The sequence below is a fragment of the Boleophthalmus pectinirostris genome, unplaced genomic scaffold (assembly GCF_026225935.1).
Source record: "Boleophthalmus pectinirostris isolate CB_2022bp ecotype Guang Dong unplaced genomic scaffold, ASM2622593v1 HiC_scaffold_5, whole genome shotgun sequence".
NCBI lineage: Eukaryota > Metazoa > Chordata > Actinopteri > Gobiiformes > Gobiidae > Boleophthalmus > Boleophthalmus pectinirostris.
This window is the reverse complement of record NW_026571404.1, coordinates 16,822,065-17,066,345: the sequence shown is the minus strand read 5'-3', so window position 1 is coordinate 17,066,345 and position 244,281 is coordinate 16,822,065. Positions and strand designations below refer to the sequence as shown.

Sequence of the window (244,281 nt, the reverse complement as noted above, 5' to 3'; positions counted from 1 at the left end):
CTTGCATCCAAATTATTACAACCAATTGCATGTTAAGCAGGTTGTAATTGCAAGTGTAGACAATGTTTTTTTTGGATTATGGAGGCCGCTTTAAATCTGATTGACAACTTGCCAATGCGTGGCATACCTGTGGCCCTTGCTCCACGGTTGCTCATTGATGCAATATTATGAACTCCAGGCTGACTCAGAATTGGTGATCATTTGATACCAGCCCACACCTGTAGAGGGCAGAATAATAGTAAACATGTGAGGACCTCTCGGTGACTACATAAACAGTGTGGAGTGGTCCTTTAAGTGGCTTTTTATTAAAACAGAGGGAGATAGGTGGTTTTGTTCGACTGTAGATGTGTTTGCTCTTATGGCAATGAAATCCGAACTGCGTTCAGTGTATTTGAAAACTTATTTTACATACAAAGGACATATCTTAACGTGTATTGAAATAGGTAGTTCCAAATAGTGTAATGATAAAATTGTGACACAGGCTGTTTAGTTATTTTTTGCAGCCATCATTTTGAAATCTAAATATTTTATTTCGCTTTATCAAAGTGTTTTAAAGTAAACACTTATCTGTATGTGTATGGTTGTGTCCTTGAGCAAGATAATTCTCCCACATTGCTGAAAGTGCACCCAGTGATTAAAGGGCCCATTACCCATATTATGCTATTTTTGATCTGTTAAAATGTTGTGTCTTGTTTCATTCACTCATATTTTCTACACAAACCCTACATATTTATATTGAATTTTTCCCTCAAACAAAAAACACTCTGTTATTCCACCTTGTGATGTCATGTTGTGATACAGGAAGTGTTACACTTTGTTTTTTAATTCTAAATCTTGATTTAGCCCTAGAATTACCCATCTCTATTGAACTAAGGGTAAAGGGCAGTTGTTACATGAAGTACGACTACATGACATGACAAGGTGGAATAGCGTATTTTGACTTTTGGAGATGTAGACAGCTTAATAAACACAGGATTACTTAAACATACAGTATGTGAATTAAACAAAACACTACTCCAGGGACAGGTTTTTGATAAGGTAACAACATTATAACATGGCCTAAATCTCACAATTTTGTGTAATATAGGATCTTTAAAACTGTTAAGGGAACTCCTGAAAGGTAATTGACCCAGGTGGTATTGCAATCATGTTATATGAAAAGGTTGATGGTTTCTAAAGATTGTAGGGTGCTGTTATTGTGTCCTTGGGCAAGACTTCACATACTTCACCACTTTGATTGAGTTAAGGCAAAATCTAACTCCATAACAGGCCATTTGTTTTTTTAAAGCACTTTTGTTACCACAGTATGGACAAAAATACTGTTGCTTAATAAAGAAATGGTCCAAGTTTAATCTACACTGAGCTAAATACATTTTCTCTACATGCCCCAAGCCAGGACTGACCTGCCTTAATCATAGCCTCCATACACATATCATATATCATGTGTACATATCTATAGACCAACAGTCATTTTTCACTTACACATAGCAGCAGATAGTCTCACACCATAAATAAACACACTGCAAGGAAAATAAATTGACTCATAAAAGACAGATGTTGCTACTGGAAACCAGATTAGTCCTGGGGAGGAAGATCCCGAGAGAGAGAACCATAACACTCCCATCGTAAATGAAGTTATATATCGACTGCTGCTGTGGACCTCTGGAACAGTAGCAGTCAGTGCCCAAAGTGGACCCAAGTCTGTCCTGAAGGTGTCTACTGTGCAAGCACTAACAAGCATTTGTCAACTTAAGTAATACAAAATATTACGTTTGAGGAAATGCTCCTTAATCACTCACTTCACCGTTCATAAAAAATTGCAAAGTTAAGTTAAAGTAACTACTATGTTCTGTAATGTTAAAACTATATAGTCACAAAATGGATCACTATCACATGCCTCTATTGTCTGAGTTCTTTATAGAGACCCACTGTAAGAGTAATACTAGCAAATGTGGTTAAAAACAACAATTTGCTTTGCTACCATATCATTGCACTTTAAGGACTGTTTAAAACTTTCTGGGAACTACATGTTCAAAGTATATGGTATGTAGTATCAGATAAGAATGTAGGTTGCGTAGACCTTTAGGGATTTTGACTTAAATGAAAACATATTTTGATTCACTTTCACTTCAGTGGGCTTTGCAGAGTGGTCGTCCTTGTCATGCCCACACAGCACCCAGTGCCATTAATCTGAGGGTGACCTTTGTCAGATGATCAGGGGCCAGACCTCTAACTGCAGTGAAAGACAAGCTGCATTTGGTGTTTTTTGTTTTTTGTGGGGTTACTTTTGCTTCAAAGGACATACACTGCAAAAAATGAATACATCTGTCATATTATTTAGAGGCTTACTATGTAACCTTTCTGGTGGGAGGTCCATCACTTAATTACTTGCATGGAAATTTTATTGATTTGCCTGAAATGTTCCACAGTATGGTATTAATCTTATGCAGTATTTATTTAATGCCATGTTTTACTGCTAAAAAATGCACCTTGAAAAACATGCATTCTCACAGTTAGCAGACTTTTCTCTCCACAGCTCTTATTTGTAACTTAATGCACTGCATAACTAAGTTTAATGTCTTACTGTGGACCTCTGCAGGCAGTGCTTAACATCTCCATGGCAGATCCTCCACTAGAAATGTTGCATAGTGTACTTTTTAACTTGTAACTAGTAACTATATAATTTAACTTGAAATACGATAGAACAAATATGCTAATCCTTCAAGTTCAACAAGTCATAACTCAAACTGAAATTAATATTCTAAAGTAATTTTAATTCTTCTCGATCTTGTGTTTTTTTTTTTTTTTTTTTTTGTTTTTTTTTTTTTTTGTTTGTTTGTTTGTTTTTCTGTAATGGCACAAAGTATTGTCTGGAAATTGAAATGGTTCGCACATCATACAGTGGGGGAAAAAATTCATGAATTCAACCTAAACTTTTTTTCATGTTTACGGTCATACGATCAGGGGCCTCTGACTTCAGACAAACCGTGCAGATGGATTGGCCTCGACATCAGGCAGAGAGACTTGTCATCGCCACAAGAACCTATTTCCAGTCTCACATCTGGAGGATCTGCAGATAAAACATCAATGAGAGGAGCTGAATATAACTCAGTAGAATGGGACACTTGGACCATGTTGTAACATGGTCTTTAAAATGGCCCTGATAAGAACAGACATGTTGGGTCTACTAACTACAGGGTTCAGTACTGGTTCCTTGTGCCATGCATCTTCCCACTTAATCAAACACATGCTAATTCATATGTACCTTATTTGGGCATATTCAGAGTCAGCAACCTAAAGTGGATCACAGAAGAGTATTCTTTAAAATTTTACTTGATATAGTTTACCAAAATAATTTAAATATACCTTAAATGTTTGCTGATCCAGTTACATTGGCATTTGACTTCCCTCTATGAAGATTTTTTTTATTAATATCAGAATTGGACCATGGTGGACTTGTTGGGGCCTGGACGGGACAGGGGAGGGAGGGCTGAGGTGATGCGGTGTTTGGGAGCTGCTCTTTGCCCTGCGGTGCATTCCTTGGGCTCATGTGCAGCCAAAACACTTGATGAAAAGTGAAAGGACTCAGGACTCAGGACTTAGATAATGCTCCTGTCTGTCAGACCACAGCTACTGATGCTGGTCAGGCCCTGCCTTAATTTGACTATATTTGTTGTAGTATTCTTATTTTATTAAAGTTAAGGTACATTATTGTTTAATGTTCATTTGATCAATCTTTCAATGCCTTTGGGGCAACCTGTAAGGAGCAATGGCCGCCACAGTACTGTGCCCACTGACCCATGTGCAGATCTTGAGCTAGGCTTGGTCAGGGCTACCTCAGGTGGAAGATTTTATGGTGCATGTGGTTATTATACATTTTTGTCATATGCCAATTTTTTATGCCATCTTTTCATTTGTCTAATGTAAGATAATATTTTCCCTCAAATAGGAGTTTGTCTCAGGCACATACAGGTGCCATACATTTACACACACTGATTGACTTGATATGGCCACATATAAAATTTAAGGACAGATTATGCATCAAAACAGAAGATTGGCAGACAGAAATGTTGGTCCAGGATTGTATTTGTATTGACTGTGTTTGTCTTAAAATCCCAAAGTAAATATGCAAATGTATTCATTGTTGAAAGAATCATCTCTAGGTTATTCTTCTGATGACTTGAATATCAATCACTGTCTGTAAATTATTATTATCCTTAAAATGTAAAGTACATCCCGAAGTACTCACAGCTGCTCCTGTCCAAATAAGCTTTTATTGGCGCTATTAGGACTAAAGGTTTGAACTCTGATTTAAACAAATAAAGGTGTGTCGATTCAATATCATTTACTTTGGCTAGTAACTTGTACAAACACATAAGACTCAAATGATTTAAAACTTGTGCAAATACCACTAAGATCATATGAAAAATGTATTTATTTACTTATTAAGCTATTCTCGCAGCTTGCCACATGTCAAAATCAAGGCCTCACATTTGCAAGCTTCATGAAATATGAGCTTTTGTAAATCCCGGTGTGCATGATTGGAGCCCTTTATATTGCAGCTGTAGATTCCTGCCTTACATGACATGACTTAAATTACATGTTATTATATTGTTTTATCTTTGCCGGACATCAACTCTATCAGGGACAACCCGCCAGGAGAGGGTGAGAGTTCAAAGAGGACTGTCCTGGCCACACGCCCGGAGCACCCATGAGGGCTTTCATCTCACTGTCTCCTACAGGGATCCACCATCATCACAGCATACAACAACATGTGAAGGTTTGTGAAGAAGTCATGTATTTGTACCATTGAAGGTTACATTTGGTCCATATTATAACAGGTGTATTGTCTTATGAGCTTATGAGAGTCTTGTCTAATCTTGATTTGAAGTGAATGAATCTGATAATTTAATGTGAATTCTTCTAGTTAGTTTAAATGCAGGACAGCACAAAAATATTATTTCAGCAATGGTATGCAATGAAATCCAGATCTAGAGCAATTTTAATTAAGTCATAAAGAAATGGGTTTGTAAAATAATTATTTCAACTTGGAAGGGGGAGCTATATAAGAAAATGTATAATGTTTTGGATCTTTGGAAAAATACAATATTAATTATATTATCTACAATAAAAAACTGTATATAATAGGATATATTAGTATAAAGTATATATAATAAATAGTTCTGAATTCTGCTTGCACCTGAAACAGAGCATGAAACAACAGGCACATTTGAGCACATTTATGATGGGATCATGCAAAAAAATATCCCCACTCCCTACTTAATGTTTTGTGACTACTTTATTTATTTTCTAATTTTCTTTTGAACAAGAGGCTTAGCAGGACTGTCTTGATAAAGAAAAATGTAAGTAGTTTTGTTGCTTTGCTCATAGATGTTTAGTAAAATAAACTACATCAGAATCCTATATACCTCACGCAGTACCCTTGCTGGCCACCGGGTTTCCCCACACCACACTTTGGGACCCCCATTTTAGTTTAAGAATTTCATAAAGACTATCTGTAAGTGAACATCAATGATGGCACATGTCAGTTCAGTTCTAGCTCTTGCCCTGTAAACAGCGCCCCCCGGCTCTATATTCTGCTGCGGCACGGGGCCGGTCTGAAACGGGACCTCGTGTTTAGGTGCGCTCGGTCACAGGGCAGACCTTGACCCCTGTCACATGACCTGTCAAACAGAGTCCCCATTATCCGCTGCATTAGACCATAAGGTGCGGCTGACAGGGGTGGGACAGGGCCAGTCTGGAGCTGCTATCATAAGGTTTTTACACCAGGGATTTGAACTTTAGGTTTGAAGCTGTAGGAAATAACAGATTTTAGCCTAAAGAAAGGCAGGCAGTCACAGGAAAACGTTGAATGATCTTTATGTAATGCCTCAATGAAACTTAATGAAATGCCAGGTTGGTTCATGAGAGCTGTGATTATAACTTTAGTGCACAGTGTAATTAGGCTTTTCAGTATTGTAAGTTTAATTGACACTTTTAAGGCATCCTGTTGTTAGAGGACAACAGTAATAATGTGTGAAGTGAGGCATCAGATTGCACCGTAGGCTTAAGGATATTCGATACTTTCACTGCGTTCATCAGACCACTTTTTGTGGCTTAAAGGACCTCCAATACGCAAAAGCCAACCCTTTAAGTCAGGTTATAATACTGTTACCTCATCAAAGACATACCCAGAGCTGAGTTTTGTTTCATTCACAAAGTTTGAGTAAACCTGCATTATTAGGCTGTTTACATCTCCAAAGCTCAAAATACTCTGTTCCATCTTGTGATGTCATGAAGTGGTAGTTTTCATGTTAACAGCTACCATTTACCTTTTGTTTGACAGAGATTGGCAATTCCAGGACTGAAATGATCCAAATCTTTTAGGTCAAAGTGTAGGGAGTTAAACCAGGACACCCTAGGCTGGAGGTTGATGATCGATTTTGTTGTCATGTCATCTGACCTCCCCTTTGTCTTGGACACTTGGGCGAAGAGAGGGGTAGAGCTGTCAACCAATCACCACCTGGTTGTGAGTTGGGTCCACTGGCAGAGGAGGAAGCCAGAAAGACCTGGCAGACCCAAGCGTATCATGAGAGTCTGCTGGGAACATTTGGTAGAGCCCTCTGTCATGGCGACCTTCAACTCACACCTCTGGGAGCGCACATCTCAGGGGAGGTTGGGGACATGGGGACAGTCGGAGTGGGGACAGTTGGAGTGGGCTATATAGAATATAGTGGGCTATATTCTCAGCTGAAGCAGCCACTGGTCGTAAGGAGCAGTGAGGTTTTCATCCTGGCCGTGGAACACTGGACCAGCTCTGTACTCTCCATCAGCCCAACCAGTCCACATGTGCTTTGTGGATCTGGAGAAGGCATTCGGCGGGGAGTATGGGGTTCGAGGTCCTTTGCTGCTGTCCGTTCCCTGTATGACCGGAGCAAGAGTTGTGTTTGCATTGCTGGCAGTAAGTCAGACCTGTTCCCGGAGCGTGTTGTACTCCACTAGGGCTGCCCTTTGTTACCGATTCTGTTCATTGTATTTAAAGACAGAATTTCTAGGTGCAGTCAGGGGCTGAAGGGGTTTGGGGACCACAGGATCTCATCTCTGCTGTTTGTAGATGATGTTGTCCTGTTGGCTTCATCAGGCCAGGACTTGCAACATGCACTGGGGCATTTTGTAGGAAAAAGCTCAGAGTAGAGCCGCTGCTCCGCCACATCGAGAGGAGCCAGCTGAGGCGCAGGCATCTGTCTCGGATGCCTCAAGGGTGCCTCCCTCAGGGGGCATGTCCCACCGGAGGGAGGCCTCGGGAAAGACCCAGGACACGCTGGAGGGACTATGTCTCTTGGCTGGCCTGGAAATGCCCTGGGGTCCTCCTGGAGGAGCTGGAGGACGTGTCTGGGGTGAAGGAAGTCTGGAAGTTTCTGCTTAGACTGCTGCCCCCGTGACCCAGCCCGGAATAAGCGGAAGAAAATGAATAGGTGATGTAGGGAGTTTAAAAACATAGCGGAGCACTTCCTGTATTACCACATGACATCACAAGGCGGAGCAGTGTGTTTTCAGTTTGAGAGAACAACTCAGCCTAAATTTGCAAGGGTTATGTGTTATGTGTGGGTTAAACAAAACACACCTCCAAGCATGTTTTTGGTGAAGAAACATTAGAAAATAGATTAGAAAATTGTTTAATATAGGCCCTTTAAATAAAAATAAATAAATAAATAAACATTTGACATTTAAATTCAAAGCTAAAATCTCAACTGAAATAAATGCACCCATTTCAATGAAGATCACCAGTCCAGGCTTCTGCTTCTGTATCCATGTTTCAATCTGCAGCACATGATAAAGCGTGGAGTGGACACATACCTTTTACAGCAAAATCATTTGTTAGAATGCCAGTCATGTATATAGTGAAAGAATATACAAGATTGCACTGAAAATGTCTAATAATAAGAATGGTTTCCTCTGTGCCATAACTCATAACGCAGAACCTCTTCTACAGTAATTCATTATATGTCATTATTGTTGTTATATGTCATTATTATGTTGTGTGTCTTGTATATTTTCTGCAGACAGCAGATGGGAGTTGCAGTGATGAACTTGGTTGCACTTGCACCTTTTGTCCTGTCCACTGTTAAGGTGCAATATTGGTATTTTAAGTGCAAAAGCAGATTTAGCCAGGTGTTGTGTCTATAGTCCTTAGTCTGGTCTGTTGTCCAGGTGGCAGTCCAGTGCCTCATTTTAACTGCGACAGACTGCAGAGCTTAAGTCTTTACATATGTGTCTCAGAAAGTAGCTAAAAAGACCTTTTCTTGATCTGCCACAGGGTCAGCCATCAATCATTCATCTTAGTTGAGTTTACTGGCTTCCCTTCATGCACCCAACCAGTTCATATCTCAGAGTGGTCTTATAAAACATGATATATTGATGGAGAAATTGCAGATTATGTGTTATCATTTAGAATTGCCACTGCATGTGATATATCTTGTGTTTAGTGATTTTAATTTTGATCAGGTGTGGTTTTCTGTCATTACAATTACTTTTGCTCAAAGGTTTTAAGTAAAAAGCAAATTGCCCAATTACAGGTGTTCTTATACCTGGAAAAAAAAAAAAACATAAATAGTTACTGAGTGAGCTCACTTGTCTGCAGATCTGTCTTGTAACATGGCCTGGTGGAGCCATTTGTTTGTCTCCATGGAGATAAATCAGTTTAATGCCATACTGTGAAAGGTGGCAAACCCTCGACCAGAAAATTGATGTTAAATTTTGAAGCTTGCAATTAGTCTTGTCTTAAATCATGGTCACTTCATTGTTAAACCATCCACATATTGAGGGGAGGATTTTGGTATCTTGTTGATTGAAACCTGCCATAGAACAGACAATTACACACATTACCTCACTTAAATTAAATATAATACACCACTGCATTTTTCAATTCATTTCCACCAGTCACAATGTTTTGACCCATCTGCACCTCCTTCATTAAGCTCAAACAGACCTGTGTCATGGGTCACTGGGTTAACCAAGACTGTATCCTTTGTGAGTTCAGTTGAAGTTGAGATAATTTTAGAGTTCTGAAACCACTTGTCACTCTCGGGTCACATCCCCTAACCCTCTCTAACCCTTGCTAACCCTCGCTAACCCAGGCGGGAGTCAGGACAACTGGCAACATGTCCACTGTTATGGAGGTCATGCTTTTTAAGGAGATTTGAAAAGCTTGTTTGATGGTACTTTGATCCTGATGGATGGTTCTAAGCTTGTGTTTACGGGTTGTTTCTTTCGTCTGTGGTGTTCATTTGTCACGGCACATCATGGAGAATAGACGGGTGGGCCCTCCTCTAAAAGTCCAAGGGTATAAGTTTTGTGTAGACCTGTCAGGATGTCTTAGTATAAGCCTCCGGATCTGCTCATTCCAAGAAGAAAGACAATGTTAGTGTCCAGTTTCAAGTCAGTGAATGTTGCTTTGAGGCCATGTTGGATGTTGAGGCTATCATTACAACATTGCCAGGAAAAATATAGTGGCCAACTGAAACCATATTTCAAAAAATGTGCCACCAAAATATAGATTCAGTCAGAGTTATTTAAATTGTTGTATTTTTAATTCAGTAGTAATGCTATTGTTTTAATACATGGTGAAAAATACCAGGACTAATTCAAGTTATAATAAATCATAAATAATATTGCATTTCATTTATATAGAAGTTTTTTGGGCGCTTTAGACTGGTTTATTTTTTCACTATTCTCATTCTTTCGTTCTTTCAATCTGCATTGTTGGCCTCTGCCCATCACCACACACACACATCTTTCATACTAGGCTAAAGTGGGTTAAATGTTTTGCCTAAGGACACAACAACAGTTTTTGCCCCACTGTGCCACTTGATATTCCCAGCGGGGTCAGACTTTCCTTTTTGTTCAAACTATTTTAAAAAAATATTATTCAATTGCTGTTCTCCTTTCCGGCCATAAAAGACTACACATACTAGCCAAATGTAAAGCACTGTAAAGATTGGCACCTGCCTATAAGTAGGTTAAAGGGACACAGGAGATTTTTTAGAGTTATATTTCCGTGCGGTGACTTGACAGAATACCTCTTGGTGTCAGAAATGATGCAGAGTCTTTCTGGAGAAGCACACACTGAGAGTTGCTTACATAAGTGCCCAGCTTAAATAAATACAGTCCAGTGGAGAAATGCAAACCGGACTCACTGCCCAGATAAATGTTAGTTTGTGGTGCAGAGCTCAAGATTCAGAGCCACAAAACCCAATCCTCACCGCCTCATGGGCCCAACTAAGAACCCAAAACAGACTAACATAGAGCTATAGAGTGCATATTCAGCTATTCTTCCCATAGGAGTTTGTTATGGCAATTTATTTTCAAGCAACACTACTGCCTTTCTTTGCTACATATAACTTGCATTTCACTTGCTATTTCCTGCATTGGGTTTTAATGAAGCGCAGCATAATTTGTTGAGTCAAATGCATGTGTTTTAGTTATTGTTTATAGTCACTCTCTGTGCTTGAATCCTGGCAAGGAAAAGTTATGCAGATTGAAATGTCCATTGCAATCTGCACTAAATTGTCCAGATGTTTACTCACCCTTGTTCCAAATGGATAAAAGGTACATTATTAAAGACCTGCAGTACTCAAGCTATGGTCTGGGTAGGACTGTGGATGGCTCTCTAGTACTTTGAGTTTATAGGCCTATTTAGAGCTAGTCTTCGCTTAGACCTAGTTTAGTCCTGCATTAGATCTGGTTTAGTCTTAATATGGGACTGGCACCCTTGTTCTGTGTGTGTTCTATTGACAGACTTTGTGCTTTGCAAGTAACATGAAATATAGTTTGGTAACACAACTTGTTGACCCATATTTCTCATCTTTCAAGTCCTGGGCCTGGTATCTATTATTTATTATTTAAATTATTCTACTCCTGGTTTATGCTTGCATTGCACCTGATTAATGCTAATACATATTGTGTTATGTTTTTGTTGTTTGGTACACATTTTTTGAATGCCATCATTCTTCAGTGTCTCTGTGTTGTTAATTTTTAAAGCTTTAGGTCAATAAAGACAGTGATTTAATGTGGTACCAGTGCTTAATGGCTCATAAAACACTTTCAAGTTGACAATGAGGGCTGCGTCACTCAGGCCTGAGGCTGAGAGGTGTCTTCAGAGGGAGGTGTGAACATGCAGTGGGCCGGTAGGACAGTTTAAAGGGATTTATTACTGGACCTGAGCCATCTTCACCTGTGAGCCAGCTGGAAACAGTCCATATGTGTCATTTTGGCAAAATAGAGTAACAGAAACTCAATCAATGATTTGATCCTAATATGGGGAACAAATATTATTCTGGAGTCTGTTGTGGTAAAAAAAAAAAAATGTCTGTGGCTTGGCTTCTCTGTCAGTAATGTCTAGATTTTAATATTTTCAGAGATTCTTTTCATAGTGTGCTATGGATAGATTTTGTGTTCTGCAGCTGACATAAAAAAGTTTTTGGTAACACAAATTGTTGATCTTTACCAAAAAATCTTCAATAGCCTATGCCTTTTATTTATTATTACATACATTTAGTTTAACTGGCATACATCTAATACTGGTATACATTTCCATATGTATGCCAGATGAGTGACACATTTCCTCTGAAATATCTTGTGGTTTGACCCCAAATGTGGCAGAGACCCCTTTAGCCGCCCTGCCCCGCGCCCTCACACAGCCGTCACTGTGGCTGCAGTGACACAGGGCTGAGGGATCCTGTTTGGGCCAATGCACTGCTCTATGTCTGTGTGAAGAGAGCCTTTGTTACTTCAGACACCTCCATAATAGCATCTGTGTCTGGGACTTTCCATTTGGAAAATTGTGAGCATTTAACCTCGTGGGCTCTCCTCTCCTCTCAGAGACTGTGAGAGTGTAATCATCATAAGCCTAATGATACAGTGGCCTAGTGTGGCCCTCGCCGTGTGCCAAGCTTTACAAACACGTGCCAAAGCAAACCGGAGCTAAGCTAATCTTAATGTGCCTCTGACATGCTAACACCTGAGCACAGTGCCCGGGCCACTTCACACCACTGCTCTGGAAGTGACCACTGCCCTATACACAACATACTAAAGTGTTTGTCCAACAAATCACTGTAAATCACACTGTAAACATGTCCTCCATATCATTAAGTTTTACCCAGATCTATGATTGGAATAAAATTATGCAACAATGAGCCCATTGTTTAGAATGAATAGTGCGTTAAATTAAATAATCTTGGTCAAGCGATTTAGTTCATCTCCAGACAGACAGAAAACATGAATTGCGTTTTGATTGCAGTAAAAACAATGCACTGGAGTCAGCAGGGGAGCCAGAAAATTACTTATTTGTCTAGACAGCACTGAGTGTAAGTAAACAAATTCAGAATTGTTGTCTGCTGTGCTTTGAAATCTATTGTTCTTGTTTTCCTTTTGAAACAAAAATTCAGTCAGAATTACCTGTGATTGTATTGTATATTGTTCTCCCTTTTTGGGTCTGTGCCAAGTGTACTGGATACTGAACAGTCCGGCTCTGACTGTTTTGACCTTTCCCCTTTGAGCCCATTTAATCTGTTCAGCAGCTGTCCTTGACTCTGGCAGAACAGAGCTGCCAGACACTTTAAGCTCCTCACTTTCACTGTAAGAGGATGACACTGTTAACAAGACAAGGTAAACCATTTATGCAGCCGGTTTCAAAAGACCATCATATATTATTAATCAATATTTGCAATATAGCAAAAATAGCATTTATAAGTAAGTTCCGGTTAGGGTGGCCCCATAGTTTGGTGTGTTGGGACTGACTTGAGAGATTTAAACTCAAATAACTGTAATAGCAACATATGATTTTCAGTTTTTATTAGACATAGAGACTGGAATAACAAGAGGTGCATATTACAGCCCTGAGTGCCAGTACCCCCCAAAAGTCGTGAGAAAATAATTATCATGTATGTAAACCTAATATAATTCATGTGGCATCAGTGAAAAGATCTGACATTCTCTAACTACACAGGACAGGGACAGGGGTCTTAATGCAAAGGTGCGTAGTACATTTACTTGAGTAACTGTTTAAAGAAATTGACAGATGTGATTTAGTTTTCCCATTTTTAAGTCTATCTTTGAAAACACATTACCCTTACTTGAGTAGTTCTTTTCCCAAATACATTTTTACTCTTGTGTAATTTGTTGGATCACTCCATTGTAATTATAGTATTTTTATTGTGAAGTAATGTTACTCTTACTTGAGTACAATTTTCAGCTTCCCCATGAAATGGTTGTGCAGCACATCTTTCTCTAAACGTTTGTGCAGGACTAAAAGGAGTACTTTTTGACCAAGACCGCTTTATGATAATGCTCTGCTTTTAAGTTGAGAACAATTCACTATAATCCTTTCCACATTTTAGTGCAATGTGAGAAACTGGTCAGAACTAAACACTAACAGGAGATTATTGTGGTTACATCACTGCTGTTTTTCCAAGCACCACGATTTCCTTCCCCCAACCAAATGTAGGTGGAGATTGATCACTCTGTTGTCACTGTCTGTCCATGCAAGTTAAATTGTTGCTTTTGTTAACTAGTCATGGTCTGTATGCTGTGATATGGAATAAAATAAGTGAATGGTTAGTCCAACCATATAGTGACGCAGGAGGCCAGTCACTTCCCACATGCAGTTTTCTTTTGGTGACCTGCGTGTGGGTGGATTGGTCAGTCTACATAACAGGGGTGAACATGTGGGAGAAAATTGCTTTCCTTCATTGCAGTTAGCCGGTAAATGTCAGCGCCTCCTCTCTGTGTGAACCAGGTCTCTGTCAGATGTAAGGAGCACAAATACAGAATAGTGTTTTTGTAAACTTTATAATACTATGACTTTCAACCTTTACCAGTAGCTTTGTGTGAAAATGTGTTCATTCTTGGATAAAACTTGTGTCTGGGCAAACATACAACATAGAAATGAGAAATGGCAAAGTTTCACTGTAACTCTTATGTGGTTAGCTGTGAGTGTATGTTTGTGTATGGTGGGATAAGAGCACCTCAAGAAAACCTACCATTTTTGTTAAGCAGGAGTGACAGATTTGTATTTGTTTGTTTACCCATTCTTCAACCAATGCTTATAGGAGGTCAGTAATAAGCAGTGAGCGAATCCAGTGGGACCCAGATAGTATTTTGACCCAAGATCTTGGTCAGAAGTACCTTGCTAGCTAGACCATTATATTCTAACACATGCTTTGTGTTGATCTGAAACCCAGAAGACAGTCAGACACAGAGAGAACATGCAAACTCCACTAAAGAAAATCTCTTCCAGGAGCTTCTTACTGTGAGTTGAGTAAGTAAGCTATAGTCACTGCACCTTGCCTTTTGTTGAATAGAGACAGTAAACGGTACATGAAATTGACAGCTTTTTTCATTCTGTTCTCCTTGCATTACATTATATAGAAATAGTAAGGTAAAATCCATGTATGTGTTGCAGGATAGTGACAGTTCAAGAGAAGTTGGTCTTTTGGTTTTCTGGTTTGGAGGGGAGGGTTTTGGCAGCGGCCCGTTCCTCCACATCCTGAGGCTCAGAGCTGCTCAGAGCTGCTGTGTTGTGAAGGAACAAGGTCCAGTCTGTGACATAAACTCAAACTGGAGCCCAGGGAGTTCATGTTTCTGCTGCTGTAAGTGTCCAGCCACAGAAACACACTGTACAAACCGAGAGACAGGAACCAGGGAAATATGTCAAAAAGGAAAATAGAAATACACCAAAACAAGCCCCTGCTTTTCCACATGTTGTGAATGACCAGACAATTTTCTCTGGGGTTGGTTTATCCTCTGTTTTGTGGGATTGCACCTTTCTATTGCCACAGTGCGATATAATTTCAGAAAACTTTTCCTTTTATTATTGTAAACAGTGAGGTGTACTTTATTGACCCAGAAGGGAAATTACTTGGACAGTTAGTTGTTTGTCTTTTAGTTAAAAAGTCAGATCTTAGAGAAGACATATTGTGCACAGCTATATAGTTATAATCTAGGACTCCATGGATCACTGTGTTAAAATTTGCTCATTTAAAATCACGATATTCATTCAAAACTACTACACAACGCTGCAGAATCCTAACCAGGCTGGCGCCACCTAGTGCCTCCGCTTAATTTCATTTCTCACCAGCAACTAGGTCAGGAATTGGAATACACTAGACGGTTCGCAAAAACCATGGAAGTGTGAGTTCGGGCATCAGCCAATCAGTGAAAAGTAATACATTCTGTGTTGGCAACGATTCCCGAGATTGAGGATTTAAAATCGGAACAAAGAGAATGTTTGGTGAATTTTATCAAGGGGAAAGACGTTATTACCCTTCTTCCTATGGGATTTGGTAAAAGTTTAAAATACCAGTTAGCCCTGTTTGAGCATTACATACGTCATGACCAAGTAGCAGCGCTTACCATCGAGCAAACTAATCCTAACTTTGCACGGTTTCTACATAGTGAAACCAGCTGATGAATCAGGCAGGCATAATCCTACATGTATAAGAAAATGAAAATGGAGAATGAAATAAGTGCAGTGCAACTTTAAAAGGATAAATGAGAAGGTGAAATAATCTAGTTAAAAGCTTTGAAAAGTCAATTTTGGATAATAAGTCTGCTTTAAATATAAGGTATTACCACAGAGGTCTATAAAGTTGTGTTTCTCAGATGGTGGCTCATGAGCTGGCTCTGATTGTACACAGGGCTCACTGTAGTTTGAGTATTTGTTTTATTCAATAATAAATCTATTTTTGTCCTCCTTTGGGTTAAATATTATCTAAAGCAGTTTACATATGGTTTAATCTTTTCAGACCACATTTAGCTGTAATTTAGACCTAGTCCATATAGCATAGGGCTTAGATCTGGTGGTACTTGAAAATCCAAATTATTTTTATTTGTTATTATTATTATTTTATTATTTTTTTATTATTTAAGCCAATACTTGATAAGCTTGAGAACATGGCCTAATGAATTTAACTAATTACAATAACATTATATTCTGCACACTGAAAAATACAAGTTTCCTTTCTCACACAATTTCCAATGCAGCTTTTCAACTCCCAAACCAAAATGGAAGCTACTTTGGAGTCCACTTTAACCTGTTGCTTTCCTTGTTGCCTTCCTTTGCACTGACCAAAACATGTATTGCCCTGGGACTAATCAATGCACAAAAACATATGGATGAAAATGTATGCAAGCTCCTACCTCACTATTTTGGAGTTTCCTGTTTTCTGCCTCATTATAAACACTGTATTTTCTGTTGAACTCTAACAGCTCTTGAAATGCCGGATCCTCTCACGCTGACATCACAGCAGAGAATGCATTACCTCATTTAGATCATCATTTATTTGATACCCAGTCTGTTTTACATTTTGTCCATATTTGAACTAAGTGAGGCTTTAATACAGTCCTCCGTGCTGTGACCCTTTGGTGGATGTGATTAGTAAAAGTGGAACATGTCCCAAGAGTAGAGGCGCCCTCAGCCCCCTGCTTCATACTCACTGGTGCACAACGTATGGGACAACTACAAAGGCATTTCTCAATGACGACAGTGACATAAATTATTACCAGACCAAGTACTGTACTGTGTATTGTTTACAAACCTCAAAACTGTCTCCTATTAATATTACAGGTACAAGTTTACAGGGTGTAACTAGGAAAAAATGTTTAATGTAAAGATGTACAATATAACATTTCTGGTGGAGGGTCTGCCACGCGCTTGTCTTCATGGAGATTGTATTGCTTTTTCTGAAATCTCCTACAGTTTCAAAGTTAAACTTATCCATCTTCCATTTATATTATTAAGTTTTAGAATTTTATTGACAAAAACTACCTTGAAAAACATAAAGTCTTACGGTGATTTCTTACTGTGATACTGTGGAACATTATAGGCAAACATCTTCTCAAAGGAGACAAACAAGGAAAAGTTACATAATGCACTTTTAAATCCATTCATGCATCCATTTACTTCAGCTTATCTGGGGCCGTACCTCGGGGACAGCAGTCTAAGCAGGGACTCCCAGACTTCCTTCACCCCAGACACTTCCTCCAGCTCCTCTGGAGGGACCCTGAGGCATTTCTAGGCTAGCCGAGAGACGCAATCCCTTCAGCATGTCCTGGGTCTTCCCCAGGGCCTCCTCCCAGTGGGACATGCCGGGAACACCTCTCCAGGGAGGCATCTGGAACAGATGCCCAAGCCACCTCAACTGGCTCCACTTGACGTGCAGGAGCAGCTTCTCTACTCTGAGATCCTCTCGTGTGTCTGAGCTCCTCACCCTATCTCTAAGGGAGCGCCCAGCCACCCTGCGGAGGAAACTCATTTCAGCCGCTTGTATCCGCGATCTCGTCCTTTCTATCATTACCTAAAGCTCATAGGTGAGAGTAGGAACATGGATTGAGTGGTAAATCAAGAGCTTTGCCTTTTGGCTCAGCTCCCTCTTCACCACAACAGTTTGATACAGCGACCGCATCACTGCAGATGCTGCACCGCTGATCACAAGTGAGGGAAGGATAGAGCACTTTTAAATGATTTGAGTTTTGAAATTGCCCTCAGATTACCTTTTTATTTCACAAATCATATTTCATTTTACACATTTTACACATCCAAAGCGTCATTTGATCTGCAAAACCTATACAATAATACACAAGGCAGAACATGTTTATAGAAGTTTTGTATTTAGTAAGACCTCATGAAGACAGGATATTTGGTTGTTTGCAGAGGACAGCGTTTACAATAGCCTTTGATACTTGCTTATCTTCATAATGCTGCTGACTGATTTGTATGTTTGCCTCAACTGACATATTATTAGTAATAGTTGGCAGGTAGATGAATGAGTATTTGTTACAAAGGGCTAGGTCATAATAATGCTCTTTAAAACAGTAATGTGAGATGTTGCTGACAAGGTGTGGCTCCCATTGACTTCTATTCACACTAAAACCACACCAAAACACCAACAATGAAACCATATTTAGGTTACAAGATTGAGTTCCTTATTTCATTCCCCAAACTCTTATTCATCAGGTTTACTTAGTTCAGCTACAAAAGCGTGACCTGAACAACCCTGGAGACACCTCCTCTATCTGTCTCTCTGCTTGTAAAACTCTCACTTCAAAGGACATTACATCCTCACTATTATCCAGAAAAAAACAAAGCACAGTGCTGTTTTCTATTGCTGCATATGTCTTTCTAAGGTCAAACAACAATAATTTGCTATGCTATTTCATTTACCTTTCCTTGGTAGACATACCTGTTCCTCAGATCCTGGTCAAATTATGCTGTTGTTTTGGGCAAGACACTTTATTTTGACTGTGTGAATACAACTGCACTGCAACAAAATCTAGTCAAGTTAAAATGACTTGAATTAAGAAAGTTTTATCATGATTTATGTCAATTTCACTTAACAAGAAATTATCTGCCAGTGGAATAAGTCTTTTGGACTTAAAGTAAGAAAGAAAAAAAAAATCAAATATAGCTTGAATTAAGAAAAACACTTATTTCATTGGTAGATCATTTTACTTGTCAAGTTGAATCTACTCAAATAAAGTAAAATGTTCTTAATTTAAGTTATTTTAACTTACCTAGATATTGTTTTTTTTCCAGTGTGAGTGATTGGTGGTGGAGGCTGTTGGCAAAGATTGACAGCCCCAGCCACGGCAAAGTGATAAGTGAATGAAGGTTGACCTAATGTAGCTCTTTTCAAGTTCATAAAGGCGAAAAATTTCCAAAACATTTATCATTATATTTCATGGCAAGATATTTTAAGACAGATACTTTTCCTAAATAATGCATTAATTCAGATTGTGAACTCCAAATCTGGCAGGATTATCTTCTTGTGACCGCAGCTAGTCTCAATTAGTTTAATACTTATGATTTAATTGAAGTGCAATCCCTTTTCCGGTAACAAGAAGCTCCCCTCAAAAACTTTACCTCCTTACAAGTTAAGCTACAGATTGGATTAACAAAGCAATCAATTGGACAGTAAGTGGTGGGGCATTAGCGACCGTTGCTAAGCAGGATTTACAATGAACCGGCTCGTCTTCCTCACTACTTTTGCACAGGAGAATCTTTGGAAAGCAGAGGAGAGCGGGAAGGGGCAGAGAGAAGGATTCATGCCTTGGATTCAAAAACTCAAGGACGATGGAAATAACATTGAAAGGATTCCCCTTATTCCCCCATTCCCCCAAAGTGGCCAGTATCCCATGGAGGAACAACAACCTGAGCTCACTGCACTCCGAGCCCCCGCTGTCTGAGCAAGGAGAGACCATCATCGGAGTCTACCTGCTAATACTGGGTAAGTGAAGTAAATCTGAAGGTTTAGGCAAAGTGCTACCTAAGTCTTTGTACCAATATATTATATTTCCCTTTAATAATTGTACCATGCAGTATGTTGTCCCCTCTTTTGTTGTTGATGATTCTATGTTTTATACTCTAAATGCAAGACAAATTCTCTTCGGATATATGTTTTGTTCATTTGTTCAGGTCTAAATATTTGGCATGTGATTCTCAAAATTGTTTCTGTGAAATTAATTTAACTTAATTAGGTTTGATATAATCTTAATGACAACTACTAATACTTGGTTGATCCAGCTTCTACTACTATTTGTGCTACTACTACTACAACTACTACAACTATTACTATATTTTTTCTGTTCTGGGACTGTCACAAAGAATACACTCTATATACCCTTTGTGGTTGGATTATTAAGGTTAATTTATCTAAAAAATTTACACATTATAAATGATATCTGACTAATTAAATAAGTTGAATGAATAAACCCTGTACATTTTTAGACTATTCCAATCTATGGAGATAAACAGCTGATTATAGGAACATTTTATCTATTTGAAATCTTTATTAAACACAGATTAACACAGTTAGCTCTGCCCCCCGCTGAGACAGACGTTGGTTATTGGCAGGCTGATCTGATCTACTCCAGGGGTTTCGTGTGAGTGAGGCCAAGTTAAAAAAGGACCAGGGATTTTCTAGACTTTTCTGTGCCACAGTTATCTCATAGACTTTATTACAGTCTGTCTCAGCTTCTGGGGACTAGACTTCACATGGATCTAAAGCAGTAGTATGTGGAGCCGTTAAAAGGGTGCTCTGACTCCAAGGTCTTTATGGGGTCATAGGTCAGTGTTCACACAGTATCAAGCTTTTAAGGTGCTGCATTTTGCATGAGAATACTGCTACTACTACTATAATTAAGACTGCATGACATACTATAGATACACCATTATTTTAAATTGCTTTCATCGTAAACTGTAATGTTGCAGTTAAATAAAACAGTTAAATAAAAACAGATCTACTGACTTCCTGTGCAAAACTAAGCGATTCTGCACTTCTGGCCCAGCCCTCTCTTAATAGCATTCCACCATAGCACGCAACTCTACCAATTTCTGAGAGATCTCCAAAAGTACTAGACGTTGGATGGAGGAGAGAAGGCTGGTGAAATGCAGGACAATACTGGATTACTCAAACATGCATGAATCAGTAAATCTCTGGTTTAATTAACAGCCTTACCTGTCTTTTTTCCTGTCTTTTTTCTTAGTAATTGTGGTAGTTAAAAGGGTGCTCTAACTCTGGGGAACTTTATGAGGTCAGAGGTCATTACTCTATACCACATTCACAAAGGCAAGGTGGGTAAAGTGGGTTGCTTAAGGACACAACCACACACAACCTAACTCAAAACTCGATACCATTCCTACATCTCCACACTGTGCCCTCACCCAGCTCACAACCAGGACATCATTTTATAATTACAACCTTCACAAGACATTCACAGTTCACTACATTCAGGTTAAGGTACACTTTATTTGTCCTCTGCATTTGACCCATCATTCAACACCAGGGCAGCCTGTTAGGAGCAGTGATCGCCACATTGAGATTTCAATAATAAGGAAAAGGCTCAGTACAGATTTCAGTACTACAATGATCATAAAGATATATCTTTTTTTTTTAATAGACACAAATTTTCAAGACAAAATAATAGTATTTTTATGAAATGCACAAGTGGTCTGGTACTAGACTGGTACTTATAAAGCTCAAAATCATCCTAAACTCAAACTGGTCTTGTATTTTTTCAGTTTTTCAATATCTGTTCAAATACACGTTTTGTTACAGTCACTGATTTTCACTACTTTTAACAACTCTGTACAGTGACTAATACTTTATCCTGTTGTGTCTGTGCGCAGGATGGCTGTCGTGGTTTGGGAACAGTTTGGTGATATTCGTCCTGTACAGACAAAGAGCCTCCCTACAGCCCACAGATATGCTCACTCTGAACCTGGCCATATCTGACGCCAGCATCTCCGTGTTTGGATACTCCAGAGGAATCTTTGAAATATTCAACATTTTTAAAGACAACAAGTACCTGATCACGTGGATATGGACATGTCAGGTAAGGATGGTTGTAAGGCTATGCAATCAGTATACAAGTATATGCAACTTCAATAAATATCTTAGACAACTGTACTATAGAAAAAAACATGATCAGAAAATGGTAGGATTGTGAATTGTGAAATAAACTTAAAGGTGTGCTATGTAACATTTCGGGAGGAGAGTCGGGTACCTTTTTGATTCAATGGAGGTGTTACTTCTTTGCTATAAAAGTTCCACAGTTTGTGAAACTTTCCACAAATTTAAATTAATTTTCATTTTATTTTTAATGTTGATGTAGGTTATAATAATACCTGTCACAATAACAAATTTTGAAGCGCTATATACTGCCGAATAGAAATATTGAAACAAGTTTATAACACTGACACAATAACCCTAAAGCAGAATTATCCTCAATAAAAAATTCTAAATGTACCTTACTGGTGAAAAAAAAAACATCAGCTGCAACAAATAAATAGCTGAATGCAACACTTAAGTAATTAGTTTGTATCTATAAAAAGTCATTGAACATATTTATTCAACCTTCGACAGGTCAAATCTTATCATATTGCCAAAAAATAACAAAAGACTTCCTGCTTGTGCAAAAAAAAATGGTACACACGATAAATATTGAGCCCAAAATTGACTGTTCCATCTGTCCTGTCTTGAACAATAAGTCATATATAGTAATCATCATGACAGGCCTAGCTATAAAAAATGAAATCATATTGTGCCAAAACATAATATTAATTTCCATTGTTTTCGGCTGCTTTAGTTTTATTAGTCTAATATAACTAAGCAAAAATGACAAACAGTTCTATTATTCAATCTATTTCTCCTGTCATATTAGAGAATAAAGCACTCAGTGAGGTATGCTCTCAGAGTAGTGGTCTGTAACTGCATGTGAATGTGTGTGTGATTATATTGTGGTCATGTGGGCTTCAGGATCAGGTGTAATCAGATTATCCCATGGGGGAAACTCCTCAAACACTTTCAGGAAGTAAATATGTCATCAGGAAGTGAGAGGTAACATTCTGTATATATTGTAATAATTCCATTGTGCTTCATTTATATATCATATTTAATCAAAGGACAAAGTACTATAGTTCTTATTGTGTGCGGCGTCACCTTTCCACCTGTAGACCAGTAGATAAATATGTTTAATGCACATGTACTGTAGAAGAACCATGAAAACAAGCTGGTGGCTTAAAAAACAAGATTTTTACTGTTTAATACAATTCTATTCACTAGTTTATTACGTATATACATTGGCTTTTACCACTGTTTTAAGTCTTACATCACAGAACCGTGCTAAATACCATGAGAACATTTTTGGAGAATCTCCCAGTCTTAATTTCTTCCACTCACAATTTTCACTATAAATATTATGATACTTTATGTTGGCTCAAGTTTTGGATATTTTTCCAGCTTCTTGCCAGATAACTGTGGAAACTCCTATATCCCCAGTGTAGCCTCCCTATTGAGTTATACCCAAACACTTTATTAGTCTCTGGAGGAAAATACTGTGAAAATGACTGTAAATGGACTTCTGTTTTGGCTTGGATGCTTGTGGGACCCCATCTTTCAGCCATCTGACGTGAGGTGTTCAGGTGCCGGAGAAATATTAGGAGAGCGGTACGCCCTTCTCCTCTGGGAGACTGGGCTCTGGCTGGGAGGGCCATAGGTAAACACAGGGAGGGCTAAAAGTGGCAGATTTCTACAGTAGAGGAAGAAGGGGTGAGGTGCAGGTTATTACGTGGCACATGCTCTGGCAGGAACTTTTGTGTTTTGAATTTTGAATGACAATATTTTGTATGCCACCGGAGAAGGCAAAATGACAAGATAAAATCTAATCTTAGTGTTTATTTTCTCTCTGGATCGCATTGACAAAGATTGAGCATCAGAATTAGACCCAAACTCACAATGATCTAGTTGTGGAGTACATGGCTTATCTTTGTAACCACAACACCTTTTTTAAATGAGCAGGAACTACCTCACCTGCATTTTTTTAACGTTTATGTATTATTAAATCAAAAGCAAATTGTTGGATACAAGGGGCTGTACTGAAATGTTATTTTATTATTAACAAAGACATATCATGTATTTTTTAGATTGTGCTTTATAAGAGTGACTCTTTAATTTCACAATCTGACCATTCTTGATCTCATGTATATATATCATAGGAAAGTCATAAATTTAGCAAACATGAAATCAACAATCTAAATGTCAATAAAAAATGTATTAGTCTGACAATTTCATCAGAGAACATGCTTCATTGATAAAAATAAATAAATAAGACACCAAATAAAGTAACAAAAACCATTAACATCTAACTAATTCAACCAAAGCATAGGCGTTTGAGTGACTGTACTGAGCTCTTCAGACAGACAGAAGTATAGTAATCTGCAGGAAGTGTGCTTGCTTGTAAAAACGTGATGAGTGACAGTAATAGGATTAGTGGTTAGCTGGCTCAGGACTGTTAGCATTAAAGACCTGAACTGATCCCTGGAGTCACCTGGAAGCACCACAGCGGGGGCTCACCCAGTGGGAGAGCGCTTCAAACCATTGAGAAGAACAGAGGTTAAGACGTCATTATCTGTCAAATAAAATAATAATAAATAATATAATAAAATAATATAGTCAAATAAAAGACCTCATGAACTGTAAGTCTGTATAGTTTAACTGAGGTAAATGGGAGGATTATGGATGGGATCTGACATGCGTTATGGAAATTTCATGCAAGGTCAAATTTCCATTTGTGAATCTTAGTATTGTTTTTGCTGGCAGCAGAGATTAATGCCATTTCAGCATCTATCACGTTATTACACGTCCTAAAGTTCATACTGTTCAGCAAATACCAACACCACTGTTCGTCAACACTCACCAACCCTGGAATTACAGCAAGGTAATTTATAGGAAATTAGCTAATAAAAGAAAGTGTTGCAAAGATAAATTTGTTTTTTTTTTGGGCCCATATGACCAACTTCAAGTAGGATATGTTTCATTTTCAATCTAGAATGCATGCGTTTTGTTTGGTTTTAATAAAATGAAAGAATAAAGCAGCATTATTGCTAAAATACAGTTTTGGACAACGTGACCAACTTCTATTTCTATTAAATTCCACTAGGCATGTGAAATTGGCATGTTCTTTACAAGTTACAACAACATTTTGTAGTAAATTGAACTGATCAGAAAATGGGATGGTAAAATGCAATGTGAAAGAGACCTTATATTTCAGTGTATTTAAATTGTGAATTGAAGTTTGACATTTCTATGGGAAAGATCCATCGTTGATTTCCTGTACTAGAAGCACTGATATAAAAACAACTACACAAATAAAACCTGACCCAGTACTTAAATCTTCATATCATGTCATCTTCTTCATTCATGTTAATTCATGTTAATCCAAAACCAACAATTCTGATTTTAAGATGATCTATCAAAAAATATTTACATTTATTTTACCATAAAATATATCAAATGGAATAAGACTAACATCTTTGGAGGGTGCAGGGGGCTTAAAATGCAGAAGCTTGTTCTAAATCAAATAAATAGCTGTAATCACTCAATCTGGATTAATTCCTGTGGTGTGGTTGTGGTGGGGTAAAAATTGCAGGACCACTTCATGCAGCAAGAAGAATCCTGGCCACGGAGATAAAACTGTAGTGTGTATCCTTAATCAAGCTTACATGGCAATATCCCAGAGGCTAATCAAAGAAATCGTTTATAGTGTACAAGTTGTTTAAATGTTCTCATAAATAACACTAAATGAATAGTGACAACACTTCACATTGAGTGGGTTCCAGGGCGTATGTTTTGGCTTGAAATACCCATTCCTAACCTACAGTAGAAATGTAATAAGAGCTGTACAATCAGCCCAAATACATCTGAGGGTCACACAGCCTTGAGCTAAAGGAAACATTTACTGTCTGCTTCTCGTCTGCCACTCAGTCACTCACAGGAAAAGCTCTTGTCTGGTCCCACTTTGATCTGATGACGCCAAAAACCAAAACAAACTCAAATGTCTAAAAGCAGTTAGCCACTGTGGGTCTGTCCCTGAGGCTTTGAAAACATCTCACTTTTCCCTCTAACTTCTTCCAGGTCGATGGTTTCTTTACACTGCTGTTTGGCCTTGCAAGCATCAACACTTTGACAGTTATCAGCATCACGAGATATATAAAAGGATGCCACCCAAACAAAGGTAAGAAAAACAAAAGTATTTAGTAATCAAACTGCAATCAAGGATCTTACTGTATTTAACATTGTGCACTATGTATTTTGAGTTTGCCATGTGCTTGTCTCCCTGAAGATGCTATTGCTTTGCTCAGAGCGTTTCGCAGAATGGAATTAAAAGCATTTTAAACATGCTGGAAAAAAGCAGGTGACCACACAAGTTCAAGTTACAAGTCAGATCTGTGAAGAGGCAAGCCTGCTCATAGTGAGAATGCATTTTTTGTTTGTTTTGTTTTGTTTTGTTTTTTCTGTCAAAGCAATAACTTCTCCACTGAGACTCTCCACCAGAAAAGTTTAACAGTGAACCTTCAAGTTGTAAACATTGATCAAGCCATAAAATTATGAACATTAAAGCCTCATATACATTAAACTGCGGTGTACCAAGTATTCTGACACCTTTTCATTAGAACTAGCATGAACTTGTACATGTATATTCTTTCTTCTGCTAGGCTATTTGTTTTATAATTTTATAAAACACTAGGGTTTTCGTCTAGATCTGGACTAAACCAGGTCTACAATAGGACTAAAGTCAGACTAATATACATTACATATTTCAACTGGTCCCTCCCACTTAACTTCCTCTTGCTGACTAAAATATTCCCAAAATTCTATGTTGACAATCTGCGTTTTTTACTTTAGGGGTCATAATTCTATGGCTGATGTGTTTGTCTTGTTTTCCAATGTTAATAGGGTCGTATTACTACTCCCTGCTGTCAAAATAACTACTTTTTTTTGGTAGCAATTTTGTTTACATTCACACGGTATACACTGAGGTGACATAATCTATTCTGGGCTGTAATTAAGGTGAAAGAATGTCTTAATTACGTGGAAATCAAGAGAGACTTGTGTTGTCACTATGGCACTAGACATTTTACAGTGTTTGAGGTTATTCATAAAACTAAAGCGGTATAAACCATTTGAAAGAGAGAGGTTAATCTGTCTACATCAGTGGCACATGTGCTCTCACTGTGTCTGTAGAAGTCATTAGCTGTAATCCAAATTTGGGAATTCAGTCTAGATGTTTGATTTAATTTAACTGGTTTATTTAGAGGGATTATATTGTGACAGGTAAACGTTGGGAAAGTGGGATTATCAATAACATTCATGTTGAGAAATTCAATTAATAATAAGTAATAATAATAATGTAATACATATTTTAAAAACAGGTTTAAACAGCTTCCAAGTTTGTACATATAAGAACTGATTACTTTCTATTGATTCTAGATGTTTGTGGGAAGTGCTAAAATGATTTGATTCATTTCCATAGATCACTTCCTTTTATCAACAGCAATCTGTTCAATCTCAGATATTTGCTTTCATTGTTCAAAATATCACACTCTGGCATTCATTACTGTGCAGGAATTTGATTTGCCTCTCACTTTCCCTTCCATGTGTTTGCTGACCTTTATACAAATGGACACAATCAGACAAATGTTCTGCAACTAATAAATATTCTCTCTCTCCCTCTCTCTCTGCCTTTGTCTTTCTCTGTCTCTACCTCCCTCTCTCTTTCTATACCTCCCTCTCTCCTTCTTTCTCCCTCTCTTTCAGCTCAGTGCATCAGTATGAGCACCATAGCCGTGTCTCTTATCTGTATTTGGACCGGGGCAGCGTTTTGGTCAGCTGCTCCTCTGATGGGATGGGGCAGTTACACAGGTTTGTAAGACACTGTAACCAATCGGAGCAATACAACTGTTAAAGAGGAGATTGTGATTTATGACTTTTAAGGTACTTTGGCGTAAACAAAATGGCACAGATTTCAATGCATCTTTTCAAATGGAAATGGACCAACTTGCAAAGTACTGATTCTACCCAGTTACATGAACCTCACAATCTGCACAAAGTCCATCCATCCATTTTCTTCCGGGGCGGGGTCGCGGAAGCAGCAGTCTTAGTAGGGACTCACAGACTTCACTTTCCACACACAATTCCTCCAGCTCTTTCGGGGGAACCCTGAGGTGTTCCCAGGCCAGCCGAGAGACATAGTCTCTCTAGTGTGTCCTGTCTCTTCCCCAGGGTCTCGTCCTGGTGGGACATGCCCAGAACACCCCCCGAGAGAGGCGCCCAGGAGGCATCCAGAGCAGATGCCCGAGCCACCTCAGCTGACTTTTCTCGCAGAGGCTCTACTCCGACCTCCTCCCGTGTGACTGAGCGCCCGGCCACCCTGCGAAAGAAACTCATTTTGGCCACTTGTATCTGCGATCTTGTTCTTTCGGTCATTACCCAGAGCTCATGGCTATAGGTTATCTGCATAAAGTGACTATATAGTGAATAAGTTACTATATTAGGCAAAGTAATGAATGAGGCCTAAAACAACTGACTCATATCTTTGTCTAAAAATTGCCAAAATACAATGATTCTATCATTATTGCAGTATCAAAATCAGTTTAGAGTATCAAACCTTTCCCCTAGCTTCAAAACTGACTAGAAATGTTTTTAGCGCAACAACACTTGTAGGGACTAGTAGTTATCATGGTGATATCATAACATCTTCCAGACAATGTGCCAAGCTGTACAAAAGCTTGTTTTATCTTGTTCCTTCAGACAGGGGCTATGGCACATGTGAAGTGGACTGGTCCAAAGCGAACTACTCCACTATTCACAAATCCTACATCATCTCGACCCTGATCTTCTGCTTCTTCATCCCGGTGGTCATCATGCTCTCCTCCTACGTCTCCATCATCAACACCGTCAAAAGCACCAATGCCATGTCCGCAGACGGCCTCCTCACTGCGAGACAGAGGAAAGTGGAGAGAGACGTTACCCGGGTAAGTGTTGTAAGAAATAAAATCTCACACAGAGCCATCTGAGCATTGGAGTACAGTTTTCAACTTTTTGTATTTCAAAGTTTCTAAATGACACACTTTTACTTCTACATGAGTAATATTTTGAAGTGACAATAGTCTTTTACTCTAAAATGTGACTATTTTTGCTACATCTAGATAACAACAATAATTTCAAAATGGGTAAATATTTTTTATTGATATTTGAGTATTAGATAGTGATAAACTGAACAGCACGTGCACATAACTAAAATATAGCTATCTTTATATAGAATGCATATTATAAAAACACCTGTAATTAAATTATAAACAAGTTTACTGAAGTACTGTGGCACATTCCAGGGAAAGCAATCTCCCTAGCATATCTCCATACACACAACCTGGTCCTGGACTCTTAACAGAAAGGCTACATAGTGCACTCTTAAACTGAGTACTTTTTTGCCAAATCTGTATCCTCTACTTTAAACAATGTCATTTTATTTCCCAAAACACATACTTAACCTCTCCCACCTTCCTCTGATTGCAAATGTAAGCTGAGACACAGTTTACTACTCGACTTTAAAAGTGGCCTCACAGCTGTAAATTTCCACTACTCGTGACAATTACTCCCTCATGCTCTTTCCTTTTGCAGATTTCCATTGTAATCTGCACTGCTTTCATCATGGCCTGGTCCCCATATGCTGTGGTATCTATGTGGTCCGCCTGGGGTTTCCAAGTGCCAAACACCACCAGCATCATCACCCGAATGTTCGCCAAATCTGCCAGTTTCTACAACCCACTTATCTACTTTGGCATGAGCTCCAAATTTCGAAAAGATGTCTCTGTACTCATCCCGTGCGCCAAAGATAGAAAAGATGTAGTGCGCCTTAAGAAGTTCAAGAATATCAAAGGGAAAGGTGAAGCCCCACCTGCCGCGCAGCACGTGTCACTTCCTGCCCGGGCAAAAAAGCAGGAGGTGAGGTTTGTGACAGAGGAGAAGGATAAGTGCAGAAACGACAGTGATTCAGGAGTGAACAGCCCCCCCGAGACGCCCCCCTCCGGACCTCAGGACATCAATGTGAATGTCCCCTCCCATATCGAGACCTCAGAGTACGAGTGTGACCGGCTCTGAGTCCTTCTCTCCTCTCCTGAATATATACTTGAATTTCAGATAAGATTAACTGTATTTTTGTAAATTTTTTTGTCTTTTCTGCATTAATAAATTATGTAAAGTGTGTAATTATTTAATAAATTCTGTGTGTTGAGGATTTTTTCTTTATATATTATACTATTTTTATTTCTTTTCCTGCAGCATTTCTCCTTATAATCAAGCCCTTTATAGGCAGTTTATGGAGCTATAAGTGAAAGTGGGCGGATCACACTCAGTTAACCAGTGATTAGGCATCTGTAGCTCTGGCCACTGACCAGTAATAGGTCAGTTAAAAAGAGCTGGGTTCAAAGGATATGGCCACAGAGACAGCAAAATTTAAGAGTTTAAGACTGTCTGGTAACACATGCGGTGATGAACTGTGGTAATTCATTAAATAAGTGAATGGCCTCCAAATTACTTACTGAAAAAGATGGATCTCATGGTCAAAAAGGCAACCACTGCACTAATTGTGTTCTGTCTAAACAAGACCTGAGCAATGTACAGCTCCCTGGCCACATATGGCACTTTGGTTGCCTCCAACCGGCACATTTAAGCTCATTTGGAATTAGAAAATAAACATATTTTATAATTTTACCTCATGCATGGACTAAAGCTGCATTGCTTTTATTTTAGAGGTGTTTTTTAATTGCATTTTTTAAGGCAACCTCACTTTTTCATTGCTTAGTTGTAACATAAACTCTTACCAGTCTTACTTGTCAAAACATTTGCTTTTTATAAAGAAATGCAATTAATATTATGTAGAATTCAGTTAAGCATCAATCTAAACATATAAAGTGTCTCTGAAGCAGAATTAATACAATAATTGACATATTTGGCTGTTATTTTATTTTTTGTTTTTTTCAATCACCATTCAAAACTATACCCATGAGAGTGCATTCTTTGATTTCTCAGTTTCTCTGCTGTTGTCTGTGTATCATCCTGTCCTGCTCAAACACTACACTATAGCCTATAATTGCAGCTGCTACTGACACAATCCAGCAACTCCAACCTGACTGAAACAATGGAAGAAGATTAATGAGTATTCTTTGACAGATAGTCGCAGTCAATAGGGTGTTTAGGGATGTAATCTGGTGCATCTGGAAGAAATAAAGTCTGCTCTTTTCATCCTTAGGCCTGATCATACCAGTACCTCCCCTGTTACTACACTCCACATGGGGGACCATAACCTGACTTCTGAAATACCATGTTGCAAAGCGATGCAGGAAATGAGAAGACGATTTTAATCCACAAATGCTTGGCTATGTAATCTGAAATAATATCTTGACAAAGTGACAAAAACTGACAAAAAATGAAACAAAATGATATGGGGAAAGCATGCATATAGAGAATAGCACAGCAGGTAAATTGGGTGTGCTAATTGGAATAAATAAACAAGATTACAATGATGCCACACACAGAGTTTACAGAGTTGTGTATTTACAGATGCAAATGAACTGCAACACATCAACAATGACAAATAACCATCAAACATTTGATTTCCCAAACAGATTTGACAAAAGAAAATAAATGGAAATGTGAGTCTTCTTGAGTCTATTTAAGCTGTAATGGAAACCACGGCTTTTGCTTTGTGCATGCTGTAAACAAAGACTTAAAAAGGCATGTAACTTTTCTGGTGTGGTGTGCTCCCTGCTTGTTTCGATGGAGACTGAATTGCTTTGCCTAAAATGTTTGACAGTATAGCATTAAATGTGTTTACTTCCACGGAAACAAGCAGGTGCCACCAGGCCTGGCAAAGCTACAGTCAGGCCAGTGATGAGCAGCCCCACTCAAAGTAGGATGCATGTTTTTCAGTCAAGAAGTAGGTGTGAGTATGCAACATTAAAAGAAGAATCTAAACCAGGTATGCAGGTATCCAAAAGCAAATCACTCTTTTTAAGTTCTGTTCAAATCAAAGTGAATCCAACAGCGACATGTGAATAATAAGATGCTTACATAGCTGTGGATATGTGCTCCCGCATCCTCTCCACATCGCCCCGGGATACTGCTCGTCTCCTCTCGCTCCCAAAACCTCAAGTGGGACGGGCAAAAGACGAACAGGGGGGAGAAGCATTGGCCCCGTCTCACGCTCCTTCACTTTTAATGAGCGCTGCGGCCGAGGCAAGTCCAGGTGGAGCAGTGCACACACCAGACGCGCTGCACTCGTGTCATCAGGGGACGCAAATGTGGTGGATTTAACTTTGAACATCTAAAGGATTAAGCTGTTTTCAGGTGAGTAATTAGAACTTTTATTTTTGCAACCTATCATTAAATATTAAAGTGCCTTTGCGTGCCATCAGTTAATAATTTCTAACTAATCGCTCACTGTTGCTGTGCAGAAACACTTGAGATAAGCTACTACATGTTTGTGCCATTTTAATCATCGTAAGATTGAGTTTTTGCGGTCTGTCTTTAAACGGTTTAAAAGTTTCACATGTCAGCGCAAACTGAGTGGGGGCATTGTGCCAAAGTGCTGCCAATTCATGTTTTGGTTTTGCACTGTTTATTTTCCAAAACTAATACTGAAAAGCTCTTTATTCTCCAAGGTTCCCTCACTCATTCATGTGAGTAGCTGCGCAGGTTCTCTTCTGATTATAACGAAGTGTAGAGCGAACTATTTTGTTTTTGTTTAAGTGTCTTATTTTTTCAATTACGCACGGACTGTCTCGCTGAAAGCCGCACATTTTTAAACCAGTAGATAATCGTTTCTACTTAAAATGTGACCTTCCCCCGTAGAGGCTAGACTTTCTTGCGTGATTATGTTTTGAAGGCTTATTAAGCGCAGGTGGTCTCTCCATATACAACATGTCCAGCAGCAGCAGTACGCTACAAGCTCTGGCTTGCAACGCAACCTGTGCCAAGAATTAAAGTAATTCAGTCTGCGTTCAAAAAAACAAAAATTGGCCTAGAAGCACCCCAAAAAGCTACAGAGATGACCTTGTAGAGACTTGTTAGTTTTCCTGTGCGTCTGATCTCTGCTGGTTGCTTGCTGGCTTGTTGGTACAGCACTTGGCACATCTACCCTCGCTAGTGCGTTTCTGACACTTCTGAAAGCTAGAGTTTAACACGTCTTGGCACCGGGTGTGTGTGCGTAATATACCATTCACGCAGCAGCACTGTAAAAACTGCTCTCACTGCTTCTCATATGGCTTCCTCAATGGGCTAGTTGACGGAGTTGACTTCATTTTGGCCTATGTTGTTTTCTGTTAAATGGGCTACTCTTGGACCGAAGTTGAATTGCAAATAAAGTTTAATTTGCATTTTAACATTTTATGGCTTTTGAGGATTTTCTTTCACCTAGGGCCAGAATATGATAGGTCCAACACTTCGTTTAAGTTTATTGTGGAGTGGAGAGAAAAACTGCTTTTGGCATAACATGAAATTGGTGATTTTTACTCCCCTGTATGCCGTGCAGATTCCTTTGAGGCCATGCTTGGTGCAGGTGTGTGTAGTCTGGTTCTATTGTGATTCATCCTTTGAAAAGGCACTGAGCATCCTGTTTGTATTACAGCTGCTGGGACGAGGCAGGTGTGATGTAGTTACCTGTGTTATCAAATCTCTGCTGGTGCAGTTCAAACCACAGTGAGGAGACGGTGTTTGGGAATATCACCCGTTGCCATGTGATACAGGGAAGAACATAATCTTGGGTGGCCTGCCACTAGAGGTTGGAGTCATGTACAGCGTCAGTTGTGCTGTGAAATTGATTAACCAGGATACTTATTGCCTTTTCTCTGTTTGTTAATCACAGATATATCAGATATTTGCATTGGAAGTATATTGATGATTTTTTTTTTGTTCATGGAATGATTATGGCTGTAAGAAGCAGTTCTTCAGTGGCTGTTCTGGTCAAAGCCTGATCTTGTCAGATTTCAGAAGTGAAGCAGGGCTGGGCTTGGTTAGTACTGGGATGGGAGACCACTGGAAATATCAAGTACCACAGGGAGGTGCCAGTGGCAAAAACTGTCGTTGTCTCTTGAGGCAAGACACTTCACCCACGCTGCCTACTATGAAAGTGGTGTGTATGTGAGTGTTGGTTGTGGTCGGAAGGACCGCTGGTGCAGATTGGCAGCCTCACATCCATCAACAGAGCGTGGAGTAAATGAATAAGCATGAATAATACTGTAAAGCGCTTTGGGTGTCTTGAAAGGCGGTATATAAATCCAATGATTAAAGTTCTTGTGGCTGAAGACTGGTACAACAAAGGCACAAACGGTAAATTACCCTCCAAAGTGGCACTGTTAAGTGTGCCTTTTAGCAGTATTCTAACAATAACAATTAGTCATTTTAATCACTGGGGTGGGGATGAGGTATGTAAGGTTTTGTAAGGGCATAGTGCTTTTTTTCATTAAAAGTTCTCACAAACACTTAAGTGCATGTGATCTTAAGGCGTTGTTCACTTATAGAGAAGCAGCTATCCCTTTTTGTTTTTATAGGTCAAACATCACTGTAGTTGTGTTTTTTTTCTGATGATTTCTTTCTACGCCCTCTCCTGTTGCACTTAGCTTGTTAGGCTACTGGCCAGTTCAGCAATGTTGTATGGTTTAAAGATTCTTGTAAAGAGAAAAAGACAAGTAGTGTTGAAGGTCCTGAGGTTTTCTTTGCTTCATGACCAAAATGAATTGGATTATGAAAGAGTACATCAGAGGGCGAGGTCTTATTAGAAGTCACGCTTCACAGCAACACATGGGTTCCGGTTTCTCTCTATTTCTGGGTGGGTTTCCTCCATCAACCTAAAACATGCAAACTAGGCAATCCTCCAGTTACAGTTGTCTTGACCAACTGTAGCTCAAGATGTGGCAATGGATCACTGAGCACTGTACAGCAGTAGCTCACTTCTCCTGACATGTTGCCAGTAGCATTGGTTGAAGGATGGGTCAAATGCAGAGAATTAATTTCTCTCTCAAGAGCTTAATAAAGTATTCTTTAACCTTAAAATTATATACTGGCTGAATAGACATTGTTTATAGTTGCATACACTGGGGATAACATATGGTAGAGGGATGCTGAGTTCAGAACTGCCAGACAAAATTTATGGATGTGAGGTGTGTTGGTATGAAAGAAGAGAATGCAGCAGAGAAAGTTAGATGTTGCTGTGACAACCTTGGAGAAATCAAGAGCATAATAAGAACATGAACAAATTCTTTGGTTGATCATGTTTCAGTATTGTATCTCTACTCCCCCTGCGGTTTATATTTTGACAGCCTTTGTTTAGCGTTAATTTCTTCATATAAGAAGTATAGTAGCCTGCTTGTAGTTTGCGTAGCTTCTCAGTCTGGGTTGTTTTGGTGCGTGTTAATCCACATTGTAGAGAATGTGATCCTGTAATGAGCTACTGTTTAATACCTACAACTATGTGACCCGTCTGAGAGGACGGAGTTTGCACAAAGTGGCCACTTTGCCCTTTGCAAAGAACAGTGATTCTGAAACTTTTTACACACAAGGACTTACTTTAACTTTCAACATAATGCTTTATTGAGATTATAGTACTAAAACAGTGAAAAACATATGAATAGAGCAAAAACATTTATATACACAGGAGTAAAAACGGTAAAAGGTTCCTCTATCAGGAGTAACATAAGAACATTATGCAGTTCAGTCTGGACAGACTCAAGAGGAGAAATGAATGCACTGAGGAAAATGAATGAATGCTTAGACATAATGATGAGCGGTGCACTGGAGGTGCAGAGCCAGATATGACAGAAGACTCTTCCCCCAGGGTCTAGACACTGGAGTTGGTTAAAATAAGCCTTGAAGAAATTAATGAATCCTGTGCAAAAGTGATGCTGGGGAGGAGGAGTACTGCTTGATGATAATGTTAAAATAAACAAATAAAAAGACAACCCAGGACTAAACCAGAACCAAAGCAACCATGCCAAAATATAAACTTCTTCAGTGAACAAGGTAGTCACTATACTTTTGCCAACTTGGCCTGCATGTTTTGATGGGAAATTCGAGTATCTGGAGGACTCAGGCACAGGGAGAACATGCAAACCACACTCTATAAACCAGAAACAGGAATCAATTGCATCTTGAACGCAGAAGAATAAAGATTACTCAAACATTCATGAATCAATCAACAAATGCACATCTCCTTTAAAAAAAAAAAAAAAGTGACACCTTTTATGTCTTGCTGCAGCTGTGAATTCAACCTTGCTTGTTTGTTTTCCATTGGTAATTGTTAGCATTTTCATGGTCTATTTACTCCATGGGCCCCTTACAGTACAAACCCATTTTTCTTCATACCACCCTATGCTCTGAAGCCTTGTTTTTTCCTAATACGGAGCAGAGCAGCATACATATGTACAAACTGACTTGGCCTGTGATTTATGACAGCTAAGTGGACACTGCATGAATAGCCTGTCATGTCATTACATTCTTCAAAGTTATCAGAGCATAAGATAAGTTAGGCCACACTTTGTCCATTTGTTTGCGCACCGTTCACTATAGTTGAATGAATGACTGAAGTCTCCAAGGATCTATTATGCACTGTACAGGAAACTCCCAGGCGTGTTTGTCCAAGGATATCATTTGGTTTTCATTGCACGAGAAGGGGGCACTTAGAGGCTTGCAGCGAGAATAGAAATTAAGATGTCTCAGATTATTTGCATTTTTGTCTGTGTGCTGGTTACGATGGTCATGTAAAAAGGAATAGTTCTGCTTATTGCTGCAAAGAGTATTGTTTATTATAATTATAGTGATGGACAAGCACTGCTATGGAATAATGTATGAAGACGTTCAAGCTTTGTTTGACCTTTGCTTGAGGAATAACACCTCCATGGGGAAGACTGTTGGAATTACCATCTTATCCACTGGTAAAATGGGGTTAATGAAAGAGGCCCATGGCCTTGACACTGGTTATGAGAAGCTGAGGAGGCTGATGACTCTGCTGTTGCGGTAGTGGTAATTCAGCACACTAGAGGCATATAGCTGGAACTATGGGATCAAGGAGAGAGAGTGCATTTGGTATGTGATGTATTAAGAGGTGATAAAGTGAGAGGCAGCCAGGTGACATGACTTTTTGTCTATAAATGATTCTGTGGAAGTGTGCATTATTGTTGAGACAGTCCAGGCCACAACTAGCCAACTGGCGCCTCTGCTCAATTTAATTTCTTGCCAGCGACTAGGTCAGGAATCAGAATACACTAGATGGTTTGCAAGAACCCCAGAAAAGGGAGTTCGGGCACCAGCCAATCAGCGAAAAGCCATACATTCTGTGTTGGCAATGATTCCCGAGACTGAGGATTTAAAGCCGGAACAAAGAGAATGATCAGTGAATTTTATCTAGGGGAAAGACATTATTGCCCTTCTTCCTACGGGATTTGGGAAAAGCTTAATGTACCAGTTAGCCCTGTTAGCGGCACATTACATATGTCACGAATAGCAAATAGCAGCGAGTGGTTAAATGAAAAAAGTACCCACCTACCGTTGAGCAAATGAATTCTAATGGTCAGACAGTTTCCACAAAGTGAAACCAGCTGATGAATCAGGCTAGGCGACAACACCATGTTTTCATGAATACTAAATATGTCAATTGGCCATTCAGCCTGGCTCTTTATATGCAAACAGCTAACATAACTGATACATTTATATTGTTATTTGACCAAAATAGAAAATGTGTATGGTTAGATAAAAACACTGCACCATCTCTGGGTTGTGTTGATAAAGCTCCTCTGCGTATGTTTCTGTGACCCTTCTTCACTCTGTGCTTGTACGATCTGCCTCAGCTTGCCCACAGTCATTCATTTTTCCTTTAATGACAAATAGGTGTGATGTTTCTGTCAGCTTCAATGGAAACTTGATGTCAGTGATTATGAGTGTTCATGTGAGGGAAAGTCCTCAGTGCCATATGCCAAAAGTCATATATAAAATAACTTTATGATGTAGTGTGTGTGGCATTTGTTGATAGTCAAACTGTTACAACACGCTCCACATGCAAATCATTGAGCTACAACTGATCATTCAAAGATACAAACTATGATAATGATAATTATAAACATTATCTATTCTGTAGTACACTACTTTTATTGTAATTGTAGTTGGCTAATTGCATAGGTTACTTTGTTGGTTTGCATAAAAGTAACATTACTGAAAAATTGTTGAGCATGTGTATGAGTTAGGGAAATGGATATGTATTCATGGATTTCAGCTTCTTATGCTGAGCACTGTTCACCATCCAAAATTGGTAATTACTATGGCAACTTGGCAAATGTTTAATCACTCTTAGCACCCATGAATTTGGTTACTCAGTTGGTCAAGGGGTTGCACCATAATTTGACAGTTGGTGGTTGAATTGCAACTCTCCTGTTGAGTCCTTTTGCAAGACACCTCAGACCTGATCTATATGCCCTTAAAAGTATATTTGTGTGAGCGTTTTGAGCATTACACATACCACTCATTCACTGTAGCTTTAAATCACATTTCATTTTCATATGCATCATTAAGGTCAAGTCAATACATGTATTCTATTTGCTTACTGATGTATTTGTACTTTATAGAGCTATCCCTCAGTTGTGGGCGTGTTGTAGTGACAGACATGACTTAGGTCGTGTTGGAGGTAGACTTCTGCTCTGCTCCCTGTTGAAATTAGAGTTTCCAAAGCACACCAAATACCTAATATTGCATGCGCTATTTATCATTAAGTAGGTGGAGACAGTACCCTGACCTACTTCTGTTGGTCTTATCGCAATGATTTATGCTTTAACATGAATGAATAGTGAATGAAAAGCAGAGGCAGTCAGAGAATCTACTGTAAACATGTCAAACCTTGATGTGGTCTCTGGAGTTAAACAAAAGTCATTTGACAAAGTACAGAACTGTTTAGGCCAGTTACTGTTGCTATATTGAGGTTAAACCTGATATATTGGCAAAATTTAAAGATACATTATGAAACTTTCTGAAGGTGGCATCATGTCACCTGCATGCTTTCATGGTAATTGAAAGTTAAAACCATAGTTAAAACCAGACTTTGGAACATTCTTCATAGAGCTGGATAAGTTGTATGCCAGTGGAACAACATACATGGAAACAAGTAGGCAGAGGCCCTCCTCCAGGCCAAATAAGTAAGGCTGCATCTTTTTTAGTGCACCAAGTAAAACGATAAGCTTTTATTTTAGTACATTTTGAGCTGAAAAGTTACATATTGTGGATTTAAGCTTCAAAACATTGATATAGTTTAAATTATCTGTTTGCAAAAGGGGCATTCATGTGTTATATCAATATTACTGATCCATTTCTTGTGTTAATACCATACTAGATTCCAGGTTGGAGTTGTTTTTTTTCAGGTTATGTTTTGTTCACCGTTTGTCTGAAAGGATAACTCCAACTATTGTGATAAAATGTTCAGGAAGTTTTGAAGAGCCCCATGTGATATCCTTGGTCTCAGATTGTGTATATATTGCAGATACAGGTTTCTGTGTTACCGTCTCTTATGGCAGGTGCAGGATCTGGGTAGGTCCCACTTGCCTTATTTTCTATGAAGATATTTGGTGGTAAAGGAGCACTATGTAACTTTTCTAGTGGTAGTGGTACATACTTTTCTTCAGGAGATGCTATTCTTTGTCAGGAATTTCCCACAGTATAGCAGTAAATCTATTATTTAAAGCATGGGAATATTTCAGGTAAAGCAATAACATCCCCAGAAAAGTTATGTAGTGCACCTTTTATTACTATATTGTCTTCTCTAGTGTACAATAACAGATATTACTTGAACTTGTATTGACCCTGATTTTAGCTTTGGTACATATAACATGTCTTTAGCTACTGTGAGAATCCACCTGAGACTGTAGCTTCCTTTAGCTCTGGGAAGTGTACATCAGTGGTTTGGCCTTGTCGAGAATATTTGTAAGACTCAAATAGAGTTCAAGGTATTTCAAATGCCCAGGGAAAGTTATAATGTTGTACGGAGATAACAGTTCTTATCTGTGCTGCTTCTTTTAGGACTTCACTGCATCAACATGAGAGCTTCACTATCTACCATCTGTTTAGGTAAGTGTACTCTATCTCGCATACGCTGTCAAATCTAAATACTTCTTATTTAATATTTGGTGTGATCATAAAAGGCCATTAGCACTAAGGCTGGGTATCATTAAGAAGTTACTAATACGATATATACCTCGATGCATGGGCCACGGTACTATACTTATCTCAATACAGTGAACTTTCGATTCGATACAGTTTAATACAATATATATCAAATTGATTTGATAAGATTCAATAAATAATACAGGCCAAATCATGGCTGTGATACTAAAAGTCTTTGTTAACCACTTCTTGTCCAAAGTTAACATGAAACACACCCATTTTAATCATCAAAACAGTGAAAATGTCAAATGTGCTGCATAAACAAATCTCCTTCCACTAAACAAGCAACAAAACTGTAGCGCTGTAACAAAATAAATTTGTAAAATATACCAAAAAACACTCTTGGTGATGTATCGATACAGCAGCCCACGACATCGATACTGTATCAGCACATTAAGTGATACGATATATCGATATTTTGATATTTTTGCACACCCCTAATTAGCACCATTCATCAGAGTGTGAAAATAGATGCATTTTGTAATATGTTGGCAGGGCATCTGATGTAAAATCTTTGTCTCAAAGCTATACATTGTCCATAAGACAGGTATGGAATAGCCCGACTAAAGCAGTGTTGATCAACTCGACTGAATGATATCACCTATACATTTTAGAAGAAGTTTCTTCTTTACGAATGAAAAGCATCGGGAAGCAACTGTCAGTGAATGACAATGTCATCCAATCAGAGACAGTGAGAACCATATGAAAATTACTGCCTGCGACTATCACAGACAGATGTTCTTCAGTCATAGTTCAAAATTAGGCACAATGCCTTTAAAATTAGTCTTGTTTATCAGTTTTCAGTTTAGACTGGTGACAAAATTGCCCTTGAATTTACAACTTCTCTGTAATAAAGCCATTCTGACTCTACGCTGGTTCATATCTCTTCTGTTCTATTCTTTTCTATGGTTGCGCTAACAGCCTCTCCCATTGCACAGTGTAAACAGTTATTTGATTTTATGGCTTTCCCTTTCCCCACTCTCCCTGCACACAGCCCTGCTCCTGTCCTGCGCCTGCCGGGCCAAGCCAAACGGATCAAAGAGCAAGAAGCCAAAGCAAGGTACCCCCACCATTATCATAACCAGCACATGCCTCTAATCTCCAATCTGTTTAGGACTCCGCCTCTGTCCATTGTAGCCCTCTCATACTGACCTGATGTGTCCATATAATAAATATATGAAATACACTCTGTGATTTGGTGTTTTGTAGTGGTGCCAGCAATTGAGTGCGACGTCAGAGCAGGAAAAATCAACCTCCCAGAATTCATAGTGAAGTGTCCAGCTCACTGCAAAGAGACCAAGCAGCAGGTCTATGGGACAGGGGTGTTCGCATCCATCTCCAGTATCTGCAATGCCGCTATTCACAGGTACAACTGTAATGAGCTAAGGTGCATTATGTAACTTCTCTGGTTTAGGGCTTGTCTCCTGCTTGTCTCCATGGAGATGTTATTGCTTTGCCTGAAATATTTCACCATACCTTATGCATAGACGGGGACTTGCAAGTCGTGATTTGGACTCGAGTCAGACTTCAGTCACTATTTTTAGGACTTGAGACTTGACTTGATAAAATGGACTAAGACTTGAGACTTGACTCGGACTTGAGGCCTTGGACTTGTGAAGACTTTAGAAGCATTTTTAAATCTGAATTCTTTCTATTCTGACTGTAATGATTCACTCCAAGACATTTAAAAAGGAACATTTTGCATTTCTACAACTCTTATATACTCTATAAATGTGCATATATAAATATACTAGGACTTTGTAAGTACAATTTACCTTAAAAGTCAAATAAAGTGCTAAAATCTAAGCTATATTTGGTACTTTGCTTTAAAGTTTAACTTGACATGACTTGAAGCTCAAAGCAGATGACTTGGGCCTGACTTGGACTTATGGGCCAGTGACTCGAGCCTCGACTTGGACTTGCCTGTATTTGACTTGGGACTTGACTCGGACTTGAGGTCAAAGACTTGAGACTTACTTGAGACTTGCAAAACGATGACTTGGTCCCTCCTCTGATCTTATATTTTACAGATCTTTTTATAGCGTTACACATTCTTATAGTGATGAGGCTTGTATCTTCACAGATTGGTCTGGTGGCATTACCTGACTGACATCGAGATAGATAAGTGTCCTCTCATACTGTGGAATATTTCTGTCAAAACAATAAAATCTCTATGGAAACATCCAGGTGGCAGACCCTTCACTGAAAAACTTACATAGCTCACCTTTAAAAGTTTATAAGTTAAAAGCTAAAATAAAATAATTCCCAATCTTAACACTAGTTCTTGGTATCTTATTGCAGTGGAGTCATCACAAACACGGGAGGAAAGGTGATCGTGAAGAAAATGGCGGGACAGAGCATTTACAAAGGCTCCAACTCAAACGGAGTGAGGTCCCTTTCTCTGCCCAAGTGGAGAGAGTCCTTTGCAGTCTATGGTACAACTTTATGTTCATTTCATTTATTAATTTATTCGAATTAGGACAGTGCACATTAATCAATGTGTCCACAAATGGCTTCAACATAAATATACCAGAGTTAACACAACAGCTAATTCTCATCCATTGTCCAAAGGCACGTAAATGCATTAAACATTCCATTAGACGACAACAGACACATTCCTTGACATTAAACATTAAGCCAACTAGACCACAGACATGAAAACACATCTGAGACATTTACATTAAAAGAAAGAAAGCACAAGATTCTTTTGTCTCTCTGAAATGTGTTTCTTTTATTTTCAGTTGGAAAACCCAAGAAAGGGGTGATATATCCATCTACACTGGACTATGTGCCTTCAAGACCCACTTACGTGAAACCAAGTAGGACTTCTGAATGCTTATTGAAATTATTTAGGATAACTATACATCTTAGCACATATACATTTTATAAGCAGCTCTCGAGATCAAAGTAAGTATGCTTTGTGCTGCTTGCATCTAATTAGAAGACATTGTATTGTCTGAAAACAACAAAAAGGATGCGTATTAGCATGCTAATTACTGTTAGCTGTTTGTTAGCTGCCACAGACTACTACACACTGACATCTGAAAATTGTGAAAAGTGCTTATAAACTCATCATGGTGAGTAATTAGGATATTCGGAGTGCATAAGTTAAGGGAGGAATAACTTCAGACCATGTACTGCAAACCTTTAACATGAATTAGTTCTGACAATACAATTATTTCTGAGCAATAAAAAAATGAATAAATGGAGGATGTACATGTTTATTGTCATATTGTGAAATATTCCACTCCAACAAACAATAAGGTTCAACACTGAACCATGAAACACAGGTAACTAAAGACCTGGAACCACACTTATCCTCTTTAAAAGTTTTGTTGTCCAAGGACCAGGAGGTGCGCTTGGTGTGAGTTGTGGTTTGTATTATAGTGACAGTAAAACTCCACTTTGGCCTCTGAAAGTTGTGAAAATCGTTTATAAACTCATCACAATGAATAATTTGGATCATAAATTATAGACTAGGGTTGCATGAATTTGGAAAAAATGCACTTTTTCTCTGAAGTATTGTGATTAGACTTGTGATTTATGTTTCAGAAAGTAGGATTCTGTTCTAAGTGCACATTGTAAACAGCCCCAACATTTGAGAGAAGATTGACATGAAGTGATAAACTAATAGAAGAATCTCAAGCATTTCAGAACATGTTTTCAGAACAAAATTTTCTATAAATATTCGTGTAAATGAAGGAGTGGCTCCTTGAAAGTTTAGCCTTTGAGTGCTAATAATAGTATCCTTACATGACTATGGACAAACAGCAAATAAAATAGTTTACATCTATGCATCTTTTAACAAATTACAGCATTTAAAATTCACTTTCAAATGAACAGTCGCTGTAAGTAAATATTTCATAATTTTGACTTCCTCCTCTTCCAAACTCTTTCTAAACCTGGCTCTTACCTGGACACCTTGTAGTTTCACATACCTGCAGCAGATGAAACTTTTTGAAGTCGGATATTGGTCTGAGCATGTTGAAGTTCACGGGGGTTAAACCAGGAGTCAGCACCGCACAGTTTACTGGAGAATGACAGGAATGCATTACACCAGTGCTATCGACACCCTCCTCATAAGTCTATACCAAACTTTATTTTTCAGGTCAAAAAGAGGTCAAGACCCAAGTAGTTTCAACCCCACCTCCCCCCACCACACCGGAGCCCACAACAACCACCACCACACCGGAGCCCACGACCACCCAAACCACCACAGAGGCCCCGACAACCACCACTGCTCCCCCCACTACCACCACAACCAAGGCCAGGGCCGCTGTGCATAAAGTCAGGGACGCAGGTGAGCTAAAGAAAGGGGACAAAGCAAAATTTCAATAGGTCAGTATATATGTACAGTCATTTGTAGTCTGTAAGTAAAGACAGGCTTGCACAACACTTCAGTCCTCAGGTAATTAGAGTAAAAAAAACAAAAAAACATCTCAGCTCAGTTGAGGAAGAGATTGTTAGTCATCCATATTGGTAAATGAAAAAAATTGGTAAGATGATAACAGATGAGATGTTCAGCTCACAACCCAAAACATTCCTCCAGCCAGGTGCTTCAAACCAACTCCTCAAGATGTAGAGATGATGATATTTTGTCCAAAAGGCATTAGAAGAAGAATGGTTCAGTTCAATTCAATCATTATTAACACATGATATCTGGGTCATAGTATAAAAAAATAAGAATAAAATAATAATGTAAATATACAGCGCATGTTATAATGTTTACAGACAAGACCGCTAGTGTTTCCACAGCTCAGAGTTGAATCTGACAGAGCTCCTCACAGGACACACTGAATGATTTGATTGCCCATTCATGGCTCTACACATAAATGAATAAATACAACATGATTGTGACAACACAGGATCGCACACCACAATTTACAAACATTTCAACCTCAGCACTTTCAGTAATATTCTCAAAGAGACATTAGAGGGCACTGTGAAACTCTCCAAACTCTTTATCTTGTAGTTCCAAAGATGCACAGTATACAAGGGTGAGCAGAAACTTGAAACGTGCTTAAAAACTAAAAGTGCTTAAAACTTAAAATTTAAAAAGTGCGATTTTGACATCACTGGAGCACATGGAGAACTTACGGACAAGCATATTGCCGTGACCATAGAGCTTATACATGTCTCTGTCATCTGAGAGGTCACTGGTGACATAATGTCCAAGATATTTGACCTCATCTGTGAGTTGGAGGGCACTCCTGCACTCCCAATAAAACAGGAAAGGATAGCTTTTTGTCCACCTTTGTTTTTACAATCATAATGTGATTTTTCAGAGCATTGTAATGTTGTGTTCAAAGCCATACTGAGAACAGATATTTAGAAGCTGCTGTAGACCTGCACTTTAAAGACATAACACTTCTAGCTCAACTGCATACATAGGACGATTTTTACAAAATACACACATGTCTACAAAAAACAATGAATATTCAGTGGCAAAATTATGAGCATTTTACTGTTTGTAAGCCAGCCAGTCGATGCCCGATCTCATCAGATGTCAGGAAGTTAAACAAGGCCGCACCTAGTTGGTACTTGGACTGCTTTGAATACCAGATGCCACAGTGGAGCAGCAGTGTCTATGTTCAAAATATCATTGTGTCCTTGAGCAAAACACTTGACCCACATTGCCTATGGAGGGACTGATGGTGTAGATTGAGAGCCTTGCTTCCATCAGTCCTTAGGGGCAGCTGTGGCTACAATATTAGCTTCAGACCACCGCGTGTGAATGAATAATGCAAAGTGTAAAGTAATGTAAAGTGTTACGGGGTGCCTCTAAAGATGTTCTATAAATCCATGCAATATTATTTTTATTATTCAATCAGTTAAATATTTTCTATGTAGGTTGCCATATGGTTTTGTTTCACTCAGCAGTAAGTTTATTTATCTTACATAGGAATGTATAATCTGTGCAAAAGCTCTGCACATGTATTTAATTATTGAGTGGTATATCTCTGAAACAGCCAGTGCAGAAGAACAGTGTTGTTTAAATCTGTTCTGTATGATAAAACATGTGGAGAATATTTTCAACACATGCTTTCTGTTTTATGTCTTATATTCAGCCTGAATGATGACAGATGAATTCCCAAAGAAAACACCATCATTTTTTGCCTGAATAGTTCCCATTTGGGCGCATTACCAAAATGCCTTTACGCTGGTGGGCTTTTTCACATGATCAAATCTACTGTATGTGAAAAACTTTGGCCACTGCGCTCTATAAACGCTGTATCTGAACAAAGATTTTCATTTTGCTAAAAGTGAGCGATGAAAACCACTGATTGCGGTTGGTAATTGCCCAGTCACAATTACAACAAATTACAACTAGTTTAGATGAAGCTGGTGCCTGCTTGTGCATGTGATCAGTGGAGCTTTCATCGCTCTAATTAAAATGAAAATATTATCAGATCTAAACCATCTTCTCCATTCGGATAAAAGAGGGGCCCAGTGTGTAGACAATGGTGCAGTATCTAAAGGTATGTGTGTAAATGAGATGGGATGAGGGCCAGACGGTGCCTTGCCTTTCATTTTGTGTAACTTTATCTTTCGGCGTCTCCGTCTTGCCGTGTCTCCCCATCCAGGCAGCAGTCACCCGTACCTAGCCTCTGTGGCAGCAGCGAGTACAAGTAAGTAGGTCCTAAACAGCAAGGGTCAAGCATGGTTTATATTTGGGCTAATGGGGGCATGAAATGTGTGAATATGGTGATGGGTTTGCATGGCTGGTCTTGGGATTGAATGTGTCTTTAACATTGTACATTCATGGCATTATGAGCAATGCTTAGACTATGCTCCACCTTGTGATATCATGACGTTAACAGCTACCTTCTACCTTTAGTTTAGTAAAACTGATAGGGGTGAAATTATCCAAATGATTCTAGTCAAGTTGTGTGGAGTTTAACACAGTGGAGCACTTCCTGTATTACCACATTGACATCACAAGGTGGAACAGAGTGTTGTATTTGAGAGAAGAACATAGCCTAAAAATGCAGAGTTTGTGTGTTAAACAAGTGTAAATGAAACAAAACACAACTCTGGGTATGTTTTGTTGAGAAAACAACATTATAGCATAGATCACAAAATAGCAAATGGGTCCTTTAAGTGCACAGCCCGAGCTGGTGGCACAAATCGGGCAGCAAGTGATAGGGGAGGAGCTTAGTCACATGGGAGAAGCTTGGAGTAGAGCTGCTGCTCTTCCACATCCACAGGAGCCAGCAGAGGTGGCTCAGGCATCTGTTTTAGATGTATCCTGGATGCTTCTCTCTGAAGGTGTTCCTGGTGTTCCTGGCTGTTCCTGGCATGTCTCACAAGAAGAGGCCCCTGGGAACAGACTATATAAAGCTTTATAAAACAGTGTCAAACCAATGAGAGAAGGCTGTAAGGCTGTTTAACTCATGCATTACAGTTTGTTACATATGAGGCAGTTGTTCATAATGTTATAATTGATCAGTGAACTTGTGGGTTGCATGGTGGTGTTGCATGGTGGTGGTTCTTGTCTTTTAAAATGAAGTCTACAAAGTGAATCCTCTTTGACATCTTTGTACACAGAAATGCATGTATTCAGTGAACATGAGTGAATGCTTGACTGTCATCAACATCTCAGCTTTGTAATCTAACTAAACATTATCCATAAATGAATGAATAGATCTTACTGTCTCAGATGTCTTCACCAATAATGCCCTACAAAGACCATAAGATCACAAAATCCATTGTTCAGTTCGGCACTAAGCAAGCAAAGATTTCTTTCCCTCCAAGTCAAGTGGTGTTATGTAGTGAACAGATGTTATAGCAAGGAATGGATCATTAAAATTACGAGCTCTCCAGTTTTCTTTAACACAAGACAATTACAGTTGACCTTTTTCATAAAAGACTTGACAGTAAAAATTATGATTTCCACTTACATAACAAGGACTTTCTGGAGCTTTTCGACCTTATTTACATCTTCAAGGATGAAAACTAAATTAGGAAATCATTGCAATATTGACTACCATAAAAGTACTTTCTCTTCAGTAAAGTCCTCTTACAATATTTCCTTTAATGCCAAGATATGTGAAATAGTAGTTTGTGAACCTAAGCTGACACCTGCATGTCTCTGGGGATGTTATTTCTTTGCTAGATAAGGTTAAGGATATACTGTGGATATTTCAGGCAAATGACATCTCCATAGAGACAAGCAATTGACTGACAACATTTGTAACATTTGTAAATACAAAATGTGCATTTAGCCGTGGCTTTGTGGGGCAGTAGAGCATGATACAGCAGTGCTACTATGATAGGTCAGTCACATTATATACACTGTGTTTTAATATCACCACTGGTACAGGACAATCCCAGAGTGGAGCAGGGAAGAGTCCTGTTCACGGTAAGGTCTCTCCTGTCACTGTGAGTACATCCTTTACACCTCCTCATACTAAAATGATAACTAAACACAAACATCTTCAGTCTTCAGAGGAGGAGCCTATCCCGGCCGCTTCCCACAGAGAATCAGTGCAGGTAAAACAAGCTCCATGTTTGTAAATGCTTCGTGGAAACCTGCTTTGCTTAATATTGTCTGCATGGCATCTGTGCACGTTGTTCTGCCAATTTAATGTGATTGTTTTTGTCAAGAGTGAATCTAATAATTTCTAATATCGACTGTCTTTGGCCCATTCACACAAGACAAGGATTGTTTCTTGCTGTGTATATTATAACAGGGTTTTTTTGTTTAAAGCCATTTTGTCGGTATTCAAATCTCAATAGGGATATAATTTGATTGTATATGAATGCCAAATACAATATTTTATTAGGCTATTTCTTGCTATGTTTACCTCCCAAATTGTCAAAGCACATTCTTAACTTGTGATTTTTTGTCTGCTTACATGAGAAGCTCAGTCCAATTCTGATTAAAACCATAGAGCGATAGAAAAAGAAAGATTAAATGCAAGAAAGGGGCCACACTGAAACTCCACAGACACAGAAACGGTTTGATTGTGGTCCATTACGTCTTCTACATTTGCTGCACAGATGTGATCCCTGTCACTACACCCCCATTGGGACTGCATTAAGTAACATGTCACTCATTTTGGATCCTGCAGGCCTCCGTAGACAAGAGACCTCAGCAACCATAAGGAGACAGCCGTCCTCTCCAGTGGGGCCAGGTCAGAATCATCACTCCACATACACACATGTTGAGTTTCCCTGCTCTGTGCGGTCATTACATTGGCCTACATTCATTTCCTTTGGACTGATACTAACCTTAACCACAATTACTACTTGTCTAACCTTAACATAAACTTTAACCCTAACTTTAACCAAAATTAACCCATACCTTAAAGGTTTTCTCATGGTGGGTTTACCTTCTTAGCCTAGAATGTTCCACAGCATGGCATTAAACTCATCACTGTGGAAACTCTAGTCTAGTCTCCACCTTTAAGCCAAGCCATAGGTCAGATTTTTGGAGAGAAGACACCAGTCACAGAAAGCACACATTTTTCACAGTAGAAAAACACCAGCTTGATACGTTTAATGTTATACTTAGGAAAATTTCAGGAAAAGCAATAACATCCCTATGGTTGCTCGAAAGGTTACATAGTGCACCTTTTACAGGTTGTGATGAATATTCCAGGCTTTACTCATACCCAATGTTTTGTCTCTATTAATTATAAGGTCGAAGTGACTGTACTGTATACATATTTCAGTTCTCATGATGTGATAAATATGCGCTCACACACACAGGGGTAAAAACAGGTCAAGGGCATTCTTACATGGAGCTTGAATTTAGACTGACATGGTAAGTTGGGCCATGGAGTCCATACCCTTTTAAGCCCCTTAAAAAGTTTCACCCCGGGTCGCAGTTAATCCACTCCCATCAAGTATCTCTACACACACTTAACCACTGTCAGCCTCGTCTTTCTCTGTGTCCATTTTCATCAAAAGAAAAAGGCCACATGACGCAACTAAGTCTTGTAAAAGTCATTTCTATCTGATGTTATTATAAAACACTACTGATGCTTTGACTTAGCCTCATGCTAAACAGATGGGAGGCGTTTTTACAGAGCATGACATCATAGCTTCATGCATCTACTTTACACTACAAATGTTTAATGTGGTGAAATGACCTCAAATCTGAATATTTATTTTGATTTGAGATGTTTTGAGTTTAGATTGATTTACTTATTAAACCTTTTGTTTTGTTTAAAAAAAAATGACATGTTTTAATACAGATGTGTTATAGAAGCTAAATTATATATCGCCAGTAGGATTAGAAACTTGCACTTTTATTTTATTAAAAATGTCCTACCCTATTGGCGAATTTGTGGTCTATTTCGAGCTATATATCAGTCAGACTCATGGAATAACTAAAATAAGATTAAAACTGCCTAAAACAAGATTCATATTTTAAAGACAAATCATTTTCACACATGTTGGTAATATGTTTTTTAGTATGCATTCACCTTTTCTTGTCTGTTTCTCATTGTCACAAACAGCTTTCAACAGAGTCCAACCCCCTGTATCTGACCGGAGCCAAGCCACAGTCCAGTCCAACTCCAACCCTTGTGAGTACCTCCAACCTGAACTCACAGTATACACAAAAGAACAGACTGTTCAGGGGATTTACAATGGACACTGGCATTTACTCCAGCTAAAGATTGTTCAAGTGCCCTGGAAAGTTTGGGAAAAGGGGATCGCTTTGGTCCTTGAATGCTGGATTTCAGTGAGTTTGTAAACAATTCTCACAAGCTTGTTGTTCCTTAGTTCTCAGTGCAGCATAAGAGGAGACATGGTCAGGTAGGGTCAGCAGATCCTGTGTCAGGGTAGTGTGAGGAGAGGAAGAGTCCCCGGGACAAAAGTGTCCCTCCTCGTTGTCATCACAGCAGAGTCCAGGGAGAAACATGTGAACACAACATCTCTAATTTTAAGAATTATAACACCAGGATTCCCAAGGTTTCTGGCAGATACAAGTGTCTGGAGAGATCAAAGTGTATTTGTAATTTATGTCCAAATAAGTGACTAAATTGAGCTTGAAAATCACTGGAAAATTGCACCTTTTCTTTCAGCACTTGACACCTGTAGACAACATATTTATTTACAGTATTATTGGCCTTTACAAAAGGATTGTCAGTGACAGTAGGTCTCACACGCTTTATTAAGAGGATGTGTATCAAACTTCAAACACAAAATATTACGTCAGCTCTCTTTCTCAAGAATCCACAAAAGTCTTTTATCTTGGTTTTCGGATCAAACCTTTTCTGTCATTTAACATCCTCTGACGGGCAACATCTGGTCCGGTCCAGGCCCTCCTCGTAAACATTTTGGGAGATGGAAGTTAAACCAAGTGACCCAGAGACGTGAGATCCGCCTCAGAATATCCTAGACTGTTTAAAATCCAGTTTAGGTTTGGCTCTTAGTAAAACCGTAGTTCGATTTAGCCTTTGGTATGTTAACCAATAGATCCCTAGAATTAGACAGAACTGTTTCATATGTCGCCTAACTAAACATCACATTGCACAGAAGCGAAAATACTACCTCTCAAATGGAAATCTCAGTTTTCAAGAATGAAATCGAAGCAACATTGCAAAAACTAACTGGCAACTATTATATTGAGTATAGAGTTTGATTGTGGGTAAGCTTTTAATAATGCAGAAATCAAACTGACAAAGCCTACTTACCTGTAATAGTCCTGAAAGTCAAAAAGAATGTGAACTTATAGTCTTACTAGCTGCCAAAGTTTGTACCATGTTTGTACTAAATAATATAGTCATTTTGAAGTTTTGAAGGAAACTTCTCATATATTTATGGAAAAAAACTAAAAATGATTGATGTTTAAAGGCTACTCTTTTCTGATTCACAAATCTTAGCTTGCACTTTTTAACTTTCCTGATGGTGCTAAAAAAAAGTGTGTAACTTCTGGTTTGTGATGACTTTCTTTATTGAAGCCCTCCGAGAAATTCCTGGAGTGTGAGGTGAGAAGTTCAGGTCACAATCATTAACATAAAGGCTTCAGGGTCAGACAGAAAACTTTGTCTTGAGAGTTTCTGGGGAAATTTATTGTGCTTTTGTAATGTGAAAAATAAGATTTACAGCTATCCTCTGTGCCACCCCACTGCCCTGCACAGATGTTCAAAGCAAGGTGTTCAGGACTTTACAATGGGCCGTAGATCTAACTAATGAGAAAAGTGACAAGCATGACCCGTTAGCCAATATGGGACAATCTGGAAATTACAAATACTTTAGAGGCAAAAAATATTAGATTTAATACTATTTGAAAGTTGTTTATGCAGTTGTTTATATTAAAGTGTCAAGCTGGTCTGTGGTCACATATCAGAGGAATGGCAAGCAGTATAAGTGTACTAAAGACTTTTGGTCATGGTCTTAGTAATTGCAAATAAATATAAAAGCATGTTATTTCTTGAGAATAAAACACTACAATCTGATATTCTTAATTGTACAGTGTGTTTAAAGGTGCACTATGTACTTTTCTTTGGGGTGATATTATATTACATTATGACATTTACTTTTTTATTCAGTTCTGTTTTTATTGCTACAAACATGCATTCTCGCTGTGAAGGTGAGTTACTTGTCTCTAGAGAGCTAGTTATGTTTAACACCATATTGTGAAAAATTATACGCAAAACAATTACATCTCTCTGGAGACAAGAAGTTAGCGGACTGTCCACCTGAAATGTTACAAAGTGCACCTTCAAATGAAGCACTAATTCACTTCTGTGTTTTATCATAAATCAAAAGATTAATGTAGAAATCTTTTTGTACGTATGCAAGAAACTGTCACTAACCCAGTGACAGCTGCGAGCGCTGAACTGTTGGTGAATGAGAGTTAAAGTGGATCACATGAAAGCACCTGTTTCTATAGTAAAAAACAACTGCACTGTCCCATGGGGAGCTGGGAGCATTTAACCAGCCTAATCTGAGCATTGTCCCATCCACGCTGGCCCTAGTCTGACTCTGGCTTTATCCAAACACATCTCTGCTTCACTGGACCGCCAGTAGTTCAGGATTGGTGGGAATGTGGTTAGCAATGCAGAGTAAATTCCAAAATGACCATGGACTAGTAAATGACATATGTTTGGGTTTTCAATTTGTCAGGGGAAGTTTAAATACGTTCAGACCTAGAGGCATAAGACTTTGAGGTTGTATTGTTCTATAAAGTCTGGCTATGCTTCCATTGTAGGGAGTATTATAACCTTTGATGTTGTAGGACTGCGTTGGAGGGGTCCTTGGTACAGACCAGGTCATTTACCCAATCACATCTGAAATAATAATTGAAAATGCACTGAATGCTTTGCTCAATTTCTTTGGATATCATAATTTTTTGGATACTGCTCCTTGCCTATTTGTGACGTGGAGACAAAAAAGAATCTTCATACATTCACAATTAGAATGTTGCTTGATCTTTTTAGTGGTAGCAGTATCATAAGCTCTATTAGCATTTTTGTATATCAAAAGTTAATCAGGTCTTAATTTTACTTTGACCTTTGAGAGGAAGGAGTGCTTAATTCGGGATGGTGGAAATTGAGGATCAGGGGAGACTTTTCCAGAATGTACAGATTGCCAGTCCGCCCCTGAATCGGAGGTTACCGCACTAGCCCACCAGGCATTTTCCCGGTAGTATAGATTACCAGTCTGAGCATGTTTTCAAGTGACAATAGTATCGTCATAAAGTGCACCTTTTTGGTATTTAGTATTGCAGTGGTCTTGTTTTAATTCTTAGAAAGCCATACAACCAAATTGAATGGCAGGTTTGTGTGTTCGTGGGATACATACATTTTTCTTCTTCAAAAATGTATAGTATGTTCAAGACTATTTGCTATGGATGTAAGTAATATTATTTGGAAATTTTACATCCATACAAATATCGTCTTTTAACACATGAGTTGCTTTTCTGTGTTCAGTGCGTCTACTCTTGATCTAAAAGCAGAAAAGCTTGTTGAGGAAAAAGCTCCATGCCTTCAGTCTTGTTTGAGTGTGTTTATACGTGTAAGGGGGTACACTGTGCGCCCCTCTCCCGCTGCTGTCTCGACGTGGCAGTAGCAGGAGGAGGTCACATGCTCGCCCCTCCTTGTGTGGGACATCGGCTGTGCTCTGTCCTCTGTCCTGAAGGCAGCTTTTTAATCTCCCTCTGCACAGCTTTTCCCAGAAGGGACTGGGCGCCCCCCTCCTACCCACGGCCCGATTGGTTTCCTGGAGCCAGACGTCCCGCAGGTAACAAGGCAAACAACTTACCTCTGAATGGACACACTAACACCACTGCTTCATTCATGCATTTCACAAACTCGATTATATACAAAGTAGGGTTGTCAAAAGTATGGAAAATCACATACTAATCGATACTTAAAGTAGTATCGAAACTAGATACTTATTTGAGTTATCGATACTAAAAAAATGCATTCACAAGACAGAAATGAACCTTTCCTGAATAGCTTTAGAATGATCTTAAACAAACTTTATTGATCCACAAGGGAAATTACATGGACACAGTAGCTCACACATTACAATATAACAAATAACAAAGAGAAAAATAAGTGTTAATACAACTCAAAATAATACCATGCGTCTATGAATTACTAATCTACAGAAACTAACACTTAGTATATTGAAAAAGTATTTACTGACAGTTCAAATATTGATCTATACTTCAGTTTTAGAATGCAAAACTAAGTAATGAGTAAAGTAATGAGCTGTTGCTAGTAGTACAAGATACAAATAGTACTAGTGACTTAAATAAAACTAAATGTGAACTGATTGAACTTGACTCATCGCCAATGGTTCTTCAAGGTCAACTCAAACTTTAAGAAAACACTGGAGCTATAAATGTTTTTGAATGCCTGGTCTGCCATTGTCTTTGGCAGTTTAACTGTGCACAATGGAGAAACATACACAGTTAGATTTTTACTGCTCGATAAAACAGTTTAGAGTCCTTGATCTGTTCTCAAACAAAAGCCAAGAAACAGATCAGTAATGTTTGCAACAGATCTCTAGAACACTTGGGCAATCAAATGTATGACAAAATAATGTATCAAGAGCAAAAGTGAACAAAATAGATTGCAGATAAGACATTTAAAAGATCTGTAGTGTTAAATGTTTATCATAGATTCACTTTACTTTTGAAATTTAAACATATATATGTCCAAAGACCTAGATTTGGACTTAGACAAACTTTATTGATCCACAAGGGAAATTACTTGGGCACAGTAGCTCACACATCACAGTATAATATAATAACAAGGAGCGAAAATATAAATGGTGATAATAAAACAATAATAATACACCCATATTAATCAATTCATCATAAATAATTTTAAAGGTGTACTATCTAACTTTTCTCTAACATGCTTGTTAAGTTACAAGTCAGATTTGATATATAAACCCAAATTTAGATAAGCCATACTGTGGAAAATTCCACTTTAATAAAATGTAGAAAAGTTGCATGACCACATAGTATAGAAACTGACCACTGCACCTCTCGTTCAGATGTAAGTTATGCCGTCCCAGACTCAGGATACTCATGGACTGAGACCGCTGACACAGTGGACGTCCCAGGTAAGTCCACCCCCTCCCCCGTCCCCCCTCCCTCGTCCCCTGTCCCCCCCATGGACAGTTACCATAAACACATGTACAATTACACTGCATGGACAGGTGGGTAGAGAGTACAGTTACTTCACCTTAATGCAAAGTCATCTATTCTTTAGTTTTAGATTTTTTTTTGTATGAATATATATGTGATTAATGATCTTTTTTCTTTTTCCTATGTAATCAGTCAACATTTTAATTTTAATTTTAATTTTTTGTTTTTATTTTAGACACTACCCACCTACGTATGATGCATGTATGTGTCATTGCATGTCATGGTTCTTTCATAAAATATTTTGAAGAATGTAGTTTCTTTTGGATGTTGTTTACATGCCACCCTGCAATATGCCAAAATACAGTGATTTTCAAACTTTTCATAAAAAGTATAAGTATATCTAGGACTAAAATACAACAAAAGCACCTCTAAACCATGTATGATCCCTGATCAAACATAAAATCAAAATCAGGGAACCCCATATGGCAGATAATTTGTTTCATCAGATTTATTTTTTTTTTTATTTCAAATGCCGTTGAATTTCTTACTTTGAATTTTTTAACTCTGAAAAAACATGTTTGAATTGTAGTGGCTCAAATTTTAAGTGTGTTTAACATTCAATATTAAAAAAATAATGATAAAAATCACCTTTTAAATATTCGGCACAAATATTTTCAAGCTCTCAAGTTCAACAGACAAAATTCAGAGTGTAAAATTTGCAGTGAAAAAAATTCACAGCAAAGATCCAAAATGCTAAGGCAGAAGGAAGAGATCCAAAGTGAAGCAGGAAGTGGTGCAGTGAACTGATCTGATTGGTCAGAATTAGCCTCTTCAACCTCGTCTCTTTTATTTTTTAAGTGTAAACCCCACCAACCGATTAGAACGGCCAATACATGCATCCTGAATTTTGGACTTCCTGTCATCGTGCAATGCATACTGGGAATGATCCTCCGAAAAAGTGAGCATCAAACCACCATGTTTGATGTCCCAGTGGGATGTGTCTATTGTCAAAGTCTGCTCATTGTCAAGACTTTTGAACTATATTGCTTTTATTTCTGGTTCTGATATTGTCATATTTTAGTTATGGGATTCAGACATCGTAACTGTGTGATTGTTGGATGCCCTAACAGCAGAAAATGGGCTTCATAAACAAACTCCATAACTGCAAAAAGGGAATCAGAGCTGTGTGACTGCAAACCTCCATTCAAATTGTTTCCATTCAACGGCATAGAAAAATGTTCACTGTAAACTTGGGATGATTTCTTAGGTAGCCAAAGGTTACCGTTTTCGTCCACCCTGTGTATCAATACTGCCCATCCCCTTCGCTTTTCACTATTTTTCAGTTCCATTGGGAAGGGAAACAGTTTGAACAGAGGTTTGCAGTCACACAGATCGGAATCCATTTTGCATTTATGGAGTTCACAAACTTCCGAAGCCCATTTCTCGAGCCATTTTTCGCTGTTAGGACATCCAACAACCACACAATTATGATGTCCGAATCTCATAACTAAAATATGACGATATCAGAACCAGAAACAAAAGCGATATGGTTCAAAAGATTGATTTGACAATAGATGCATCCCACTGGGGAATCAAACATGCTTTCTTTTTCAGAGGATCCTTTCCAGTATGCATTGTATATGACCGGAAGTCCGAAATTCAGGATGCATGTATAGGACAGCCTCTGTCCTCACCACTCACACATGATCAATTGCTTCTGCTTTTGCTGCAAAATTTTCCCTGCAAATTTTACACTCTAAATTTTGACTTTTTTGACTTGAAAATATTTGTGCTGAATATTTAAAAGGTGATTTTTTTATTTTGAATTTGAAACATATTGAAAAAAGTACAAATTTCAGCAGCTAAAATTCAGAATAAAAATAATTCAAACATCTTTTTTCAGAGTTAAATAGTTCAAAGTGAGAAATTCACCTCTATTTAAAATTCTATATCTAATGGAACAAATTATCTTCCATACCTCCATAGACAAATAGAAGTCCTTGACCCTCAGTTTGAGAATCACCGTTGTAGTACATTTAGCACATGTTGCAGGTTTACAGTTAATGCATGTGAATAAGGTTGTAGCTGCTGCTTGGTTTCCACTGGTCTGGCATTGGTTGAAGACTGGGTTCAACCGATCCAAACCATGGAAACGTTGGGCGGCCATTTTGATATAGTGGGATCTAACAGCTCTCACAACATCCTCCTCCAGCTCGGGATCAAAGGCCTGATTTCTCTGACTTTGAGCGCTGGTATTATAACTTTGGACCGTACCGTAAGTGTCTTTTCTTCTTAGTTACTGGGCAGTTCCAATTTAAGTACTGTGCAAACGTTTTACACAGGTGTGGCCTTTGTAGTAGCAGCTAGGCAACTTTAGTCCACTAATAAAAAGGCTGGTTAATGATAACTGTTATGTCCTTGGGCAAGGCACTTCTCCCACTTTGTCTCGAGTGTCTGTGGGCAAATAAGGAACAGTGGACACAATACTGTACGACCCAGAGCTACATCATAGGACACATCCACAATGTGTCCTATGTATGTACTTTAGCATCCAAATAAACTACTACTACTAGTACTAGTAGTAGTAGTCGAAGTAGTATTAGTAGTATTAGTAGTAGTAGCAGCAGTAGATGGTAGTAGTAACAGTAACAGAAGTAGTAGTAGTAGTAGTAGTAGTACTAACAGTAGTAGTAGTAGTAACAGTAGTAGTAGTAGTAGTAACAACAACAGTAGTAGTAGTAGTAACAGCAACAGTAGTAGTAGTAGTAGTAACAGAAACAGTAGTAGTAGTAACAGCAACAGTAGTAGTAGTAACAGCAACAGTAGTAGTAGTAGTAACAGCAACAGTAGTAGTAGTAACAGCAACAGTAGTAGTAGTAGTAGTAGTAACAGTAACAGTAGTAGTAGTAGTAACAGCAACAGTAGTAGTAGTAGTAGTAGTAGTAACAGTAGTAGTAACAGTAGTAGTAGTAGTAACAGCAACAGTAGTAGTAGTAGTAGTAGTAACAGCAACAGTAGTAGTAGTAGTAGTAGTAGTAGTAGTAGTAACAGTAGTAGTAACAGTAGTAGTAGTAGTAACAGCAACAGTAGTAGTAGTAGTAGTAGTAGTAGTAGTACAGCAACAGTAGTAGTAGTAGTAGTAGTAACAGCAACAGTAGTAGTAGTAGTAGTAACAGCAACAGTAGTAGTAGTAACAGCAACAGTAGTAGTAGTAGTAACAGCAACAGTAGTAGTAGTAGTAGTAACAGCAACAGTAGTAGTAACACAGTAGTAGTAACAGTAGTAACAGTAACAGCAACAGTAGTAGTAACAGTAACAGCAACGGTAGGAGTAATAGTAGTAGTAACAGTAACACAGTAACTGTAAATGGTAAATGGTCACATTTTTCTATAGCGCTTTTCCACCTTCAAGGCACTCAAAGCGCTTTACAACAAGGAACCACTCACCCATTCACACACACATTCACACACCAGTGTACGCAGACACTGTGGGCAAGGTGGGTTAAGTGTCTTGCCCAAGGACACAACGACAGCATTCATCTGTGGGAACTGGAATCACACCAGCCAAACCTGTGGGTCAGTGGATCTGACCGCTCAACCTGTGATGTTTATGTTGAGAGCTGGATTCGAACCGCCAACCTTTAGATCAGTGCGCGAATGCTCTACCAACTGAGCTACTGCCGCCCCTGTAACTGTAGGAGTAGTAGTAGTAGTAACAGTAACACAGTAACTGTAGGAGTAGTAGTAACACTATAGTTGCAGTAGTAATAATAGTTGTAGTAACAGCAACACAGTAGGTGGAGTAGTAGTTGGAGTAATAGTAGTAACAGCAACAGTAGTAGTAAACAGTTGTAGTAGTAGTAGTAATAAGAGTAGCTGTAGTAGTAGTAGGAGAAACAGTAAAAGTAACAGTAGTAATATTAACAGTAGTAGTAGTTACAGTAGTTACAGTATTAGTAGTAACATTAGTAACAGTAGTAGTAGTTACAGTAGTAAAAGTAGTAGTAGTAACAGTAGTAATAGTACTCTTGAAAATATAAGTGCCAGTGCTTACCTTCCAGGTGAATATATTGTGGGTTAGTGGTGTTTGAAGGTCACTCGCTGGTGCGGATCAGGAGCCTCGTCTTCATCAGTTGCCCCCACTATCTGTCACTGTCTCTGTAGTGAACGGAGGAGTGAATGAAAATTATCCTTTATACTAATGAATCTAAGTCAATTTTACTATTATGTAGGAGTCGTAGCAGTAGTGGTTAAGGTAATGGTAGCTTTGGTATAGTTTTACTTATCCCACATGCTTCTCATTTAAACCATTATATTTTATTAGTTATTCAGTTCTTTAAATTCAGTTTGTTATACTGTGTAAATTGATTCAACTTTTCTCTTAACATATCTTGAAAGCCTGTCTCATACGTTTGCACAATACTTTATTTTGTAGTATTTTAAAGAGACCATGGCACATGTTTTGTCCATGCCACACACATTGTCTCTGCCTGTATTTATTTTTAGAAACACTTTCAAGTCCTTATCTGTCATTCATGGGTGTGCCTGCCCTGTGGTTTGAACTGTGGTGTGGGGTCGCCTGGTTAGTTATAGCAAGTTTATACCACCACCAAATGAAAGGATGCAGCGTATTTATTATTTTAACATATCTAACTTGTAATATTACTACTTTACCAAAAAAAAACAAAAGCCTATCCAAGAAGCCCTCAGTGCTACAGATTACAGACTGGATTTTTGCATCTGTTTTGGTGAGGTTGTTTGGCATGAGAACAGCCCAGTTTGGAAAATTCAGTGGCCAAAACCATCAGACCACATAAACGCCTTCTTGTTTTATTTAATCAAATGTGTAGACTTTGAGTTTTTACATTTGTGGAACATCTGCAGTCTGTGGCATTATTACTATGTTTGGGTCTATTTTTACAGTGTCCAGATCGTTTGACGCAGATGGAAATCGCAAAGTGTCACTGGATTCAACCCACACGAGAGGTGAGGGAGTGGTATAAATAACAGCAACATCTGAGTGTATGATGTAAAAGTAGAATATTTGTTCTGTGTTACTAAAAGTCATGCTTAAAAGTTTATTCTGCCAAAAACAAAATGCAAAAAAAAAATAATAATATTGTGAACTAACAATCATATATAGAATCTCAACTGAATCTTTAAATGACATTTTAAAGATTTTTTTCTGCCATCTGCTTGTCTCAGCGGAGATGTTGCTTTGTGTGGTTGTTTGCTGCAGGTGTTCCAATCAGTGGGAGTAGGTAGTGGGTGCTCTTGAAAAAAGGATCAAAACTTAAAATACAACGGGATCCAGGCACTCCAAAGAAGTACAAGGAAAAATATAGTTAAAAGGTTTTTATTTAGATGACCAAAGCCAACATGTTTTGACCAAACTGGTCTTCATCCTTAAACTAAGCCCTGATGAAGACCAGAAAGAAACATGTTGGCTTTGGCCACCTAAATAAAGGCCTTTTAATTATCTTTTTCCTTGTGCGATTTTTACTTCTTTGGAGATGTTGCTTCGCTTGGAATGTTCCACAGTATGACATTAAATTTAGAGTTGAGAGTTGAGAATCAAGGTCACTTATATTCAGATTTCATGTTTGTCTATCTGTTTTTTTTAGCGATAAAGACAGCTGCAGTTGAATAAATGCTTAAAGTAATACATAAGATAATGGCATATTTTGTAATAGGGATGTAAAAATAACCGAAATATTGTGATATTGTATCGTCAAAAGTCTCACAATAATACTGTGGGCCATCACAATATATCGAATTATAAGTCTCTCTACTAAAATGATTAGTTATATTATAGTGCAGCAATATAGCTAAAAAGACAGAGTGAACTACTTAGACCATGATTCTTTGCTCCGTTTCAGTGCCGACTACTAGTACATGTAGAAATAACTGTTATAAGCACTTTTAAATCTTAATTCTTTGGATTATGACAGAACCAAAGTCTTGTCATTTTAAAAGGAAAATGTAGCATATTCAAAATTCTGTTCCTCCACAAAATATTGCAATAAATACTGAACCGTGAGCTGCATATGGTGAAAGTAACATACCAAGAGATTAGGATATTGGCTGAACCCACATTTAAAAGTATAGTACATTTTTTTCACATAATATACTTTTAGAAATGACTTTTCTATAATATTGCTCTGCACACCTTATTATCGACAATATTGCTGATGTCATGCAACATTAATTTTCACCACTAAGTCCTCTTTGCAAGTACATTTTGACCTTTGTTTTCTGATCTGCCCCATGGACTTCCTGTTGAATAACCCTGAATTATAGTCCACTTTGGTCTCCCCGTGTGACCTTAAAAACAACATATAATTTTGTGTTTTAATGATGTTTCCTGTTGTCTATTGTTTTAGTGGAGCCAGTGGACGCTTGGAAGCCAGACATCAACCTTTATGAATCAGGTAAACCAGCACTTCCTCACACTGATTGTTATGTATCCTGACCCACATCTCACTTTTGGTCACTGCTACCCCAAGGACGGGATTTTGGTATTTTTGTTCTTAACCTGTAATTGGAAGAGTCAGTAGTCCCAGTTAAATGCTGAGATTACGTGTCCCCAGTCACTGAAATTATACCAAAACCAACGTGAATTTTGGGATTTCTGGAAAGTGAATGACTGAAGCAGCACCAAAGTGAGCTTTAATGTGTAACATGTCTCTTCAATTTTAGACCAGAGAACAAGCTAACCCAGGACATCTTCATTTAATTCAGTTTAAGCACATAGTAGAGCCACTGCCATTTGATGTAATTGTGTTTTCTTACTGGCAATTTGCATTTTTTTTAGGTTTCAATTTGAGAGAGCCGGAGCCTATTCCCAGAATCCCTGAACCAGTATCCCAAGGAGATCCAAGTAAGTTCACAGAGTTTCTGTTGCTGTTTTTATGTTTTCAAGTTGCACTGTGTACCTTTGGTGGAGGGTATGCCAAGTGTTTCTTGTCTCTATGAAGATGAAATTATTTTGCTTGAATGTTTCATAGTATGACATTAAACATATCTACTTTAAAAAAAAAACATGCATTATACTGTGAGCGGGGTCACCTCTCCACAGATCAGACCTGACATTTGACTTAATGGTGCCACTTGCTTGTCTCCACTGAGATAGATCATTTTAATGCCATACTGTGGAATTTTCTAGACCATTGTTTCCCAAAGACTGGGTCGTGACCCTCGGGTAGATCGCAAGAGATATTTTTTGGGTCGCCTTGTCACGATCTGCATGTAGCTCTGCAATATATAATTCTACAGATTATTTTGTTCCAATATTGCTGGTTCAACTGAATGTTGAAAAGACAAAGAAATGGGCTACATTTAATGTCCAAATTGGCGACTTATGGATCATTTTATTGCTGCTTCAATTACTGTTTGTCATTGTTTAAAACTTGAGTAATACTAATCATGGTCGGGGAGACATGATCACTCAGTCAACAATAAAATACCCTCATTAATGTTCAAGAATGGTCAAATCCACCTTTATTTTGTGATTTACCAAGAATGTCTGTTGACTTGGGTTATGAAGGTTTGTGACTTTTAAAATATGGGTTCCTAAAAAAAAAGTTGGGAAAACACTGTTCTATTTAACTCCAAGCACATCGTGTCATCGCCCACCAGAAAAACAATATGGATAGCACCTTAATTAGCCTTAATAAAGCATGAAAAATTCATAATAAGCAAATAGTTTATTAAGAATGAACTACTTAAACCTAACTCCTAACGTCTGAGGGATTTCTAAGTCACTATTTAAACTATGAATTATGTCTTTCTTTCTTTATGCTTTATTAAGGCAAGTTAAGGTATAGTTATATGTAGCTTTGCCAAATTACACAGCATGACTTATAAATGAATAAATGTACAATTCTTGCAGATTGTAAGGTGGACCTTGTCTTTTTGATGGACGGCAGCTGGAGCATTGGGAAGCGCAGGTTTAAAATCCAAAAGGACTTTTTGTCTGAAGTGGCACAGACTATAAATGTTGGCATAGCTGGACCCATGATGGGCATAATCCAGTACGGGTAAGAGACAACTTCATGTACAACCCCACAATTTATCCTGACACAGCCAAGAATTCTGTATTCCCTGTTAAAAACTGAATAGACCTGGAGACTATCATCCAGTGTCCACATGCTCTGTAATTTTTCCATGTCATGTATTTTTAGTTCAAGCTTAGTTTTAGCCAACAAACTTTATGAGTAAGTTTGGTGAAACAATTTTGGCATTGAAGGAAAAATGCCAAATACTTTTCTCTTTGGAAAAATGCAGATGCGTTTGCAAGATCAGATGTTATAAAAGCGCTTCCTATTTAAAAAATTTTCTTAGCTAAAATTTTAAGGGTAAGCTTCTAAAAATTATACTTTTCTTACATCTAACAATAAACAGTAACAATACTACCTCAAAAATATACTATGTAAATACATAAGTGAATATATAAGTGATGATATTATTGATGAGAGATGACAGAAACACTACAATACTATATTTATTTATATTGCACTGACATACACATACATTAATACAAATTCATACCTAAAATATGTGTCCTTTTTGTCCAGATATTTAAAGCTATTAAACTATATTCTGTTTCCTCATCACAAAATACCTGGAGCTGTGTTTTTGTTTTTATTCACCCCATGTTTAACACAGAAACCCTCCATATTTAGGCTGAGTTCTTCACTCAAACAGAAAACATTCTGTTCTGTTTGTTTTTAAACTCCATACAACTTCACTAGAATAATTTGGGTAATTTCAAACCTGGCATTGCCAATCTCTACTGAACAAAATGAAAACTACCACAGCATTTTGAGCTTTGGAGTTGATTAATAATAATAAAGGGTTATTCAAACATGTGTGAATGAAGCAAAACACAACTCCAGGCATGTTTTGAGGAGGTAAGAGCATTTTAACATTGCTTAAAGCTCCTAAGAAAAAATTTTGCACTGGAATGCGAACACATACACTACCGTTAAAAAGTTTGGGGTCACTTAGAAATTTCCTTATTTTTGAAATAAAAGCAATATTTTTTTCAATGAAGATGACTTTATACTAATCAGAAGTACACTCTATACATTGATAATGTGGTAAATGACTCTTCTAGCTGCAAATGTCTGTTTTTTGGTGCAATATCTACATTGGTGTATAGAGGCCCATTTCCAGCAACTATCACTCTAGTGTTCTAATGGTACAGTGTGTTTGCTCATTGTGTCAGAAGGCTAATGGATGGTTAGAAAACCCTTGTGCAATCATGTTAGGACAGCTGAAAACAGTTTAGCTGGTTAGAAAAGCTATAAAACTGACCTTCCTTTGAGTGGGTTGAGTATCTGGAGCATCACATTTGTGGGGTCAATTAAATGCTCAAAATGGCCAGAAAAAGAATACTTTCATTTGAAATTCGACAGTCTATTCTTGTTCTTGGAAATGAAGGCTATTCCATGCGAGAAATTACCAAGAAACTGAAGATTTCCTACAACAATGTGTACTATTCCCTTCTTAGAACAGCACAAACAGGCTAGAGTAGAAAGAGAAGTGGGAGGCCCTGATGCACAACTGAGCAAGAAGATAAGTACATTAGAGTCTGTAGTTTGAGAAAGAGACGCCTCATAGGTCCTCAACTGGCAGCTTCATTAAATAGTACCTGCAAAATGCCAGTGTCAACATCTACAGTAAAGAGGCGACTCAGGGATGCTGGCCTTCAGGGCAAAGTGGCAAAGAAAAAGCCATATCTGAGACTGGCCAATAAAAGAAAAAGATTAATATGGGGAAAAGAACACAGACATTGGACAGAGGAAGATTGGAAAAAAGTGTTACGGACAGACAAATCGAAGTTTGAGGTGTTTGGATCACACAGAAGAACATTTGTGAGAAGCAGAACAACTGAAAAGATGCTGGAAGAGTGCCTGACGCCATCTGTCAAACATGATGGGGGTAACGTGATGGTGCTCTGTTGCTTTGGTGCTGGCAAGGTGGGAGATTTATTCAGGGCAAAAGGGGATTTTGAATAAGGAAGGGTATCACTCCATTTTGCAACGCCATGCCATACCCTGTGGACAGTGCTTGATTGGAGTCAGTTTCATCCTACAACAGGACAATGACCCAAAGCACACCTCCAAATTGTGTAAGAACTATTTAGAAAAGAAGCAGGCAGCTGGTGTTCTATCTGTAATGGAGTGGCCAGCGCAGTCTCCAGATCTAAACCCCACTGAGCTGTTGTGGGGGCAGCTTGACCGTACTGTACGCAAGAAGTGCCCATCCAGCCAATCCAAATTGTGGGAGGGGCTTCTAGAAATGTGTGGTGAAATTTCTCCAGATTACCCCAACAAATTAACAGGTAGAATGCCAAAGGTCTGTAATGTTGAAAATGCTGCAAATGGAGGATTCTTTGACAAAAGCAAAGTTTGATGTAAAAAATTATTATTTCAAATGCAAATCATTATTTCTAACCTTGACTATATTTTCTATTCATTTTACAACTCCTGGTGGTAAATAAATGTGACTTTTCATGGAAAACACAAAATTGTCTGGGTGACCCCAAACTTTTGAACGGTAGCGTAAATACATTGATACATATTCATAAATGGAACATAAAACACTGGAATTAGATTTAAATTTTTTTTTCCTTTAGGGATGACCCAGTGACAGAGATCAGCCTGAAGTCCTATTCGAACTCCAGAGACATGAAGTCGGCTGTGGAAAAGATCGTCCAGAAGGGGGGGCAGTCCAACGTGGGTGAGTCCACAACACTACAGCGCATTCATAAACTACAAAACCAAACTATAAAACCTACATACGCTGGTGTGAAATTAAAACACTGCCACTTATCACAATCTTTACAGCACTGGCACATTTTCACATGCAAAGATACAATTAAATCTAATTTTGCTTCGAGATACTGTTGGTGAAAATTACAGTTCTTCATTGTAAAGTTGTGTTTTTCTTGAATGGTTTTTGACCAAAATACGGCAGGATTGAGATGCCTTGGCGATCTTCGGGGGGTCAGATTATGTTTGTCTTCGCTCCTGTCTATGCTCGGTGCCACATTCATCTTTATGACTGGCTAAATTTTACTTTTGTGATTTGAATAGTGTCTCGTGCGCTCTGTAATCAGCACATTGCGAGTGGTCATGAAACGTGGACCATAGTGCCACCAGAGACCACAGGACAGGCTAAATGATAGGATGCCACGTCTTCTGCTGGCTTTTACAGTGAGACAAATGCACTTTATATTGTTATATATATGTTTACAATTCACACTATAAACCCAAACTAGAGGTCAGTTGGGTTTTGTGTATGTTTCCTCACACAAAACATGTCCATGTTTCGATGCAGAAGTATTCATAGTATATAGTTAGATATTTTTAGTGACAGATGGTAGTAAAATTACATATTGCAATTTGTTACCTCAAAACATTACGATGTTGTTTTTACCTTTTTTGAGTAGCAGCACACTTTTATTTGGAAACAGTATCAAGACACTAAAATATTACCTAATCCCAGTTTTTAGATAAAAAAATGGGATTAGGTAAAAATATTGTCTGTGCCACAGTGCCTGCTTCTATATTTGATCATGGTGTTTGTTTTGATTTTTTGATCAGAAGTTCACTCAGGACACTCCAAAATGGTGAATAATCCAATAAATTAATTTCATAATCTATTAAGTAATTTTTTGAATACACACCTGGCAACAAGACCAGGAGTAAATACAGATTTAACCAGGGCTGAAATAATACATAATATCATCATTGAACCAGGCTGGTGCCACCGGGGAAGTTGTAGACCGAGCACCAGCCAATCAGTGAAGAGCTGTGAAGCCATGACGTCAAACTCAAGCGCCTGTCTGGGTCCCTTTTGTGATACAGCACAACAGTAAACAAAGCGGTCGAGATGGATGTAGACCAAGCCAGACATTGTGTGTTGGCAACGATTCCCAAGATCAAGGACTTAAAGCCAACACAAATGGAACGTTTGGTGAATTTTATCAAGGGAAAACATGTTATTGCCCTTCTTCCTACGGGATTTGGCGCATTACATATGTCATGACCAAATAGCAGCGATTGGTTAAATAAAACAAATCCTTATGCTGCGAGGTCAGACGGTTTCCACAAAGTGAAACCGGTTGATGAATCAGACTAGGTCTAATCCAGGTCAAAACCAAATCTAAAACAAAATTAAGACAATATTTTACAGTAGTTAATAGTATTATATCAGTTTCAATACTATTTGAAAACTATGATAGATAATAGTAGTTAGACTAGATGGGCATTTTGTTGTAGGCCTATATTTCAATAAATGTATGCCTAAAACGTCTCAGTCTGGTCCCCATTCTAATCTTCTTTTATTTATCAACTCATTCTGCCTTTTCTGAGATCATCTTCAAAACATCAGCTCTATAGATTAAGCTGCATATTTCTGGTACAAAGATTCTAAATTTCTGTGTTTGCTGCCCTCTATTGTCTGAACAGGGAAGGCCCTTTCCTACATTAATAAGCTGTACTTCAGTGACACCAATGGGAACAGAGGGGGCGCTCCAAACGTAGCAGTGGTCCTGGTGGATGGTTGGCCCACAGATAAAGTGGAGGAGGCATCCAGACTCGCACGAGAATCAGGGATAAATATCTTCTTTGTCACAATCGAGGGCCCAGACGACAACGAAAAACACAACTTGGTGGAGGCCAACTTTGTGGACAAGGTAAGAAGAAATGTGGCAGTGGATATTATTTATTCTGACAGGTGGGTTGACAGAGTGCTCAGAGAACTTAACTCTAGTTTTAATTTTAAGTATTCATTTAATTAGTAGTTGTATAAACAACAACATATTAAAAAAACAAACAAACAAAAACAACAACAAAAACGTGTATTTCTTTTTTTTTTTTTTTTTGAATGTGATATGATAAACTTATTCAGTCCCACCTCTTAAAATGAAGTAAAACACAATAAAGTATTAGGTGAAGTACACTACGGTTTGAAGCCCACTGCTTCTACTATTTAACCATCACTACATCCAGGCCCTCTGACAGATACAGACTTGTTAAGACCTGGAGCAAAATATAGGAGGCAGCCAAGGACTGTGGCATATGGCCACAGAATATCAATGTCTTGTTTACTTGAATAAAGGTTGATTTTGTTCAACCAGCCTGATCAGTTTGTAATTTGAGTTGTAATAGATCATGCGCTAAAAAGAACATTATGCATAATAATTAATTAAATCAACAGTTACTTAAAGTTGCAATATGCAATTTTTCTGGAAAAATGAAATGGAGATCTGCCACTTTTTTGTTTCCAAGGTGTTTGCTTTGTCTGGAATATTCAAACAGTATAGCATTGAACAAATCTCTTGCAAATATTCAATGTGCAATTTTATTACAAAGGCAATACTTTAAAAATAGGCTTACTGTGATTGGGCCTGCGTCTCCATAGATCTGATCTGTAACTTTGCTTGGTGAGGTTACTTGTCTCTATGGAGACTGAGTTTAATGTCCTATTATCTCACATTTGGGGCTAAGCGACAACATCTCCATGGAGACTAGCAGGTGGTCAACTCTAAGTTACATAGTGCACCTTTAACCCCATAAATACAATGTAATGTGTATCATTTCTTCTTTTTTGCTTTATTAGCTCATGACCATATCTGTGATCTGGAGCAAGAACATAAACAATATGCAGATATGTCATGATGGAGTGTCCCCTGTGCTCTGTTCCAGGCTGTGTGTCGCACCAATGGCTTCTTCTCTCTGCCCGTGTCCAGCTGGTTTGGCCTGAGGAAAGCTGTGCAGCCTTTGGTGAAGAGGGTCTGTGACACGGACCGCCTTGTCTGCAGTAAGACCTGCCTCAACGCCAATGACATCGCCTTCGTCATCGACGGCTCCAGCAGCGTCGGCACAGGGAACTTCCGCACCGTGCTGCAGTTTGTCGCCAACGTGACCCGAGAGTTTGAGATCTCAGACACGGACACGAGAGTGGGAGCGGTGCAGTACACGTATGAACAGAGGCTGGAGTTTGCTTTTGGACAATACAATAACAAGGCCGAGCTACTCAATGCCATCAAACGCATCAACTACTGGAGCGGGGGGACGAGCACAGGGGCAGCCATCACCTATGCCGCAGAACAGCTCTTCAGTAAATCCAAACCAAACAAACGTAAAATCATGATCGTAATCACAGACGGGAGGTCCTACGATGATGTCAGGGCTCCTTCTCTGGCCGTGCATCGCCAAGGTGAGCAGTGCATACTGTCTATAGGTCTATAATAAATATACTGTTGTTGTGTACTGAGAAACCAATGTGCTCAAATAAAATAAATGAAGCATAGGTCTGTAGTGGGTGAGCTGACCATGGTCTAGCTCACCAATTAATCAATCAATTAACTTAAGGGGAAACTTAAATTATATAACAATACATCACATTTATTGGTTTGGAAGAAAACCTTCAAGTAGGTTATACAGTTTATAGGCTCTACGTAGTAATCAAAGTTTACAGTGGGCTGAACAAAAAGGCTGTCTCATTAAGTCCATATGTATTTCTCACTTCCTGTCTTTCTGTGTCCAGGGGTGATTGCGTACTCCATCGGCATCGCATGGGCAGCCCAGGATGAACTAGAATACATCGCCACAGACCCTGATAAAGACCATTCCTTTTTCGTGGATGAGTTTGACAATCTGTACAAATATGTGCCCAAAATCATCCAGAACATCTGCCAGGAGTTCAACTCTCAGCCCAGAAACTGAAGAGGGGGAGAGCAGAGACTGTACTGAGACAGAGGGGCATGTGGGACGTTCTGGACACTGTAAATGGAGTCACTTTGATGCCCACTAGGAGGCGCTGCATTGGCTACAATGCAAGTATAAATAAATACCCTCTACATAAACATAGCCATACCAGTTCATGGGAATGGTTCTGGAAAACCTTTGCATTCGCAGTTATGCAACTCATCACAATAAAGAAGAGGGCCAAGTCATTTGGTTTTCACCTACAGAATTCACCTTAGTATCTTCTTATGTCCTGGAGACCCTTTTCCATCATGTGTTATGCAGGCTAAAAAAAGTTACACCAAGTAATTTATTTAAATAAAATACATAATAAGGTTATCAGTGACTAGTATTTAAATGTGGTTGCTTAATACTGACAAGGCAAGAGGGAAAAATTGTATTTGAATATAAAATGTGTCCCAAAAATAACTTAACTTCCTCTATTGCCTTCAATTTTCAAAAGGTGCTTACATTTGTATAAATCTGTGTCTCCTAATGGGAAAGAGATGGTACATACTGAGGGCATTAAGTTCCTTGGAGACTTTCTTGGTGCTGAATTTATGGATATGGACGGTTTGTCAATAATGTAGAGGTATACTTGTCTTAATTTTTTCACAGTGCATTTTGCTTCCAACTCTGCAGCTTTTTCTGTTGAAAATATATTTATAATTTCATTGTTTGTAAATGTATATATTAAAATCCTTCCGCTAATGTTCAAATATTAATATTTTGTGATATTTTTAATAAAATTCTGAAAATATTTAAGACTTTTGGTCATGTGTGATTTTGTTCTCTGCTGTTTAATACTTGTATATTCATTTTGATCTCCATATTCCAACTTTTTGGTTCTTGATTCTCCAACTGTAGGTCATAAGAGGGTGCCAAGATCATTGGAGAAGTCCGATAGCAGGGATAAAACTAGGATATAGGTTATAATTTTATTTTAAAAATTCTCTTATTTAAAACAAGAATGCTTTCAATATGAATTTCCTGAACACAAACAAGACTTTGAATCATTGCAATTTAAGAGAAATAATTCTTTAATAATAATAATTTATTCATAAGTCCCAAACCACATGCTTTTACTGCCACTGTGCCACAGGAATTCTCAATTAAAAAAAACAAAAAAAAAAACAAGCACCATTGTATTGATCACTGGTGATAAAATTGGATTAACTGGACATGTAGGCAAATCCATGACTTTTTAAAATGAAGTATCTGCTCATCTGTCAGTAAAAGCATGTGTTTGAGTGCTGATTTCAGACTTTGGGGAAGAAATGTGATCAAACGACAATTGTCTATCAAGTGTGAATAAGAAAAAAAAAAAGTAGAAACAACAAATATTCAGAATCACATTTTACAGCAGGTTTTATTTGAACATACTTTCATATACAAACCAGTGACTGAGAAAACGGCTGATTGAAGCTGTACACACATGTACATCTCTGATTGGTTCCACCCACCTCCTCATTCACTGTACAGTTAGCTGCAGCGGTCTGCCCTCAGCGATGGTGGAGTTTGAAGTCTTTACAAATAGTCCTACAGTACTAAGTTCCTGCTAAACACTGGACTACTGTAAATATCAGGACATGAAACATCACACTGAGCATGTCCACACAACTGGGGAAAACTACAGAGTACAAGCCATTCAATTCAAACAAGAGCAAACTGGCCAAAATCAGATAGTTTTTCCTAAAATGGACATCTATAAGAACCAAGTTTGAATTGTCTTTATAACCAAAAAAGGTTAACTTTGGACACATGTAGTCTTACTTCTCAAGTGTACAATTAATCTAACAAACAGGCAATATATATCCCATTGTCTGTATCACTCATTAGCATTGCCTTGAAATGCACAAATTTGATTCCCCAACCACACTTTGTCAAAAGGAGCACTCAAACTCAAACGCTGCACAGTTAAGATTTTAAGACTGAATATATATTTTGTTTATTATAAGCATTTGTAATTTTACATCCAATGTTAAAATCAACAACATTGTGACAAACAGCTCCATGTCTTCGCCGCTTCCTCACGTTTTCCCAAAGAACAAGTTTGTTAAAATAACTTTTCAGACCTTTTGAAACCAAAGGCACGTTTGTCAAGAAGTGTTTTAAAAAGGAAAATAAAGGCAGGCCAGCAAGCAGAGTCAGTCAGGGATAGCTCTGAGTGAACCTCATGATTCTGGATCAACATAACTCGAGCCTGACATGTGGGCGGGGCCTGGCGGGTGGGCGGGGCCTGAGGGAGGGGCAGAGCTGGAGACCTCCAGTCCAGGTTTGAGTCCTGAGCCTCCAGTGGCGGAGGTGAGTCTGCAGGGGGCGCTGTGGCCGTACACCCAGGCCTGCCTGGATGGTTGATGGGGGACTGAATAGTTCCTCTCCACAGAAAGCCTGTTTCACTCAGGGACAGAGTCCTTCCCTTCTGCGTCTCTATTGGTCCCTGATCGAAGGAGGCGGAGTCAGAGGGCCGGGCCGCAGGGTCATACGAACACTTTCGCCAAAGCGTCTGCGCCGGCACTGGCGATGTAGCATTTAGTCGGATGAAATGCAACGTCGTGAATAGACTCCTCAAACTTCTTCCTGTGAGCCGTGAACTCCTGGATACAGGTCTTACTCTCCAGGTTCCACAGGCGGATGGAGCAGTCATGACCTGGGAGAGACAGAAGAGGTTCAGCGTGCAGGCATGAACAGAAAATACACTAAATCAACATAAAGCCAAACATTAAATATGAAAATGTGATCATGTTGAGACTAAGAGCTATATGTGAGTGGTGTAGTCTGTATCAGGGATCAGCCCTACAGCCTGAGGTCAGTGCTATCTGACACATCTTTGATAAGATCAGTCTGAGCCACAGCGGCTGAATCACTCACTTCCCGACATGAGATAAAGTCCGTTGGGGTCCACAGCTAAACTGGTGACTGCGTCAAGATGAGCAACCATAGAGTGGATGAGTTTCCCACTGTTGTTGTCATAGAACTTGATGTGGCGATCCTCCTGTGCTGTGATGGTGATGGGGAGGGTCGGGTGGCTCAGAACCTTGTTGATGTGAGAAGGTGTGCCTAAGGAAAAATAAGCAAAAACATCCCATTTATTGTAAAGGTGCACTGGAATCATAATTGTTTGTTTGTTTATTTTTATTGGGCAAGCTGTCATCTCATTACAGTGTCAATTTATTTTAGTATTTTCTCAAAAACCTTGAAAGTGACTTAGAAAATGATGCTCTGAGGCTAACTATACATTAAATATTTGGAGCTTTACCTGCAGTCACCACTAGAGGTTAGCAAAGAGCTGACTAACTTCATTGCTTCACCATCTAAACATAAGCTTTATTTTTTGGTACCCGCTGCTACATCTAGAGGAAGTGACTAAACAGTAGAAGCTAGCTGTTTAGAGGCAAAAATCCTGATAGTTTTATCTTCTCTGCAGGAGTCCCATTTCAGCTCTGGTTGAAGTCTCTTTTGTACCTTGCTCTGTGTTGGTGTCCAGACTCAGGACAAGCTGCTGAGTCTCCATGTTAAAGAGGCCGATCTCTCCACTCGTGAAGGATGAGACCAGATGAGCCGGTTCACTGCAGACCAGGTCCACCGAGGACGGGATACCAAGCTCTGAGAGACACAACCATTTACACTCATATACAAGATTCACAAATAAACTATATACAGTATTATATTCAAATACACTGACATGGCTGTCAGAAAGTAAAAAGAAGTAATTTCATAGTAGTTTCCTGCCATATTACTGCCTGTAGCTATACACTTATACTGTTAGCTATAACACTTTTTTCACAGCATATAAACTAGGGATGGGCATTCGATGAAATTTTCTTAATCGATCGTCGGAAGAATTAACGATCGATTATCGATTAATCATTAACGTTTTTATATTAAAATTATCATCATTATTATTACTATCTGCACTACTAATCTGCATAAATAAATTCAACTTTACGACATATAAACCGTAACCACTATAGAGCCACATCAATCCGTTTGACATTATTAATTATTAATGTGTTTAATTCAGTTTTGCGCAACTCTCACAGAAACGAAACTTAAAACCGCATCGCTAATTTGCATAAACTAAGCGAAAATAAAACTACAGCTCTTGTGTCGCTGATGCGGTCAATTTCTGTCGGATTAAAAGACATGACTCAGTGGAATACAGGTTAGTGTGACCATATTTGCGTTTGTCAAAACCAGGACACCGTACGGGGGGAGGGAGGTGGGGACTCGTCATCGACATTGCGCGACTCTCACCTGGTAAAACTTTTTCCCACTGGACATCGAAACATATGTTCCTGCTTTGTACACTGTGCACATGGACTCACACTTGTCCCGAACGCAACGGAAAGCGTGGACTTTCTTGTAGAAGTCATCGTTAAATACGCATTTGTGCTTCAGTACACTGCAGACTGACCGAATGTTTGTGTTTGCTCGCTCCTTCTGAGTGCAGAGAGACACATGTACAGACACCTGTTTGGTCACGCTACGCACAGCAACCTACATTCGGTTTGTCGATTAAAATTAACGTAATCGACGAAATTCTTAATGATCAATTATCGCTTAATCGATTAATCATGCCCATCCCTAATATAAACCAACAATCAGTCAAGAATAAGTCAAAAGTGAACATGTCTAGTGGGAAGAAAGGTTAGTACATACATAAAGGCTGCTATTTCAAAAGGTAGTCATCAGTGGAATGTGTCTGAAATTGAGAAATTTCAGCTCCCATCCAGAAGTAATTTTCAATCTGAAGGAACTGGACTGAGAAGCAAGAATTTAGACTAGTACTTTCAGATGGAAAAAGACTTCTTTCTGACAGTAGAGACATTTCAATTTCAAAAACATTGTCCAGACATTTTAGAAAAACCTTTTCTTCCATGGACTACTCCTGGACGAAAGACAGATTACACTAGCTTTACTTGTACGATATTTTACATGCTAGAAGACTGGACATGTCCATCAGGAAGGCCATGCAAAGATAAAGTGGATGTTTTTGTTGTGAGAAAACTGGTAAATGGTGCTGCTTTGTAAACAGAACATGTCTATTTGAGTTTAAATTTTAATAACATTTCTTATGTGTTTACTTTTATTCTCGTTGAAGACAGCCAGAGCTGGAGAGGTGGTGTTGTTGGCATCCCACAGTCGCACTGTCCCGTCAGCGGAGCAGGACAGGAGGCGCTGGTGAGCACTGCTGTAGACCAGGCCCCAAACAGAGTCTGTGTGCCCCGTCAATGCTCCCCGCAGTACAGAGGGGTCTGGGACAAGAACACAAAATATAAAACAACTCAGTCAATTTCCAATTATTAGCCATGATATTTTAAAGTATTATAGGGTTAAATGGTTGTAAAAAATACAAATTATATGAACTATTTAGTGTGGTGAAGCATAGAGGGTGACAATAATTGTGTCAAAAAAATGTAAATATTGCTCTGATATAGGTCGCCATACAACATATAGTTATCAAATATTTTTATCTCATATCAGACAGCTCTACAGTAAACCATCGGACAGAACAATATAAATCACTTTGAGAAGCATAACATGCATTCTAGACAAGATGCTCCAATAAGGCCAATCCAATCCTGTTAAATTTAATCTTAAGAACAGTATAATTATGATTTGGTAATTTAAAAAAAAAGCTCAACAAACTATGACCTATTACTACAACATTTTAAGTTGTTTACCATAAGAGTCATAGGGGTCGATGTTTGGATTGGGGGTGTTCCAGCACTGGATGGTCCCGTCCAGGCCTCCGCTGAAGCACTGGTCCCCAGTCGCACTCATCACCACACTGAACACTGCCCCCCTGTGGACACAGACAGGTATGATTCTGATGCTATGGGCTGAGTTGTGCAAGACATTTTTATTTATATGTATAATTCACTCAGTTCAATGAAATCTATTCAGGTGTTAAGTCATGACTGTACCTGTGAGCTCTGAACGTGTAGATGGGCTCCACATCTAAAGATGCACTCCTGTGGATAAGAAAGGGGATTCATTATAGTCATATCATTTTCTTACATACAAAACACTCAGGTGGACACTCAAACAAAACAATGAATAAAAAAATGTATAAAATGGTTAAAAATACATGTAGTATTTTAAAGCCCTTAAAATGAAACCAGTTCTTTATGGACTCCGGAGTGAAGAGTGGCATTTCATTAATAAGAAACTAAATCTGAAAACAGTGACAAGCTGCACCACAGAATGTCATTATACTTTCAATTCAACACCCTGAGGAAAGCCATAGGCTGAAACGCGCCGGGACTTTGTAAGTTGTCCATTAAGACATGCCGTAAACTAATAAAGGCATTTTATTTTTAACCAGTGAGTGCCTTGTTTTTTTTTTTTGCATCTTTCAACACCACCACCGTCAAACCCTGACAGACACTAAAACAATGGCCCTAAATACAGTGGGGACAGAACATCTTTCCTTAGAAGTTGAAAACATCTAAGCCCTGTCTCAGACTGGACTGGAGTTAGGGCTGGGTGATATGGGAAAACGAAGAATCACAATTTACTCTCTACATCATTCTCGAATTTCAATTTGCTCTTCTTCCATCTTATTAAAAACATAGACGTGTGGACTTCAGGCATAAAGGGCAGTGTCAGGATCACCACAGTTTTTTTTATTTCATGCTGATAGGACCAATAATTCCAGAGAAATTAACATTTATAAGTTGGAATGAGTTTGTACAACCTAATGAATAAGCGTGTTACTGCTAGCGGCAGAAACACGTGCATCACAAGTTTCACTCATAAACGGTGAGAAAACAGTCATTACTTTCTTGGATCTTGGATTAAAGATGAGAAGCACCAGAAGAAAAAGAGGAGAAAAAGAGAAGAAAAGGTGAGGAGCTGCGGCTGGCTCACAAAGCGGGAGAGGGGAGCAGTCAGACAGTACCGCAGACAGATTTAACCTTGTGAACATGTGAGAAGACAAAGGGACATGTTGTGACTCAGGCTACTTTTTTCTAAATAAGAAAGTGTAAAGCCTTGTCAGCACAACACACTCTTACTGCCACACGACTGGCTGTAGACCTGTCGATTAAAATGTCTTAAATGCCTTCTCATCGAGATTGACCAAAGTAGAGATCGCAATCTATAGATCTTTCGATTTTTGGCACAGCCTTAACTGGAGTATACCATCAATACAGTTTTGTTTAGGTGGAACTGTCATGAGTAGTACCCATCTGACCCACTTCAGCATGAATTTTCATTTTTAAAAATCCCCAAAACGTCAATAGATCTGAAAATCTCCAAAGATAATATAGATAATATAGTAGAAACATAGTATTTTTGACAGTATCAAATGACTTTACTTTTTGGCAGGAGCGGTTTTCTGGAGGTTCCACATCTTAAGCGTGTGGTCCTCAGAGGCAGTGACCAAAACAGGTTCCACAGGGTGAAAGGTCAAAGCCCGGATCCCGTCAAAGTGACTCCTCAAAGTGAACTTGGGGTTCCACGTCTTCCTCATGGCGTCTTTGTTGTTCCCAATCTGGAAAAAGAATGCAGGTATCCTGTTAGCAAACATACTGTAGTTGAAGATTTGTTTAGTAGGAAATCGCTGTTTCATATAGCATGTAATTTCTGTGAAAATGTTTTACATTTCAATACTTCCAAATGTGTCTGCCAACTTTTGTAGACTCTTCTAAGTCAAAGTAAATCTGTTACTGTGTATATAAAACCTAATAAATAAACCATTCTATAACCCTGATAAATTCTGATGTTAGCACTATGATTTGGCATATGTTTCAAATCTAAATGTAAAGTATTATTTATGTCACAGCAACGTTTGATTTATATATATAAAAAATTGTTGCATAATCATATATTATTACAAGATTATTAGCTGTGAATGGAAATGAATGATTTCACTATTTACCATCAAGTTAAACATATAAAGTAGTCGCAATGTTTTCTCAGAAGAACTGCAAGACTACAGTTTGACATTGTAAAAACCATAAAAAACAATATATTTGAAAGAGTTTGATCCTCAGTATAACATAAAAGTAGATCTATGTTGTCTAAAACAGTCTTGAACAACCTTTGCTTCTCACAGTAAGGGGCTGTTGAAAGTACACGCACACAAACAATACTTGTAAAGGCTTTTCACCCCCTCGGCGTCCGCCTCTGACACAGAACTCCATTGTGTTTTAATGTGTGGGAGATTGTGGCCTTCTTGGGATCAATAAACCACTTTGAACAATCTGACATTTGCTTATTGGGTTTTCCAAAGAATAAATGGCAAGATGGTTGATACTGGTGAAAAACTTTATGTGACAAATTTCACCTGAGAATTAATAGGCAATGGCGTAGTCATTGTTGAATGAAAATAACTGAACTAGATCAGCAACCATTACTGTATTAGCAAATTATATTATTGATTTGTTTGTCATGATTACATTTAAAAATGTCCAAAACCTTTACATTACATGAGTGTTTTTATATATTGACAGTTAGTTTACCCTTAGTTTGTTTAAGGAGGATAGAAAAAGATAAAGACATCACTATAATGCACTTACTTACAAAAGCATTTCTCATAAAACAAACTAAATAATCCTCACATTAAAACTGCATCACCCGCCTGCTGTGGCTGTACTCACGTCGTATGTGAGGCTGTCGGCCTCGTTGGCCACAGTGAGTCCGGCAAGCTCCCCCAGCCCCAGCTCGCTCTCCATGGCCTCGTCTGGACCCATAATGAACGCCTTCCCCGAGGTCGGAGGGAACGTCAGCGCCTCCACTGAACACAAACGACACAGAGTTAGACTAAATCATACAAGTACTTTTATGAGTCAGAAGTGTAAAATTAGTTAATTATTCAGTTTCAGTTTTTGAGTTTATCATGATTCATGTACACTTTTTCTTAAAGTTCACACTTCACAGTGATTGGTTAAATCAAGCTGTCAATCATTCAGAACATTATAGAAGTTGACCAACAGTGTCTGCGCTTGAGCAGCCAGCTGCATTAATACAGAAAGTGAAAAATAATAACAATCTGACCAAAACAGCAGACTGTCACAAGAATAAGATCACAATTTGATATTTATCACCATATTGTCCAGCTCTAGATATGATGCAAACCTCCCTCACGAACCTGTTGTTGAAGTTTTTGTGATGGTTCATAGATTAATACAGAAAATGTAGGCCTAGGTGTTGTATCTTACTATTGTAATACTGAGCCAGTACCTTGGCAGAGGTCTTCAGAACTCAATGAGTGCTATAGGTTAATTTTTTTTGTGGTAGTTAAATAGATCTGCATCTTTGTCTGTAATTCTTCAAAGTGCATATGATATATTGTTCCAAAAGCAATTATATAGTATCTTTAATTTTAGCTGTGCCAGATTTGTCTCACCTTCGTCCGTCCTGTTGGCTTCATGCTCGTTAAAGCGGGCCACATTGGGTCGGGGCTGGGGGGCGGAGGGGGGCTGCAAGTGGGACAAGTCCTCTGCATCTCTTAAATTAGCCAGCATGTCCTGCAGCTTAGACCGGTTGGGCCCTGTACAACAAGTTACAACAGCAGGCTTTAGTCTCCCGAGTCTCATTCCCATGAATGTATTCAATCTGGGAAACAAAATATATGGCATGAGTAACAGAAGCTGAAAAGGAAGTGATTAAAGGAAAAAGCAGAAAATTTAAGAAAACTTGGAATGTAAAGCAGGAAAATTGAAACCTTATAAACAAAACAGGGAATGTCAAAAAAAAAATAAAAAATGGATCGATCTATATTGAAAGTAACTATGTAAGCAGAAAAGTTACATAATGCAGCTTTAAAATATTAGGAGAGAATTCATAAAAACAAAATAATATCACCTTGAGAAACTAAGCTCACTGGCAGACATAAATAAATACTGAAGTTTAGCATTTTAAATAAACATGTGATATATAAAATGTAAAATCAGTCTGTGAAAAGTGAAAGTGCATTTTTAAATTAGATTATGCAAAACTGATTAGCCTGAAATGTTAGGCCATACCATCCACAGAATCTAAAAACTTCAGTACTGTCCGTGTCAGTCCCAAGCCTGTATAATGGTAGGGCATCTGACTTAAAACCTGTACCATTTAAATATCTAAATAGGCACATAAGGCTCAGATTTATTGTGATGACCTTAGATGGGAAAGTAAACAATACATTCATTCATTTAATCACAAATGAACTAAATGAAGTATTTATATAAATATTAGTATATATAATCTAAAGAATTTCTCACCTTTTTACATTTAAATTTCCTGACAGGTGCCTGTAGACCATAAAAAGAAACCCATCCCTCATTTTCATCTCCTCTCCTCCACACTCCCTCAGATGTGATAAACCAAGTGAGAAAAACTAAAATAGACCGATTGGAGAGATCTAAGTGTTAAAAATGGCGTCTGAATCAAATGAGAGGGAAGCAGAGACGAGCTGAGCAGTGTGGGATACAATAAAGCCCCATTTACAGAGAGCTGGTGTTTTAAATGTACAACCTAATGACTCTCACAAGTGAATGAGACTGCATCTGAAGTGCCTCTTAACTGTGAGAGCGGCAGTATCCACACAACTCACTGTTTGTTTGTACAGCTTTCAATTAAAAACAACAACAAAGCTATTAACTGGAGTACCAAGATGGCCGACACATGATGGTCGTTTTAATGAGAAGAGGATGCGTTTGCTTCTAGAGGCTAAATCCAGACTGTAGACAGATGGAGGAGTCGACACAGCTAACTTACACATGAATCTGTGATGAATGTGGACAAGATGAAGTGAGTTATAAATTAAGAGTGAACAAACGAGAAGGAGAGAAACATGCCGGAGTGAAGGAGAAGGCTGATCAGACAAAAAGGAAAATGGTTTTGACAGGACAGTGCAGAGGACAGTAGGGCTGAACAACTGGCATCAAAATGACATATGGGAAACTGCACTGATGTAAGGACAATAGTGGCCAAGTTTTTTTGCACTAACTTTAAAAACATTAAATGTAGTTTTAAATCTTGTCAGGGTTAATATAGATTAATAATATAATCAAAAAGCTATTCCTGAAATTTTTATAAACCACAAAACTAAAATATTTTTTTGTATGGAGATGTTATTGCTTTGGCAGGAATGTTCCACAGTATGACATTAAGTGTGTACAATCCCTCAGTCATCCAGGTAGAATCCGAGCCTGATTCATCAGTGCATTTAACTTCGGTTAGGATTCAGAAGATTAGCATTTGTTCGCTGGAAGGTAAGCGAGAACTTTTTTTATTTTAACCAATAGCTGCTATTTGGTCATCTCTTTGTTCTGGCTTTAAATCCTCGATATCGGGAATTGTTGCCAACACAGAACGTATGACTTCGTCTACATCCATCTCGACTGCTTTGTTTACTGTCGTGCTGTACCACACTGTGCGTGGTCTACAACTTCTGGGGTCTACAACTTCCTGACCCTAATGGACAAATGTATATTTATTGTAAAATTAAACTTTTGTCCAGTTGACAAATTGAATTTCTTCAGTATGACATTAGGTTTGTATCTATCTTCTATCTTGCATTTTATTTTTATGAAACACATTCGTACAGTGAATAGCACCTGATTGTTTCCAGGGCAGTGTGGAACATTTCAGTGTAAGCAATCAAATCTCAACAGAGAAAAGTAGGTGACAGACCCTCCACCACAAAAAATTACATAATCCACTTTAAATTTCAAATGTCCTTTTTTTAAATAAATGAAAACAGTATAATTTCCAGATGCTTTAGTGCCATTTTTGTCCGACTGTTCAGCCCTGGGACAGAGCAATGCTAAAAAACAAACAGAAAAAGCATCTGAGGGAGATGAGGAACCAAAGAGTGAAGTGTTGTTTTGGACCGAGGCCTCAGAGCTCTACAGAGAGAGGAGCAGGAGGGACTTACGCTTCACCCCCTTTTTGCCTTTGCGCTCCTTTTTGTACTGCTCCTTGAGTCTGGTTATCAGGCCGGGGTCCACGTCCCAGGCCTCTGTGACGGGACCCTGCTCCTCCTTGTCTATGGGACACACAGAGCCAGAGCTGCTCACATCCTGCTTCACTGGATTCAAGAGCTCCTCGACTACACACTATTCTAATACATCTAATATTTCAAATTCATACCCATTCTTATAATATTCTAACTAGTTCACTACTTTTCGGATTAAATTATAGGGGATGTATTGTGCGATTATGAGAAAGTACCAATCTAATATTAAATACTGGTGCATTAAATTACTGAATACTGTGGAAAAGTAACATTCAAATACAGTTTTAAAAGCAATCGTTAAGGTCTTGGCCACAATATGATTAGTATCTGTTCAGAGAATTGAACATTAAATGAAACCAAAATAATAGTGCAATAATATTAACAACGCACTTCATAAATTCATGAAAATGTTCAAAATATTATGCATGAAAATCAGTACTTTTTGATAGCTTGTCAGTACCGATAAATAGCAATACCTTGGTATTGATCTGCTCATCACTAACACTTTTCCACAATATCCCCAATAATTTAACTGAACATCTCGTATATTTTGGCCTAAACCAGACATCTAGGGTTGTTAAAACTTTGTGGTAATTTAGTGCTGACTCAAAGATATTATGCTGATTGGAGACACAGGAGTGGAGACACATTGTGGTCAGACGTTGCTATGGGAACACAGTGAAGGAACAAACTATGGGTTAAACAGAGAAACATCAAACATCATGAAATATGACCACAGCATGAGATATGGGTGACAAATACAAGAATTATATTATTACCTTATTCATAAACAAAAAAATAACAAGGGAATATTTGAATTAGGCTATATAATGGAAATGTCTGGGCCAGCAGTTCTGAAAATGCGGTTGTTGGTATAGGCTTTTAGTTGAGTTTCACAGTCCTGGTTTAGCCCTGGCTTGGCCCTGGCTTGGCCCGGCCCTGGCCTGGCCCTGGCCTGGCCCTGGCCTGACCCTGGCCTGACCCTGGCCTGACCCTGGCCTGACCCTGGCTTGGTTCTAATTTAGTAGCCCTGGTTTAGTAGCCCTGGTTTAGTAGCCCTGGTTTAGTAGCCGTGGTTTAGTAGCCTGGTTTAGTAGCCGTGGTTTAGTAGCCGTGGTTTAGTAGCCGTGGTTTAGTAGCCCTGGTTTAGTAGCCCTGGTTTAGTAGCCCTGGTTTAGTAGCCCTGGTTTAGTAGCCCTGGTTTAGTAGCCCTGGTTTAGTAGCCCTGGTTTGGTCCTGATTTACTCCCAATTTAGTAGCCCTGGTTTAGTCCTGATTTGGTCCTAATTTAGTAGCCCTTGTTTAGCCCTTGTTTAGTCCTAGTTTATTCCGAACTATAACATTATAGATTTGACTGTTCCTAACATTATTCTCTTATTTCTGTCCTGTTAATCAGTAAAATTGTAGGTGACATTCTAAATTAGAAATGATTGCCACTCAATAGTCATATAATAGCCATATAATTGTAGTGTGTCATGTAGTGAGTTTGAAACCCACTGTCCCATCTCTATGGTCAGTATTATTGTCCCACGTTTTAGACAGAACAGAGACTCACCCCAGTCCGTGCCGTCCCCTGGGTCTCTAGACTCTGGGGATGTGTCCATTTCGTCAGGACTGGACAAGAAGTCAAACACCTTCAGAGCCTCTACAGCGTCTGGGTCCTCGCTGGTGTCCATACTTGCCGGAGTGGTCGTGGAGGACGGCTTCTTGCGCATTATCTAAAGGAAATACAGGATCAGTTCACCAAGGTTTAACAAAGGAGACCAGTCATATATTCAGTCATGCTGTACTTACTCATTCAACAATTCAATACACAAAACAATATAAGAATTATTACATAAATATAAGATTATGTTTTATCCAGAGCTATGTTAAAGGGCTTGTTTCTGCTCGTGAACCATGTTTGAGAATTAACTGTTGGGCCCACCCACTAAATGACTAAAGTCTTTCACAGATGGTTGTTTCTCATCCACTTCATTGCCAACCTATGTCACACATTTGTGATAAAATTACACTGAGGTTGCTCAGAGTCATATTGTTTCGAAGGAAAGGATGTTTAGTCTTTCTACCTTGCCTTTTTACACATGTAAAAACGGTCTGAAAATGCAAGATGTGTCACACAGGGCAGTCAGTGCAGGTACAGACGCTTTTGAATGGGCTTTTTATGACTTTACACAGACTTTTTACATGCAGAGAGTAAACTCTCAATCTCAACACTGGAAGCTGAAAATAACTTCTAAACTTTCTTAGAGCTCATTACATTTGACCTGAATGCTAATCACTCTATAGCATTAATGAATATCTTCCTGCAAAGATTCTAAATTTGCATTTTAAAATGCAGCGGTACTTTAGTACAATGTTATTTGTTATTGTGTATAGCAAACAAAATTAGTTCATTCAATTTTGCTGTTAAGATGTTGTCCAACGTTTCACATAGATCTAAACCTAAAACGCAGCACAATGGATGGACAATGGACACTATGGGCTTCTCTTACAGTTCTGGACTCCACAGACATCCTGTCTTTGCCTTCGCTGTCTTCATCCTCATCTTCGTCGCTGTATTCGGCCGCTGCATTTTCTATGAAGTTAATGACCTCCTCCACAGCCCTGGTGTCTGAAAGCTCACTTTTTCTGAAAAAATAAAATAAAATAAAAAACAAAACAATATGTGACACTGTGGACTGAGTAGCATTTTTCATAAAAACAAAACAAAAAAAACTATGTGTGTATTCTCACTGCCTTTTTATTGAACTGTACAATTTAACTTTTTGTATAATTCTCATTGTTGTGTTTTTAGGGTGACCATGTTTACCATCTGTGCAGGGACTGCAGATGAAAAACAGCCTCTATGGCTAATTCTGGTACATTTACAGACATGCTGATTAATGTACACTGTCCCTGCTAAATAACCTAATTAATAAATAAATGAATGTGAAATATTATTATGTAAACATATCAAGTATTGTTTTACTGTCAGTTGTTGTAGTTAATTTATTCACAATTACAAATAACATTTTAAATGATGTAAGAGTTGTTTGTTTACATATTGTGCTCAGTGATAACAGGGAGACTAACCCTCTGTTGCCTTTAGCAGTTGAGTCCGTCCCATTGACCAGGGGCTCAGAGGTTTGGCGCTCCCCTGTCCGACTGCCACTGTCTCCAGCCAAACCCAACAGCGCCCGCACCCTCTGGGACTTCACATCCAAAATGGTGTCTGTGTAGCCGACCTCCTGCAGGTACCTGGAGCAGATACAAAGCAGACGTTATGACAAATGACAACTAGCTACATCTCTGTCAGCATGGCCATAGTTTTACACATAGCTGGCTTCAATTATGTTAACATTAAAAACATTTTCAAACTAATTTATGCACATTATTAAAAATCTAATCTAAATAATAAAAATTCCTGGATCCTGGTTGCCTAAAGTGTGCATTGATCAATCAGTTATAAGAATGGTGCTGGCAAAAGCTCTCAAAATTATTAGAATACAACCGAACCAATACTTTAGAAAGATGTGAGTATGGTTGCATCTCCCCTGAGTCAGGAGGACATGAGTGCCTGGTGTATGAGCCATTCAGTCTGTATCAAAACAAATATAACTGCTTATGAGCAAAAAACTAAAGTCACAGGGGACTAAAAAGCAGATTTCTGCAGAATCAAAGAGAGATGAACTAAAGAGGAAAATTAGATTTTGCTCGAAATGATAGATGACAAACAAGCTCATTTGTTTCACATGAAAAATAAAAGTTTATGGACCTAACTTTATTCTCTGGGAAAGACTAAAAACTGAAAAAAAAAAAAAAAAAAAACTCTCATATGAACCTGCCAACGCAACCCACATAAAATCAATATTAAGTCAATGGAATCACAAGTAAGTCTGACGTCACGATCATCAGCTCTGCTCTAGTTCACACTCTGGGTGAAGCACCTCAAGTAGATTCACTGTCGAGAGAGCTGCTGCAATCACACTTGCGAAAACACCAAATATAAAAAGGGACCGGCTAACACACAAGTCAACATGGGAAAGACCAAGTGCTAAACCAGCACCAGAACAGGATCAAATAAGACAACATCAGGATTAAGTTGAGCTCAAACCAGAACCAAACCGAGAAGTGTGAACACACCCAGAGGAAAGTGAGAGAGAAGGACAGATAGATAGTGCGTAGATGGAGACAGAGAGATATGGTAAGAGAAATAGATAGATAAGGAAAAAGGAAAGATTGGTGGAATAAAAAAGGGACAAAAAGGGGGGTGACAGAGAAAGTGTAAGAGAAAGTGAGGGAGGGCAGGAGAGAAAGAGAAAGGAAAGGAAGGTGGGAGATAGAGTGAGAAAAAGGGAGGGAGGGTCGGGGGAGAAAGGGTGAGAGAAAGGGAGGATTGGAGAGAATAAGTGAGAGAAAGGGCGGGAGGGTGCGAGAGAAAGGGAGAGAGAAAGGGAGGGAGGGTGGAAGAGAAAGGGCGAGAGAAAGGGGTGGGAGGGTGAGAGAAAAAGGGGGAGAAAAAGGGCGAGAAAAAAGGGGCGGTAGGGTGAGAGAAAAAGGGGGAGAAAAAAAGGGCGAGAAAAGGGGCGGGGAGGGGTGGGAGAAAAAGGGCGCGAGAGAAAGGGGCGGGAGGGTGGGAGAAAAAGGGAGAGAGAAAGGGAGAAAAAGAGTGGGAGAAAGGGAGAAAAGAGTGGGACAAAGGGAGGGAGGGTGGGGGAGAAAAAGAGTGGGAGAAAGGGAGAAAAAGAGTGGGAGAAAGGGAGAAAAAGAGTGGGAGAAAGGGGGGAGGGTGGGGGAGACAAAGAGTGGGAGAAAGGGAGAAAAGGTTAGAGAAAGGGGGAGGAGGGGTGTCTCTGCACATTATTGATTTGTTCCGACACAGACTGGTGAAGAAACCGGAGCTTCAGGATCAGAGTGTGGGACAGACAAGGCGTGGGGAACAGTCATAGAGATTGCGACACGTGGGAAGTTTGGAATATAAGGAAGTTTACCGGCAATCATAAAAAGAAAACCACAGTGTTTCCTTGTCTATATGAACTGGAAAAATGACTACATGACTCAAACATACTCACGCGCATTCACTCTTTAATTCTTCTTAATTGTTATATGCCTTAACATTGACTTGATTGACATTTTTTATTTATTGGATCAAAATATAATGCCCAAAAAGGAGCACAATCCCATGTTAAAAAACGCTGCACTAGAAAAAAAACCCCACATCTGCCACAATAAGTAACATCTCACAGTGACCAACAGGGGGAGCTTTACACCACATTTTGTTATGTAAATGCTGCAAAACAATTAGTACAGATGATGCTTTGTGTTTTAAGATCTGAAATGCTACGTTTTTAATCAAATTTACTCATGATTTAAGGATTGGTTTAAACTTGATATCATATATTTATACTCACTGTCTAAGGAGTTGGCGTCCTTGCTTCCAGGACAGTTGATTGTTGAGGGATCCAGATGTGTCATTCTCATTGGCCTCATCTGGAAAAAAAGAGAGCAAAAAGAACAGACTTTTATAACAACTGTAAAATTAGTACAAGTCACTGAACAACAAAATTCCTGCACTGGAACATATCTGCAACTGCGAGATTAGACAACTGGAGAGCATATGACTGCGGGTTTGAACAAAGTGTAGGATTTATATTATCAGTTGTTTATATTAATCAAATTGAATACAGCAATGAAAGCAACTGAATATATGCATTATAGACTGGTTTAATGCCATACTGTGAAAGATTCCAGGCAAATCAAGATTTCCAAGGAGACAAGCAAAGGTCAGACCTCCCCACGGTAAAGTTACAGAGTGCACCTGTAAGTCTTTACACCATGCAGTACTAAAGTATAATGATAGAGCTGATCCTGCTTTCTGAACATTAGAAACATGTGAGTGATTATGAAAAGTGCCCTCCACTCGGCTACAACTTTGTAAATTATGAATCAGTTTGGAGATATTTTTAGATCTGGAGATGCTGGACTGTAGCCATCGACAGCAACAATTAATGTATGAAGCCAGACTTTCCGCTTGTGGGGAATGGAGGGATTTTTAACAGTTGTTCAGTGTCAACTTCAAAATGTCATGTTTTGTATACTGCCATAGCTCAGAGAGATAAGCTCTAAAGATAAGCTCTGTAAAACATGTTAGAACAATGGTCTATTTATTCTATCAAATCTTTATGATGGTGTGGTATTTTTTGTCTATTTTTGTGGAATCACTAATAATAATATGAACAATATCACTAATACTTAGAGGTGTGCAACAATTACTGATATATCGTATTGTTTAATGTGATGATACAGTATCGATATTGTGGGCTGTTGTATCAATATATGGCCAAGAGTATTTTTTGGTGTATTTTACTCAATTATTTAGTTACAGAACTACAGTTTTGTTGCTTGTTTAGAGGAAGGAAACTCATTTATGAGACACATTTGACATTTTCACAGTTTTTGATGATTAAAATGGGTGTGTTTCATATTAACTTTGCACAAGAAGTGGTTTAACAAAGACTTTTTGTATCCCAGCCATGATTTAGAATTTATCTTTATTGAACTGTATCGAATCGATCTGAAATATATTATATCACATCGAAAGTGCACTGTATCAAGATATGTATCGTATCATGGCCTATATATCGAGGTACGCATCATACCAACAACTCCTTACTGATAACCATCCCTACCTAACACCCTTAATTATACAGTTAAAACACAATCTCAAACAAGATTTAAAAATTTATCATAAAATTCTCATAAAATGTTTTGTTGTCTAAGTGGGTCACCCCTAATTCAGGAGGGCAGGTGAGCGTATAACATCCTCTCATCTCATTTCTCTGCCCCCAAAACCTCACACTCTTCCTCCTCCTCCTCTCTCCCCTGTCTCCTCCCTCCTCTTCATCACCACTTGGAGAGCTCTGCGCAGCCTTATGAATAAACAGGAGGAGAGGAGGAGCAGATGAGACACAAACTCCTGCCTCTGTGATTGGAGAGGGCTCGAACATGAGAGGCCAATTAATCCACTGTAATGATACTGGAAACAGCCGTCGAGCCAAGAGAGAGTGAGACAGGGTTACACCAGGTACTGTCTCAAGAGGACAGCAGGCTGTAGTCGTCTAAAGACATGAACTGCTGATCGATTAGTTGGCTAAAAAAGGCTCTCAAAACTCTTAGGTATTTCTATGCATTTGATCCATACTGCACTCAAAAGACTACACCTGCACAAGAGTTCATCCAAAAACTATCTGCACAGAAAAAAACTGCAAGAAACCATGAATTTAAATGAAGGCAAATTAAACCTGCGCCCGATGATTCCACTAAACGACTAAAGGCCAACAGCCCACGAGGAGGGAGAAGCAGAGAGGAATTGTACTCAAATGTATAGGTATTGGTTCAAAAATATTCATACTCAAGCAGAAGAGAAAGTAGTTATCTTGGTTATTTTTAAAGGATTTGTGGAAAAATAGACATCATCATCATATATATTTGGGGAACTCCATACTAGGTTCAAGGTCGACACTTTTGGACATGTCTTTAATTTGCGCTCATGTGGTGTTTAATGTTGTTTAAAATGACCAGAAACTATTCTATTAAAGGCCAACAAATGTGCGCTGTCCCTTTAAATGTCACCTCCCTAAACCAATAACAGGTAGCCGTGTCGCTCTGCAGTGCACACATAAAAAAAACAACAAAAAGAAACAAAAAAAAACAAAGGCTCTTTCAGGAGATGTGGCCGTGATGAAATCTATCAGAGCAAAAAGAACAAGATTGGACTTGAACACGGCCTTCACATGCCGAACTGCACTGTCACTCCAGGTATGTGCACACGGGTGAGAATGAAAGAGGGAGAGAAGGAGGGAGATAGGGAGCGAGGGAGTGAGAAAGAGAGAGAGGGAGGGAGTGAGGGAGAGCGAGGAAGTGAGAGAGAGAGAGAGGGAGCAAAAGGGAGAGAGGGGGAGAGAAAGAGGGAGAGAGAAAGGGAAAGAGGAAGAGAAAGAGGGAGAGAGAGAGGGACAGAGAGGGAGCAAAAGGGAGAGAGGGGGAGAGAGAAAGGGAGAGAGGGAGAGGAAGAGAAAGAGGGAGAGAGAGAGGGACAGAGAGGGACCAAGAGGTAGAGAGGGAGAGAGGTGGAGTGAGAGGGAGAGAGGGAAAGAGAGAGGGAAAGAGAGAGAAAGAGGGAGGGAGGGAGAGAGGGATGGAGAGACGAAGAGCGAGGGAGCAAGAGGTAGAGAGGGAGAGAGACGGAGCGAAAGGGAGAGACGGAGAGAGAGGGTGAGACAGAGGGAGGGAGAGAGAGTAAGAGGGGGAGCGAGAGGAAGAGAGCAAGAGAGGGAGCAAAAGGGGGAGCAAAAGAGAGGGAGGGAGAGAGCAAGTGAGAGGGGGAGCGAAAGGGAGTAAGAGGGAGAGAGAGGGGGAGAGAAAGAGAGATAGAGTGGGAGGGAGTGGGGGGGAGCAAAATAGAGGGAGCGAGAGAGAGGGAGAGAATGAACAAGAAATAGAGAGTGGGAGGGTGAGGGAGCTTGAGAAGATGGAGAGAAAAAGAGAGAGAGAAAGGAGAGTTTTTTTTTAAATTTTTAACAGACCTTTATTGTGTCCATCAAAAACATTTTGCATTGAAGAAGGATTGAGAAAGGGGAGAGAGAGAGAAAAGACAAACAGGAGAGGGAGAGAAAGCAAATGAGGCTCACAGTGATAATAAGCACAGGGCGATATTGAAGTCTGGATCACGTTCATCAAAATAACAAAATAAAATGACAATTATTGAGATGAACGCATTATTAAAGCTGCTGACAGTTACAAAATAATATGGATATCTATAATTATAATGTTTATATTCTTATTATGAACAGATTCCATATTTAAACAACTTCATTCTCATGGATAAGTAGCTTTTTCTGCACAAGGGAGGCTGAGAGAAAGAGAGTAAATGAGTGTGTCAGAGAATAAACAGTGATAGAGAGAAAAAGGAGACAGAGGAAGAGAGTGAAAAGAGGAGAAAAAGATGAAGTGAGAGTGAGAGAAAATGGAGAGAGTGAAAGATTGTAACAATCTTTCACTCTCTCCTTCATCTCTCTCCATCTGCATCATTCAGAAAGAGTGAAAGAGAGAGAGAAGTGAGAGAACAGGAGAGAGGGAGGGAGTAAGGAGCTAAAGAGAAAGGAGTGAAGAGAGGGAAAGAATGTAGTAAAGAGGGAGGAGAGAGGGACAGCGAAAAGAGGAGAGTAAGAAGATTAAGTGAAAGTGAGAGAATATGGAGAAAGTGAATGACTGCTGCAGAAAGTGAATGATTGAGCAAAAGAGTGAGAATAAGAGAGAGAGTAAGAAACAAAGAGCGAAAGGGAGAGAGCGAGTGGCTGCGGTGGCAACTTAAATCTTACCAGAGTCATAGCTGGGGGGCTTCATCTCGCCTTGGTTCAACTCTGTGCCATATTTTAGCTTGTGGTACTTCGCTCTGAAAGAAAAACAAATAAAAAACAAATAAATGAGTAAAAAAATAAAAAAATAATAAGCCAGCAAATAAACGAGTGACTGGGACTAGCTGAGAAAATATGGAGAGTCATTAAAAAGGCCATTACAAAAAGCATTAGCCCTGACAATCACCAAGCCGAAAGTTTCCAATAATATACAAATTTTCCCCGAAAATACATAGAATACAAGTGAGGACAGACTATTTGTTTAATGAGAAATGACAAAAGTTAATGGACTTTTGCAATGTAATGTAGTCTTTTTAAAAACAAATTTCAGTCAATTGGTTTCGTCTCGCCAAGAAATATTACGATAAACCCAACACTGAAAAAATTAAAGATCTGATGACATGGTAATAACACATTTTTGATGTCAGGTTTTGCTACCAGAGAATGTTTGGGCATTCCTTAACGCTACAGTACATGTGTGAGCAGTGACAAGACTTGTTTGTCTCACCAGAGGAGTTTCTAGGAATGTCTCCCAGTCATTTAGTGGGAAATGCATATGACTGACATATAAAATAAACTATAGTATTTCACATGAACACCCCAATTATTTCTTTTTGCATTTTTTTGTACAATGAGCCAGTGTAATCCCTCATTCCTCCAGGAGTGATTCAGTGCAGAGGTTTCATCAAAGGTCATCTGGACTCATACCTCATAGCACTGCCTGTTCATTCTTCTAAATTTAGTTCACTTCCTAACGATTTTAAGGTCTTATATATGCATGATGTTGTTAAATAACGGGCTGACTCATGACTGTAGAGGTACAGTCTCCTGAAAAACATTTAGTCATCCACTTTTACCTTTTTAGTGAAAACATTTATAAATATGAAGTTAACCTTGATGCGTTGGTGTTGAACCCAAGATCAGAGAGACGAAAACTCACACTACAGTAATATATGAAGAAAATGTAATGAATGCAACAAAGAACCAGCATTTCAACGTGTTCCCTCAAATGCAAAGTTAACATGCATGGGATTGCTCTAGTTGTACTAATCAGTGTTTTGTAATTATTTTTTTCTTCACTATTTACTTCTGAACTATGTACCGTCTCTAAATTCATTTAGGGATGATTGACACATGATTAACCACAGAGATACACAAAACAAACACGGCGGCTTAAAAAATGACATGAAAAACAGCGCAGGAGTCTGTCGAATCAACAAGCAAAAATGTAAACTCTGTAAATCTAAAGTTAAGTATTTAATACTAAATTTATTCATTCTGTAATAACGATATTCTGGACAAAACGTTCTCCTTCACTGCTGCTTCCTCTCTCCACTCCGCACAAAGACATGAGGACCAGACCTGTGTTTGCTCTGTAATCCAAGAGGAAACATCCCCGACCTAATTTAGACTAAATTATGGCTCATAAATCGACTTTCAAAATCCCCATTTCTGATATTGCCTCCAGAGACCCTTCAAGACATGACCTGTTGCTAGGAAACAGAGAGCATTTCTGGGTTAAATGTTTAATGACAGTTATCTCCAGAGAAACATGGATAAAAACACTACAGAGATACAGATTATTAACCTACAGAGGCAACTGCTTAAGTGCTGCTAAATGAGATTTTTCAAATACCATTTTAGAAAATTAACTTTTGCAATCACACAAATGCTGTTTAGTTTATTAATAAGCTTACACAGGATGAGTCCCAAATGATTTTTTAGCAGTAGCAATGATAATTTAGGCAGTACTTGTATAGGCAGCAATAGTGATAGCAAAGTTAGGGTACTACAGACTAGCAGTAATATCATGATATCGTGATTTTTTAGCAACGATTTTAGCAGGACTTCTAAATAATAAATGAAAATGATGCCTCAAATTAGAAGAAGAGAACTTTAGTACCATACTTTTCCTTTTCATTTCAATATCAGTTTCAGAGGAGGTCAAAATGTCCCTGAAGATCGGAGTACTGCCACGGTAACCAGTTTGGACACGACTGAAGTGAGATCGTTTCGCTTATTACACGGACAAGTTCACATCAGGTCTTTGTCATGCTTTTCAATTTCTCCCACAGCATTAAACCATCAGACAGAGGACTTTACTGATTTAACAGGGATTATATTAGCATTTAGAACAAATCTAATATCTCCAGAACAAAGTATTGGCCGGTTGCCGCGGGGAAGAGCAGTAAAAGTTCACGTCCTGGTGGATTTTGAGCGTCTGGTAGCACTGACTTCAGAGGCCACACCTAAGGCCTGACATAACACAGCTCAGGAGACTCAACATGTTTTTACAAGACGTCATCATGAAAACAACAACAGGACACCTCTGTGGTTTACCTGATGAGCACATACCACAGCACAGATACCAACGCCTGCTATTCACCCAGTGTCTTTTTACTAAAATTATCAAAAATACATTTAAGTATCATTTTTGCTGAGTAGTAATAACTTGATTAGTAAGCAGATGGATTTCTTGTGTAAAAAGGACAATTTAAAGATTTGTCATGGTGTGAGGGTAAAAAGTATAAATATTTTAGTGTGTATTTTGCATTGTTGACTAGTTAGACACAAATTTCAGCAAATGCGGTTTTAAAATTAAAGATTTGATTTTTTCCCCCCCAACAAGTTATAAACATTCAACATTTTTCACAGAGAAGCATGTTTTAGGAACTTGCTCTCCAAAAATGTACATTACTTAGGGTTCAGTTTACGTCTGTTAAATGGTACAAAGTGGTGCCAGCTTTGTCCCTGTCCCTGTCAGAGTTGTTTCTTGAGTTAGTAACAAACTGTCCAAAGGGAAGTGGCAGTAAACTCATTCATCCTGTGACTCATGGAGCAGGGTCCCAGTGCAGCGTCCACTCCTGTCCAGAGGAGCAGTCGTCCTCATTGAACACAGACTGAAGGGTCAAGCTAACACTCGTAAATCTGCTCATAGCTAGTATTGATTGCGATGAGATTTGCAGTACAAGGTTAAAAAAGTCTGACGCTGTTCAGGGTATACATTTTTAACAACTCCAGGAACATTTGAAGTAAGACTGAAAGGTTTAAACTACACATAAAACAAAAAAAAGGTTAAATAAAAAGGCATGACACATTCTATTATCAAAATTTTCTTTGTGATTTCATAATGTTGTCAACTCAAATTGTGGTTTAAACATATATATTGTAGAGTCCTACTCACTGCCCACACCACAAGGGAGGGCGGGGGGACTCTGGGACCTCTGCACCTCGGCCCATTAGCGCCTCTGCACCACCAGCTGAGACAGAGGCACATGGCACAGCAACAAAGGGACAGATAAAGCAGCAGGTCTTACAGCGACACAGACTGACAGCGCTGACTGTGTACTGTAGGCAGTCAACTTAGTGTTTTTCTTTGTATCAGAAAAGTGCTTTATAATATGAAACATTTGTTGATGATGGCAGGTGGACTTTAAAGTGCACTGTGGAGCTTTTGTGGTGGCGGGCCCGTTAAATGCTTTTCTCAGTAGAGAATTGCTTTGTCTGGAATGTTTCACACTATGGTATTGAAATTTCTATCATCATGGAGCACAAACCAGACCAAGTTACAAGTCAAATCTGTGGTGAGACACTAGTGGTGTGCAAAAATGTTAAAATATCGCTATATCATATTGTTTAATTCGATGATACAGTATTGATATTGTGGGCTTATGTATTTTTAGGTATATTTTACTAAATTATTTTGTGTAAGAGCTACAATTGTGTTGACATTTTAACTGTTTTGAGTAAAATGGGTGTTTTTTGTATTAACTTTGTGCTGACTTGGTAGACTTTCAGTAGCCATGATTTAGACTTTGATTTTTACTGAACAATATCGAATCGTTTTGAAATATATCGCATTGAATCGTATTAAACTGAAAGTGCACTGTATCGAAAAACGTATCTTATTGTGGCCTATGTATCAAGGTATGTATTGTATCACAACTTCTTACCCTACCGCTCACAGTCAGTATTCCTGTTTTTCTAGGCAAGTTGTGAGTTATAAAACCACCTCTAATTTAATGCTTGTAAGGTACAGCTATTTAATGCCATACTGTGGAAAATTCCATGCAGAGCAATGACATTTCCATAGAAACAAGAAGATGATGGACCCCCAACCAAAATGTTACACAGTGCACCTTGGCTGGAAAAATTTAAACTGGATTTAAATACATTTCTAAACCTATAATGGTGTTTTGTGGTGGCATTTGGGCAAAAAGGAAACACATGTCACTAAATGAAATAAACCTATGCTTTTTTTTGTCAGAAGAAAATAAAAGAAAAATTGTTAAGGGTCTGTTAAAGTGGCCTCTAGAAGTGTCTGTCTGTGTTGTAGAGATGATAAAGTTGGTCATAGAATCCTTGACATTCAAAATGATAAAGAAAATAACAAAAAGAACACGACACTGGAGCTGACCTCTACTATAATGGCCCTCTTTTATAATGGCATCGATATCGAACGCACACTTAAACTTGAATTGCAGTTGTTCAGTGGTAAATACTATACTTACGAATGGAAAGCGAGAATCTAGATATTGATGTCACGAATGTCATAAAACTATTTGATTATTGTTATTTATTTGTCTTGCTTTATGAAAGCAAAACTTTCTGAACGCCAAAGAGAGTGGTGATGTGACACAAGAGAGCCTGTCAAGCTATTCATATTTACTCTGACTTTTTTTAAGTTTAAATTGAAATAATTGCTCCTAAAATGCTCACAGTTTTACTTTTTAGGCATTATAATTATATTGTATAATCATATCGGTTAACCAAATAATCTTAACATCTGTAGACTCAAATTAACAGTACAAAGTCCAAGTGTTTGTCTTTACCCCGTTGGTCCCATAACATGAAAGTGCTCATTCTGCCCACTCCTCAGTCAGCAGAGACTTAAACACAGTACTTGTACACAGTTACATCAGTCATAGTCTCTTGTGTATGTGTGTGCATGTGTGTGTGCGTGACAGTGGGTGGGCTGTGAAGGGTCTCACCTCTCCTGCTTCAGCGCATACTCCAGCATTTTGATCCTCCGCACCAAGTCCTTCTTGAGGTTCTCCTGGCCTTTCCTCTCCCCTTGTAAGAAGGCGATCTGGGCCTGAAACAAAAACATAAGTGTCAAATGTTGTGATCAGGATTAGGAAATCGAAAGGTAGGGCTCCGACATTTTTTCCCGCTCTCACCCACAAATCCCGTAAGATGAGGACATTGGCTTTCTTAAGCTCTATCAAACATGGAGAAGCAGAAAGAAATTGTCCAAAATGTGTGACAGATTAGACAACATCCGCAAGTTTAGGCTGTTTAAAATATTTTTATTAATGCCAAATTAATTATGCAGCACAAAATATGTATGACAGGGATACATTAATCATTTGTATATTTAACTTTACACTCATATTTAGTTCGCAGGACTGCAGTTTATCATCCCACCCGCCCGCTCCAGCATTGTGCAGTTCCTCTCCCGCATACGCCCGCAATGAGCTTTCAAAACGTGTCCTGCGCCGCACTGTTTTGTATCCGGTCCTGCAGGGCTCTAGGCTGGATAATATGGCAATACAATTTGAATTGCGATCTCATACCTGTGACAGAATGCTATTTTGTTATAATTGCCATATTGTGATTCACTAATTTTCTCTTAAATGCAGCTCAAACAAACACTTTTAACCTTGTTACCTCTTCAAGGCAAAATAATCATACGAAGTTTACATGGAACGTGATCAAATAAAACCTAAGATATACATTTACAGACATAACGCCAAGCTGTATGGAAAGAATGCCAGACAATACTTTATAAGGAAAAGTAATGAGAGTGAGCTGACTTAAATTATAAAAGGCATTTTTCTTTTAGGCCTACTGTTCTTGCTTTACTTGCTACCACTAATACAACCAATTTGGCTTGTGCTAAAAATATAAGAAGTACTATACTGGTTACGCTACTACGGTTACTACTAGTACTAGCAAACTATATTTCCAAATCTACTACTTCCTCAATGACTACAGCAAATACTTCCTTTTAGTTATTCTTCCTTTTAGTTCATGCTACGATCACAATTCTTATATTACATCTAAGAGTAATAAAAACAGTGTCATTGGTTATAAATAGGATTTTATTTACAAACTCTCTTGAGACAACAAAGTCCGACAAATCTACTTTTAGAAACAAAGAGATGTCAAAGCGATGGGCAGCAAGGCATGATGAGAAAAGAGAAAGCATGTATCTGTACCGCTCTATTTTAATCTAACCTATTCACTCTCCCACACAGCAGCTATGTGCCCTCCCCCTCCCCAGGCGCTTCCTCCTCTCCCGTGCTCTCTCTATGTCTCTCCCCCTTTCACTCTCCCCCTCTCCCTCTCGCTCTCTTGAAGGCAGCAGCTGTTGACGCACGCAGTCTGAGTCAGCACTACGTTACATTACAATCCTGGGCACCACACACACACGCGCATACATACATAGACTGGTAATACAGGGTTCCTGAGGCTATTTAAAGCCACATCCAAGCACTCCAGGCTCAGTTTTCCAGCTTTTCCAGGACAGCAATACAGTATTTTGGTCAGTATGGGACATAATCATACTTTTCAGGAAAAGGCATTTGATTGAATGTTCCCCATTACAGTAAGTCCAAGAACAGTGAGCAGCACCAGTGGGAGGATTTGTAGTTTACCAACAATCAACTCCCATGTAACTGTAAAAACTGTAATGAAATCTCTATGCAACCATCATAAGATTCCTGTAATGATGGTTATTGCCTCTACTGCCTGCCAGTATAAATTAGTACTATTTGTATTACATAATATTATGCAGTATTTTTCATCTTTAGCAATTACGTAACCAAACTGTTTTGCTTTGACTAAAACAATAACATCCCCTCTGAACATGAATTATTCAATATTTGTAAACTGACTTCCCAGTTTGTTTTATGTGCAGAAGATGTCACTATCGAACCATGAAAAATTATTAGGGTCAATTAGTCGATTAATCAGTTTGGTTTGGTTTAGTTGACTTAAGGCCGCCACACACTACTAGGGGTGTGCAAAAATATCGAAATACTAATGCAGCCGTACACACTACAGGATATTTTTGTCTCAAATGATTTTTAAACATGCGACAAAAAGCACACATGACAGACATGAGGAGAAGCTTATGAGATTTTAAATCTCCGATCTCAAAGACGGCAGCGGCTGCGCACCACTGTTGTGCGCAAACGTTGCGTCTGCCGTTTCCTGTCTACAGTAAAACCACTCGCTTTGAGACTAAGTGTTCAAAGATCAGAGCACTGCACTGCACTTCTAGTTTAGATCAAAGATAGAACTGTTAAATAAAGTACACTGGAAATAAAGTCACTATTGCTAATCTGCAACTTTATCCCAATCCGTGTGCAGTGTGGATGTGAACACAGGCACAGTTAAGGAACTACTCTTGCCTTTTTACTTTTAAAGAATGTGCCAAACTGGATTATAGGACAAATTCTATGGATAATGTGGATGAGAAGATGCTGCAGTTTAAATTTACAACTTTACGAGCAGTGAGTAATAATTATTTTCACCATTTACCGAGCTTGTATCTTGCACCTCTGTGTCCGTCACTCCTCTGCTCGACGCTCAGTTTAAGTGGCTGTTACCTTAGTGTTGCTAATGTTTACTGGTTACAATCTGACAAAGCAGCTCACAGTCACACATCTTCAAAATCACACGCAAAGACACAAATTTGGGTCATGCCTCCCTGAACTTGTGGAGAAGCAAATCACAGCCTAAATCGGGCAAATTCTCTTGTAGTGTGTGGCAGCATAAAGAATTTATTTAGTCTATTCCAGCCCTAAAAAACACACAATTTGGAATTAACAGTAATCAAAGTTGAGTTACAGATTATGTCCCTCTGTAGTCAGTGGTTAGAGGTCTTACAGGCACATATGTATTTCCTCGTGCTTCCATTGTAAAAGTGTTGTACAGTTAAATCTGAGGATGAGCCCGGAGCTGCTCAGAGCTTCAATGTTTACACTGGGGGGATTACCTCTGAGGCTTCTCCATTATTGCACTACATCACAGTCACTTAGCCTCAAACACGAAGGCTCAGGGAAACAGATGCTATGGTAAAGAAACATGATTATGCTTGAGGAAGATACAGAGAAGCTGAAGAGGGCTATCCAATTAGTACTCCATCACTGAGCTATACACAAATATAATATAGACTCTTCTTTTCAATGACTGTTCATAGCTATGGGCACATTTTACCAAAACATTAATAAATCAATTATAAATCTCCAAAGCAACCAAATTATACATTTTTAATACATCTCACATCTCTACATGTTAAGCGTTAAAATATCTTTGTATTCATATATCATTTTCACCTTATGTTGTATTAATTGAATGTTACGACTAATAAAAGCGAAATTACGTAAGCAAAAGTAATCATTGCATCAGACTGTACCTCATCGATTTAATTAAATGCCACCCCTGCAGTAATATGTGAAGAATAACCTCACTAATTTGTACCATCCAAACATGAGAGTAAACCCGGTCTAAATGAGCCTAAGAATGAGAGAGTTGGAGCAGAGGATGGTGTGAGTGTGAGTGGGCTGAAGAGAGTGAAGCCGCTGCAACAATGAGTCACGATGTTCCTCAGTCTGCTCCGAATTACCACAGCGCATCTCCCTCTCCGCACAGACACCAGGAAAACCAGAGCAGCTAACTCAACGAACCCACACAAGATATTAAAGGAAAGACAATAGTGGTAAACCCCAGCAGCGTGGATATAGGCTTGATTTAGAGATGGAGATGCAGACAATACGCCTCGGGTTGTATTTTCCACAGATTCACATTTAGGTTATGTAACTGAAAAAAGTTGTTTTCATCTGAAGAGTTGTATCATATTTTATAGTGTGTTTCTGGACAAAAAGTTAACATTCACAATTTTTTTTTGTCTGTTTTTGAGACTATAGAGGAGAAATTGGACTGTGGAGGGCTGCCAGAATCTACACAAACATGGATGGAGTGACAATACTAAAATTTTGCTACTAAGAAAAAGGCTCAAAATTCAATATAGACTTTGACTGATGCCATCATGAAAGCACTCTTTTGTTAGACATGGACTCTTGTGAGCTTTAAGCCATGTTAGAACGCTGTTACCTGGAGCGGTGTTTTGTTTCATTCACATCTCCAAAGCTCAAAATGCTGTTCCATCTTGTAATATTGTGAAGAGGTATTTTAACAGCTGCCTTTTACCTTAAATTCAGTAGAGCTTGGCAATTCCAGAGCTGAAATTGTCCAAAAGATTCTAGTGAAAGTGTGTGGAGTTTAAAAACATAGTTGGGCACTTCCTGTATTGCCACATGACATCACAAGGTGGAACAAAGTGCTTTCAGTTTGTTGTGTGGAGATGGGGGGTAAATGCAGGCAAATATACAGAATATTTTACATGGGCTATGCAAATACCAGTAGTCACGCTTTTTATCAAGATCATGATTCTGACATTTCTAATAGTCAGGGATCAGCAGATTCTAATAGACATGTCCACAGTCAAGCCTCTGTTAGTAAAGACATGTTTTGGGGGAGAATTGAGACAGGTTTTTTGTTTCAAATGACAATTATTAAAAGTTTGGCTTGTCAGTGTTGAGGAAATTTATACTGAAAGCTGTTTTTGTTTTTAGTAAGCCAAAAAATTATGAATAAAAAAAAAAAAAAATATATATATATATATATATATATATATATATATATATATATATATATATATATATATATATAGTGCAGCACTATCTTACTTATAGAAAACGCATGAATAGAGTGAGAAATGGAGGTACTCTCAAAATAGATTGCAAGCGCTGGATTGGCACCAGTCCAAATATGAGAGCCGACCACAGCCTTGGGCCAGTGAACCGTTATCACAGGCAATTGGGCTCCTGATCCTGAAATATCTCATCAGGCTAATGCTACGAGCACCATTTAAGTGCCCTTAGATGTCAACCAGGACAATGTCAGACACAGCCTTAAATGTCACTGTAATCTACCAACAGTAATGGGGGTGTGATTTGAACTGGAAACCTAGTTCACCTCAATGACGCACAAAAACTCTATCACATTCAAATACAAAAGATGCCCTTGTCAAACCTGGCCATACGGTTGTGCTTAAAGGTTTTGTTTTTTATTGTATTAAAAACATGAAAAGAAAACTAGTTACTTTTATGCAGTTTGTGGCAGTTTAAAGTTAATCCTCACTTTTGTAACTCATTCCTAGTAGCCTACTTATTTACCACAATGACTTTATAAGCACAATTCACAAATTTTCCAGTCCCACCATGGTAATGAAATGCGCTTCCTGTTTTTTGGAGAATAAAATGTTTTAGCACACAGTGGTCTTATTTCCCCTAAGAGGCGCTTTTCTAATATATGTGTACTAGGGAAAAAAATGATGCTGCCACTTAAATACTTTTTACTGCTTCTAAAACATCATTCTTGAGGACTAAATGTTCACTTGCCGACCAACCAGAGCTGTCAAAAACATTGGCAAAGGCAGCCCGTGTTCTTCCTGCAAAAAGTCAAGAGCAGAAGGCGGATTTTGTCGAAGTGATAAGGCGAGTAGTTGGATTGAAAACAATTCCCCTGCTTCATGTTCTGGTGCAGGAGCAGATTAAACTGACACTTGTCTCACTGTGGATGACACTGTACATCTGTGGAGGGGAAAGCTCTTACACAGTGTCCCGCTGTTTCAACATCAGACACAAGAGGGGCTGTTACACTGGAAAGAAAAACATACCATATTTTTCAGACTATAAGTTGCACTTTTTTCATGGTTTGGGTGGTCCTGCGACTTACACTCCAGCACGACTTATATATTAACATTTTCACAGCAGCGAGAGGGGGCTCTAGGCTTGTGTGTCAGTAACTGCTACTACTATTGCTGCTGTGCCACTGTCACTTGGCTCTACTGCTCATGTATCCTGCAGAAAGAGCTGCTGTCCTGTCTGGTGTCATGTCAGTCGATCGCACCATTACTTCAGTATCACTGAAAATTTTTAATTTAAACAAACTTATAAAAACAACCGAAACCATCCTGTCGAGATTCAGAAAGGTCGCAATAATTCTAACTGGAACTGATGTTGAGTCTGACGACAGCAACACAGAAGAGGAAGCAGCTCACTGCTTACCTCCAGAGGTCGCGGAGTTGCTCAGAAGTGACACCGAGGATGAAGAATTCAATGAATTTTGTGATTTTAACAGCCTGTTGTTCTCTGTTCTATTGTTATCCCTATAACTTGCCTTTCAAGATGAAATGTCGCTTCCTGGTCTCTGATTTTATCAAATAAATATCCCCCAAAAGTGCAACTTATATATGTTGTATATGTTATATATGGTCATAAAAAAACTTGAATATTGGGATAATATATATACATAGATATGACTGGGGACTTTTTATATGCACCATTATACTGGAAAACACTAGACTCTAAACCCTACATTCAGCTTGGTGATTACATGAAAACTTAAGGTGATGTATCATACTCAATTTTGGTAACATGCGCTTGAACTATAATTTTACACATAGTTACCTTATTTTCTTTTAGTCAGACTTAGAGTTGAACTTAATTTATAGCTAGCAGCCAAAACATGTCCAGGTAAATAAATCTCAGTAATAACTTGTCTAACTAAAAGACAATAAGAACTATTGGAACTTGAAGACAATTAAGATGAACTTTGCAAAAGTAATATTTCACGTACTGCATAGCACATGTTTCATTATATCATCACATCAGCCTTGCCTCTGTGAGTCCCTCCAGCAAACATGAACCTTGAGAGGAATGCAGTGAGTCGACTGGGGCCATAGAGACACAGGAAGCGTTTAATTCGGGCACTGACTGACACTGGGTGCATTATGGGGCCGCGGGATAAGGCTTTCTTAGTCTGGACTGTGAGAGAGGAGAGAGAAGGGGAGAGAGAGAAGGAGGAAGGAGAGATGGGAGAATGAGAAAGAGGGAGAGAGAGAATAAGGCATCCATCTCAAGCTCTTTTCAAAGAGGAAAAGCAGGCGGGACGACAGGCTAATGGCTACCGAGGAAAATAAACACTGGTCACTAGTTTAACAGAAGCAGCAGCTGTGGACTGGATTATAGGAGCTGGCACTTAAAGAGTCGTGTATGTCAAATAGGCAAGAGACTTTGGTTAACACGATACATGGAGATAACAGTTTTCACTAACACGTAATAACATAATTAGAGCCCGACCGATATATCGGTTTGACGATATTATCGGCCGGTATGGGCATTTGGAGGCATATCGGCTATCGGCCGATATGCTTGCTGATAGGGGCCGATATTTCACGTGGGCATGTGATACGTCGTTAAAAATCTTTACAGACAGATAAATGTCCAAATATGTGACTCCGCATCAGTATTTATCTGTGGAGTCATTTGTCTGTGTGTGTGTCCGTACTGTCCCTGAACACACCACAGTCGCGTCACTCACGTGTGTTTGTTTACACCCGCAGCGGTGCACAACACTGAGATTATATGCTTTTTACAGACAATCGGTTTGAGTCTGGATTAAAAGGACATTTATTAGTTCAGACTTGTGATGTGAGGAGGAGCCTGTATGAGTGGTGAGTGTTGATAATATGTCGACTTTGAAGCTAGTTTTGGTCATTTGTTATGGGTTAGCTGCTGTAGCTCCCACACATAAACAGACTGTTTTCTATTGGTCTATTAAAGTGACTATATTGGCCGTATATTTGTTACTGGACCTGCATTGATATGTAAATGAGCTGTGAATAGACGTGTGAATTATGACATTTGCAAATATAATTAATTACCGCGGCGCGCACGTATTTACAGCTAAAGGCTAATAGCGCTAGTTTCTTTACTAGGTATGGGTCGGTCGTGAACGAAATGACTCTTAGATCCGGCTCTTTGAAGCGAACGACGGGAGCCTGATCCCTTATTAGGAGCCGTGTTTTCTGTTTCTCTCACTGTTTTTCTCTTCACGCCGCGTGCAGACTCGTGGTTTGACAGCGGCAGCGGCTGAAAACGAAACTTTGAGAAATGTGCGTGTACATAGGATAAAAAAAAACAAAAACAAACAAACAAACAAAAAAAAAAAAAAAAAACGAGCATATTTGGCTGTAGTTTAGCATAAAATAAATAAGTCCCGGTTTAGTCCTTTTTCAGTCCTGATTCAGTCCTGCTTTAGACGTGCTACAATCTGAAGAGCTGCTTGGGAGCCAAAAGAACCAGCAGCTTTTAGTGAGCCGAGTCAAAAGAGCCGGTTCTCTAAAAAGAACTGGAATACCCATCACTAGTGTCTAGAATGTGATGCAAAAATGCCATTAAGCCAACCTACTGTCTGTAAATATGATGTAAAGAGGCAGAATAACAATAAATGTTGCCTAAATAAACCCAATTTAAAATCCACCAAAGCCAAACCTAAGTTTTTTAAACAATTCAACATTTACAGTGAATTTTTACATCACTAAATATATCGGTGATTATATCGGATATCGGCAGCTCCAACTAACATTATATCGGTTTCATATCGGCCACAGCAAAATCCATATCGGTCGGGCTCTAAACATAATTAAAGTTAACAATGCATGAAGAGTAGGCCTGTCACGATAACTAATTTAGAAACACTATATATTGCTACAGAGGAATATAATGATTAATGATATGATTACAGCTACTTTATGCCACTGATACTAGAACAATAACACAAGAAAATCCCAGTAAACCATTTTTACATAATACTGTATCATTAAAAGGCCTGAGCTGCAACAAATAAATGGAAAAATTAAGCATTAGTTAGTCCTGAAACAGCTCCAATGTTACTAAATTACATTTAAAAAATAGCAGAAACCTAACCATATTTCAACAAAATATATACACGCAATAAATACTGAGCCCCAAAATATACTGTTCCAGCTTTCATATATTGAACGATAAGTCAATATATTATTTATCATAACAGAGCTAATGAAGATGGAAAAAAGTCACAATGTTTAATAAGACAGATTAAGGGTCAACTCCTTAATGAAGGTAGTTAGTAGGGATGTAACAATAACCAAAATACCGTGATATTGTATCGTCAAACGTCTCACAATAGTATCGTGGGGCATCACAATATATCGAATCACAAGTTCCTTCACTTAAACGCATAGTATTACAGCTGCAATAGCTAATAAACAAAGAGAACTACATATCCCATGATTCATTTCAGCGCAGACAACATGAAGAAATAAATTTTTACTTGAATTCTTGGGTTTATAACAGTAATAATTCACACCAAAATCTTGTCAGGGTATTTTAAAAGCAAAAAGTGTCCTATCTACAATTATATCATAATCGCGGAAATATTGCAATAAATATCATACCGTGAGATGCATATCGTGATAATATCGTACCGAGAGATTTGGATATCATTACATCCCTAATAGTTACTAAGCCTGGATGTTTTTTTCCTTCAGGTAAAGCACCATAAGATTTCAAAATATAAATAAAATTGATAACCAGTTTAATACAGTACACTGTTGTTTTGAAAATATAAATGCATCAAAGATCGAATGGTGAGCTGAGTTCACAGGAAAGGGAGTGGGGTCAATAACATTACTCAGAAAGGCCTGCTACTGGGAATGAAAAGAGTAAAGGTCAAGTTTATGTACTGTAGCTATAGCAACAACCAAACCGGCCAAGCCCACTATAAGATGGAATCTTTTTCAAACATTTCTGGTTCATTAATAACACACAGAGGTCACCAATGATTTTCAGGCCATGACCTACACTGAAAAGGAGGAGCAATGACCCTTAAAATATTTTATTGCTATATTGCAAATGCTGTATTCATTTGTGGATTATGTTAAACGGGGTCTATAAAAGTACATATTAAAACAAGGAAAAAAGTTGTACGTATGCAAAGAAAAACACAGGATCTAAATGCGACTATTACACTGTATAGTTTTAAATTCCTGTCATACTTTCTTCCAGACTTTCCCAACGTCATCTCCAGTCATGAGCTGCACAAAGAGGCCATTTAATCCTCACAGTATTAAAAGTGCACAAGTCTCAACGCCTCAGTCACTGGAGTCAAGTGAGATCCGGTCACGCAAACCCCAGGCCATACACACAAAATGGTGACAGGGTGGCCACTGCTGCGGTCAGGGGAGGAAACTGAACCGTAATCCCACATTTACAATTCAAAACAAGATTCTGTCTGCACTAGGTAGGCTTGTCACAATTATTACTATAATCTTCCAATACATAATAGATGGAACAGTTATTTTTGGGAGGCAATATTAATCGTGGATACTTTTTTTGCACTGTAGTGGAAAGTAACAATAACCGAAATATCGTGATATCGTATCGTCAAAGTTCTCACAATAATAATATTGTGGACCATCACAATATATAGAATTACAAGTCTCTTTGCTTAAATTAAGAGTTATGATGCAGCAATAGGCAAAAATACAGAGGGAACTACATAGACCATGATCCTTCGCTCTATTTCTGTGTAGACTACATGAAAAAAATAACACTTCTGAGCACTTTTAAGTCTTAGTTCTTTGTATTAAGTCTTGTCAAGGCATTTTAAGAGGAAAAAGAAGCATATTAACAGTTTTGTTCGCAGCCTCCACAAAATATCACAATAAATATCGTACTGTGAGATGTATATCGTGAAAATATCGTACCGAGAGATTTGGATATTGTTACGTCCCTAATCGTGAGCCTCCCCACCATACTGTCAGTTTTCCCACAATATCGCAGTAAATATCGTACCGTGAGATTTGAAGGTTGAATTATGAACTTGTATGACTCATTATAGAAACAAAATAACTAAAAATAAGTGTTGCAATCTACTATTTATTTGTTGCAACTCATATTGTATATTCAGATTTTTTTTAGGGGATAAATCCGCTTCATGGATTGGTTTCAATACTATCATTTGTCGTCTATAATTTACTTCAGCAATATATTGTACCTCACAATGTTTTATTATGACAGACCTAGCACTAGGGCTGTCAAAGGTATTGAAAATTTGTTACTTATAGTTTAGATTAGACAAGTATCAAAACTAGATATTGATTTGAGCAGGTACTGATACTAAAAAAACATTCACATGACAGATATGAACCTGACTTTCCTGTATAGCTTTAGAATGATATTGATCTGTATAAGTATTTAGGTACGCTCATGCACCACCGTGGAACCTACCTACAGATATAAGATCACTTGGTAACAGTACTATGATTTAATGTTGAAAGTCATATAGCATCGTCAAAAGAAAGAGTGTTTTTTTCATAGTGGTATCGGACTCTGTATTGAGTAACTAGTTGACTCTTCTACTACTACTCTACCAAGTTTGAAATTTTAGTATCTTGACATCACTACTCTGGGCCAATAGTAGATTTACAGTCATCAAGACGAGCCCAACAGCCCCATGACACTGTCCTGAAGCAGCCAAGTACATTCCTCACATACTTGTACAGCAGCAGCAAGAGATGGAGCCAAACAACAGCAGGGACAATCGGAGAAACACTGCACTCCAACATTCACAGATCTGGTGACTAAACATTGTGTTATTAGAGAGGTAAATGAGAAATATTTTGATTATTAGATGAATAATACATTTTTTTTTTGGTTGATTTAAGCTTAATAAAGTTAAAAAAAACAACACAATTTTACAGTATATATGCTAAATTAATTTTGGCAAGCTATGAGGTTATAAGGACAAAAAGATGGAATTTGAAACTACACTTCCAATAATGCTTAAGGTTTGAGACCTAAAAATTTCTAAGCATTTCATATTAAGCATAACAATACAATATAATACCCCTAAATATTCATTCAAATAAGTTCTATATTTTTTTTATCGTCACCAAAAAAGAAAAAAAGTGCTGCACTGCTGTCATCTATAGCTCCTACTGACACGTAGGATTGTGTGTGGGACTGAAGGATGCAGTGTTTTCCATTAATAGAGGACACACCACGGTGCCCCCTATGGTCTAAATTCTCCTCCATATACGCTAAAAATAACCTAGACTATACACTGGCATTACAGAAATAAGACTTTGTTGTAAGGGCTAAATAACTTGGAGAAAATATCTAGTTGCGATTATTCTGACGAGCATTGCAATTGCATTGGAAGTTAATGTTTTAGTAAAGGATTCTGTTCAAAATTCACATTTTAAAACATGTCCAGAAAAAAATTGCAGCCTTTGCATTTAGCTAATTGTGTCCAATATCCATTCAAATCATGATTTTGATTTGATTGCTCATTGTACTCGCATAAACATCATTTAAATAAAAGCTGACACAGGCAACCAACCATTCATTCCCACTTTTCACACACTCACCACTGACTCACAACAGTTCAATCACAACAGAACATGTTCCTCCATGTTCCTGTTTTATTTGAAGGGACTATAATCCTGATCTGTGGATTTTCCAGAGCTGCTGTTTTTGTCACCTCTCTGAAGACCCAAGTGTAAAAGTGTATTTACCAGCTTCTCGCCTTTGTACGAGGCTAATTTAACTGTTTGCACATCTGTCTCAGGAGCGTCACACACACTGGCTGTACTCCTAACACAGATCCTGGTTAAATTTGCACTTGTCTCTGTTTAAATCTGCAGTTTACATGTAAGAAAGACGACTGGGTGAGTTGTAGGACTTGGGGTTTGTGATTGGAGTCTGTCCCAAGTTTTCATTTCAGAGAACACACTGATCTGAAGCAGCGGTCACCATGACACTGCTTAACTGTGTGGATGGATCTACATTATACAATTTAGTGTGACAAGGCTCCTGGCTGCAAAGGGATCAGAGCAGTGTTTCATTATCTTTGGGCTAACACTAAATTAATATTAGTAGCACTCTGAAATGAGTTAGGCTTCACTTTATCAGTCTGATGGTGAAAGAAGATTGAGACGAATACTTCAAGCTGATTGGGAAGAATTCAAACTTTTGTTAAATCTAGTTGAGGGGAAAGCTCAGAGATCTTTCCTGTCTAAAAATTCACAAAACACCTCCCTCTGCTGCCCTGTGATTGGTCCTGTCTCCAAATCACAACAACTGGAGCAGAAATGATGGATTTTTGTGATTTTGCAAACCGAGAATACTTCACGAGAATTCATCTTCCTAAGCACGGGCCATGAAAGAATACAAACTTTAAAAACATAGAAGCAACATGGATAGCCACAAGATGATATAAACAAAGAGGGTTGATTTAAGAAATGCCAAGGTACAGTCAGTCAGTGGATAGAGCTGGCATGCCCCCAGCTAGAAACAATGAAAAACTGTTTGAAAAGGCTTCCTAAACTTACATCAATATTGCATAGATTTTTTGATTAGACTAGAACAATCTTTCATACAAAAGTGAGCATCATGTCGTCTAACCCAGTTCTGTCTTGCTGTGGGGTAAAACAGAGACAGGTCTGGGATGTTCCGGGCGGCTGGATCACATCTCCCTCATGTTGCTGCATTCATTTTCCACAATATGGCCGCACAGAGAGACAGCAGGGAAGCATTTTCAACATCAGCGGTTTCTTTACAAATATAGTGGGCTGGATGTCCTGAAGAAGCAGTTGTGGCAGAGACAAATGATGGATCAATAAAAAGTGTGTAGCTCTGAGAAGAGGCGACACATTGACTGGACATAATAGTTTTTAAATCACCAGGGCTCAATTAAGTCCAGAGAAAGCACTGATCACTGTATGATCTTTGGGTAAAAAGTCATTAAGAGAACAGAGGTTGAAAGTGCTCAGTGATATGGCAAAAAAATATACATTCATGACCTTTACTACCCTTATATGGATCAATCACATTTTGATCTTTTAGTTATTGTAAAAAACAACTTCTATAAGTGACAACAAGCTTTAGTCATTTCAAATACAGCCAATACTCTGTCAGCAAATGCATTTGGGAGTTCACACTTGAAAGAAAAAAAATACAAATGTCTGTGTTAAATGGCATTGGTTAAAAGTCTGCAATGGTTATGTTCAGGAAAAGAGTATAGAACGGCACTTTTAATAAGCTAAAATACAACTAAAACAAAAAAATCAGGCAATAAAGGGAAGCACACTGCCCAGGCATGCATCATTTTCCAAAAGCTATGGTTGGGTCGAAGGAGGACTCCAGTTTGTGAATCTCATTTGCAGAGAGACACCCCGATGACCTCAGAGCAGACAGCTGTCCTACACTCCCACACAGAGTCAGCGCCTGCTCACTGAATGAACGGAGCAGATTTGGGGATTTAACAGCCCCTCTGTCGGATGTACGTCTCCGAGGCGCAGAGGAGCTGGGACTGGTCCAAGCGGGACAGTGGAGCAGGCTGGAGTTAGTAAACATGGTACCTCCTCCAGGCGCTCGCTGCAGCAAAAATAGAAACCCTTTTAAAGCCACTGTGATCTGCTCAGTGAATATTTGATGTGCAGGCAAACGACTCTGGACTTCTGTGTAATAAGGGGAGTAGGATAAACTGGAGTAACTAAACTAAACAAGTAACTAAAAAGATGTAGAATGAATGTACATATTTTTTTCCCTTTTTCTTTAGGCTTTTTCCTTTTATAAGTTATAAGTGGTTACAGAATCCACATGTCCTTTTTGTGTAGTGTTGATTTTGTTTGTTTTTCAGTATTGAAACTTGTTCAAATGAAAATCTAGTTCTGATACTAGTTTTTGTATCAAACAGTATCTGGAACAAAACCAAAAGCCTTATAAAATGAAGAGTAAAAAAGTAGACCAATCCATTTACAAAGTCAAATTTATCTGTAAAAGTAAACAAACAATACTGGGACACTTAACACTACATGTACCGCAGTTAAAGTGACATCTTCCAATGATGCTTACTTAGTCTAATCACTCAAACAGCAGAAACAGTTGCCATTGGTGGTTATACTGACATTAACATCCACACACATACTTGTTAGTGTACCTTTAAAATGGATTGCTCTTCAAACATTTGTCATTTCTATGTTGACTCCCGGGGGCACCAACATTGAGCCTGTATCCTCTCTGCAGCACACGAGGCGGGCAAACAGAAATAACTGCAGCCCGGGGGTGGATGTGCCGAGGAATGATGGCGACACCCTTTTTTGCAAGACTCCAACCACACCACAATGTTTGCGCATGGTTTGGTCCTTAAGGCTCTGCGGAGTTCAACAATCTGTGCCTTAAGTAAATTCAACATACCCTGAGTCATTGTAATGAGGTTAAAGTAATGTTAGCTGCTCCAAGGGTAGCGCTGGATGGCATTTGGGGAAGAGCAGAGGAAAACAAGACATACGTAATAATAAGTAGTGTATTGAATATTCTTGACTTGTAACCTGCAATATTTTGGAAAAGCTTCAACTTTTCAAAGATTAAGAGCTATTCTAGTTTAGGATTTGGCCGCTGCTTATCTTCATGGACATGTTTTTGCTGTGTCTGGCATGTCCCACAATATGGCATTAAACTTGTCTATCTGTAAGTGATGCCAAGAGGTTACCAAGGTACAGGACACTCACAATAAAAATGCAATCTTTCAAGGCATCTTTGAACAAGTCAGTACAGTCATAAGAACATTTTGCCTTCTTGTATAGTTTTAGAATAGTTTCCTTAAGTGGAACTATGGACATCATAGTAAGTAAGGAACTACTATCATTGTGTTAAAGAAATCTATTGGCTAAAAAAAGGATTCTGAATCATCATGGTGGTATTGAAATAGAAATAGAGCATCAAGACTTTTCACTATAGCATCAAAATTTAGTTTGAACATTTAATATGACAAAAATAAAACCTTACACTTCATTTGGACCAGAGGGTTATTGCTCTGCGAGGCAGCACTGGTTGAACAAATCAGTCAATCGTTAAACAATCGCGTCTCGCTTGTGTTCCCAGAATAAGGCGTGAGTGTTTGAGCCCCGCGTCACGTTCCTCCTCTCCTGGTGTCAGGTTCAGGATGGTGCTACTGCTGCTGCTGACACAAGCCTTCAGCAAGAGGACACCGGCCGAGCAGGGATTTCCCCAGGACCAGAGGCACAAAGGCACAGGGGCACAGGGGACAGGAGCAGAGCACGCAGCACCATGCACACAGACACACACACACAGAGGCACACAGTGACACACGCGTTACTTTCCCATGCTTTTTTTGGGCCATTACATTCACTTATATTCATATCCTAGAGGCATCTTTATAACCTTAAACATATTCACTGCTTGGCTACACTTAATCTTTACCTAAAACCTAACCTTAACCTAATTTAACATTTACCTGAACTTTAAATCATGTTGATCTAATAATTGAGGATTTATGGGTATTTTGACCCATAAGAGAGGCAAGTCATCATTAAGTGGGTATGGACAGATTTTAGTCTCCATAATCTTGAACTACACAAACTTTACCAACCCACATGGGAAGTTTTTTGGTCATGGCAATGCAATTGTACAATAATAAACAGACTGAAATATTACAAACACTAGTAAAAAACAAAAAAGAACAGTGATAATAGATTGAACATTTACATTTGAAAAGTTTGATGGAAGTCGATTTACACGATTTACAAATTATTATGACAGAGAATAAACGTGCAAAAAGAACGTATTAGATTATCTTCAGTAAGAGTGCATTCAGTTATCCAGATTTAGTCTAGTCCTAGTCTATTCCTGATTTGATTGCAGGTTCAGTCCCAGGTTATTCCTAAATTTGTTTTGTGTATAAAAGTATAAAAGCAACCTAAAGTATATTGAAAGATACTGAGCTATTTTGAGTTAAATTGAGCCAATCAATGACGTACTCTAATCACAGTTGACAGGGCCTTTACATAAGTTATTAATGTTATTAACCAATCAGAGGAGTGGCTGTGCACGAACTATCTGGACAGACAACATTCCTGGGTTTGCCTAAAACAGTCACAGCAGGTATAAAGGTGTGGAAGTGACAATGCGTTTCTATAGAGCTTTTGATAATGCTTCGATAATAATCTGATAAACAAGGCTACAGATAGTAGAAGCAAATTTAAATGATGGTTCACATTATGACACCTAATCTACAGGAAATATAGCATTTACAGTGATAAATCCACACCATAGATACACAGTAGTAAACGTTTGACAGATAATGTTTTGGGTGCACTTGTCAACGCTAGATACTAGTCATGTAATACAATTGCTTACACCAACAACATACGTAACTAAGTTGGTATGCATTAGATATGGATCTGCACACATTACATTGCAGCCAAATGCCATTTCATATTGTTAATCTGAATTTTTTACTACTTTACTACATAAAAGGTCTCCATTGCAGAGGTTGGACAGTTCATTACTATTCTCCCACATCTGCCATCTCAACTATTCTGTAAAAGGATGAATACAAATAAGTCTGTCAAGATAATTACTATATCAACTTATTGTTCAATATGATAGATGGAAGAATACATATTTTTGCCTTAATATTTACACATTTTTACACAGATTTTGACAAGATTTGAGTTGTAATGGATTGCAAAAGTTCTATGGCATAATTCTGCTATTTATTTTTAATAAATAGCAGAATTTATTATTAATCCCATAAGATTATCCTGCATTATTGTCAATGTGGTAATGGAATCAAAACTATTGTTTACTGCAATATATCTCTGTAGCAATCTATTAGAAAGACTATGAAATTAACTAAAACTGAATCATCTTTGTCTTTATTTTTTATTAGGGTCCAGCCAGTAGGTGCTGATTAATGCTTTGGGTAGTAATGTTTGATTGTTTACTATTAATATAATACAACTACTTTCAATGCTCTTTTCTTGTGTAATGTTTAAATGTATTTGGGGAACTTTCTTTTAAAGTCAACTGTGGGCTTTAGCAGATATTTTGATGTGCAATATATGGGAAAAATACTGCAGCCTTAGTTATCTCCTACTTGTACTTGTCAGTGAAGATGGCATTCCATACAAAATGATCCATGTACTGTCACACCTTTAGCAAATCCTTCAAGGTTATTCATTACAAGGTGACAAAATACATTCATCAGAGCTGCGAGTTTCACATAGTTGTAGAGAAGAGAGAAAATTGTAAACAAAAAAGAAAATGTGACTGTTCCAGCAACATATTTCATCACAGCTGCATAAAGTTAAACCTCAAAAAGTAAAATTTTTAAAGACTTTATAAAAAATTACATGTGGCACTAATAACTTAATATTCTTTAGATTTATTTTACAAACTTTTTACTGTATCACTATCCATTATTTTCCAACATTAAACATCCATACTTGAGACCTTTATGCAGTTTAATTTATTTGTTTATATTGCATTTAACTGCACATATATTCAGAAATCTCTGAGTACAGTGGATAGTGAACACAAAGTTGTAACATAGTCAGTCTTGGAACACCTTTTTATTTCACGTCAGCATAACCTCCAACTCAAATTTTGCGCTCACAGTTTTGCCGCCACAAACTAACCACCGCAGAAGTCTTTTAGCGACCTGAGTGCGCCTTACCACAGATGCTGGTGCTTTCTGATAAGCGTTCTTTATGATAGACTGCAGACAGGAAGAACAGTACAGTAGCAGAGACAGAGCACACCAGAGTCAATGAGCCAAAGCCTACTACAATGGACACTACTAGAGACTTCCTCCTCATCTCTTTGTTGGATGAGGTCAGAGAGTAGACTGGAAACAAGGGACCATAAGTTCACGCATCGAGTCCAAACGTGAGAGCAAAATAAGATATGAAGAGATTAATTTCAAAGCTGCAAATAAATAATAGTTGAATAATAAAAGCACCTGAAAATGTGTATACAACAATGAAATGTTACTTCAAAAATACTTCCAACTATCTCACATGATGATAATAGATAACCATGCATACTACATTGCACTTGAGGTAAATGGTCGATATCACAGCACAGCAATAAAGTTACATACTCAACTAAATTTTTCTAAAACTTAATGAGATATAAGATTACAATGAACTCCAAGAGAGATGCGATGAGTGATTAAGTGCCTTAGCTCTATCTCCCATTGCCCTTACATTACGCATTGGAAAATCTTGGATCACTACCAGGAAAGACAAAATGCAGCTCATCAGATGACTTGCTGGTACAAAGCCATAAAGCTCTCTCTAAGATGGTGGGCCAATAAACCTAGTGGTCTGTCTCAAACAGGTTGACAGTGGCAAACATTTTGGTGGGTGACTTCAGCAGTGGCAGTGACATGGCAGCTACAGCTAACCCTCTTCGTAATAACACAAACTGAGTGCGTAGTAGCTTCATTAATAAGTGTAATTTTGTAGCAATTATGGGAATGTTTAAGAGATTTTTAACATAATTTAAACATAATTACGTAAAGGCATCTAGTTGGTTTACTACTACCACATAAGTACGATGCTCCCAGTCAATGCGTCTTCCCAGCACACTGTCAACAACGCAATGCACTTTACGGGATTAGTTTCAATAAACAATTATCCATCACGCGAATCTATTTTTGCAAGAGTGTCCAGGCAAACAGAAATACAGATGTGCCGCTTTTCTCGTTTAAGACGTGGTAAAAGAAGCAAATAGTCGTCGAGAAGTCGGGTCATGGGGGCGCTGCAGCTGCTTTAGCACAGAAGCTAACGCTAAGAAGCTAACACCAGAACAATCAGACAGAGCCTCTAGAAGCGACTATTCACAAAGCCACGCACATACGTCCCGTTATCCCCACTAAACGTAACCATCCGCACAATAAATGCAATGTTTTACCTGTAGTTCGGCTCTCTCCATCTCCCATTGTGCCCTCTCTACTTCGAAGCGGGCCCATTCGTGCTGCAGGAAGTGCAAGATCCCCGGGATACTGTACTGCGCCCTGGCCGCCTCCCCTGCGTCGCCATCGGGCAGCGGTCCTTTCCCAGCGCCGGGTAAAACGGAGTTGTTATTGTTGTTGAAGAACACACCGGGGCCCGCCTGTTCGTCCATGGCCGGGCTCGCGGGTACGCTCTCTCCGTTGTATCGCTGATTTTTAGCGCTGATACCAAAGGAAGCGCTTGAGCCTGATCACGGCGCTCCGTCTCCTCGAGAATGAACTCACTTCTGACAGCGAGCTGTCACCGAGTGACGTCAGCGCGCGGCCACGCCCACAGCGTGCCGACGGGTGCGCTCGATTCATGAGTCCGCACAGCTCACAAAAATTTGATAAATAACCACTGGACTCATAACAAACATGTCTATCATCCTATTTGACAGACACAAAATGTAAACACTTAGTCACATTCATGGTTCAGACATGACCTTCCCAGTCATGCGGTGCTTCTTGATTAACCGCATAAAAATGTCCAGTTTATGCAGAAACATGCATGCTCTGAAATGAATGTATGAATTGTTTTATCTATAGTAGGCTTTTCCTTTCTTAGTATTCAAGATTCTGCTTTGTTTTTCAATCAGCACACAGACACATACAATTCAAATAAAATAATTTATTATGTGTGCAGATCACTTCACAAGCAGTTAAATCAAACGCACTCATGGACAATTTATGTCCGAGATGAAAATGTAGAACACTAATGCTCTTGTGTTTTGTTCTTAGAAGTTTTCATTCATGTTAATAATACAATTTTAGTTTCAGATATAATTTAATGGCAACATCTGCTTAAAATGAGACAGGCTCTTTCTGTTAAACCCATAAGGTTTTTGTATGCAATAAAACAATGCAAACATGTACTCCTGATATGATCTATGAAGTATTTCACAATTATATACATGGCCATAATAACTTATCATAGGATAAGGAAACCAACTGAAGACAAGGAATGCTAAATAAAAGAATCTAAATAAAAAGAAAATAATTCAAAAATGGTCCCTTCACATAGTCTGTATTTGTCTGAAAATTACATCCATTAATTCAGCAGCATGATTTAACATTCAAATAAAGAGCACTATTTACAAAAAAAAATAAAAAATTAAAAATCAGAACTATGTAAAATGTGTAATCGTATAAATAAAAACACAACAGTAAATGACAGATATGACATCCTGTTACATTAAAATTAAATGTTAACCTTGCTCAGCATATTTTACCAGTCCTTAGAAGAAGCTAGTTTTTAGTTTTATGGTTGGTGCAGCCTGTACAGTAGGTTGGGCTTGTCTTGCTGCAGCCTTGGCTTTACTACTGGCTTGGTTGGCCCTTATGGCAGATTCAAGGCGAGTTTTGAGCTCTGGAGCGGCACCAATGACGATCTTGAAGGCGGCTGGGTACAGGGGTCCGATACGCATCAAGTTTTGAAGTGCAAACTCGTGAAGACCTTTAGAGACCGGTGGTGCGGAGGAGATTGCCTTTTCATCCAAGAGGTAAGAGATAAGGGTCGGGACGAGGAGAGCCAATAACTGGACCCCTGTAAAAACAAAACAAAACAAAACAAAAAAACAAGTAGTTTGGTAAAACTGTTGCGGTGGACCATTCACTTATATTGCCAAATTTGATTTATTGGTTATTTGATTTATGTATATAAGTAACTTGAATCCAAGAACCTCTCAAGTCAGTGAAGTCTTTAATGGATATTATATGCCATCTATTAATTACTTAGCTGATGTAGAAAATGAGTCTTTCTGTCGTTTTCTCCTATTTACCACACATAGGGCTGTAGGCATTCAGTCACTTCTTGTCAACTAAATTATCAAATGTTATTATTGAGACAGCAAGGAATCAGACAGACTCCAACAGTAAGGAGAAGGCACGCAGTCTGCTGGAGCTTCAGACGCAAATTATGACTTTATTTGAACAAATATGCAGTTTAGTAACAGTTCTCTACTAAAACTGGCAATTTGTGCCAGTTATATGGTCAGTTTGCCACTGCCACTGCACAAGGCAAGACTAATTTATTTAGTCAACAACAGCATTTATAACAAATGCATGACTTAGTCTTCAACTCGAGATAAATGAGCAAGAGGTTTAGACATTGCGTGCCCTCATATGAATAATAGTCATCAATGATTCTTTGTCACCAAAGTAAAAAACATGAACACTGCTGATGTATAACAAATGTGCTAGTATTAATGGATAAAAATACAAGTCTTCAAGGTATATTTATTTCCTTCAGATAAGAGGCTCACCAGGAATAAGGCCAAGAAAGGCTTCATGTCAGACGTTCAATGTCTAAATAATCTTCTTAGACAAGATTACTCATATGCATGTATTTTTAGAGGACAATGTCAAGGATTATCTGACACGATGCATAAGCTCAGTCCAGCCAGCTATAACAATTAATAGATTAAAACAAAGAAAGGAAGGCGGTATGACCTTTAAAACCATTTCAAGAAATACACGTGTAAGAGTCTAATCCGTGGAACAAATTATAAGAGATTTATTATCAAGCATAAAAGCTGTGTCTCACATTTATTAAAAATATTCAATTATTCAAAAGTCTTAATTGGGTCTTGTTAATAAAAAAAAAAAACTACTGATATTGTAGTTTAGATCTCAACAAACATGTTCTGAAACACATGTGATTTTTGTATTGGTTAAGTACTTAAATTAAAATGTGAAAAAACAACCTCAATTGAATGTAGGTCATCTTGTTTTGACAGCTCTTATTTAATTCTATTGAACTAAGTCAAAGAGGATATCTACACAATACCAGTTATATTTTCGCCTAAATCCAATTCATCACAATTGCTACAAAGGCTGCAGTTATTTCTTATGCAAAAATATACAACCCAAGTAAGATAGACTGATAGAAACTGCAAAGCATGAGATTCTTGTGATAGTTTAGCTTTAAATGTTTCACACTTCCCTCAGTTGTTAATGCTCTTGGATGTGTTCAAATTGTGAGCCATAAATAGAATTCTACTTACTACGACTGTCACAAAAAACAGAAAACACAAAAAATGTTCAGTCCTTTTATAGATTTTATGAATAAAACGATGCTACATTCAGTGTTGTACTCCTGGGTTTAAGCTTCCTTTATAGCTGATATTTTTGCGAACCTTTCAGCAAAGATCATAATCATTTTCAATATAATCAATTGTCAATTGCAATGCATAGCAAAGGTACACTTACTGTTTTGTTCCTCCCCCATGCCGACTAGCGTCTCCAGGACTCTGATGCCCTCCTGTATAGCCTGCAGCTCTACATTGGTCTTAGGTCGATCGGTTTCCACCGACTTCAGCTTTTCCACCAGGATCGGAGCCAGAGCATGAATGTACGGAGTGGAGAGGGCGCGACTGCAATGCTGAAACACGGACAGGAGCAGCTGATAACACCGGGCCTCCAACTGAAAGAAGAGGAGAAATATAGTTTGTTTTGCATAACAGAACCAAGTAATTAAAGTAATAGACAGGATCCTTTTTTTAAGAAACAAATTTAGTAAACATAATGCTCTGTAATAATCTATTATATTGTATAATAAACCATATATAAATTATATCCACAGTGTCTTATCCATTTCATTTACAAATAATTAATTAAAACTCAGATGAGGCTAAGTGTTTAGTTAAATGTAGTCACAAGTCAAACAAATTAATTACCTCACAGAGCTTAGCAATATTTTGTGTTGAATTAATCTGAACAAATTACTAGGTATGAGATGACATCACAACATGATGATGATGATGATGATGATAGGCCAATCATTTTAATGCAGATGGGGGCAGACAGAACTTTTTTTTTTTTATAGATAATGCTTACACTAATTCATAATCTATACTTAAGAGGGGCTATAAGTGGTGTTTGCTAGATTGCAGATGCTTACCCAGGGATCCCCAGAGTTAAGTGCATTCCTGTACCGGTCCATACAGCCCTTCTGCAGCACGGTCACACCCACAAGTTCACTGCCCGCAGAGAGCAGAAACAGAGTGATCGCTGTCAACATGCTGACGTCGTCCATGTCAGGCCGGGAATCATCTAAACAAATACACACATTTGCATCAGCTCAGAAGTTCAATTTGCTTAGAAAGAAGAGTCCTTTCAGCCATATTGGACTTCAAATGAGATTGACATTTTTTTTACAGGCATGTAGGTAAAATTGCTATGGTCAAAGTTTTTTTTTCTTGTCTTTACAAATTACATTTGTATTTTAATGTTTACTTAAGTAATTTCTCTAGTGTATAAATTAAGTTTAACCAAGTCTTTATAAATTACTCTGCAACACACCTGTATATTTCTTGTGGTATAACATAATACATCTGGGCAACAAAAAAAACTGCATAAAACGCTAGCAGGGCACAATTCTAACACCTGCTCAAACACTGAAACAGAATGAGGAGCTTCGTTTAAATTACAACATTCTAACTTGTAATACAAATATATATAGTTTACTGTTTAGATATTTGTTCTGAAATAATGAAACAGTTTGGATAATTGCAATGACGGTCCATAATAATCCATACAGAAATCCTGGCTCCTATTTCCGAGTATGAAATTAACATATCGAAGAATTTAACATCCGTCTCTGTACTAACCGGGTTGTGAGTATTCTAGCACAGAGGCCAGGCTACTCCTCACAAGGGTGGTCCACTGCGTCTTGATGGTCTCCTCGCGGGCCAGGGGGGAGGTGATGATGGTTTTGATGGCCTGTAGCGCTGCAGAAACGGGAGCGGGCACAGAGTTGTCTGCAGTTTTCAGAGCGGTCTCCTTCAGGACTCCAGTGATGAGAAAGAGCACTGTAGGAAGTATGGTCATGCTCCCTGCACAACAACAAAGACATGTATTTTTAGAAATTTAAATTCACAAAAGCATAGACAGATACAAATACAAAAACATTTAATTTGAACAAGAAACCAATAAGTAACCAACCAATAAGTTTATTTAACAGGGATCATGTACAAATGCATTAATCTAACAAAAGAATACATTAATGAGAGTTTGCTAGAGCTAGTTTGCACCTTAACTAAAACATTATCAAACAGTTTTCTGACCAAAACTTGATGATTACCCACAATTTTAATCATTTGGATAATTTAAATCAGGACCTTGTCCTTAATAGCTAGAGCAAGTTTATCCTTGTATGAAATTCATTTTCTGTAACTATAACATTATGGTTGATAGTGGAGCTGCACAAACCAGGTCTTGATCCCTCCTATGTACCAACGATGATCTATGACATTTGTATTTGGACTCTAGGTGAAACAAATTGCCTTCTGAACTCACTGATCATCAAAAATATGATCCTTATATGCATATTTTGTTGACATTAACATAGACAAAAAAATTCTACTGCAGCAGTCAAGATTCACTACGTGAGTTGTAGTTTGCCTTGGGTCTTACCAGCTGGTGTGCAGAGGGAGGGCAGCTCGGCCAGGATCGACACTGTATGAGCAACCAGCCGGGCACTCTCCTCCGACAGCCTCTGGGGCCTGAGCGCGGCGTGGCTGGGGGACTCCTTCACTTTGGTGTTGAGTTGTGGTAAATGACGAACCAGAATAAACACCAGCAGTTCCATGGAGGCAAACACCAGGGATTTACCAGGAACCAGCTCCCCAGTGTCACCTCCCTCTCCCAGGCCCGGCACAGACTCCTTCTCTACCTCCTCATCTTTGTCTGAAGGTAAGAAAAACACCATTAAAAAAATGAAGATAAATTTGGAGCACAATTATTACTTAATCTCATTAATTTCTTTGTTTTGGTTTCATCTGGGAACTGGAACTCAATCAAGGCATTAGATCAAAAGGCAATTATGAATGCCTTTAGAACTGAAAATAATTTGAATGGATGATTGCGAATTCAAACAGCTTGGTTAACATAGATGCACTATCAAATATACATTAAATAGAAAAGAAACAACTATTTTTCATAAATAAATAAATAACAAAAATTATAAGATAAGATGTGTTCTTCCAGTTGTTAGTTGTAACCCTAGAATTGGAAGTAACTAGCAACATATACACTTTGTTTCAACCTACAGATACAAACATACTATCTTAATTACCTAGTTAAGTAACTAAACCTCGTAAACGACATCAAATATCTAAAAGTTGTTATGCAAAGTGTACATGTCTGACTTTTGGAGGTGCGTTGTCGCTGCAGTTGGTCCTGTGCTGCCCTGATGGTTTCCTGGACAACAGCAGTGACCTGGAGTTGAACCGCCGGAGGGTCCCGGGTCAGTAAGAGCCTGTGCAGCACATTCAGGAGCTCCACTGCTAATAACTACAGAACAACACTCAGATTAGTCAAGGCATGGCTGAGGTGGGCATTTTGTGACTTGAACGGACTTAAATTTATTTTTATTTATATTAATATGGGATAATATTTGTTTAATGTAATAGCTAGGGCTGTTGGTGCAATTCGTGCTACCAAGGAGCAAAGGCTTCAGTTGTTTAGATAATAGAAATGCATGAGATTCTTGGATTAGTTTGTCAGTTAATATTTCAGTCTTCTCTCAAATGTCAGTGCTCCTGGAGTTGATTACAATTTGCACTCATATACAAACACAGAAAAATGCAGTTAGATTTGTGATATGTTTTATAACTATACAATTATGCAGCCAAAGTTAAAAAAAAAAAAATTTTAGATTAGATTCTTGGTTGGGGTTACTCCAAGGGTATTTACATTAGAAAGAGAACTTGGACCTAATAAATATTATAGGACCTAGTAAATGATATGTTATTGTCAAAACAACAAGGTCATAGCCAACAGTTCTGTTACATTACATTTTACAAGAAATACTTTACAACTGACTCTTGGTAAACTGTAACCAAACCCTGGTAAAGAGCAAAAAAGAGCAAAGGTCACTTGTGTGTAATCAATTACTTGTTAAATATTATTGTGTCTGTGTAACCCCTTAGAAGACCAGGAATGGTCCATATCAAATGACAAAAAAAAAGTCATCTAAGTAGCTTCTTCAGTACGGAGACAGTCTTCTTGTAAGTGTAGGGTGTGTTAGTTTCTGTTTAGTTAGCTCCCCCTTCAGGCAGATATTTGAGTCAGTGTCTTACCAGACACCAGTCAGCTCAATTTTCTTCTGCTATAATTGTAATGCTATTTTGAAAAACTTTACCTGGTCTTCTGCAATGTGTATCTTGGCACATGGTGAATCTAGAAGAGTGCACAGGCCCTGCAGACAGGACATCACATGTTCTATGGGCTCCTCCGGACGTGGAAAGCAAAGAAACTCAATGCTGACACCTGAGAGCAAACGCAAAAATACTAAGAGGGTGTGTCCACTGGCAAATGTAGAGCAAAGCTTGAAGCTAAACCAAAACTCCTTGCAAAGTACATGGTAAAACAGTTGCTACAGGCTGTGAAACTCCCAAAGCACAGCTCTAGAAATACAACCACATAATGTTTACCCAAAATAAGATGCATTCTATCTTTGACTGATTCCTCAAATGTTTTGGCCTGAGGGACTCCTGCAGCTTTGGCTGGGGCAGAAGGAGACTCGGGTTTGTCTTCTCCAGCTCCAAACCCAGTGCTGTTCAGCCACAGGGCCACAGCATGAAGCACAGGGGCCCAGGAGCTTCGGTAGTGCAGCCGAGCCGTGTCTATGGTCTCTGGAGTGTAGAACGCGCCACCTGAAAAACACATGGCACAGTATCATGACACAAGTTCCATCATAATGTAAACAAACTTTATTGATTCACAAGGAAAATTCCTTAAAGTCCTAAAAATATATTAAAAGGTGCACTATGGAACATTTTTGGTGTATTTGTACTGGTCCAAAGATATTCCACACTGACCTTATACATTCCAAGTATCTTAATTATTCACCGTCAAGTCATAAGGGCTTTTCACAATTTTCAGATGTGGAGTTTAACATAACGGTGAAGTTAGCTAGCATGCTAATAGTGCACTACTTGATTATCGGACAATAACCACACTATAATTGGATGCAGACAATGCAGAGGTTATTCTACCCTGAAGAGCTGCTTATACAATATATCTGTACTGGGGTAACACAAACATTTGCTCAAATATGTGGAAAAAAATGTGAGTGTGTTTTTTTCTTTTTGTTTTTATGTTTCGTTATTTTGTTGTTATGGTTAAAATGTTGAAATGTTGCCCCTATTCTTTACCCTCTGGAGGCAGCTGGCTGGAGAACTCAGCGGGCAGAGTGAGCAGAGCGTAGTCTCGGAGCATAGCCAGCCACAGACGGCTCAGAGAGGGCAGCTCCGGTTGGACCAAAGTGATCAGACTGTCCGGAGGCAACACATCCGCACTGAGATCCTCCTCATCCTCATCCTCGTCTCCACTCCTCACTGGTTTAGCAGGTTTAGACTCCGCCTCCTTCTTGATCTTCATTGCCACAACATAAACCTAGGATAGTTCATGTGTTAAAAATGACAAGATAGTTACTACATGTTTTTGAATAAAAAGTCAATTCACAGTGTCTAAACTACTGGGATAGATTAGATTAACTGGGACAGTGCAATTTTAAAAAAAACAACAAAAACACTTGGTTAACATGAGTAAAAAAATAAAGGGGGCTTTATAAAGATCCTACAGAGGCAGGAATGTTACAAGGCTGATTATACTTATATGCACATGTAAGTGAAAAAGTGTTGTACTTGTACTGCCCCCTTAAAAAGTAAACAGTGCCATTACAAATTATATTTATAATGTCACAACACAGACCTCAAAAGCTACTATATAAAAGGTGCACTTTGTAATTTTTCTAGTGGACGGTCCACCATCTGCTTGTCTTACTGGAGATGCTAATGCTTTTCAAACCTTTTTTTTTCTACAGAATATTAAACACCTGTAAATGAATAAATGAATAAATGCATGATGCTGTGCTGTGTAACAGTCCATTCTTGATGGAACAAACATACGGTATTCCCCCTACCAAAACATTTACATAGTTTGAACAATATGAAAGCTTGATTACAAATTATCATTTTACAACAATTTGGCATCTGCCTACCCACAGCTGCAATCACCCTATACATGTCTTTACAGTGTGGCCACAAACGTGAGAGCACAACAGCATGAACAAGATTGTCATCATTTTTATTATGTAGATTAATACAAGCCAAATATACAAGATGTATCTTATATTTATATTCATGGTTTTCCTGTTTTGAGAAATTTGCATTGGAATCTCAAGAAATCACACTGCAGCAAACACTCTTTCATAGGTGGATGAAGCCTCTCTCAGACTGCTCCCGGTACATCTGCAGCTCCAGTGTCGGAATGGTCTTATTGTGGTGTGATACTCACACGAGGACCAGAGCTCTGTTGTGCAGTTGCGGTCATCGCCTCTAAAGTTTGCATGCGCGAGACCACACGTTTGCATGATAACTATTTATTTATCAAGGGAAAAGGCTTTGGTGGGCTCTGGTATCCAGCAAAAATAGAATTCAACCTAATGAATCTGGAGTGCCGCGGTACCTCTGCCAGCACCACCAGACTGCATGGTCTGAGCACCTCATTACTTCTAATTATACGGAATATTTGTTTGCCGCAGTCAAAAAGGACTTCATATTACCTATACAATTGCAAGTGGTCTGCAGCCTAGTTCAAGATCATGGAGATGTGTCCATCAGTGCTGTACGACACTGGTTGAAGGATGGATGAAATGCAGAGAATAAATTCCCACAGAAGGGATCACTCATGTATACTTTACATTAACCCAGCATGAAATTGTGTGGCCCTGTACCAATGTGTTGTACAAATAATGTTGGATAATGTTGGATTGAAACAGTGGATTTGTCCATACCTCAGCCCACGCCTTGAGAACAGCCAGTTTCTCCATCGTAGTGGCACTCTCACTGTACAGTTGACTGGACGAACCCTTCCCAGCCTGCACCTTGTCCAGGGACGACACTAGGAGGTTGTGAACTCTCCGCAGGTCATTCAAGTCACTCACCACCCCACTGCCAATCCATGTACTGCAAACCTGAAGCATCAAAACAAGACTAAATAAATACGCAATGTTGAAATTGCTGCTAGAAATCATCTTAACATGTTTTTATGGACTAAACATAACAGTATGCCAACCATAAAACTAACTTCTGTCACTAATGCCCTATAAATAATTTACAAAACTAGACACTACTATGATCTCTCAAAATTCTCTGATTGAACAAGATGTGAAAATGGTAAAATAGTTTTTATCTATCTCAAGTCAGTTTTACAGTTACAAAATGTTTCTGAAATGAGATCATTATTTACTGCTGACAAACCACTATGTTGAAGAATCAATTTTACTGAGAGGCAAATTTTACTTTCAGAAGGTCACATTTGAATAAACGGACATGAATATTCCCCCTCCTGACAGGATTTTGCCTTTGTAAGAATATTATATTAGTCATACAGCTAACAGTCATGCTTAAAATTCAGTTCTGTCACTTGCTCTTTACATCAATCTGAAAGTCATATCGAAAGAGCACAAGCTGAACCTGTATTTCTTAGTATTACCATCTTAAGGAAGGATTTTAGTTTGAACAATAATTTTGTGACTTAGAGGCATACAATCTCACCTGACAGGCTTTAGCTGTGATATCAGATGGAGTATCAGGTGAAAACGCTGGTCTGAGAGCAGCTCCAACCTAAAAGCATTCAAACAGGAGATACATCTTCATTTCCGCTTTCAAAGCTCAGAACTACAATGTAACAAAGCTCAATACAAAACAACCCAATATGTAATATAGATATATGCATGTAAATTACACATTAATGATATTATGATAAAATGATATGTTCAAAAAAGACCGCTAACAAAAAGCAAAAAAAGACACTGTTAATATGTAAACTATGGGGTGATAACTGGACTAGACCAACTAAAACAAATGTCAAGAGACCTTTTATAACAAAGACAGATACATTATTAAATCAAAATGTCAAAAAGTAAAAATTTGTTGACTAATCAAAAAAGTTCACAAAAAGTTTGACCCTACTCATTACTGAGAATTCATACCATACACAACAAAGGTACTCACATTGGCTTGGTACTGCTCCAGGATCACATGTCCAGGAAACTCTGGTTCTGGAACAGAGGCAAACTTCTTAATGATGTCCTCGAGCGCCTGTAGTCCGGCCATCCGTAGCTGGTTACTGTGGTCTGTGGCCGCCATGAACGCCATACGGATGAGGTCAGACAAGTGACGCACCAGCAGATCTCCTGAAGGGAAATAGATTAGCTTAAAAGACATTATATTCGACCAGTGGTTGTGAAGCTGGCAGTAAATCTATTGGTTAGGGCACCACAATATATCAATCATATCTAAATTGCAGTTAGAGTTGGCAGAATTATGAAATCACAAACACTGCAAAACAAAGTATCCTGTCTTTGTGTAAACTACAGGTACAAAAAGATTTTTCTACAAAACATGTTCAGAAATACATGGGATTCTTATTAAGTTTGTCATTTCATAGTTTAGTGTTCCCTCAAATATTAATGTTAACGTATTGCTAATTTAATCGCAGTCACAATGTTTGTCAGAAAAGGTGCAATTAGATATTTTGTCAAAATTGTTCAGCTATACTGATGGTGACAAATAGGCTTTTCTTCCTTTGGTTAAAGTGAGTTATCTGCAGTGTGTGACTTAATTGCACTTTATTGTGTTTTTTCTGGTATTGTCCCAAGTTGGACATTCATTGGGTCAAGATGTTATTTAGGCTGTGTTCACAATTGTCCTGGTTTGAGCCCAGTTTAACCCTCCAGTAGACTTGGTTTGGTCTTGTTCTAGTTCTGGTTTAGCCCAAGTATTTTTATTTACATTACATCAACTTAAAGAAGTCCTGCATTAGGACCAATGCAGTCATTTAAACATTACTATTCATTATAAATTATTGAATAGCTGAATATTGTGATATGGTCTAGCTGCTGTGAAAAGTTTAAATCTGAAAATCATAATAATGATGAGACAAGAATGTAGTTTTCTCTGGTGAAAACCTAAGTGTGCTGGAGTGCATCAAAAGAAACAGGATATAGCCTTGAGGAAGAGATCTAATTGAGTTTTAGTTAAAGTGCACTTTTCAAGGGAGGGCACACACAGCAGGCAGACCAGTCACCCCTGCTCTCTCTCTCTCTCCCTCTCTTTCTCTCTATTTCTCTCTCCCCCTCTCTAGCTGTGTGCCTGTTCTGTCAGTGGGGTGTAGGTTATGAAAGCTGACTATTCTGTTTTAATGAAGATAAATACACCCCCTAATCGTCCCCAGCCACAAAACGTGTAATCGTGCCATTATTGCTTGAAACACAGGGATGAATATTGGAAACAAACACTAATTACTAGCCCGTAATTTTCCATTAATTCATTGCATTTCTTTGTAGGGCACAATGAAGGCACAAAATATTTAATTCTTCTAACCTGGCTGAATGATAATTAAAAACAAACGTATATTGCCATAATAAATTAAAGAAACAAATGTGGTTCTCACAATCAGTCAACTTGCAAGTCTCTGATTAAGTAAATCCAAGACCCCTATTCTGCTCATTGACACCATATAATTACCCCCAAACCACTGCATCACGGGTAGTTAATTAGTAGTACCTTTTTTAGCTTGAGCTGAGCGGGCTGCTGCCAGATCGAAGTGGGCTTTGTCTGCGTTCTCACAAAGCAGGATGATCCGGCACAAACAATCGGCTGCGAACACTCGAGTGACCCACCGGGGGGCTACAGAGGGCTTGGACTTGTCATCATCGCCAAGGCCCGTGAACATGGTGTCATCGTCAGTCTCATTGTTCTTCTCGGAGTCCTCCTCATCCCTCTCGACCTCAAACACAACAGCTCCACCAACATCTGCAACACATACTGTAAATTATCATCTATATAGACCACACACACAGTTAATTGTATGGAAGTATGAAGTATTATGGAGCATGAAAGCACAACAAAATGGTCCAGGGTTCAATTCCCAAACAAGAAATTGCTGTGTGGATTTGGCATGTTCTTCAAGTCTACGTAAGTTTCCTCTGAACAATCAGATTTTCGTTACCCCCAAAAATGTTTACTTACAATCATCATGGACAGTACAATATATTATATCAGACTAATATGTAATTATTTTTATGTTAATTTGTGAACTTTACTACAACTTTATTTTCTGCAACACTGATATCGGCCATAACAGCAAGTTCAATAGCCGAGCAGAGTTAGTGGTGCGCAGTTGTTATTACAAATTATGTATAACAAAATTATCAAATGTATAGTGTGTTTAATAACCCCAAACCAATTTTGTGAATGAATTACCAGGAAATATATTTGCACACCTACATTCTCAATATCAAATACCTGTAGTTGCTGCTAGGACATCTTTGCAGAGTTTGAGCCAGTGTGAGAGTTTTTCCACAGCCAGCGATGAAAGCATGTGTCCCAGAGTGTCGTGAATGTCAGAGCAGAGTTTCCGGTCAGTCTCTCTGTCGAGCATACCGAATAGGACGCCCTCCAGACCCGTCTCCGTGATGTTCAGATCTAAATCACAGACAAAGCATATCAACGCCATGAAACTGAACACTGCAATTAATATTAAGATCTACATAGGTTAAACTGACTGACTCACAATATTGACCTTGATTTGAGTGGTTTTGAGGGCAATAAAACGATAAAATATATGAGATTTTTCCCCTCATATTCGTCCACCAAGATTTTTAGTTCAATTTAATTTTGCCTTATAAAAGAAATAAATATGTCATTGCAATAATACATTTTGTTTTGTGTTTAATGGTAAAATCCAAAGTGTCACTGATATTTAAAAGACTAAATAGCAATCTTGATTAAAATTTGATTAACTGGACAGCCCCTATTCCATGAACAGCTAATTTTACTCTTAACATGAAAAAAAAGTATATGGAAATCAGTTGAGGAAACAAATTTAAACAAAACTACTCAAATCAAAATCAATGATATGAATTCAATAAATATATAGTTTCTGCAGAGTAAATATTTGAAACTTGTTTTATTGTTGCCTTTTACTCACTGATAGTTGTGCCATCCCCTGCCTTCTTGGCGAGGCTCATGGCGTATTCACAGACCTCGGCTGCCTCTCTCTGGGCGAGCTGTCGAAGGCAGGCCACAGCAGCACGTCGGAGGAGCAGGTGAGAGCTGCACAGGTGCACCTACAGACAAATTTAACCAACATGATTTATTGTGCTCATTATTTACTTTGAATTTTTATGCATTTTTGTATCTTGAGTTTATTTCAAACTTTATTCTCCTGCTGTTTTATACTCTCTATTGCAATACAGATAAAGGTTCTCTTATCTTATTAATATTATGATGACCACCTGCAAATTACTGTTGCAGGTACATTTTGCACTACCCATTCATTTTGTTATAATTGCCACTTTTGTTTAATTAGTTTAATAAACAGCAATCTCTTGAACACTATATAGCCTTGACTTACACACAGACAGGGCACCAAGCTGGAGAGGTTAACATGACGTGGAGCGAACATATGAAGCTGCTGCAGACATGAGATGGCTGCTGCCTGGACCAAAGAGTCCGAGTGATCTTGCATTATAGCACAGCCCACCAGGCACGAGGAGCGGATGGTCGAGATAGTGGCACCATTGCCTTAAAATAACAGAAATACAGGTTAGATGTTGTGACAGGAGCATCTAATAATTGTTCAGTTTCTTAAAAAAGACTTCATCCAAAATGAAATTTTTCCTGCTTCAGTCCTGGTTCAGTACCATTTAAGACATAGCGAAAAGTTCGCTGAGTAGTCCAATCAATGGTCCAGTCATGGTTTAACCCTGGTTTAGCCTTAGTTTAGCTCTGGTTCAGTTCAGTTTCAGTCACTAGTTTAAGCTCTTGATCAGACCCTGTTTCAGCCTTTGTTAAGTACTACAATCCTTGGTTATATGTCTTAGTCCAGTTCCTAATTAGGTCCTGGTTTCAGTCCATGCTTAGTTCACACTCAGTTCAAATTAAGTCCTATCCAAATATGTATTATAAGAACAATAATGATATGCCTTTTTTACCATTGTCCATCTCTGAAACTGTACCTTGTAGCTCTGGTCCTACAGTGGTGATGAGGGCTCCCAGGCAGCGTCCCAAACACTGGTGCACCTCTGTGTGGGAGGGGGGCACAGTCAGGAGCAGAGTGAGGACAAGGGAGAGGGTGGGCTCCACGTAGCCTCTGTACATGGGACCACTGGAGTCTACGATGAGGGCCAAAGAGTGCAGTGCCCAAGTCTGACAAAAAAAGACACAAGTAGAAAGGTTTAATTGTCTTGTATGTAAAAAATATGCCAATATTCATTTTCTGAACATAAAAAAATAAACCTTTAAACCACCATTATTTAACACACAAAATAGTCATGTTCTTCCTTCATTCTCTGAACTCTTAATAGGATAGGCTGTATACCTCTCCATTAAAAAGGCCCAAACCAATAATTGACCATTAAAAATGTTTGAACCTTGAATAAAATGTTATTAACTGCACAGTTCTATCTGTTGGGTAATTTGTCCTTTGCATTTGACACATCCTTCAGTCCACTTTACAGACTGTCTGATGCAACTGAAGAGTGCAATGCAGCTCCTGGGAACCCTCCTCTGAATCTTAAGGGAGAATTTTGGTCAAGAGGATTAGCTTGCATGTTTTTATGTACACTAAATCATGACAAGCATAACGCTTGGTGTGCAGAAATTTTTTTTTTGCTGAACAAAGCAAGAACCATTAATGCAACTAAAATTCACCTCACCTGAACCTCGTGAGAGGAGCCGTCCTGTGCCAGGGCCAGGAGAATGCTGACACTGGTCTTTAGGTGCTGCCCTGAACCAATTCCACCGACGTACCGATGCAGACAGCCCAGAGCCAGAGAGTGACCTGTCCTGGATACAACGTCACGGGCTGATTTGAGCCTGGAAGCAGGGGAAAAGAAAATTTATTTGAAAATTTATGCATACAGTAGGAGTGTGAAAAATGGAAATTAGTGGAATATAAACAATGGTAACTACTTATTTAATACCCTAACTCCTAATCCCTTAAGTAAGTTACTAAGCCTGAATAATTCTTATATTTGTTCATTATGAATTCAGTCTTTGCACACGCTTCATTAAGACTAATTAAGATGTAGTTATTACAAAGTGAGACCAAAACATCTAGCATATTTTCAGGATATTCTAAATTAAATCATTTGCAATAATTCGTTTTTTATTCTGAATATGATGATTCAATGATGATGGATGTATGTATATTTCACTAATAATACCCTGGATTCAGATTACGATGGATAACAATTAATAAATCATCATGTATTACCATATTTACTTACCAGCTATAAAACTTTAAAATGGGTAATTTTGTCATTTTAAGTGCAACACCAATTTGTGCTAAACACCTGTCTGCCAGTATGTTTTAACAGATTTTGAATTTAGGAATATCAATGTTCGCATTAGTTTTTGGTCCACCGAACGTACTTGTCAAAACTGGTCTGTGCCATTCTAGCGATGAAAGTTGCCTCTCCGACCACCTGTGCCATCCTGCCCAAGGCCTCCCCAGCTGCACAGCGCAGGATGGGGTTGGGGTTGTCCAAGGCCCCCATGACCAGAGCCAGAGCTGATTTACGGACCTCCTCTGGGCCTAGGGTGCTCTTGTTCTCAGCCAAGCCCTTAAATTAGACCAAACAAATAATACATCAAGCAGGAAGTGCCAAGTAAGCGATAATACTAAGGATGTTGGAGCACCTTTAGAGCACTGAGGACAGCAGTAAAGATGTTGAGTTGAACTGCCTGTTGTCTGACTCCCTTCGCTTGCTTAATGCACTCAGCAAAGTGATCCAGCATTTGTAGCCTAAAGTACACAAAGTATACGTTATACAGTGATTCCTTTTTTCATGTTTTAATCTTAAAAGGACGAGGTACAAAGACTCGTTACAGACATAGATATGCAAAGACAATTATAAACTTTCAGTAACAAATTTACCTTAATATGTACCGTATTTTCCACACTTTTAAGCGCTCTGAATTATAAGGCAAACTGTCATGAATGGTCTATTTTCAAACTTTTTTCTCAAATAAAACGCACCGGACTTTAAACGAAACACAACAGTTAGATGGCTCAGTCAGACTTCGTTTGGCACGTTCACGGTGACTCTTGGCTTTGTTCAATTGTGGCACGTAGGAAGAGTGCTGTCTGGAACCACTGCATTGTTGGCGTTTGCAGTGACTAAGGTGTTCAGTTGTGGCTAGAAGTGGCACATTGCACTCGCTTTTTCAGTTTGTTCCTATTTTCCTCATCTGCGTGGAGTGATGAGTGTGGCTGCGGGTGTTTTTCGCTGCGCGGTCGCTGTCTGCTCCATGCGTGTTTGCGTGCGATGCGGCTTTGTAGTTTACTGAAGTTGTGCTGGGACACCTGAGTGGGTTCGTGTATAGGGCGCTCTGGATTGCGGGGCACACAGTAGTTTTTTGATGGGGTTGGAGGCTTAAGAGCGTGCCCAATAGCCCGGAAAAAACAGGCTATACCCATGGATTATAAAAACACATACATACATTATTCTTGTACTCAACTCTATCAACTTAGTGCGTTACATTGCACTTAACAAATGTGGTTCTTAATTCATACCTTTTTCACTATTAATAAAAAAAATTATAATAATCTATTTTGTTCCCTCACCTGTGTTTGAAAGATACATGGGGGAAGACCACTCCAAACAGAGCGACTGAAGCATCGATCACAGAGACACCGAGAGGCAGAGGTCCTGGGATGGCTTCTCCGACCGGAACCCGCAGGTAGATAGAAGAGGGGTCGTGCTCCAGAGCTCCACTGCCAGATGCACTGTTGGGCTGAAGCTGGAGATCACACAGAAGTCATAGTCAGTGTAGAGGTATAATTAAATCTTAACCTTGGCCAGAACTACAGAATGTTAAAATCTAAACACATTAGCAGTATAATTAAAAAATTAAACCCCACTCCATAACTTTTTAGCCAAAAATCTTTGGATGATCTTTGCTGTACTGAAAAACATGTGCACTGACCTGGCCTGTGGTCATGGAATGTTGTTCCTTTGTCTATAATATTCCACAGGCATAAAACTAATCTGATTCCAAGGAGAATGTCACAAAAAATATTTTTACTTTCGATATCCATGGTAACATGAAGGAGACATGCAGTGTCCAGAAGGTTATGTGGCATTGCTTTAAGAACAATTAATGGTGTGGTTGTAACTAGTATAAATAAAGTTACATCCTATTCATTAGACATGGTAATTATAATCATACCTTTTTAAGTGAGCCCATTAAAATCATCAGGTTACTAACTTAAATGTCAAGATTACCACAGCCATCTAAATTTCCAGGAATCTCCCCTACATTTTTCAATTACACCATCCCTCCCAGAAGCTGTTTATACCTGGTCCTCTATAGACTTGTGATCGGTTTCTTGCAGCCAAGAGCCCATGAGCACGCTATCGTCATAGTGACAGAGCGAGCGCAGCAGAGAGGTGGTGGTGTTTGCCGAATTGTCAGTCAGTGTGAACTCCGCCACCAGCTCCCGGAGCAGAGCGTTGAAGCTGCCTACACACAGAAAAGGCCACAGTTACATCTCATTACTGTACCATACTCAATGCATCCTTATCTGCATTTAGTGCAACCAGAACTGACATATTTAAAAAGATCCAGACTGCATGGGAGTGTGGATAAAATGATGTGCTTCTATGTAGTTCCCACTCTGCTTTCCTACCACTGCACAGTAAACAAGCAATGTGCTTTAGACAGAGACTAACATTTAGAAAAACAATAACAAGAGATCAGAGAAGCTTTTGATGTTATAAAATCACCATAATTCCATTATTATTACCTCCTAGAAAAATGTACAAAGACTAAACTGTATAATAATTAATGTAATACTATTCTTTTGTCACAACTTTTTTTTTTTTTAAATACTATAATATTTTTAATGGATGCTTTTGAGTTTCTGCTTAACTATACAACTATCTTCATTTGTGAACTTTGTGAAATGAAAAATGTCCCTGGTATCTTATAATATCTAATAACTAAACTCTTACCTTCATATGTTTTAGGAGGCAGTAGAGCCAGGATGTCATAGAGTCTGAGCCTCACCATTGCAGCACTGGCTTTAAGATGTGCTCCATGAACCTTGATGATTGAAGGGACGCTGATAATGCAAAAAAAAAATGTTTATGATAAGATAAGAAACATAAGAACTGAATAGCTGAATAAATCACACTCACTGGGACATCATGGTCATTGCACATTCAATGGGAGTCATTAGCCGGCGAATCACATCCTCTGTCAGCAGCTCAGGGCAGTGAGCCACAAAACTGCGCATTGCTGGAATAAATAAACATTTAGATAATGAACAAAGATGAAGGGATTGGGGTTTTATGGACAATTACACTATTTACACAATGAGTGACATCAATTATTTTAAGCTTTCCTATTTTTGAATGACTACAAGAGCATTGTCATGTGCACCAGCTTATGTGCTATTTATGTACTGTATTATTTAATATTTATACATTCTTGGTGCATCAAACAAAAATAAACTTCATAATCCCCTGATAAAGCTGAATAATTACTTTCAGACAAATACACATTGCAATTCATTACAATTACAAGTGGAGCATTGGTTATTGACATGTGCTTCTTACCACACAGAGCTCCAGCACGGCCCTCTAGAGTGACCTGCCAGGTGAAGGAGTCTCCTCTGGCCTTCTCAGCTTCCAGCTCTTTCTGAGAGCGAGGGAAAACGTTTCTCCACAGAAGCAGCATCTTGGGAAGGTGATAGCGCACAAGTGCTGGACCTGCACAAACACACACAGAGGAATGTAGAGCAGAGGAAGGCAACCATTACAAAGGTTATATTATTTCTGTTTACTCATATTAGTTTTTGACAATTACTGTATACCACCCAGGACCTGGCCTTATCGAAAGTTTTTAGGCATTTGTACAATAATGTGAACCTCCCCATGATGAAAATGTTTTTAAAATATAATGAAAATACAGGTATAAAAATATTACAGAAATTTGGTTGCTTCCTAATACAGACACTTGTTTGAGCTTGGTTAAAAAACAAAAACTTGACTGGAGAACAAATATCTCAAACTCACCAAGGGTCATGAGGGCTCCGAGCAGCAGCCACCCAGCCTGAGTGCGCTGCAGTGACAGGCGACTGTTCTGAGCAGCAGAGCGCAGGAGGTCCTCTGCAATGCTCACCACCAACTGGAGGAAAGGAAACACATGTAAGGTAATGACATCCATCTATATGACAAGAAGTAAATAGACAAGTAAAGAAATACATAAATTGTTAATTTTTTTCCCCAAAAAAATATTTTATTTGACATTTTACAATATATAGTATATAGTAGTTTGGCAAGAGTGTTTCAAATGGAAGAGCTTTATCTTAATTTTATTCCATACTTGCCATTTTATTATAACTTAATAAGCTATAAGTTAATATGCCCTGTAGCCATTTTCTTCATATGTTTTCTGTTAGTTTTGCATTTTGGGTAGGTTGCAGTAAAAACGGTTCTGGCTTTATACTATGAAAAAACATAACTTGGACTGTATGGCATTTTTACACACCTTTCCTTTGGAGTGGGGGATGCCTAGTGGACACTGGTGCACTCCTCCGAGCAGAGCAGCCATAGCAAAGCTGTAGCCGCTCACAGCCTCAGGGGAACTCTTCAGGTTGTTGATCCTCTCTGCGCAGCGGTCCAGCAGAGGGGTCAGCTGATAGGGCAGCGCCACGGCAACACAGCGCAGACACCATGCTGCAGCCAGACGCGCCGCCATGCTGGGGTGAAGCAGCACTGAAGTCACAGTCTCCAGCAGGCCTGGGGAAATATTGAAACAACATTTGTAGAGTTATTCTCTACTGACCTTTTTCGGAGGTTGCCATAGATACCACCATTATCACTGCATTATTTTGCATAGGGCTGCTGATCTCAACAGCAAATAAGTTATACAGACTATAAAGCCATTTTCTCTCAAGAGAGAAAAAAATGCATTGTTGACTTGTTGGTGCACATAAACATTGAATATTTTAACTTAATAATCCTACTTTATATAATTTATAATATATAATTTCAGCCGCAAGACTTTTCTCCCTTTCTGCATTTAAATTCATTCACTTTTGCTGTATGTATTCTGTACAGTTCAGTTTAAGCAAATATTGTTTCATGAAAAACAATTGTGATTCACTTTTAACCTCCCATTCATCCTTTGTATTTCAGACTTACCTGTACATTTAGCTCGGCAAGGTAAGTTTATTTGTAGAGCAAAATCTGTGCACAAAGTAACTGACTTTAAACAAACTAAAATTGTGTTGTGATTAAGGTAACAATTCCAGTACAAATACTGCCTTATAAATTAAAACAATAACAAAATAATGTGCAATCTTTTACAAAATCAGGTTTACTCTCTCATTTCACTCAGAGGTTGTCTCACCTATAGAAGGTTCTTGTATGAGTGGAGAGGCTGTAGCACTCAGGCTCTGGACCAGGCTGCCCAGCTCCTTCAGGGCACACACCATCACGTGTTGACTGGCAGAGACATCAGCCGCCCCTGCTTTGTTCTCTCCAGTCAAATCATTTACTACTGCTTCTGCAAAACACAAGATGGAATTCAAAAAGTATTGTTAGTTATAAACAACTTCTATCACTATATTGCTATTTTGAATATATGAATTTTGAATTTATTTTGACAACTACAGCATTAATAGACAAGGTGGCCTGAACAGAGAAATTAATTTTATTACAATGAAATTAGTTTATCAATTAAAAACATAAGAATGCATCTGTACTTTGACAATAAGCCACATTGATCTCTTATTGCTGTGAGTTTTCAGTCTGATTCCAAACATGTTAGCTACAGATTCAGAGCTCCAAGAAATACACATTTTTAAAAATTTTAAAATAGGAGCTCATCAAAGTAATATTTCCAGAGCTCTGAATGAGAGATTCTTTAGAGAAATAAGGAACACTCAAGAGGTAGATTTTTAAATATAGCAACCGTATTTCAATATATCAACTTCTTTAGTACATCTGTTTTAAAATCTAGAAATTTTCAATTAAAATAAACTGATAATAAAAAAAACTTTCTGTGGTTGCCAAGCAAATCAGAGTAAGATTCACCATTTTGCATGTGAGTGAAGAAAATTATCAAGTGCTAGTAGCTTTCAAAGAGTAAGCAATTATATTCACAATTTTCTATGCATATTAATGACACATGCATTTTGGATTATCTTTGCTGAGATGGTTAAGCTTGCTCTAGTTTGTCTAGCCAAAGTAGGTGTGCATTTATGTGTCTACACATAACCTTACATAGCCACTATAAATATACTGACAATGGGTGAAACAAAAGGGGAGCAAGAAGGAAAGTTAACATTGAAAAAAGCACATTGACACTGCACACTAGAGCAGAAACCCAAAGCCAGAAGAAGCGCACACCATGCAATTTTGAAGGAGGTTGATTTTCAAATGTAAACAACGATAATGGATGAATACTTACTCTGTAATGCTCTGAACCGTGATATTTCCCCCCCATCCTCCTTACCCACAGCCCTCATCTGCTTGCTGATTGCTTGGCATATTGCCTGCGGCGATTTGGGCTTTTTCTCCAAGCAGGCCACCCAGAGTGGCCCGCAGCATAAAGGACACACAGCGACGTGAGTACACAGCCTCGACGTGAGTTTGGGTGGCGCGAGGATGAGAGACCAGGTCTAAGACATGGGACAGGAACGTGGCAAAGTTTCGCTCCAGCCATTGACCGCCAAGTGTGGTGACAAAGACAACATAGGCCTGCAGAGGAATACATTAAAACATAAATTTCTACATTGTTAATACTGTCACGATTGATTGAAGTGGCAGAAGGTTTTTGGATAGAATAGCTGGGCAGCAGCTCACTGCACCTGCCAGGCTGCCCCAACAGCACTGGTACAAAGATGGGTCAAATACACAGCATGAATTTCCAAGTATACCTTAACCTTAACTAAAAAAAAAAAAAAAAAAAAAAAAAATACACAGATCTAATAATCATAATAGCTCAAATTTAGTGCCGGTCAATTTAAATGCATCATTTTTACTTGTGTTTAAACATTGATCGAAACCTTAAATATTGTTTAATATGAGAGGAACCCTCACCTGCGTGACGCCAACACGCACTTCCCGGCTAACTGAGGCCCCCTTTAGCATCTCACCACCACTCTTCAAAAAGCCAGAACCTCCGCGCAAAAAGCCGGTGGACATGAGTTCAAGCACCTCATCCAGAGTGGCACGCTTCACATTTTGTCGCATAACTAGGACAGAAATGTCTCAATTAAAATCTTCAATAAAAGTAATGAGTAGACAAGAGGAACTCCAGAGAATTAACATTACCTGCTGCTTGTTTGGGCATCAGAGCAGTGGCCATAACTGTTCCTAGGAGTTTAGCTACTGCTACCCGGACTCCATAGTTGGATCCTTCCAGGGCTTTGAAACACAGTGTGGCCAAGCTCTCAAGCTCTGTGGTCCACATGAACACTGCCTCATTCTGTAGCTCCAACAAGCACTAAGCACACAGCAGGGGAAGAAATATTATTAGACATCAATTGAAGTTAATTTTGTCATTTAGGAGTACAACAGAATGCAGCTGTAATATTTCACATGTAAGTATTGTACTGTACATTTCTTATTTGTACCATTACCTAACAACAAAGATAATTTCTAGTTTATGACTCATTTCACTTACAATGACAATTAAAACTTTTGAAAATTGGCTGAGATTGTGAAATGTAATGGAAGCTGTAAAAATAAAAACACTATTCTCCCAAGGAAATTAAGTCTGTGACATCAACTTATTAATTAGTTTTCTATGACAGATCAAAGTGGATATACCAACCTTTGCTACAGCACAGCGGACAGCCATGGACCTGTCTGTTAAAAGGGAGCGTGCATTTTTGTAGATATCTCTGTGACATGAGGCTGCTGCACCACCCAGTCCACTTAACACCTTCTGCAAACTGAGTAGGATCTCTCCCCTGCCCTGGGACTAGTGTGAAAGAAAGAGAAATGTAAAGAAAATACTCAAAACAAAAGCATTAAAATATGTGTTACATTTTCAGACAACTCATACCTCTGCACTCTTTAAAGCCTTTAAAAGATTATTGATTGTATCAGGAAAAGAACTCCCAAGCATCCGACCCATTTTTTCATAAAAAGCGCCAACACATGCCACAGCAGCACTGCAAAAACACAATTAAACATATTATGACAATCATTACATCATTATCAGTTTATGTAAATATTTTTCTGTATTTTGGGTAAGTCAAAGCCATAACACTAACAGGTGTTATGAATTTTAGGCTCCATCAAATATGCCTCACAGATAATGTAATACAGAATCTGGTCATGTGTACTTAATCCCCTTTAGAAATGAAACCTCATTCTGCAGATTATCAGTCAGATTAACTACTGATGCTGGTGATGCCATTTCACATTATTATAAAAGAAATCAGACCCAAGATGCCTAATAGTGTCAGCTATATTTAATATCAATGCGAAAACAAAAAAGCTCTTACAGTTTTGTTGGTAGGTATGCAGGTGTGTCATCCTTGCTTTTGATAATCTCGTTGCATTTATCCAAAGTCTGGAATACTGTAAAAGTGTCCCCAATACTGTAAAGGGTTGCTAAATTTTTGGCCAGTAGTTTTCTGGTCGGAGGGCCAGGTGCACTGCTTATAAGTCCAGTAAGCTGCTCCACCAATTTCTTCTGTTTCTCCTTTACATCAACCTGGCAGAATAAAATAAACACATATGAATATCAGTATCATAGTGGCGTATCTTTTAAAAGTATCCAAATCTGACCTTATTTGCAGCTACAAGGACTTTATCCAGGAAACGGAGCCACTCGAAAATAAAGACAGGCCTTTTGGCTTCAGTGATCTGGGCCAAAGCCTCTTCATTGAGCAGGAGACTGTGAGCCAGCTCCATGACGAGGGCCTAAAATCTCCGCCTCGCCCCGTCGTTTCTAAAATTGCAAACATCAAATAATCCATTAGTATAAAGATGTCACGACTCGGTAATGTTGCCTTTGACATAACGTTACGCTTATTTATGTTGTCAAGACATGAATGACATTAATCAGTTTGTATTTAGGGCTTGAATATATTGTCTAGGAATAATATGGGCATGCAACAAATCTAAAATAATTTAGCCAGTCTAACATACATGGACATTTACACAGACAGTGACTCCCTCTTTTCTGCATCACTCGAGGAAAAACAAAATCCAAAACACAACACCACCCACGCCAGTCCATCTTCCCCACAATCAGGGAATAATTTAGCTCCATAAAATGCTTCTTTATTTTAAAAAATCAAAATAAATATGTATATAACTGTACACTGCATGTTATTCGCTGTTATTTGTGTTGCCTCTATCCAGCTGCTGATGGCGTTAGCAAAGGGCGAAGCTAGTTCCTGTTAAATCCAGGCTAAATTCGCATTATTTCAAGTCTCTAACACATGTGATGTATTGACAGTTTGTTTATGTCAACAACTTGCCATAAATACTGCAGAATAATTAGAAATTAAACGTATAAATGTGCCCGTTTTACCTGCGTTTCGGTGAGCTACGATGAATGACGTTGAGCAACATCGGTGTCACGCCAAAATGTCACCGGAATGAAACTTAAAAGTAAATTGCATAAACCAACCAACAAAACAAACCTTGAATATTTTTATTCTTGGCTCAGTACATTTAATTACAACGGGGCTCTCTGGAAAACAACACTCCATTTGTTTAAATTGTTAAAAAGTACAATGATGTGAAGGAACAAATGTAGGACAAGGTTGCTACCCGGAATAGATAGTGGAATACACTCAAACAGACGATGCAAATGCTGCAAATGCACTGAGCTGAAATATTTCTATCAACGCAAAAGCCGTTTGTTTTTATTTTACACTGCACAAAATGTCTGATGATGAGGAAGATTATATGTCTGACGCATTTCTCTCTAAACTGTAAGTTTAAAAAATTACGTGTTATCTTTAAACTTCCACATCCAAGCTTTAGTTTAGTGGATTTTACTTAGGGTGACCAAATGTTCAAAATCAAAAACTGAGACACCTCTGATTTGTGGTGGTTGGTAATAATAAAATAGTGAAACGAGTGTGTAATTAAGGAAAATTGTTCTGCACTCCGTTCAAGACTAATATGTGAGTCAGTATAGTCACATTTTCTTTGTGTTTTGGTCATTTTTAAGCAGCTTTTCTGTATTTTACCTAAACAAATGACAATGTATGCCTCAATTTACTGCTGGTTGGTATCAGATTGGTCAAAAATAGGGACACCTGGGGCATTTCTTGTATAAAATAAGGAGGTCTGGACACCCTATTTTTACTTGCAGTAGGGATCATCACATGAGAATATCTTGTATGATATGTATGTACTGAACATGTAAGTGTATTCTGCGAATTTGTGTCTTCTCAGTGAGGACGTGAAACCTGGCGTCACCATGGTGAGAAGAGTTAAAGAAGCCATGAAGAAAGAAGTTAAAATAAAGGAGACAAATATTAAAAATCGACAAAAGTCTTTTAAAGAACAAGAGAAAGAAAGTCGTGATGCAGCGTTACAGAGCAGCATCAGCAATGAAAACAAAGGATTTGCATTGCTACAGAAAATGGGTTACAAAACTGGTCAAGGACTGGGAAAGGAAGGCAAGTTACTTAGTGCGCATATATGGATTTAAGACTTGCTTGCATTATAACAATTGTATTATTTATACAGGAGCAGGAAGAGTTGATCCTATTCCCTTAAATATAAAAACTGGTAAGTTATTTGTCCCTATCCCCTTTTGTTTATGTTTATTGGAGCAAAATATTCACAACATCTTGCATCACATTTATATTGGGGGCCACTTCTAACAATGCTATAATATTCTTGTGTGGACTCATCTACAATATTCTCCACCTTACTACTTTTACATTGAGTAGTGTCACATTTTAGGCTATTTCCACATGGGGTCAGAAGCAAGTCTTTATATTATTAGTCACAGCCCTGCTTGTTGCATGGCACTGTCATCCTAATCATTCGTTCAGGCTGAAGGTATGGCTCTTTCATGCTACCTGATGGTGCTTCTGTTTGTGAAATAAGGGAAAAGAAAAAGATTAACCAGTGTGTCTATGCCTTATACATCTTTATTTCATCCTGATTTGTATGGTGACAGACAGAGGTGGCCTTGGGATGGAGGAGATGAAGAAACGTAAAGCTGAAGAGGAGCTTGAACATTACAGACAGAAAGTACGAGCTAAACAACAGAACGAGACTAAATCAATGGAAGATTTTAGGTAGGTATACACAGTGAACTAATTACTGTATAGTTACAATCATCTATGAACACATATTTTACTAAATTTTCATGCCCTAATTTGACTGTTCAGATCAAGGGTAAGAACAGAAAGAGAGGAGCGTAAGATTGAAGCAGATCTAAGAAGAAGTCAGCGTTCCTGTGAGCAGCTCGACAGTCAAAAAGTTGGTTTAACAATGACAATGTTTACATGCACACCATAATCTGATTAATATCTGACTCCTGAACCATAAAGATTATTATGACATGTAAAAAGCTAAATCTGATGTGAGAAATCAGATGGGAACTGATCAGAAAGAAATTAGGTGATTTTGTTGTTTACATATAATTTTATAGCTTCAGAAATCTGATAATAACCAGATTTTGAGTGTGCATGTTACTGCAGCCAGTGAAGTATTTTGAATGACAATATTCTGTAAATTAAAAGTATTTTATATAATCCAATATATTCTTTGCTTTAGGGCATCACTGCTCCCAGGGAGGAGTGGTACTGGCCAAAAACAGATGTTGAAGAAGAGGTGGATGAAGAAGATGGTCCTAACCAAGATGATGAGGAAGATGAGGCAGTTGAATTAACTGTTAGTATTGTGTTAATTCTCGTGTATATATTCAGTTATGGTGCAATACTCCACAATTCTGTCACTGGATTTATTTGTGTTTCTCTTACAGTCATTTGATAAACTGCACATTTTGACATCGTACTTAAGAGGGAGACACTTTTACTGCCTCTGGTGTGGGACAACCTACAATGGTGAGAATAGAGTACAAACAGTAATGTATAGAGCTCATTAACTGCTAGCTGCTGATTGCCAAACATAAGATCCTTATCCATTTTCTTACTTACATAATAATGCCAGTGAAATAAATACATATCTTTATATATGATGTAGATTTATACAGACTATTCGGTAACTCAGGACAAGACCTTCTCACTCTTGCTAAATAGTTTAATAAAGAGAGTTTTAAAATTTTTTGAAAGGAAGAGTCATTGCACCTTCAAGTCAAGAGACAAAATGAAAGGCATATCTAGTGGAACCTATCTGATTGTTGATACTCTGTAAACTTACTTTCCAATAACTTCCATGTTTTTGTACAGATGAAGAGGACCTTTGCTCAAATTGCCCAGGAGATACTGCAGCAGACCATGAATAAAAACTGAAAAGAAACTTGTTATTTTGGTAGTAGTGAGTGTACAGTGTAAATCAAGTTCATTGTTCAGTTCTGCTCATTGAGCATATTTCTCAATGTTATTTATAATGTAAGGATGTTTTTATGTTTGATGTATCATGTTAAAAGAATTTTAGCATAGTCCACATAATATTGTGAAATGGAAAAATAAGTTGTTGATGTTTTGTTTAGGCCCAAATAGCTTGTTTTAATCAAATAAACTATTCTCTTTTGTACAGATATACTATAGGGAAAAATTGCTTTATTATTGTGTTGTAGTACGTAGTTTGAATGACTACAGCCCCCATAATGCTTTGCACTCTAGACGCAGCGCTGAAAGGAACGCAGTCATTGCTAGGGCTAAGACAACAAACATAACAAATTATCGATACATGTCCATGGGTTGTTGTGTATCTACAGTTGCGTATCTTGAGTTGGATTCAGTGTTTATATGGACCATAGTCATTTAAAGCTGTGTAATGGACTTTTGAGATATTTTGCGTGATAGAGGATGAACGTCATGACGTATGCTTAACGAAACTTCAGAATGAAAGCAGAAACGAAAGTAAGAAATGCAGTGGAAGAGGGGGAGGTTTGGAACAGATGAGTACGCATATTTTTAACTTATTTATTGATCTATACGGTTTTTTATGCAAAGAAACTAATGAATCATGGATGCAATAAACTATATTGCAAAATTATATGAACTGTCTCAAAGAAAACGCTGCGAATTGAAGTTTGAAGATGTTGGTTCTGTGGGGCCGGATCACATCAAAACGTGAGTTTCAGAGAATCACAATGTATGTAAGTCTTATGATGTAACAGCATCTTCGCTATTGTGCAGCACTTCGCACTTACTGTTGCCATGCTGTCATCGGATTGTATTACTTTGTTACGCATTGTCAGTGGATGAACACGAGGCTTATTTGTTTGTGATATTGGATTGATATTTCAGATAATAGCCTAATAATTTAGTACTAACACAGATAACCAGATTGCACACGTGGTAGCCCATATTCCAGAGAATCTGACAAACATCATAAAATTAGCCTATTATTATTATATTTCTTGCTATAAGACATATTAATGACATCTCAGGGATAGGTCTATAAACTGTTTCACCTTTGTTTTACCCAGGTTTACTGTAAGGGCGGTGCTGGATGGCAAAGCCTATGCTAATGGTGTGGGGAAGAACAAGAAGGAGGCTAGACAAATGGCTGCTAAAAATGCCCTGGAAGTTGTCCTCAATGAGCCAACGCCCGAATCAGTAAAGATTACTTAGTTGTGGCTTAATTTACTGTTTTTGCATATTTTGCTGATCTGATTTTTTACTTTTTTATCAGACAGAAGTTGCATTAACCAATAGCAGCAGTGTACCCCCTTCACCAGTGCAATCAACAGGCATAACCCAGTTTAACTACATGTGCTGGTTGAATGAATATGGACAGAAAAATAAGGTCTTGATCAAAGCTGTGGAGTCAATTAAAGCAGAACCAACAAATGCATCTCAGTAAGGAATTACATTTCTATAGCTTATGTAAAATTTGAAACCTTTTGTTAATTAGACTATTATAAATTAGAATATTATTATATTGTTGCTTTCTAGGTGTTGTAGATTTGTAGTGGGAGATAAGGAGTACCCAGCAGGTTATGGAACAACAAAGAAAGAAGCCAAAGAAGAGGCAGCCAAGCTTGTTTACCTTGCGATTATTGGAGGCGAAACACCTCAGGTATTTAGAATATTAATAATGCTGAGTAAAGCTAATACATTTTGTACATAGTTGTAACGTGACTTTTATCTTGTGTTTAAGACTACTGTAAACATACCACATCAGTTAAAGGAAGACCACAAGCAAGTGTCAATTGGCTCAGAAATCATGTGAGTTATTTATGTATATTTACTGTATATATTACAGTTTATCTCAGTTGTTTTAGCACATTTTTTGGAACTGTGTTTAGTGTGATCTTTTGATTCAAACAAACATGATCAGTGAATCCAGCTTGTTTTTTCCAACACTACAGGTCTGTTTTCACATGCTAAAATCTTTGGCCCAAACTCTATCACTTTCAATAGAAAAACTCAAACATAATGGCAAAACACAATTTGTGAGCATCAAAAATCTCGCATTGAGTACAGATTTGGATACATGTATCCATGACTACATACAGATTTTCTGAGATTTTCATATTATGGTACAAAAGTAGTGTCGATGTATTTGCTATTGCAGCATCTTATAATTTTCTTCAGCATAAATATTTTGGATCAAATACTGCAAAATCAACTTTTGGTACAATGGCTACAATTGGTAATGTACTTTTATATTTTACATAATACAATACAGACAGGTTTTAGACAAAATTCATATGTGTAAAGTGTGAACCCCAGAGTCACACTGCACTAAACCAGTGAATCTGAAAAGGACTAAAACGTCTGAACTGCTTTGTCAAAACAATGAAAGAGCTCAGAGAAACACATGATCCAAATATGAGGTTTAATGGTAAAACTTGCTTTGGGGTGGTGAGAGATCAGTTTTGAATGGAAAAACTGCATTTTGCTAAGATAAAATTTTGCTTAGGAAAACTGAAATCCTGTTTAGGATTTTGTGTGTGCTGTTTTACAGATGTCTATTTTCTGTGGGTAAATGTGACAAAACAATTGAAAAATACTGTAATACTGTAATAATGTAATGTACTGTAATAATCAGTCATTATTATGACATTTGTTGGTCTGTTTTGTTGTTTCAGTAAAAGCACGCAGAGACTGGGCATCACCACTGAAGATGAAGGATTTGCAGATACTAATTTTATTGGAATTCTCAATCACTACTGCCAAAAGAAAAATCTCCTCCATGATTTTGTATGTGTGAAGCGGACTGGGCCACCCCATGACCCTCGGTTAGTCTCAACTTATACATTTAAATGATCAAATAAAATAGATAGATTTAAAACAGTACTTTTTCTCTCCTTTGTAGATTTTTTTATAAGGTGGTTATTAATAATATTGAGTATCCTTTGGCTGAAGGAAAGAATGCTAAACTGGCCAGACAGAAAGCAGCTCAAATGGCCTGGTCCACTCTGCAGGAGCAGTCAGACTGGGACAGCAAGGTACAAAAAGGAATATCCATCAGTTTAATACATACACAGTACTATTATTAAGAGGTTAAAGAGGGGGTATTATGCAAAATCAATTTTGATTTGAGCTTTCAACAATGTTCCCTCATCAAAAACATGCCTGAAGAAGTTATAGATGTCATCCATGCATATTTGAGTAATTTTGAGATCTCTCTTGGGCATTATTCAAACTCTCCATAAGAGAGTAAGATTCTGTGTATTGCTCAGCCCACAAGCCTTCATCATCCATTCTCTCACACAACAATTCTCCATAAATACACAAAAGCATGTTCCCAACTGTACACTATCTTGACAAACTTAATGCAATGTGCAGTAGTTTTATAAGTGGAATGCATGCTGGTTGTGTTGTGATAGCTTTCTGAAGGGGCTGTAACTTTGCGCAGGAAGCAAAGGGGATGGGAACACAAAGCATCAAGAATGAGTAACTGTAACTTATAAAACCCTCTTAATATCCTGTTTCAGCAAATATAGCATTATCAAAACAATAAAAGGTAACATGGTGATCTAAATATATTATGTGTTAGCAGTTAATACCCCCCCCCCTTAGATAATAAATAAAGATAATAAATAGACCTACATTTCATTGTATGTCTGCACTGTGGCTGTCTGATCAGGTGTCTATCCGATCCTCTGAAGACTCACCTGCTCGTCTCCTGATTCAGTAGGTAAACAAATTTGTACAAGTTTGAAAACAAAATTTTACCATTTTTTTATTGGTTTTGTTTTTAGCGCTGCTGCTCAAGATGCCAAACAAAATGTAAGAGCCTCAGGTGCCATTAGCCTTCCTCAACATCAGGTAAGTATGCTATCAAGTTATCCTATTACATTTCACAAAATAACCATATTTGTACAGAGTTTTCATATGTATTTCTCCCCATAGGCTTTAAGTCCTGATGTAAAGCCCAAAATAAAGTGAGTTTTTTTACAGGTGATTTGTAAAATAGTAGCTGTTGTTAAGTTAAAATAGTTCATTTAACAACCATTTTGTCTTTAGGCTTGCAGCAAATTTTCTTAATGCTAATAAAAGTAAAGAGGTACCCTAATCTAGACAGTAAGAAATATTTTATTTTAGTATTTCATCTATGTGATTTTCTTCATTTTGTTTAAAAGGATTTAATGCCAGATTTAGCTATTAAGAAAGATCTTACACCTGATGAGAAAACACCACCACAACCTGTTAATTCAAGGTAATCAAATAACATAATTTGCATGTAATTATACTTTCAATATGCATTTTGTATAGTCTGACATACTGTTTTTGTGTTTTTTTATTCATAAATTAATTTATAATAATAATAGTTGGTGTTGTTGTTTTTATTATTATTTATTTATTTTATTTTATTTTTTTCAGATTTTTGTCAGACTATGACTCCATTGAACTTCTTGGAAAAGGTGCTTTTGGAACTGTCTTCAAAGCAAGACAAAAACTGCTTGATAAATATCTGGCCATAAAGATAATTCGCTGTAAAGAGTAAGTTTAGAGTATATTTATGGCTATGTAAATTCAGGAATAATGATAGGCACAATAGTAATTCTTTGTGTGACTGCTGTATACTGTATGTTATGTAAGACTGCATTAAACATTCTTTGAACATTTTAGGAAAGCTCTACGTGAGGTGAAGGCTTTATCAGACCTAAGCCATGTTAATATTGTGAGATATTACACCTGTTGGATGGAGGATACAGCGTACCAGTGGGACTCCTCTACTGACTCTTACAGCTCATCTCAGTAAGTCTGTGCTTCTCAATCTGGGGTTCAGGTACCACAGGTGCTACACTGGTCTTATTTATTGGCACACAATAATTTGGTTAGTAAGGAAAAGTTTTGTCCTATAACAGCCGATATTACCCCGATTGTGTGTGACTTAGGTTAATGGGGGAAACTGGAGTACTGGAGAATAGTCACCAAGAAAAGTTAATTTAAGTTTTTTTTTTTTCAGATCTACAGGTGACAAATCTGAAAAGTACCTGTACATTGAGATGGAGTTATGTGACACTAAAACCCTCCGCGTCTGGATCGATGAGAAAAACACTCAAAATGTGAAGAAATCTCGGCGTGATCTACAGAGACGAGAGGAGAGTCTGAAGATCGCTCAGCAACTAGTTGCTGGAGTGGAGTACATCCATTCACAAACACTAATCCACAGAGATCTGAAGGTGAGACTGCATTATCAGTGGCCATGTTTTTTAATTCTGAATTAATTGTTCTGAATTAAATAGTTCTGAATTTAAATATTCTCCTTCAAGTTTACATGGAAATAATAATTCCGAATTGAAGTTTGGAAAACACGTTAAATCTCCTTTATTTAATTCCGCTCAGCATCTGGGGGTCGGGAAGGGTTCTGATTGGACAGAGGGCACATGAACGTATTTTTGTCTACTGGAAGAAAACACACACTTCAGTTGCTACCAGCTTTTTTGTCATCTCGGTTTGTCGTTACTCCATGGACACAAACATCATACTACCTTTTACCTCAGTCGTTCCGATGATAATTAAGCAGCAGCTCCAGAATTCTCTCATCATAGTTTACGTCTGATAGCTGAGGAGGAGAAGGAAAAAGTGTCGGAGAAGGGAAGAAGAAGAGAAACGTGAGTCAACAGCTGCTCTACGCCAGCCCACTCCCGCATCCTGCTCAAAAATCCAAAGAGCAGTGGATGAAAGTCCAAAGCGAGGACTGGTGGAGCCGGATCGTCTGTATCAGAAGGACAACCCAAGGAGCATGCGCTGAACGACCGGAATTATTTTTAAGAAGAATAAACATTTATAAGATTGAGGAATAAATTAATTCGACTTCAAAATTGGAATAAAGCACCCACTTACTTCGGAATTAAGTTTAATTACGAATAATCATTTTCATTAGGAATTAAGTGTTTACATGGTCTTAGTTAATTTTTATTCAGAATCTAATTATTTTATTTGGAATGAAAGCTCACATGTAAACGTGGGAAATGTCCCAGAGCTGTGGTGTGCTTTGTCTGACCTCTAGTGGTCAAACTGAAGACTGTCATCATCTCAAATAGATAAGAACAAGTCCTGCAAATACCTGAGGGAAAGAGCCCCAAATGTTGAACCTGATTTTACTTTCCAATTATATGTATGATGTATTCATAAAAAAATTTGCCCCCTCCGTCAATTAAATACAACAGACCTAAACAAGATTTAAACTGTGATTCCAGGTTCTCTTCTGCTGTCATATTATTAATGAACTAGGTTCTGATTAAGTACTTCATGAATCCAATACTAATGTAGACGGAGACATTAAAAAGTCCCCAAACCAAGTCTAAATATGCAGAAATTCACTGCTGACTAAACCAGTTCTAAACCAGGACTTACACAGACTAAGCTCAACTCTAATCCAATTCTAAACTTGGACAAAGGTAGTGTAGACTGGTACAAAACCATTAGATAAGATGAATAATTTATGTTACACTATAGTTTTCTATCCATATTATAATTATTTTTTTAAATGTCATCTCATTTTTTAGCCTGCAAATGTCTTATTTGGGCGTGATGAAAATGTGAAGATTGGAGACTTTGGCCTGGTCACTGCAGAGAGCAATGATGAAGAAAATGTAATAGAGAGAACAGTATACAAAGGGACACCGTCGTATATGGCCCCTGAACAAGTAAGTTATCTTCACTGATTGTTTATATTTTAAACAAATGTTCAAATCACATTGAATTGCTTTTTGTGGTAAATGACAGATAAACAGGAAAACCTATGACCGTAAAGTGGATATTTTCGCTTTGGGACTGATATATTTTGAACTACTTTGGAACATTGTAACAGGACATGAACGCAAAGAGGTCAGTGAATAACCTTTAAAATTTATTGTTATATCACTATTTGTAGACAGACAGGACAGGACTTAATGTGTTTTGTTTTGTACTCTATTCAGATTTGGGATAAACTTAGGGACCAGAAACTTCCAGAAGGCTTTACTGGCTATTTTCAACAAGAGGTAAAGATGCAATTTAAAATGTTATATTTGAAAAACAACTTGCTGATTTTACTATTATCAATTAATATTAATTCATTTTAGATTGATTAATTTTGTGAAAGTAATCATAACAATAGGATGAGTTGTCATAGCCATAGGTAAAGAATAGTTTCTCCTAATTGTGCAAAACTGTGTATAACTGTTTGATGCTACTGTTTTTTTCTCCACATAGGGCCAGATAATAAAGTCCATGCTCTCTTATCAGCCGCAGGATCGACCAGAAGCAACTAAAGTGAAGCAGGAGCTGCAAGAATGTGCTCAGTTACTCACAATGTTTAAAAGCATGCGTACTGTATGAGACATTTTTCCTACATCATGTCATAGTCAGTCAATGCAGACTGCACATTTTATCTAGTTGACTGCATCCGTAACAATATTAACTACTTTTGAGGAATTATGAATTTAATATAATCTTGATGTTTACTGTAGGTCTATGTTTTATTGTGTTTTTAAATCTGTTGTCGGTACATAATGATAATGCAAATGTGTGTGAAATATCAATAAATGAAACCAAACTTAAAATAGTCAATGTAATCGCTCATTGTTCCAGGTGTGATCCATGGTAAGAACCATAGACTGTAGGTAAGTACACAAAAATTAAAATATTTAAAGTACAATAAATACACTTATTAAAATCTATCGAGAACTTGTGCAAGTTATTTTGGTACTGTTATAGGCAAATATACAAATATCCCAATCATTCTATACAAATAAAAAACCTCAACGAACGGAGCTTGCTTTGTCATTACGCTCTACGTGGTGTCAAATTTACGCACATGCGCAAACTTTTACTTTCAGTTTCATTTGAGCAGAAGTGTAACACAACTGACTGCAGGAGGAGATGTCCACAGAGGCAGCATAACAGAGAGCAGTAAGGGTCGTCTTTTAAGTTTAACTTAATCACAGCAGTGAAATGGACAGTGGAAGCCACTACGTGAGTAAACTCAATGAATACACACAGAAAATGGGAATGAAACCACCTGTGTACGAGGACCTCGGGTCCAGTGGACCGGATCATATGAAAATGTGAGTAAAATTTTGAAAACATGCTGATGTTGCTACCTAATGTCTTACTGAATAGTAGATACCTTAGTCTTAACATATGAGATGTTTAAGGTAATTTGCCATATAGCCTGCTGATTTTTGTAATAACTACACTGGTACACTTTGACTGTTCTCATCATGTTGTAATGCAGAAGTCCAAACCTGTCTCCGCAGTAGGGCTGTCATATAAACATTATTTATTTAGTTTAACCTTTATTTAACCAGGGTAGTCCCGCTGAGAATAAGAATTCCTTTTTCAGGGGAGTACATGTTTTAGTGTGGAAACCTCCTACCTACACAGGCATAGGAAGAACATGCAAACTCCACACAGAAAGGCCCCACCCCAGAAATTAGGCCCTAATAAAAATAATCTGAATCATAAAATTGAATATAGACTACAAGCTGAAATCATGGCATGAAAGATCTGAAGGCACACAAAAAAAAAACAGTTTATTTAGAAATGTTTTAGATTTTGTATACAAGCATGTCTTTAAAGTTTTTTTTGTTTGTTTGTTTTTTTTCATTCAGTTTCACACAGGGAGTACGTTTAGAAGGCAAAATCTTCCCTGACGGTTCGGGAAACAGTAAAAAAGTTGCCAAACACAATGCAGCCAAAAATGCATATAAAATCTTGATGGGACTCCAAGAGGAGCCAGCTTCTGTAGAGGTATGTTTAACCTATTTGTCACTTTGCTGTAGCATGGTACGAAGTAAACTGAAGTACAGACATTATCCAGAACCAGTAACAACCCTACATGGATATTCCCATACTTATTTTCATATTTTACTATTTGAAGAATTCAGGTCGTGATGTGAATTACCCATCAAGGGGAACAGGGGATGTCAATGAACTTTGGTGAGAAATGCATACTTCAAAAATGTAAGTATTATTTTGTTGCTAATTGTGTTTTACTTATTTTCAGTGAGAAAACAAATGACCTAAATGTAAGCAAATATGACACCAGTTCAACTAACAAAACAGACTTTGTGTCTATGGTCAACATTTACTGCCAGAAAACAAGGCGCATCATTAAATACATTGAAGAAACCCCAGAGGCCCAATCACAAAAGCCGTAAGTCAAGCAGAGTTATGAGAATGCTTCAATCTAAATTACTTAGTTTTACTTACTTATTTTTTATCTAATCCACCACCAGATTTGCTTATAGAATGGAGATTGACGAACAGCGCTACCCAGTGGGAACAGGAATGAATAAACGAGAGGCTAAACAAATGGCAGCTCAGCTGGCTTGGTCTGCTCTACAGAAGCAGCCAGACTGGGACAGTAAGGTAAAATGCAATTCCTCAACCCTGACCACATTTACACAAATAGATAATCCAAGAGCAACATGAGAGCTGTTATATTTGTTTGAACATTTTAAGGTGTCAGTGGGATCAGCAATGTCTCAAGATGAAGAATCAGAAATGTCTTCAACATCAGCTACAGGATCAAATCTTCTGTAAGACATACAGTATAAACTTAAGACTTATAAAATAATAAATGCTCTGCAGTCTTCTGAATCATTATATTCATCCAGGGAGCCTGACTTTTCTAGTCAAAGTGCACAGTCCAGTAGTGGAGGTAGCTGGATACAATTTAAACAAACATCCAAATCTTCCTCGGTACAAGATGACTCCAGTGGTCAGGTATTTTTTACTTAAAAATACAACAAGATCTCTGAAACAGTTCTCGACATTTACAATAACTACACTTAACTTTCTGCCCAAGAAAACTGGCCTGGAAAAGAAAAATAAGAATGGTCTTACTACCAGAACCTCAAGGTATGTTCTTTTAATTAACCAAAAAAAATACTACTACTACTACTACTACTACTACTACTACCACTACTACTACTAAATTAATAGATTATCCTTTGATCTTAACAGGTTTACTTCAGAATACGGTTGTATTGAACGTCTTGGAAGTGGGTCTTATGGTTGTGTTTACAAAGCAAAAAACCTAGTGCTGGAGAAATACCGTGCTATAAAAGAAATACAGTCTAGAGACATACAGTAAGTCTGTTCAATCAAAATAAAAACTTACAGAATACTATTGTGTATAAACATCCTCTAGAGTTACCAAGCCTCGTGCATTGTTTCAGGAAGTCTCTTCAGGAGGTGAAGGTACTGTCCGAGCTGCTCCACGAAAATATTGTGCGATATTACACATGTTGGTTTGAGGACACTGGATACGGGTGGTAAGTATATGATACTGGTGAATGTTTGTCAGAAGATAGTTTTATTTAAACAGAATACTTACAGGTACATTTCTTCCCTTTAAGCCAAGTGGTTAGGCCAAATTTAAAATTCCTCTTTGTTGAAATGGAGTTGTGCGATGGAGGAACACTCCGGCGCTGGATATATAGGAAGAACAAAGCAGCTGAGGAAAACTCAAGGCAAAAGGAGAGTCTTGATATTGCTGGGCAGATTTTAAGTGGTGTAGAGTATATTCACAGCAAGAAACTCATCCACCGAGACTTAAAAGTAAAATTCATTATTTACTGTTTAATGATGACATTTTTTGTAATGAGGTATTTACTGTAGTTATGCTTTAGCCTGAAAACATCTTTTTCGGACATGATGGAAAAGTAAGGATTGGGGATTTTGGTTTGGTCACTCAAGACAATAATGACGGTGAAATAGTGGAGAGAACAGAGGAGCAAGGAACCCGCAACTACATGGCTCCTGAACAAGTGAGGGAATGGCTCATATTTTGTTTGCTATTTATTTGCTATTTAAAGATTGCATTATTTACAGAGTAAAATAAATGATTAATGTTTATTATACATTTAAGCCACTTTTATTTCATTAAACAGTTTGGTGCCAATTATGACCGAAAAGTGGACATTTGGGCTTTGGGCTTGATCTTGTTTGAGCTCTTCTGGAGAATATCTACTGGTCATGAAAGAGTGGCGGTATGTATTTTTTGTACACTATAGTACTGTACTTCTAAATTTATTAATGAATCAGTCAATCAAGCTTTAGCTCAGACTCCAATGAGTCCATATAAAACATTTAAATAGTCGATAGTCCATATAAGCAGTTCCTCCAATGCCTCCGAAGGTCAGAAGTGACACTACTACATGTATGTATAATACATATGATCTTCCTCTTCTGCAGATCTGGAGAGAAGTCAGAAAGCAGGACTTGCCAAAAGAGTTTACCAGGACTTATTCAATAGAGGTACAGAGTTCATATTTGCCTCTCAAAGTTGATATATAGGCCTCTGCTACTAAGAACTTATGCTACTTCTGTTCAGTCAACCCAACTGGTATCAAAACATCTGTCTATTTAACAAGTTTGATATTTTTTGTATTTTTGTATATAGCTAATGATCTTGCAAATGCGAATGTAGCTACTTGTTAAAGCACTACTTCTACAAGAACTACTTCTGCTATATTGACCTCCTTCTGCTTCACCTACTTCTCATACTAAACATATGTGATAAAATGTGTATGCCTGTTTTTTCTAGAGCCGCATTATTAAGATTATGCTGAGTGAGAAGCCTGAAGACAGACCAGAAGCCAGCGCACTGAAATCTGAGTTAGACAAGTGGACTCGGGCATCGGAGGAGGACATTAACCAAAAAACTGTTTGATTTTTATAGCCATAAGATTACATTCAGATGACCAATGCATTAACATTTAGAGGGGTTTTCTATTAATGCACTACTTATGTCAGACAACCTGTACCTAAATGATGGGAAAGTAATGGAATGGTGGATTTTATCATGTTAAATAATCACTATTATATTCCTGATTTTAATCTTGTTTGAAATCACGTGCTGTGGAAATTATGATGAATTCTCAAACGAACAGAACTGTTTTAATTATGACCACAATATTACACATTTTAATTAAACATCCCAAGTTAACCTGGTACATTTCTGACTTTCATTTCATACTTTGGACTTCTGAGTCGCTTTGCACGTTCAAGTAAGTGTATTACACAGTCCAATGAGGTTCATTTGGTCTTCCAATATTTTATGTTATTAGGTTCTTTTTTCAGACCAAGAGTTTTGTTTTCATACCTGACAGTTTCGACTGCTCACTAGCGGTCTTCCTCAGAGTGGTCACATGATGTTACTGTGATGTGTCGGGCCAGCTGATTTATACAGGTTTTGGCACTGGAATACGCAAACGTGCCCACGGGACAATAAACTGGGACCAGGGGGATTTTTTACTCTCACACACCTGGGATACTGTCCTGAGGAAGTTGGACTGCAGATGGCGCTGTCGTCCTGCCTCCACCAGTAAGAAGACAGCGCCAAAACCTGTATAAATCAGCTGACCGGACACATCACAGTAACATCACGTGACCACTCTGAGGAAGACGGCTCGTGAGCAGTCGAAACTGTCAGGTATGAAAACAAGCTCTTGGTCTGAAAATGAACCTAGGTGTATGACATGGTACTGTATAGGCTTGACAATTTTGCAGCTGTTGCAGAGGGGCCAGTAGATGGAGCTGTGACTCGTCTCGATGCTCCTTTCTGTCTGTGAGAGTGTCAAATCGTATTTAATTTTACTTTTTCTACTTATTCATATACTCAGAGGGCCAGTAGCAATATTTTAGTTTCAAACATGCCCGCTGGATAAATAGGCAGAACAGAGAGCCTAAGGAAAACCCACAGCAAAAGGAAAGTCTAGCTCTCACTGAACAGATTTAAAGAGGCGTAGAGTATGCTATATTCACAGCAAGAAACTCATCCACAAGACTTAAAGGCGAGGTCAAATTCATTATTTACTATTTAGTGACAATATTTGGTTACTCAAGACAATAATGATGAGTGGAGAGAACAAGAGACAGTGAAGCCCACAAATGATGAAATGGCCCCTGTGTTTGCTCTTTCAAGACAGCATTATTTAGATTGCGGGAAAGATTAATATTTATGATACATTTAAACTACTTTTATTTCATTAAACAGTTTGGTGTAAAATATGACAAAAAAGTGGACATTGTGGTTTTGGGCTTGATCTTTTAGAGATTGTTGTAAATTACTATATATCAGTGTTAAGCATCATTGATTTAAAGGGCCATATTACGCTATTTTCTGATCTATCTTATAATCCTGTTTCCTCATCAAAAACATACCTGAAGTTACGTTTTGTTTCATTTACACATGTTGCTTATGTTTAGGCTGAGTTCTTCTCTCAAACTGTCTCAAACACTGTTCCACCTTGTGCTGTCATGTGGTCTGTGTTTTTAAATTCCATTCACCTTCGCTAGAATCATTTGGATAATGTCAATACTGGAATTGCCCATCTCAACTGAACAAATGGTAAAATGTAGCTGTTAACTTGAAAACTACTGCTTCATGACATCACAAGGTGGAACAGTGCATTTTGAGGTTTGAAGCTGTAGACAGGTTAATACTGCAGGGTTACTCAAATGTGTGAATGAAACAAAACTCAACTCTAGGTATGTTTTGATGAAGTAACAACATTCTAACATGTCTTAAAACTCACAAGAGTCAATTTCGCATAATATAGAACTTTTAAGTTTTCTTATTACATGATTTGTTTCTAACCTCTCTGCAGAGACTCAGGATTTGCTAAGGGTTTACCAGGATTTATCCAGTAGAGGTACAGAGTTCATATTTATGTGAGAGTGATAATGCTGTAATCACTACCAAAAGTTAAAATGTAGGCCTACTTTACTTATGCCACTGTTGTTCTATCAATCCATCATGAAAACTAGTGGCACTTTACTACTTTACTTTACACCTCTATAAAGACTACTGACCCTACATTGGCTTCCACTTCTACAGCTCCGTCTTCTTCTTATCATGTCTGCAATCCATACTTAGTTTTTTATGCCTTTTATTTCAACAGTTGCATTATTAAGACTATGTTTTGATGTGCTGACTATGTTGTTGTGTTGTATGTAAAAAGCCTGAAGACAGACCAGAAATCAGCGCACTGAAATCTGAGTTAGACAAGTCTTGGATCAGCGGAGGTAGATCACACATCACAATAAATAAAAGAGCAAAAAATAAAATAAATAAATAAATAATTAATAATTAATAATAATAATAATAATAATAATAATAAACATAGAAAGAAATAGCAAAACATAGCAAGACAATTTGTGAATACAACTATGGATAATTAAATAAATTATGGATTAATCTGACTGACTAATACACAGTGATTAATGTCTCTTAACTAAAAACTGGAATTTGCAAACTATATATGATTTCTTAGATGATCCAAAACTGATCCAGCACATAACATCTATCTCGGCTTATGATATTATTGAGTAAAAATAACCATATCAAGCCTGGACACCTCAAAAGTGTCATCCTAAATTGTAATAAGTTAGTGTCCCAATTTATTATATTGTAGCGTAAATATAATTTATGAAAAATATATAAATGATCTGTACGCTTTTACTATCTTTGCCACTGTTCCATGTTCATCAACAGCGAACCTTGACATTTATTTAATATTAAATGGTCTTGAACCAACAGGTGGCGTTGTTGAGTTTTCTTTTAGGCTACTGTTACGTACTTTGTCATTTTAATTAATTATTAGTTTATCCATTAGCAACTACATGAAACAAGAACCCAGACTAATTCTACATTATTATGGGTGCATGTCCATAGGGTATGGCCAACAACTGCATGCATTAATTGCTTGAATTTAATCCTAAAATTGAACTATTGAAATATATTCACTAGTGCGCATCATACAGTCTGCGGATATGACGTGTAGTTACCGAAACTTAAGACCGAAAATAAGAAAGGAAAAAAAGAAGGAAACTGAATGACGGCTGGAGGAAGATTTTTAAATGTATTTATTGATATGTAACCTAAGTGTGATTTAATGATTTTTATGCCAATAGACTGTAGCAGGCTAGCTAATAATGAATGCAACAAATCACATCGAAGAATTGAAAGAATTGGTGCAAAAAAAAGGGCTTGAGCTGAAGTTTGAAGATGTTAGTTCTGAAGGGTCCAGTCACATCCAAACGTGAGTATCAGATGCAAAATATTATGAGTCAATCAATGCACAGCACTTTGAATTTACTGTTGTTTTGTATTGTGTAACAAACAGACTTACATATGTTTGGATATAGGCTAGCCGCTAACCGTGGTGAAGTTAGTTTCACGTTAGACGTTCGATATTCAGTTACGCATCAACAACGGAGATGTTCATTGCCTGTGCCCCGCTTGCTCGATCACGGTGCGGGAGCTGTACGCCAAAGCTCCGCTGAGTCCGCGGGTTAGGGACCGTCAATAAATTACCATTGCATTGAATGGAGTCTGCTAAAAAATAATAATAAAAATAATAATAATAAAATAAATTAAATAAGAAAAAAGAAAAAGGGAATCAATTAAAAAGAAACAAAAAAGGGATTGTGCATGTACGTTTTATAAAATATTTGTTATTTTTATGTATTTTGAGGGTTAATTAGTTAATGCATTTTTTCAATATCTTCCAGGTCAATTAATCTAAAAACGCCAAACCAAGTTATTATAGTAGTCCTACTCCTCAGGTATCACGCACGCCATTTAGTTTTCCAATTTAACCCTTTATGGAATTTTTAGGAATTTTTAATCTTGAAAATCTGTGATTTTTTTTCAATAGCTTCTAAGGCAGATGACCTACCAACTCCAAACCAAGTTATTATAGTAGTCCTACTCCTCAGGTATCACGCACACCATTTAGTTTTCCAATTTAACTCTTTATGGATTTTTTAGGAATTTTTAATCTTGAAAATCTGTGATTTTTTTTTCAATAGCTTCTAAGGTAGATGACCTACCAACTCCAAACCAAGTTATTATAGTAGTCCTACTCCTCAGGTATCACGCACACCTTTTGGTTTTCCAAATTAACCCTTTGTGGAATTTTTAGGAATTTTTTATCTTGAAAAGCTGTGATTTTTTTTCAATAGCTTCTAAGGCAGATGACCTACCAACTCCAAACCAAGTTATTATAGTAGTCCTACTCCTCACAGTCCTCGCGGACTCAGCGGAGCTTTGGTGTACAGCTCCCCGCACTGTGATCGAGCAAGCGGGGCACAGGCAATGAACATCTCCATTGTTGATGCGTAACTGAATATCGAACGTCTAACGTGAAACTAACTTCACCACGGTTAGCCGCCAGCCTAATGGTCATTTAATTAATTTAGGTCGGCCCAACACTGATAAACAGATTGCAGTGGTATCTTATATGCTTATCTAGGAAACTGACAAACCTCAAAAATGGGTGTAGGCATTAAAAAATAATTAAGTGTTGTGGCATTGTAGCATGGTCTTTACCTTTGTTTTACCTGTAGGTTTACTGTAAGGGCGGTGCTGGATGGCAAAGCCTATGCCAATGGTGTGGGGAAGAACAAGAATGAAGCCACACAAATGGCGGCTAAAAATGCCCTGGAAGGAAACCTCAGTGATCCAGTGCATGGATTGGTAAATATTACTCAGTTGCGTCTTAATACTTATTTTATCACTTATATGATTTGATGATCTGTTATTTTACTCTTTAAGGTCCCAGTTGAAACTGCAGAGTCAACTAAAGCAGAACCAGCTCAGTACGAGGCTACATTTTATATATTTGGTGACCTCTACTGGTATTGATCATGTTTTTGTTATCCCAGGTGTTCTCCACTTGTAGTGATAGTTAAGGAGGACCCAGCTGCCAAAGAAGAGGCAGCCCAGCTTGTTTATCATGACGTGCAAAACAGAACAGATGACAGTGAAACACAGGAGGTATTTGTTATTAGTTTTGTTGAGAATATACTATAAATACATTTGTATGTAGATTTGTTTGTAAAATTTAACATTTTCTTTAAGACAACTGATAGCATGCCAGTTGAGCTAAACGAAGATGATTCTGTCAGTACTGCGTGAGTATTGATAAAAAATACATTTGTAATATATAGTGTGGCTCAACAATGCACACATCATGTCCGCAATATTAACACTTTCTGTGCTTTATTTAATTTATTTACTTGTATTTGTTTGTTTTTGTGTAAAAGTGCATCTAGCATGAGCATCGCCTTTGAAGATGAGGGCTTTTCAGAGGTACACCCTGTTTATCTGTTTCTTTAAATATTTGAGCAAAATATTGTTAATGCACATTACTAAAGTCGAAAGGCTGTAAATAAACATGAATTTCACTAATTGTTCACACTGTCAATATATCATATTTCAGAGGAATATCCAATCAGCAACAAGGTAACAAAATTATATTTTAAAGTAAAGTGTGTTTTCAAATTTATAGTCTGACAGATTGTTTGTTTTTCCTCAGATTTTTGTCAAATTATGACTCAATTGATATTCTTGGCAAAGGAGGCTTTGGAAGCGTCTTCAAGGCAAGACACAAACTGGCTGACAGATTTTATGCCATAAAGATAATTCGCTATAAAGAGTAAGTTTAATGTGTGTTGGCTTGATCCAGAATTAATTAAGAAATAATGATTGTACGTAGTAACAGTTGTATATGATGCAGTTTGCCATTGTGACTTGTTTGTACACATTTCAGGAAAGCTCTACGTGAGGTGAAGGCTTTAGCAGCCCTAAGCCATGTTAATATTGTGAGATATTACAACTGCTGGATGGAGAATACAGCGTACCAGTGCGACTCCCCTGATTCTTCTGACAGCTACAGCTCATCTCAGTAAGTCTGTGCTTTAGAACGGTGTATCTCAAAATCACCATTGGTACGCAGGGCCCTGTGGAGTTTGACTATTTGCTTTATTTTTTTTTATTTTTTTTTTTTTAACATTTCAACAGTTTTTAGAAATATCTTATTCATGATTTATTCATGACCCTTTTTAGTCTCATTTTAGATTATGTTTAGCCCTAATTTCAGTTTGATACTGCAGGTTTATCTGGTGGTACTCAGGAAGTTAAATTATTACTATCTTATGTGGTACTTTGTGTGAAATGTTCGAGAACCATTAGCTTTAGAATTAGTATTTTGATGACTATGGTTGTTGGGGAAAAGTTCCTAGAACTTTTTATTGAAATTTAGGGAACCTTTTTATTGAAATTTAGGGATAGCCTGATATTTATTTATATATAATTTAATCTGATAAATGTCTCAATATATTTATTTAGTATTTTGCACATATGTTACATGTGACACAAAATTGGACACAATAGATTAAATTCTATATCTTTTTTTAAAGCCCAAAATCACAACAGTAGTCGCCCCTCAGATCTAAAAAGCAAAACAAACAAAAAAGAACAGTAAGTTAGAAATGGTCAATTTGACCTTTATTGATTAATAATAGACAACAGATTAACATTCACCAAATGGATAACTGTCCTTAGGCCCTCCTCTTCAGCAAAGAACAAAAAACTATTGGGAACCTGGTTCTCCTCAAGAAATCTTGAAGAGAACCAGGCTGAAGGAGAGATCCACTCCCATGAACAAACAGACTCTAGATGTGTCCAGGACTAACACACCTATTACACCCATGCTTTTGCACAACAATGTTCCATAAATACACTAAAGCATGATATAAAACAATACACGACAACTTGACAGACCTGATGTAATGTGAAGTAGTTTCATTAGCATTGATTGTAATGTGACAGCACTCTGAAGGGGGAGTGATTTAACATGGAGAGCAAGGGGAGAGGGGGACTCAGCATCAAAAACAAAAATCTGTTAAACATTTGAATATGTTGTTTTCAGGAATACAGATTTTTCAAAACAATAAAAGGTAACATGGTGATCTAAATACGTGTTAACAGTGAATATCACATTTAAGTGTAATACCCCCTTTTTAAAGCTTTATAGCCTCCTATTATTATAATGATTATGATTATTATTATGGTGATGATGATTATTATCGGGCCTAATAATAACACCTTTTGTATTGCGCATTAATCATTAATCATTAATCAGTATTTTCTGTATTTTTCAGAACATCTGAAATAGTTGAAAAGTATGTATACATTGTGATGGAGTTATGTGACACTAGAACACTTAAAGCCTGGATTGAGGAGAAAAACTCTCAAAATGAAAAGAAATCCCGCCGTGACCCCCGGAGACGAGAGGAGAGTCTGAAGATCGCTCAGCAGCTGGTCACTGGAGTGGAGCATATCCACTCACATGCACTAATCCACAGAGATCTGAAGGTGAGACAAGTGTATAACTCTTCTAAACATGTTTATTAAGTGTTCTGTTTGCCGTAGTGCTGCCTATGATCATCCAAATTGTTTTTTTTATATCTGAGTTCACTCCGCCTTGATCTATTTTCTCATAGTTTAAATATTTTTTCAAGAGCAATACACAAGCAAGTATTTTTCTGTAAAACATTTATATTCCAAGAGCCAGTTTGATCAAACGATAGAAAAAATTTGGTTTAGCCGAAGTATTGTTACTAAAGCAACCTGAGTGTTCACAAATATCTTTGAGTCTTCACTGAAACATTTAGCTGCTTTTTGTCTTTTAATCCTTTGTCAAATGTCATTTGAGTGTCACGAAAGGCACTGATAAATATGAATTATATACTATTATAAATATAATATCAAGACCAGTGATATGCCATGAAACAGGACTGAAACTGAACTAAACTAGAGCTATTTCTTAAGAGTATATGCTTAAACTTCAGCTATTTATGCATTTGGCTTTTTTCATTATTGTTATGCTCTATCTTATTATTATAGCCTGTAAATGTCTTGTTTGGGGGTGACGGCAAAGTGAAGATTGGAGACTTCGGCCTGGTCACTACAGAGAGCAATGGTGAAGAAAATGTAACAGAAAGAACATATTACAAAGGGACACGGTCGTATATGGCACCTGAACAGGTAAGAATCTATCAGCTGTTAATAAACCTTGTTTTGAAGTCATTTTTCAATCATATAACTGTCTTTTATCATAAATAACAGAAGACATGTACAAACTATGATCGGAAAGTGGATATTTTTGCTTTGGGACTCATATATTTTGAACTCCTTTGGAAGACTGTAACAGTACAAGAACGCCAAACGGTCTGTGAATAATCCTTAAATGTATTGTTATACTATTTGCAGACAGATCGTATTGTGTAATGTTTTGTGCTATATTCAGATTTGGGATGAACTCAGGGTCCAGAAACTTCCAGAAGGCTTTACGCGCTATTTTCTACAAGAGGTAACGATGCAAATTTAAATTCAGTTTTTGGAAACAGGGTTCATTAACAGATTAAGATTTTCTTCCCATTAATTTGATGTTTTGGATAATCATTTATTATTTACAAAAACTAAGTAGGCCAAGGCAGGTTGAAAGTAGTATGGTTAGTCATTTGAACATTTAAGTGTTTTTTTTTTCCTCTAAACAGGGCCTTATAATAAAGTCCATGCTGTCATCTGAGCCACGGGATCGACCAGAAGCCAGTGAAGTGATGCTGGAACTTGAAAAATGTGCCCAGGCCATCACAAATAAAAACACGCACTCGGTTTAATTATTACAAGAATACACCTTTTTATATTTATATTGTATTTTTATGTCTTCAAAGCCATTTTTTTCAACATCATGAATTGAACTGTAATACTAGATGTGTTGGCTACACATAATGATGATGCAATCTGATGTTAAACATGTCAATAAACAAAATACGGCAAAGGTATGTCTCAAGTATTTACATTTATACTATACATTCAATACAAATATGTCATATTAACTTGTAGTAACATATATGGCTGTTAAAAAAATCAAGGAAGTCACAATAGTCACTGATCTTGTGCCATCAATATGCTTGATGTGGTGCTGCTTATCAAAAGTACACACATATGCACACCTATTTTTGTTTAATTTTAGTAGAAATTCAATCAAAGTATATTTAACCTAAATGGTTTACATTAAAAATAGGTTCATAACTATAATATAATTACCAATAGCAGTGACATGCTTTGCTTCACTATGGCCTGGAGAGGGAGCTGTGACTCTTTCTGTTGAAACTTTCTGGTGAGATTTGGAAAGCAAACGAACCATATCCCACCACGTTCTGCATGAGAGCATCTCAGTGAAAAAGAAAATAAACGGACATCTGAACCACAGACTTTCAGTGGAAAAACAATCAAGTTCAGATGACAGAATTTATAATGATATAGGCCAGATCTGGGCATTGTCCAGCTCCTGGGCAACATACGGCCCTTTGGTTGACTCTGGCCCGATTAAGCTCATTTGGAATTACAAAATAAACATATTTTATACTTTTACCTCATGCGTGGACTAAAGCTTTTTTTAAATAAATTTTTTTAAGGCAACCTCACTTTTTCATTGCTTAAACTCTCACCAGTGTTACCAGATTGTCAGAACAATGCTATTTACTGCTTTTTATAAAGAAATACAATTAATATTATGCTCCACAATATTTTCTGTTTCTGTTTTCTAATTGCCCACCGCTGATATAGGCTGTTATGTCAACTGTTTTTATAGGTTCTGTAGGTGAAAACAGAAATTTGCAGGACAATACAGGATTCCTCAAACATGCAAACACTTTCAACACTGACTTCCTCTTTGCTGTTAAAACAACATTCATTTAAGGCTACAATAAGACAGTTGATTTTGTGTTCAATTTTGTGAGGCAGTCACGCTTGTGTGAACCAGGTTATTGGATGGATTGAGGTCACTTCCTCTGAGAGCTGCGTGAGCAGTGGAGCAGAGCTGACCATACCCTGGACTCTGTAGGTCTACAGCAGGGCTACAGGAGTCACCAGTCCCTGTCTGAGGTCCCAGGGGTGGAAGGTAAAGATTACTCTGTGTATAAATGGGTCACTCAAGTGTATTTTGTTATGAGTATGTGTTTTTATTATGAAATAATTTATTAAAGTCTATTTCCAAGGCTAAACCAGGGGGCTTTATCAATTTAAAGGTGTTTGTATTATTCAAAAATAACCTTTATTCTTACTATGAGTGGGATCACCTCTCAGTAGTATGGCTTTGAACTTATCTATCTCCATGAGACATATGAAGCTCACAAGGTCAGATTTGTGGAGCGACCCCACTCACAGTAAAAAAACAACAACTTTCAACATATTTTTAAGAAAGACAAATATCTGTAATTCAGTGAGTAATTGATAGATATGTTACAGTGCCTTACAGTACAACATTCCAGACAAAGCAAGAGGAGCAACTGGTGGCCCTTTCTTACATTTCAATGGTCATAATGTTTTCCTTGATCAGTCTATTGATGCAGTTCTTTGATGACGAGTGCCTCTGAAGGAGTTGTCAAAGTTTATGACTTACACAGCCTTATGTCACAAGCACAGTGCGATAATTTACTCCAAATGATATTGCAGACTCTTTCTTGACCAAAAGCCAACTCTGTGCCAGAGGAAGATGTTTTTCAGCTTCCTATCTCCTCACCCACACTGATTCTGTTTCTCTGTTGCTGCTGTGAAGGTCAAGGGCACAATGGCACACCAAGCCTCTAAATCTTTAATAAAGTGTCTGCAGGTCCAGTGGAGTTCAACCGTCCACCCTCCAGTTCCCCAAGTGTCACTAAGAATAATATTCCAAAAAAGATATTATCATGCAGAAATTAAATTGCTGTAAAATAAATGTGGTTTCTTATTTTCATGCAGCAGCTCCACATTTTGTAGATTTTTTTTTTCTTTACATCAGATGCCCTTCTAGCAATTTATAAGCGCATCTTACACTGAGCCATATTGGGTAAAAGCGACAAATATTATAGTTAAAAAGAATATACTTAATAATAGTAATTCTCATAGTAAAATTTTAAATGTATTGTGTAAAAATAGTTTCTTAAAGGTGCACCAAGTGACTTTTCTACCAGCTTGTCTCCATGAGTTATTAACTTGTCACAATGTTAGGATGACCAGTTTTGATCCATGTGTTCTCAGTCCCAACAGATTTATCCAAAACCAGTGATTTGTCCCAGTTGTATACAAGAAATGTCCCAAATGTCCCTATTTTTGACCAATCTGATACCTTCCAACAGTAAAGAGAAACTGTCATTTGTTTAGGTAAAATGCAGAAAAGCTGCTTAAAAATGACCAAAACACAAATAAAATGTAACTATACTGACTCATATTAGTGCCGAGTGCATAACAATTTTCCTTAATTATGCACTTGTTTCACAGTTTTATTATTACCAACCAACCCAAACCTTCTTATTTGGTCTGGTCACCCTACACAGTGTTCCAAAATATGACATTGATACAGAATAACTCAAGCATGTGACCAGCCAAGCAAAATTACAGGCAGATCTGTGGAGCAGTATAAAAAATAGTAGCTATAAAAGGTGTGTAACTGAATAAATGCAAGTTAGATGCGTTTAATGCCATACTGCTGAACATTACAGACAGTTACTGCTAGCGGACTCCCACCAGAAAAGCCCCATAGTGTATCTTTAAGTAAATGTTTCTCATCACTCCCCTCTGGCTCTGGCTCGTCCTTTCTCTCTTTGACACCTTTCATCAGGCCCAGCTGCCGCTCCAGTTTCCCGCTCACGAAAGAGGCGCGTGAAGTGATGCAATGGTGATGTAAGATGCGTTTCTCAAGAGCGCACGTGGATAGCGCGAGGAGTCAGGTGCCAAGAATATGCCACCTTTGAACGCCAATCTGAGCATAAAAACGCACCCAGGTGTCACACGGGGTGCTCTGGCAGGTTTTCCCTCTGCAACCACCAACACTAATGCGGCTAGACAGATCCTTTTAGCACGCCCCCACGGATCTGTCAGAAATATACCAGCAATAGGCAGCTCTAAGGAAGCTGAAGTCTGAGTTTCCTCTTTGGATGACTGAGAAGGCACCTGCATGAAGATAGTGAAGAAGTGTGTGGTCTGCTATTAACCACACATTGTAGTTTGGCAGTTTACATTATTTTTAGAATTTGGCAAATAGTCTAACCCTGCAGGTGGCCGTGGAAAGCAGTATTCAAACAAATCGGCAATAAAAACCTTTGTTAAAAATGTTATCTTTACCTTGCAATTGTAAAAAGTTGTTGTTGTAATTGTAGTCCTCTGTATTGAATGTACTGTAATTTCATACTAAATCAGTTCATGTTAGTTTTTGGGCCCATTACTGAACCCTCACTTTACCACAATGAAAGTCTGAACATACAATTGGGCCATAAAATTATCTATAGTCCGATTTCAATCAATCAGTCAAACTTTATTTATAGAGCACTTTTCATACAAAAATGCAGCACAAAGCGCATTTTTGTATGAACCCTTGATCTCCCTTCGACCCCCCACCCCCACCCCCCATACATACATACATACATACATACATACATACATACATACATACATACATACATACATACATAGAAACCTAAGCTAAAAAGTGGGGTCTTGAGATTACTATCTATGACATAATTATCTTTTACTTCTACTTCTTCTACGAACTATCTGGGATCTGACATAGCTATCTTCTTTACCACTAACTATCTGGAATCCGCACAGCAAATTCAAAAGTGTTAAATTCACGGTGTTGGTGTTGTTGTGAGTAAAGTGCTGCTGGTTCCCATGCATCCCTGGCTCCTAAAGGCTACAGTGGAAAGATGAAGGCTCAAGCCATTAACCATCTCTTCAGAGATTTGCAGGTATGTCATGAAATGGTTAAATGTAGAACTGAAATGTAACCTCACCAATAATTTCGTAATTGACTAATTGAATTTAATATATGTGCTAAGTAGTTGTAATTTTTGCCTTAATCTCATTCTATTTTTGTGATTAATGGCATTTAGGTGTTTTGTTTCTTGTGGGTCTTGCATTTTATATATCTTTTTTCTAAGCGGGTACATTTTTTTTTTTTAATTACCCTTCAAGTTATTTATTTGAATGGTTCCTGTATACAAAAACATACAGCTCATGCAACAGAATAACCTGCTTAATAGGAATAAAGAAATAATAATAATAATAAATGCACCATATATTTAATTTTTATTCATGGCTCATTAAATATTGCATAGCCAGTTTTTAAAAAAAGGTTTTTTATGTCATCATTGACCTGGCTGAATTTGGTGAACACTTTAAGGCACTTGGTCCTCAGACTCTCACAAACTTTACACCTGTATTCAAAGAACTGTCTACAACATGGACGTTGGATATGTCAAAAGAAACCCCAAGAGTGAAAGACTGACTCTTGAGGTAAAAAGTTTCTTCAATGTTAATGTTTCATAATTAGCAGGACTGCCTCTATTATGAACATTGTTAAGTTTATATAATGGAGAGAAGATCTTGTTTCAAATAGTCAGACATGCTCCTCTCATTTTTGGAGATGAGCATGCCTGAATTCCACTCAAAACAAGATCTTGATTCATCCATCGACTGCTTGCATTGAAAAATCTACTTTAAAAAAAATAAAATTAACACTCTTGAATTTGCTGTGTGGAAATTTATACTGTCTGGAATCTGGGACACAAACTATCTGCAACCAGTACAGAGAAAAAAGGAAGAAACCCCTCTCCAACATCAGCACATAGAACAAAAACACAGTACAAAGACAATTTCAGATTTCAGAAGCTAAGCAGGGTTGAGCCTGCACTACATGGATGGGAGACTGCTGAAAGCCGAAGAGCACCTGATATCGCAGTACTGTAGTGTCTCAAATTGTTGTGTCTGTGCACATTGTGGGCCTCTCTTTTCAGCCAAGTTTGGGTCAGTGTAAACTTTGTCGATGGTTTGTGGTTAGTAGTAGTAGTAGACATTTCGCATATAATTGTCACCACCTTGGCATTGTCAAAGAATACACCGAAGGTCTAATATTACACAAAATTGACTCTTATGAGCTTTTAGCCACGCTAGAATATTGTTACATCTGCAAAAACATACCTGGAGTTGTGTTTTTTCACTCACACATGTTTTAATCATTTATTACATATACCTTGTGATGTCATGACGCAGTAGTTTTCAAGATAAGAGCTACCTTTTACCTTTAGTTCAGTAGAAATTCTAAGGCTGAAATGATTCTAGTGAAGGTGCATGGAGTTTAAAAACACAGTGGAGCGCTTCCTGTATTACCATGGTCCCTTTAACTCACAAGATGCTGCAATTACAATTTACTTTCATAACATATAAATAGTCAAAATTGCCATACTTTTTTTGATTAAAATCTGGTTTCTGATTGGTCAATAGCCACCATCTCACAGGTTGAAACAAGGTGAAGCTATTGAGGAAATTACACAAAGAGCTGCTCATTTCGGCTGTAGTCAGTTTTGATTAACTGTGCTTTAGATGCATCCTAATTCATCTGAAGGTCAAGCCAAAATTACCCTGGAAATGTGATCTGATCCAACTGGAAGATGAACAAAAAGATGGCATGAATAGACAGGAATTAATTGCTTCTGTAATGTTTGCGTATCTGTGTTTTGCCTGTGCTTCTTTATGTCAGATGCAATTTCGTCTACACCTCGGAGAGAGACAGCCAAGGCAAAGATGAAAGCGTTTGAGAAACCAGGACATGAACAAAGAGAAGAGAGAGAAGACCGTGCCATGACAGACAGCCTTTAGGTCTGCAGATGCCAGGAGCTTTTTAGGATCTGTTTTATCTGCTCTGCCTCTCCCCACCTACCCACACGCCCACCCACCCCCTGTGCACGCTGCTCCACATCAATTGTGTCCAGTTTGGAGACAACATTTGTGTATTTTAAAAAGTCAAATAACAACTTTGTCATTAATAAACAGAAAATTAGGTATACAGAGAAGAGAGAAAGCGTGCAGACCTCTTCCAAGGCATTGTCCCAGTATTGCAATGGCTTCCAATGGACTCAAACCAGGATCTTGTAGTTTCAAATCATATCATTTAAGAACTGTAACTTGAGCACATGCTATTCATATATCCTTTGGCAAGACACTAATCACATCCATGTCTCACAATATATAGTTTTTCACAGTTGAACGGTGATTGATTAACTGAATGAAAAATACTGTATTATATAAAAATGCTAACATACACTACTGGTCAAAAAAAAGTTTTTTTAGAACACCCTAATTTTTCCAGTTATTTATTGCAATTCAAGTCATGCCAGTCCAATGAAGATCTTGAAATGGTACAAAGGTAAGAACTGAACAGCCAGAGGTAAAAAAAAAAAAAAAAAAAAAGATTAAAGATAAAAGATAAAAGATAACAAAACACAAGTCCAAGCTCGGCCAAAACTACCTCAGGAAAAAAGAACAAGATGGTGAGCTTTAAAACATGAAGTGGCCAGCCCAGTCTCCAGACTTAAACCCCATCGAGCTGGTTTTGTGATGAACTGAACAAAAGAGTGAAGCAACCTACAAGTGCCACACATTTATGGGAACTTCTGCAACAGACTTGGGAAGAACTTTCTGAAAAATATTTAATTTCTATTGTAGAAAGAATGCCACGAGTGTGTTCAGCTGTTATATCTGCCAAAGGTGGACACTTTCATAAATAAAAAGTTTAGAATATGTTTTGGTCAACAGTAAGCTGTAAAAAACTGGAAAAAGTGTGGTGTTGTAAAACTTTTGACCGGTAGTGTATGGAATCATATCTGTAGGCATCTATTACATTTAAGTTCATTCATTCATTTAAGTTCAGAAATCATACAGTATACTGATAATTTAAGCTAAGTTAAAATGGCACTGCCCACAATTTGAAACAAGCACACACTTATCCAGGTTTCAAAATATCCATTCACCCCACCTGACCTTCAGAACCTAAAAGATGAACAATTACACCCCAAAACAAGCTTGATGGGGCTACAGAAATGTTTTACACGGGTTCTGCCTACATGGTTTCAATTTAGTATATTGTAACTTAAAAATAAATCACCATTACACAAAGGAATGCCTACTCGTCTTGATCTCTAAACTGGTCTTATTCTTCTGCTGTAATCTGTTATGTCTAAGCACCATGTTGTTTCCAAATGTTCTGTGTAATATCTTTTATGTTTTGTCCCTAACCTGATAAGTCCACCTTTCAGAGCGCTCCATGGGGAGAACCCGACTTGTATCCAATCTGATGGAGCACACCTGGGCCCTCCCAAACCCTTTTAGAGCCCTGCTGGACATCCTGAGCGCTGTGTTCTTCATCATACTCAAATTAAGGCACTGTACTCTGAGCCATCTCATAAATGGATTTCTTGTGTGTGATGGGTCAGAGGGAGCGTGTGGCCATCTGTCTTCATAGTCCCACTGTCCCAGGGCTTTTTTTTTTTTTACCCATTTAGGTATGACACACAGTCTGTACATGGCGGCACAGTGGCTGAGTGGCGAGCGCTCATGCTTTAGAGCAAGACGGTTCCAGGTCCCATTCCCTGGTTGCCTGGGCTTTTCTGTGCGGAGTTTACACGTGTCTACAGTGTCTGAGTTGGTTTCCTGTGGGCACTCCAGTTCTCCCCACCAACCCAAAACATTCAGGCATTGCACTGTGGCACCCTCTGCTCCTGATGAGGTTCTGCATATGCCACATTATCACTGTACTAATGAAGAAGTAAAATTAAGTCATTCAAAAATAAAATAGTGACATTAATGTAACCACAAAGTATTGTATTATATTGTTAAAGTAGACTTGTTGCTAAGAAGACACCATGAATAATGCCCCTTGAGTCCAGTAGACAATTGCTATCATGGTGAGACTAAGTAACAGTTCATGGCCTGGAGATGGTGTGAGCAATGCTGTGATATTGATTTCTGAGCTCATGTCCATTTAAGAGAAATATTTCTGTAGACAGTGCATCTAAGGCTTCTCAGTATGTCAGCTCTATGCTATCTCCAGGGATTTTATGGCCCCATTGTTCAAAATAAAACAAGCAGAGCATAAGTTAGAGCATATTCAGAGTATACCAGTATGGGGGAAATTAGAAAGGTTTTATATATGGTTTACAACAAAACAAAACAACAAAAGATATAGGGAACTAATAAACCACTGAACACAAGAAATGAAACAAAAAAAATATTTCTCTTTATTATTATTTTTTAATTAATAGAGTCCTATATAGTATTTAAGTGTGTCTTCTAAAGCTTTGTCCTAATATTGCAGTGAAAGTGGCTTCCAGTAGACTCAAACCAGATATCTTTAGCTATCAGACACATTTTATTTTGAAATATTATGATTTAAGACCAAAGTATTTTTCATATAGCACTTTTTTGGACACTCTCACTTTTTTGGACACTCAAGGCACATTACAGTGCATTATTCATTCACACCACACTTGGTTGTGGTGAGCTGCCCTGGGGCAGACTGAGGGAAGAGAGGCTGCCAATCTGTGCCATTGGCCACTCCAACCAACACGAACACTTATACCTTTGTCATTCTAGGGAATGTGGGTGAAGTGCCTTGCCTAAAGCCACATTGATAGTTTTTGCTCCACTGTGGCGCATTGAATTCCCGGTCTCTCATCCAAGAATTAACCAGGCCCAGCTCTGCTTAGGTTCTGAGATCTGACAAAATCAGGTTTTGACAAGCCGATGACATTTCTATTGTGTTTTAACAATCTACAGTCTAGAATTACCGTATATACACAAGAAAATATTTCAAATATTTCATGCACCTTGTACAGACAATATGTTCGATTGAATATGTGAAATATCTGAAAACCATGACTATATTCTCAAATAACCCATCCATCATTGTTTGGTGTTTCCTGGCCTGAGTGTTGTCCCATCTGCTGACTCCCCGACAGGACAAAGACTGGGCTGGCATCACCAAAAGAACTGGCCAAATTCACTCACACAAAATGGCTGCACATTTGGCCTCACAGTGAAGAGTGAAGCCACTGTTCGGGTGCTCAAAGAGTGGCAACAAAAACTGCAATGGGTAATGTAATCTATAATATTTTGTATAGTGACATTTTCTATTGACAAAGGCACATAAAATATTCAAATATAACTGTATCTTTAAATTAGTAATGTATATTTAAATAAAAAATGCATTGGAGTGGAAAGAAAAGTAGAGGTTAATTTATACAACAGCAGCTGTAGCTGTTAATTATACAGTTGCAGATTTATTAGCAAATAATCTTTAAACAATAATAGTATCAGATATAAATCATGACATTCATTATTATACTTATATTATGTTAGGTATGTAATATTCTGAATTCTCTTTTATCACATTCTTGCTCTGCTTTATCGTAGGAAACACCTGGTTGTGTATATTAAGCTGCTATTTAACGCCAAATCCTTCAGGGGGCACTGTTGTATCAGGCTGCAATTGTGTGAGCTGAAAACATGGGTCTGCTACAGTCCACTGTCCAATCTGTTTGTGTTCACTTCTTGAACAATAGCACCTTATTTTTGTCAGATCTAACCTTTATTTACACACAGTAATGGAAAAGTCTGCATTGCTTTACGTTGTGCAGATAATTAAACTAAAATCCCATTATTGAAAAGCAGATAACACAATTAGAAAGTGCTGTTGTGTGAAGAAAACAAGAAATATGGCTGCTGCATGCACACTATTTCTGATCATTGAAAGCTTCCAGTGAATCAATACACAGCATAATTTTGAATGATAGCTCCAGTGTTAATAGACCTGACAAGAGTATTAAAATTATAGCAAAATTAGACCGTAAATTTAGTGAGAACAATATATCCGCCCGCCTTTCTTGTGAACTGTGACTATTGAAATATTGTCTTTCCTAGAAACGGAAATAAAATAACAACAGGGCTAAATAAGGATCACAAATGAAGCATGAGCAAATTTGTTTGAACCGGGATTTCCAAAGAAAACCAGAACCAAATCAGAATTTACTGCTACAAGGGCTCAGATGTTGTCATTTTCCAATGTTCCACAATACGAAAATACATCGAAAAACATGCATTGTAATTGTTAGCAGGGTCACGCCTCCACAGATCTGCCCTGTAACTTCTACTTTGCGTCTATGAACAGAGATAATTTGATGCTATACAGTGGAACAACAAGCCAAAGCAATAAAATCTTCACGGAGACAAGCAGGTGGCAGATCCTCTGCAAGAAAAGTTGCATATTGCTCCTTAAAACTAAACTACACTTTGCTAAAACCAGAAAAATCAATACACTTCAGATATTATGCCAACTACACCGTGACAAAAAACAAAAATAATTTAGGCTACTACAAATTATGACCTACTCAAAATTTACTTTGAACCTTTGAGTTTAAGATTACATTCAACGTGTATCTGTATTTAAGAGAGGGACTCTGGTGTAGAGATGTGCATATTAATGTGTTGTATAATTCCACTGACCTTGCCTTGACTGTTTTATTGCGTGAGTCCCCTTCAGAGCTTTGATTGGCCTGCCCCTCACACTCACCCCTCTCTCCTCAGCACCGCTATAACACCTCAAGTATTTGAATATGTTTCTGTCCTCCGCCTCCCCCTGATCTGTCATTACAAATGATCTCTCCGTGCTAATGAGAACATGTCTAAAAATACTCTCCTCGGATGTGTGGTATGGGCTCCAACAGATGTTAACGGTTATGGGACATCACAGACAAGTAATGGATAGAGGCCGCACTAACTATAATGGCACAATACGTTTAACACTTCCCCATTATGTTAAATAGTTATTTTTATGGGGAAAAGGAGTAATACACGGCAAACCTTCTTACTTGAAATGCAGATGTTGCTAGTTACAGATGCTTATAATAGGTATTTAATAGTTTTTCAGCCTTATAGTCTTTTTGAACCATATAATGTTGTTCTCACATGCCTTGACAACTACTTTTCATACAGCATACACGATATTCGAGTGACGACATCTGTTATGGAGTTTTCACCACTTAAAAACTGAAGTGCCTCTGCAATGCATCTATCTATTAATGTTGTGTTGGTAGTAACTGTGCTGCAAATTACTTATTTCGACATGTTTCATTTCTCTCTGTCACCAGCAGAGAGCGACAGACACCTGTGAAAATCCCAGTTCCCTAAAAGACAACATTTATTTGATCAAGAAGACGCTTTTTACTGAAAGAAGAAAGCTAAACTAGTGAGGAAGCTCCATTAAAAATGTAATCAATATATGCACTTTGTTTTTACTGTTGCCATTAATCTACAGGGGACGTTTCACAATAATATAGTGACCCGTTTCTGAAGTCTCTCCTTAATATTCGACAAACATACATCCTCCCACTCCACTGTGCAACCTTAGATTCAGCTCTGACCTCTCCCGGTGCTACCTTTTTAACAAACCGTCGGTGTTCGCGTTGCCAGGGAAACGCCACCTGACCTTTGGCAAGAGGTCGAGCTCATGTCAAAGTGAGTCTTGTTCAGTCTTCCCTTTTAAGGCCCGGTGCTGCAAACACTGGTGGTCTTCTTTGCAGTTGTGGTTTGACGGATGAGGGAATGGTCCCAACTGGACTCCTAGTTGAGGTGAAAGAAACGTTCGGTGATAGATGGAGCCGTCAGCGCCTGTCCAATTAACTGACAGGTCGTCTCTTTCTGCATGAGGTCCCAATGACTCAATTCACACAGAAATGAGTGGGCTCACAAACACTGGAGCTCATGCCAACTTTGCAGCACACATTGGAAAAATAAGCCTGAATCAAGCTTATCTTCACTTGAGGGACTGGCAAAAGGAGGTGTTTTGTTTGGCTGTGATGGGGATGCGAATTGACAATTTTAAGCGTCAAAGAAATGTCTGAAACTTTGTAAAAATGTTCTTAAATAGTTGGCAGATAGTTTGAAAGATATACTAGTAGGCTGTAAGATGTAATTTAAGATTAGGACTTTGTATTTTTAGTTGTAACCAGCTACTGTTTACATTTTACTAATGGTTAAATACAATTACAGTAGAAATAACATTGCCCAATGATTGCGTAGTGGCTCTGGTTTGAGCACTCATCCACCAACCCAAAAGTTGAAAGATCAATTCCCACTCAAACTTCTAAATAATGTGGCTACCTTTTATGGAAGTGCTTTGTGAGAGATTGGAGGTGGTTGATGCTGATGGTGCAGATTGGCAGTGTTGCTTCTGTCAAACTACCCCAGGGCAGCTGAGGCTACACAATATTAGCTTACCATCAAAGTCATGTAAATGAATAGTGAAATGTAAAGCGCTTTATGGTGTTCAAAATAGTACCAGACTTGAAAAGATTTGCATTGCTAGCTCTGTGTATTCGAGGAGACCAACTTAGTCAACTAGATGGTTCCCCACATGTGAATTTATGCAATGTAATGTTATTGTCCAAGTCTTGACAGAATAGTTGAATAAAACTTTGGCGTAAAACTAAAAGCATAAAACATTTGCTCACACTGTTTATCACCGTTGTAACTAATAGCCATTTAGATACTATGACCTGTCTTAATATGGTAATATGGTGTTCTCCTGTCTGTCTGGAAGAATGAAGTCATAAAGTGCGCGCCTATAGCTCCTGTCTGCATTAGTCTGAACCGTTTAGATAGGCCAGTATAATGTCTCTATGGAAAGCCATTACATTGTGATGCATGATGACTGTGCAGAGGATGGGAGAGCCTCACTGGTGATTTCATCTCATATGAGTTCATTATGAGCGGGTCAGAAGTGCCGACACAGCGAAATGTTTGAGCATCAGCTGAAAGAAAGGACCCCACACCCTCTGTTCTCTCTCCTATCGGGGAGAAAGGCAAAACCTCAGCCAGAGATGCCCCGCGGGGTTATGAGTAATTCAAACAAGATGTGGGAGGCTGCAGTTGGATGGACTATCTTGCCTTTTTGATGTGGAACTGAATCAAAAGGAAATTGCGTAAGACATTTTTGACAAGTTGGAAGAAGAATGACACAGGAAGCACTTAGTCTGAGTAAACACGCATATGAACAATGAACAATACAATATGGAGTGGATCACTGACCACCCAGTAAAGATTTCAAGACAAGATAATCAATATTCCTATACATCTGATCAATATAGGTGACCTAGGTTTCACATCTCCAGTTCTTTCGTTTGGGCTTAATCAGGAGTGTAGCTGGTCTTATTATCTTTGTATAAGTTGTTATGTCAAGAGTTGATGAGATCTTAAATTATAGGGCAATCTGCAACCATGTAACAATTTGAGAAAATGAGTGACAAAGTTACTGCATGGTTACTATTACTACTACTACTACTACTACTACTACTACTACTGCTACTAGTACTACCGCTATGTTAAACTGCATAAATCGTACTTGTGCTGCTACCTCTATTGGACACTATTAGTACCAGAGTGAAGATAAACTTACAAAGGCAGTGCTAACCTCCCCCCATCACTTACTGCTCAAATGGGTTTAAGACTAATTGAGACAAGCTGTTGGACTTTCGGCCTCTGTTTCGGCTCCAAAGTGGAAAAAGTGCTATCGGCAGGAAGAGACCACTGCGGAGGGCCTTCTATGGATATTACAATGTGAGCTTCCTCCAAGGCCAGGGTCAAAGATGGCTCCTATTTACACCTTATTTCATGGCCAGGAAGATAAGCAGGCCCACACCGAGCCCATCTGGTTCACATGGAGGTCTTGTTTTGGGACAGCCTTTGTAGTATGCGCCTGCACCGCCCCGAAATGAGAAGAAAACCTTCACTGTGAGAAAGGGAACAAAAGGCAATTTGTTTTCACTTAAGAACAGTGCGGGTCATGTCAGTAGAGGTTCATCTGCACATGAACTGTCTAAAATAATTAAAATATGGAACCTTATTTACTCAAATTCCATTTTGGTGCATAATGTTTGATATTAATATGAAGTGGAATTTGATCTCACTGCAAAACGATTCTGGCACAAATAAAGAATAACCTTTAAAGGGCCCATGTTACACTAGTTTCTGATGTATGTGTGTTATCAGTGGTGATCCTACACTGATTTACACCATGGGCAAGACCCCCTCCTGCCCCATGCGCAATACAGGAAGTGCTCCACTGTGTTTTTAAACTCCTTAAGCCTTCACTAGAATCATTTGGATGATTTCAGCCCTGGAATTGCCAATCTCTGAACAAATGTTATCTGTTAACATACTAAACTAAAACAGCTGCTTCATGACATCACAAGTTGGAACTGAGCATTTTGAGCTTTGAAGATGTAGACAGCTTAATAATCCAGAGTTACACGTGTGTGAATGAAACAAAACACAACTTCAAGTAAGTTTTAGGGAAGATAATAACATATAACATGGCTTAAAGCTCACAAGCATAAATTTTCCATAATATAGGTTCTTTAACCTTTGTTGCACCATATATTTACATCTTAAAAAACAGTATTGGCCTCTCAGTTGCTTATTTGCAGGTATCTCTGCCAACTTAAACTCAAAATTACTTAATACACTGTCAGATCCACTGCAGTGAGTTGATTTATTGATTCATGGGGTAGAAAAGAATGTAACACAAAGAGGGTCTAGACACAACAGCAGGATTTCATTGGACAAATCCAGTCTTGTTCCATGTGGTTATGGCAGAGAAAAAACAAGTTTGCAAAGTGCTGGAGGATGGTTAACTGGTTCATCAACATCTGCTGTGAGTTGTCCTTGGAATGTGTTACAGATTGTGTTGTAAACTGAAACAACTTTATTTGTTAACTTCTTTAAACTACTGCCAAGATGAACAAATGTTTCAAATAAGTAAATCCATTAAAATGCCATTAAAATTTTCCCCCATGGTGTGAGACAATAGACAAAAACATGTATTAATAATTATTATGCATTAATCTTATAGTGCTTTTCCAGATGCTGAAGTTGCTTTACAAATTCCTGGTAGTATAGCCACGGCTGCCCTTGAATAGCTTGATGGAAGTGAGTCTGCCAATCTGCATCATCAGCCTTTCTGACCATCATCAAAAACTCTCTCTCACACACCACATTTTTACTAGGGATGGGTGATGTGTCTTGCCTGGTATTCCCACTGGTCTCCAAACCAATACTAACCAGGCCCTTTGCTTAGACCGGGCACTCTTATGGCGGTATGACCTACCATAATTTTCCGGACAATTGAACTGAATAAAAGCCACATCAACAAAATTTTAAAGGATTTTATATATAGGATATATAGGATTTATATATATATATTTTACATATATATAGGCTGCACCTGTCTATAAGCTGTAGCTGTCCACGTCTTCAAGAACGTTTTCAAGTTCGGGCCATCAGCTTTCATCGCCTCTGAAAGCTTTTGTCGTCTTTTTGCATTGACTCGGTTCATCGCTGCCACTGCCAACATCTCACCATCGACTCATTGATGCCAACCTTACATGCAGCAGCTCTGTTTCCTTCTACGACAGCCTTTAACTTTAACTTAAAAGCTACATCATCTGCATTTCTTTGTGTATTTTCCATAACGAGTGTGTGTATGAAGTGCAAAATAACTGTTCAAAACACAATCAAACTAGCATCTTCCTCGGCGCATCACCCCCGTCTCTCTCCGCGCACTACGGTGCATGTCTCCTGCAGAAAGAGCCGCTGTCCTATCTGGAGTCTTGTCAGTATCCTGTAAGATTTTAGCAGATTTCAGGGTCTCCCGGGTGGCTAGGCTAGTTGTGTCGATCAGGTATGAGTGGATGTCCAGCTTTATCCATCATTTATGCACCCACCTGCATTTAACACATATGGGTAAGACACCACACAGTGATGTCTGCACTCAGGCAACAAATAATCTGTCCATATATTAGCTGCATCGTTGTATAAGCTGCAGGGTTCAAAGTGTGAGAAAAAAGTAGTGGCTTATAGTCCGGAAATTATGATACATTAGTTTACATCATTTCAATCTATACGCATCATTAACCTAAATTTCAATGAGGTCTGTGATTTCTTTAGACATCTTAGGGTTTGTTTGTTGGTTTTGCCCACTGTGTAACTTTTCTGGTAGAGGGTCCGCCATCTGCTTGTGTTCTATTTTATGGCATATCATTTAATATCTCCATGAAGACAAGCAGCCACATCACCAGGTTGGATCTCTACAGAAATGGGCTCGCTCATAGTAATAATGCATGTTTTTGTAGTTATGAGAAATAAAAACTCCTATAATTGAGTAAATGCAAGATATCTTTGTTTAATGCCATACTGTGGAATGTCCCAGGCAAAATAATATCACTATGGAGACAAGCAGACAGCAATAATTTTCTTTTTGGCATCAGAAATCCATTTCAGTAGCTGTATATAGCGTGCCTTTTGAAATTATCTGAAATGAAAACGAAGTTACTTTGATATAACCGAAAAATCAGTCATTGCCAACTCACTATTAAAAAGTACCACGCTGTTTTATTTAAGACTAACTTCATCATCATCATTACTAGATAAAATCATACTTTTCCCCCTTAAATGTCTTGATGTCTATCTAATTTGCAGCATGTGATGGTCTCATGAGCTCCTATCAGTGCTGCAGTAAAACCAGCGTTACCTCTCCGCGTGTCCTCGTGGCCCTGCTCTGTCCTTCACGGCCGTAATCAGATACAGTGGTGTGATTGTGGAGCCGTCCCGGGGCACTCCAGCTGCTCAGAGGGGTACAGTTTCCACCCCTCCGCCCCCTGACAATGATGATGTCACTGCTGTCCCATATGAGCGGGCTGGGTTTCACTGTCAGATCAATTATTCACACAGTTTAATTGGATCAGCTGAAACCAGGGATCCATTTCCAGTAACTGCAGCTGCAAATAAGGTCTGAGCCAGCACTGTGATATAAAGGGCCCGCAACGATCGATAAAGGGCCAGACTGCACTAGTACAACTCAAAACCCTATAGGCAAATGAAAGATAGTTGATCTAATGAGTGGAGGAATATGGGAGGTATTTACAAATCGTGGAAATATTCTACACTAATTTATTAAAGGGCCCATATTATGCTATTTTCTGATCTATGTTATAATGTTGTTGAGTTGATGAACTTAAAAGGTTGGATGGTTTGCTACTTGTACCTTTGATGACAGCTGAATTAAAAGGGCTCATATATTTCCAGCTAATATGACTGGCAACTCAATTATTTTCATTTATTATAACGTAAAATTGGGAGTTTTCAAACAACTAGAATGAGTTCACTTATTTGGTGAAGCGCATTGAAACTGTATTGTATTTTAGCATGTACTAATTAAGTTTATATTAAAATCATCCATATTTGAAACAATAGAAATAACTGGACTTTATCATAGTTGTACCTCATCTATGTTTTTAAGTCACGCTCGCTTATACTTCTAATCAAAAATTATTAGTTAAAATGACTTAAAAAGAACAACATGTTACAGCAACTTGACATAATTAAGTTAGTAGGACTAGTTCTTAAACTTTTACTATACACAACTTAATCTATTTACTTTGAATGTTTGGGTTTACAGTGTACTCCACTTCTTTCTAAAACTCCACGTGTCTTCACTAGAATCATTTTTATCATATTAGCCCTTGAATTAGCAATTTCTACTGAAGTAACAGTAAAAGGTAGCTTTTAACTTGAAAACTACCACTAAACGACATCATAAGGTGGAATATTTTGAGTTTTGGGGAGGCACACATCCTAATAATCCATGATTACTCAAACGATTACTTGAACGAAAAAAAAAACACAACTCGGTATGATTTTGAGGAGGTAACACCATTATAACATGATTCAATTTAGTGTAATATGGGACCTTTAATAATTATCCATTTGCTCATGTAGGTAGTTGTATTTCTGCGTATATTTTATGTTATTAACCAGTGGTTTCTTGTCTATACAGCTACAGATAATTACCCACCATCATAAAAAAAGGATTCTCCTCACATACTTGCACTGTTCAGTTGTAAACAAAGGAGTTAAGGAGTTATATATGGACAGTACAAGAACTTTTTAGTATTGTGGCTAAAAAATAATTGTTTTGTATTTTACTTAGTCTATGGCACCAGATACTAATTTCGGTCTCTTTATTTCACACCCATTGCTGCAGTATTCAGGTCTGACCAGATTTGGCCTTTATAATGCCTTCACTAAACTATACTTACTCACCTACTCAGCAATAGGCTATTATTTAACACTTTTATTGGATGAGTGTTTACATAACATGCCCTTTGTTCGGAATTTGGAAACAACCATTGGTAGAACAATGGTATGGCAAACAATGCAGCACAGCAATCGTGAATAAAATGAACAAAAGTTTTATTTCATTTCACCAGTACTTAATTTTGTTATGCTTGCTGACCTAACTTCCTGGTCTTGTAAACGGTACTCTCCCAGCATTCTTTAATCCATACAGTAAGGTTTTAAGTTTCCTTTTTTGGATCAGTCTTGCTGGTTCCTCTTCCCCTTGTGGAGCTGGTGATCTCAGAGCAGAGCTGGGAAGGGGCCAGTTTGTGATGATGCCGCACTCATTAATCAAACAGACATGTACAGTGGCGTTCACAGCCTCTTAGTCATCACATATTCCCCCATGGCCCCTCTCTCCCCTCCTCACCCCTCTATTCTCTCCCCTCCTTTTACCTCCTCCTCCCTCCTCACCCTGCCCTTACCCCATGGCCTCTCTCTCCCCTCTCTCTATCTTCCCCGTTCTACCCATTTCTCCTCCCCTGCTCCATCTCCTCCCAATCCCCCCTCTCTCCCCCCTTCTCTCCACTCATTGCAGGCCCGGTCGATCACAGATGCCTTTTGTGTGGGGGTCAGAGCTGGGAATAGGACTCAGGACAGTCCCACACACACACTTGAGTTTCCATTACCCATTTTCAATATGCTGTAACAGAGAACCCTCCATTCACAGAGAGGTGGAAAAGTATAGCTTTCTATATCTGGAGCAGTTGGAAGAGCAAATGATTCAGAAACATTGCATTATATAGCTAGATGATGACAGAAAATGTGCAATAAATCTCTATACATAAATGTACTCAAGTAATATTAGCAGCTATAAACAAGTGGGTAGAGTATAATTATTAATAATAATGTCTTACACTTAAATTCCACTTCACAGGCTTGACAAAGTCTCTCAAAGTATTACACTGTAGTCATTATTCATTCACTCCAGACTCAGTGGTGTTAGCTGCCTCATTCCAAATACAAAGCGAGCAGGCAGGCGCTTCTCACTCCATCGGCTCTGGCTCCAGTTGACTTTGCAATGAAAAATTGTAACAACTGCAGAGAGTCTCATCATTTAGTCTTAAAATGCTCATATTAACCCAGTCTAAATGATCCTGGTGTTTTTATTTCACTTTGTCCGTTAATAAAATCCTTTTCCTAATATGGAACTTCCAAATTCGCTTATGTAACTGCTAGCCTCGTGAGCTTCATTTGGTGGGAGTTGAACGCTGTGGGTGACGTCACACTCACTTATAGTCCACTTCTTTATACAGCCTGTAGTTGCCACAGCTGCCCCGGGGTAGACTGACAGAAGCAACGGCCCCTCCAACCACCAATCACTGAAGATCACTAATGTCATACTGGGCAGGGTGTGAAGTGTCTTGCCATAAGGACACAACTTGGTTAGAGCGGGAATTTATCCTCTAATCTTCAGGTTACTGGAGTACAGTGGTTAGTATTATGTCACTTTTAATATAATATCATGTTCAAATAAGCTATGTATGAATGTAATGCACTGGAGTATAAAATGCTGAAATACAACACTAAAGATGACAGCACAATATTGTAAGAAACATTTGTGAGTAAAAATGAGCACAGCCCCAATGGTTTGCTGTCAGTATTGATATTGGCCATATTTTGGAAACTATTAATATCTTTATCGCTGAGAATTTAGTGTCAGATTTGTTAACTGTGAGCAAAAAATGCACTGTTAATAGCTGGGAGGTGGGCCCTGTTTCTTTTTTGAGTTCTCAGTGATGTCATAATGAAACACAACCTCTGTTTTTGCACCAAATCCACAATGTTTTTCTAATGCTGTTTTCACATGTTCTCAGAGTATCCCTTGCTGTAGAGAGCAGCTTTGTTCTGCTCTGCGTAAACCCGACTTAACCCTATCAATGTAAGAAAACAAACACAGAAATAACGCAGTATAAACAGTCATTAAGAGCAGAGCTAGCCCCTGAAGCCGCATATGATTGGGAAGATTTATGGACCTCCCGTTCCCATGATCGAGAGCTGACCTTACAGTGAAATGAATGCGTCTTTTCATTGGCCCCACATTCGCAGTCTGGGACCACCTAAAGGAGCAGGACACAAAGTAATGGGTGTCTTTTGGGACTGGGGCGACAAGGCTCAAGTTAACAAGCGAAAACTAAGCTAACATATGGACTGAGCATTAATAATATAGGATAATTTTGATCACGATGAAACTTTTGGGACATTTGGTAGAGGGTCTGCTACTGCTATTTATCAGCCGGTTTCACTTTGTGGAAACTGTCTGACCTCGCAGCATTAGGATTCATTCGCTCGACAGTAGGCGGGTACTTTTTTTATTTAAGCAATTGCTGCTATTTGGTCATGATGTATGTAATGCGCTAAAACCTGTAGGTAGAAGGGCAATAACATCTTTCCCCTTGATAAAATTCACCAAACATTCTCTTTGTTCCAGCTTTAAATCCTCAATCTCAGGAATCATTGCCAACACAGAATGCATGGCTCTTCGCTGACTGCCTCGTGCCCAGACCCGCACTTCCAAGGTTCTTGCAAAGTGTCTAGTGTATTCCGATTCCTGACCTAGTCGCTGAAGAAAAATTAAATTGAGTGGAGGCACTAGGTGGCGCCTCTCTATCTGCCACCTGCTTCTTTCCATGGAGATGTTTTTGCTGTGCTTTGAATATTCTGCAGTTTGACATTAACCCATTCAATTACGTATGTTTCATTGCGTAATAAAATCTTGATAAACATTCTTCATTGTTCTTCAAAAGCATTCTGAGCAGGGTTACCACTCCACAGATCTTACCTGTAATGTGGTCTATGTTTAATGTAATTCTGTAGAACATTCCAAGCAAAAGCAGGTGGAAACCATCCATCAGAAAATGTGCACCTTTAAACTTCAAAAGAAAAAAATTCTTATAGAAACGATTATATCTTAATTGTAATTCTTGTGGTGGGAAAAAAATACTACCAAAAACAAAACACAAAATGATAAACCACATTCATACATCTCCTTCAAATGTTTGTTCTGATTGGCCCCTGAACATTATAATAAATCAATAATATTCCTGTGTGTACCAGAGTGCACGTAGGATGCCCTGATCATTTATTCCCATCGTCTAATTGCATTACTGTGTGTTCTGAGAGGAGCAGGGGGCATCCACTGCAGCTCCATGGGACTCTGCGACCTTGTGACTGGTGACCTTTCTGGTGTTCAGTTCAACCTACTCCGAAGACTTGGCTAATCAGCTTTGTTCCCCACTCAACCGCGCCCTTAATAAGCCCATTGATCGGGATAGGCATTGATTTGGCCTGAGAATCAGCTGGTGGCCAAATGGCGAAGAAGACGGGTGCAGATTGGCTGTTGGACCTTTTCTTTTTACCTGGAAATGGCATTAAGGTTTTCAAAAGAAGCCATGCAATCTTCTATAAGGATTAGCCTAGCTTTGGTATTAGCTATTTGTATGTGACAAGACTTATCGACTCAATAGACCGTAAAATGTTAGCGCCTCCATTGTTCCTGCTTGCCCCTTTGGTCGTGGGGCTTCTTTCTGATTAACAGCCCAGGGTCTATGGTTTGCAAATCAGCAGAGATGCTGTCAGTGGTGAGGGGTGGAGGGTAATAGACTATGTGAGTTTATGGCCAGAGTTTAAGGCAGGAAATGTAAAACTGAAATTTAAATTAGGCAATCCAATGAAGCATTTTGAAAGATAGTCTTCAAGATGAAAATTGTTCAAAGCAGAGTAGTTAATTTTCCCTCGGCAAAACACACAGACATTAAACATAATTTTAAAAAGCAGAATTATATACATGTACTAGTGGCTATGGTCAGTGGTCATGTCATTGTCTAGTCCTGAATTTAAACCATTTTAGTACTGATGTAGACTTGGTTTGGTCCTGTTTTAGTCCTTGTTTAGTCCTGGTTGAGTCCAGATTAAGTTTCAAGTTTTATCTTGGATTAGTCCCAGATTTGATGTGGTGAATGTGCAAGTGTGGAAGTTGTAAGCTGTAACAGAAGTGGCACCAACAGCAAGAAATTTCATAAAATCTATTTGTATAATCAGAACGTTGCTCTTTTTATTTATTTATTTATTTATTCAATATTTTACCAGGTAAGTCAGTTGAGAATACCTTCCCATTTGCAGCCTGGCTAAGAGGCAGTATAAAAACCGAAGCACTAACAGAAAACACTCACACATCAAACATAACATGAAACCGTGAATAGAGACATAAGTCAGTGAAACATTTGCAGATTAAAGATATAAAAGTGTTAAAAGCATGAGCAATGATCCTGTAAAATACTCTGGATGAAGTTTGTTGACAGAGGTAAAAACAAACTAAGTTTTAAAATCTGTTTTAAACTTTTTGTAGCACAAATATATATGTATGTATAAAAAAAAAAAAAAAAAAAAGTGTTTCTCACCTTCCACGGTGGTAGGTCTCTCTCACCCTCATTCAGCTCGGGTCCTCTACCAGAGGCCTGGGAGCTTGAGAGTTCTGCGCAGTATCTTTGCTGTTCCCAGTACTGCACTTTTCTGGACTGAGATGTCTGTTGTTTTTCCTGGTATCTGTTGTAGCCACTCTTCCAGTTTGGGGGTTACAGCCCCGAGTGCTCCGATCACCACAGGCACCACTGATGCCTTTACTTTCCAGGCTCTCTCCAGCTCTTCCTTGAGCCCCTGGTATTTCTCTAGTTTCTCATGTTCCTTTTTCCTGATATTACCATCACTTAGTATTGCGATGTCCACCACCACTAAGTCTGGTTGGTTCACCATCACCATTCTGTCAGTCTGTATCTGGAAGTCCCACAGGATCTTGGCTCGGTCATTCTCCACAACCTTTGGAGGTGTTTCCCACCTTGATCCTGGGGTTTCCAGCCCGTACTCTGCACAGATGTTTCTGTACACTATGCCCGCCACTTGGTTATGTCGCTCCATGTATGCTTTCCCTGCCAGCATCTTACACCCTGCAGTTATGTGCTGGACTGTCTCAGGAGCCTCTTTGCACAGTCTACACCGTGGGTCTTGTCTGGTGTGGTAGATCTGGACCTCTATTGCTCGAGTGCCCAGGGCCTGCTCCTGAGCAGCCAGGATCAGTGCCTCTGTGCTGTCCTTCAGACCAGCCCTCTCAAGCCATTGGTAGGATTTCTTGATATCAGCCACTTCAGTTATGTTCCGGTAGTACGCCCCATGTAGGGGTTTGTCCTGCCATGATGGTCCCTCCAGCACCTCTTCCTCTGGACCCCACTGTCTGAGACATTCTCTGAGCACCTCATCTGTCGGGGCCTTGTCCTTGATGTACTCAAGGAGCTTGGATGTTTCATCCTGGACAGTACAGTCTCAGGGTGCTGGATTTGGGATGGAACCCTCCATGCATGGTCAGGAGCTTTCGTGTCTTAACATCTGTGGTCTGTATCTCCTCCTTTGGCCAGCTTATGATTCCTGCAGGGTATCTGATCACTGGCAGGGCGTAGCTGTTGATTGCCTGTGCCTTGTTCTTGCCATTGAGCTGGCTTCTTAGGACTTGCCTCACTCTTTGCAGGTATTTGGCCGTAGCCGTTTTCCTTGTTGCCTCTTCGAGGTTGCCATTTGCTTATGGGATACCAAAGTACTTGTAACTGTCCTCAACGTGTATATATGTGTGTGTGTGTGTGTGTATATATATATATATATATATATATATATATATATATATATATATATATACACACACAAAACCCTAAAAGGTAGATGTTAACTTGAAAACTACCATTTCTCGACATCATAAGGTGGAACAGAGCATTTTATGCTTTGGAGATGTAGACTGTATAATAATCCAGGGTTACTCAAACATGTGTGAATGAAACAAAGCATAACTCTGGATATGTTTTTGATGAGATAACAACATCCTAAAATGTCTTAAAGCTCACAAGAGTCAATTTTGTGTAATATAGAACCTTTAAAAATAAGAAAAGAGGCTTTTAGAGGCAGTTACCTCTAGTCTTATGTTATCTTTGTTTGGCCTCAGTTTAGCTGTTATGTATAACAGTTTTGGTCCTCTATCAGTCCTGGTCTTTTCCTTGTTTAGTCCATGTTTAGTCCCACTTTTGATGTGGTGTGTGTGAGTGTGAACGCAGCCTTATTTTGACTCAAACAATCACGCCTTGAAGTGATTTTTAGTGAGTGCGTAGGAGGTCACAGCAGGTCAATAATATGTGTCGCAGGAAACCATTGTCTCTGAAGTGCTGTTTTTGTTGAGAAAACTAGGCCACATTGAGCGGTCACTCGATGTGGAGAGAAGTGAGTTATTGTGAACTCATGACCGGTGTTAAACATGACAAAATGCTCCATCTATTTCCAGCACTTACATAAACATCCTCTGTTCTGCCCTCAGTCCTGAAGAGCCCATTTACACTGGAGTCTCTGGGGAGGGCTGTCAGCTGCAAATCTGTGAGAATATAACAAAATGAATCACTCTCTCTTGTGTTCATCGCCTTTGCTTTGTATACCCTCATTTTGATTTATTTTGATGACTGAATTGCATACATGTATTTTTAGCATCATCATCCAATGCTGAAAGATACTTGGACACAAAATTCATGTATATTTAGGTCCTCAAACTTGCTTTCACTTGACAGGATAAATCAGTAGGGATGTAACAATAACCGAAATATCGTGATACCGCATCGTCAAAAGTCTCGCAATAATATCATGGGCTGTCACAATATATCGAATCACAAGTTCCTTTGCTTAAATGCATTGTTTTATAGCAGCAGCACCTTATAAACATAGGGAACTACATATCCCATGATTCATTTCAGTGCAGATAACATGAAGAGATATGTTTTTTACTTGAATTCTTGGGATTATGGCAGTAACAATTCACACCAAAATCTTGTCAAGGTATTTTAAAAGCAAAAAAGTGTCCCATCTACAATTATATTAGCCTCTTTAAAATATCGTACCGTGAGATTTGGATATTGTTACATCCCTATAAATCAGTAAAACATTTTTTTTCTGTATCACTGTTACAAAATCATATTCTTGAGCTATAATTTGATCATGACTCTCCAGATGGTGAAGTACCTTATTGTGAATGTTTTTGGTTGATGTTAGAAACTGGCATTAAATGTAGGCCATCTATCTAGCAGTTATTCAGTTTAAAAAAACTTTCAAAATCATGCATTATGAGTATGGTTGCCTTTCCACAGCTCTGACCTGTAACTTTGCTCTTAGCGGTAATTGCACTAGTGTAGTTATTGTAATATTTTTACTCATGGCTTTCTCCTCACCTCTGTTGTTAGCTCATAACATCACATAGAACCGGCTATAACTTACCAGACATGAAAACCTCTCTCTCTCCCTCTCTCTACTCTTTCGTAACAAACTTGACCTGACAGAAGCAAAGGCTGGCATAACAAACCATGGAGAGTACATTCACGCTGCACCAGTGAATTAGGGCAAAAAGGAACAGACAGGCGTGCTCCTCGGGGCCATTACCAAAGCAGCCTTTACAGTGGAATGACTTGCTGCTCTGATGTTTTCACGAAACATTTCTATTTTGGGACTGTCCCCTCTGCACCCGGAGAGGCCCGGCCGACATCAGGAGACAGTCAGGGAGCAGGACATCACTGCAGGTTATTGTGCATGGCAGCTGAGTCATCCCGACTGCACTGAGCAAAAACAGGCTTCACACAGGGAAGGCATGCACAAGGAAAACAGTGGAGTTTCCAAAGGTCATCCAGTGTTACACAATAAGTTACAATAAAGTGAGACTGATTGGGTTTGCTTCCTGTTTTGATTTTCTTCTTTCATTCATGCTGTACCAAAATAGCTTGTACTGTAGCCCAGCAACATGCGTACTCTGTTTATATAATGCCTGTTGTAAATATAAATTATAGTTTTACACCAATCAGGAAGCAAGTTGTGAAGCAAAGTTGAAAAATATGTTGTAAAATTAAAGGAAGAAGAGAAGAGTTCTATTTTAGAGAATTCTGTCCAAATGTTCAAGCACAATTTACACACAAGAAACACATTTTTTCAGATACTTTAAACAGGAATGTCAAATCATAATTTGACATAAAGCAATTTGACAGCAATTGTCAAATCATAATTTCTGTGTACATTAGAGGAGCTTTGGCCCAGTGTACCACATGGTTGCTAGGTAACAGTTATTCCCTAGCGTGATATAATTTCCAACCAGAAAGTAATGGCACATTCCATTAAATGTCGGTAGTCGATAAATCCGAGTCAGTTCTCCCGACATGCGTTATAAATGCGTTCCATTGCAACAGATTGGAAAAATATGGATGCCAAAGAAAGTTGTCGGCAACTCAGTTATGACAGTTTGACTCTTACATGTTCATAAAAAAACTTCTGTCTACTGTCAAATGAAAGAAAGTCTAAATGCCACTGCAAAGGTTTTAGAAGACACTTTCTCTGCACATACACAACTTAACATATCAAAATGATGAAAAGGCAATTCTCCCCGTTTACTGTGTGCGCCGTCATTTTTGCTGTGATGTAAATCCAATCGACAAATTATGAAATGGGGGCCTTTTATTAATATTATTATTTTTAAATATCTTAGCTGTGTTTTAGTGAAATGACTAGTCCAACCTGTCATAGGCCCTTTAATTATCACACACAGACTTTTTATACACCAGTGTACTTGAAAAATGGAGAAAAGCCAGGTGAAGTGTCCTGCTCAATGACACGATAACTGTATGCAGTAGATTTGAATGGAGTTCGTACGACCAACCATCAGGCTAATTATGTTTTAGACTCCCATTCCAGTAGTGACCATGAGTAATCCTGCTTAGCTTGCGAGATCAGATGAGATTGGGCATTCAAGGAGGTATGTTGAGTGAGTAAGTTTTTATTTATTTACTTTTCACAGACAAATCTCACAATGACGGTTTTATAGATCATTATTCATTCACTCCATACACGGTGGGTGGTGGATGGTGGTATGGTAGAGCTTCTCTTATCCCTTCAACTTAATCATGCACGCTGAATCTCCAGGTTTGCTTGCCCACCCAGTTTCATCAATTGTAATGTCTCCATTGTTGACGTATATGTATTAAATAGGTTAATTGTACTGTGCTTTGAATGCCCTTGCCCATAAAGCATAATGACCGTTGGTAGATATTAGACTGTGGCAGATAAGACTTCAAATTGTGAGTGACATTTTAATTATTTGCTCTGAATACTTCATTAGGTAGCACTGCCATTTAAAAACACCAGGCTGAATAAACAGGTGTTGACTTGCATATTGAAATCGCTCCCTCCAGGGGCGTGATCCCGTGCTCCCTGGCGCTTCATTGACTTACATTTCTGCTCCCGTGAATGTCAAATATCCCTCTATCATCTGCATCTCCTAACACACACACACACACTGCGCAAATTAGCCAAGGATGCTGACTTACCTTGTTTCTCCGGCAACAACAAAATCCAATTAAAGAATCCCGTGAACCATAGCAACATGTGGCAAACACCGCATGGCACCGCTGCTAGCTTGTTTTTTCAATCATCGCCAAGTAAAACAAATAATTACTGCAAAAATGACCACTAATGCAAGGAACAGATGAGAGGTTTTTCACAAAGGGCGTGCTTGGTTCATCCAGGAAGTGATTCATGTCTCAAAAACATCTCTTAAGCACCGTATTTACCAGAAATGCATAATACTGATGAGGCTAGTATTGTGTGCGTGTGTTATTTTGCTGTCTAAATGTCTTTCATGTACAGGACAAAGCACTTCCAGGCGTTTAGCATTTCAAAGGGGTTGCATTGTTGTTATTAGGATTGATGGAGTCATGTTACTGACGCTAATTAACCGAATGCTAATTGCGTACTAGCATAATTAAAAACCATAGCCTTCTTTTTCAAGTTGATTAATATTTCATCTGCGTTATTTTTCCAAAGGTTATACAGAATTTGCAGGCTGGGAGGTGGGTGTACCAGCTGCTTCAATGCAAAATGTCATTCAAGTCTCCTACGCAGGTGAACTGGGATATGTATTCTGGTCACATGCTCCGGTGAGTGGCGAGGAATCCATATGAATAGCAGGCATTGTGGCGTCTTTACAGGATAGTCACGTTTCCAAGCGGCTCCCGTCGGCACAGTTTCCATGACAACGCGGTCGGTAGCGGGATGAATGAGCACGGAGCACAGGGAGGTGTTTGTACAACGTGCACACAGATTTCTCCTTTATGTCACACATCTCAAACTCAAAGGCAATACTATGGGGAAATGTGGGTTTTAAATGGCGGCAGCACAATTTTAGCAATAGAACGATGATGATCAGTAGGTTTTAGGGGGACCACCTCATATCGCAGACGTGGTAGGTCATGTGGAGTGAAATTTAAAGGTGCACTGTGTAACTTTCCTGGTGGAGGATCTGCCAACTGCTTGCTTCCACAGAGATGTCTTTACTTTGCTTTTTGGAATTTTCTACAGCACGGCACTGAACGCTAGCCAGGCTGGTGCCACCTAGTGCCTCCGCTCAATTTTATTTCTCTCCAGCGACTAGGTCAGGAATCGGAATACACTAGACGGTTTGCAAGAAGTGCGAGTCCGGACACTAGGCAGTCACCGAAGAGCCATACATTCTGTGTTGGCAACGATTCCTGAGATCGAGGATTTAAAGCCGGAACAAAGAGAATGTTTGGTGAATTTTATCAAGGGGAAAGACGTTATTGCCCTTCTTCCTATGGGATTTGGGAAAAAGCTTAATATACCAGTTAGCCCCATTAGCGGGGTACGTCACGACCAAATAGCAGAGATCAGTTAAATTTTAAAAACTACCCTCCTACCGTCGAGCGAATGAATCCTAATGCTGCGAGGTCAGACTTTCGGTTTTCTCTTCATGGAAACCTGCTGAAAAATCCATTTCGAAAAAAACATGAAACACTTACAGGTCAGATCTGTGGAGAGATGACTACGTTGACAATGAGAATGCATGGTTTAAGGTATTTTTGAGCAATAAAATTCTAGTAATTTACTAAACGTAAGATGGATACATTTTATTGCATACTGTGGAACATTCCAGGCAAAGCAGTAACATCTCCATGGAGACAATTAGGTGGTAGACGCTCTATCTGAAAAGTTGCATAGTGCACCTTAAAGCTAATGATAATACTGATAATAGATGATTATTAAGATGTAATAACTAAGTATAACTATGATTTTTTTGTTTTATCAATCGTAGAGCTGTGTATCATCATGTTCTCTGTGTAAATCTCACTTTTTATACAACAGGGGTCTGAAGGACTGTGCAGGACAACCATAAGACAAGGAGTGTGCAAAAATATTGAAATATCAATATATGGTATCATTTAATTTGATGATACGGCATCGGTATCCTGGGCTGCTCTATCGACATATCGTATTGAGTATTTTGTTGGTATATTTTACTAAATTATTTGTGAAAGAGCTTTAATTGTGTAGCTTGTCTGGAGAAAGTTCACTTGTTTATGCTATACACTTGACATTTTCACTGTTTTGAGTAAAAGGGGTGTTTTTCTTATGAACTTAGACTTTTAGTATCACAGCCATGATTTAAGCTTTGTTTTTTACTGAACTGTATCAAATCGTTTTGAAATATATCCTATCAAATTGTATGGAATAGTACGTGCACTGTATCGAAAACCGCATCGTATCGTGGCTTATGTATCGAAGTATGTATCGTGTCGGCAACTTCTTAATGATACCCAGCCCTACATAAAACACAGACGGTCACCCTAGTCGACTGCAATCATGTGACATAATTTTTTTGCGCAGGGTATGAAATTGAGGTGGAGGGAGCTAGGAATTCTCTTGTAAGATTTGCTTTTCAATATCGTAGATAATTTGAGGGGATTTATTACATCTGTACTGGGGCCTATCCATAAAATAGAACTGGCAAACAAAATCAATGTCATCTTTTTAGCCCAAAAGAAGAGATGTTATTCACAGTAGAGCCAAAATGTGGTGGTAATATTCTGCAATGTTTTTCTAAAGTGAAATACATCTCCTTGTAAGAGTTGAATCTATATTAGTCAAGGTGATTTCAAGTGTGGATTCTTATCATACGGGTTAATTAATAAATCGCACTTTCAAATGTAACAATGAGTTTAAATGTATTTCAAAATACGTAAATAAACTGGTTATACTTCTGAAGAAGGCTGTGTAAGCTTTGCTGCCCCGAACCATGTTGCAAAATAGCTTTCCTTTCATGCTTATGTTTGCATTAATCTGCCCATGCAAACAGGTCGCACTGGAGACACAGATTCTGCATTGCTCTATGCTTTCGTCTCCAAGATGGCGGCCGTGAGGGGATGATGAGTGAGCTATGGTCTTGTGATGCTGCAGACTCATCGCAGCCTGACACTGGTTTCCATATTTCGCGTTTATTTTTTGGCTGAGAGCGTGGAGTGTGAGGGGGAGCCAGATGGCCTGTTAGCGCTGCCGCTGACTCACTCTGACTGGTCCGTGAAGCTATTCTGAGCTCGGTCAAGGATTTCTACACTTTTCTTTATGTGCAGTGTTTTGGGTGCACTCAACATCCATAGACACGTTCTTTCTTTGCAGTGTTTTGTTTCATTATTTATTGATTCGCTTTTTATTTTGAGCCAAGAGAGAAACAATAATATTACACATACTGCATACACACTGTAAACAACAGAAAAGCACATTTCGCAAAAAGGAGTGGGAAGAAGAAAAAACTTATATTAACCCACCTCTGTTCATGACATAGTTTCAACAAAAATTATCTGGTTTCTTATGTACATTAATCACGGAATTTTACAAATATTTACGTATAGTAAAATACATTTCATGCTATGGTCGTACAAACTAATAATAATGATAAAGAAGGCACAGAAGTTTATCATTTATAATCACATCAAAATTAGCAAAATGAGAATGAGAAAAATGTACAGATTTATTTTTTTTTCATTATTTATGATTGCGATTTATTTATTTCAACCACAAACAGCCAGCACATTTTAAAGTCCCAAACCTGGATAAATTATGTGTAGTGTCTTGAAGGCCATACAGCATAAAACCAGGATCAATCCACATACAGCCAATAAAAATGCACTTTCACTCCACTATACATTTAAAGCTGCACTATTCCACTTTTCTGGTGGAGGGTTTGCCACCTGGTTGACTCCAAGGAGATGGTACAACTTACATGGTACTTATTACAGGTCAGATCTGTGGACAGGCGAGTCTGCTCAGAGTAAAAATCTATTTTTGTAATAATGATGATGATGTAAATAATAATAATAATATTAAGAATTTTCTTTATTTGGCACCTTTCTGGACACTCAAAGTCGCCTTACAACAGTAAACAAATACAAAACATGAACAAAGTTAAATGCAAATTAAAAAAACATACAGTTAAAAGCACAAGGCAATTTATAGCAATAAAACACAAGTTATTGAATACATGCAATATATACAGTATGTTTAATGCATAATTGTGAAACATTCCAGACAACAGCAATGACAACTCCGTGGAAAAAAATAGAAAAGTGCAGCTTTCATATTGTTTGCAGTCTTCTAAACACTGACATACTTACTCAACCGCAACTTCAACTATATGGAACAAATAAAGTTTTTTTTTACATTACTGATTGATTATTGGCTTATTAAACCCAGATGCCTTTTCTTGAATATAGACAACTTAAAAGGAATATAGTTCTTCAGACTGACTGTGATACATATTTGTGTGTGTTTCTTCTCATGCTCATCTTTCATATTTACAGTATTCAGTCTGATTTAGTCCTGGGTTAGACCTCATTTTAGCTTGGACTCGCCCATAGTTGGTTTTATTTGATCAAGATTTCGACTAGAATACATTTGGAACAACAAGTATAGGCCTTTTCCGTTGGTACTTGGTCCAGTCTGGTCTAATAACAGTTTACTGCATCTTCTATATATAATCTTAAACGCACTAGAGTATAGCTGATTGTGGATGTGATTGAGTCGTCCTTGTGATTTTCCCTCCCTCCGCTCACCTCATCTCTCTGGCAACTTACTGCGCCCTGTAACCATGGTGATGGCTGATCTCGTTACCTGCTCCAAAAAAAAAAAAAAAAAAAAAAAAAGAAGAGAAAAAAAGGAGGCTATACGAAAGAGGAGTGGAGCTCGTGACTTCTGAATTTGTAAGCTTGGGTTACTTACTGGCCGCGAGGAATGGGAGGATAGATACGGACAGAATGGTGTGGGGGGAAGGACAGTTTTACATTGACAAAGACCAGCTTGTTCTGAGCGTTCAAGCATTCAGAACAGGCAAAGTAGATCAATAGCATGAAGCAGTTGAGAGGGTAAGTTAATATAAGGGCTTAAGTTTCCAGAGATGCTTTTAGGCTGAGCTCAGTGGCTGCATTACAGTCTATATCAGTCCATCTCTATGTGTATAAACCATCAATGAACATCTAAACATAGCAATGACTTCATCGCTCTCCATGGAAACGATAGTGGCGTTCACATATACTTTACTGCCACTTGGGCTCTCGCTTTAGATGTCTGTATCACTGGTTAGAAGATACTGGAAACTATATACAGTACACAGTATTTTGGCATTAAAGGTGCACTATTTAGCTTTTCTGGTGTCGACTCCAGGCCGCCGCGAGCTCGGAGCCGAGGCTCAGAGCCCACAGCCCGACCTGAGCTTGGAACCCACAGCCAGGGCCGAGGCTAGGAACCCACAGCCGGGGCGGAGCTTGTGGAGGCTCGAAGCCTGACTGAGACTGAGACCGGGACCAGAACGGGACCAGACCGGGGCCAGAATAAAGGAGAGGGGGACAGAGGCTGGTGTAGGTCCTGCTCTGTGGAGCTTATTCGGGTCTCTGTAATGTATAATATTGGTTCGTTTCCCACAGGAACACTGAGGTCTCCTCCATGTTGAATGAAAGTTCATGTCTGTCTCAACATTACATGTTTGCATTTGTCTGGAATGTTTCACAATTATGCATTAAACATACTGTATATATTGCATGTATTCAATAACTTGTGTTTTATTGCTATAAATTGCCTTGTGCTTTTAACTGTATGTTTTTTTAATTTGCATTTAACTTTGTTCATGTTTTGTATTTGTTTACTGTTGTAAGGCGACTTTGAGTGTCCAGACATGTCCAATTTGCATCATTTGTGCCGCCTCAACGCGTCTTTACATAGGGTTAACATGTAAATTGCCTTGTTCGCGCCATTCACATTTGGTGTGAGCACCCCTTTAGACTTTTTCAAAAAATTATCATTCAGATTGTTCCATACAATAATCCTCTAACAGAAATACAATCACGTTTTTTTTTTAGTTCTTATCTTAATTTTTTAAAGAAACTAATAATAATGATAAAGAAGGCACAAAATGCACATCATCTAACATTATACAGCTAAATACAGTGGTCCCAAAAACAATATATTTAACATTATGTAATATATTTTTTCCCATTAAGAGGCATTATTCATCAGCTGTGTTTTGTGGATCCACAGTTTGCAGCATTTTGCCCTCCACACGTCTGATGCACGGCCCCCTTCAGTCTTTATTTACACATCGACTTATTATTGAGGGGCTGCTTTACACGGAGAACTAATTAATTTTTGACTAACGACATGCCATTCGCTCCACAACAGCAATTACATCTTAATGAGTGAGAAGCTGGTGTTGAATGGTGGAGATGCAGCTGGATTGGTGCGGAATGTCTCAGAGCCCCAAATAAAACCACAGTGAAAACAATTGAGAGAAGGATTTAAGCCTATTTTAATCATCAAATATTAAGCGTAACTAATGTGGCAGCTTTGTGGTTATGGAGTTATGAAGTACATTTGGTACTGTTTTAAATAATAATGTACTTGAATGTTTTCATAACAACTTATTCGCTTGGGAAATTTTCAGAGTAGCAAGACAACTCATAATGATGATGTGTGATCTGATTTCAAAAGGCTTCTGGGAAATGTGCAATTTCTTCTTTATTTATGTAATTATTTATTTATCCATCCTATTTTATTTCTTTTTTTCCCCCCTACTGGTTTGATAATGTGGCCAGTAAAGCACCAATCAAGCACCAACTTCACTACATCGTTTACTTTTTTTTTTTTTTTTTTTTTTTTTAAAACAAATATCAAATATCAATGAGTGTGTTTACATGCACATCTGTATCCCTGTTATGATCGGGTTTTATGAGTATCCCGGTTTTGTCGTGGTGCATGTATACGCAGTATCCCGGTTTCAGTATCCCAAATAAGGCAGTACTGTAGCTGGTATATTCCGATAGTAACTGGGATATTGTGGCATGTATACGCAGTATCCCAGTTACCGCAACATAAAGTTGAGTGTGCATGCGTCCAAAAGACAAACACTTTTCAGTCTTTTCACCACAACAGTAGCCAAAATAAATAAAGTGACCAACATAAATAAAGTGAACATACATGACTACGCTAAACCTGCACTTGTACGACCTGCACATGTATGATCGCTGAAAGGTTAAACCATCTCCTATATGATACACACAGAACAGACTCACCATCAGCAGCATATCCTCTGTCACAAAACACACTCATATTCCACTGAGTCATGTCCTTTAGTCCAACAGAAGCTGATCGCATCAGCGCAAGAGGAAAGAACTGTTTTTATCAGCGCTAACAGTTTATGCAAATGATCCATGCGATTTTAAGTTTTGTTTGTGTAAAACGTAAACAAATGTGGCAAAGCTGAATTATATTATTAAACAGGCTGATGTGGCTGTACAGTGGCTATGGTTTATATGTTGTAAAGTTGAGTTTATTTATGCAGAAGATTTTAATTAAGAATCTGCTGCAGTGTTGAACTTGTTTAGAAGCGTTAGGTTTGATCTGCACAGTGGATCATAGCGCAAGATTATGTCAAGAAACCGGGATACTCCTTTTGATCATGTACACAGGGATATGAGTTTCCCCGGTTTCTCAGTGCGCATGTATATGCAGTATCCCGAATACTGACATACCCGGGATATGGCTAATAACCGGGATACTGATGTGCATGTATACACACTCCATGATTTTCAGAATGATGAAAAATTTGTATCACTGCCATCGCAATTAACCATTTCAAACAATCTCATCTTTGGATGGCAAAAAGTAAAATCTTGCCTATACCAGGAAGCTGAAACCCACGAGTAGCAACAATATTTTGACTTGAATATTCTGTATATTTTGGACTGCTTCGGGCCTATTCACCTCTGCATAAAAACGGTGAGATCTTGCAGAGCTGGATTCCAAGCTGGGTGTAAATAAACTCAATGTTTTTCTTTGCCTAGAGGAATGTCAGACCTCTTTCCAGTTTTAGTGCCATTTTTTCTCTCCTTCTCAAAGCGGTGAAGTCAACGCTGAGCACTGTACACTCTGGGCTTTCAGCAGCTGCTCCAATGGCCCCAGGTTTCCCCTAGAAACAGGGCACATACCAGCCGCATCAATGGGAGCTGTTGTTATGATCGAGTGAGGGAGGGAGGGAGAAGAGAGTGGGCGAGCGCGACCGGATTTAGAAGCCCTGTTGCCATGGAGACCCCGATGTGGGCCCAAAGCAGCTGCAGCAGACAGTCAGCTGATGGCCTTTGGGTAAATCCTTTCAAATAACTTTATTTATTTATTTCACTTTCAGCAAAGAGGAAAAAGAGAGAGTGTAGAGAGAGAAAACAGAGAGGAAGAGAGAAAAACGGGAGGGAGAAAGAGGAAATGGAGACAGGACAAAAAAGCGAGGGGGGAGAGAAAGTTAGAGGAAAGGGGGAGGTAAAGAGGGAAAAAGAGGAGAGAGACGGAGAGAGGGATAGAGATAGGGATGGAGAGAGGACATTAAGAGTTGGGGGGAGAGAAACAGGGATAGGGATGGAGAGAGAGATAGAGAATGGGGAAGAGAATTAGAGGAAAGAGGGAGATAAAGAGGGAAAGAGAGGAGAGAGACGGGGAGAGGGATAGAGAAAGAGATAGGGATGGAGAGAGGACATTAAAAGATGAGGGAGGGAGAAACAAACAGAGAGACAGAAATTGATCGATAGGGATGATAGACAGAGAGAAGGAGAGAAAGTTAGAGGAAAGGAGGAGATAACGAGGCAAAGAGAGGAGAGAGAGTCAGAGGAAAGGGGGAGATAGAGAGGAAAAGAGAGGAGAGAGAGTTAGAGGAAAGGCAATAGAGACAGGGATGGAGGGATAGAGATAGGGATGGAGAGAGGACATTAAGAGATGGCGGGAGAGAGAAACAGGGGTAGGGATTGAGAGAGAGACAGAGTGGGGGAGAGAGAATTAGAGGAAAGAGGGAGGGAAAGAGAGATGAGAGATAGGGGAGATGTGGAGAGAAGGAGGGAGATGAGGAGAACAGGAGAGAGCTAGAGAAAGAGAGAGTGAAAGAAAGAGGGGAAAGCTGGAGGAAAAGGGAAGGGATGGATAGAGCGAAGAGAGGGAGGAGAGAGGCAGACAGGGAGAGCCGGAGAGAGAGGGCGCGAGGGAGAAAGCCGACATCACAATAACACAGACACACTCTCTCACTGGCACAAATTGCTTCTGCCATTTTGTGCCCGGCGAGATCATGAAGTGGAAAAAAACAAGAGGGAAAAGCAGAGGCAGCCCGGCCCACGCGAGCTGTCAACAAGGAGCAGTAACACGGGAGAGGAGAGGCGAGAGGGGCACCCACATGGAAATCATTTTATATAACTACTGCTGCAATCTAAACACAACACAACACTGGCTTTGTTGGTTGGCACGCTCATAATCAATCTAAAGTAAAATAGCAAAGGTATGTCATTAGTATAGGGAGTATATTTGGAAAAAGAATTGTTTCAGTCTGAACGTTTTTTTGGAGAATGGTCAATGGATGAAACATTTGGAGCCGGGCTAATAGATGAGTAACATGCAAAGAGTGATGTAACTCAGAGAAACACAGGCAGGAGACAACAGCTTAAACTAATTTAAAATCTTTTGATACAAGGATATTGCATTATGATATAAGAGCTGTAATTCCATGGAAACAAGCCATAAATGCCATAAAAAATATATATGACGCATTCTATAATCTATTTGGGTATTCTTTCTGCTCCAAAGCTTACATTTTTGAGAAAAACTAGTACCGTATTTTTTTCTAACTATCAGTCTCTCCGGAGTACAATTCACACCAGCCAAAAAATGCGTAAAGAAGAAGAAAACATATATAAGTGGCATTTTGGGGGGGAATTTTATTTTATGAAATCAGAGACCAGGAACCGACATTTCATCTTGAATGGCAAGTTATAGTAACAACAGAATATAGAACAACAGGCTGTAACAAATGAACAGTTTTTTTCAGATAACTACAGCATAAACAACATAACATAACAAGTCTACCAAACTCTCCATCTCACTCCAAATCACAAAATCCACTGAATCCACTGAATTCAAGTTTCTTGCTCTCTCCAGACTTTCTTTCTGCTGCTCGATTAATGTTTTCTGCTGCATAGTTCACTACTTGCAGCAGGACAGTGGCTTTTTCTGCAGGAGACATGCACAGAAAACTGATACACAAGCCTAGAGCGCCCTCTCGTGGCTGTAAGTCTGAAAAATTTAATTTATAAGTCGCACCGGAGTATAAGTCGCAGGACCACCCAAACCATGACCAAAATTGATACTTATAGTTTGAAAAATACAGTGTATATAATTCAATACTTCATACTATCGGTGTAACGATATCCAAGTCTCACGATACGACATTGTCACGGTATGAACTTCATGGTACGATATTTATTGCGATATCATGGGAAAGCTCACAATATGGTGGGGAGGCTCACAATTACGGATGTAACAATATCCACAAATTCAAATTTCGGTACGATATTTTCACGATATACTTCTCATGGTACAATACTTATTGTGATATTTTGTGGAGGATAACAAAACTGTTATTATGCAACTTTTTCCTCTCAAAATGCCTTGACAAGTGCTTAGAACAGTTATTTCTTCTTGTAGTCTGCACTAAAATGGAGCAAAGCATCATGGTCTATGTAGTTCCCTCTGTCTTTTTTTAGCTATTGCTGCATTATAACCCTTATTTAAGCAAAGAGACTTGTAATTCGATATATATTGTGATGGTCCATGATTTTATTGTGAGAACTTTGACAAAGACTTTCTTTATACTTTATAAGGCTAATTAAGGTGTTTTTATTATAACGTGAACAAACAGTATATGAACTCTATCATACGATGAAAGGCGTATATGAACAGAAATACAGTAAATCCATTTGTAGTCTTTTTAAAATAATCCTCCATGAATTGACTGCTTTTGCGTCACATGCAGACATAACAATGGAGCTGAACATTTTGATGGTCTCTCAATACCTCATCATTACCGCTGCACTATTGATCCGAGTAAGAGCCGTGTGTTTATCATGTGTCTGAGTGCATTTTCAATGGCAAACTAATGGCAAACAACAAACAAAACATTAGACTCAGATTAGCTATTAGCATTTGACTCCCTATCATTATGGCTGTAGCTTTGTTCGATATCTTCCCAGTTTACAAATGTGGGTTTTAATGGGGTTTAATGTACAACTCCTATTACGTTTAATTCACTTGATAACTTTTTGAATAGAATGGGGTGAATATCAAAGGTAGCATGGGTTAAGTCTGTATTTGGGAACTGCAGGTTTGTTAAAGGAGGACTGTGTAACTTTTCTGGTGGAGGGCCTACTACCTGCTTGTCTCCATGGAGATGTAATTGCTTTGCATGAAAGGAAATGAGCTCGAAAGTCCCCTTGTACACTTTATGAAATTAAGTTAATAAAAATAAAATTTAAAAAGTATATATATGTATACCCAGAGAGAGATTGTGATGCTCGTGCTGGGACTTTCAGGCCAAGGGGACGCTTGAGCCGGTATTTGCTATATGGTTGTAAACATATAAATCTGCACTAAGACAAGTAGGTGACACCATGACCAAGTTACACTATTGTGAGCAGACATGTTACTGAAGTTTTTTGTTTAAAAGCAACATAAAAACACTTGTAATTGAATACATGCAAGGTAGATAGGTTTAATGCCATACTGTGGAATATTTTGTACCTTTAATTAAATCTTACCAGACTGGGTCATGTCAGGATTAAATGCAACAACATGAACACTAAGGTTTTTATGTGACAAAGTTGTATTTTTAAACATATTTTCCAAAACATTTAATTCTACTATAACTTTAGTATTAGTTACAAATGTCTGACATGCATACACTACTCCACCCTCCTCTGCCATTATATAAGCCCCGAACAGCGGTCTGCAGTTTGTTTTATAATGGAAAGAGTCATTGGCCTACTTAAACGCTTTCTCGCTCCTGGAAAAGGGGTTTCCTGTTTCCAAACCCTGCCCCACAGCCTGTTAATGTATTCAGCATGAGGAGGCAGTCACATGGTGCATATGTTACACAAACACTAGTACTTCCCTTTATGGAACAAGACAAGTCTCTGTGGTTTCACTCTCTAATAAGTTTGAGTAAGACATGGGCTCACAAAAGGGGCATGCACTGGGATGGTGGTTTACAAAGCTAGTCTGCATTAAAACAGACCTATTATGCAAAATCGACTTCTCAGAGCTTTTAACCATGTTATAGTTGTTTCTTCTATCCATTTACCCTTTAGAAGTTGTATTTCTAGTTATATGTACATGTTTGAGCAATCTTTAACCCCTTAACGCCTGACTTATATAGATGTATAAAAAGAATGTTTTGTGTGTGTTTTTGCCTTTAAGTAGATGGTAAATTAAACTGAGATCTTTAATCTGACTATAGCAAAAGAACTAAATAGAAATTTGGGTATGTTGGAAATTTGCGACAACTAGAAACAAGTGCTTGCCAAAGGTTCCTAGCAAGGTCCTGCGTATGCTCTCATCGACACTGGGGGAATGCATCCACTATCTCAGCTTATATCTTGATCCAAACAGTTTGTTGCATATTTGTGACAGCCGGCGTTAAGGGGTTGTTGTCATAATGATTCCCGGGTGTCATCTAGATCAGATTTCTGGCTGACTGGCAATGTCTTCTTCTACACAGCAGAACCTCTAACCTAAAAGATATAAAGATGTACATTCAGACTCTGGACGTTAGATTAGATATTATTAGATTAGATAGTGCTTTATTGTCAGATCATAGATACAAAATTTGTTTTGCAATATAACAGCTGCTCCATCCCACAGACACGGTTCAAGGACAACACACAGAGACATACCAGTAAACATACAGGACAATTTAATAAAGACCATCTTCTGCTCGTCATGGCACATGTAGTTTCAGGATAGACTAGTGCAGGGGTCTCCAACCTGTACCTCTGGAGCTACTAGTAGCTCTCCACCCCCTTCCAAGTAGCTCGTCAAGGGATTTTGAATTATACGTATACGTATTATGGTGAATAACTCAAAATGTATTAATTACGTGACTATTTCCACTGGTGCCTAACTCTGTGCAGTAATAAATAGATAATTGTTTATGTTTTATAGGCATTTAACTGTACCCCAACTAAAGCTTGCCCTCTTTCTTATATTAATTTCTTGCAGCCGCTAAAATGAGTAGTTCTCTGGCATTTTCATTTTGTAAAAGTAGCTCACCAGAGGAAAAAGGTTGGAAACTCCTGGACTAGTGTATGAGGGACTGTTTGAGCTTGACCCTGTTAAACCACGACACAAAGTACCTAAGGCTGAGGTCAGATATGATGTTGCAATGTTATTTTGAAATGATCAATTAGCCAAACTGTTTTTGACAACCTAAAGGTGCACTATAGCTTGGTAAATGTAGGACCTGTCACTTTCTTGTCTTCACTAGGCAAAGTTACAGGTGAGATCTATAGAGCGGCAATCCTGCTCAAATTGAGAATGCATGGATTAGAAAAAAAAAAAAAAAAAGCAAAATAGACTTGATAAATGCCCTACTGTACCAGGCAAAGTAATAACATCCCCATAAAGAAGCAGGTGGCAGAGCTCTCCATCAGGAAAATACAAGGTGTGTCTTTCATTTTACAGTATTTTAACAGTGGTGGTATTTATTATTGTACAGCAGAAGAAGCAAGAATAATTTATATAAAGGAAACATTAACACAACTGTAGTAAAATAATCATATTTTGCTGTAGTAGTAGTAGTCACTGTAGTAGCTGTAATAGTAGTAACAGGAATAGTTGAGTAATTTGTTCATAAGAATTGTTGTTTAATGTATTTTTTGGAAACCTCAGTCCACGTCACTGCTGTTAATGTACTCCGCGTGTCTGCTTGAGTCACATGCTGTATACATTACACATACCTCAGCCTGCGGCCCCGTCTCAAACACACCAGTCCTATTTGAACAGCAAACAAAGACACAATAACAAAACAATGTGATCTTTTCTCTTGTCCGGAAGAGCCGTGTAACATTAGCCCGAGCTTAAATAGAGCAGGACAAAGCATGAGGGATGGTCATGTATCAGAGGAGCACTGTCGCCGCGGACGACAACAGAGGGTGTGTGTTTGGGTTTGTGTGTCATCGTTTCACATTGCTGTTTTGTGCAAGTCATGAACGATTTCCTTACCCCATGTGATCCGAGCTGACTGTATTATCAGGGAATATCAGGCTACAGCACGTTTACACCCTCGGCTTTTGGAGACATGCACAGTACGGTCGACTCAGTGGTCTATGGATCGGACTTTGGAATGAATCGGTTTAATAATTTGTTTCAAGAATGAAGAATTATAACACAAACATACTCAGAGTTATGTTTTTTTTTTCATTCACACATGTTTGAGTAATCTTGAATTATTAGTCTGTCTATATCCCCAAAGCTCAAAATGCTCTGTTCCAACTTGTGATGTCATGAAACAGCTACCTTTTACCTTTTGTTTAGTAGAAACTGGCAATGCAAGGGCTATGTTTGTGATGAGGAAATAATATTGAAACATAGATCAGAAAATAGCGCAATATGGGCCCTTTAAGAAAGATCCAGTCTTAATAACTACCCAACCCTGACTCCTTAATTAAGTACTCACTAAGTCTAAAGTCATTCTTTTTTATTAAAGTTAATAAAATGTATAAAGTGGTACAAACTTGGGCTACGTTCAGACTGCAGGGCTTAAGGCTCAATTTGGATTTTTGAAATCCAATTTTTTTGCGAGGTCTTTCACATTTCCAATTAAATGCGAGTTGTATGTGATCTCCATGTGAATATTAAATGCCCCAAAAGTGTCCCGTATTTGCATTGGAAGACACGATGACGTCACACACAGCGAGCGTGCTCAGTGTTTAGGGAAGTATCCTAAAAGCTGGGCTTGTCTGCCAAAATACGGTCCAGTTCTTTGTAAAATGGACAGGTTAGACGTCTATGGCCACTTCGTTTGTTTGAGTCTTTACCCTCCTTGTATTTGGCTCTCAGGCTCTTGATTTTTCATTGACATTGGAGCCAGTGCCATTTTAAAAACCGACCGGTTCCCTCCAAGACCCCTCCAATTTGGCCAGATCCCACCAAATATTAATAAACTTGCTAACTTGCTAACTCGCTTCCCCTCCATTGACAAGACTCTGAGCCTGACGTGTAGGTGGGGTGAATGTGACCTGGCCGTTCAGACTGAAGTCACATGTCAAAAGATTGAAAAAAAAAACAGTTCTCTATCTTTCAGTCATTAAAAGATAAGATACAGGAGCAAAGGAGCGAAAAAACTGGATTTGGGTCACTTCAGGCTGCAGTCTGTACGTAGCCTAATAGAATTGTTCACGCACAACACACAGTATGTTCATTGTAGTGTAAGCAGATATAAAACAATAAGATGAAAGCACGTAGGAGAGGATATCTTGATTAATTTTGGGGTGCAAAAAAGTGCTACATGGTTTGTGTCCTGAAAAATTACTCCTAAATTGCCTCTTTGGTCACTAATAAATTACTAAATGCTTATAGCAATGTAAGTTTTCAAATAGAGGCAAACAGTGCAGTTAGCAGAAGTGCATTCTTGCATATTGCTGATGTATTTGTATGTGGGCGACATTACAAATTATACATGATGAAAGTTCTGTTGCTCGAAAGGATTGGCCAACTTTTAGCTTTGTTTTAGGGAACATGCTGCTGGTGTTACATTGAAAAACCCAATTAAGAAACTGATGCTGTTCGACTATTTTCACTGAGTGGTTGTTTTGATAGCAGTTGGAACAATACACACACCTGCACCATTAGACTTATCGCTTCACAAGGCTCACAACAAGAACTGGGCTTCCATTCAAATCCCAAATGTACCTTTGTATTGAAAAAAAAAAAAAAAAAAAAAAAGCAGCATCCTGAAACAACTTTGGCAGGTGGGTGCATGTGGAACTAGGTGATGCTATTACTGTTATAAAACCAATCTCACCATGGTAGAAATACAGGGATTTTTAAATGTCATCTGGGCTAATTTGTCTGTTTTTAAGCAAAACTAAATTAGTTTAAAAAAAACAAAACAAACAAACAAAGAAAGAAAACACTCCACAATATTGATCTTGAGAACTTCAGAAGAAGTTTATGTTTGTTAACTTTAAGGTGGTTATCTGGTAGCCCGATGCATCTGCCTGAGGTCTGATCTCACAGCATTAGGATTCGTTCGCTCGGCCGTAGGTGGGTACTTTTTTAATTTAACCAGTCACTGCTGTTTGGTTGTGATGTATGTAATGCACCGCTAACAGGGCTAATTGGTATATTAAGCTTTTCCCAAATCCCGTAGAAAGAAGGGCAATAATGTATGGCTCTTCACTGATTGGCTGGAGCCCGGACTCACACTTCTGGGGTTTTTGCAAACCATCTAGCATATTCCAATTTCTGACCTAATCGTTAGAGAGAAATGAAATTGAGTGGAGGCACTAGGTGGCACCAGCCTGGCTAGTTATCTGGTGTATTTCAAAACATTTCTGAACAGTTTCAATGTTTATTTTCTATAATAGCATAAATGCAACTGAAATATTGAAATAAGGACAGCACTATTACACACTATATTACACACTTTTACTAGAAGATAACTTATCTTCAATCAGGAAAACAATGCACAAAGAACTAAATGCTTGGAACATAAACTAACTACTCAAACTAGTCTAAATTTGCATAACAAAACATTCAAAATTCAACTGAGTTAAATGAACATTCCTATTTTGAATCCCCCCACAGTATACACAACCACATCTACAACATCTCCGCCTCCTCTCATTGCTGCTCATTGCTTTAGTGTCGTGGTGGCAGGTAGAGCTTGTTTGGGTGCTTCTAATCCTCATTTGCATCGAGACGGTGAGCCTGGGGTCATGGAGCAGAGAAATACAGCATGCATCTGTCACCGTCATGTTTACCCTCCAAACAGAAGGAGAACAGGTGCGCACGGAGCTGCCTCTGCACTACACCTCAGGGCAGTTATGGCTTTAGCTGCGAAGCAAACATATATGTGTTTCATGTCGGCTTGAATAATCTACTTAAAACTGTCAAGTAGTTTTATTTTGTGTTGAATAATTAGAATTTAAAACAATAAAGGTGCACAATGTAACTTTTCAGTCCTAGTTGTCTCCATGGAGATGTCTGATTTATGATTTAGATTTTTTTTTACATAACAGATTAAATTAAATACACTCGTGATACATCAAAACAAGTCAAAAACTCCTCACTACTCACTACAATAACCTGAGTTCAAAACATATCCATGTAAATATTATTTTTTTTTCCAATTGTCTGAACCCTGTAGTGTTTTAAGTGTCTTTTTATGAATGGGGGAAGTGTGTCTTTAAAAGTGTGGCATCTTAAGCTGACAGGAGTAAAGGTCAAGCGCAGGGTGGGGGTCTGCTGGCATTTGTTTGCAGTGTAACTAATCCAGCTCGCCTTACCTGCCTCTTCCAGTAATCGTGGGAAAGAATGCGGTGCTCTACTGTACTCTGTGTCTCTGTGGGGGTGTGGCCCTCCCAGGACGCGCCTCCAGGTGTCAGCCTTCAGAGCAGCGGACGGTGGTGTCATGGGGAAAGACTGCAAACAGAGCAGAGTGATGACCTCATCACCGCGGGACGCACTGAGCACACTGGTTTCACTTTACAGTCATCATTCAGCATCATTAGTGCGGATGATTCACAGGAGGACGCCAGATTTCCTCTGTGTAACAGGGATGATTAGGGTCACATTACCAAAACAATATTTGTTCAATTATTCATTGGTTTCCTCAGTGTGACTGCAGTGGAACAGAGTGCACTTTTTAAACCATCCACACACTCAAAGCTTTGGTGCATTGAGTTTTGGTGCATTGAATTTTGGTGCATTGTATTTTTGGTGCATTGTAGTTTTTGGTGCATTGGCTTTATGGTGCATTGGCTAAATGCTGACCAGAAGTGAGGCCCATTTAAAGCCATGTTTCCCTCCTCAGCAGCTGCTTTCCATCTTGTGGCATTTTCCTCGTCTCCCTGCGCCAGCCCCTCTCCTCACGTCAAACTTGGCAGCAGGTTTACACTGTGCTTTTCAAAGCCGCCCTGTTCTCTGTCAAATGTTGCGTGGCAACATCAAACGGTCGGCCGGACAGAGGATTCCAGCGTGTGGTGGGCGGATAATTGGAGGCAGGCCTGGCTGGGTCTGGCAGCTGGGAGAGAGTTTTACTGCAGCCTGTGTCTGTGTACGGGGTGAGAGACGGTTTGAGAGGGAAAACATAAGGGTGCTTTTGTTTTGGTTCCCTGCCTCCTCCCTAAAGCTGGCCACAAGGGCGTCTTATTGGCCCCGTGGCCAAGTCATGGTTGAATGTGGCAGTAAACATTGCACACAGACACGATATCTGAAGCCCGCATGTGGAATCTGACTCAAAGGCTTTAGCTCCAAACACTTCCACATGTCCTGTCCTTTCCACTCCTTCACTTCGGGACTTTTCTGGAAGCTCTTTTTGTGCTACTTTTGTATGAAACACCCAGATAATTATGGAGCGCTCTCGTGGAGGAGCTGACCACAGCTTTGGCCACTCACAGCAGATCCTGTCAAACATACAGTGATTACAAAGACACTCAGGAATTCCTCCTGCACCCCCGCCCGTCCCACTGTAAAGGCAGGAATGCTGGACTTGGATTCTTAGTTTTCCTGTCCATCCATCATGGAGCACAACAGACCAGACCAGCTCCTCCCCGGCCGAGGGTGGGCTGCAGAGCCAGAGGCCAAGGCTCCATAGAGGGGTGAGCAGGGGGAGGGAAATACTTAAACAGAGGGAAATGGACAAAGAGGAAAAAAAAGACATGTAGACAAGAAACACAGGCGGAGATTTTGTGGGGTCCCGGGGGCGGCTGCAGACTGGATGAGACTGTTTTTTTGCACAGGAAGGGGCTGCAGATGTTTCGGAGAGCTGCCTGCGGTTCCCCTGTTTTCCTTGCACTCCAGCGTTGCCAAGGCGCTGCCTCACTCAGCGCTGGCGTTTTGTGTTTTTCAGGAGGGTCATCTTCAGGCCAGCTCCAAATGAGAAATAGTTGGCTGGCTGCCCTGGCGGCCGCTCAAATCCGCCCTTTTGAACAGATTACTGTGCCTCGCCTCCTGTGGGGCACACCAGATCTGCGGAGGGGAGAGGAATGCACAAGAGAGGGGCACTGGGGGGGCCACGTCTCATCTCACTGCATTCAGCTACTTTTATTATTACTTTTCAATGTTTGTAACCTTCCCAAAAAGGCCGATAGCACTGTTCCCAAACAAACTGCACAGACTTCTTCCACAGGTGCAAATGTGTTATACAACTGCTGAAAAATCACCTCCTGTTTTCTTATAACCCTAATAAAACAACTGGTCCACTGATAAAAAAAAAAAAAAAAAAAAAAAAAAAATTGGCTGAGTAAGACTCCATAGATCAAGAAATCTACAAATCAACAAAGCGAATAAATGGCTAAAGACACAACCCTACATTTGAACAGCATGTTTTTGTTTCTTGCAGAGAAGTGATGACTGATCGATTGCTAGCACTGAGGCTAAGTAGGGACTGCTGCGGGATATATGTGCTAAGCTGCTTTGGCTGATAGGCTGCTGATGGGGGAGACTCCAAAAGCTGCAGCAATAAAAGTTGATTTGTGGACGTATTGTGAGAAGCCCCAGACACTTAGCAGAGGTGTGCATGTCTCCTCTGTGCTACCACAATCAATACAACCACACCACCCTCTGTCTGGTCCCTGTTTACTCTTAAATAATGCATCCAGGTCCTCCATTCACAGCCATTAGCCCCCTGCAACAATGAGAAACAGCCTCCCCTTTTAAACAGCCAGAGTGCTTCAACGCAACGCCATTTCTAATATCGCCTGACCTCGTTGTATCACGTCAACATCCGATTGTTTCTGGGCTCAAGTTACGCACCCCCGCCTAGTTTCGGCTTGGAGTAACTTCAGCAAAAAGCAACATAAACAATTAGCTGAACAATGTCGATAAAAGGATCTGGCTTAACTCAGCTGTCACGTCTTGATGTATTTGCATGTCTTCGCAGTTCACCCTGAGGGGCTGCATACCTCCACGCTGTATTTATTAAACATCGCACTATTTGAAGCTATGTTAACAAGGGAAACTGTATCCTGTTTTATGCTGTTCTTTGATACATGTTAAGCAATTACCACTGTTTTGGATTGGAACATCCTTTAGGGGTCCGCCGGCTTCTCACAGATTCGCACAGATGAAGTCTTGCTGGGTGGTCCTTATCGGAAAAGATGCCGGAAGCTGGGCCAGACCCATAAACATGAAAATCTCCACCACAAAAAAAAAAAGAGCCCTGTTTAGAAACCACACCCTAAGCCTCCTTAAACCTGGTACGCATCCTTAAATATACACTGTAAAAGCACCAGTGGTTAAAATGACTTGTCATTTCAAAATTATATTCAAAATGGCTCCTTATTTCACAAAGGTAATTGGAGTCAAACTAAACCAATTATCCCTAAATCTAACCAATATAATGAGAATATCGGAAATACTCTAACTAGAAATAATACAAATTAATACAAAAAGGTATACAAATAATCAAATACAACAATGCGCAACTGATAATTTACAGTGATGACACGTCGGGGGTGTTCTGAATGTATGTGTTTGGTTCAATGTTCACCAGTTACCATGGAGACACAATGCACACAGTAAGAAACACAGCCAAAAAAGCCAAAGACTGTCTGAAAACTCAAGAAAAAAAGACAAAATTGATTTTAATAGCACATTTTCTGGCTAAATAAACTAATTAAGTAAACTCAACTAATCAATATATTCAAGGTAAACTGAATTTTAGATTAATTGTGCTTTTTTGCAGTGTACAAAATGCAAATCTGTACACTTCTGGGTTAATAATCAGTTGCAATTAAGTAAACTAAACTTCAACAAATCAGTTTATTCAGATCAAGATACATATTTGCTGATTATTTTGTCTCGCCGTGCCTTTTTTTTTGCAGTGTACACCAGTTAATCTGTAGACTCCTTTTCTTTTTTCCAGCCTAGAAGAGAACACAGCCTCTCCATGTTGGTTTAATTTGCACTGCGGCGACCGGCCTGTTCCCGGAAGCATCAGATAGAGTAATGTTATCAGCGGGTGTGATTGCAGTCTGACTCACATCATCTGCTTAGCAACAGGCTCACCCGTCACCGGGGAGACAAGGACACTGCGCTGTGATTGGGGGAGAGCCTAGGACCCTCAGGACAACCCAGCGTCTAATTGCAAAGCTTTTTTTTTTTTTTCCGTAGCAGCCATTTTTAACAGATGCAACAGCCATAGAAACGCATTGCATAACAGGATTTTTTTCAAACCAGTTCTCCCTCCTCCATCTTCTTGTGTATCCTTTCATGTCATTCCCACCTCTTCCTAGCAACATCCTCCGCCTTGCTATTGTTTCAAAACAGCTGGAGCAAAGGAGGCAGATGGGGTTTTCAACATGTTTTATATCGCCCAAAAGAAATCCAACATGTGTGGCCATTAAGGTTCAGACGAGAGAAATTTAACCTGTAACCTTTACTCGAAACATTTCAGATTACTTTCATTGCAGCAAATAAATCACATTGTCATATTAAAGGCACACTAACTTGCTGGAGTGTGCAAGTATCCATGGCGATATTATTGCTTCGCCTGGAATGTTCCAAAGTATGCCATTAAAATTATTCGTTTTGTAAGGTGTTTTATTGCTCAAAAATGGCTTGAAAACCTGCTTGTAAATGGTAAAATAGTCACATTTTTATGGTGTTTTTCTTTCTTCAAGGCATTCAAAGAACCATCAAGCCAAATTACATCTCAGCTCTGTGGAGAGGCAAGCATACACACCAAGAATACATGTTTTTCAATTAATAAATATCTGAAATTGAGTAAATTCAAGACATATGCTGCATGTTTAATGTCACACCGTGGGACATTCCAGACAAAGTAATTAATACTAAGCACCCTAGAGAAAACGTAATGTATTTCTAAATAAATACATCCACAAATTCCAGTATAGGGATTATTACAATTACAAATGATGTATATCTTTTGTGCATTGTAAATATTGTCCAATCACCACACGTATTGATCTGCAGCGTAACCACTAAGCTGCCCCTTGCTGCACACGTGATGGGGTCAGGTGGTGCGTGCCTCACAAAAGCCTAATCTGGTGTTAATTGGATGGAAAGGCGCCTCCCTGCCCTGACTCTGGTGCCCTGCCGGAGCGGGACAAAGAGATCAGTGTAGCCGCTCCATTGTGCTCTGGAGCTGGAAGAGACGTTTCCATATTGGGACAATGCGCTGCGCGACCTCTGACCTCCACCACTAGAACTGCCACAAAGCAGATGCAGAAAAGCAGGCTGCATCAACACAGATAGATAGAGATAGGTATATTATCTGGAGTTTTGTTTGTTTGCTTTTTTGATCATTTGAACATTAATTTCTGTAGTTTTGTCACATTTACATTTTTTTTATCTTTTCCAAATAATTGCTCTCTACATATTACCAATATAATCTGTAGGTTTCAAAGGCTTTGGGGTTTAAAGAATTTCAAAAACTAGCAAATCTGTGTTAAAATGTAAGTATTTTTTACACAACTATTTACTATTTAATGTCTAAAAATGTATTTATACTCATTTACATTGTGATTCTTGTCTCCTGAACATTGTCTCGCAACTAGTAGTGATTCTTTTAAGCCTGTCATAAAAATACATTTAAAATTCAGATTATAAAAAGATCCCAAAAGTCGTCCAGCACTCCAACCACGTATGCGATTTTATTTATACTTGAATAATACCTTGGTTGTCTACAACATAATAATATTTGGAAGTAACAAGACTCTTAGCTATACCCACCTCTGCACATTGGCACCAGTCGACTTTCCACACATGCTCGCCAACTGTTACTTTTCCTTCATCGAACCTCGGGGCCAAAAATTACACATGCGAGCGTTTTTCAGTCTGACGGGGGCAGGGCAGACTTGGCTGTGTTAGCTGGGAGTTATATTGCAGCACACACATCGCAGAGAGACTGGTGATCTCAGAGTGTGATTGTAGGCGTAAAACATGAAGCACTCAGCGCCACAGGGCCCAAAGCAGGCCTGTGTGGGACATTAGCATGAGTGGGTGGGTTTGTTTTTCTTTGTGGGAGATGGGAGAGTGAATTAGATGTAGATGCATGGGCAAAGGAAGAGAGGGAACCAAACAAAGGATTACGCAATGCCACTGTTACTCAACCTTGATTACAGTCTACAGGGGAAAAGGGGTGTGTATGCAAAAATGTACAGTAGAGTTTTGTATGTTGAGTGAAAGGCATGGCGAGGAAACAAGAAAAAGTTATTCTGCAAAAAAGTTAAGTAATGTTTTCAAATCAGGTTGTAATTTACTTTGTGTAACAAAGTTTCAAAGGCTGTTTTACTTTAAGAAAATAATGAAAGGATTAATTCAAGATCAAATATAATAAACGTTAAGTCGTCTTCTTTTAGTATTCACGGCTTTGGTTCTTTTTAAAGTAAGTAAAGTAAGTTAGGAGATATATTTACCTTGTGGACATGTTTCGGCATAGCTGCAAGCCATCTTCAGAACCCACCGATAAAACTTGTAGAAAATGAATAAAAACTTTTTGAGGGGAGGAAGTTATCTGTTTTTGCATGAACTTTAATATAAGGACTTGGAAAACTTGGTTTTATTTCTTTAGGATGTCCAATGCAAAGCTACAGTGAATTTTATCTTCTGTATTTCCACCATCCCTCATTTTCATGGCAACTTATCAAGAGCAGTGGGTGACAGTGCAGCACCCATGGGATCTTCTACACTCCTGCAGACCCCTTCTCCTTATTGTCCACACTGTAAACCCAAATAAGCTACCAGAACTAAAAAAAAAAATGATTCAATTGATTGCTTCAATTATTTTAAGTTGATGGTGAACATAAAAGTCATAAGGCTGGATGGCTCACTACTTGTACCTTCTGATAACATCTGAATTAAAAGTGCTCATTTAATTCAACTCAGATATTTACAGTTGGTTTTAAAACCACTCAAATAATTACATTTTCAGTTTTGTATGTAGTTCATGATTTTGTACACACATTGTATATGCAATCCAGTATATCCAGCTGTATCTACACACATTGTAGTATACATATACACATTATTCACACCGTAGGATCGGGGTTTGAAACAAGGTCCCCCATGTGAAAGTCAGGAGATTTACCAGTTGAGCAACCCAGCTGAATGCAAACTACACATAGTAAATCATACATTATAGTATATATTTAAATTACACTATAAACACATGAGATATACAGATAGACACATTATACATATATTAAATTATAATATACAGCTTACGAGGGGGATTTAAACCCAGGGACCCCGCGTGAAGATCAGGGGATTTACTAGTATAATCAATATTATATAATATGTACATACTAATATAATAATACATACATACATTACACATTATAGTATACACATAGTACATTATACACACATTACATATTATTTTTAACTACTTAATTCTACTAAGTTGTACCTCATCTATGTTTTTAAGTTACACTCATTTATAGCCACAATAGTTCCCTTTAATCAAAAAATATTTGTTAAAATGACTCATAAAAGAAGAACATGTTACAGAAACTTGACATAATTAAGTTAGTAGGACTATTTCTAAAACTTTGAGTATACACAGCTAATCTATTTAATTACTTTGAACGTTCGGGTTTACAGTGCAGATCAGGAGGGCCTAGTTTTAGGATTAACCTTCCACGCAAAGGTTGATGAATAAGGAGGAAGTTTTACTATTATTTTACTACACCCTAACTTTGTATTAACATAAATGGTTTGTGAAGACTGTGTATAGGAAATTTAAGTAAGCTTTATCAATGCAACTGCACATTTTTCTTGAAGTTGCTTAGAGCTGAACAGGGAAAGAGCCCAAGTAGAAGAGACATGTATTTTTAATGGTCGATTGCCTGTTTAGCCTGAGGAGCTGTACACTGTAGGCTGCTCTTCATGTAAACAACTCAAAACACAGTAATATGAGTAGAAGCAACAGTAACAATGGCAGTAAATCGTGCTTTAGTGTTTTGGGGCCTATGTGCTCATATCTGAAGCTCCCAGACTGTGGTCTACTCGCAACCCCACTAACTAATCACTTTAGAGGAGACCAGAGAACCCAGGGGCATGATGGGAAAAGAAGTGTCACTACTTCATTACAGCGGATTTAAACAAAGGGAGCACGAATTATCCTTATTTTGCACATTGTTCATTCTCTCACGGACGAGTACTGGGGTTTTAATTATATTTTTTGACCTAGTATACTTTATCACACATTTTATCACATCATTCACATATAAGTTGTGCTTTTATTTATTAATTTATTAATTTATTGCTAACAACATTCACTTAAAATTACTCCAATCACCATGTAGCATTTTGAGTAGAGGTGCATTGTGTAACTTTTTCTGTAACTGGTGGGTATATGCTCAAAAGTACCTTCAAAAACATGCATTCTTACTATGAGCAGGGTCAAATCTCCGTGGATCTGATCTGTGACCTGGCCTGGTGTCAGATATACATGTGTTTAATGTCTTACTGTAAAACATTCATCTCCATGGAAAGAAGCAGCAAGCGTAGGGTGACCAGATTTTCAAAAATAAAAAACTGGGACATCTCTGGTTTGGGTTGGTTAGTAATAATAAAATTGTGAAACGAGTGCGTAATTAAGGAAAACTGTTCTGCACTCAGCACTAATGTGAGTCAGTGTAGTCTCATTTTGTTTCAGTTTTGGTCATTTTTAAGCAGCTTTTGTTTATTTTACCTAAACAAACGACAATTTATGCCTCTCTTTACTGTTGGCAGGTATCAAATTGGTTAAACACCTGAAACATTTCTTGTATGAAACTGGGACAAATAACTGGTTTTGGATAAATCTGCTGGGACAGGGAATACAGGGCTCAAAACTGGGACTGTACTGGGTAAATAAGGATGTCTAGCCACCAGAAGCAAGCAGGAAAAATTACATAATGCACCCTTAAAATAAGTTTTCATTCAATGCCACGTCATATTCCAGTATGACAGATTCATGTTCCAATGGAGACTTATAAATTTGACCCTTAAGTAAGTTCAAAAACTCTTTTATAATTTGGTTAATATATTTATACAGCATATTTATACATTGGTAGAACCTGTAGCTATCACAGACCACTGACATGTGCACATCCTCTTATCCTATTGGGCATCCAGTTAAGTTAAAAGGTCACGATCTTGCCGGAGGCTTTGAAACAGACCACCTCTGAAATGTGAATAAATACATAATTCCATTGTGCCTTGGGCTGTACCCCTCTCTCCCCCCGCGTCTCTCCCCCCTCCCCCCTGCTCTGTCGGGACGTCTGACAGATAGCCCATGATGAGGGCAGCCAAGCCAGTGATGACGCAGTCCCAGGAAACAGAGAGCGCTGTGGTGGACCGCCCTGGCCTCGACCCAAATACCCCCAAGGACCCCCCTCTCTTCTGTCCCTGCTACCCCTCCCCTCCACACCCCTTCACTTCACTTCCTGCCTCTGTCGTCCCGCTGCAAAACCCAATCCCTGATCAAAGGCCAAGGAGGAAAAAAACGCAGAGAGGAGCCGAAAGAAGAGACAGAGCAGTGAAAGGACTCAGAGGGGACTGACATTCAGACTGGTGGGGCCATACAACAGACCCCTCTTTGTGGGACGGGGGAGGCAGCTGGTCGGGCCGGGGCACCTGTGGGCCCGCAGTTGCCCGGGATGCTGCCAAACTCCTCCCAAAAAGACAGAGAGGCAGGAGCGGTGCCAGGGTGAGCGCTGCCAGATCTGTGAAAGGTTGCCATGGAAACAGGGCTGGGTTCTGGAAAGGAATAAACAACCTTTCAGCCACTTCTCAGCGGGGGGACCTTCAGATCAATAAAAACTATTATTACTCTTCTTTTACTTCTACTACTACTATTTTTACTAGTCCGAGCCTACTACTACAACATCACTTCACATGAGTATCGTTCTTATACGCCTGCTTTTCCCACCACAACAACCTGAGCGCTCACCTTCAGCCACCACTGTGTCTCTGCTTGTTGATTCAACTTCTAATCAACTACAAATGCAAATTACTTCAACAGTTACTACTTGATCTGAGTGGTCAGTTTGTTTCCTTCTATAAAAATCAACCCAAAACATGCACAAGGAAAATTTCTCCAGCCAAAATATAGTCCTGACCAAATCTAGCTCAAGATCTGGAGTTGGGCTCCTGGAGGAAAATAAGGTGTGCCTTAATCTTACCCCTTAACGCCTGAATTTATATAGATCAGTGGTCTCCAACTTGTAGCTCGGGAGTTACCAGTACGCTCTCCACCCCATGAAATGCCTATTAACACTGTACATGTATCTTTTGATGCCCAACTTTGTGCACTAATAAATGGATAATGTTTTAGATTTTATAGGCGTCTAACTGTTCCTCATCTAAGGCTGGCTGTGGCTCTTCTATATGATCAGTTTCTTGTGACCGCTAAAACGAATAGCTCTCTGGCATTTTCATTTTGTAAAAGTAGCTCACTGGTGGAAAAAGGAGACCCGTGATATAGATGTATATAAAAAAAAGTTTTGCATGTGTTTTTGCCTTTATCAATGCCTTGTAGATGGTAAATTACATTGAATTTATTAATTTGACTATAGCAAAAAATAAATAAATAAAAATTAGGATATGTTGCAAATTTGCAGCAACTAGAAACAAGTGCTTGACAAAGTTTCCTAGGAAGGTACTACAAATGCACTATCCGGCATTGGGGGAATTCAGCTACTGCCTCTGCGTATATCTTGATCCAAATGGCTTGTTGCATATTTGTGACGGTCGGCGCTAAGGGGTTACTACTACTTCTACCGTACTTCTACTACTATTTCCTTCTGAGTTAGGAAGGGTATGCTTTCAACTACTACTACTACTGCTATTAGCCAGTATGCCTTCTACTAAATAACTCACCTTTTTTCCTAATATGAGCTTAAACTCAACTGTATCTAAGAAGGTACAAAAGCAAAACCTACACTTTTGTTTTATTTATATGCTACACTACTACAAAAACAACTAGGTCAACCATAGACAGCATGCAACCACTATCAAAAGCCTTTCTATCATCTGTAAAGGTTGCCATAGAAACAGACCTTTCTCATCCATCATGATGGAGCTAACCTTTAGATGCTCTCTGACCACTTGGCTTGAGTTTCACTGGCACCAACTCTCCCCACGTCTCCTCCATGTGCAGGAAAAACATATGCAAATGTGAGGAACAAAAATATCCAAAAGCAAAAAAAACATAAAAATCGAATAAAAATTCATGCACACCTGTTTTAAAACTAGGAGCTATTCCAAATTCACTATTGTTTTAAGGCTATTTACCTGGTACAGATTAAAACCACCCATCACCGACCAGATGTCCAACTATTTTTGCCATTTCGCTGTGAGGAGAAGTCTTGTTACATCGTTCCAGACTGGACACAGACAGTACAGGCATTTTCATGGGATTGGATATGTCCTACCAGTTTAGGCTCACATACACATGCACTCACCTGAGCATTGGGGCACTGCTGGTGGTTTTAAACAGAAGTGACATCCCATTCATTATAGCTGGTCAGGGTCCGATGTTCCTGTCTTATCTTACAAGGCTGTGAAATGGACATTGGCCTTATAGAGTCCAGAGGAGACCACTGCACTGGCAATCCCCCGTTGGCCTCATACAGAGTTAGTGTTGAGAAGTAGTTTTAAATCTTTATATAATTCTATCATATACTTTTGTCGCATTTAAATGAAAATAGACACCATCTGTTTTTACAAAATGCCTCTTTTGATGTATTACTCTTTAAACCGAAAGTGGCACAAGCAAATTTGTAAACTGCAATGCATAATTCATACACTTTGAAGTTCAAACCTGGCGTACATCGAGATTGTATTGGGAAAACTTAATCATAGTCATAAGAGTTTTGCAAAGGGTGAGCGTACAGGGAATGATAAATTGTTCTGGACTATCTCCCAAGGGCCAAGATAGTGGAGAAGAGGAGGTGAAGGAGAGGCTGAAGAGGCTGCTGGTTGAGTTTGAGCTTGCATAGTAAATCTTATTAATTATATATCTCTATATTTTTTATAAGAGGCGTTTCAGTCTGGTCATAACGTTCTCCATCACGCCTTGAGCCAGAACCAAGCATGATCATGCAGTTCAATTCAATCTAATCCAATCAGCTTTATTTATATAGCACATTTTATAAACAAACTGTTTCCAAAGTGCATAATAATAACAACAATAATAATATAATGATAAAATAAATGCCCAGATTTAATCATACTAGTCTTAAAACAATAAAAATAAGAGCAAAACCACAGAATAGCAATAAATAAAGTAAATTAAAAAATAAATAAAAGACACAGGTCCACACAACCCACGCAGTTGCAATTACATGTTTTCATTTTTCAGTGACACGTTAATGAAGCTCTTTGGTCATTTTCATTTACATTTTTTTTTCTAGCCTCAGGTTCACAAAGTTTAGTGCTTTGCTTATTGATTCTGAAATCTGCAATGTTTTTTCCAGTCCCCTGTGGTATTTTTAAAAACTTTCTAAACAGCCATATTTGTTTTGATACAGACAGAGAGGACCATGCGTTGGCGAATTCAGACTCACAGCTTTGTAAAGTATTGAAGGAGTTTGCATTCTGGGTCCCGAGAATGTTTTGCAGCAAGATGGCACGCTCGCTAAGATTTTAATTTAAAAGTTATCTCAAAATTGTATTAAAACAGTCAAGGACAATCACAATAGACAATCACAGACAGCCCACCATTTCCCCCGTTCATTCAATAGATGCAACTTCAAGACACCATTTACAAGAGCAGGATGACACATATCTATGTACATGCCCATTTCCTTGTTCCTGTTGATTTCCTTTGTTATTTCTAGGTTAGTTGTTACTCGTTGGTGATGAGGATGCAGCCAAATCAGGAAACAGTTGCCATGGGAAACTCACTCAGCTGGATCTGGAGTGAGCAGCTACACAAAGCCTCTAATAATGGGATTTGTCAGAGTAAACATCTTATTTTACTCTTTCCAAATCTATCGCAATTGTGTTCAACATAAAACAACTTAAAACAGGAAAAAGAACTACATCATTTACACTGCCGGAAACAAAATATAGTCAAGATAAGATTACTTGAATTGAGAAAGTTTTTTCATTTGACTCAGTTTCACTTGACAAGTCAAATTATCTGCCAGTGGAAACACATTTTTTGTACTTAATATATGAAAATATATCTTGCTACACTTAATATAAGAAAAACAACAACCTTTTGCACTTGAACTTGCACTTTAGCTTGAATTAACCCTCTCAGGCTCAAATAAAATTTTAGTAACAGGAAAAAATCTGATATTTGGGGAAAATTATCATATGGGGTAGTAATATACAATCCTGATTTTTTTTTTGAGAGAGACCTTCACATGCAATGCATTCTGGGATGTTGCAGATTTGCAACATTGGTCTGGTGTGGTAAATTAACACTGAAGACTGAAAATGATATGAACGCTAACTTTATGTGTATACCACTTTTCATAACAGTGAAAACATAAAGCACAGTGTAACAGTGCTTTACAGTGGCAGAACAACATCACTTTTTCGTGTGGTCCTCCAAGAAACAATATTTATCCATTGTAAACAACAAAAGTACTTTGCACTTCCGGCAGGCCGTTTGTGTGTAGCCATTCTTGCACAGTCTGCATCATCCACGTTTATCAGCATGGATGGGAAAAAAGGCTCCTGAGCAAAAAAAGCTCAAAAATATGGATTTGGAGTAAGTAGGTAACTGGCATTTAGCTGTTGCAAATCTGCAACGCCTGCCTGGGGAGGGTTAAGAAAAACACATTTATTCCATTGGTAGATAATTTTACTTGTCAAGTTGAATCTATTCAAATAAAGTAAAATGTTCTTAATTTAAGTCATTGTAACTTACCTAGATATTGTTTTTTCCCACTGTAACATTGTTTGCCGTGGTCCAACCATATCCCTCACCTTTTGGACCCATTCGTAGCGTACAGTACACCACAGTTACTTCCTGATTTGCGACAATAATCAGGGTTTATAATTAAATTTTGAATTGAGTATTGAACCATCTCTTACTTTGTGGCAACAGTATTACCACCATTCATTATTTTATGACATATATAGTGTTTTAACTGTCTCCAAACCCAAAAATATCACTTCAAACTTCACTTTCGCCAACTTTTAATAGTGTGGGATAATAGTGACAAGGCTTTTTCCTTTTATTCACAGTTATCTAAAGTCTCTGTCTTATCACACCCTCATGGTTGGTGCATAAATCAGTTTGGGGGTCGCTTGAGTGCTGTTTTGGCGTTATGCATGCAGTCAATTAATATTCCTGTCGTGTCTTATAGCAGATACAGGCGATAGACAGATTCCCCTTCATCTCTAAACACCAGCTGTGCAGAGCCGCGAGACACACTCAGATTTATGTGTGCGGGTGATCTTATATAATTCAAGTGTTTGGGAGGCAGGGGGATCAATTTTGCATGGCGTTCTTCCTGTATCATTGAAATACACACTCTCACTGGCATATTCCTCTGAGTGGGATTTTCAAAGCAGAGGAAATGTGGTGCAGACATCTACTCCTATATCAGTTGTTGAGATTCGGTGCTTCTGTCTCTCTCCCCTGGGTCCCCTATCCTTTGGTTTCAGAATGATGAAAAGTTAGAGTCGTTGCCATGATAATTCAAAACAAACAGTATATCGTGAATGGCCATCTGTCTTCAAAAAGCCACCATATAACAGGAAGCTGATGGGTGTAATGATTTAAACTAGCTTCCCTTGGTCTTGATCTTGACTAAATTATTTTTCTGTAGTGCAAACAGAAGCAAGTTGAGTTTTCATGATAGACTTGATGGTCACTTTTCTAATGAATGCACAATGATAATATACAGTAGGGGTGTGCAAAAATATCAAAATGTCGATATATCGTATAGTTTAATGTTTTAATGTACAGTTTTATCTGTAGACTGAACAAATCGCACAATGAAATAATAATGTCACTCACAAATATGAGATTCAGTGCAATAAGATATCAGTCCAATATGTGGAGACACTGGTATGGTTGTCTTGTAACGGCACAAATGTTTGTTGCTTTGTAATGTCACTGTCCTTATCTGTTTTAAAAATTTACCATGAGATGAAGATGATGATACAGTATTGATATCATGAGCTGCTGTATTGATATATCGCCAAGAGTATTTTTTGGTATATTTTACTAAATTATTTTGTTACAGTGCTACAGTTTTGTTGCTTATTTGGAGGAAGAAAACTTTTTTATGAAACACAACTGACATATTCACTGTTTTGAGGATTAAAATGGGTGTGTTTCATATTAACTGCACAAGAAGTGGTTTAACAAAGACAGACCTGAGTTAGGCTTTATTTTTTATTAAATTGCATCGAATCGATTTGAAATATATCATATCGAATCAAAAAGCTCACTGTATCAAGATATGTACTGTATCGGCAACTTCTTAATGATGCCCAGCCCTAATGTGCAGATTACAAGCAGAAAAAACAACACTCCCTTGGTAATGCCGTTAACTCACCATAAACATACCTCGAGTTGTGTTTTGTTTCATGCACGTGTTTCATTAATCCTGCAGTATTAGCCTGTCTACATCTTCAAAGCTCCAAACGCTCTGCTCCACCTTGTGATGTCATGAAGTTTTCAAGTTAACAACCCAGTGCCTTTAGTTCAGTAGAAATTGGCAGTTCCAGGCCTGAATTATTCCAGTGAAGATGTAGTTTAAACATTTTTATGTCCAAAAAGTTGTTTATACATGTTTGCAATGTGTTTTGTATGAAAGAGTATGAATTTTATTTTCAGTTTTTAGTTTTAGTTTTTATTTTGTTTTTCATTTGTATATCTGGTATTTCTGGCTTTTATTATAGCCATATGACACAACTACAGCATGCTGATTGTGAAATAACAGGATGTACTGAAAAAAAAAGGATGTATAACACTTCCTCAGGGGGTAAAATTAATAGGAAAGAAAGAAATCCAAGCGAGAAAAAATTTACTAAAATTGCTTGTAGGTCTAGAAGAGTTAAAAACACAGTGGAGATCTTCCTGTATTACCACAACTCAGCCTAAATATGCAGGGTTTTGTGTTTTAAACATGTGTGAATGACACAAAAACACAACTCCAGGTACTACTACGTTTGTGATGAGGAAACGACATTATAACTGAGATTAGAGCAGCATACTTGGCCCTTAACCTGAGCGTAGGGTCAACACCACCGCTCTGACCCATAATGCTCGCAGTAAGTTTGTTGGGATAACTTTGTTCACATTGGTGGCAGTGGTACAGAGGGAAATTCTTGTCATGCTCCATTTTACTTACTGGTTTAATTATGTTACTGAAAAATCGCTGTTACTTTCCTTCACGAGTGTCCCTGTTTCAACCGTGGTGGAAAGTATGTCTGCATTTTCTCTTCAGGCTGTCAGATGGGAAGTAGTTCAGTTGCAAATAAAGCAAAGGAATGCAACTCACACTGTGTAATTTGTTGTAATTCATTGGTTTAACTCTTAAAGCTATGCAACCACCACTGTCAACTACATTCCTCACTAAACTTTACAAATAGAAGGCCAGATTTAACCACAGCCATAATTGACATGAACTAAAACAAGAATTTAGCAGAAATGTACAGTGGGAAAAAAGACCACAAAAACATAGCTGTAATTCTGGTCATTGGGTTTTTATGGGATCTGGTTTCCTGAGGGGGTCATCCTTAGATTATTGCACTATTGATTTTGTGACAAACGGAGCCCCAATTAACTTCAACATTTGACTGGCGTGATTTACAGCCTGCACTCCGGCCACAGACTTCGACATGATAGATAACAGGATTTATTATTGCAGACCACAGTGTCATGGTCACAGCCAAGTATGACGTCATAGTGATATCTGTCTAAATGAAGGTACAATAGAAATCTTTGTACATCTTAGTTTAGCTTGGGTCAAGTGCTACTATCCGTTTCTGTTATGTGGCATGGTACATTACATTTGTATTGTGACTATTGAAAAAACAAAGAACCTTTGCCCATCTGGTCATGCACAAACCAGAGAGAGAGAAAAAAAAATCTTTCTTAAAGGTGCATTGACACTTCACAGTACATTAAATTGATCTATATCATGTATTAACTCTATTACAGGTGTTTAAGATAAACTCTTACTATGAGCTAAGAAGCAAAAATCCTCCCACCTCCTCATGAAACCAACTGATATGCTACGTGATTAACAGATTAATTATATAATATTGTTTACTTTTCATATGATGCACACTGCAAAAACCAAACAGCACATCTTTATAAGAAAGGATAAAATGAGATAAGAAGTTGTGTATATGTTTAATGAATTCTTTCCAAAAACACACAGAGTCTGGGCTGGTCCAAAATAAGTGAGAGGTGGTTTCACTTTTCAGTTTAGTGTAATGTAATGTAATGTATAGTTTGTGTCCATTGCCCTTCTAAGATGATTCTTTACCTGGATAATAGCGATGTAGAAGTGTTGTTGCAGATTTCCCTTTGCTTGTTGGTGATGAGATATTTGTGAGGCAATGTCCAGACATTTTTCCACAGAATATTGTCAATAGAGTCCAGCTTCTTTGATCGCACGAGTAGGGCTCCATTTGAGAGGTGCACTTGTGGTGACAGTCGCTCTTTTTCCGTGGTGACTCATTATAAGGCAATTTTAATTGATATATGAAGACAAGTAAGTTTCTTTTGAAAAGTTTTTCAAAGTTGTTCGCTGCGTCTTCCCTCATGCTGGCTCAAGCCGCCATCTTCAGGTGCTGGCCCTGTCCTGCTGCTTCCCCAGTTTAGGCTCCTGGCTCCACTAATGACATCACTCTGTTGCGGCTAATGAAACAGCGGCAGGGGTAACCCTGTCGTCATAACATTTCAGAACATCTAAAACAAAATGTGAACTAAAACATGTTAAATTAATACTATTGAGTTTGGAAAAATGTTGGAATAAATGTATATCTTTGTTTATTAAAATAAAATGGCAACTATTGGTAGGGGCTATTTTGTTTTCTCCAAATATTGGTTGTGACATGTCCCCACAGTGATTCTGCAAACCTACGCCCTTGCTGAAATGTGTTTTAAAAAAGAATATGTAGTCTGAGAAAAAGGCCAGAGCAGAAACCTCTCAACATACTGTACATACATTCCCTTTAGAATGGCATGTATGACAGGGCCTCCTGATTCTTTATATAAGCAGTACATGTAATGAAGCTCTTAACACAGAGCAGCTCTTCTCTAGAACACTGGAAAAACACCACTCATGTTTTACAGGCCCCTGTTTATGTATTCACAAGTACAGTATTTCCACTCTAAACTACATGTGAGAAGGCCACACTGCTTGTTCAGCTTGTATACATGATCCAGCCCATGTGCTTTTGGCTCATGACTATCTCAGACTCTAGCACTATAAGAGGGCGGAGCTTCACCTGTGTCTCCTCACATCTCCACTTGCGCCCTGTCCTCCTGCTTTCATGTTTAGTGCCCGGTCTTATCCTCTTGGTTCGATTACAAAACACACTCTGTTATGGATGTGTTTAACGTGGCTCACTGCCAGAGAAAATAGTCCAATGTTCCCGGCGATTCCAAGAAAGCAGCATACAGTGTGGTCACAGGGTCCGTGATGATGGCATGTCAAAGCAAGGTTAATGCTACATGGACACTAGCAGACCAGTTAACCTTTAGAGTGTGTGCAAGCTGTGCTCACATGGGCTCAGGGCAAAGATAAAGAGCAACCAGAGGAGAATTATTACTTATATTATTATAGACACGAGGACTGAGTCAAGGGCATGGTTATAGAAAATATAAACTTATTTGCTGACTTTGCTTTTATCTTGGTGCAGCTTAAAGCAATATGCTATATGTAACTTTCCTGGGGGAGACATCACTCTGGCTTGTTTCCCTATGTATATTTTGCCTGGAATGGTGGAAATTAAATAATCTTTTTGCGTGTATGTTATTACAGGTAGTCTATTGTTATCAAAAATACCATAGAGAAAAATCCCACACACTGTCTTACTTGCAAAATGTGAGATTTGTTAGGACAAACTGTGCAACGTTTCAGCACTCGGATTCCTTTATATCAAAAAATACCTTAAAAATATATATACTTAGGGTGAGTGAGGTCATCTTTCCACATGCCAAATGCTATACTGTGGAACATTATAGACAGGGAGGTGGCAGAACCTCTACCAGAGAAATTTGATGGAAAAATAGGCTAGCATAACTATTACAAACATCGTGCAACGTGCAGCTTGCAGATAAGCAAGCAAGATCAGTTGGGTTCAAAGTACCCTGTCATACTGCCTGATGAACTGTAGTACTCTGTGAGCAAATACAGTACAAACAAATATTTTTTTTCTTTTACTGCCCACAAATATTTGAGTTGTCTAAGAGTTCACAAACTGAACTGGTCTCAAGGCAGCGTACTACATACATTTCACATTAATAGTAGTTAAAAATCCCTTTGCATAATCTTTTATTGTACCATATTTTATTGATTTGCTTTGTTCTGTGTCCTAAGATGTACTGTCACAATCTTTAAACAATCTATACACACACACAAGAGTTCGAGATAAGACTTAAAGTTAACTGTTCCACTTCTGCTTTCTCCACACAAAAGTTCATTGGAGCTTTCCAGCATTTGGCATTTTCTGTGTCTCTGTTTCTGCTTTTCCTGAGAGAGGGTAAGAAAGTTCACTCCATCTCCCATTCGGTTTGTTCCAAAATATCTTTGGACCAACTTCAAAATAAGCATGAGGCACTCCCGGGCCAACTTTGCAAAAATCCATGACAGCTGGTTTTTGTGTTTCTATGGCTTATCTTCTCCATGTAAAGACATCTGCAGACTTCCAGAGTTCGCTCACACAATACCCAGATGTTGCCAAATCAAGATATAGAAAGCAGCAATTTAAGCAAATACTTTTTGGTTGGCCTGCTGAAAAACTACTTAAATTAACACCATAATTTCTCTGGCAGGGGCCCCAGCGAGACGTGTTTCTGGGCTGTTGAGGGATTACAAGTAGTTTTCAAAGCCTCGGAAAGGTATGTGGGTTTGGACGGCTCATGTTTTTCCACAGAGCTAAATGGTATTGCAGTTAATTCTGTATTTTGGCACCGAACGCACAGCAAGGAAAACAACTCACGACTGCCAGAAGCTGTTTATTATTGCAGAGAGCTTTTACCCAAAATGGCCATTCAGCTTCTGCGGTGAGTCCAATGTTGTTCCCAGCCCCAGTCGCATGGAGACCAGTCGGGAACAGGAACGTGGTAGATAAACATAGACTGGAGATATATACAGTATGCATGCTTATAGTGCAGTGGTTCGAAAACTGTGGGGCAGGTACCGCTGAGGGAACATCCACTCATGTTTTAGGCCAAATAACAGGATGGATCTATGAAAAAGTGATTCCTCCTGAAGTAAAAGTGCATGTTTTCAAGGTATTTTTAGGAATGAAAAAGGCAAGGCAAGACCATTTGTATACCATAATTTGTACTAAAAGTGTTTTGCAGAATAAGAAAGACTTTAAAATCACAATATAAACAAATCAAAACATAAATAATTATCATAAAATTAACATTAACCAGATAAGAAATAAAAAACATTTAGTCATATGCACAGGTTTTGGGTTTAAACATTCTCAAAAAACACCTCAATGAAAAAATGGACCACCAGAACAATTCTCGCTGGTCCTTGTTTTAGGTCCAGTCGAGATCTGGTTTAATTCTAAATCTTGTCAAATGTGGGTTATCTCCTTATAGGCCCCGTTAGTCCTGATTGTGACTGTTTGATTGATCTCATTCCTAGACTCCTTGTTTAATATCAGTTTAGACCTCCTCGGATTTGTTTAGATCCTGATTAAACTCTGGACCTGGTTTACTCCTGTCCTGGTTTAGCCCTTGTTGCGGCTCATTTTATACCTAAAGATGGTACTCAGCCGAAATGCCAAATATTTTCTGTTCTGCGTAGTGTGAAAAGTTTGACAATCCCTGACAGTATAATAACCCATTTGAACAGGAGAACATATTATTTGCACAAAGTCAGACAGAAATATCCGGCGTTTCCATCATCACACTGACACAGCAGTTTTCCAGTGAAGTCATTGGCCCTCTGTGATAATCTGCAGCGTGTGGGATTTCAAACACAGGTCTCCGGACTTTGAGACGGCTTCCAGGAAAAGTGTGGAGCAGCCCTAGGGTTTGCACAAAGCTAATTTGTCCCAGTGAAAGAAGCTATCGGAAAGTTTGACCAGAATACTTTTATAAGGAAATGCAGTGGTTACAGTTAAAATTTATCTACCATGCAGTCTAATGTTTTTGCAGATTAGAAAGGTTTTACTTGGACTCTAAAAAATGTAATTGGGGTTTTTAAAAATCTGTATAAAAAAAAGGAAACAAGCTTACGATTCAAGTTCAGATAAAGGTGCACTGAGCAGAAAGTCCGCCACCTTTTTGTCTCCATGGAGATGTTGCTTAGCCTAGAATGTTTCATGGCATGACATTATCATATCCAACTACTATTTATTCATGATACAATACAATAATTTCTTTCTATGAATGGGTTGACTTAGCCTGATTCATCGGACTGTTTCACTTAGTGGAAACCATCTGACCTTGCAACATTAGGATTCGTTCGCTCAACAGTAGGTGGGTACTTTTTTATTTAACTAGTCAAGTAGGAAGAAGAGCAATAACGTCTTTCCCCTTGATAAAATTCACCAAACATTCTCTTTGTTTCGGCTTTAAATCTTCGATCTCGGGAATCTTTGTCAACACAGAATGTACAGCTTTGTCTACATCCATCTCGACCGCTTTGTTTACTGTTGTGCTGTACCACACAGGTCTTCGCTGATTGGCCGGTGCGTGGTTTATAACTTCCGGGGTACTTGCAAACCGTCTAGTGTATTCCGATTCCTGACCTAGTCACTGGAGAGAAATTAAATTGAGCAGAGGCACTAGGTGGCGCTAACCTGGCTAAGGGTGACTCTCCACAGATCTGAATAGTGTTGCCACCTGCTTTATTTATTTTATTTATTTATTTAATGAGACAGGGACAGTGGACAATTTTTACATTAACCTTAACAAAAAAGATGCATTGTACCAGGTTGTAGCACCAGTGCTAATTTCCACCTGTATTCCCTGGGCAGATTCATTGATTGATTTTTTTTAACTGACCTTGGCTATCAAGTGTTCTTCCTGGAGACCTGTGTAGCATGTTTTGGGCTTCTCTTCATCAAGATAAATAGGTTTAGTCTATACTGTGGAACATTCTAGACAAGGCAATAACATTTTCACGGAGATAAGCAGGTGGCGGACCCTCTACTAAAAATGTTACACAGCGCACCTTTAAAATGTCACCATCATAATATGCTGATGATTTTGTGATATCTGTACCAACACTTTGTGTCAGATGCATTCCCATACATTCCTGCATTTATTCAGACACAAGTATGACCCTGGCTCTTGATGTTGTAATAAAACTTGTTGCTGGTAACAGCTCTAAGAAATGCAGTCTAAAATCAAAACTGAAACCACAAATAAAATTATGTTTTTAGATCAAGTTCTGCTTCTGGTTCAGCCGTGTACTTTTTACGCATAACGTACTTCCTCATTTACCATAGTAACCATTGTACATGTCAAAAACAACAGGAATGCACACACGCGGTAGAGCAATGCAGTATCCGAGTGGCAGGAATGGGTTAACAGTGCAGCCCAGGCTTTCATTTCCTCTTGTGTTCCATCTGAACAAACAAGGCGGGTGACCTGACAGAGCACAGGGGGGCGGGGCAGGGGAGGAGGAGAGGGAGAGAGAGAGGGGAGTAGTGGTGGTGGTGGCGGTGATGGGGGAAGGGGGGGTGTCGTGACTGGAATAAACCCAAATACAGAGCAGAGAGGAGGAAGGGAGGGGAGGAGCGGAGAGAGAGGAGGACCACGTGATGATAAAATGCCTGCAGCTTGGTGTGCTAGGAGAGGCAGACATGAGACATAACCCCCCTCCTCTTTCTCTCTTTCTCTCTGTCTTTCCATCCCTCTTTCTCTCTCTCTCTCTCTCTCTCTCTATTGACGCATCTGATCCACCACAACAGTTCTGGGAAATGGGTGCTGTCTTCTGTAGCAGCTATATACACGGGGATGATTCAGCGACGCAGCTTAGTGCTCTTTCATCATCGTTCCTTGACCTTAACGCCTCCCACCGGCTTCTCTCTTCTCACCGCTGATATCTGAATGAGAGTTTGTGTTTAGGGGATTGGGGTTGGTAAAAATACTGCAGATTAAAATATGCAGCAGAGAAAGACAGTGCTTGGAGACTGAGGTGTGGTGTGGTCGCTGCGAACCCAGGGGTAATTTAGGTCTGACAAATGGGGTAAAAGCAGGTATAAGGTTTCTAATGTAAAAGAGAAGAGAATAATTTGGTTTCATTTCAATAAGAGATTGCAGATTGGCATGCAAACTCCACATAGAAAGGCCCCATTGATGAAAGTTGAACCTTGAATCTTCTTGATGTGAGGCATGAGAGCTATCCACGCTTTGAAAGACTAAACTAGATCTTCTTTGATAATTAACAAGACTGTATTTGAGAAAAAATAATCATGCATGAATTATGTAATGACTGAACCAGGTCTAGTCTGGACTGAACAAAGATGTAATCTGTGTTTGGAGGATTAGAAACAACATGAACACTGACTTTATGTAGCAAAGAAGTGCAAGTTTGTGCCAGAGGACGCAGAGGAGCGTGAGGGGGTGGGAGGTGCAGTCTGGACCAGAAGCACTAGAGACATGAGTCATGCGCGCTCTCCCAGGGGGCTCGTTGGTGCGGTCTATAAATGGAAATCGCAGAAAAACAGCGGCTTCCCTCGCCCACCCAGCGCTAGGTTATGCCTTATTACAATCTGATGGCTTATGACAGCAAGTGCTTTGTATAGCCCCAGCCTGAACCGAAGTACAGCTCTCCCCTTGACCAAGCGACGGAAAACTGTACACAGAGGAATATATATGTGAACTAAAGCTGCTTAATGTCAAATAAATGGTTCTAGTGAATCAGGGTGACTTAAAGCAGTGGTTTTCATGCCATAAAACACCGCAGAGATATGTTTTATTATACCAAGGGTGAAACCACAATCAAACAAGGACTAAAGCAGGACTATTTCAGCATGCAAAACGTGGTCTAATCAACAGGCCTAATATGTCCTCCTAGCCAATGTTCTCTGTACTTCAAGAGGATTTTGAAAAATATGATGGATAATTACAGAGCTCCAAGTAAACAATATAAAACTGAGGTTGTCATCATAACATTTTCAGGCAGCCCAAAGGAGATTTTAACATGTTTAATACTAAAATTTGCATTCATTAAAACATTTTCTGATATTATAGTGTGATAAATGCACTGCAAATATCATTGACCCCCGTAGGGTTGCTCCATAGCTCTTTTGTTTATCTTTTAATGCTGTTTTGAGTAATGCATCATGTTTTGCACTGTAGCTACAAAAAAAGTTGAATTTTGTCAATAATTGTCACGCTAGATCCAGAAAAATTGTCTTTGTTTGTTATTAATAATTGCCCTAAAGAAAAATGTGACCATATTTAGGCTAAAATCAGGATACCAAGTTGCAACCCACGCTGTAATCCAAGACTAAATCAGGTATACCAAACCAGGTCCAAACAGAGGGTACGCCAGGTGTGAGCTTCATCTCTGTCTCCCTAACTACAAAAATGCTAAAACATTTGTGAAACTGCCTCTAAATTAAACAAGACCCACTACAGTCTCCTTGCGTACCACCCTCAGTGCCAGTCCCAGCGCTTGAGAACCGTAGCAGAAGCAGGTCGTGTGTTTTGTGTCTGTTGAAATAAGTTGAGTGACATGAACTAGTTAAGTTGGCTCCTTGGTTTCCCCTTGGCTTCCCTGCTGTGGAGCGGCCTAGATCACACATCCCCTGATATCTGGGACAACCTCAAAAAAAGAAAAAAATGATGTGACCGGCTGAAAAAACAGTAAAATCTTTGAAAATTGGGACTGTAAAAGGAAGTGTTTGGCATTTGAAGTTGGATGACATCAATAGCTACTGTTTTTTTGGACTGGGTGTACTTTGAGTCGGGTTGGTTAATGATTTGTTAAGATATTGGTCGTTAGCTTTGACACAGTGCAGAGGAAGGACACGTGGGGGATAAAGATAAACACAATTCACCATCACCTGGAAATATAATGTTAATGTTTGACAAGTGACCCAGACAGGATTTGTAAATAACTCACTGACGTAATATCGGAAGGTACTTTTCCACTGATCATAGATTTAATTGGTTACTAATACATTAACACAGATTTTGACAGCGTTATATCCAAATTTTGAAGTGAATTAATGAATACAACTTTCACTCTTTACCAAGACAAGGATGCTTTTTATTTTAAATGACAATGAACAGTACTATTTAAAGGTGCACTGAGTGACTATTCTGGTGGGAGGTCGACTCCCACATGTGATCGTCTCATGGAGATGTTATTACTTTGTCTGGAATTTCAAAGTTCCAAAGTACAACATTCGTTCAGCTGTTTACGTTGCTAAAATACCGCGGATTCTCTCTGTGAGTGGCAGAGGTGGCACCAAGTGTTTGTTTGGCAAGTCTCTGACCTCAAGTCCAAGTCAAGTCCCAAGTCAAATACAAGCAAGTCCAAGTCGAGTCTTGAGTCACTGGCCCATAAGTCCAAGTCAAGTCCAAGTCGTCTGCTTTGAGCTTCAAGTCATTAAGTCTTTAAACCAAAATACCACATATAGGTTAGATTTTTGAAATTTATATGAATAATTAAAGTAGAAATGCAATTTTTTCCTTTTTAAATGTCTTGACAAGATCACCACGGTTTTGTTATGTAGTCTGCACTGAAATGGAAAGATTATGTTCTGGATTATGTTCTTTGTAATTCTGTCTGTTTTACTGTATAGTACTGTATATTACTGTATTGTACTGCATAGTATTGTATATATTGTATATTACTGTAGTACATTTGAGGATACCACATCAAAGTACTTCAGTTACATCCAAAATAACAAACAGAGAAGTGGGAAGGACATGTTCCAGTTTGTTCCTGTAAAATTCAGCACCACATTTATCAACTGTAAAGAGTTCAGTATTTTCTAAAAACTTATATTTTTTTAGGAGAAGCATCAAGTCATCTCAAGTCACAGGCCTCAAGTCCAAGTCAAGTCCTGAGGCATTGACCTTCAAGTCCAAGTCGCATTCCAAGTCCATTTTATCAAGTCAAGTCTCAAGTACTAAAAATAGTGACTTTGACTCGAGTCCAAATCACAACTTGCATGTCCTACCTCTGGTGAGTGGGGTCGCCTCTCCACAGATCTGATTTGTAACCAGGCTCAGATCAGTCCACCGCCCTGAACTGAGCCCTCCAGCCCTCGGTACGGTTTGTCGGTCCAATTGTGGGCGGGTCCAGAGGAAAAATGCCAGGACCAAATTTTTTTCCCAGTCCAACCGTGCTTGTAACTGGGCCTAACATTGCCACCTGCTTGTCTCCATGGAGATAGAAAAATTAAAAGCCATAGTGTGGAAAATTTCTGGCAAGGCAATAAAATCTCAAGCAGAAGCAGATCCTACGATAGATTACAGTTATATGTGCACCTTTGGCTTTTATTTATAATGTATTAAAAACTATATCTTAAAAACATCATGCACTGGAGAAGAAGTAATTATTTGTTTTGGGTTTTTAAATTCATGGAGATAAAACCAGGCCACACAAATTAGATAAAACAGATTATCTAAGTCAACATATTTACTCATTGTCACAGTTTACCTTATTGACCTGCCTCTTGTGCATTGCTCCTTGGTGTCGTCATTCAGGTCTATATTAGAATTCAACCTCTGGGGACCCCCCTCCTCGCCTGCTCCCCTCTGATCCAAGGCATCTCCCAGCTTCACCTGCCTCCTTAACCTGCCCTATTGAACATTTCATCACCAACGTAGCATGGAGCAGCTAATTTGAAGCTAAGGCGACCAAAGAAGGAATAACCAGTGGACATCGAGATTACCATATTTTTTGCACCATTTCGCCATTCTCATAGAGCAATTTGCTTTTTACTTTTTAAACCACTCTCTCATCTGAGGAAACATGCCTGAAGGAGGACACCAGGATCATTTCTAAAAAGAAGTTGAAACCATTGACTGATTGACTGTTGTGGAGATTTTGGGGATAATCATGAACAAAAGAAAGATGCAGGTGAGGGGCAAAGGGTCCACTCTTAAAGCCACTCCGGTGCTTATAGTAGCTCTCGTCGTTTTGGTGATCATAATGTTTGTTTACTTGGAGCTAATGCTAACGTTTCCATGGTAACGGAGGGGAGAGGAGACAAGCGTTTTTGCACTGAAATGTGACATGGCAAATGTTTACAAATCTCTGTGGAAACTGACTTTTTAAAAGATGTGACTGTAATTTAAGCACTGAATGAAAGAAAATAAAAAATGTGGACTCTATATGAATGAATAAAGTCAATATGTTTACAAATATGTCTGTGTAAATTGTGTTTTTACTAATAAAAACATGTATGTTATTCAGTTCTTTTTTCAGACCAAGAGTTTTGTTTTCACGGGTTAGTTACCAGGCCCTGTGCAGGTATGAAAACAAAACTCTTGGTCTGAAAAGACAACCTGATAACATAAATTATCGTAAGACCAAATGAACCTCATTGGACTAATAAAAACATAGTAAAGAAACTAAAAATGTCTTTTCTCACTGTAAGTAGGGTCGCCCCTCCACAGATTTGACTGCAACTTGGTTCCCCTGCTTGTCCCTGATACTTGTGGAACATTACAAAGAAGCATTTCTCCAGAGAGACAAGTAGAAAAGTTACATAGTGCACTTTAAAAATAAGATTGTAATAAATCTTTAAATAAATGTATAGGGGAGGATTCGGTAAAATGTATTGTTTTATGCAACCATAGTAGTAGTAGCAAAATAATGTAAATGTGTAAATAAAAAGCAACTGAACTCGAACAAGCACACACAACCAAATATTATAATTTATTTTTATTTAGTATTTCTAATGTATATATTTAGACTATTATGTATCTAAGACAATTGTTAGACTTTAGTGTGTGTAGAAGATTTGTTCCTTGAGGAATTTGTGAAATCCTATGAGAGCGCCTGTCAATATCACTTTCCATTCAGTAAACATTTTTATTTGGAGCTAACAACTGCACTTAAACAGCAGCCAGGAGTGAGTCTGGAATGATGCAACGGACAGAAAACCCCATAATGCAGTGGGACGGGCGGGACCTCGGTAACAGCCTGTTTTGGAGTTTATCATTTATTTTGTTTTTCCTGCAGCGAGATGAGAGGGACACTGGGGGCTCATTCTTAAACATAGAGCTCCTTCGTCCCAGCAGAGACTTCCCATCAGCCCCTCTGGCCCACATGACAACACCAGGCATGTTTACCCCTACAACATAGCAACAACGCCCTGAGCTAACTCTAACCCCGCAGTCAAAACATTCATGAGCAGGTGAGTCTACGCAAACAGCAGCTATAGTAAGCAGAAGAAACATTTGAATACTCGGGTTGGAATGAATAAATAGTAGATGTAAACAAAATAGTGTGATGTCATTGTGGCATGATTAGTATGTGGGCTATGATACAATAACAACCGGCAAAAATGTTGTATATATGCTTCGAGTCTGCACCAATACTATTCTGGGCAGTTTTAAAGGTTTGACACAAGAAAACTAAACCGGATAACACGATTGGTATTTTGGCAATCTTTATTTCTATCTCAAAATAAAGATTGCCAAAATACCACTTAAGTGCACTGAGGCTGCCAAGATGTATAATATTTATTTATTTATTTATTGCTAGAGCTATTATTTTATTGACATCAATATAAAGAGTACAACAATAATAACATCTGACAATTAACATAAATACATATTTCTAACTTTATTTGCCTTGTCTTTGCTGCATGAACAAACGGAACAGGAAGAAGATAAATCTTATAAACCCTGCTCCTTTCACAGATCAAAAAAATTAAACATTTCACCAATCAATAAGCCATATGCATGTTACAATATCTCACTTACGTTTTCATTAATTTAAAACATTTTCTTTTCATAGTCCCTCATTATTTTATCCTTGTACAGTTTCATGAATTAGAAACACTCGCGCAACTTTTTAATTCATGATTTAACAAGTTCCATTTCTTGACTTCATACAAAGAGATGCATTTCTGTTTTAATGTAGTCCTTGAGAATACGATTCAGAAAAAATATTGCCTTCTATGGTCACAGTCCTCCGAGTCAAACATAAAAAAGATTTTGTAAAGCTTCGGGTAAATGCCTTTCTTTGGCTCTCCATAGAACTAATAAAATCTTACGTTCAACCAAATTTTTAAACTTTAGTTGATTAGACTTAACAAACAGATGAGTGATGTGCTCTCTGAAAGTCTATTTATTGATTATTCATTGCTCTTTTTTGCAGCAGGAACAAAGGTTTTGTGGTACTTTGATAAGCGCTGCCCCACACTTCAGAGCAGTAGCTAAAATATGGTAGAATTAACGAGTAATATAATATGTGAAGTGATTTACAGTCTAACAAATCCTTTACTTTATATAATCTACCAATATTTTTACTGACTTTTCTTTTTATGTAGTCTACATGAGACTTCCGATTAAGTTTTTCATCTAAAATTACTCCCAAGAATTTTATCTCCCTCAATAATATGGCATATATGGCTTTAAACAAACATATCTTCAATTAAAGGTGTTTTTATTGCTCAAAATAATAATACTAGCTTGACCTGATGGAAATACCTCCTTATCTCCTTGGAGGAAGATCTGTTTAATGACATACTGTGGTACATTACTGACCAAGCAGACAAATCTCCATGGAGACAAACAGGTGGCAAATCCTTTAGTTACACAGTGCACATTTAAGAACGATGATTTACCAAAACACATATTTTTACCACTTAACCTCCACTTAAAACACTGTTCATAATAAATCCAACATTTTAAATACAACAAATGCCATCGCAGTCAGCATTGTCAAATAAATGGCCCCCATAAGTCAGTCTCACAGTGGCACGTTAACAAGATTAAAAACCCCAAAGAATGACAAATCTATCAAGGATAAAGAGGTGATCCTGAGCCAGTCTGGACAAAATGGGGAGGTGGTTTTTCATTATCGCTACAGGGGCTAAGGTTGGGGTGGTGGAGGGGGTCCCGCTGTGAAGCCCATAGTCGCACAAACACACCCAGTGCATGTCCTTATACAGGCTGTTTGTCCCAAAGACACACTGTTTATAATATACGCCCTCATACATATCCATTACTTTACGAGTTAGTGCCATCTCAAGGTGCCTGGGAGAATGGATTTCAATGTCACAGAGAGGGACGGACAAAAATAACAGGGTGACTGCACTGCAAAAAAAAAGGACTGTCCTCATTCAGTGGAATTATTTGAATTCAGAATATTACTTTATTAGGTATTTACTTACCATAATACTTTAACATAAATGGAGTTGAAGTCTGAGTTAGTAACTACTTAATTAATACATAACTCTAGGGATGTAACAATAACCGAAATATCGTGATATTATATCATCAAAAGTCTCACAATAATATCATGGACTGTCATAATATATCAAATCACAAGTTGTTTTGCTTAAATGCATGGTTTTATAATAGCAACAGCTTATGAACAAAGGTAACTACATATCCCATGATTCATTTCAGTGCAGACAACATGAAGAAATACGTTTTTTACTTAAATTCTTGGGATTATGACAGAAATAATTAACATCAAAATCTTGTCAGGGTATTTTAAAAGCAAAAAAGTGTCCCATCTACAGTTATATTAGTCTCTTCAAAATATCGCTATAAATATACCGTGAGATACATATCATGATAATATCGTACTGTGAGATATGGATATCGTCACATCCCTACGTAACTCCTAAACATAACACCTTAATTAAGTAGTTATTAAGACTGAACCTGAATCATTCTTAATAAATTATAACACGTATTTATTGCAAGCAGTTATCGTAAAGAGGTACCTTATTTACTTCAAATTGTTATCTTTATTTGGAAACATTTGAAATTTTTCCAATCATACGTCAAGTTTTATTGTAAACGGAAAAAAGTGCTCAGAGTTATAGATTAAAGTGATATACATATATATTGTGGGGAAACACTCTCATGTCTCATTTCTACTTATAAGACTCTCTACCAAAAGGGGATGTGCTTGATATGAATGAATCAAAACTAGAAAAACAGCTCAAACAAAGCTTCATGCAAAATTTAAGTAGTGTTATTTTTGGTGATATGTTTTCACCTCCTGGCGTCAGAGGCCTTCTTCAACATAACGGTGACTGAAACTGAAACATCTCAATAACACGAAATCCAGTATTACCAAAGCTCTCTGTTCCTGTTGCATCAGCGTTTTTCTGCGAATCAGCTGTCAGCCTTGCTGGTCTGTGTGTTTATGGGGAAAAAGTGGAAGTGAAACTGTTCTTTATGTCTGTTATTGCCTCAGGATATAGGGCGTTGAATTCCTGGAAACACGTGCAGGGCTGTAACCGTAGACTGTATATAAAAATGGACACAGTTAACCTGCTAGCGATCCAACTAGGAAGTGAGCATGGGTGTGCTTCCGGCTCCATCGACTCCAATTCACTTTGTATTGAAAAAAATTTACCCCTTGCTTCATAACTGATGCTATCAGGTAGGGATGTAACAATAATCAAAATATCGTGATATCATATCGTAAAAAGTCTCACAATAATATCGTAGGGTGTCACAATATATCGAATTACAATTAGGTCAGGAATCGGAATACACTGGATGGTTCACAAAAACCCTAGAAGTGCGAGTTTGGGCACCAGCCAATCAGTGAAGAGCCATACATTCTGTGTTGGCAACAGTTCCCGAGATCGAGGATTTAAAGCATTTGAATCCTTGAATTTTGTCAAGGGGAAAGTCGTTATTGCCCTTCTTCCTGTGGGTTTGGAAAAAGCTCAGTATATCATTTAGCCTCGTTAGCGGCTCATTGCATACATCACAACCAAATAGCAGCGATTGGTTAAATAAAAAAAGTACCTGCCTACTGTCAAGTGAACGAATCCCAACACTGCGAGGTCAGACAGTTTCTAAGAAGTGAAACCGGCTGATGAATCAGGCTGTAAATATATTGTTTTATAGTAGCAAAAGCTAATACACATAGGGAACTACATATCCCATGATTCATTTCAGTGCAGACAACATGAAGAAGTATGTTTTTTATCCGAATTCTTCGGATTATGACAGTAATGATTCGCACCAAGTCTTGTCAAGGTATTTTAAAAGCAAAAAAAATGTTGCATCTACAATTATATTAGCCTCTACAAAGTATCACAATAAATATCATACCGAGAGATTTGGATATGGTTACATCCCTACTGTCAGGCCTGATATTTTGGTTTTAAAATGTTTGTAATAACTTGCTTAACTTGTTTTTGTTTTATTTTGTCCATAAATCAATTCTTATTTCTTGTTAATTTCTTTTCTTTTCATTTGACTGGAGCCGTATGCTATGGGTATCATCACACTCGCTTAGTCCACTTCTTTATACAGTCTATGATTATAACTTATTGCTACTTTGGTATTATTTGTTGAGGTTTTACCAATAGTCAAAATTTTGTAGCTGCATCAAAAACAAACTTGTTGAATTTGTGCTCAAAATGGCACATATAAACAGGAAGCTACAACCCGTAATGTTTCATCATCAAAGTCGAACATGTTGTTTCGTTTCATTCTTTGTTTGTTTGAGTGACCCTGCATTCATTGGCTTTGACATCCTGAGATATACAGTTATTATATTCTAAAATAGACAAAGCCCCCAAAATAAAGTCTGAGACTGCAATTTCATTATAACAATTTAACTTTTCCCATTCTACTTTTAAGATTTGTGTCAGATTCTTGTTTAGCCACTGGAGCGCTGGATTCCTGAAAACCCCTTAAGAAGAGACAAACATGGCGTCACCGCTCACCGTGAGTCAGAGAGTGCAGCGTCTGAACTTCCTGCTGACAGATCAGGTTACTCCAGCCCTGAGCCGCAACAGGAAGTGACTCACCGCTCATCACCACGACGGCTGCACCACCGTCCAACCCGCTGTGACGGGACGTACCAGGACCAAATGAGCTCCTGAAACTTTAATCTCCAACTCAACTCAATTATTTAATATCGGAGCCACTTCAAAGGGAAACCTCAGCGCCTCCTCCTCTGCTGACTTCAGAGACTGGCAATTCTAGCTACTTTAAAGTTACTGGAGTGATGAGTAAATCTGATGGCGCTTCACTTCCATATTGTTAGACTTCCCGTATAATTGCCTGACTTATTTTTCAAGTTATTTATTTATTTATTTTATTTTCAGATTTGGGTGAGAGTGGCTCAGATGGTAGTGTTTGTCCACTGTTTTGAAGGTTGGCAGTTTGAATCCCACTCTTGACATAAACATCATTGGTTAGATCCACTTATGTCCCCTTTAACCAGTGGCAGAGTTAACAGTTTGGAGGCTCTAGGCGAACTTGAGTTTGGGGCCCTCACTATAATGCACTGTTTTCATGTTTGTTTGGGTTTTTTATTTGAATTACCCACAGGTTGGTGGTGAGACTCCAGCTTCCACACATGAATGCTGTCGTTGTGTCCTTAGGCTAGACACTTAACCCACCTCGCCCCTAGTGTTTGTGTACACTGGTGTATGAATATGTATGTGAATGAGTGAGTCTTGAGGCTTTGAGTGCCTCGAAGGTGTGAAAAACACTATATAGAAATGTGACTATTTACTATTTGCACAAAAAAATACTCACTTAAATCTCTTCTTTACCTACATACGTTGTAGATTCTTGAGCATAGCCCATCTAGGAATCATAGTTGCTTGGACATGAGAGTTAATTATTTTTACGTTTGTTGTTTGATACTGTGGTGGATACCTCTGCCACCACTCTACAGTGTTAGTATTATTTCATTTCATTTACATTAAGTTAATTACAACAAGCATAGTTTGATTTAATTCCTTTATTTAGACTTATATTCTAAGTTGAGTGCACAGATTTTAGTTAATATGAGTCTGAGTTTTCACGTACACTTCACTCCACGCTTTTTTTGTTTGAGTGGCCAGACGGAGGACCTTTGGCAGAGACCATCCACGCCGAACAACGAGGGAGACACTATGTAGTTATTTTCACTAAGTTAGTTTGTCTAGTTTGTTTAAGGTCACTTTATTATCACTTATTATTTTCTGTATTCTACTTATTTGGCTTCTTGTTACTTTGATTAAGTTA

General features: G+C 38.5%; 6 protein-coding genes and 1 pseudogene across 7 annotated transcripts; 5 read left to right on the top strand and 2 right to left on the bottom strand.

The window, feature by feature from the left end:
- Positions 1-19,129: 19,129 nt before the first annotated feature.
- On the top strand, positions 19,130-29,497 carry LOC110156839 (opsin-5-like). The gene is made up of 6 exons (XM_020921068.2): positions 19,130-19,283; positions 21,185-21,390; positions 25,470-25,569; positions 27,153-27,257; positions 28,146-28,369; positions 29,016-29,497. The coding sequence occupies exons 1-6, from the start codon at positions 19,130-19,132 to the stop codon at positions 29,493-29,495; spliced, it is 1,269 nt and encodes a 422-aa protein (XP_020776727.1). The 3' UTR covers positions 29,496-29,497.
- A 2,110-nt stretch (positions 29,498-31,607) lies between these two features.
- Positions 31,608-70,672, top strand: vit (vitrin). 2 transcript variants are annotated; one of them, XM_020921284.2, is made up of 23 exons: positions 31,608-31,742; positions 39,447-39,494; positions 40,585-40,650; positions 40,800-40,956; positions 41,892-42,025; positions 42,332-42,409; positions 43,699-43,890; positions 46,175-46,219; positions 47,914-47,952; positions 48,033-48,083; positions 48,665-48,727; positions 50,057-50,125; positions 53,715-53,789; positions 55,059-55,127; positions 57,365-57,427; positions 60,075-60,137; positions 61,535-61,582; positions 61,966-62,031; positions 63,043-63,190; positions 65,794-65,897; positions 67,631-67,857; positions 68,870-69,383; positions 69,714-70,672. In XM_020921284.2, the coding sequence occupies exons 2-23, from the start codon at positions 39,464-39,466 to the stop codon at positions 69,890-69,892; spliced, it is 2,481 nt and encodes an 826-aa protein (XP_020776943.2). In that variant the 5' UTR covers positions 31,608-31,742; positions 39,447-39,463; the 3' UTR covers positions 69,893-70,672. The 2 variants fall into 2 exon arrangements, with proteins under 2 accessions (XP_020776943.2, XP_020776947.2); XM_020921288.2 differs by lacking the exons at positions 46,175-46,219; positions 47,914-47,952; positions 48,033-48,083.
- Positions 70,673-71,263: 591 nt separating this feature from the next.
- strn (striatin, calmodulin binding protein) lies at positions 71,264-116,280 on the bottom strand. The gene is made up of 17 exons (XM_020921055.2): positions 115,948-116,280; positions 96,256-96,359; positions 91,229-91,302; positions 87,260-87,338; positions 84,942-85,106; positions 84,362-84,497; positions 83,422-83,584; positions 81,786-81,896; positions 79,272-79,415; positions 78,523-78,659; positions 77,239-77,414; positions 75,844-75,891; positions 75,601-75,722; positions 75,001-75,171; positions 73,379-73,519; positions 72,785-72,973; positions 71,264-72,563 (listed from the first exon to the last, which is right to left on the bottom strand). Exons 1-17 carry the CDS (start codon positions 116,158-116,160, stop codon positions 72,394-72,396), a joined length of 2,343 nt encoding a protein of 780 aa, XP_020776714.1. The 5' UTR covers positions 116,161-116,280; the 3' UTR covers positions 71,264-72,393.
- Positions 116,281-116,642: 362 nt separating this feature from the next.
- On the bottom strand, positions 116,643-141,729 carry heatr5b (HEAT repeat containing 5B). The gene is given in 37 exon segments (XM_020921021.2): positions 116,643-117,572; positions 119,237-119,450; positions 119,928-120,079; positions 120,637-120,861; positions 121,442-121,714; positions 122,176-122,320; positions 123,171-123,298; positions 123,463-123,684; positions 124,186-124,426; positions 125,829-126,008; positions 126,592-126,660; positions 127,051-127,232; positions 128,605-128,853; positions 129,346-129,525; positions 130,031-130,169; positions 130,457-130,626; positions 131,061-131,250; positions 131,760-131,919; positions 132,478-132,668; positions 132,745-132,850; positions 133,673-133,848; positions 134,408-134,571; positions 135,063-135,172; positions 135,249-135,348; positions 135,669-135,821; positions 136,128-136,239; positions 136,603-136,853; positions 137,467-137,622; positions 138,574-138,611; positions 138,613-138,818; positions 139,161-139,315; positions 139,395-139,566; positions 139,897-140,046; positions 140,131-140,239; positions 140,576-140,787; positions 140,862-141,024; positions 141,613-141,729. Coding segments are annotated over 36 exon segments (6,114 nt in total). The 5' UTR covers positions 140,988-141,024; positions 141,613-141,729; the 3' UTR covers positions 116,643-117,264.
- A 145-nt stretch (positions 141,730-141,874) lies between these two features.
- On the top strand, positions 141,875-144,775 carry gpatch11 (G patch domain containing 11). The gene is made up of 8 exons (XM_020921539.2): positions 141,875-142,018; positions 142,488-142,714; positions 142,785-142,826; positions 143,224-143,344; positions 143,438-143,528; positions 143,826-143,942; positions 144,034-144,115; positions 144,461-144,775. The coding sequence occupies exons 1-8, from the start codon at positions 141,969-141,971 to the stop codon at positions 144,514-144,516; spliced, it is 786 nt and encodes a 261-aa protein (XP_020777198.1). The 5' UTR covers positions 141,875-141,968; the 3' UTR covers positions 144,517-144,775.
- Positions 144,776-144,893: 118 nt separating this feature from the next.
- LOC110156836 (uncharacterized) lies at positions 144,894-156,588 on the top strand (annotated as a pseudogene).
- Positions 156,589-159,413: 2,825 nt separating this feature from the next.
- LOC110157269 (eukaryotic translation initiation factor 2-alpha kinase 3) lies at positions 159,414-165,271 on the top strand. Its single transcript, XM_020921555.2, has 14 exons — positions 159,414-159,678; positions 160,988-161,117; positions 161,196-161,239; positions 161,306-161,417; positions 161,502-161,554; positions 161,687-161,732; positions 161,863-161,885; positions 161,959-162,078; positions 162,193-162,327; positions 163,586-163,799; positions 164,331-164,471; positions 164,553-164,654; positions 164,734-164,796; positions 164,984-165,271. Exons 1-14 carry the CDS (start codon positions 159,572-159,574, stop codon positions 165,104-165,106), a joined length of 1,413 nt encoding a protein of 470 aa, XP_020777214.2. The 5' UTR covers positions 159,414-159,571; the 3' UTR covers positions 165,107-165,271.
- The last annotated feature ends 79,010 nt before the right edge of the window (positions 165,272-244,281 follow it).

Coding starts and splice junctions, on each gene's coding strand:
- LOC110157269 (XM_020921555.2), top strand. CDS start 159,572: ATGAATGCAACAAATCACATCGAAGAATTGAAAGAATTGGTGCAAAAA. Junction 162,079..162,192: donor AAGATAATTCGCTATAAAGA/GTAAGTTTAATG, acceptor TACACATTTCAG/GAAAGCTCTACGTGAGGTGA. Junction 162,328..163,585: donor GACAGCTACAGCTCATCTCA/GTAAGTCTGTGC, acceptor TGTATTTTTCAG/AACATCTGAAATAGTTGAAA.
- LOC110156839 (XM_020921068.2), top strand. CDS start 19,130: ATGGAAATAACATTGAAAGGATTCCCCTTATTCCCCCATTCCCCCAAA. Junction 19,284..21,184: donor AGTCTACCTGCTAATACTGG/GTAAGTGAAGTA, acceptor GTCTGTGCGCAG/GATGGCTGTCGTGGTTTGGG. Junction 27,258..28,145: donor GGGATGGGGCAGTTACACAG/GTTTGTAAGACA, acceptor TTGTTCCTTCAG/ACAGGGGCTATGGCACATGT.
- strn (XM_020921055.2), bottom strand. CDS start 116,160: ATGGACGAACAGGCGGGCCCCGGTGTGTTCTTCAACAACAATAACAAC. Junction 96,360..115,947: donor TGGAGAGAGCCGAACTACAG/GTAAAACATTGC, acceptor TTTTTGTTTCAG/GCCCAGATCGCCTTCTTACA. Junction 77,415..78,522: donor CCGACAGCCTCACATACGAC/GTGAGTACAGCC, acceptor TTCTTTTTCCAG/ATTGGGAACAACAAAGACGC.
- vit (XM_020921284.2), top strand. CDS start 39,464: ATGAGAGCTTCACTATCTACCATCTGTTTAG. Junction 47,953..48,032: donor AGGGAAGAGTCCTGTTCACG/GTAAGGTCTCTC, acceptor AAACATCTTCAG/TCTTCAGAGGAGGAGCCTAT. Junction 61,583..61,965: donor CATCAACCTTTATGAATCAG/GTAAACCAGCAC, acceptor CATTTTTTTTAG/GTTTCAATTTGAGAGAGCCG.
- gpatch11 (XM_020921539.2), top strand. CDS start 141,969: ATGTCTGATGATGAGGAAGATTATATGTCTGACGCATTTCTCTCTAAA. Junction 143,529..143,825: donor AGCAGCTCGACAGTCAAAAA/GTTGGTTTAACA, acceptor TCTTTGCTTTAG/GGCATCACTGCTCCCAGGGA. Junction 143,943..144,033: donor ATGAGGCAGTTGAATTAACT/GTTAGTATTGTG, acceptor TTTCTCTTACAG/TCATTTGATAAACTGCACAT.